At 43.9% G+C, this 243793-nt stretch overlaps 3 protein-coding genes across 5 annotated transcripts; all 3 read left to right on the plus strand.

The window, feature by feature from the left end:
• The first annotated feature begins 20771 nt into the window (after window positions 1-20771).
• Window positions 20772-98300, plus strand: LOC144596703 (FERM domain-containing protein 6). Of its 2 annotated transcripts, XM_078405389.1 has the most exons (14): window positions 20772-21120; window positions 43489-43703; window positions 50627-50717; window positions 60738-60817; window positions 62426-62502; window positions 63410-63596; window positions 72182-72337; window positions 83497-83562; window positions 83707-83775; window positions 85454-85628; window positions 88242-88574; window positions 89762-89866; window positions 92462-92541; window positions 95306-98300. In XM_078405389.1, exons 2-14 carry the CDS (start codon window positions 43608-43610, stop codon window positions 95585-95587), a joined length of 1797 nt encoding a protein of 598 aa, XP_078261515.1. In that variant the 5' UTR covers window positions 20772-21120; window positions 43489-43607; the 3' UTR covers window positions 95588-98300. The 2 variants fall into 2 exon arrangements, with proteins under 2 accessions (XP_078261515.1, XP_078261516.1); XM_078405390.1 differs by lacking the exons at window positions 20772-21120; window positions 43489-43703 and adding an exon at window positions 48214-48224.
• An 11609-nt stretch (window positions 98301-109909) lies between these two features.
• On the plus strand, window positions 109910-220205 carry LOC144597062 (cation channel sperm-associated auxiliary subunit epsilon-like). The gene is made up of 20 exons (XM_078405976.1): window positions 109910-110291; window positions 111553-111601; window positions 122125-122198; window positions 124201-124270; window positions 128502-128584; window positions 132742-132802; window positions 134051-134128; window positions 146458-146564; window positions 158820-159312; window positions 163897-163941; window positions 165726-165732; window positions 171176-171261; window positions 176735-176793; window positions 200347-200380; window positions 200504-200583; window positions 202306-202405; window positions 203848-203940; window positions 213368-213522; window positions 218980-219033; window positions 220076-220205. Exons 1-20 carry the CDS (start codon window positions 110218-110220, stop codon window positions 220203-220205), a joined length of 1932 nt encoding a protein of 643 aa, XP_078262102.1. The 5' UTR covers window positions 109910-110217.
• Window positions 220206-230114: 9909 nt separating this feature from the next.
• On the plus strand, window positions 230115-239310 carry psmb1 (proteasome 20S subunit beta 1). 2 transcript variants are annotated; one of them, XM_078405392.1, is made up of 6 exons: window positions 230115-230438; window positions 231925-232032; window positions 236196-236277; window positions 236978-237107; window positions 238599-238705; window positions 238963-239310. In XM_078405392.1, exons 1-6 carry the CDS (start codon window positions 230344-230346, stop codon window positions 239146-239148), a joined length of 708 nt encoding a protein of 235 aa, XP_078261518.1. In that variant the 5' UTR covers window positions 230115-230343; the 3' UTR covers window positions 239149-239310. The 2 variants fall into 2 exon arrangements, with proteins under 2 accessions (XP_078261518.1, XP_078261517.1); XM_078405391.1 differs by lacking the exon at window positions 230115-230438 and adding an exon at window positions 230609-231312.
• Window positions 239311-243793: the final 4483 nt, after the last annotated feature.

The raw sequence follows: 243793 nt of genomic DNA on the forward strand, positions 1-243793 counted from the left end.
TATCCCACCAGTCTTACTGTGTCTGACTACATTCTATCTCTGTCCCACCCACTCCCCTGACATCAGTCTGAAGAAGGGTCTCAACCCGAAACGTCACCCATTCCATCTCTCCAGAGATGGAGTTACTCCAGCACTTTATGTCTACCTCTAATCCAAAGAAAAGACCCACTGTTTACCATCTGAATATGACACTCAACCTCATTGCGAGAGCATCAGCCGTAAAACCAACCCCAACACTGGGCCTAATGGTGGGCCAGAGCTTAACCTTCTGACCAGAACCTCACGATTGTTCAAGGTTAGGTCAGATATTGGGGGCTCACCGAAAGCTGGATTAATGATCGTTGGCCACTCTCAAAGGATTCTTACATCCAACCATGACAATATCTTTCTGGTTCTGGTGTGGTATCTCTGCAGTTACACAAAATGTGTCGAGCGACACCTTAATGTCACAAAGCATGTGGTATCAGAGATGTTCAAATGCACTCCTGCTGACTGGTTATTGCTCAGCCAGCCTCCACAAAGTCACATAAAAGTAAAGATTCACTCCATAATGAATCCCACTCATCCTCCCCCATTAGAATGTCATGCAGCCGCTCTGAGACATCCTGAACTCTGGCATTACAGAGGCAACAGACCATCCCGGAGTATTGATTGATGCCATAGAATCTCTTGTCTGCCCTGCTAACTAAGGAGTCTTCTACCAATGTGGCACTACTTGACATTACCCTTCCCTGTTGTACCTTAGAGCCGGGCTTGCAGCCACTAATCTGACTGCTACTATTGCTCTCCCCTGATGAGTCATTCCCCTCAACAATATCCAAAAGGGTATACCTGTTTGAAGGGGAAAGACCACAAGGGTCACCTACACTCTCTCTCTACTCCCTTTCCTCATGGTCACCCACCTACTCTCTTCCTATACCTTAGACGAGACCACCTCACTATAATTCCTATTTATGAACTTCTCATTCTCCCGGACAATCCTGAGGTCAACCAGCTCCAGATCCCCAATGCAGTCTGTAAGCAGCTGCACATTAACACAATTCCTGGAAGTATCATCAGGTTTACCAGCAGATATTAAACTGAAATCTCATTAATATACATTGAACCAGGTCAAGACGCATAAACTCTGACCGTGTTTACAATGGAAGGGACTTGTCCATCTACTGCAACCAGACATTCCATTGTTGATACATTTCGAGAAGCCATCAGGTTTTGACCCACATCAGGAAGTCAGTGCAGGTTGAACAGCATCAGGCCATTCAAATACAGAATGAAGAAAGGACTTACAGATGTCTGTGGGCATCTGATACAAAGAACAGAACTACTGCCTGTGCAATACCAGTCTAATAACACAAATCATTATGCTACAACATCTGACCTACCCTGCACCATCCCTCCCTAATTTTAAACTTTCATTGTTCCTTCCTTTCCATTGGGAACAACAACCTGCAGATCGGATATTCCATGCACTCCACTTACTATATTTAGCAACTCAAGATTGCAGATGTCGGAATCTGGATCAAAAAAGTAGAACTGCTGGTGGAATTCAGCTGGTCAGGCAGCATATGTGGAGTGAAACGACCCAGTCCAGATCGAGGGTCTAAACCAGAAAAGAGATTGCCCTTGCCTCTCCACAGATGCTGCCTGACCTGATGGGTTCCTCCAGGGCTCTCCTTTATTTTACGATATGAATCTATTTAGTTAGATTTAGCCTCACTGAATCATGCCCAAAACAGTGAACCCTTTGTTTCACAATCTATTTTGTAATTTGGCCATGGCTCTGGCAAGAAGTTGCCATTATTCTCCACACACCTTTTAAACTTTTGTGTCAAGGCTTCAGGACCTCCTGTATTGAACAGATGAATGAAAAGGAATTAAGATATCACTCACTCTTACAGCCGATAAGCTAGGCCACCAAGAGAACCGAGAATCTGCTAGCTCCAGTTGTTTTAGCATTAAGATTTCCCACACTTACAAATAGGGTTGTAACAAACAAATAAATGTAACCTAATATTCTACTGGCTGAAAGCACAACAATGCTTGCATTCAAATGCTGGTGACAACTTTCTAGGCTTGTAGCACCTGAAAAATTAAACAAGTTTGTTCAGTTCTTTCCTCTGATGATAACGCGATTAGTTCGCATGGGCATTTTTCCTTTGAAATGGATCTACAAATATGGCAATGAACAGCGGGCCGATCCGCATTATAACTCTGGGTTAAAGAACTTTGTGGTCCGAATAAGAACCTGTTTCAGAGACTTTGCATAACCTTGGAGCAGACTTACTGTGTGCATTGTGCCCAATTGCTTTCCCTGTCGGGAATCTCTGAATCTTCCAACAACTAACTTTAACAAGTCACAGAGCTATGCTGCATGGAAGCAGAGACTTTCACCCAACTTGTCCATGTCAACCAGAACTGCACAGAGTACTCCAGGTGTGGTCTCACCAATGATATCTGCAACTAATTGTGGAGTAATTTCAAAGGATCATTAAGGTATAAGAAGTAGGCATTGGGCCCACCAAATCTAAGCTGGCTCTGAATAAACCCATCCGATCAGATCCATTTCCCTTATCTTTCCCCTTAGCCCTGTAAGTTATCTTCTTTCAGGTGCCTATTGAATTCCCATTTGAAAGTCCCAACTGATTCTGTACACACTACTACTGCACGCAGTGAGTTTGAGATCTTGATTATATTCTGGATAAACAAAATATTTTTGCTTTGCAGCTCCTCTGTACTCTCTGTACTCTGTACTCTTCGTCGAACACTTGAAATCTATGTCTTCTGTTCTTTGAACCTTTTGTCAGTGGGAAGAATTTTGCTTTGTTTGCACTTCTACATATACGAGAGCATTTCCTTTCGTAACATAGTGCTGGGAGATGACTCCACTCCAGGGCCAACCCCCCCGTTACTGACCGGGGAGCATTATTGCAGTGGCATTTCCTACTTCTAGTGCGAGGCCTATGTGACTGCTCTAGTTATTTTATTTGGACAGAATTAACCCATGGAAGGTAATGGAGATGGATTTAGTGATGGTAAAGAACAGATGGTTAGATACTCTCTTGTCAGAGATGGTCATTCCCTGGTACTGGTGTGGAACCAATGTTACTTGTGTGAAACTAATATTTGAACCCAGAGAGTTGTGAATCTGTGGAATTCTCTGCCACAGAAGGCAGTGGAGGCCAATTTGCTGAATGTTTCCAAGAGAGAGTTAGATTTAGCTCTTAGGTATAATGGAATCAAGGGATATGGGGAGAAAGCAGGAATGGGTTACTGATTTTGGATGATCAGCTATGATCATATTGAATGGCTCAAAGGGCTGAATAGCCTGCTACTGCGCCTATTTTTTATGTTTCTATGTTTACTTGCCTCTTAGCCACATGATCAATAGACAATAGACAATAGACAATAGGTGCAGGAGTAGGCCATTCGGCCCTTCGAGCCAGCACCGCCATTCAATGTGATCATGGCTGATCATTCTCAATCAGTACCCCGTTCCTGCTTTCTCCCCATACCCCCTGACTCCGCTATCCTTAAGAGCTCTATCCAGCTCTCTCTTGAAAGCATCCAACGAACTGGCCTCCACTGCCCTCTGAGGCAGAGAATTCCACACCTTCACCACTCTCTGACTAAAAAAGTTCTTCCTCATCTCCGTTCTAAATGGCCTACCCCTTATTCTTAAACTGTGGCCCCTGGTTCTGGACTCCCACAACATTGGGAACATGTTTCCTGCCTCTAATGTGTCCAATCCCCTAATTAACTTATACGTTTCGATAAGATCCCCCCTCATCCTTCTAAATTCCAGTGTATACAAGCCTAATTGCTCCAGCCTTTCAACATACGACAGTCCCGCCATTCCGGGAATTAACCTAGTGAACCTACGCTGCACGCCCTCAATAGCAAGAATATCCTTCCTCAAATTTGGAGACCAAAACTGCACACAGTACTCCAGGTGCAGTCTCACTAGGGCCCTGTACAACTGCAGAAGGACCTCTTTGCTCCTATACTCAACTCCTCTTGTTATGAAGGCCAACATTCCATTGGCTTTCTTCACTGCCTGCTGTACCTGCATGCTTCCTTTCAGTGACTGATGCACTAAGACACCCAAATCACGTTGTACGTCCCCTTTTCCTAACTTGACACCATTCAAATAATAATCTGCCTTCCTATTCTTACCACCAAAGTGGATAACCTCACACTTATCCACATTAAACGGCATCTGCCATGCATCCGCCCACTCACACAACCTGTCCAAGTCACCCTGCAACCTCATAGCATCTTCCTCACAGTTCACACTACCACCCAGCTTTATATCATCTGCAAATTTGCTAATGGTACTTTTAATCGCTTCATCCAAGTCATTAATGTATATTGTAAATAGCTGCGGTCCCAGCACCGAGCCTTGCGGTACCCCACTAGTCACTGCCTGCCATTCTGAAAGGGACCCATTTATCCCCACTCTTTGATTTCTGTCTGTCAATCAATTTTCTATCCATGTCAGTACCCTACCTCCAATACCATATGCTCTAATTTTGCCCACTAATCTCCTATGTGGGACCTTGTCAAAGGCTATCTGAAAGTCGAGGTACACCACATCCACCGGCTCTCCCCTGTCCATTTTCCTAGTTACATCCTCAAAGAATTCCAGAAGATTAGTCAAGCATGATTTCCCCTTCGTAAATCCATGCTGACTCGGAACGATCCTGTTACTGCTATCCAAATGCCCCCGCAATTTCGTCTTTTATAATTGACTCCAGCATATTCCCCACCACTGATGTCAGACTAACTGGTCTATAATTTCCTGTTTTCTCTCTCCCTCCTTTCTTAAAAAGTGGGATAACATTAGCTACCCTCCAATCCACAGGAACTGATCCTGAATCTATAGAACATTGGAAAATGATTACCAATGCGTCCACAATTTCTAGAGCCACCTCCTTAAGTACTCTGGGATGCAGACCATCAGGCCCTGGGGATTTATCAGCCTTCAGTCCAAATCATATCATATCATATCATATATATACAGCCGGAAACAGGCCTTTTCGGCCCTCCAAGTCCGTGCCGCCCAGTGATCCCCGTACATTAACACTATCCTACACCCACTAGGGACAATTTTTACATTTACCCAGCCAATTAACCTACATACCTGTACGTCTTTGGAGTGTGGGAGGAAACCGAAGATCTCGGAGAAAACCCACGCAGGTCACGGGGAGAACGTACAAACTCCTTACAGTGCAGCACCCGTAGTCAGGATCGAACCTGAGTCTCCGGCGCTGCATTCGCTGTAAAGCAGCAACTCTACCGCTGCGCTACCGTGCCGCCCAATGTCTTTTAAAAGTTGTAATTGTACCCACTTTTATAGCTACCTCTGGTTCCTCTGGACTAAGCCACCAAAGGAAGTTATAGAAGCGGGTACAATTAATATATTTCATGTTATCTCACGTTTTTTATCATTTGCAAATTTGGAAATTGTTCCTTGTGCTCCCATGTACAAGTCATTAAGGATTTCAATGAAAGCAATGATCCTTGTGCTATCTCTGTGAAATTCCACAGGACACTTCACACAAAAGCTGCCTTTCACCACCACTCTCTGTTTCCTTCCACTTAATCAACATTCTATTCATGCTGCCACCACCTCTTTTATCCCCTGGTCTTTAATCTTGATGATAAGCCTATTGTGTGGCTTCTTATCAAATGCCTTTGGGATGTCCATTTTACCACATCAATGGAATTTCCTCACTAAAGCTCTCTGTTATTTCATCAAAAAGTCTTATCTAGTTAACTAGATATGATTTACCCTTAAAATCTCCTATGCAGGCGATTCCTGATCAACCCACTCTTGTCCAAATGATTGCTATCTTATCCTGTAACTGATTATTAATTCAAGGACTTCTCCCACCTACCCTTGAACAATGGTGTAACATTTGGAATTTTCCTGTCCACAGGCACCAAAGGACACTAACGGAAGGGTTGTATAGTGATGCAGCGGTAGAGTTGCTGCCTTATAGCGCCAGAGACACGGGTTCAATCCTGACTATAGGGTCTTGTCTGTATAGAGTTTGCCATTCTCCCTGTGATTGCGTGGGTTTTCTCCGGGTATTTAATTTAGTTTAGTTTAGAGATACAGCATGGAAACAGGCCCTTTGGCCCACCATGTCCACACCGACCAACAATCACCCTTACACTAGTTCTATCCTACACACTAGGGACAATTTAAAGAAGACAATTAACCTACAAATCCACACGTCTTTTGAATGTGGGAGGAAACCGCAGCATGCGGAGAAAACCCATGTGGTCACAGGGAGAGCGTACAAACTTCATGCAGACAGCATTCATAGCCAGGATTGAACCTGGGTCTCTGGTACTGTAAGGCAACAACTTTACTTCATACACTTCACCTCCAATTTCCATCCTGCCCTTAAATATACCTGGACTATCTCTGAAATCTCCCTCCCGTTTCTGGACCTCACCATCTCCATCACAGGAGACAGACTAGTGACGGACATTTATTACAAACCCACCGACTCGCACAGCTATCTGGACTACACTTCTTCCCACCCGGTCCCCTGCAAAAAGTCTATCCCCTACTCCCAATTCCTCCGTCTACTCCGCATCTGCGCCCGGGATGAGGTGTTTCACACTAGGGCTTCCGAGATGTCCACGTTCTTCAGAAAACGGGGCTTCCCCTCCTCCATTATAGATGAGGCTCTCACTAGGGTCTCTTCCACATCCCGCAGCTCCGCTCTTGCTCCCCCTCCCCCCACTCGCAACAAGGACAGGATCCCCCTCATCCTCACCTTCCACCCCACCAGCCAGCGGATCCAACATATCATCCACCAACATTTCCGTCACCTACAACGGGACCCCACCACTGGCCATATCTTCCCATCCCCTCCCCTCTCTGCGTTCCATGTTGATGGATTCACGATAAGCAAATGGTCGCCTACACCTCGCTTACTTCAGGTTTGTGTGTCTGCATCCGCTGGTGAGTGGGATAAAATTACTCCATCATAGATTCAAAGAGCCATAGATTCATAGAAACAGACCCTTCTGCCCAACTCGCCCATGCTGACCAAGATGCCCCATCCACGCTAATCCCACCTGCCCACGTTTGGCCCATATCCCTCCAAACCTTTCCTATTCACGTGCCTGTCCAATGTCTTTTAAATGTTGTTATAATACCTGCCTCAACTACCTCCTCTGGCAGCTTGTTCCATATACCCACTGACCTTGTGTAAAAAGTTGCCCCTCATGTTCCTATTAAATCTTTCTCCTCATCTTTCTTCTATGTCCTCTGGTTCTTGATTCCCCTAATCTGGGTAAAGGCCTTGTGAATTCACCCAATCTATTCTCCTCATGATTTTATACATCAATATAAAATCACCCCTCAGCCTCCTGAACTCCAAGGAATAAAGTCATAGCCTGCCCAACCTGTCCTTGTAGCTCAGGCCCACAAGTCCTGGCAACATCCTTGTAAATCTTCTCTGCACTCTTTCCAGCTTAACAGTATCCTTCCTTTAACAGGGTGACCAAAACTGAACTCAGCAACCTCTTGCACGACCATAACATACCATCCCATCTTCTATACTCAATACCCTGACTGATGAAGGCCAATGTACTGAAAGCCTTCTTGACCATCCTAGCTAACTGCGATGCTACTTTCAGGGAAATATGTTCCTGGACTCCTAAATCCACCTGTTCTACACTTCCCAGGGTCCTGCCATTGAATACCGATTCCAAAAACAGGGGGCCTGGCTCAGATAATGGCAACAAGGGCATTGGCAAATCTCTTGTTCACACCACATGCCAACAAGGTCACACCTGCATCAACATTTTTGAGCATGTTTTCCAGCCCAATCAAATTTCTGTCCCAGCTTTAGTTGAAGTCTGAGACTTTGTTCTGACTGGACCATTACAGTGCAACCACTTAACTCAAGCCAATGCATATTTTTACTGTTCAAAGCTTCCAATGGGTTTGAGTAGGAGATTCTGCATTTCCCTGATTCAAACAATGAATGTATTGGTCATTGGAATCTCACTTAGAAGGGTTTCCTCACCCCGCCACCCCAACACCGCAGATTTTTGCCACCTATACAGTTTCCTCGGCCGCATTCAAGCCACGCCTGCCACCACCACCACCACCGATCCTTACCTACACTCCCGCCACTCGTGGGCAGCAACCATCGACTCCGACAATCCTCGCCTCTTCCCCGGTCGCCAGCAGACCAGGGCCATCAACTCACCTGGGTTCCAGACTGAGAGTCCGAAGAAAGGTTACAACACAAAACGTCACCCATCCATATTCCCCAAAGATGTTGCCTGACCCACTGAGTTATTCCAGCACTTTGTGTCTTTTTGTGTATTAAGCAGCATCTGCAGTTCTAAGTTTCTATTACATGCAATGATATTCTGTTATTCGGTAATCCCTTACTCGGTTACAGTGGACAATCACGGCCAAGGACATGGGCCGGCGAGAACAAGGGACAAGGACGGGCTCGGTGGCCAATGGCAATAAAGACCCTTTGGCTGCCTAGAACGAAGACCCATCGGCCAAGTGCGGGGGACGCTCAGAGCCCCGAAGACCAGAGAGTCAAGAAGGGTGGTGTGGGCCAGTAGAGAGGGATCAGTGTATTGCCTCCAGTGTTTTCAAGGCCGGCTGCCGGAAGTGCCCCTGGGACACGGAGGCGGGGGACATTGGGTTGGGGCTACCTCAGACTTACAACACATGGACTGGGCTTTCCACTGAGGAATGTTTGTGTTTTCTGTTTGTTTTCCTTTTTTTTAAACGGCGGCAAAATTATGGCAATTGTGTATTTGTGGTTGTGCAATAGAATTTCACTGTGTTGAGCATATGTGACAAAGAACCATGGCACCATTGCATCTGCAATAATGGACATCATCCCCCCCACTCCATGGTCCGTAGTAATGAGAGTGTACTGCACACCATTTTCTCTCCTAACTGCTAGTTGAAGAGGAAGAAGCTTGGACCTTTTTGTCTTCCATCACAGTGAGGAATGTGGGGAATCCGTTGTGGTGGATGTTTATGTTAACTTTTATGTAGTCTGTCTTGTTGCTTTTTTTCGTATGGCTGTATGATAATTCTCATAAAACTATACCTTAAGTTTCAATCGGTCTGTTTCCATGCTCTATGACTCTGTGACTCCGTTTGGTTAATGGCAAAGTTGAGCCACAAGGGGCAAATCAACAAGACAGCATTGAAAAAGGCCATTGGCTCATGTGCATGTGCTCACTCTTTGGGAAAGTTAGGCAGTGTTCCAGTCTATGACTCTTTTTCCTATTGCCCTGAAGATTTTCTCCCTTTGAGCACAATCAAATTCTGTTGAACTTGCGTATACCAACCTCTCTGGTAATATGTTGACACCTTTAGTTCTTTTTCCAATTACCTTTTTTCCAATGACTCTAAAAGCTTCTTTAGATATGTAAAAAGGAAAAGATTAGTGAAGCCAAATGTAGGTCCTTTACAATCAGAGACAGGTGAATTTATAATGGGAAACAAAGAAATGACAGAACAGTTAAAGGAGTACTTTGGTTCTGTCTTCACAAAGGAAGATACAAACAATCTTCCAGAAATACTAGGGGACCGAGGATCAAGTGGGAGGGAGGAACTGAGGAGAATCCACATTCGTCAGGAAATGGTGTTAGGTAAACTGTTGAGACTGAAGGCAGATAAATCCCTAGGGGCTGATGGTCTGTATCCCAGAGTACTCAAGGAGGTGGCCCTAGAAATTGTGGATGCATTGGTGATCATTTTCCAATGTTCACTCGACTCTGGATCTGTTCCTGTGGACTGGAGGGTCGCCACTGTAATCCCACTTTTTAAGAAAGGAGGGTGAGAGAAAACGGGGAATTATAGACCAGTTAGCCTTACATCGGTAGTGGAAAAGATGCTTGAGTCGATTGTTAAAGATGTTATAGCAGCGCATTTGGGAAGCAGCGACAGGATCGGTCAAAGTCAGCATGGATTTATGAAGGGGAAATCATGCTTGACTAATCTGGAATTTTTTGAGGATGTAACAAGTAAAATGGATAAGGGAGAGCCAGTGGATGTGGTGTATCTGGACTTTCAAAAGGCTTTTGACAAGGTCCCACACAAGAGATTAGTGTGCAAAATTAGAGCACGGTATTGGGGGTAGGGTATTGACATGGATAGAGATCTGGTTGGCAGACAAGAAGCAAAGAGTAGGAATTAACTGGTCCTTTTCAGAATGGCAGGCAGTGACTAGTGGGGCGCCGCAAGGATCGGTGCTGGGACCCCAGTTATTTACAATATATATTAACGATTTAGACGAGGGAATTAAATGTGACATCTCCAAGTTTGCGGATGACACAAAGCTGAGTGGCAGTGTGAGCTGCGATGAGGATGCTATGAGGCTGCAGGGTGACTTAGAAAGGGTGTGGCAGATGCAGTATAATGTGGATAAATGTGAGGTTATCCACCTTGGTGGCAAGAACATGAAGGCAGATTATTATCTGAATGGTGTCAGATTAGGAAAACGGCAGGTGCAACGAGATCTGGGTGTGCTTGTACATCAGTCACTGAAAGTAAGCATGCAGGTACAGCAGGCAGTGAAGAAAGTTAATGACATATTGGCCTTCATTGCAAGAGGATTTGAGTTTAGGAGCAAGGAGGTCCTATTGCAGTTGTACAGGACCCTGGAATTTAGAAGGATGAGAGAGGATCTTATAGAAACATATACAATTCTTAAAGGATTGGACAAGCTAGATGCAGGAAAAATGTCCCCGATGTTGGGCGAGTCCAAACCCAGGGGTCACAGTTTAAGAATAAGGTGTAGGCCATTTAGGACTAAGATGAGGAAAGACTTCTTCACCTAGAGAGTTGTGAATCCGTGGAATTCTCTGCCACCAATTTACTGGATGTTTTCAAGAAAGAGTGAGGGATATGGGGATAAAGCAGGAATGGGCTACTGATTTTGGTTGATCAGCCATGATCATATTGAATGGTGGTGCTGGCTCGAAGGGCCGAATGACCTACTCCTGCACCTATTTTCCTATGTTTCTATGTTTCTACCTTCAATGTTTGAGCTCTAGTTACCAACCCTTCTGCTACTGGAGACAGCTTTTTCGTACTCACTCACAAGACAGTAGCAGTCACTGCTGTCAATATCTGTAACAAAATCGCAACCTCTGCAGGTAAACGACCAGGTCTTTAGGCCTTTGCTACCACAGCAGATGGATTTTGATGCTGGTGTCAGGGGGTGGAAGGTACGTGCACCGATTGTTTCCTATTCTTCTTGCTCTTCTTGTAATGCAGACAAACAAAACAAGTTAAATGTTATCATGGAACCCAATTCACAGCTCATGAAGCCAACCCCTTATAAACAAGTGGAAACCGTTAATCTGAAGCACTGTTCAAACCTGCGATTAAGGCATCGAGCAGAAAATGCCACTCTGTCCCTTGAGCCTGTTTTCCATTCACTTAGATCCCAGCTGATCTCAACTTTCCCATGTTTTTACATTTTACTCACACAATAAAAATTCCAAAATCTCAGTGCTGAAGGTTCTATTTAACAGAACATCAAAAGACTTTTGTAAGAGTCCTAGACCGTAACATATCATTAAATACTGTATGTAGGGTGTTGCCTCAGCAAGTTTTGTTGATTGTACAGGGAACACACAAAATAGTAACTATAAAACAACATTTTCAGTAGAGGAAGTTGGAAGACATAAAACTATGCATGTAGTGCTAGTGGATCTGCAACCAATTTCTGGACATTTTGATCATGCCGCATCTCTTATAGGCATGATATGTTGATAGAAACTGCCTGATTTTTGCAGAAGTAAATTTAGGACCGCATATTTTAGTAATTTTAAAAGAATTTCCAAATTATTGCTCTTTGCATACAGGAAATTCGCTCCCAATAACAGGCTGCAGAATTATACAGCACTGCAACCTTTGAGGTTGTTCATCTGAAAAGCTGGAAAAAGGGGTTGTGAGAGCCTTATCCTTTTCATTAGAAACTGCAGGCGACCCCTGCATCACAGGGAATTGCATTCCCAGAAACACGTATTTATTACAATTCTCCGTAACATGAAGCCATATCATCTGCACATGCAACAAGAAATATGAATTGAGAAAAGAATTGACACGTCAATTTTGTGAGAACAAATTTTTATTCCATGTCTCGGATTTTTATTAGTAGTGATCTGTGAATTCTGTAAGGGTGATTTCCACTACTTGAACTGCTGTAACATTGGGTTGTTTTTACTTCATTCAAATTTACAGTTTATGAACTCATTTATTCTCTAATATAATGATTCAGGAATGGAAATTGTCTGAAAGAAATGTTAATGCACATTTTCTTTAGTAGTCAGTATTCCACTAACATCTCAGGATTGGTTTCATAAAAATGAGTTTATGAATTTATTTTCCAACCCTATTTGTACACACTATGGTTTATTCCAAAATTCCTCTTTCTAAAACATTTGTTGGACTGACTGGATTCACTCTGTGGTGTGCTGCCTTTTATAGTAAAACTGTGTTGAAAGGACATGGATTACTAAGTCTGTTTTGATGCATTTAAATAATGTTACTTACACAGCCATGATAACATATTGTCATCTGATAATCAGTACTTGAAGCATGCATTTCATGTATATTAGGAATCTAAATAATGCTAATTTCATGGTTGTGTGGAATATTAAATGCAGATTATTTATCAAAATCGTTCGCTCCATCAATGTTAAATTATACTGGAATTTTCCCATGGTGATTGCCTGTCAAGGATACATTGTCTTGCACTGCGCTTTAGCAGCTGATCCTGGAATGCAGTGTTACCACGACAACAAATAACCTCAATTGAAAAGAGGAAAGAGGAAATGTATATTGTAGCAAGGCAATCTGGAAGCTGCTTTATTGGGTGATGTCATGCAATGTATGCAAAATGAGTAAGCGCCGTGATTCTATTTAGGATGTTTTCACTGACTCCTAAGACTTTGCCAAAATAAGGTATTTGGGACAACACACACTACGCACCATCCACCAGGCTTTCAACAATGGGTATACCTCCACAGGCAAAAAGGGCATAAGAAAGCTAAACCACCCAATGCCAAATGGATGGATTTTACCGAAGATAGACCTTCAGGGGGAAAACAATCCTACTGCGTTTGGCACGAAAATCACTTGGTGTTGATGTTGAATAACTAACCATAGTTGGAAAAATGCAATTTAAAGGATAAATCACATTTTGTATCAAACGATCAGGCTTAAATAGAAAATTTGGCTGCTAAAGGTTCTGTTGTTAGTGTTAACACTGTTGAGAGAATTGCACTTCACCACTGTAGAAAAAAAACCCCTTCTTTCGAAGTCACTTTCAGCAGTACTTTCAAGACTGTTGCTCACTCCATGTTTGCCTATTGCCTCTATAGAGCTGCTCATTCAGTTCATCTCATTTTTGCTTGCTAGAGTCTAGGGGCAGCTGGTTTCAACATTTATGAGGCACAACTAATTTAGCCATTCTTCACCAAACCCACTGGATAATGTAAATTAGTTCCCGTCTCCTCTGCTGGAACTGCTTCTTTAGAGTCATAAAATTACAGAGTTATACATCACGCAAATGGACCTTTGAGCCCAACTTGTCAAGGCTGAAGCTCATGCCATTTGCCTGCATTTGCCCTATATCCCACTAAACCTTTCTATATATGTACATGTCCAAATGTCCTTTAACCAATGTAATTGAACCCACCTGTACATTTCCTCTGCAGCTTGTTCCATATACCTAGCACCCTCTGTGTGAAAAGGTTGCCCTTAGGTTCCTTTAACTCTCTCTCCCCTCTCTCCTTATACCTATGCTTTCTAGTTTTAATCTCCCCTACCCAGGGAAAAAGAGTGCAACGATCCATCTAATCTATGTCCCTCGTGATTTTGTAAACCTCTGGAAGGTCATCCCTTAACCCTACCCAACATTGTTCACATAATAATGACACCTTAAAATTAATTTGTGTGAAACATTTTGAAGCAATTCCCATTGGCATGATCAGGCAATAAATTAATTCAAGACTCATTGTAAAGTACAGACATAATTTCAGAACCAGTTTGAATTGATTTTGAGATGGGCTGACTTAGATAAAGGTCTAATCGCAAATCAAAGTTAAGGCTGAAAGAGCAACTAAAGTTGAAAAAAAAACTGTGGTTCAGTGATACAGGCTTAACTTTTAAATACATGAAACAGATTATACAAAGGAGGAAACTGAGGAAGGCATTTAATTTTTTCAAGGGCGTGGAGATTCAGTAGGTGAATTTATGATATTTGATTTTGTCTCGTAATAAAATACTCAGCCTTAAGACAAATCCAACTTTTTCTGGACATGAGTGATGCATAATATAGAAAATAATTATAGTCGTGGTGCTGTATTGACAACTTGTGAAAACTTAACTCAGAACTCGTGATTTGTGAAAAAAGTCCTTGCATCCTAAAGTAAATGAGTACACACTGGATATTGGAAGCGGCCCAGTGATAGAAAATTTAGCTTCTACTTTGGAGTAGATAGTCTGACCTGAGTACGTACAGCTCAGAGGATAGCCATTTGTCCATAATGTTTGTATGACTTTTGAAAAAAACTATTCAATTAGTCACACTCCATTCCTCTTTCCCATAAAACTTGCAATCATTTTTCTTCAGGTATTTATCCAATTATCTTTAGTAAATTAATAATGAATCTGCTCCACAACCCTTTCAAAAAGGTCATTTCAGATCAGAATTTAAATTAAAAAATTGACATCTGCACACTGGTTCTTTTGCCAATTGTCCAAAATCGCTATCTTCTAGTTATTGATCCTCCAGTGGTGGAAACAATTTCTGACTATAATAAAAACAGAAAATGCTGGAATAAACTCAGACCAGGCAGCATCTGTGGAAACAGAAATAATTAATGTCTCCATTTTACTGTTCCACTACAAAGTTTCTTCAAGGTATGCGAACTTTGAAGAAGCTACAAAGGTGGAATTATGTAGAACTAGTGTGAACAGGTGATTGATGGACGACGTGGACCCGTTGTCCTGTGTGGTTTCCAGCTCCATTTTCAAGCCTCCCAGTTTGGGTCTGGCAGGATCTCAGGTACACACGTACACACTCCATTCATCGCTTTGCCCTAAAGTTTTCCTTCCGTATTGTAGGCTCTGCCCTCTTCACCACACTTCTTTTTAAAAATCTTTCTCTCCCATAGCACAAATCCTCTATTTCCCAAAAATGCTGGGGTCTACTACTTTTCTCAGTCCCCCTTTTTCTCCCATCTGGCTTCATTTACTCATCAACCCCTACTCATCCACATCCATCTATCACTTACCAGTCGCTGTCTCACCCTGTAAAGACAGCCAGTATAGATATAGGTGAGGGAGGGGGTCGGGGGGAGGGGAGGGGGGGGGGGTCAGACAGTCAACCCCCAGCGCTGATACAGTCTTGACATTGGCCAAACATTTGCCTCCACAGATGTTCCCTGACCTGATGAGTCCTCCTGTAGTTTGTTTTTTGATCATATTTCAGGCTGATGATATGTTGATATAATTATTGTAAGCAAATGTAATGAATGATCTGCTGCCAATGTTCTATTTTGAACAGCTTTATGCATAAAGTATATTTCTGGAATAAGTAGAGGCTCACTGTTAAAGACTCACACCTCAGCAAGCAGTCTGCGCCCTCAGGAAATGAAAGGAAGGAAGCGAGTATGAAAGACATGAAATGGAGCTGCTTTGTGAATTGCTGTAAATCTTCACTGGTTTTCATTCTCCAGGAAGAGACTAGAGGCTCGTTAAACTAAAACTCAAAGATATTCCTTCTACACCGTCGTTGCAAAGTCTGGTTGATATGACGAATTTTGTTAATTTTGTTAATTAGTGACCAATACATTAAATGAATTCTCCCTGGTTTTCTGTGTGGTACAGAGGTAAATCTATCATTGTTAAATCAAACAACGCTATACAAAATGAAATGGTAATGAATCAGGAAATTTGTCATTTCCCACCTGGTGTCATCTCCGTGATAAATGTAGGAATGCTTGTCTGAAGTGGAGATATTGCATATTCATAAAGTTAAGAATGAATAAACCGATGCTGGATGTGACCTTGGAATTTTCACGAGTAAGTACAAACTGCCCTTTTTCTACCAATTAATCAAATCATGGATTATTTGTAAATTAGAGTAAACCAAGAGTAATCGTCTTCACATTTGTCAGTATCAAAATATTCCAAGAAAATGATAATGTGCTCCGATTCACAGATTTTAACGTTGGCAATTTACTTTAATGATTTCGAAATCATTAAAAGGAAAATGATTGCAGGCAGATTGCAAGGTACTTGAGATTTACCCCCATTTTATTAGGTGCAAGTGCTTCTGGGATTTTCATTTTATATATTGAGTTCAAAGTTCTGGTGTAACATGGAAGAGTTCCCACAGTGTAAATCAAAATGTTCATGTGTTTGTCTTTTTAAGTGGCACTGGTTATAGATTTGACAGATACTGTCTAAGAAAATCTTGGTAGTCATAACATTGCATCCCTAAGTAGGAACACATTGCAGTCACACTGTGCAGTGGTGGAAAGAGTGGATATTGAAAGTGCCAATTAGGGAGGCACTTTGTTTTGTACGATGCTGTGTTGCTTGAGTGTTCCTGGATCCACACAGGCACGTCAAGTGAGGAATATTCAATGACATTTAGAAAATACATTGGGATATTAAAAAGAATAACATCCCATCATCTGGAAAACCTGTTAACCTGGCACCACTAAAGTCTCAAGCGTGCAGGATCATCACATCTTACAGATCCCATGGCAGGTCCCATTACATTTCAGGGCAAAGTGATCTCCAGAGAGTTAAGGCCTATCTCCTAATCTATTCTGATTCCCATTCATACAGCAACCCCTTAGCGACAGCATCTATAATGATAAATGTTAAAATTCTCATCTTTGTTTTCAGGTTTCTCCAGTCTTCCTTCTACCATTCCCCTAATCTTCTTTCTCCCTACAACACCCTTCCCCAGGACGTTTATATTTCTCATGAAACCATTTGGCCCATCACGTATATTCTGGTTCTCAAAACAATCCCAACAGCCCTCCCCCCCCCCCCCCCCGCCCAACACACACACAAACAAACACACCATTTCCTTGTATTCTCGCATGTTCATCAAATGCCCCTGGTTCCCCTCCCACCCACCTACACAGTGAGTCATTTACAGCAACTACTGTCATGAAAAATACTGATAAATGCACTGCCTTTTTATATAGCTCAACTTGTCTTTTTTTTAGATTTAGAGATACAGCGCGGAAACAGGCCCTTCGGCCCACCGAGTCCGCGCCGCCCAGCGATCCCCGCACATTAACACTATCCTACACACACTAGGGACAATTTTTACATTTACGCAGTCAATTAACCTACATACCTGTACGTCTTTGGAGTGTGGGAGGAAACCGAAGATCTCGGAGAAAACCCACGCAGGTCACGGGGAGAACATACAAACTCCGTACAGACGGTGCCCCTAGTCAGGATCGAACCTGAGTCTCCGGCGCTGCATTCGCTGTAAGGCAGCAACTCTATCGCTGCGCCACCGTACTGCCCACGGTCTTTAAAACAGAGAAAACATACATTTTTATTTGTATCTAACATCGGCTCCAGACTCTTCACTGGTTATTGAGGGCCTCACGCAAGTTCCCAGAACACCATGTTCCCTCTCCAGTTACATTGGACCATTGATGACAGCAAGGCAGATCATCAACTCCCAACAGTGGTATCCAACCAGAACCTGTAAAGGATTCTGGGAGTTTTGTTGATGATATTATTCAGTGGGCACCACTGATACATCCATTGCAAATGTTTAAAGTGGCCCTCCCGTAGCAACCTCTCAGGTTAGCTTGAGGTTTACACCAGGAATACCACAGCTTAGCACAATGAATGGTGAGCAGAAAACCCAACAGCATAAGCAAAGTCCCCACGAAACAAGGAACTGCAGATGCTAGTTTACACAAAAAGGACACAAAGTGCAAGAGTAAATTAGTGGGTCAGAAAGCATCTCTTGAAAACATGGACAGGTGACGCTTCAGACTGAAGAAGGGTTCCGACCCGAAGCATCATCTGTCCATGTTCTCCAAAGATGCTGCCTGACCCGCTGAGTTACTCCAGCAGATTGCGTCTTTTTTTTTTATTAAGCAAACTCTCCCGCTATTCAGCAACAAAAAAATATTCAGATTGAGACCCTGTATTCGGAGATTGAGTCCTGATGCAGGGTATTAACCAAAAACGTTGGCTATCCCTTTGCCTCCATAGATGCTACTTTAACCACTATGTTCCTCCAGCAATACATTTTTAACTCTATGTTATAACATATGCAGTCCTTTGTGTCCCTTGATGGTCAGGTTGTTAAGCAACGAGCACAGGCATGGCTGGGTAACAGGAAGTAAAAGTCCTTTCTAATTTTCATTGGTCAACTCTACTATCCATTCTCTTTCATCTGCCCTCATTTAGAGCGTATTTCAGTCAAGGCCAGGTATATATTTACGTCACTTGAAAGGTTAATAGTTAGCAAATAAATACGTACTGTCTACTGTGGATTTCAAAACGAACTATGACACCACAATTAGTCATGGCACATGCCAACATTCCAAAGGAGTTGTGCAATGCATTTTAATCTTTTGTTAAACAGTGGCATGGCATGAATGCACAATATAATATGTAAAACAAAGTCACATAACAAAAATGTTATGGTATAAGACATTAATTGTCGAATTGTCTGCTGTAATTTTGTTTCTAATTAGCTGCAAACCTTTGACCATTGACAGCTTATATTGATTTTACAGTGAGTTTGTGGAACTAAAGTGGATACAATGCATTGGTGGGTTAATGTGCAACTAAGCTATGATCAAACTGTACTATGGAACAAGCTTAAAGAGCTAAATGAGCTATACATTTGCTCAGCTGGTCTAATACCCTGTAATGTGGTGAATTAGATCAGTTTCAATGCTATGATACTATATAATTCCATCGTAAAAATAATAGCTCAGTCCCTTGCCTATTTAGACAGTGTGATTATAGTTGAATCATTATCGATTACTGTAATTGAGATGGATGTGGATTGAAAGTTCTCTCTGCATGTCCTTTGATTTCACCCAGGTAACAAATTCCTCGCTATCACCATCACAAACAAATATAATTTCTAAATCAGCAATATTTTTGTGATAACAGCTTTCCGACATTGATCACTGATGTACTGAAACCAGACTCATGCATTGTTGTCGGCCTATTTAGAGGTGACTGACAGGATTACGCTGAAGGAACGTAACATTGTTATCGAGTGCTGAACCTAATTTCACAAAATGAAAAGTAAAAGGACTGAAAACAGAATATGCTGGAAACACACAGCATGTTAGACAGCAACTGTGGAGGTAAAAACTTTCCCGATGCTGCCAGACCCACTGAATGTTTTCAGTACCTTTTGTTTTTATGTCCAATTTCCCTAAATCTTTCTTTCCAATTGCGGAAATTATCAAAAGCATCTTAAGTGTGATTCATTGGAAATGTGTGTGTACACTCAACAAATAATTCCATAATTAGTCATAGTTTCAGGTGTGTAGGGACTGCAGATGGCGGTTTAAATTGAAGATAGACAAGAGTTACACCTGAAACTATAGATAGACACAAAATGCTGGAGTAACTCAGCCGGACAGGCAGCATCTCTGGAGAGAAGGAATGGGTGATGTTTCGGGTTAAGACTGAAGTTCGAGTCTGAAGAATGGTCTCAACCCGAAACGTCATCCATTCCTTCTCTCCAGAGATGTTGCCTATCCTGCTGAGTTACTCCAGCATTTTGTGTCTATCTATAGTTTCAGGTGTAACTCTTGCCCAGAGTAGGGGAATTGTGGACCAGAGGACACAGGTTCAAGGTGAAGGGGAAAAGATTTAATAGGAATCTGAGGGGGTAACTTTTTCACACAAAGGGTGGTGGGTGTATGGAACAAGCTGTCAGGGGAGGTAGTTGAGGCTGGGACTATCCCAACGGTTAAGAAGCAGTTAGACAGGTACATGGATAGGACGAGTTTGGAGGGATATGGGCCAGGCGAAGGCACGTGGGACTAGTGTAGCTGGGACATGTTGGCCGGTGTGGGCAAGTTGGGCCGAGGGGCCTGTTCCACACTGTTTGACTCTTTGACTCTCTGACTCAATTAATCCACAAACCCTCACATCCTAGGTACCCTTGTGCTTTAACAGTGTAAAAAGTTTTGGTCTACAGCTGCCTTCATCATATTAAGAGCGGCCATAAGCCAGATTGGATCCTGAATCTTGAACACATTAAGCTCAAGGTCCAAATATTTCCAACATTTCAAAAGTGAAATACTACTCATGTCAGAACTCTGAAATAAAACAGAAAATGATGTAAATAAATACTCAGCAACTCGGGCAGTATCTGCGATCATCTCATTTCTACCATTCCCCTTAAGTCCCATTGACCAATTTCCCTCCTGGGACAAATAAAGTTCTATCGTATCGTATCGCATCGTAGTCTAATTATGTCTCGACTCTCAAACACTGAATATGCATCGTTGACTAACTCTTCCCCCACCTTGCCCAAGGGGAGATCCTGACAAAATGCGTTTCTCTTCCGTTGATGCTGCCTGATCTGTTGGGCACTTCTCGAATTTCCAGTTTCCCTCTTCCGAGGTTTAAAGAGAGTACAGTGTTGCAGCCTGCATGCATTCTGCAGCAGTGGGCGTTGTGTCGCGGCGGTCACGCGCCTCTCTGCTCCCTCTCCGAGCGAGCGCGCGCCCGTTGCTATGCGTGGTCTTGTTTACCCGGCCCGGGCTGGCGTTCCATTCACACAATGTTGGGGCTTGGCAACATCGTTGCTCGCAATCCCCACCTGTCGCAACGTCCAGTCAGCAAGTTCCACAGCCAGTCGCTGGTGGCGGGACGACGTGCCTTACCCAAAGATTAGTGGCGATATCATTACTGTGTGAGTCAGCCTCACGCGTTTACAATTGAAATTAGTGCCGAGATATTGTGCGCTTCGTACACACGGCGAAGTTGGGCGAGGCGTATTGAAAGCAACCCGCTGCCCTCAAAAACATTGGAACGACGGTTGTCAGCGGCATCCACGCATGGAGAAGGTAAAAATACATTATTGACGCTTAGCCTTAATCATTGAGCATGACGCGTTTCGTAGTTTTTGTAAGATTTAGGAGTTCAAATCCTAATCTGTTGCGGGCAATGTTTCTCTTGTTGGAGAATGTTTGAACGTGAGTTGGGTGGCCGTTGTGCATGTCAACCCTTTCGCTGGAAACGTCCAGTTGAGACCTGAAGTCAACGCTGATGCAGTGAAGGAGTTGACTCTCCCCACCGCCAATTGCACGCTGCTAACATCCAGTACATATCACAATTAATGTACTTTTATGGTGTAGGAAAATAACTGCAGATGCTGGTACAAATCGAAAGTATTACAAAATGCTGGAGTAACAGCGGGTCAGGCAGCATCTCTGGAGAGAAGGGTGACGTTTCGGGTCGAGATCGAGTCTGAAGAAGGGTTTCGATCCGAAACGTCACCCATTCCTTCTCTCCAGAGATGCTGCCTGACCCACTGAGTTTCTCCAGCATTTTGATACCTTACTTTTATTGTGTGTGCTTATACCGATTTCGATTTGTTTTCTTGGCATTTATCGGATTGATAGTTGTTAATATAAGATGAGGCGTTACAAAGGAATTATTTATGTTTCAGAAGCCTTTTGTTCAGACGAGTGATGATCACAAGTGTTACTCCTCACATTGGTGTAAGGATTTCCAGACATTTTATTTTGGAGATATTGAGACAATTATTTATATCCATTTGGATTGGGGAGTCCTTGTGTATAGATTCAGACTAATGTCCAGTTTGGGGCGAAGAGGGTGGCCTGAGGCGGTGAACTGAACAGCACATTTAATTTGCGTTCAATATTGGTCTTAAAGTTAATTCATTTTGGGTTTCCAAAAAGGAAGGTTTGGTGAGATGAGGGACATGGCTACTGAGGCCGGTCGCCAGCCACCCACATATTGTCTGTAGTCAGTGTGTCATTCTCGGTTTGCTCTCTGTAATTTTTTTGTTATGTTATCATTTTCCCCGTGGCAATAAGAATGCAAACTGAATTCCAGGCTTTAGAATTCTTAACATTTTCTCTCGCAAGCTAAAATTATAGATTTGATTGTTGATAAAACAACAAGGGATTGGATAATATACTATATTGTAATGCTGATGGTGTGCTGTCCCGGGAAGGAAACGGTGGTCTATTTAAACAAACTCATCTGTACAAAGAAAACATGCCCAGGGTTACTGCATCTGAAACGTAAAACCGACGATTATGTTCAACTTTGCTTTAACATATTTGAACCCGCAAATTATTTTGTCATGGTGTTTTGCTGTTATGGTATAATACTTTTGCTCTCTGTTGGTTTAATTTCGCCCGGAGCCGGTGAACGGATTGCTCCCAGGTCGCTGACACTGTGCAGCACGGTACCAGGTTCAAGGGGCGGAAACTCACCTCATTCTGCAACTTGCAGCCAATAGCAAATTCCCTCGTTGACGCGGGTTATTGACAAAGGCTCTGCTTCGGCGCGTTACTCCGCCAGAAACTCAGTTAATGCCGTGAAAAGGCGGTAGCGAGGCATTCATGGAAAATAGGTGCAGGAGTAGGCCATTCGGCCCTTCGAGCCTGCACCGCCATTCGGTTTTACGCCATTCAATATGATCATGGCTGATCATCCAACTCAGTATCCCGTACCTGCCTTCTCTCCATACCCCCTGATCCCTTTAGCCACAAGGGCCAGAGGACAAGGATTTACACAAGAAAATGTGTACAAGAACCTGCTCCACCATTCAATATGATAATTGCTGGCCTCAACTCATCTGTGCCAGTTTCCCACAACCCCCAATTAATTGATCTTTCAAATATTTATCTATCTTCGCCTTTTATATATCGAGGGATCAGACCTCCACCACCCCCGGGGGCAGAGAATTCCAGAGATTCGCTACTCAACTGAGAAGAAAGTTCTACCCACCTCGGTATTAATTGACTGGCTCCTTATTCTGTGCTGTTCCTCTTGTCTATGATTCTCGCAGTTTCTCATCTTGACATCTAAGCTGTCAATTCCCCTCAGATCTTAAATGTTTAAATAAGGTCATCCTTATTCTTTCAAACTCCAAGAAATACAACACAAACTGTCTAGTCTCTCTAGGTAATACAATTGTCTCATCCCAGGAATTAGTCCAGTGAATCTCTTTTCGGACTTGATTTCAAAGCCCAATTATTGTTTTTTTAGCAGAGAAAGTTTATCTAATGTAATGAGTGAGGGAACGTTCGGAGCCATGTTGAAACCCCACTGTCAAAAATAGGGAATTTAAATTCAAATAATTACATACATGGGGAATTAAAAACTCGCAGTCATGAAACAGCAAAGCACAAAATCTGCTGCTGTTAGAATTAGATAAAATCAAACAGTTAATGCATCCGGAAAGATCTGAAGAAAGCTCATTGATTTGACGCATCATCTGTTTCTCTCCCAGCGGATGCTGCCCGACCAGCTAAGTATTTCCAGCAATTTGTTTTTATTTCTTTTCGATTTGCAGCATATGCAGTTTTCTTGTTTTTGAATCATCCAAATGTTATGCTTTTAAAAAAAAATGAGATTAAGCAAATTGTAGCAAGGAATAGAAATTGTGGATCTTCACACACAAATATATGAATTGGGAGAAGTATCCTGGTCCCTCATGCCTTCTTTGCTATTCATCTGGTAACTTCAAAAGCACATTCCCATCTGTCATTTGACCCATTAAGCTTGCTCCACCATTCATCCAGAGCATGGCTGATCTACCTTCACACCACTTTCCTGCTGTGTCTCCACACCCTTTGGTCCATGTCATATTCAGAAATCTATTGATCTTGGTTCTGAATGTACTCAATGACGCAGCCTCCACCATCCTCAGGGGTAGATTATTCCAAAGATTCACCACCGTCTGAATGAAGAAATCTCCCCCCATTTCAGTCCTGGCCTTATAGAGACCGGGATCCCTCTATCTAGACTTTTCAGCCAGAGGAAATATCCTTCCAAATCTATCCTATTAAACTCTCAAAGGATTTTGTATATATTAATGTGATTGACTCTCATTCTTTTAAATGGTGGAGAATAGAGACCACGCCTTTTTTAGAATGTCTGTCCCTATGTAATTATAGTAAAACTTCTTTTCTTTTGTGCTCAAATCCTTTGGCAGTAAAGGTCAACATACCATTTGCCTACCTAATTGCTTGCTGCGCCTACATGGCACCTATCATTGCTATAGGTGCAATGACTTCCAACTCCTCTGGAACATTAACATTTCCCAATCATTCCCCATTTAAAAAATACTCTCTTTTTTCTGTTCTTTTTCCAACCAAAATGGATATCATCCCATTTTTGTAAATTATGTTCCACCTGCCATGTTGTTGTTTAGAGATACATTGTGGAAACAGGCCCTTCGGCCCATCGAGTCCACGCCGACCAGCGATCCCCGCACACTAACACTATCCTACACCCACAAGGGACAATTTTTTTACATTTACCGAACCAATTAACCTACAAACCTGTACGGTTAATTTGGAGTGTGGGAGGAAACCGAAGGTCTTGGAGAAAACCTACGCAGGTCACAGGGAGAATGTACAAACTCCGTACAGACAGTACCCGTAGTCGGGTTCAAACCCGGGTCTCTGGCGCTGCATTCGCTGTAAGGCAGCAACTGTACCGCTGCGCCACCGTGTCCACCCTCGGCTCTCCATATCCTTGTGAAACATCTTTTGAGTTCTCATTGCTCCGCACATTTTCTTTTGGGGAATATTGGGACTGTTTCTGTCAGTTTGCACTCCAAAATTACTTTTGATAGTAGCCCAGTGGATTACACATTAGGCATTGTCACTTTGGCTGAGATTCATGTCCACCATTGACCCTTGAGACAGAGGTATTTGCGCACACAGTTCCGCAGCACTCCAGTGAGAGTCAGTGGAGTGTTGATGAGCATGTATGAGATAATAGGTTACAAGGAAATAAGTGAAGAATTAGGATTGATGGGAATGCTCTGAGGGTGAGAATAGATTCAATGGTAGAAAGGTCTCATAGATACATAGACAATAGGTGCAGCAGTAGGCCATTCGTCCCTTTGAGCCATTCAATGTGCTCATGGCTGATCATCCACAATCAGTACCCCGTTCCTGCCTTCTCCCCATACCCCTTCATTCCGCTAGCCCAAAGAGCTCTATCTAACTCTTTTTTGAATGCATCCAGTGAATCATTGAATATATTGACGACAGAAGCGGTAGAGGGTCTACAGCAGAAGGGAGTCAACAGTTGTGGGGGAAACAGGCAGGAAAGTGGACCTGAGGACCAGTCAGACCAGCCTTAACTTCATTGAATGGTTGAGCACGCTCAAGAGACTACATGGTCTGTTTCCGATATACATATTACTCAAATGACCTATTCAATTAGTTGTCAACAACAATTGTAGTTACATTTGATGTGAATCCGAATTAAGGTGTAATATACAGTTTTCATTTATTTGTGATGAGCCACTGTTTTTGTTCAGGTTGAAGTGATTATTGTACAGAACGGTAAACCTTCACATATAAAAACAGGAAATACTGGAGATGAAAGGTCATCAACCTGAAACATCAACTCTGCTTTTCTCTCTCTGCAGATGCTTTCTGATCTATTGCCTATTTCCAGCACTTTTCTACTTTTATTTCATTTTTCCAGTACTTCCATTAAAAAAAATACAATGGGAATCTTATTTTCTACAGTCCATGTCAAAAGAGTAGCCAAAATGGAAGGTACAGTATGATTGCAAGATACACGCAGCAACTATGGATCATTCATCACAGTAGACAGTTAGAAGAGTTTACCATGTGGTTAGTGTCTTTCTCCCACCTGCTGCATTTTTTGAGGATGTAACTAGGAAAATAGACAGATGAGAGCCGGTGTACCATGACTTTCGGAAAGCCTTCGACAAGGTCCCACATAGGCGATTAGTGGGCAAAATTAGAGCACATGGTATTGGGGGTAGGGTACTGACATGGATAGACAATTAGTTGGCAGACAGAAAGCAAAGAGTGGGGATAAATGGGTCCCTTTCAGAATGGCAGGCAGTGACGAGTGGGGTACCGCAAAGCTCGGTGCTGGGACCGCAGCTATTTACAATATACATTAATGACTTGGATGAAGGGATTAAAAGTAACATTAGCAAATTTGCAGATGACACAAACTGGGTGGCAGTGTGAACTGTGAGGAAGATGCTATGAGGTTGCAGGGTGACTTGGACAGGTTGTGTGAGTAGGCGGATGCATGGCAGATGCAGTTTAATGCGGATAAGTGTGAGGTTATCCACTTTGGTGGTAAGAATAGGAAGGCAGATTATTATCTGAATGGTGTCAAGTTAGGAAAAGGGGACGTACAACGAGATGAAAGGAAGCATGCAGGTACAGCAGGCAGTGAAGAAAGCCAATGGAATGTTGGCCTTCATAACAAGAGAAGTTGAGTATAGGAGCAAAGAGGTCCTTCTGCAGTTGTTCAGTGCCCAAGTGAGACCGCACCTGGAGTACTGTGTGCAGTTTTGTTCTCCAAATTTGAGGAAGGATATTCTTGCTATTGTGGGCGTGCAGCGTAGGTTTACTAGGTTAATTCCCGGAATAGCGGGACTGTCGTATGTTGAAACACTGGAGTGACTAGGCTTGTATACACTGGAATTTAGAAGGATGAAACATATTATTGAAACATATTATTAAGGGATTGGACATGTTAGAGGCAGGAAACACGTTCCCAATGTTGGGTGAGTTCAGAACCATGGGGCCACAGTTTAAGAATAAGGGGTAGGCCATTCAGAACGGAGATGAAAAAACTTTTTCAGTCAGAGAGTTGTAAATCTGTGGAATTCTCTGCCTCAGAAGGCAGTGGAGGCCAATTCTCTGAATGCTTTTAAGAGAGAGCTAGATAGAGCTCTTAAGGATAACGGAGTCAGGGGGTACGGGGAGAAGGCAGGAACGGGTACTGATTGAGAATGATCAGCCATGATCACATTGAATGGTGGTGCTGGCTCAAAGGGCCGAATGGCCTACTCCCGCACCTATTGTCTATTTTCCATTTTAGCGTCATGTACCCTTGCCCTGTTTTGGAACTGTTCAGTCTTTCCAAATTAGTTTTATACGTGCATAAATTCGAAGAACAGAATTAGGCCATTTGGGCCATCAAGTCCACTCTGCTATTCAATTATGGCTGATCTATCTTTCACTAGTTTGTAGTGTTGAAAGAACTTGGGTAACTCTCCAATCATATGTAAATCTGGGCAAGACTTGCTCTTGACTGGGTGTTAAAAGCTTTTCACAATAAACTAAACTAAAATTACACTCGACCACGACTGTGAGTGTGCAACAGGTAATATCAATTATGAACCATTTTATTTTCAGAATATGTCTCTGGTTGTTACAGATAATTGTGGAGGGAGAGGGATTGTGGTCAAACCTTGTGGTCATATTTGTGGGGCTGAATGGTTCCTTGCTGCATCTGCTAGGTGTGAATTTCTGAAGCAAATAGTCGTATGCCCGCATGAAGTAAGCTGGAAGTAATATTTACAATGAAAAACGGAAGGAGGACAACTGTTTAATTCTGAAGCAGTTGCCGTTCTCCCCAACAGCACTAATGGCATTAAATCATCTGAAGTGTTTCCGGTTTCTTGCTCAGGTTCTGTAGTTCCAATCTCCAAGGATCATTATAAAAGACCTTGAGTGCAGATGTCACAGAGGCCAGCTGTTCATTCATCCCTGTATATTCTTGTGCTGCTCAAATTACACTGGGCTCTGTTCGTGTCAATCAAGGTCCTAGCTCACATTTCTTGAAGAAATCTGACCACAAGTATATAAATGTATACGTTTTATATCCAGGATGTTTCTTCGATGGAAGTTCTGTGGTTTCTGTCAACTGCTTTTTGACTGGTTCTTGTATATCCCATTTCTATTTAAAACAATAGTAAAAGCAATTCCTGGAGAGAAGATGTTTATACTTTCTTTGACATTGGATCTGTGCTAAAAAAATATCAAGAATATTAGAAGGGAACCTGTCCTAAAAAATTTAATAGAACATGGAATTTGTTTGGAAATTTGAACCAAGTAATTGTATCCCATATGATCTTGGGATATGTATCATATGTTTGCCATAATTGTGCTCTATAATGAAGCTAACAAGTTCAAGCATTGCAGGAGGAAAATACATTACTCTAAATAACAGGTGGGTTGATGTACCTATTTATGTTTCTGTGTAAAATATAATATTTCAATACATTTGCCTACAGATTGGATTAACTAAATTATTTTCACAAGGTTAAGTTACTAGCAGGCAAAATTTTGGAGTTTGGACTCGGAGACATGAGTTCAAATCCTACCATGACAAATGAGGAATTTGTTCATTAATTAAATACATATGAGTTTAAACAAAAATATTAGCTTCAGTAACCATGAAAGTACCAGATTGTTGTCAAACTCACTAGTTCCCCAATATCCTTCAGGGAAGGGAATCTGTTGTCCTTTCCCAATCTGGTCCTTATTTGACCTTTAGCTAAATAGAGCTCTTAAGGATAGCGGAGTCAGGGGGTATGGGGAGAAGGCAGGAACCGGGTACTGATTGAGAATGATCAGCCATGATCACATTGAATGGTGGTGCTGGCTCGAAGGGCCGAATGGCCTCCTCCTGCACCTATTGTCTATTGTCTATTGACCTCCGCTACACCACTGTGGCTGACACTTAATTGCCTCTTCATCTGCTTGGCTCGTGCAGATAGGGACGAACAGTAAATTTCGGCATTGCCAGAAACATTCATGTTTAATTTATTTTAAAACAACATCATATTCAGTGTGTCTTTTGTATTGCTGAGGTGTTTCATTTTGTTCCACATTACTGCAACTCTCAGTGTTGCTCACTCAGATCTGTGCAGATTGTTAACTCAAGAAAAATGTTCAGAACCCCTATTAATGTGTGTGAATGACAAATTATATAGAAGGAAGTCACTTGACTTGACATTTGCTGGACCGACATTTACCCACCTAATATTAGAGATGTGATGAAAGAAAGTAAAAATGTTGAAGTGCTTGCCTGGTCTTTTTTCTCATCTGTAAAACCTTGATCTGTTCGACATGGCCGCGGTGTGTTTGTGAAGGCCCAAATCCCTCTTGCTCAAATTCTGATCTATGAAATGTATTTTGAATGTGCACCATCATGAATGAAATGACTTGAGGAGAACAGGTTCTACTGTTGCATCCCAGGTGTAACAAGTAGTATAAACAGCTGTCGTAATAGAATAGAGTGGATGCATAGATTAGTGAACCTGGGTATTTGGTCCTACGACTAATATGTACCGATGGGTGGAGCTGATTCCTATTAGTTCAGGTGTGCAGGAAGGGAGGTGTCATCAAGTGGAAATACATCAGTGTTGTCACCAAATATATTAAGTATATTATATCTGCAATGGCAACATTTGTGTTGCTGGAAATATTTCAAAATGTTTTTTGCTGCGCAAAAATTAGTTTGCCGTGTTTTGCACATTTCAACCATGACCAGTACTCAATGTGTATAGAATGCTTGGAAAGACCTGTAGGCATGAATGGTATTGTACTAGCGAAAGGACTCTGAGCATTAAATGCATCACTTCCAGGAATTACAAATGTTGAAGAGGGTGGATCCTTGAAGTTTACTTTTAATTCTATGTGCAATGTATGATATCCATAATTCCACAACGCACACGTACCAGCTCGTGACATACCTGGCTGCAACCTAATATTTTAGCTTCAAATCGCAACGCTATGCTCTGAACCTTCATCTCATAGTCCCTTAATTCACTCACAGGTATCCAATGTTCCCCAAGTGGAGCTGGAATAATTAATGTCACGCCATCCCAAATTTGTTCAGTCTTCCTACCTTTCAAGGATGATTTGAACATCTGTTTTGCATGCCATCATTTCGCAGAGTCTAATGCATGGATTTTGAATGTCTCCCGATACCTCCTTTGAATGTCTCCCGGGCCAAAATGGCCGATCTTCATCCGAAAACTAATAATCACCAGTAGTTTGCAGTGGTGGAAGCCATTCTGTAACAATTAACTGGGGGAGGTTTGATCATCGCATTGTGGTCAGACTCCCTCCTACCCTCCATGCTTAGCCATCAAAGACCATATGCTGACCCTTGAACAATGCCATTTGCTCCACTAATTTTTCCTATGATTTATTCTCCACAAAATCCTATAAATATACCACAGATTCTACACCCGATGTACACTTAGGGCAATTTACCACTCCCAGTTAATCTACCAACCCTTATGTCTTTGATATGTGGAGGAAATCGGAGTACCCGGAGGAGGCCAATGAGATCACAGGGGGAACGTGCAAATTCCACACGGACAGCACAGGAGGTCAGGATTGAATCTGAGTCACTGGAGCTGTGAGGCAGCGGCTCTACCTGATGCGCTACTATACCACCCTCCTCTGTTACAAATGCACGTTGTTGCCAGAGAGTCACTGAACATCATTTGGAAGTGGGAATTCTTGCTGTTTTCTTCTTCATCTCCTCATCTGGAAACATGGAAGGCAATTATAAAGGGTGGTTTCTGCTAATGGCTTTAGTGCGATCAGTTAACCTGGCACATCCTGGGAGTTGACCATATCTTTGATCTTGGGTCAGTAGCAACTTCTTTCTACAGCTGAACCATTTAACCTTGGCCTGATTAAAAGTAACCGCCTGACAACAATGGGCCTCCTGATCGGGGCCACCTGTTCCACTGCTTGTTTGCGGTCGGCAACAGAAATATGACTCTTTGGCCTCTGAAGTGCTGAGGGGAGGGTTTGGCTCAACTTCTCCATCACCCATCATGGCATGTATTGCAAGAATGCACTGGCCCTGAAAGGAAGAAAATGCTGGAAACTAGATGACAGAATATGTATTTCTATTTTTAGTAGGTCATTTAAACTGTAACAAATTCAATCCTTCCAGCTGTATCTAAAAATATGCATAATCTTTGAGATCAGTTTACTCAAACTCCATTTATTTTATAAACATTGGTAAAAGATAACACTGTATGTTCCTGCATGGACTTATTGTGTAGAGTCCTTGGAAAAGTGTTACTAGGAATTATTTTCATGTTAGTTTACAATGCACTATCCACCAGGAAATGAGAAGTCAAACTTGGTTGTGATAATTGAGCCTTATAGCTGCATAGTTTGTTTCATAGGTAGACATAATTGTGCTCAGACTAATTTAAAGACATGCCACTGGTTCTGGCTGAATGATCCAGATTAGATTCTGCATTGTTTTAACTTCACGCTAATTCCTGTTTGTGTAATGGAACGAACAGGATCTGTTAGTGCTCTGTGGGAGATGTAGATTGTATCACAATTTAAAATTGTATTCTGTGGAGTGGCTACACTGGAACTCTGCCTGATTTAAATGCAAAAACGAAGCAAAGCTGAAGCAAAGCATGAAATCACGAGGACAGATGGATGAGATTAGAATTACTTCAATCGGTTTAAAATTATGAAGAGGTGGAACAGATTAAATAGAAACAGACATTCCTGTTGTAACCTGCAATTTGACTATTTACTTATCCAGCTAAACCTCATGTTTACTAGATGTTTAAAGTGATGAGTGGAGGTTGATGATCCATGTTGGGAGACATGGGTTCGAGATATGAATGTATGGGGTTTAAGAGTAAGGTGTGGAATGTTTTGCTGAAGTTAATCATTGAGGCAGAGACTATATCAATGTTTAATAGTAGGTTCGGCAAATTGGCTGAAGGAAGGTAGATAAAAGAATGGCAAGGCTGTGGAATGGATTTTGAGAAATAACCATTGGGGCAAAGATTACATCAACATTGACAATTAAGTAGTTTAAGGTGATAAAAGGAAAGGATTATGATGAATGAGTGGAGACCTGGAGTGAGTGGAGACACTTGTGAGAATACCAGTTTCTGCCTATGTTTATTCAGATTATTCAGCCTCTCCTTATAACTCAATCCTCCAAACCTGGTAAGACCCTTGATCACTACTGTGCTGGGCATTAAACTTTAGACATTAGAGATACTTTAGAGAAGAGATACAGCGTGGAATAGGACCTTCGGCTCACCAAATCTGCACTGACCAGCAATCAACCGTACACTAGCAATGTACTACACACCAGGGACAATTTACAATTTTTACTGAAGCTAAATTAAGGAAACTGGAGCACGCGGAGAAAACCCACGTGGTCACAGGGAGAACATACAAACTCCGTACAGACAGCACCCGTAGGTCAGGATTGAACCTAGGTCTCCATCAGGAAGACAGCAACTTTACTGCTGCGCCACAGTGCCACCATAACCTGTACCAATAGGTCAATAACCGAGCCTCTTCCAATTAGTCCAGTAACAGCATTACATCAAAGTATCCTAGAATAGAGGAATTGTATCAGGAAGGGATGTGGGGAAAGGAGGCTCAATGGAATATTCTAGGATTTGAAATTACTATTATTTGTAATGGACATTAATGTTAAGACACCGAAACACAGTATAACCTAATGCTTTTATAGTGCAAACATCAGTAGAATTGAATTCTGCATGAATTGAATACGTCAGTAGAATTGAAGGTGACAGGTATTACAGTTTGAGTTGAAGTGAAAAAAGGCTTAGATTTTTATCTCCCATTGACATCCTAAAAAGCCTTAAAAGGGAATGTTAAAGTTGTTATTAGAATTGTTTTAATATCGGAAAGTAAGGAGCCAAATTACACAGAGCAACTCCCACAATCATCACTGTTTTGATAATCTGTTCTGATTCTGACAGGGATAAATGCTGGAATAAGTGATGGGTCTCCACTCTGAAGTAATGCCATGGACTCTAGTACATTCGCAGCAGCTTCATCCCTGGCGCATTGTTGGGCACACCCTCAGTACCGCAGTAGAGTTTAGTGTTCATGTACCTTCTCCCCATATCCCCTGACTCCGTTATCCTTAAGAGCTCTATCTAGCTCTCTCTTGAATGCATTCAGAGAATTGGCCTCCACTGCCTTCTGTGGCAGAGAATTCCACAAATTCACAACTCTCTGGGTGAAAAAGTTTCTTCTCACCTCAGTTTTAAATGGCCTCCCCTTTATTCTTAGACTGTGGCCCCTTGTTCTGGACTCCCCCAACATTGGGAACATTTTTCCTGCATCTAACTTGTCCAGTCCTTTTATAATTTTATATGTCTCTATAAGATCCCCTCTCATCCTTCTTAAACTCCAGCGAATATAAGCCCAGTCTTTCCAAACTTTCCTCATATGACAGTCCCTCCATCCCAGGGATTAACCTCGTGAACCTACGCTGCACTGCTTCAATAGCAAGGACGTCCTTCCTCAAATTAGGAGACCAAATCTGCACACAATACTCCAGATGTGGTCTCACCAGGGCCCTGTACAACTGCAGAAGGATCTCTTTGCAGAAGGATATATTCAAATCCTCTCGTTACGAAGACCAACATTTATTTACTGCCTGTTGTACCTGCACGCTTACTTTCAGTGACTGGTGTACAAGGACACCGAGATCTTGTTGCACTTCCCCATTACCTAATCTGACACCATTAAGATAATAATCTGCCTCCTTGTTTTTGCCGCCAAAGTAGACAACCTCACATTTCTTTACATTATACTGCATCTGCCATGCATCTGCCCACTCTCTCAACCTGTCCAAGTCACCTAGCAACCTCCTAACATCCTCTTCGCAGTTCACACTGCCACCCAGCTTTGTGTCATCCCAAACTTGCCAGTGTTACTTCTAATTCCATCATCCAAATCATTAGTATATATTGTAAATAGTTGCGGCCCCAGCACCGAGCCTTGCGGCACTCCACTCGCCACTGCTTGCCATTCTGAAAAAGACCCGTTTATTCCTACTCTTTCTTCCTGTCTGCCAACCAATTCTCTATCCGTATCAATACCTTACCCCCAATGCCATGTGCTCTAACTTTGCTCACCAACCTTCTGTGAGGGACCTTATCATAGGCTTTCTGAAAGTCTAGATACACAACATCCACTGGCTCCCCTTCATCCATTTTACTTGTCACATTGTCAAAAAATTCCAGAAGATTAGTCAAGCAGGATTTCCCCTTCATAAATCCATGCTGACTTGGACCAATCCTTTTACTGCAATCCAAATGCGCCGTTATTACCTCTTTAATAATTGACTCCAGCATCTTCCTCACCACGGATGTCAGGCTAACTGGTCTATAATTCCCCGTGTTCTCACTTGCTCCTTTCTTGAAAAGTGGTATAACCTTAGCTACCCTCCAATCCACAGGAACTGATCCTGAATCTATTGAACATTGGAAAACGATCACCAATATGTCCACAATTTCTTGAGCCACCTCCTTGAGTACCCTGGGATGCAGACCATCAGGGCCTGGGATTTATCAGCCTTCTGTCCCATCAGTCTACCCAATACTATTTTGCGTCTAATGCAAATTTCTTTCAGTTCCTCTGTGCCTCTTGATCCTCTGTCCTCTAGTACATCTGGGAGATTGTTTGTGTCTTCCTTAGGGAAGCCAGATCCAAAGTACCTGTTCAACTCTTCCACCATTTCCTTGTTACCCATAATAATTTCACCCATTTCTGCCTTCAAGGGACCCACATTTGTCTTTACTAATCTTTTTCTCTTAACATACCTAAAGAAGCTTTTACTGTCCTTCTTTATATTCTTGGTCAGCTTCGCTTCATACCTCATCTTTTCAGCCCGTATTGCCCTTTTTGCTTTATACTTAAATTTTAAAATTTATGTATAAAGTATTGTGCATTGAACAGACAATTAGTCAGCTTCTACACTTTATGAGCAATGTTTTAATACCAATGGTGAAATATGAAGGAAACCTAGGAAGTTTAGTAAACTTCCTACCCAACATTTGTAACCAAAAACTAAGCCTCAGATCGTAAGGTTAACAGAATGATGAACTTTAAGTGACTTGTAGTATATTCTACTGGCAACGGCATTCACTATTTTAAAGCCCACTTGGTGTGTACATGTGCACATGCTGGCAGGTGCCTTTGTGTGCCCAGATCAGTGTGTGATTGTTAATGTCCATGCAGCAGAGCCTGGTCTCTTCCACTTCATCTTCCACTCACTTGCACTGGCTGAAGGCCTTGCTCCATAAAGCCATGTGGTAATTGACCAGCCTTTACTGCCTCTCCTTAACTGTTTCTGTGTGTCTGAGAAGGCCATTTCAAAGGGCAGCTGTGATTCAACTACACCTGACAGTTCCTGACCAAGTCAATGCAGACAAGATCCTTCCTTAAAGGAGACTACTGGACCAAAAAGTAGAAACGGAAAATCCTGAAAGTAGTTATCAGAAAACAGCTTCAGTCATAGAGAGATGCAGCATGGAAACGGGCTCTTTGGCCCACCGAGCCCACAACGACCATTTGGCCCACAGCGACCATTTGGCCCACCGAGCCCACAGCGACCATTTGGCCCACCGAGCCTACAGCGACCATTTGGCCCACCAAGCCCACAGCGACCATTTGGCCCACCGAGCCCACAGCGACCATTTGGCCCACCGAGCCCACAGCGACCATTTGGCCCACCGAGCCCACAGCGACCATTTGGCCCACCGAGCCCACAGCGACCATTTGGCCCACCGAGCCCACAGTGACCATTTGGCCCACCGAGCCCACAGCGACCCTTTGGCCCACAGCGACCACCAAGCATCCGTTCACGCTCATCTCACATTCTCCACACATTCTCATCAATTACCCCAGATTCTACGGACAAATTCACCTACATATTGGGAACAATTTGCCGACCAGCTCATAGAAACATAGAAACATAGAAACATAGAAAATAGGTGCAGGAGTAGGCCATTCGGCCCTTCGAGCCTGCACCGCCATTCAAAACGATCATGGCTGATCATCCAGCTCAGTAGCCTGTACCTGCCTTCTCTCCATACCCCCTGATCCCTTTAGCAAAAAGGGCCACATCTAACTCCCTCTTAAATATAGCCAATGAACTGGCCTCAACTACCTTCTGTGGCAGAGAATTCCACAGACTCACCACTCTCTGGAATGTGGGTGGAAACTGAAGCACCCAAAGAAAAACCAAGGGAAGGCAAGCATTTGCATACAGGCAGCTCTCGAGGTCAGAATTTAATCTGGTCTCTGGCACTGTGAGGCAACGGCTCTACCAGCGATACCACTGTGTTATCCAACCAGTAGTTAATGCTCACAACTGAAGATTACATAATGTGCAGGAAAGAGAACTGCAGATGCTGGTTTAAATCAAAGGTAGACACAAAATGCTGGAGTAACTCACTGAAGAAGGGTCTCGACCCAAAACGTCACCCATTCCTTCTCTCCAGAGATGCTGCCTGTCCCAATGAGTTACTCCAGCATTTTGTGTCCACCTGCTGATTACATAAATTATATTAAATTAGTTTCAGAATATTATTTAGTTAGGTGGCACCTTAGCAGCTTAAAATTGTATCTCCAAATCATTTGCAAGTCACAGAACAATAAAATGGTTATATGACTATGATACTACTGTGCCCATAGAGATAGGCTTAAACATAAGAGTTACTAGTCTAAGAAGCTAAGCTTTTCGTTTGTTGCTGATGATTAAACCTCACTGACACAAACACAACTGCTTTCTACTCCAGAAGCTAGAGGTTTGGAGGCAATCTGCAACAAATAATTCATTATCTGTATAAATAGCCACAAAAATCTAAAACATCTGATAGATATCTGATGTAATTTGGTCACAGTGCATTCGTGCAGCTTGGATCAGTGGAGTCATTATGATAGGTTGGCTAATATCCTGTGACTCGGGAGCAATGATCTCCGCAATTTAATATTCTCTCTGGTATCCTTATGAACACATGCCTTTCAGTTTAGGTTCACTGATTTTTATTTGGTGTTGTGATAAAAGTAAATAAAGGGTTTATTGAGTCAGGCGCCACTGTTTATTACATGAGCCTTTAATAGCTATACTTTGGATTTGAGATGTCTGTTTGCAAGTGGGGCATTCCTGAAATTCTTCACCTAAGACTGGAGGGTAATTTGCTCAAAACCTGGAGTAGGTGATTGGGGGTGGGTGATTAACTGCCTGGCCAGACACAGAGAGATTATAGTTTGTGTTCCTGATCCTTCACCAGCGATCAAGTGAAAAATGCACATGGGACTCTCATCAGGGCAGGTTGGGAAATCACTGTGATACCTTTTCTCACATGTGAATAATGCCCTATGGTCCACATCTGGTGTTTGCAGGCGAAAACATAGATCTCTGGAATAAGGGAACTGAAAACTGTTCATCTTCCACTGTAGTTATTGTGTCAGTTAACACATCCATCAATGAAAATTCGAGGGAGATAGTCTGAACCCAGCTGTGGGAATGACAGATAAGTTCAGTGCATGAGCGATAGGGAGTTCATTGCTCAAACCCACCGAGTCTAAACAGTTTGCCGATTAATTTTTTTTTTTTCAGAATTGAGGATGTTCAGAAATAGCACAAACTTCTGTTTGATTTTCCTGAAGTTTTTGTTATTACCTGAGCAGGGAGGAATAACTTCATATAATTTAATAACACTCAAAACTCTTGGAGGAATGGTGCATGTGTGTGTGTGTGTTTGTGTGTATATGCGCACACAGGCCTGTGTGCTGTATGCCTTTGTGCAAGAAGGAACTGCAGATGCTGGTTTAAGCTGAAGATAGACCCAAAAAGCTGGAATCTGAAGGGTCTCGACCTGAAACATCACTCATTCCTTCTCTCCAGAGATGCTGCCTGTCCCGCTGAGTTACTCCAGCATTTTGTGTCTGTCTTCTGCTGTATGCCTATGCTACTTATTGATGAGGGAACAGGAACAGGAACACTTATCACATTTCCTTCTACAGAAAAAAGGAGAGCAATCAGCCCATCTAGTCTCTGCCATCTTTCATTTTAACACTCTTTCTTCTTACGCCCCCTTACGCTGACCATGGGTGATGCATCCTAGTTGGCTGCTTCCTCCACACTTCGGCTAGAGCAGCGTCGTTTGTGGCTGAAGAGACCAATGCGGGAGTGACAGTCTCTGTCGTAAAGGTCACATTTGTGTGTGGTCTCTGGTCTGTTGAAGTTGCTGCGCTCCTTTCTGCGTGCCCCCTTGTCTGCTGCTGTGTTCATCAGTTTCTCTTCCCCCGTTTTGAGATGTTGGTTCAAGGTACCTCTCCACCTCTTACGGTCAGCTGCAAGGCTCTCCCAGGACTCCATATCGATGTTGAGCGCTTTCAAATCTCATTTTAATGCTAAATCATTTTAACATTACCAATTTCAATTCTCATTTATTTCCCTTCAACCTGTTCTCTCTCACACTCCCATTAACTCCCGATTCTCCTACCACCCATCAATGCTGGGGGTAATTGGCAGTGGCCAATTAACTTACCAACTAGCATGTCTTTGGAATGTGGGAGGAATCTAGAGCACCCAGGCACACGGCTAGTCACACGGCACCAGAGGTCAGGTCTGAAGACGGGTCACTGGAGCAGTGACACAGCTGCACTCCATGCAGTGTCAGTGTGCTGCCCATTGCATGATCATATTAGGAAGAACATACTGAACATAATCTTTAACTGTAAATCCTTTTGGTTCTGAAAGCCATTCTGATCGCCTTTACACCCTGCATTTGGTCATTGTGAGATGATTAGGAAATATCCCTATTGTTCCTCAGTCAGACTTATTATGTCTGTGCTTTTCTACAACCCCTGTGAATTCCATTCTTTTTACCTAACCTGCTGTGACGTTTTTCACTAATTAGTTGGGCAGGTGTAGTTCCAGACTCCGGATGGCTATGTTTATACATGCTGTCTTTTTCCGGTTCATAAAAATCCATGTTAAATTAAATTGCTCAAACAACAGAACAACTTCTCAGTAAGCAGCTTACTGAAAGATGAATCCAGATTTGTTCTGTTAAAAAGTACAGGGAGAACCATCTTATTTTTCAGTTTTCTGTTGAGTTGGTATGTGAAATGCTTGATTTTATTGGAAGAAATATATCTGCACTTGCTTTATTGCATGTGCAATTGTGAAAATTAATTACGCTGTGTGTATGTGCATGTGGTGGGGGTGCACTTTTGACAATCTGACTATGTATAAAACTGTGTGACTGCATGGGTGTTTTAACTGTTTCAATTTTCCTTACAACATAGAGGAGGTCCATTCAGTCAACTGAGTCTATTGCTGGCTCACAAGGCAATCCCATTCTCTGTATTTATTTTCCCTATAACCCTTTACAATACAATACAATACAATATATCTTTATTGTCATTGTACAGGGGTACAACGAGATTGGAAATGCGCCTTCCATACGATGCAATAAATTAATTAGCTAATCAGTATAAATTTATACAACCCAGTGAAACAAAATTAGAAACAGTTTTAAAACATTGTAAAGCTCAAGTAGGTCTGTGCCGGTTCACTGTGCCGGTTCTCCCCATTCCCATCAATTCTACCATCCACCTGCATTAAGGTCAATTTTATATTAGTCAATTAAGTTGTCAACCCAATGTCTTTGGCACATTGGAAGAAACTGGAGCATCTGGAGGGAACCCATGTGGTCACATGCAAACAGCGCACAGTCAGTGCCAGAGATTAAGATTGAACCTGGGTCACTGGAAGGGCAAAGCAGCAGCTCTACTAGCTGTCTTGTGTTGTTAACCCTAACGTTGTGTGTGATTGTTCAGATTTTTAAAATCTTTGAAGTGGGTTACTGATTCTTGGTCCAGTGAAAAGGATTATTTTCTTTTCAAGTTTCACTGTTTGGTTTAAAAAAAAACACAAACTCAGCGAGCCAGGCAGCATCTCTGGAAGACATGGATGGGTGAAGTTTCACCCTTCTTCAGACTGGACAGTTCACTGTTTGGTTTGAGCAAATGTGGGTGCATGCATTAAAACATTGATTTTTCTTTTGAAATTATTTTGTATTTTATTTTTGGATTCCTCCTAAAACTTGAAAGACCTGTCAGTCGGCATTGAAAAGTAAACTTTCACGAGGGATCCCATTGACACCATGCCGTTTAAATGTTAAACTTTGAAGCTCTTTACAACCCAACCCCACCCTAAATTTCCTGGAGATGTTGATTTGCATGAATCCATGTATTCGATTAGTACATGGGTACTTGTGCAGTCTAAACACATGTAGTTAGTAAAGCTCCTTAGATTAATTGCTTAAGCCTAGCCATGAAGTAAATGAATTATCGGATGTCACCTTCTTTAACAAAACCTCTTGTTGTCAGTATTTATTATTAAAACGCAAATATGCAAAGGTCAATAGCAAATTAAAGTTTAAAAAGGTGCAAATGCTGTAAATCTGAAATTAAAAAAAATTAATGCTGGAAAACCTCAACAAGTCAGAAAAAGAAACAGTTAACGTTTCATGTTGAAGACTTGTCGTCTGAACTGAGGAAGAGAAAAATAAATTAGTGTAAGTAGCAGAGAAGGTAAGTGCTGAGGGTAGATCGAGCCAAAGAAATGTCTAGAATGGGGTGAAGTTATATTGTGATTAAGTGGGCAGTTGGGTTCCTCTTATAAAATAAGTGTTGGTTATTAGTTTTCCTCTGAGAATTATATATCTTTTGTAACTTTTAAAGTATGCACATAACTTGTGGTGTAAATCCCTTGCTCATACGAATTGTACCAAATAAAAACTAACACGAGAGAAAGTAAATTGGGGACGTTTCTGCAGCAGTTTTCAGTTTAATGTGTACTTGGGGACAATGCATTCTGTAAGAAATGTTTTGTTTTAGTTATTATGCAACTATTGTTTGCTTTCTGTGATTTCCATTTATATGACATCATTATTACTATAAAACATCACAAAACTCTCCATGAGAGCACTCCGAAAGTCTCATAAGGAGATATTATGAGAGATGACCAGAAATTTGGTCAAAAAGATAGGGCTTAGGTTAGTATTTTAGATTTAGATTTAGATTTAGAGATACAGCGCGGAAACAGCCCCTTCGGCCCACCGGGTCCGTGCTGCCCAGCGATCCCTGCACATTAACACTATCCTACACCCTAGAGACAATTTTTACATTTGCCCAGCCATATTAACCTACATACCTGTACATTTTTGGAGTGAGGGAGGAAACCGAAGATCCAACTGCCCACGTAAAGGGGGCGTGGCTGCGTTCTGCAGCTGCGGCTCACCGGCAGTCTCTCTGTCTTTTTTTGTTGTTTTTGTCTTTGTTATCGTTTAAATGTTTCTTTTGATTTATTTTTAACTCTGTTTATGTGGGGGGTGGTGGGGGGGTGGGGGAAACCTTTTTTTCCAATCTCCTCCTCAACGGAGATGCGACCTTTACCGTGTTGTGTCTCCGTTCGCGCTACGGCCTAACAGGAGTCGGCGGCCTCCAGCTGGGATCGACCTTGAAGACTCCGGTCGCAGGGCCTAGACTCGCCATCTCGGAGGCTTCGGCCGTGGGCCCTGCAGACCGCAACATCGGGAGTTCGCAGGTCCCTGGCTGGCGACCGGCTTTTGGGAGCTCCAGCCGTAGCAGCTTCGACCGCCCCGGAGCGCGAGGTTTGATTGACCCGCTCGCAGGCCCTTCATCGCCCTGCGTGGCCTGGCCGCGGCACTTTCCATCGCCCGGTGGGGGCTTCAAAAGTCGGGAGCCTCGATCGCCTCGTGGCACCACGGGAGAAGAATGAGGAGGAGATAAGACTTTTCTTTGCCTTCCATCACAGTGAGGGTGTGCCTGGAGCAATCACTGTGATGGCTGTTTGTGTTAAAAATTGTAATTGTGTGTCTTGTGTTCTTTATTGTCTACTGCCGGACCCTGACGTGAGAGGGCGCTGGCGCTATTTGTTCGCCGATCTCCGTCAGGACAGTTCGTTTGTTTGTTTTTATGTCTTGACTGTTTTTGTAAAGCGTCTTTGAGCATTTGGAAAAGCGCTATATAAAATAAATGTTTATTATTATTATTATATATATCTCGGAGACAACCCACGCAGGTCACGGGGAGAACGTACAAACTCCGTACAGACCGCGCCCGTAGTCAGGATCGAACCTGAGTCTCCGGCGCTGCATTTGCTGTAAGGCAGCAACTCTACCGCTGCGCCACTATGCAGCCATGAAGGAAGCATTGTAAAGGAAAAGAAAGGGTCAGGGAGTTGCAGCAGTTTTGGGAATAATTTCTAGGTATTGATGATGGGGCATTTGAAATTGGGTATACACAAGAGGTTAGGATTGGGAAATATGGAACTCTGAAGGTTGTCGCACTGGAGAAGTTACAGGAAGTTAGCCGATGCTAGAATGGAATTTGACCAGTGGATGTGAATCTTAAGTTAGGATTTGTTACATGACTGACAAGTGCAGTTTGTACAAGAGTTTGATTGCACGGTGACCAGATGGGCGGAGAATGATTACAACACAATACTCTAGCCTAATGGAGACACAAGAGATTGCAAATGCCAGAATTTTGAGCAAAATGGAAACTACTGGGGGAACTGTGGGTCAAGCAGCATCCAGTGGAGGGAAATAGACATCATTTCAGATTGAGATCCTTCTTCTGACTGATTCTTCTTGTCTAATAGTTCTGATGACATCAGAGATTATATATGATTTTTAAATCTAAAATGTTATCTTTTAAAATCTTTTTGTGCATTTGGATTTCATCTAATATTGGATAATTTCTTGACATTTACATAATTGTTTTGCCCCCACTGTAAATCCCTTTACATGTCTTAATCCTGATCTGGGCCTTGCTGTAGGATTTCTTTTATTTGATGTTCACTGGCAAAGCCCATGGCAGGAGGCAGCACCTGGGGCCGAGAAAAGTAAGTGATGTGGCAATTGGGTAAAAGTAAACTTGACTTCTTAAAAACAAGGTCGAAGGAATTAAATACTGAAGAAGTTGAAGAATTGCACATCAAAATCCTTTACTCTGTGGATTGTACCATGGCACGTTTAAGAAAATTGGAATTGGGATTATTTATCATCTGCACATCAACAAGCTGCACATATCCATACACAAAGGGCAAATTAATATCTGTTTTGCATGTTGTCCTCTATCTGAGGCAAAATAAGACAAACGCAGTCCACTAAGTCAGAAACCATTGCAAACATTCACATCTCCACAGTCAATATTTCAGAGTGGCGTGGTTTTCAGTTTTAAAAATCAAACATTTAAAATTAATTGGCAGAAGTATTATCAACATGTTTTTTCGCAAGAATAACTTTCTGCAATGACCTTGAATAGCAATTGTCTGGCCTCTACAATGCTGTGCTTTGGATAAGAATTGTGCCCATAGTGTCACCAGAGGTCTGATAAATCCGCCCACTTCATTTTACGGAGGTCAAAAATGCTTATGTTTCACTGTAACTCGTATAACAGGCACATCATTTTAATTGAGTGTGCCCACATCTCCTTAGCCTAGTCTGTTGCATGCTTTGTTTTTATTAATTAACACTAAAACATGTCATTTGGCAGGCAAGATGAGAACAGGCTGGATATGGTTCTACATTCAGTGAAGAGAACTTCATAACTTGTGGAAGGCAACTCTGGACTGGACAGACTGAATTAAACTGAAATCTTCCCACAGTCCTGTGATGAGCAGGCAGCTGTTTGGAAATAAAATGGTGCCAGAACAACGTATCGTTTCTGTGCTTCTGCCAAATAAGGAACAACTCGAAGTCATAATTGGAGTGAGTAGAATTTTTTTAATGGCTACAGAGTCTCTAACTATAGTATTTGTTGCAAATATAGACTTCAGGTGTTTTTAAATGTTATGTCATCTTAAGCTTTTAAATATTAAATTGGCGCATGATGCAATAAACTGAATAACCATTTTAGTTAAATTACTACTTGTTGGGGTCAATAAGCATAACTATTACATAATAAATGTATATCACACAAAGAACAAAAGATACAGGACCAGAACTAGGTAATGCAGCCTCTCAGGTCTACTCTGACTTTTAAGAAGATCATAACTGAACCTTAGTATCAATTACACCTTCCCTCCGTAACCCATTATTTCTTCAATAGCTTAGTTCAAAGGCAAATTTGTTGACTCTCTTCAATATGTTCAATCGCTGTGCATCCATGGTCTCCAACGGTAGAGATCTCCAAACATTTACAATTCTCTAAGTGAAGAACTGTCAATCCTAGATTGCGAATCCCTTATCTTAAAAGTATAAATCTTAGTTGCCAGGAAAAATGACTTCTGTGTGGTACCTAGTCAATGCCTTTGAAAATCTTGCACTGTTTAAGGAGTCAACAGCAGAGAATACAGCCTCAATCTGCTCAATCTCTCCCCGTAAAACTGTCTTTCATCTCAGGAATCAATCTAGTGTATCCTTGGAGTATGGCATCTAAAGAAAGTATATACTGTAAACAGTATTGCAATTATAATCTTACTTGAACTACTGCTGCAGACTTTCCATTGTTTTGGGCCCCAGCCCTTTTGCAAATCAGGACAATTTACCATTTGCCTTCTCAATTACTTAGTGTACTTTGTTTACAAGGATCCGAAATCTCTGAACATGTAATAACATGTTTAATCCCTATGGCGTAAATGCTTTGCTTGCCCATTATCCTTATTCATCTTACCCATATGTATAATACTGATAATAAATGTGATGCATCAACTAACATGAGTTCTCTCATTTTTTTTTAAATAGTTCATTATTTTATGAATACCAACCTTCTACCTCTGTGCAACAGCACTACCATCCTAACCCCAAAGTCCTCAGCAAATGTTTCATAGGCTTGTACTGATTGTATCTATGTATGGTATATCTGATCTGTTCGGATAGCAAGCAAACCAAAGCTTTTCACTGTACATGTGATAATAATAAACCGAAAGCTAAACCATATATGGCAGGGTGGGCGAGTCCAGAGAATAAGTACACAGCATAACTCAGGAAAAGGGAAGACACCTTTCGATCTGAATCTTAAAAAAAGAAATGATCTAATATGGAGGAAATAGCAACCTTAATTGATCAGTGTTAAGAACAAAAGAGATTAAGGGAAGATTTAACTGAGATAGCTATAGGAGATCTAGTCAGGAAAAACAGAAAGCAATGATTTTACCTAGCAGAGATATCTGCAACCAGGGCTTACAGATTTACATTAATTGAAAGAATTAGAAGGGAGTTGGAACTTTTTGCCTGAAAGGATGATGGGAGTAGAAATCTTCACCACATTTTCAACCCTCATCCAGAGCCATATCCTGCAGGATTCTGGACTGAGATTCGGCACGGTAGCGCAGCGGTAGAGTTGCTGCTTTACAGCGAATGCAGCGCCGGAGACTCAGGTTCGATCCTGACTACGGGTGCTGCACTGTAAGGAGTTTGTACGTTCTCCCCGTGACCTGCGTGGGTTTTCTCCGAGATGTTCGGTTTCCTCCCACACTCCAAAGACGTACAGGTATGTAGGTTAATTGGCTGGGTAAATGTAAAAATTGTCCCTAGTGGGTGTAGGATAGTGTTAATGTACGGGGATCACTGGGCTGCACGGACTTGGTGGGCCGAAAGGACCTGTTTCCGGCTGTATATATATGATATGATATGATATGAGCTGCAAAGGAGTATGAGCTGAAACGACATTTTTGGACATGATGGGCCAAATAACAACCTCCAGCACCATAAACCTCCAAGATAACAGTGTACCATTGTTATCTCTCCACTTGCATGGGCAAATCACATTCTCCTACTCACTGCCCCCCTTCCCTCATACAAAGTAAAGAATAAACGAATTCATAGAACATTTTACTTCTTAACTGCTGAATCCAAGGTCAACAGCTGTGCAAGCAGGATTACAGCAAGGGCCAACCGAACAATGCGATTTTGTTTCTTCACGCAAGTTTTCAACTCGCCAAATTTCATTGTGAAAGTTATCTTACCCTCAAAATGATATAATTGTCGTGACTTCTGGCTTAAAATTGATGTTTCACAAGTTATAGGAGTGGAATAATGTCATTCAGCCCATCAAGTCCATTCCGTCATTCAATCATGGCTGATCTGTGCCTCCTAATCCCATTTTCCTGCCTTCTCCCCATAACCCTTGACACCCATTCTACTCAAGATTGTGTCTATCTCTGTCTTAAACATATCCACTGACTTGGCCTTCATAACCCTCTTTGGCAAAGAGTTCCACAGATTAACGACCCTCTAACTAAAGAAGTTCCTCCTCACTTCCTTTCTAAAAGAGCGCCCTTTAATTCTAAGGCTATGACCTCTGGTCCTTGACACTCACACCTTTCCACATCCACTCTATCTGTGCCTTTCATTATTCTGTAAGTTTCAATGAGGTCCCCCTCAACCTTCTAAACTCTAGCAAGTAGAGGCCCAGTGCTATCAAATGCTCATCATATGCTAGCCCACTCATCCCTAGAATTATTCTTATAAAACCTTTCTGGACCCTCTCCAGACCCAGCACATCCTTATGCAGATATGGGGCCCAAATTTGCACACAGTACTCCAAATAGGGTTGCCAACTTCCTCGCTCCCAAATACGGGACAAGGTGACATCACCGCCCCGTGCCCCACGTGATCTCACCCAGCCACTCCAACTTTGGCTGCCGCCCAGGCTGGAAGGCGGGTTGCTATGCAACCCCGGGCCTATGGAACTAGACTGTCCGCAGCTAAAATGTCAGAAACCTAGAATGTTGGGACCTAAACTATCGGAACCTACAGCGTTGGATGTCTCGACAATTTAGGTCCCGACACCCTAAGTTTCTGATATTTTAGCTGTGGACAGTCCAGGTCCGGAGGCTTGGGCATCGCCTTACAGAGGTTGCGTAGGAACCTGCCTCCCGGCCTGGGCAGCCGCCATTGGTGGAGCGGGAGCATGTGGCCGCTGACTGGGTGAGGTCATGTGGGGCGCGGGGCGGTGACATCACCCTTTGTCCCTTCTTTGAGAGTGAGGAATTTGGCAACTCTACTAATACGGGACAAGGGCGGTCCCATACGGGACAAACTAATTTAGCCCAAAATAGGGGATGTCCCAGCTAATACGGGACAGTTGGCAACCCCAACTCCAAATGCGACCTGACCAGCGTCTTAAAGAGCCTCAGCATTACATCGCTGTTTTTGTATTCCAGTCCTCTTGATATAAATGCGAGCATTGAATTTGGCTTCCTTACTACTGATTCGATTTGCAAAATAACTTTTTGAGAGTGCTGCACCAGCACTCCCAAGTCTCTTTGCCCTTCCAATTTCTGGATTCTCTCTCCATTTAGAAAATAATCTACGCCTTTATTCTTATTACCAAAATGCATGACTCCGCACTTTGCTCTACTGAATTTCATCTGCCACTTCCCTGCAGAAGGACTCGGACAGGTTACGAGAGTGGGCAGAGTCCTTGCTTCCTCTACACTGCCTGCCCGTCCACCTACCTTAGCATCTGCTGCAAATGTTTATCATGTTTAAAATGTAAATCATATTTAAATTTAATAATACTATTTTAAAATTGCCCATGAAAGAGAATGATTTAGTGATTGAAATTTCCTCATTGATTAATTTCTCATATTGATAATTGTTAAAAGTCAATAAAAATGTCAATTCACAAAGGTCCAATCACAAAAAGCCATGGGCTAATCTAGCGACTCTACTTGCGTCATTTCGAAATTACTCCATGCCTCAGATTAGTTTCTTATCATATATACCAGGATGTAATGAAATTCCTTGTTCATATGAAGCTCACTGAACAAAAGTAAGAATGAATACAACAATCAGTACAATGTTGTGAGCAAAAAAGTAGAATGGTGCAGGTTTGTAGTGCAATCCAAAGTAATACAATTTTTGTTTTAAATAACGGAATAACCGAATGAGGTAGAATTAAAATTAAGGGTATGTGGCAGCACCGCAGGGAAGTGGGTGTGAGAGAGGTGATTTCAGGAGTCAGATAGCAATGAGGATGCGTGGACATCCAGGCTTTTAAGTTCTTGTATCTTCTTCCAGGAGGTAGAAGGGAGAAGGGGGAATGAGCAGGATGGCTGGCATCCTTGACAATAATTCCAGCCTCCTTGATGCATCGCACTGTGAAGATGGACTGGGTGGAAGCAAGTTGCGAGCCTATGATGGGCAGCAGTTCCTTCAAGTTCAGGTGGTATAGAGCAGAGAGTTGCCATGACTGGCTAAGATGCATCCCATCGGAATACGTTCTATCGTGCATCTGTAGAGGTTCAAGAGAATTCTTATGGACATGCTGAATCCTTTCAGACAGTAAATGCACTTTCTTCATCATTACATTAGTGTGAAGGGACCAGGTTGGGTTATTGATTATATGGATGTTCCTGTTACAGATGCTTCTTTATGCTGGGGTAGGGGTGGCTGTCTGCTATCATGGACTTCTGAGTGCCGGATCTTTACAAGCAGGTCAATAGAGAAAATGGAAGGCTATTCAGCTATAGATTTGAAGAAGTAGGAGAAGCCAAACTCTGACAACCTTTCCAGTAAAATTTAATGTCACAGCTATCTGTTGACTACAAGAGTTTGAGCATTCTTCTGAAACTCTCAGCCTCGTGCAAAAAATATTACAATGTTTTTCAAAGAATTTGGCAGATGAATGAATGTAAGCTGGTCACAATCAGAACCAATCTTTTTGAACTGATTATCTTAGTACCAGATCAATTTCATGTCTTCTTTCCAATTACACTCCATCAACGCAGGGCATCCTATTCTGATTTACACAATATCAGATTAGTTATTGAGATCCTAGTCATAGAGTGATAGTGTGGAAACAAGCCCTTCGGCCCAACTTGCCCACACTGGCCAACATATCCCAGCGACACTTGTCCCACCTGCCCGCGTTGGTCCATATCCAAACCTGTCCTATCCATGTACCTGTCTAACTGTTTTTTAAATATTGGGATAGTCCCAGCCTTAACTACCTTCTCTGGCAGCTTATTCCATACACCTACCACTCTTTGTGTGCAAAGGTTACCCCTCCGATTTCTATTAAATCTTTTCCCCTTCACCTTAAACCTATGTCCTGTGGTCCTCGATTCACCTACTCTGGGCACGAGATTCTGTGCATCTACCTGATCTATTCCTCTCATGATTTTATACACCTCAATAAGATCACCCCTCATCCTCCTGCGCTCCAAGGAATAGAGTCCCAGCCTGTCCCTATAGCTCAGACCATCTAGCCCTGACAAAATCCTTGTAAATCTTCTCTGTACCCTTTCCAGCTTGACAACATCTTTCCTAAAACATGGTGCCCAGAACTGAACACAATACTCTAAATCTGGCCTCACTAACATCTTATACAACTGCAACAAGACCTCCCAACTTCTATACTTAAAAACTAGTCAATATCTAGATTGCAGAAGAAAGCTGCTTGAGGAAAAAGCATTTCAGAAAACAACCTTGAGTTTAGGCAGAAAATGGCTACCAGCATTTGTATTGGTCATAAGGTCATAAGTGATAGTAGAATTGGGCCATTTGGCCAATCATGTCTACTCTGCCATTCAATCATGGCTGATCTATCTTTCCCTCAACCCCATTCTCCTGTCTTCTCCCCATAACCTCTGACGCCTGTACTAATCAAGAATCTTGATGTATTGGTTTATTATTGTAGTAGTCTGACAACAGACTACTGAATGCTATGTTATTAGAAGAAGCTGTTTTTGATTCTGGTGGTACGTGCTTTCAAGCTTTTGTATCTTCTGCTTAAAGGGAGAGGCGAAAAGAGAGAATGACCGGGGTGAAAATCATCTTTGATTATGTTGGGTACTTTCCTGAGGCAGCATTGTATTGATGGGAAGTAGACTTGTTTGTGTGATAGACTTGTCTGCATTCACAGCTCTGTACTTTCTCGCGGTCTTGGAAAGTGCTGCTGACAAACCAAATTGTGAGGCCTGATAGGATGTTTTCTATGTAAAAAATGGTAGGAGTTGTTGGAGACATGCCACATTTCCTTAGTCTACTGAGGAAGTTCTAGAGACACATTGGTGTGCTTTCTTGGCCATAAGCTTCAATCTGGGTCATTGGGGGAGTCCAGAACCAAGGGACACAGTTTAAGAATGAGTAGGCCATTTAGGACTGAGATGAGGAAAAACTTTTTCACCCAGAGATTTATGAAAACGTGGAATTCTCTGCCACGGGAGGCAGTGGAGGCCAATTCACTGGATGTATTCAAGAGAGAGTTGGATAAAGCTCTTGTGTCTAACGGAATCAAAGGATATGGGGAGAAAGCAGGAATGGTGTACTGATTCTGGATGATCAGCCATGATCATATTGAATAACGGTGCTGGCTCGAGAGGCTAAATGGCCTACTCCAGCACCTATTTTCTATGTTTCTATGTAACCCAATACTTGTCTCAAAATATACCATCTAATTGTGAAGAATCATCAATAAGGGTGAAAAAGCAAAACAGATTGGAGATGCTGATGTTCTGAAATAAAATTTTAAATGCTACAAATACTCAGCTAGCCAAATGGTATATGTGGGGAGAGAAACACAATGTTTCAAATTGCTGACCACTCATTGTAACTGGTTAGTTTCTTTTAGTTACTGTATGTACTTTCAATTATAATAACTTTAAACTTGAAACAGGCAGACTAGGTCACTGGTTTGAAATGTGCTGCACCTCTCTTTTTCTAACTTGTATCTTTATTTGTAGGTAAAAGCAACAGTTCAACATCTCAACAATCAAGTCTATGACATGCTGAAGATCCGAGAAAATCACTTCTTAGGTCTGAGTGTGGTACAAAGTAAGCTGTGGTAGTATTAGTCTTTATTTTGTGAGACTTGCAGTGAATGGTGTGGTCAAGTAATGGTTTATTGTACTTTATTTTACTTTATTGTAGCTAATCTGTAGTAGAGATACATGTTTATGAAAATTAATTGTCAATCTATGCAGCAACTTATTGCAAACAAAAAGGCACGTGATGTGTTAATTAAGGTTAGAATGTCGAATTGTATTTGTTTTATTGGGTGAAGTGAATAGAATTAGGATTCATGTTAGAGTCACAAAGGTTTGTAGCAAGGAACTAGGCCCTCCAGCTTGGTTTGGCTGTGCCAATCAAGTTGACATACTGGGCAAGTCCCATCGGCGTGCATTTGGCCCATAGCATTCTAAACCCTTCCTATTCATACATTAAGATTTTGTTTTATTTTCCGTTAAGAGCCTTCTGTGAAATTATGGCTTCATAAGCCATGATAACTTTTTAATCTTCTGGCCAAAAGACATCATCATCATGTCTCAATGATGGGTAGCCACATAAATACCATGGCTATAAGAACAGGCCAGAGGTTGGGTGTCCTGCGGTGAGTGATTTTCTTACTGATAGCCCAAAGCCTTTCACCCATCTACAAGCCACGATGCCGAATTTTGATGGAATATGTTACACTTGCCTGGACGAGTGCGAACTCAACTCAAGAAAGTCAACACCGTCCAGGACAAAACAGCCACTTGTTTGGACCACTTCTATTACCCTAAATATCCCTTTCTTCCACCACAACAAGTTAGTTATTTGGTGCAATGAATATCATCCAGAAATACACTGCAGTCTCCCCACATGTTTTCATGAATAGTTAAGGTTAGGTAAAAAATGCTGGACAAACTTTCACATCTCATGAATGGCTTCCTAGAGGAATTCAGGATCTAGAAAAATGAATGGCATGGCTTTGTCATCAATATTAAGTTTTAGTTCTTAGTTTTAGAGATACAGTGTGGATACAGGACCGTTGTCCCACTGAGTCCGCGCCGACCAGCGATCCCCGTATACTAGCACTTTCCTACATACTAGGGACAATTAACAATTTTTACCAAAGCTGATTAACTTAAAAACTTGTATGTCTTTGAAACGTGGGAGGAAACCAGAAGACCCGGAGAAAACACACGCGGTCACGGGGAGAACGTACGAACTCTGTATAGACAGCACCTGTGGTCAGGATAGAACCCGGGTCTGTGACGCTGTAAGGCAGCAACTCTACCGCTGCACCACCATGCCACAGTATTTGGATTTAAAAAATTTTTTGTGGTTTATTGGTTAGTTGGTATTTTCCATGAAATATGTTTTTCAAATCTAACAGCTTCATTAAAATAATTATGAATTTACCTTGGATTGTAGGATGATCAGTTGAAAGCCCTGTCAGCATCAGGATTATGCTTAAACTGCTAATGACAGATGGCTCTTCAGGCAATTAAAAAAGAGATAATGTACTGTGGAAAAGTATTTTAAAAATAGGCATAGAAGATTTATAGTAAACCAGACATTCCTTTCTAAAATAGCAGTGGAAAAAGTTGACTGCCATAGATTGCTTTATTTTTTGAATCGGAAAAACAGTGCACACAGTTAATGGGCTCATCTTTTTTGTCTGGGTATAATTTCAGATTAAATTATTTAAAAAATCAGTGAAACAGAAAATATGCGAAAGAAAGTTCTGATATTAAACACTTTAGTAAACTTACCCTTTTTAGAACTGTGAGTTCACAGTCAAATTATCTAAGGAAATGTTGCATGACTTCAATCAAAAATGGCTAAAGCAAATTGGAGGATGATGTTGTGAAGCAACAGTGAAGAACAGAGAAGCATGTGGAATAAACAGGAGTTTTTCAAAGTATAGGGTGTATCAAGTAATTGGGAGGAATAGAAAACAGCAAGTGACAACAATTTTTTATAATGTTGATAAACCAAACGTTGAAGGGTAGTCTGCATTGAGTAACACAGATGATATACTTCAGCTTCCTTTTTTGATCCTTTGGTGCATAGTTCTTCAGAAATCAACTGCCCTTTGACAACATACTTAAGAGGCTAATTGATTATAAGAGCAATAACAATATTCATTCAATACCGTAAGTAACAGGAATGAAGGAAACAGAAGCAGGAGTAGAGCATTCAGTCACCTCTCCACCATTCAATATGATCTAAGTTTGTGATTCACCCTGGCACCTCTTTTCAGTGCTAATCCTAAATCTCTTCATTCCCTTAAAATCTAAGAATATATCCACTGGTGTCTCGAATATACCCAGGAACTAAGTCTTCACTGCCCTGTTATATCGTAAATTCCAAAGGTTCACCACCCAAAGGTTTCTTAATACCATGGTCTGCAGTGGCTGACCCATTATTTTGAGTCTGAAACCCCAGGTTAGCGATACCCTTTCCACAGAAATATCAGCCCTGCAGCTACCTTGTAAATATTTTGTTTATTTCAGTGAGATCACCTCTCATCTGTTAAACTTAAAATAGTGCAGGTAATGTCAGCCTAATGTCTGCTTATACAATAAACTTGTCTGCTCTATCCCAGTTTTCTTTGTGGGGTTATTTTTTCAGTTTAATTTAGTTTAGAGATACAGCATGGAAACAGGCCCTTTCGGCTCACCAGGTCCGCGCTGAGCAGCGATCCCCGCACATTAACACAATCCTATACCCACTACACTATCCTATACCCACTAGGACAATTTTTACATTTGCCAAGCCAATTAAACTGCAGACCTGTACGTCTTTGGAATGTGGGAGGAAACTGAAGATCTCGGAGAACACCCACACAGGTCACAGGGAGAACGTACAAACTCCGTACAGACAGCACCCATAAAGTCGGGATCGAACCCGCGTTTCCGGCGCTGCATTCACTGTAAGGCAGCAACTCTACCGATGTGCCATCGTGACGCCCAAATGTGTTTGCTAGCTGTGGAAATCGTTGGAAATTTTGGGAGATGACAACTAGAACATCCACCGTATCCAATGCGGCCTCTTAAAATCTTTGGTTTCTGGTCATGAGGTCTTAGGACCTGGAGAATTGTTAGCTTTCAGTCTCTTTAATTTCTCCAATTTTTGGGGGATATGGAGTTCTTCACCATTCTGGCATGTTTTCTCTGTCCTTCTTGAAAATAGACACAGAAGAAAATGTGTTTAATTTCTTTACCACTTTTTTATTGCCAGTATAATTTCTCATATCTCAATTTGCAAGTCATTTTGGAAAACTTTTCCGATCGAGTAGGAATAGCTACAGGAAGTATTGTTTACTGAGCAGAAGCAGGAACATTGATGGAAATTTGTAGCCTTCCTAAGATACAGTAGTTATTTTTCCATCTCACCTGCTGAGATCAAGTAGCAACTGATGAACCTGGAAACATAGTCATCTGGTGAAACTGGGTAGTTTAAATGGCAAGGGCACATCACTTCCAGATGAGATGAATGTCTTTCATGCACATTTTGAAAGAATAAATGAAACACCTGCAGGAGACTCACACTCCCTGATGCCTCTGCCACTGCAGTCTCTGAGGCCAATGCCAGAACATCCTTCAAGAGGGTGAATTCATGCATAGCGTTCAACCCAGTTGGCGTAACTGGCTGTGTGCTAAAGACCTGCATGGACCAACTAGCTGGATTATTAAAGGAGATCTTCAATCTCTTGCTTCTGTGGTCTGAAGTTCCCACCTGTTTCTAAAGGGCATTTATTGCCTGGTGCCCAAAAAGAGAGCATGGTGACCTGCAAGGCCTTGAAGTCACAGTCGTTGGCACAGACAACTGGCATATTCAAATCTTAAAGGAAATATAAATTAATATTTTGACAACAAACTTACCATTATTTGTAAATTTCTAAGAACTGGGAAATGTTAATATAATTCCTTCATTCCAAAACAGATTCTATATAAAAATTATGGGTCAGTAAGTTTAATATTTATTGTAAAGTATTAGAAACAAATTTGAGAGATCTATTGGAAAAGCTGATTTGTTCTAATACATCTTAGAGTTCAGTGAAGTAAAGGATGGATAAAGAGAAGCTGCATTCTTTAGCAAATGATTCACGGACTAGGAACATAGATTCAAAGTGACAGGCAAAAGGAACAGAGGGGATGTGAGTTAAAAAATGTTTAATGCACTGAAGGATTATGATCTGAAAATCACTGACTTCCAGGGATTGAGGAAACAGTTCATCAGGATTTTAAAAAAAATTAGAGAGGTAATTGAGAGAAAGTAATTTGCCTGGCTGAGTGGAAGGAGCAGGGGGATGAGACGAAATGGTATCTTTTATAAGATGCCTGCATGGATGATTGATTAATGGCTTCTTTCTGGAGCATCATAATTTCAGTTACACGCTCATAGTTTTTCAAAGGCATCACTGGCAACAAAACAAAGTTGATTTTCAGCAGGTATTATTTGTTCTTGCAGAGTGCCTCTCAAAGGAAGGAAAACTTGAAACAGATTATAATGAGAAATGTCAGGTGGACTTGGATGGGGGACGCAGATGCTTGGGTGGGTGATTAAAGTACAAAGGCATAATCAAAGAGAAACATTCTGTAGGGCTTTACTGAAAAAATATAGTACGGCATAGGAACTGATGGAAGATTTTAGAGGGTAACAGCATTGTTACTGACTGCTTAGTAATAGTGGAGTTCTGAGATTACACTGAAAAAAGGACGAGGTTCAGAAAAAGATCATAATCAAGATCTGAAGAAAAATATATAATTGCTTAAACTAGTTACAGGGCAAGTGATATGTAGTGAAAATGGAAACTGTTTAGAATAATTTAGATCTTAGGGGAATTGTTCAGTAGCGTGTGCAATTCAATTCGCCTTACAGCGAATGCAGCGCCAGGAGACTCGGGTTCGACCCTGACTACCGGTGCTATCTGTACGGAGTTTGTACATTCTCCACGTGACCTGCGTGGGTTTTCTCCGAGATCTTCGGTTTCCCCCCACACTCCAAAGACGTACAAGTTTGTAGGTTAATTGGCTTGGTAAATGTAAAAATTGTCCCTAATGGGTGTAGGATAGTGTTAATATGTGGGGATCGCTGGTCGGCGTGGACCCGGTGGGCCGAAGGCCCTGTTTCCGCGCTGTATCTCTAAATTAAAAAAAAATATGGTTAAGTATCAAACAGTGCTGAAGCAATGGACCAATAGATGACTATACTGAAAACAGAAGTGTTAAGCAGGAAAGAGATTGAACAGTATGTTGGATATTTGAACAGTATTTTTAAACAATGTTATGGCGGCGCGCACGGACGCAGCGGCTCACAGCTCTCCCTTTCGGTGCGTTTTATGTGTGTTATCTGTGTTATGTCTGTTAGTCAAATTTAGTCAGGAAAATCAGGAAAATCAGGCAAATCCTACCTACAACCGAAAGGATCTTCTGTTCATAGGATTCCAGTGCAATCGGGACCTTGTGCGCGAATTTCCACACCCGCGAAATATACCGGAAGAGATAGCCAGGACACCGGGCGCTCCGTGGATAGTTGTCGGCACGAACAGGCGTCGCAGGCGGAGGAGAAACAGGAAGCAAAAGCGAGGATGCCGGTCCGGTATACTTGCCAAGCTAAAGAGACAGCCACACAAACCACCGCTACCCAGCATGTTTCTCACCAACGCCAGATCCATCATCAACAAAATGGACGAACTAAAACTACAGATATCAGCAAACAAACTCGTGGAGGACTGTTGCATTCTCTTAGTAACAGAGACATGGCTTCATCCACTTATCCCAGACGGAGCCATTGAGCTAGCCAGGCGTACAGCGTTTCGTTGGGACAGAAACATCGACTCCGGTAAGAGCAAGGGGGGGGGGGGTTATGCATTTACGTGCACAACAGCTGGTGCACTAACATCCAAATCATAGATAGCCACTGTTCTCCTGATCTGGAGTCCCTAACAGTTAAATGCAGGCCTTTTTACCTTCCTCGCGAATTTACAGGGGTTATAGTAACAGCAGTCTACATCCCACCGAATGCTAACGCTAGCACAGCTTTAGGCTACCTGCTCGGTGCAATAAACTCACAACAGAGCACATATCCAGAAGCAGCCCACATCATAGCCGGGGACTTCAACCATGCAGACCTAAAGTCAGTTCTCCCGAAACTTGAACAACACATAAGATGTGCTACCAGGGGGAAAAACACACTAGACAAGGTTTACTCAAATATTAAGAAGGGTTTCAGGTCAGCACCACTACCACACCTGGGGCAGTCAGATCACCTGTCCATATTCCTAACTCCAGCATACACCCCACTCAGGAGGAAAGCTCCAGTCACCATAAAGACTGTTAAGACATGGCCTGAAGGAGCTTCCTCGCAGCTGCAGGATTGCTTCGAAAGGACCAACTGGGATATTTTTGAGGATCATGACTTGGAGGAGTACACATCAACTGTACTTTGCTACATCAAAAACTGTGTTGACAATGTCACCGTCGACAAACGCATCCGGTTGTATCCCAATCAAAAACCCTGGATGACAAAGGATGTCAGGTCTCTCCTCAAGGACCGTAACACCGCCTTCAGGTCTAGTGATAGAGCTCTATACAGTGCTGCTAGAACCAACCTGAAGAGAGGCATCAAGGATGCCAAAGCGTCCTACAAGAGGAAGATTGAGGACCACTTTTCCAACAATGACCCACGGCGGGTATGGCAAGGCATCCAGCACATCACCAACTCCAAGACCAGCAACTGCACGACTGCCGACGGCGACGCCTCGCTGGCAGAGGAACTTAACTGTTTCTTTGCTCGTTTCGAGGTGAAAGCTACAGTGGCAGACATAACACCCTCTCCAGCACCTGACAGCAACACCTTCACTGTGCAGGAGTATGATGTTAAGCGCGTGCTCAGAGCAGTGAATCCCAGGAAAGCTGCAGGCCCCGATGGTGTGACGGGCAGAGTGCTGAGGGAATGTGCAGACCAATTATCTGAGGTCTTCACAAAAATCTTCAACCTGTCCCTTTTAACATCCACCATCCCTCCCTGCCTGAAGTCCGCCACAATCATCCCACTGCCGAAAAAGTCTGTCATCAGCGGTCTTAACGACTACCGTCCGGTAGCACTCACACCGGTCATCACAAAGTGCTTCGAGAGACTGGTCCTGCAGCACATCAAAGCCAGCCTCCCACCCACCTTCGACCCACACCAGTTTGCCTACAGAGCAAATAGGTCTACAGGGGATGCCATCGACACTGCTCTTCACACTGCACTGACCCACCTTGAACACCAGGGGAGCTATGTGAGGATGCTCTTCCTCGACTTCAGCTCTGCCTTTAACACGGTCATCCCGAGCAGACTGGTCACCAAACTTTCCGACCTTGGATTTTCCCAAACCATCTGCCAATGGATCAAGGACTTCCTGACCAACCGCCCCCAGACCGTCAAAATAGGCCCTCACCTCTCCTCCACCATTACACTGAGCACCGGCTCACCACAGGGCTGTGTGTTGAGCCCCATCCTTTACTCCCTCTACACTCACGACTGCGCCCCCACCCATCCCACCAACACCATCATCAAGTTCGCGGATGACACGACTGTGGTTGGACTCATCTCAGAAGGAGATGAGACAGCCTATAGGGATGAAATCCAAAGGCTGGCAGCATGGTGTTCAGTGAACAATCTGGTCCTGAACTCCTCCAAAACAAAGGAACTTATAATTGACTTTAGAAAAACCAGTGGAGATTACGACCCACTCTACATCAATGGGGTCTGTGTGGAAAGGGTACCAGCTTTCAGGTTCCTGGGTACGCACATCGCAGAGGATCTTACCTGGTCTACCAACACCATCACCACAGTAAAGAAGGCACAGCAGAGACTCCACTTCCTGAGGATCCTCAGGAAAACCAACCTGCAGGAGAAGCTCATGTTGTCCTTCTATCGCTGCTCCATCGAGAGTGTGCTGGCATACTGTATAACCACATGGTATGCCAGCTGCTCAGAAAAGGACAGGAAGGCCCTTCAGAGGGTCATCACGACGGCCCAGAAGATCATCGGCTGCTCACTGCCCTCCCTGGAGCACCTGTTCAGACTACGCTGCCTCAGTAGAGCAGGCAAAATAATAAAAGATCCATCCCACCCCGGCCACCGTCTGTTTGTTCATCTGCCCTCTGGTCGACGTTTCAGGTCGATCAAATCCCGAACAAACAGACTTAAGAACAGTTTTTACCCCAGGGCCATACGAGAACTGAACACTACCTTTGCACTAGGCAACACCGTTAAAAAATCTTGTACTTAATATAATTGTATTTAATTGTATTTATGTATTTATTTGTTTTTGCATTTATTGCATATATGTTTGTACGCACCGTCAGGATTGGCTATTTTTTAATTTCGTTGTACTCGTTGCAATGACAATAAATGAATATTATTATTATTATTATTATAAATTGATATAGTTTCAGCGCAGTGCTTCATTTGGTCCTGATAGGGAGGGAAAAGAACCAATCTCACTTTCAGGAAAGTATACTAGTCCTGCAGGGTGTAAAATTCTTTTGGGATTTGATATGGTGCCGGGAGACCTCTTCCTCAGGCAACAGGAACTAGAAATTGGGATAAATCCTAAAATAGTCAGGGAATTCTTTCACTCAAATGCAGTGGATCTTTGGAACTGTAAGCCAAAAGTCACTTGATGCTCACTGAGTACATAATCGAGTTTGATGTATTTTTGAAAGTTAAGAGATATTGGGTTAGTGTAAGCTTAATATGATTTAAAATATATGCCCTGATCTTTGTTGAGTATTTATTCTGGCTCATAGAATGGAGAGAACTAATACTGCTCCAGTTCTATTTGTTATCACCATATTTGAATTATTTTTTGCACCTAGATTGAAAGGCTAGCCAGTTACTGGAGAGAAAGGTGATGGGGTTGGACAGTTTGCATGCATTTGGTGGAGTGGGAGAGGAGGTAAAAGATGGGAGAAAGATAATAGGCCAAGTTTATCACTACATCACAGAGATACTGATACTTGGATAGAGATGTAAATTCATTGTTTAGAACATGGGATTAGGTGAGGCGTTGGGGCGTGCGGGGAAAGGAGTCAAAATGTTGCAGAAGGAAGCACCCCTGCTCCTCTTGCTAGTAAAGCACTTGCTTGCTGAATTTGTCTGTTCTTGGCTCCCTTCAGCAGTTGGGTATCGGCCTACAACCCCATCAATAGCACAAAATTGCTGCAGTCTGAACCGCAAAGATTCATTTAATTATAATTTTCAGGCATCCTCTTCAGACTGGGTATTCATTTCAATCCCAACAGGCCATGGTGGCACGGTGGTGTAGCAGTAAAGTTGCTGCCTTACAACACCAGGAGACCCGGTTTCAATCCTGACACTCTCTATACGGATTTTGTATGTTCTCCCCGTGACCTGCGTGGGTTTTCTCCGGTTTCCTTCCACACTCCACAGATGTACAGGTTTGTATGTTAATTGGCTTTGGTAAAATTGTAAATTAGCCCTTGTGTGTTTAGGATAATGAAAGTGTGCATGGATCGCTGGCCAGCTTGGACTCGGTAGGCCGAAGGGCTTGTTTCCACGCTGTATCTCTAAACTAAACTAAGCCACTGTTCATGATATGTTGTTTCATATTTTGTATGTCCTTCCCCCAGTTCTGAGGTTTGGGGTTGAAATCCTCCTCCCGCTTATTATTGAATTGCACAGGGGAACAGTGAGCAGTGTTAAACGACAATAGACTCAAAACTTGTATCCTGTTTGTGATTTCTGAATATAAACATCAAGCAGAAGAAATTCTTCTTAGATTTAAATAGGTACAACAGTAAGATCTATCATTCCTACTCATTTCTGCATGTTTGGTTCCAAGATGAACCATGTGTGCTGAGATAAGTTAGAACCACAGTGACTAATATTCTTTCATTTAGCACTGAAGATCAAATATGAAATGCTTGACAGTAAACAACACACTATTAAAAACAGCACAACTCGGTCAGAATGAAATGTTGAGGTCAGGATTTTCATTGATTTCTTGCATATAATGCACAGTCAACTGTTTTGAAAATTGATAGCTAAGCATTACTTCCATGTTTTTAGACGACGAATACATTTTCATGGACTTGGAGCAGAAGCTTAGCAAATACTTTCCCAAGGAATGGAAGAAAGAAAATAGCAAAGTAAGCTTTATTTACTTTTGGTACATTCTTAAACAAGAACATCCAAAAGGTTAAAACATTTTTGTTAAGATCCTTCATTGTGCATTTGTGGAATAACAGAACTGTGGATTTGTTAGAGCTAAATATGTGTGTGGACCTCGGCAGATGATTGTATGCATGGCAGTTCTTTCTGTTCAATTGACTTTCTCATTGTAACTGTGTGATTGTACGTTAAATGCAAAATGTTTGTATTAAATTGCCTCCACTTAGATACCACTGTTGATTTTAATAAACTGGGCGACATAGATGCCTATACCAGGGCCATGCCTCCTTTTTCTTAACCAGAGCCTCAATTTATCTCATCATCCAAGGTTCCTTGCCCTTCACTCTAACATGAATACACTTTTCTTGAACTCTCACTATCGGACTTTTTAATGCATTCCACTTTCCGGTTGTCCCTTTGTCTACAAACTCCATTCAACTTGTGAAAGTTCTTGTCTAATGCCATCAAAGTTGGCCTTGCCTCAACTTTGAACTCTAACTTATGGACCAGCATTCATCTTTGATCCTCTTTCCAAGTCTTCCTCCCATTGTTCAAAAACGTGACACTTGTAGCAATAAGATTGCACTTCTTACAGGGCCAATTGAGCTGGAGGCTTTGATGCTGTGTCCATTCTGCAGAGCACAGCTGTAAGTGCTAACTGCCACTGGATCCCAGTCCTAACATTCCCCTCACATACTGCTCTCATGGCCATTGATAGTTCGCCACCGTCAAAGATCTTTGAATGGTTTTTCACTCTCTGATCATCAGTTGCTTAAAAATTGATCTAAATAATTAATCAAAAATATTGAAAAGATAATGAATTTACTAAAAATCTTTAAGAGAAAGAAGTTACAAATTTGAAATAAAAATGAAAACAAACAACTTCGCTGGGCTTACCTTTTCTTCGAATATACAGCATGGAAATAGGCTCTTGACCTCCGTCATCCATGCCAGCCATCGTGTGACGCCTATCTACACAGATCCCATTTGTCTGCATTAGATCTGTATCCTTCTATGCTGTTCCTATCCAAGTACTTGTCCAATGCCTTTTGAACATTTGAACAGTGTCTGCACCACTACCTCCTCCACTGTTCATCGCAGATTATCATCACCCCTGTATGAAAAAGGGTCATTCAAAGTCAGCAGCCCATTCAAATGCGTAAGACTGCAGGACATTTCCCAGCCATACTTGGAATAAAGTGAAGGAACAGGATGCCCCTTGAATCTGCATATTTGTTCTCCACCCCTAGATTCTCCACCCCTAGCTGAGTGCAATGGCAGAGCAGGGGTTCATGGGTGTGGTTTATGACTTTTGCATGGAGAACTGTAGGTTGAAGATCAATACAAGCTAGTCCAATGTTAAAAGTACAATATAATGATTAATAGAGTGCAATATAAATAAAAGCTAGGTATGTGGCATGCATTCCTTAATCAAACCAGGAAACATATTGGATTTGTTGAAAGATTTTTCTGCCTGAACTTACCCCTGTTCTCACTCTGGACGGATGGGGTAGAAGATTTTACCTTGGCATAAATATTTAGTTATGCTCTAATAATGTCACTTTCATCTTTCCTTTTTACAACAGAATGATGAGAGGTTTGGCACTCCATTCATTGTATGTTTAAGGGTGCAGTACTACGTGGAAAATGGAAAAGTAATAAGGTAAGGACAGGTTTAAAAAAAGTTAATGCATCTTTCCAAGCACTCCATCTGGTTCTGAATTTATGCATTTAAAAAAAAGAATAATTGAAATGTTTTATAAAAGTAAGGGAGCGTACAGTAATGATCATGCATCTGCTGTGTTTGGGATGAGTATTATCAAGCTTGCCTGTGTGCAAAGTAAGTAAGACTTAGGTAAAATTATTATGCGATAGAAGGAAGCGACAGCCATGCTGGAAGTTCTATAGGTCACTGAGTGTTCCTGATTTTCAAACAATGTCATATTGGTGAGTTGAACAATGGTGTTGCATTTCCAGCATATTTCTGACTTTATACCCGATAAAGATGATTTATGTGAAGATAATTTTAAACTCTCTCCCTATTGTGTTACTCCGTATATTGTTTAGCTGCTAGTGAATGTGTAATAGAGTAGGAGGAGGGTGGATGAAATCCTTGGGTGGCATATTTTAAACAAATTTCTTCCCTCTTCTAATTTCCCACCTTGATTTATACACCAACAAATGAGTGCCCTGTACTTCTCTTAAGTGCTTGCTCCTTCAGTACAAGTAGTAATTGTTGAGTTACATTATGGTCGAGCTCAAATATCACCTGATATCCAGAAGGCCATCTTCTAGGAAGATTGAAGGTTGTACTGGATAACAGCCAAGGAAAGTGTATCGAAATGGTCCCCACCCACCACAGGAGACCCTCGGCATGGATTCAACTGTGGTGAATGCAGTGAGATGTTGGCCTGATCTCTATTGTTCAATTGCACATAGAATTGTAACCTAGATCATGAATGCTATTTAAAAAATGTTTCTAACAAACATATAATCAACAACAACTTTAGTTCATCAGCAGCTATTTACTTTATGAACTAACCATGGTAAAATGTTCCATATTCCTACAGTGATAAGAAGGCACGGCATTTCTATTATTGTCAACTAAAAGAGCAAGTTTTACACTCTCACTGCACAAGTAAAGAGGAAGCCTATTTTCTACTCACAGCATATGCATTGCAGGCTGACCTGGGAAACTACAAAAAGAATGTCCACACTGGAAACTATTTTGAACCTCAGGATTATTTCCCTCAATGGGTAAGAATAATGTATCTGATTGTGAAGTGCTTGCTTACTTTCCCTATTTAAAATTTGATGTGTGTAGATTTTTAATGCATCTTTAAGAAAGTTTGAGATTTGGCTGTTGGGCTTCCCCCCCCCCCCCCCAAGGTAAATTAGTTTTACTCTACTTTACTTTAATACAGACTCAGGGTCCAGATGAAAGACAATACATTACATTGAATAAATTACATACAAAAGCACAATAAATTACATACAAAAGCACAGTAAATTACTTACAAAAGCACAGTAAATTACATACATGATTTAAAACCAAGAATTAAAAAAATCAGTGTCCTACCACGAGACAACTACACCAATGTCTCCACAGCTGGGATTGGTAGCATGTAGTGCTAAACCTTATGTTTGATAAGGCCAAGATGATTTCATTTTCAGAGTCATTAATCCGGCAAATAAATTTATACATAAGATTTCTTAAAACAGTTTGTAACGTATTGACTCCTGCAGCACAAACATTTCACTTGCATTACACCATCCAGGTCTCTTAAGTAATATTTTCATAGCATCATTATAAGCAACTTGAAGTCTCTGTAAGGTTGCTTTTCTGTAGTTTGACCACAAGTGTGCAGTATAGAGTGGTGTACAATATGCTCTGAACAGAGACATCTTCACTCCATCTGTGCACGCACTAAACTTGTGTAAGAGAAAGTTTTCTTGTGCATACATCATGCGGCATTGCCTATAAATATCCTCATCTGTCATTTGTTCCGTAATAAAATGTCCAAGATATTTTACCTTATTACGGACACTAAGATTATTATCAGGTAATTTAAAATCAGGAAATTTTAGATATTTATCCTCTTTGGTTCTACAGATCATAATAACACTCTTACTGGGATTATATGTGATATCATGTTCCACACCATACACAGAACATATAGTAAGGAGCTGCTGGGGACCAACACCAGATGGACTAAGGACCACAAGATCATCTGCATACATAATATGGTTCACTAGAGTATTACCAATCATGCACCCAGTATTACAGGCTTTCAATTGCTTGGACAGATCATCAATATAGAGATTAAAAAGAACTGGGGACAAAATTCCCACTTGTCTGACATAATTGCTAACCCTAAATGGGCCTGAGACCTTATTGTGCCATTTTACTTGCACAGTCTGGTGGGCATACCAGTAAGCCAGAATTCTCACAATGTATTTAGGCACCCCCCTTTGACTCAATTTAACAAACAACTTTCTATGATTAACACAATCAAAGGCTTTGGAAGCATCAATAATGCACATAAGAACTGATGAGTTGTTACCTCTATAATTGTTTACAATTTCCTTTAAGGCATATATACACAAGTCAGTGCCATGTTTAGCTTTAAAACCAAACTGGTTATCTGTGGAGTTAACAAACTCATTTAATCTATCCAGCAGAATTCTTTCTAGGACTTTTGACAGTATGCTGGCTAATGCTATGGGCCTGTAATTATCTAGGCTGCCTACTTTACCAGCTTTGTCCTTATTGACTGGCATGAACAGAACAGACAACACTGAGTTTGGTAACATGCCATGAATCATAAAGTCAGTAAAACAAATTGCAAGGAGAGAAGGTATACTCATACTGGCATATTTAAAATGTTCAGCAGAAATATGAGCTGTTTCCAGAGTATGTATTTCAAATATAAGTGTTTGATAAATTACATAACATAAAATAATAACATAATATTTTGAATTGTATATATAAAATGTACTTCAGAGAATAATAACTAATAGGAAAGAAATAGGGTCATGAACCACTTGGTACCTAAGAAATTGCTGACGTATGTTCAGTTTCTATGTTCCAAACCTGATTTCTTACTCTTGGAAATTCCTCATTCAGGTTTATCTTTTATTCTACCAGAACCACAATATGTAAATCGTGGGCTAAACCTATACTCCCAAAATGGGTCGCAGGTTGGGGTGGTCCAAAAGCTGAAATGCAAATAAAATCTGGAATAGGAATTGAATCCTCCACAATTTATCCATTTTGTTGTGAATGGGTTGAAATAAAGAGCATGTGGGAAATGAATTGGTTATTTAAATAGTAATCTGAAACTGCTAGCCTTGATTCTATCTGTGCTGCTTTGAACCACCGGGGATTTACCAAACCGTGGGAACTCTGTTAGCTGAAACCAGGCAAAAAAGTGAGAGGTAAATGTCTTTTTAGCAAGGCTTTGAGCCATGCTCACTAGCTGCCAAACTAATAATCACGGAGAACATCTCAAACTGCAGATGCTGGAAAACCTGAAACAAAAACAGAAATGGTGGAAGAACTTAGTCAGAATAAGTCAGAATAAATACTCCGCCTCTTATTTGCAATATGTCTTCCATCCACGAAATACTGCTGAAAACCACCCCCGTCATCAAAGGTCTCCTTCACACGCCTGACAAAGCTATATCCTTAGTTAGGGTGTAGTTAGGGTGGGACAATGAACATTATCATTGTCAGTAATGTCCACATTCCTTGAAAGAACATAAAACCCCAAATACATTTGGCAGCTCTTCAAACTATTCTTGGTTCCACTCAATAAACTGTTCTCCTGCATCATGAAATATTAGTTCTGCTTTATCCTGTTTTCTTTCCCTGTGAAAGTCACAGCAAGCAATGCATATTTCATGAAGTTGGAGAACAGTTTTGGGGTGGAGCTAGAAATATTTTGATGAGCAGTTGTATCCAGTTTTTTGTTCATTTACGGGATGTTAACATTGCTGGCAGCTCATACATTTATTGTCCATTCCAAATTAATTCTGAATTGTGGAAGCAGTTCAAAGTCAATCACATCTTTCAGGATAGACACAAAAAGCTGGAGTAACTCAGCGGGACAGGCAGCATCTCTGGAGAGAAGGAATGGGTGACATTTTGGGTCGACCCGAAACGTCACCCATTCCTCCTCTCCAGAGATGCTGCCTGCCCCGCTGAGTTACTCCAGCTTTTTGTGTCAATCTTCGGTTTAAATCAGGAGTTCCTTCTTACACACACTTTTTAGGAGTTGCATATAGACCAGACTTGGCAAGAAGATTAATCAATTAGATGGGGTTTTTTTAATAGACAATGGGTTTTATGGGGCGTGACACAAAGGCCAGAGGTAAAATTAGGATAATAACATTTTTATGGTGGCCTGACAGTAGTAGGGTCATTGAGAACAAAACTACTAGGAGATGAATAAATATACATTTGCTGATAGGAAATTTATTGGACAAAATATTGCAGAAACAAAACTCTACTCTTTTCCTTACAAACATTGTTGGTATCCTGTAAATAAAATTGCTAGGTGGCTTATAAGATGCAGATTTGTTGGAAAAAATCTGAAGTATATTAATTATATAATAGTTATTAAAGAGAAAAAGCAGACAACAAACAAAAGATGTTTCTAAAACTGGTCCCAGGCTACAGAATGAGACATCATTTGTTGGTATTTATTTTATAGATTTTATTTTATTTTGGGATTGTAAAGTTAAAACCTGAAATAAACCTGAAAGATGTCAATTTCTTTCAAGCTCTACTCAAAGTCAACATATATAATGAGGTTCTGTAAGGCTTGGCTTGGGTAGCCATGCTCTAAGTAAAGTAAAGCTTCACTGCTCTTATTTACAAAGACCTAGTCTGGATCAATTCAACATTAGCTTGAAGCCTTTATTTATTTGACATCTGACCTGACCCAATCCAACATGTAGTCAGGTCCTGTCAAGTTTGGGTTAAGCAGCCAGGCTCTGATTTTATTTTGGTAGAGGAGTGAAGTGAAACGAGTAAATTTTGCCAGCCTAATTTCAGTCCCCTTCATGGAGTGGAACACACGTTATCTCTACACCCATTGAATGGTTTGTCCTGTTCAACATCCAATGTATATTGACATTTGACAGGATTTACAATTACAAAAAGAAGCTGTACTTTAATAGCCATGAATCAAATACATCAATCTTTCTTGCGAGTGTATACATTACTAGTCATGTGGGTGTTGCTTATGACATACCACATGCAGAATGGAAGGAGATGATCTATCTGAAGATTCAGATATCATCTTAAAAAAGGGTGAAGGATAAACTGACCAGATAGTGTCATTAATCTGGGGGGAAAAAATTATATTGTCATTTGGAAAATTATGGGGTGTAAGGTTGGCATAAATAAATATTAAAATCAAAGCACATTTGACCAATCTTATCGTCCATTAATAAAAGTGACAGGGGGACATGATGAAGGTGAAGCAGTTGCAATGTGCATAAACTTTCTAAAGTCATTTAATGGACTTGCAAATATATTATAGCAAGTACACTTAAAATAGTTATGTAGTGGGTGAATAATAAGCTAAACAACTCCCTCAAGCTTGCTTCGTTATTCAACAACAATATGGGTTCTCTGATCGTGTCCTCAACCTTCCTGCTAATCCATGGATAGCACACAAAATATTTATTGACTTGGCCTCCATAACCTATTGGGCTAGAGAACCCCAAGGGATTTACATTTCTCTTGGACAAAATGTTCTTCTTTGTTTTACATGGGCAACAACTTTTTTTCTGAAAGTATATTACATGAGTCTAGGTTCTGTTGAAAAGGAGACAATCCTCACAACATAATCGGAGGCCCTTCAGAATCTAGTGGTTTAGTAAGCTCTCCTGTCATTTTTACTAAATTAAAGTAACTTCCTCAATCATTTTTCATTAGTAAACTTTTTCTCCCAGATAGAACTTCTTCATCCATGGGACGTTCAAATCATGGATTGTATTAGTTAGCCATTGTTTTTCAGACTGCAGTGAAATGCATATTCAGAACACTTAACATTTTAATGCATATTAAATCATTGGATTTCCAATAATGCAGGCTACATAAAAGTTTGAACTAGGAAACAGCAGAAATGAATCGGAAATTTCAGGATGATGATACCAGTCAAGTGAAATGAGCAGATCCACGATAGTATTCATGTCAAATTCATAATTTGACTTTCAATGGTGAATTGTATAAATACTCAACAGCGCATCCATAAGGCTATGGGGTAAAAAGAGATTTCCATTTCCTTGGACCCCACCGCCTCATGTTTGTGAAGGATATCCAGTCCACAGACACTTTTATTCCCTATCAGAAAAGACTTAATGCGCGCCTTCTCTTTCTACAGTGCCCTCCATAATGTTTGGGACAAAGATCCATCATTTATTTATTTGCCTCTGTAATCCACAATTTGAGATTTGTAATAGAAAAAAATCACATGTGGTTAAAGTGCACATTGTCAGATTTTATTAAAGGCCATTTTTATACATTTTGGTTTCACCATGTAGAAATTACAGCTGTGTTTATACAGAGTCCCCCCATTTCAGGGCACCATAATGTTTGGGACACATGGCTTCACAGGTATTTGTAATTGTTCAGGTGTGTTTAATTGCCTCCTTAATGCAGGTATAAGAGAGTTCTCAGCACCTTGTCTTTCCTCCAGTCCATCACCTTTGGAAACTTTTATTGCTGTTTATCAACATGAGGACCAAAGTTGTGCCAATGAAAATCAAAGAAGCCATTATGAAACTGAGAAACAAGAATAAAACTGTTAGAGACATCAGCCAAACCTTAGGCTTACCAAAATCAACTGTTTGGAACATTAAGAAGAAAGAGAGCACTGGTGAGCTTACTAATTGCAAAGGGACTGGCAGGCCAAGAAAGATCTCCACAGCTGATGACAGAAGAATTCTCTCTATAATAAAGAAAAATCCCCAAACACCTGTCTGACAGATCAGAAACACTCTTCCGGAGTCAGGTGTGGATTTGTCAATGACCATTGTCTGCAGAAGAATTCATGAACAGAAATACAGAGGCTACACTGCAAGATGCAAATCACTGGTTAGCCGCAAAAATAGGATGGCCAGGTTACAGTTTGCCAAGAAGTACTTTTAAAAGAGCAACCACAGTTCTGGAAAAAAAGGTCTTGTGGACAGATGGGACGAAGATTAACTTATATCAGAGTGATGGCAAGAGCAAAGAATGGAGGAGAGAAGGAGCTGCCCAAAATCCAAAGCATACTACCTGTGAAACATGGTGGTGGGCGTGTTATGGCCTGGGCATGTATGGCTGCTGAAGGTACTGGCTCACATCTTCATTGATGATACAATTGCTAACGGTAGTAACATAATGAATTCTGAAATGTACAGACATATCCTATATGCTCAAGTTCAAACAAATGCGTCAAAATTCATTGGCTGGCGGTTCATTCTACAGGAAGCCAATGATCCCAAACATGCTGCTAAAGCAACAAAGGAGTTTTTCAAAGCTAAAAAATGGTAAATTCTTGAGTGGCCAGTCAATCACCCGATCTGAACCCAATTGAGCATTCCTTTTATATGCTGAAGAGAAAACTGAAGGGGACTAGCCCCCAAAACAAGCATAAGCTAAAGATGGTTGCAATACAGGCCTGGCAGAGCATCACCAGCGAAGACACCCAGCAACTGGTGATGTCCATGAATCGCAGACTTCAAGCAGTCATTGCATGCAAAGGGTATGCAACAAAATACTAAACATGACTACTTTCATTTACATGACATTGCTGTGTCCCAAACATTATGGTGCCCTGAAATGGGGGGGACTACGTATAAACACTGCTGTAATTTCTACATGGTGAAACCAAAATGTATTAAAATGGCCTTCATTAAAATCTGACAATGTGCACTTTAACCACATGTGATTTGTTTCTATTACAAATCTGAAATTGTGGAGTACAGAGGCAAATAAATAAATGATGGGTCTTTGTCATTATTGAGGGGACTGTAGAACCCATTTTGAAGAATAGATTAGCTGGACAACTCCAAAGAGTTGGCAAGAGCCCTTTGAATCTTTTTCATTAATTATTGGCCTCTATATTCTGTCATGGAGTGATTCTGAGGTTTCACAATGTTGTTCAAGTAGGTTGTTAATCATACTGGCTCCAGGATTGGTTTACAACCAAAGGAAATGCATTTATTTTGCAGCTACCTTTTTTACAGTCAGATCCTTTTAAGGATCTGCAGTTTTTATTCCTTGACCATGATTTGGCTTTTTAATTTCCTGAAACACTTTTGCACGTGTCCTTGAACTCAGTTCAGCTGTTAAATGTTTAAATAGAGTGCAAATGCATCAGGTACTGAACCCTAGATGTGGGCTCCCATTCCACTGGGTTACAACTCTGGACAAGGTATGGAGTGCTCTTTCAAACTTGCTGCAATTTTCAACCTTAGCATTTCTTCATAAATCTACCCTTACTCTCCCTACTAACTTGCAGCTTGTTTAAAAGAATTTTAACCCATTGGCCGATGACTTTATATAAAATCTGACAATGCAGAATAAAAGGGGAGAAATTATGTTCAGGCACCAGCATGGAACTTGTATGCAAATAGAATGATTTCTGTAGATCTGAATTTGTGGACATGAGTGCAAATGTTTCTCAGTGCTTCTACATGTATTTAATGTTTTTGAAGAATAAGCTTCTTTCCATATTCTTTGTGGTTGTGAATTACCAAGGGAGTTGTTGCCTGATTTAGTAATGCAGTGTTGCTGTGTTGCAGCAAAAGAGATAATAACACATATTTAAGCTCATTGATTTGTGTAGTGCTCACAATGTATCATCTCTACTAGTATTGAACCAATAAGTACCAGGAGCCTGACATTAATTCCTGAATTGGTAGCGTTAAATGCAAATATATATTGAACTCTTGAAATGTAAGATAGACACAGAAAGCTGGAGTAAATGTAGTTGCACTGTCAGAAGCAGAATTCAATGTGCATAGTTACCTTGTTACACATTTATTGCATATAGCAGAGGATAGATTTAAAACCCAAATCTTTATCCTACTCTTATTAACAAAATGTTCTTTGTAAGTGCAAAGGACAAAATCAGTTTTAATTACTTGGATTGTTGAATGTACAGTAATTACAACTGAAAATGTTGAGTTCATTTTGGTTTCCCCAGCTTGAAGTGCTGTCTGTGAGGGAAAGGAAGAGTACTCCTAGTTAATGTCAGAACAGGTTTCAGATGGTCCGTGCAGCCAATACGTTCCTGAGTTTTGAAATGTATGTAAATAAACAATTAAATTATTGATTTAGAAAAGAGCAAACAAGATCCATTGTGTTATATTTTATTTCACATTTCTCACCAGTGTTATCAATGAAACATTGCACAATATCCAGTTCAGAGAAAATGCTTAGAAACAGTATCTACCCATTTGCACTAGTTCCTCATTATCCTCTTTTACATCCACTCCCTACAGTCTAGGAGAAATGTTACAGAGGCCAATTAACATATAAACCCGCACATCTTTGGCATGTGGGAGGAAACTTGATTATATTATATAGAAACATGTATTCCTATATATGTTAATTCAGATGCAAAATTCTGCAGATTTTGATTCTCCACCAAGTTTAATCTTCTCAACTTTTTTTTTCCCAATTCTCATGAGAAGTCAGTGATCTGATTCTGATTCTCCCTCTATACAGGTTGTCTAACCTGCTGAAAATGTTCAGCATTCTCTATTTTGTTATTGACCATTTTCATCGTGGTGTTTAGAATTTTAACAAAAAAATTTAACATCTGTTTTCTTGTACGTAGGTAATTAGCAAAAGGGGCTGTGAATATATTTTGAAGCATGTTCCAAAAATGCATAGAGAGCAGCGTGGATTGACTCCTAAAGAGGGGATGCTCAGGTTTATTAAAGAGGCTTGTCTTTTAGAGGATGTGCCTGTTCATTACTACCGGCTTCAGAAAGTAAGTACAATTTACTTTATTTCATTCTCTTATTATTAAGTATTAAACTGATAAAGTGGGAAGAGAAATGGTAACTATTAAAATAAATTTTAGGTGCATTGAAGCTTTAAAAATAAAACATTTTCCTCGGCTAGCAGTTAAGTACCGTGGTAAATATGTCTGCATATGTGCACTGGTGGTGTTACAGGTTCTGGTATATAGATCTGTGATTGAGTGATCTAAGCTAGTAAAAAAAGGTCATTATTATTTGGTACAATGAATAATTTGCTACAATCTTTTTATTGCACTACAATACTGAGAAATATATTCTGCATTTTGTATCTTCCCCATTGCCCTATGTATTGCACTTGAGTTTGACCTGATAGTATTTATGTTTAAAATTGTCTAATCTGATTGGATAGCATGCAAAACAAAGCTTTTCACTATACCTTGTCACACGTGGCAATAATAAACCTAAACTGCCTAAACTGATTCCCTTCATATCCAGAAGGCTATCCAGCTGTGCCTTGGAAACATTTAATGATCGTATTTCAATAACCCTCTTGGGTACAGAATTCCAATTCATTACCTTCTGGGTGAAGAAATATCTTTCCATCATCATGCAGAATAGCCGATCTCTCACCTCTCTACTTGCTCCACCCTATGCACCCCCAGTCAAAGAATACGTCATCCCTACAATTCTTGTTATTAAACCCCTTCAAATGTTTTATCTTTCAAATTGATCATCTCTTATCTTTCTGCTGTGGAGAATGTGGGCCAATCTGTTTAATCTCTTATCACTGGTCAATTTCCTCCCTACCCTCATCACTGGAATCAATCCAGGGAATTTTCATTGAACTCCTTATATTGCATGCATATGTTTCCTTCAGTAGGAGCGGTCAACTGTGCATAAATTCTCATCATGAAGACCAACATTTATGCCTTCATTGTCGTATACAATACTTGCCTGCTAATTTACAGTGATTCTTGCACAAGGATACCAAGATCACACTGAGCACCAACACATTTCAATCCCTTCCCATTTAAAAAAACAACTATTTTTTAATAAAGTGGACAACTTCACTATTTTCCAAATTATATTCCCTCTACTGTGTCTTTGTCCATTCATTTAAACCATCTCTATCTCCTTGGAGCTTCTGTGCATCTTCATCATTACTCCCATCTTTGTATCATCAACAAATATGAATGTATTACATTCAGTCTCATCATTGATGGGACTCAGTGTGCAAGGATGACACTGAGCTTCCTGTTTGTTGTTAGTTTAATTATCCATCCCACCCTCACTCTGAACTCTCTTGTCAATGGCCTTCTATGCTATTTGAATGAGGCCAATGCAAGCGTAGCAAATAACATATTATTTTCCGTCTTGCCAGATTGAAACTGGTCACCTAAGGGGCCTGTCCTACATAGGCTATTTTTTTAGGCGACTACAGGCGACTAGGCTGTCGCCACATGGTCGCCAGGGTGTCACCTGTATGGTCATGAGTGGTCTCCAAAGAGTCGTAGCGTCTTTTTTGTCGCTGCTGGATTTTCAGAATAGTGAAAAAATTTCGGCGACGGTGGGTTTGACGCCAATGAGTGTAGCTTGACGTATCTTGATGTAAGTGCTGTCGTAGGTTGTCGCCAGGTGACATAGGTTATCACCGGTGCTGACTTTGGTGAATTCCAAGTGTGGACTTGATCTGATCACCCATCAGTGTAATGTGTCCATAAATGATGTTAGGTTTTGTATGTTTTTGCACTTGTATTCTGTTTAAAGTTTGAAGTTTATTGAAGTTAATTACAATATTTTTGTATGTACTGTTGTATGTTCTTATCAACCTTTTTAAAAATGTTATTTGTTTTAATGCATTGCTTGTCAGGGAGGATATCACAGCAGTGCGTTGGCAGGACAGACTAGAAGGCTCGATTAGGGAGGCTGTTTGGGTGGAACTCAGAAATGAGAAAGGCTTAGCAACACTTATAGGGGTGTATTATAGACCGCCAAATAGGGAACGAGAATTGGAAGAGCAAATATGTAAGGAGATATCCTTACATATTTGCTCTTCCAATTCTCGTTCCCTATTTGGTGATTGTGATTGTGATTGTGGGTGATTTCAATTTTCCGTACATAGACTGGGAATCACATTCTGTTAAAGGGCTGGATGGTTTGGAGTTTGTAAAATGTGTGCAGGATAGTTTTTTGCAGCAATACGTAGAGGTACCTACCAGAGAAGGGGCAGTGTTGGACCTCCTGTTAGGAAATGAGACGGGTCAGGTGACGGAGGTATGTGTTGAGCACTTTGGGTCTAGTGATCACAATGCCATTAGTTTCAATATAATTATGGAGAAGGTCAAATCTGGACCAAGGGTTGAGATTTTGGATTGGAGAAAGGCTAATTTTGAGGAGATGAGAAAGGATTTAAAAGGAGTGAAATGGGACATTTTGTTTTATGAAAAGGATATAATAGAGAAATGGAGGATATTTAAAGGTGAAATTTTGAGAGTACAGAGTCTTTATGTCCCTGTTCGGTGGAAAGGAAAGAATAATAATTTGAAAGAGCCGTGGTTTTCCAGGGAAATTAGACGCTTGGTTCGGAAAAAGAGGGAGATATACAATAAATATAAGCGGCAGGGAGTAAATGAGGTTCTTGAGGAATATAAAGAATTTAAAAGGAATCTTAAGAAGGAAATTAGAAAAGCGAAAAAAAGATATGAGGTTGCTTTGGCAAGTAATGTAAAAGTAAGCCCCATGGATGTCAATAGCAAAAGGATAGCGAGGAATAAAATTGGTCCATTAGAGAGTCAGAGTGGACAGCTATGTGCTGAGCCGGAAGAAATGGGGGAGATATTAAACAATTTCTTTTCTTCGGTATTCACCGAGGAGAAGGATATTGAATTATGTGAGGTAAGCGAAACAAGTAGAGTAGTGGTGGAAATTATGAGGATCAAAGAAGAGGAGATATGGACACTTTTGAAAAATATAAAAGTGGATAAGTCTCCAGGTCCTGATAGGATATTCCCTAGGACATTGAGGGAAGTTAGTGCAGAAATAGCAGGGGCTATGACGGAAATATTTCAAACGTCATTAGAAACGGGGATGGTGCCGGAAGATTGGTGCATTGCGCATGTTGTGCCTTTGTTTAAAAAAGGTTCTAAAAGTAAACCTAGCAATTATAGACCTGTTAGTTTGACATCTGTGGTGGGAAAATTAATGGAAAAGATACTTAGGAACAATATATATAATCACATGGATAAACAAGGCCTGATTAGAAACAGTCAACATGGATTTGTGCCTGGAAGGTCATGTTTGACTAATCTTCTTGAATTTTTTGAAGAGGTTACCAGGGAAATTGATAAGGGCAAGGCTGTGGATGTTGTCTATATGGACTTCAGTAAGGCATTTGACAAGGTTCCACATGGAAGGTTGATTAAGAAGGTTAAATCGTTGGGTATTAATAGTGAGGTTGTAAGATGGATTCAACAATGGCTGAATGGGAGGTACCAGAGGGTAATGGTTGACAACTGTATGTCAGGTTGGAGGCCAGTGTCTAGTGGAGTACCCCAAGGATCTGTGTTGGGTCCACTGTTGTTTGTCATTTACATTAATTATCTGGATGATGGTGTGGCAAATTGGAATAGTAAGTATGCAGATGATACTAAGATAGGTGGTGTAGTTAATAATGAAGTAGATTTTCAAAGTCTACAGAGGGACTTGGGCCTTTTGGAAGGGTGGGCTGAAAGATGGCAGATGGAGTTTAATGCTGATAAGTGTGAGGTGCTGCATTTTGGTAGGACAAATCAAAATAGGACGTACAGGGTAAATGGTAGGGAATTGAGGAATACAGTGGAACAGAGGGATCTGGGAATAACTGCATTGTTCCCTGAAGGTGGAATCTCATGTGGATAGGGTGGTGAAGAAGGCGTTTGGTATGCTTGCCTTTACAAATCAGAGCATCGAGTATAGAAGTTGGGATGTAATGTTGAAATTGTACAGGGCATTGGTGAGGCCGAATCTGGAGTATGGTGTGCAGTTCCGGTCGCCAAATTATAGGAAGGATGTCGACAAAATGGAGAGGGTACAGAGGAGATTTACTAGAATGTTGCCTGGGTTTCAGCACTTAAGCTACAGAGAGAGGTTGAACAGGTTGGGTCTTTATTCTTTGGAGCGTAGAAGGTTGAGGGGGGACTTGATAGAGGTTTTTAAAATTTTAAGAGGGACGGACAGAGTTGACGTGGGTAGGCTTTTCCCTTTGAGAGTGGGGAAGATTCCAACAAGGGGACATAACTTCAGAATTAAGGGACAAAAGTTTAGGGTAACATGAGGGGTAACTTCTTTACTCAGAGGGTGGTGACTGTGTGGAATGAGCTTCCGGTGGAAGTGGTGGAGGCAGGCTCGATTTTATTATTTAAGAGTAAATTGGATAGCGATATGGATGGGAGGGGATTGGAGGGTTATGGTCTGAGAGCAGGTAGATGAGACTAGGTCAGAGAAAGTGGTCGGCGTGGACTGGTAGGACCGAACGGGCCTGTTTCCGTGCTGTAATTGTTATATGATTATATTATATATATATCAATAAAGGAAATTCTTGACATTTTGACAGAAAATTCATGTATGACGTTATTGTATTTCAGAATAGTTTCTCATGGCATCACTTTCCAATAGTCATGATGCAGAATGATTGGAAACCTTACCATACAGCCCCTTTTATAGGGAAACTGGGTGAAACATGAATTATCTTCAGTTGTCTTCAGGGTCATAGCTTGTCGTAGTTTGTCGCGGGTGGACGTAGGTTGACATCATTGTCGTAGGTTGTCACCTCTGTGGTGGTAGGTTGTTGTAGGAGCAGTCGTAGGCGGACGTCCTACTCGCGACGATTTGGTCGCCGGTTGTCGATAGCTTGCCGTAGCTTGACGTTGACTAGATGGTAGGTTGTTGTAGCTTGTCGCAGGGGGGTCCAGTCACCGGTTTTTCGGCGACCTGCTACGATTATGGCAGTCGCCTAAAAAATAAGTGGGATAGGCCCTTAAGTTTCTGTGGTAGTGGGACTCAATACTCAATTCAAGAATTTCAGGAAACCAGGCTTTTCTGTTTATGTTGGAAATGTCCAGTTTAGTTGTAAGGTCATCCAGCTGTAACATTAACTCGTACATTTCTCTCTCCTTGGTTGACATATTTGTTCATGATATATTTTATAATATGTCATCATCCTCAAGCCTACACAAATGGACTTGTTTGGAATTATTAGATTGTTTGATAGGCCAACCTTTTTTTATCTTAGGCATAACACTTGTTTGGAATTAGGCATTCACCTAATCTATTCAGTATTTCTGTGTGCTGCAGCTCACAGTTCCTGCACTTTATTCTAAAAACATAGCACAAAAAGTAAGGAAATTTGTGTTTGGTAGATTATTTCTTTGTTGTAACAATGCTTCTTGGCAATAAATCTTATACCGTTGGAAAGCCTGTTTATTTCCCTTTTAAATGGTGCCACATTTGTAAGGAACATGCATTTGTGGGATGAGCAGCAGAGCTGAGTATGTGGGTTGCGCCCATGAAAAATCTGCCAAATCTTCTCTGCCAATGCCAAACAGCTTATTCTGCCATTGACTCTTGTTCGGTGTTGTTTGGTGGATTGGATGATTGAAGTCTGAAGAAACAAGACATATTGGCAATTTAACAATTTATTCATTTAATAAACAGGAGCCTCAGTAGCGTGTGGAAGAACCATACACAGCCACAACAGCCTGGCACCTCCTCCTCATGCTGGTCACCAGCCTGGTCACACACTGTTGTGGGATGGCATCCCATTCTTCAACCAGCATTTGTCGCAAGTCAGCCAACGTTGTTGTGTTGGTCACTCTGGCACGAACAGCACGCCCAAGCTGATCCCACAAGTGTTCAATGGGGTTGAGGTCAGGACTGCTGGCAGGTCATTCCATCCTCTCCACTCCCAAATTCTGGAGGTAGTCTCTGAGAAACCCTGCTCTGTGGGGGCGAGCATTGTCATCTTGGAGGATAGAGTTCGGTCCCAGACTGTGGAGATATGGGATTGCCACTGGTTGCAGAATCTCATCTCGATATCCTCTGCATTGAGATTGCCTCCAATGATGACAAGCCTCATTTTTCCAGTGAGGGAGATGCCGCCCCACACCATCACACTGCCTCCACCAAAAGATGTTACTCTATCAGTGCAGCAATCAGCATAGCGTTCTCCGCGTCTTCTCCACACTTTGACCCTATGATCCAACTGCCGTAGGCAGAATCAGGACTCATCGCTGAACATAACGTTCCTCCACATGTTCAGGTTCCAGTGTACTGTTGCCGACACCAGCGCAAACAGGCATGACGGTGAAGGGCAGTCATGGCAGGCCTCCTGGCAGCCCTATGAGACCGGAGATCGGCTGCGTGCAGTCTGTTCCGAATTGTCTGGGCAGAGAGCCATCGGCCATATCGTCCTGCAAACCTTGACTGCAAATCTGTAGAAGACAGCCTACGGTTCCTAAGTGCTGACAGGGTGAGGAAACGGTCTTCTTCGGGTGTCGTCTTCTTGGGACGCCCACTTCACGGCCTGTCTCTGACACCCCCCCGTTATATGGAACTTGGCCTTCACTTTGGAGATGGTACTAAGGCTCACTCCAAATAATGCCGCAACTTGGTTTTGCGGAACACCAGCTTGAAGTTGCCCTATCGCACGGGCCCTATCCAGATCAGTCAAACGTTGCATGCCGATTCTTGGAGCAGACACCTACTGACCACTGTAGCAGGGCCCATGCTCACAGATGCTGCCAATCAGGCACCTGATTGTCAGCACCTGGGGGTACCAGAAGCTCAAAACAAGAGTCAATAGCAACAGCAGAATAAACTGTTTGGCATTGGCAGAGAAGATTTGGCAAATTTTTCATGGGCGCAACCTATATACTCAGCTCTGCTGCTCATCCCACAAATGCATGTTCCTTACAAATGTGGCACCATTTAAAAGGGAAATAAACAGGCTTTCCAACGGTATAAGATTTATTGCCAAGAAGCATTGTTACAACAAAGAAATAATCTACCAAACACAAATTTCCTTACTTTTTGTGCTATGTTTTATCTGCTGGCCTCATCCATTTCCCTCTGTTTATAGCTCAGATGACATCTGGATTGTCTTTGTCTCCAAACTGTCACAGATATTCTCTTTAAACCTCCATCCCACTTCTTGCCTGCAACTTCAAACATGCTGGTTTCCATCAATTTTCTTGCTGCACTTCCTCTGTTACAAAAATATGCCTTCCTTTTGAAAATAAATAAAGTACAGGTTTTAAATTGCCCTGAATTGAAATAACATTGATTTTCATATGATGTTGAATGAAAACAAATGCAGTGGGCTGGATTGAAAATTATTGGTGGTGCGGCACTGATTTTGTGCTAACAGTGAGATGAAGGTTGCTGATTATGTAAAAGACATTCCTTCTGTTTTGCTATCAATTTGCTTTTGTATACAATTCATCAAGAATGCTTTAAACTGACCACGTGCATTTGAAATTGATGTATTTTATCTTCAAGGAATAAAAATTGCATTATGTGGCAATTTTCATTTGAAGCAGTTCGTTCATTAGGATTAACGGGTGAATCTATTTTTATTTCCTTTGCACCTGAACCAATCAAGTTTGCAGTACTCCAGCCAATCTAGCTCATTTATAAATAAAAAAACAAAAGTAAAAACTGCACGAAATCTAACATTAGAAAAGAAAATCCTTCACAATTCAACATGGGTTAAGATGAAACATCCATATTGTTTCGCTTTCCACAAATTAATTTCCAAAATTATAATTTTTAAAGATATTTTGGCTCATTATTGACATTCTTTATTTGGAATCAGTGATTCCTTGCTTATTTCTAAGTTGCTGTGCACCTTAACTTAAATATTATGATGGATCAAGGTGGTATTGCCAGTGTTGTATGTCAGTGAGCTGCGTGGTTTTATATATATTTAAAAGTCAACAACATCATGTGCACACTTGCATACAGCTAAGAGTGTTATGCCTAAGACAAAAAAGGTTGGCCTATCAAACAATCTAATAATTCCAAACAAGTCAATTTGTGTAGGCTTGAGGATGATGACATATTATAAAATATATCATGAACAAATATGCCATGCGATTAGCTTGTTCAGCTTACATCTTCATCATTGACATTTAATTGTGGAAATTCTTTGGTGTTGTGCAGAAATTTGGTCCAAAATTTATGTTGGTAAGTATATCAGTACAGCACAGGAACAGGCCCTTTGTCCCACCATATCCACCCCAATCATGATGCTGTGGCGTCTCCTGAGAGTTAGGCCACTCCTTGGCAGAACCTCGGCACTGAGACTGACAGGATCTGGGCACTGCCCAGTCCACAGGGTTTCTCCAGCAGGGGTTGTGGAGAGAGAGGAGAGTGAACATGTGTGCTGGCAGCTTGCTGTGTTAATAAAGCCATCCCGACTGGACGAACCTGGCGTCTAGCCTTATTTCGGGCTGAACCGATCGCTCCCACTACAATGCCAATTTAAATTGTCTTTACTCCTGCATTCACTGCCTGTCCATGTGTCTATCTAACTGTCTCTTAAATCATTACTATTGTATCTGCTTCTAACACTCCCTTGACAGCATGTTGTACAGTGCCCTCCATAATGTTTGGGATAAAGACCCATCATTTATTTATTTGCCTCTGTACTCCACAATTTGAGATTTGTAATAGAAAACAATCACATGTGATTAAAGTGCACTTTGTCAGATTTTATTAAAGGCCATTTTTATACATTTTGGTTTCACCATGTAGAAATTACAGCTGTGTTTATACATAGTCCCCCCATTTCAGGGCACCATAATGTTTGGGACACATGGGTTCACAGGTGTTTGTAATTGCTCAGGTGTGTTTAATTGCCTCCTTAATGCAGGTATAAGAGAGCTCTCAGAACCTTGTCTTTCCTCCAGTCTTTCCAACACATTTGGGAACTTTTATTGCTGTTTATCAACATGAAGATCATGTTCAGTGCCAATGAAAGTCAAAGAATCCATTATGAGATTGAGAAACCAGAATAAAACTGTTAGAGACATCAGCCAAACCTTAGGCTTACCCAAATCAACTGTTTGGAACATCATTAACAAGAAAGAGAGCATTATATCATATCATATATATATATCATATATATACAGCCGGAAACACGCCTTTTCGGCCCTCCAAGTCCGTGCCGCCCAGCGATCCCCGTACATTAACACTATCCTACACCCACTAGGGACAATTTTTACATTTACCCAGCCAATTAACCTACATACCACATTGGTGAGCTTACTAATCGCAAAGGGTCTGGCAGGCCAAGGAAGACCTCCATAGCTGATGACTGAAGAATTCTCTCTATAATAAAGAAAAATCCTCAAACACCTGTCTGACAGATCAGAAACACTCTTCAGGAGTCAGGTATGGATTTATCAATGACCATTGTCCGCAGAAGACGTCATGAACAGAAATACAGAGGCTACACTGCAAGATGCAAACCACTGGTTGCCGCAAAAATAGGATGGCCTATCTAAAAATAGGTTACAGTTTGCCAAGAACTACTTAAAAGAGCAACCACAGTTCTGGAAAAAGGTCTTGTGGACAGATGAGATGAAGATTAACTTATATCAAAGTGATGGCAAGAGTAAAGTATGGAGGTAAGAAGGAGCTGCCCAAGATCCAAAGCATACCACCTCATCTGTGAAACATGGTGGTGGGGGTGTTATCATATCATATCATATATATACAGCCGGAAACAGGCCTTTTCGGCCCACCAAGTCCGTGCCGCCCAGCGATCCCCGTACATTAACACTATCCTACACCCACTAGGGACAATTTTTACATTTACCCAGCCAATTAACCTACATACCTGTACGTCTTTGGAGTGTGGGAGGAAACCGAAGATCTCGGAGAAAACCCACGCAGGTCACGGGGAGAACGTACAAACTCCTTACAGTGCAGCACCCGTAGTCAGGATCGAACCAGAGTCTCCGGCGCTGCATTCGCTGTAAAGCAGCAACTCTACCGCTGCGCTACCGTGCCGCCCTGGCCTGGGCATGTATGACTGCTGAAGGTACTGGCTCACTTATCTTCATTGATGATACAACTATTGCTGATGGTAGTAACATAATGAATTCTGAAGTGTATAGACACATCCTATCTGCTGAAGTTCAAACAAATGCCTCAAAACTCATTGGCCGGCGGTTCATTCTACAGCAAGACAATGATCCCAAACATACTGCTAAAGCAACAAAGGAGTTTTTCAAAGCTAAAAAATAGTCAATTCATGAGTGGCCATGTCAATCACCCGATCTGAACCCAATTGAGCATGCCTTTTATATGCTGAAGAGAAAACTGAAAGGGGACTAGCCCCCAAAACAAGCATAAGCTAAAGATGGCTGCAATACAGGGCAGAGTATCACCAGAAAAGACACCCCAGTAACTGGTGATGTCCATGAATCGCAGACTTCAAGCATGCAAAGGATATGCAACAAAATACTAAACATGACTACTTTCATTTACATGACATTACTGTTTCCCAAACATTATGGTGCCCTGAAATGGGGGGACTATGTATACACACTGCTGTAATTTCTACATGGTGAAACCAAAATGTATAAAAATGGCCTTTATTAAAATCTGACAATGTGCACTTTAACCACATGTGATTTTTTTTCTATTACAAATCTCAAATTGTGGAGTACAGAGGCAAATAAATAAATGATGGGTCTTTGGCCCAAACATTATGGAGGGCACTGTGGGCACCTACCAATCTCTGTGGAAAAAGAAACTTGCCTTGCACACCTTCTTTAAACTTTTTTCCTCTCACCCTCAACCTACGTCGTCTCATATTTCACATTCCCATCTTGGGAGAAAGACTCTAACTATCTAACCTGTCAAAAAGCTTCTCATAATTTTCAGCCTCCAACGCTCCAGAGAAAATTACCCAAGTTTGTCCAACCTCTCTTCATAGCTAATGAAGAGCACATGGGTAAACCTCTTCTGCACCTCCCTCCAAAGATTCCACATCCTATTGTAGAGCAAATAGAACTGCACATAATAGTGGCCTGCAATTATATTCCCAATTAATCAGTTCTATAACTTGACATTGTAAATGCAATTTTGCCTTTGCTCATGCTAATAATTTATTGCATTACAGGACAAGAAGGAAGAGCATCCTTCAGTGGTGCTCGGGCTCACTTTGAAAGGCATGCATATCTATCAGGTACATATAAAGATGGCAGTATAAATCGATATAAGATTTAATGTTAATTATTAAGTCTCATCTAAAATTTCTATTATGATCGATTTTGATGTAGTTGCATAATATTATTTATTTATATGCTTTCTGTTTGTCCTGTGTTTACAGGAAATTCACAATGCCCGGCATTTGCTGTACGACTTTCCCTGGTCTAATATTGGCAAGCTGACTTTTCTGGTAAGTGGAGGAATGCAGTCTTGCCAGTGTTGGAATCTTGTAAGTCTAGATTAAATGCCAAGAAACCACTTTGAGGGAATGCCCTGCCTAATGTCCATTGCTTCCGCTCCAAAATATATTTTGTTTCAAAAAGAACTGCCACAGTGTTTATCACCTTGTGGTGAAGGCATACCGTGCAACATAATACGTGTAAAAAAAATATTATCCATATTTAAAATGAATTTTGGTACTCAGTACTGTATTTTCTTCACATTTAAGATGCCTTCAGCATGTTATAAAAGACATATATAAAAGTAAATTGAATTCAACTTGAATGTCTAAGATTATCTTGATAGTCTATAACGAGTTCAGTCATCTCTACATTATCTTGATTAAACCATAACAGCATCGGAGTTGTATCAGCCACAAATCAGTTAGAGCAACTCAATGTGAAAGGGAAAATAAACCGCTTCTTGCCTTTCCTCCAGCCTCAGTAGCCATTTGATGTTCTGAGAAGCTTGTTTAGCGGTCTGCAATAGATCTCACAGATGATACAAAGTAGAATACAGCATCTATTATATTAGATGTGGTTGTGCCCTGATCAGACCACTGGACTGGAATTCCAGACAAACAATCTAATGACCTACAGACATAAGTTCAAATCCAACTGAGGCAATGAGGGAATTTAAATTCAATTATTTAAATAAATCTAGACTAAAGCGCTTGGGTTACCTGTATGACTTGAAGGTGTTCCTTTATGCATGCTCCTGTAATTCTGTAGATATAGGAGGTTGCAGATTTACGAGAAAATATTAAAAAAAGCATAGCCATGCACCTTGGAGATGGAGATGGAACATGGTCCAGATATTGTATGCAGATAGTGGGGAAATTAATATTTAAAGTACCAGATGGGATGCTGATTAATTGGGCTATATTTGATCAGGAAAACAGTGATTTTGAGTATGTGAGCTGTGCTCATTCAGACAAATGGAGAGTTATTGGTGCCTTGTGGGTTATAGAAAGGGTTTGGAGTCAGGGTTGAGTCTTTTGCCACAGAATACCCCTCCACCAGTGTTGTTGCTGCAGAATTAAGTTTGTTCCCAGTTAATGTGGGGGATTCAATCAAGGGAAGTTGGCAAGACCTTGTTGTAAATGGCGTTAGTCAACCACGTGTATGGTGCATATACTACTGGTCACTCGTGAGCACCATTGTTGGAGGTTGCCAAGGTCTTGCTGCACACACATATTGCTCCATTTCAAGATGGGATATGAATGAAACTGAACACTGCAATTATCAATGAGCATTCCTATGTCCGACATTAGGAGGGATGAAGATGGTTAAGCTGGAAACGGTGTCTCTTTGCACCAACATTATGGGGTTAACAGATTTCCAACAAATTGCTACTCTTAAAATAGGTAATAAGGTGAGAGTGGGAGTGTAGAGCTTGTGACAATATAAATAATCATGGATTTTATGCGGAGTTGATTAAGAGCAAAGTAAACTTTTAGTCATGTAGATTTTGCTGCCTTTTGTGGAATAATTTGGCAAGATTCTCTGAAATAATTATTACTTGGTCATTTGTGTCACTTTAAATATTATATTGTAAAAACAAATTAAATCGAATAGATGTATCTAAGTAACTAGAGTTATAGTGGATTTTGTGTGTGATTTAACACTTGCACCCCTCTTTTGATGCAGGGAAAGAAGTTTGAGATCCAGCTGGATGGTTTACCCTCTGCTCAGAAGCTGATCTATTATACAGACTGTCCTTTCCGATCAAAACATTTGCTGCAACTCCTCAGTAATAGCCACCGACTGTACATGAATATTCAGCCAATGCTCAAGCAGATCCGAAAAATGGAAGAAACAGAAGGTGAGAACGGAGAAAACAAAGGAGGCATGAGTCTGCACAGGTTGGGATCTGTAGCATAATAAAAGGAGAGCTGCTGGAGGAACTCAATGGTTCAGGCAACATCTGAGGGAAATGGACAGTCAACATTTTGGGTCGAGACACTTCATCTCGATTGAAAACGAAGAGGGGATGGCCAGTGAAAAGTGCTGATGGAGAGGGGTGAGGCAAGAGCGAGCAAGTGATAGGTGGATTCAGATGAGGGGTTGATTGAAAGATGAGTCCGATTGGAGGGTAGAGTGGAAGGGTGGAAATGATATGACAGAGGCTGGGAGGTGATATGTGAACAAAAGGCTGCAGATTCTAAAATCTGATAGGAAAGGAAAAGAGTAGGACTAAATAAGAGATGAGAACAACAGAGGGAGGGGTGGGTGGATAGAGTTGGGGAGGTGGTATCCAATGGGAGGAGTGTGTGGGTCATTGGCAGATGGGGTTAATGGGAGTTGAAGATGGTGTTGGAAGAAACAAGGTGCGTAGTGGGATGAAGGGTGTGTGTGAAAGGACCAGGACAGATACTTTAGTTTAGAAATACAGCGTGGAAACAGGCCCTTCGACCCACCGTCCCCACCCACCAGCGATCCCTGCACATGAACACTATCTTACACACACTAGGGACAATTTACACATACACCAAGCCAATTACCCAACATACCTGTATGACTTTGGAGTGTTGGAGGAAACCGAAGATCCTGGAGAAAACCCACGTGTTCATGGGGAGAACGTACAAACTCACTACAGACAGCACCTGTAAGCTGTAAGGCAGCAACTCTACCACTGTGCCACCGTGACCGCCAGGAAGAGGGGGGGGGGGGGGGGGGGGAGTGTTGTATGCGAGTAACCTTAAGTATTAGGTATGTGGAGAAGCACAAATTTGTATAAAATCCATCTGCTGCAGAATCAGAGAGATGCAGCACAAAACAAGACCATTTTGCCCATCGAGTGCTATGACCATAAAACCATTTTGAAACTAATCCTACCCAAATACATAGTATTCTCCCTACATACCCATTACCTCATCCACCTTAGATTCTACCTTTTATATGCACAGTAGATCTCATTTATGGTGGCCAATTACCTTACCAGCCCACACTTTTGGGATATTGGAAGAAATCCACATGGTCACACGGAAAATGTGCAAACTCCACACTGACATCCCACTAGATGAAGATTAAACCTGGATCACTGGCACTGTGAGGCAGTGGTGCCAGTGCACCACAGGTTTTGATCTGTTCTACTATTCAATTTTATAGCAAGGCAAAGAGTTAAAAAAAATATCATCTGTGGGAGCAAGCATGGCAGCATGCAACAGTTAGAGGTGAGACCTACCGAAAGGTAGAAATTGAAATGGTTTGTTGTAGCAATGGATTGCTCTCAAGGTGGTTAGAAGAACAAAACTGGGACCAAACACTGAACTAAGGAGTGCAGGACCTTTTAATATAAACTTAAAACAAAATTGTATTTTGCATATTAATGTAATTTCTGGGTTGTCCATCTATATCATAGGAAATGAATATCCCTATTTGAGCACGTTGCTGCTACCACCTCGTGGTAGGAATATGAATTGACATCAAACATTGCTTGTTTCTGACAGCATGAGAAACAAATACATATATTTTCTTTGATTATCATACGAATAATTGAGACAAACAACATGGAAATAGGCTCTTCGGCCCAACTCCTGCTTGCTGACAAAGATGCCCCATCTAAGCTAATCCCATTTGCTTGCATTTGTTCGACATCGTCTAACCTTTCCTATTCATGTACCAATCAAAATGTTTCTTTTAATGTTGTTATTATACCTGTGTCAACTACTACCTCTTGCTGCTCATTGCATATACAGCACCCTCTGTGTGAAAAGGTTTACCCCTTAGGTTACTAATAAATCTTTCCCCACTCAACTTAAGCCTAAGCCATCTAGTCCTTGATTCCTCTAGCCTGGGAAAAAGACTATGTGCATTCACTCTGTCTATTCCCTCATGATTTTATACACTTCGATAAGATCACCCCAGAGCCTTGTGTCCTCCAAGGAATAAAGTCCTTCAATGCCCAACCTCTCCCTATAGTATATGCCCTTGATCTTCTGGCAATATCATTGTAAATTTCTCTGCATTTTTTCCAGTTTAATGGTATCTTTCCAAGAGCAGAGTGACCAAAACTGAACACAGTACTCCAAGTGTAGCCTCACCACCATCTCGTACAACTGTAAACGTAACATTCCATTTTCTATACTCCATTCCCCAACTAATGAAGACCCTTATGCTAAAAGCCTTTTTTTTCTGCCCTATCTACCTGTGACACCACTTTTGGATAACTATGTACCTGTACTCTTAGATCCTTCTGCTTTACTACATTCTTGTCTGGCAATAGCTTATATACCTTGTTTTCATGAGAAACCACCACTTTAGATATGTATTAGGAAGAAAGTAACTAGTTCACTCTGTTGCAAATATAAGCTCCCAAGTCAACTTATTTTTAAAATCATCTTGGATACTGAATAATCTAACTATTGTGCATTTATTTTGGGAAATATGGTTTATGCATTTATATCAAAGACAATTCTTCAACGTGTACCCACAGACAAAAAGCGTTACAGAGAATCATACATCAGTGATGCATTTGAAATGGATCTTGAGCGACTAGATGCACATTCTCACAGTAGTGGGAGCAGCCGAGGTAGTGGAAGGAACAAACGTCTCTCCCGCCAGTCAACAATCAGCCATGGCAGTTCGCATACCTCTGGAATTGAGGCAGATTCAAGGTATAGAATGTCTGCGGAAATGGCAGTGGATGAACCGTTGTCCGTTGAACCAGTGCACAGTACAGTTAAATCCAGTAGTTCCATGATGAGCCGTGGAAGCTCCCACACATCAGGAATTGGGAGCAGCAGCAAAGATCGGACAGAAAATAATGGTAAGGATATTACTTAATTAAAATCGGTCAATTTAAGTTACAGTATTATTCTCCTAATCAGATGACATTATTATAGCAATTTGTGTAAAAGCTCCCACACTCATTCTGTATTTATGTCCATTCTTTTTTGTTTTCACTTTGAAGCTATAATGTAGCGCCCAAAATTATCCAGGTACAAAATCACTTACTACGGTGTAAACCTATGACTATCCTAAAATTGTTTAGAAGATGTAAGAACAAACATAAATTCCATTCAGTCAAATCTGAAACCTAGGCCATTCCCTCAAACGATGTTCAAAACAAAGAGATAAAAGAATGGAATGCTGTTTATAAGTCACAGAATTGTGAATATAACACTTTCATTTTTATTATATTATAAACCAATAATAATATCCATAGGGTGAGAATGAGATTGGTTTGAGCCCAACTATATCATTAATATCCAAATATAAACAGTATTCCAAAAAGGACCATTGATTGTTTATTTCAACCAGGTATTCAAATCATTGAAATGGTCGTTTAAACATTTATGCGATGCATTGTGTATAAGACATAGAGTACAAAATGTGTTAAATTGGATCAATGCTCCATGGATACAATTTTATTTTGTACATTAACATCTAAAAACACTAATGGCTAGTTTCCCCCCCTCTACCATTGGGCTAAAGGGACAAAAGCTTGAAAGCACTTGCCACCAGATTCAAGAACAGTGTTTTCCCTGTTTGATGATTTGGCCTCCATTGCCCTCTGTGGCAGAGAATTCCACAAATTCACAACTCTCTGGGTGAAAAAGTTCCTTTTCATCTCAGTTTTAAATGGCCTCCCCTTTATTCTAAGACTGTGGCCCCTGGTTCTGGACTCCCCCAACATTGGGAACATTTTTCCTGCATCTAGCTTGTCCAGTCCTTTTATAATTTTATATGTTTCTATAAGATCCCCTCTCATTCTTCTAAACTCCAGTGAATACAAGCCTAATCTTTTCAATCTTTCCTCATATGACAGTCCCGCCTGGCCTTCATAATGAGGGGATTTGAGTACAGGAGCAAATAAGTCTTTCTGCAGTTGTATAGGGCCCTGGTGAGACCACATCTGGAATATTGTGTGCAGTTTTGGTCTCCTCATAAAACCAAATATAATATTTTAAACAAAACTCTTAAATAATATAGAACTTCTATTTCTTGCTACAGAAGAGGAGGTAACTATCAATGATCCACTTGAGGTATCACAATCAAAGAAGTGGATTGAAGGTGAATCTGTTGACAACCCCCTCTTTGAACAGGATTACCTGCAAGGTAAGCTGGAAAATTACATTTGGTAATGACCATATATTATAAGAAAATAACTGCAGATGCTGGTACAAATCGATTTATTCACAAAATGCTGGAGTAACTCAGCAGGTCAGGCAGCATCTCGGGAGAGAAGGAATGGGTGACGTTTCGGGTCGAGACCCTTCGGGTAATGACCAACTCTTCTTCAGTGACTTTCACTTACATATGGGAGGAACACTATATTCCTAGGTAGTCTCAAGATTCATAATTTAAGTAGCTAAAAATTGTTGTTGACTATAACTGAGTTTTATGCATTTACAGTGCTTTAACATGGTAAAACATTGGAACTGATATTCACATTGGAACTGCGACAGAGGTTCATATACACCTCCTCTAACCTCATCCACTGCATCCAATGTTCCCAATGTGGCCTCCTGTACATCGGTGAGACCAAGCGCACACTCGGCGATTGTTTCGTCGAATACTTGCACTCAGTTTGCCAAGGCCTATTGAATCTCCCGGGGTGCAAACCATTTAAACTCCCTTCCCGTTCCCATACCGACCTTTTTGTTCTGGGTCTCCTCCATGGTCAGAGTGAAGCCACTGGCAAACGGAAGAATAGCACCTCATATTCCGCTTAGGTAGTTTACAACCCAATGGTATCAACATTTGCATTCTCCAATTTTTAGGTAACCTCCAGCAATCACTTTCTTTCACCCTCCCCCATTTCTCCTGTGACCCACCTGGACTCACACCTACAGGTATTTCTCTCCTCTCCTTCCACCTACATTCCTTCCTCTGGCTTCAATCCTTCTGTCTCGCACTGTCTTTTAAAAAAAATATCTCTGGCCTCTGTCCAACCATTAGTCCATCAATATTCCCCCTCCCCTGTGTTCGTCTATTATCATATCATATCATATCATATCATATCATATCATATCATATCATATCATATCATATCATATATCTACAGCCGGAAACAGGCCTTTTCGGCCCTCCAAGTCCGTGCCGCCCAGTGATCCCCGTACATTAACACTATCCTACACCCACTAGGGACAATTTTTACATTTACCCAGCCAATTAACCTACATACCTGTACGTCTTTGGAGTGTGGGAGGAAACCGAAGATCTCGGAGAAAACCCACGCAGGTCACGGGGAGAACGTACAAACTCCTTACAGTGCAGCACCCGTAGTCAGGATCGAACCTGTGTCTCCGGCGCTGCATTCGCTGTAAGGCAGCAACTCTGCCGCTGCGCCACCGTACCGCCCAGCATAATCATCTGTCATACAATCAGTCATGACAAGGAGCTTAATCACATGTGAGCAGATATTCTAGAGGGAGATATAGAGTGACAGGTTACTAAGTTGGACTCGAGGAACATTAGTAGCGATAACTCATGATTACAGCAGAACCAAAACTCAGTTCAAAACAATACCTTTTTACTTACATTTTTTAAAAACCTTCTGCAGATATTTGGAGTTTATTTTGTTGTAGTTTAATAATAACTGACTATTATCTTTCACAGAAAGATGATAGAATCACAGAATACAAACCCCAAACAGAATAAAAAGCAACATATCACCTTTATAATACAATTAAGCTTCACACGACAAATAATAATCAGGGAAGTGGACCGAACAATACATGGCAGATGTATTGTAGGTAAATGTGAGGTTAGCCACTGGCGGCAAAAATAAGGAGGCAGACTATTATCTCAATGGTGTCAGATTAGGTAAAGGGGGAAGTGCAACGAGACCTTGGTGTCCTTGTACACCAGTCACCGAAAGTAAGCATGCAGGTACAGCAGGCAGTGAAGAAAGCTAATGGCACGTTGGCCTTCATAACGAGGGGATTTGAGTACAGTAGCAAATAAGTCTTTCCGCAGTTGTATAGGGCCCTGGTGAGACCACATCTGGAGTATTGTGTGCAGTATTTGGGGTCTCCTAATTTGAGGAAGGACGTCCTTGCTATTGAGGCAGTGCAGCGTAGGTTCACAAGGTTAATCCCTAGGATGGAGGGACTGTCATATTAGGAAAGATTGGAAAGACAAGGCTTGTATTCACTGGAGTTTAGAAGGATGAGGGAATCTTATAGAGGTATAAAATTATAAAAGGAATAGTCAAGCTAGATGAAGGAAAAATGTTCCCAATGTTGGGGGAGTCCAGAACCAGGGGACACAGTCTAAGAATAAAGGGGAGGCCATTTAAAACTGAGGTGAGAAGAACCATTTTCACCCAGAGAGTTGTGAATTTGTGGAATCCTCTGCCACAGAAGGCAGTGGAAGCCAATTCACTGGATGAATTTAAAAGAGTGTTAGATAGAGCTTTAGGGGTTAGTGGAATCAAGGGATATGGGGAGAAGGAAGGCACAGGTTACTGATTATAGATGATCAGCCATGATCACAATGAATGGCAGTGCTGGCTCGAAGGGCCAAATGGCCTCCTCCTGCACTCATTTGCTATGTTTCTATGGATCGAATCTCATCTAATTTCTGTCACTGTGGAAATGTTTCTAATAGAGCCCAAAGCATTGTTAAATTATGAATTTAAATTCTGCTGGCAAATGTTGGATTATGGTATGTTTCAGCAATAAATTGAGAGTATATTTCATTTTATAGGTATCAACAACGAAACCATTGTGAGTTTATGCGATTCTTTGGTAAAACTTCAAGGGCAAAGCGTAGTCTCGCTCTCGCAGGTATGAAATATATTTAATTACTTTGAGAAACTGGGGTCCAATTCCTTGCATTTGTACAATCCCTAAGTAGTTCCACATGTACTAAAACATGCTAGATTATCTAGAGATGTCTGTTTGATCAAGAGTCAGTTAATTAAAATGTTTTGCCTCAAAATTCTAGTTGCCCGAATGGAACTGATTTGGACTGAGAAACAATAAACGGGATTAGGATCCAACAGAATCAACGATTCAGAGTATTCTGGGAAGTGGGCCCATGGCAGATCAGGGAATAACATTCTGGCAATTGGGGAGTTGGGAGTAAGATCGAGGAGAATTAATGCTGCACAGGAAGCCCATGAAGGAAAGTAATATGCTTACCAGTCAGATATTCCAGTACAACTGTAGTAAAACCTAGTTCCCCGAGCAGTACTCAATGGCAGGCAACTTATGGCAATAGGATTAGATAGCATTGGGCACTCTCATGATGACTTCACCAGCAGGCTGCAAAACAAGCATTGGAGAATTTCATCGTACACTGCAGTCTTGATGTGGGATTTACTTCAAGCGCAGTTCAAGCCGAAAAATGATACTAAATGATCGGTAAATAACTATATTTAGGTTTCATTAAAAGGAAAAAAAAGTACATTTGGAAAGGTAGAGACTGGTTAGGGATGGTCATTATGCTTTATGCAGAGTAAATCCTATCTCACTAATTTGATTGAGATTTTTGAAGAGGTACAGAGGAGCCTGATGAAGGGAAGGTGGTAGACGAGGTGATAGATGGTATTGACTTTAGTGAGGCATTGAACAATGTTCCAGATGGTTGGCTGGTCAAGAAAGTTAAGCACATGAGATGCAAAGAAAGATGATAAGATGCAGAGTGTAATGGAGGAAGGAGAATTTCTGATTATAAGTCTGTGACTGCTGGTGAGCCAGACAGATTGGACTGGGACCTTTGATGTTTGTGATTACTTATTAACAACTTCGATGTGAATGTAGGAAACATGAGTATGCAGATGGCATGAAAATTGGTGGTGCTGTGGATAGCAAGAAAGTTATCTCATTGTGCTTGGGAGAGTTCAGAAGAAATTCACCAGGATGTTGTCTGGATTGGAAGATTTTAATTATGGGGAGAGATTAGATAGACAATAGACAATAGGTGCAGGAGTAGGCCATTTAGCCCCTCGAGCCAGCACCGCCATTTAATGCGATCATAGCTGATCACTCTCAATCAGTACCCCGTTCCTGCCTTCTCCCCATACCCCCTCACTCCGCTATCCTTAAGAGCTCTATCCAGCTCTCTCTTGAAAGCATCCAACGAACTGGCCTCCACTGCCTTCTGAGGCAGAGAATTCCACACCTTCACCACTCTCTGACTGAAAAAGTTCTTCCTCATCTCCGTTCTAAATGGCCTACCCCTTATTCTTAAACTGTGGCCCCTTGTTCTGGACTCCCCCAACATTGGGAACATGTTTCCTGCCTCTAATGTGTCCAATCCCCTAATTATCTTATACGTTTCAATAAGATCCCCTCTCATCCTTCTAAATTCCAGTGTATACAAGCCCAATCGCTCCAGCCTTTCAACATACGACAGTCCCGCCATTCCGGGAATTAACCTAGTGAACCTACGCTGCACGCCCTCCATAGCAAGAATATCCTTCCTCAAATTTGGAGACCAAAACTGCACACAGTACTCCAGGTGCGGTCTCACCAGGGCCCGGTACAACTGTAGAAGGACCTCTTTGCTCCTATACTCAACTCCTCTTGTTACGAAGGCCAACATTCCATTGGCTTTCTTCACTGCCTGCTGTACCTGCATGCTTCCTTTCATTGACTGATGCACTAGGACACCCAGATCTCGTTGAACTCCCCCTCCTCCTAACTTGACACCATTCAGATAATAATCTGCCTTTCTATTCTTACTTCCAAAGTGAATAACCTCACACTTATCTACATTAAACTGCATCTGCCATGTATCCGCCCACTTACACAACCTGTCCAAGTCACCCTGCAGCCTTATTGCATCTTCCTCACAATTCACACTACCCCCCAGTTTAGTATCATCTGCAAATTTGCTAATGGTACTTTTAATCCCTTGGCTTGGCTTATTTTCTGTGGAGTGAAGGAGACTGAGGAGTGACTTGATGGAAGTATGCAAAATTATGAATGACATAAAGGGTAGATGGTTAACATCTTTTTCCATAATAGGAGTAACTAAAATGTGAGGGTGTAGATTCAAGGTGAGATAAAGGAGCTTTAAAGGGTATCTGAACGTTAAGTGCTTTTATATAAATAGTGGTTGATGTCTGGAACATGGTGCCTGGGGAGGTGGTGGAATCAGATACATTTACTTTTTTAAAGAGATAGTAAGACATATACTTAAGTCAGCAAGGCATTAAGGATATGGTCCACGTGGGCAAATGTAATTAGCATAGATGGGCAAAAACCTGGGCACAGGTGAGGTGGTCCAAAGGACCCTTTATTGCACAACTCCCTAAATCATTGTAAAATGCTGGAAATTACATTATGTGATCGATGCTTTTGGCACAGGTTTAATGATCAACAGTTTGAATCTCATAATTATACTTGGTGAACCCATCTGTTTGCTATATTTTTCTGTTAGTTGTTTATAACACCAGTTTTTAAAAATCCTTGGGTAACTACAACAGGATTATTAACATACAAAGAACTAGGAAAAGGGATTAAGTTTCTCCCAGCAAGGTGCAAGCTATCAAAACATTTAAAAAACTGCATTAAATTATTAAACCCATCTTCACTTTTACAGGCCTCACAATCTAAGCCAAGAAACTCAACTGATCGCCATAGTCAGAGTTTAGATGATGTACGCCTGTACCAACAACAACCATCTTTGTGCTCTGCTTTGTCTTCAGACACCTCTCAAAGTTATACTTTTGGCTGTATCCATGAGGACAAAGATAACCAATCCTGTTATACTTATTCCACAGCAGAATGTAATACAAAGTCCACCTTTTATGGCAAACGTTCAATGAACTGTCTATCCTTAGATCTTCTTGGAGATGAACAACTAATGGAATTTGTGGTATAATTAAAACTGGATCATCATGGTGGATATGTTAACTGCAAAGTCTTGAACCGTTGACTTTGAGTGTTAAACAATGACTTGATGAAGGAGCATTATGAAGCATTTGTGAAAATATTGTCTAATAGCAGTACACACACATTGAATGAACATCCAAAAACGTGAGCCTAAAAATAATTTTTGCAAACGATTCAATACACAACCTAGTGCGTGATGAAGACTCGCTGTTAGAAGCCAACAGCACTTATTGGAATATTTTGGAACTTATTTAATACCTTATTAGGACTGTCACTACCTAGTACAGTTGCAACACCTGTCTGCACCAACAAAATTAAAAAATGACCAAATATATCCTGCTTATACAAAACAGTACAGATCCAGTCTGACGCAAGTCCAGCGTACGTAGTCCTCACCAAAATTATGAGAAGATATATTAATATAGTGGTATTAATCTCCAATTTCCCAAATAACCAATTTGCTAAATCTCAGTTTGGATTGTTTAAAACAACTTGGCTCTTGATTTCATTAAAGTTTTGGTCTAAACATGCACAAAAGAGTCTAATTCCTGAAGTGAGGTAAAAATGACTGTCTTTAACATCAATGCAGAGATTGTTGGATTGTGCCAGCAAGGAGTCATAATAAGATTGATTCAATAGAAATTTGATGATAACAAGTACACTAGTGGAGCTATGCCTCATACAAAGGAGAATGGTTATGATTATTGAAGATCCAATAACTCAGCGGTAGTATATGACTCCAGTAGTTCTCAGTACAGTGCCGTAGCCCCGACCATCTTCAGCTGTTTGAGCAATAGCTTTTCCATTTTCATATGGTCAGTAGTGGAGATGTTTGTTCATTTCCATCCACATTTCCTCATATTTCATGAAGCATGGCATGGCCTGATAATAGACAATAGGTGCAGAAGTAGGCCATTCGGCCCTTCGAGCCAGCACCGCCATTCAATGTGATCATGGCTGATCATTCACAATCAGTACCCCGTTCGTGCCTTCTCCCCTTACCCCTTGACTTTGCTATCTTTAAGAGCTCTATTTGGCTCTCTTGAAAGCATCCAGAGAATTGGCCTCCACTGCCTTCTGAGGCACAGAATTCCACAGATTTACAACTCTCTGACTCCGTTCTAAATGGCCTACCCCTTATTCTTAAACTGTGGTCCCTGGTTCTAGACTCCCCCAACATTGGGAACATGTTTCCTGCCTCTAATGTGTCCAATCCCTTAATCTTATATGTTTCTATAAGATCCCCTCTCATCCTTCCAAATTCCAGCGTATACAAGCCTAGTCGCTCCAGTCTTTCAACATACGACAGTCCCGCCATTCCGGGAATTAACCTAGTGAACCTACGTTGCATGCCCTCAATAGCAAGAATATCCTTCCTCAAATTTGGAGACCAAAACTGCACATAGTACTCCAGGTGCGGTACTCACCTGTACTCACTAGGGTCCTGTACATGTGCAGAAGGACCTCTTTGCTCCTATACTCAACTCCTCTTGTCATAAAGGCCAACATGCCATTAGCTTTCTTCACTGCCTGCTGTACCTGCATGCTAACTTTAAGTGACTGATGAACAAGGACACCCAGATCTCTTTGTACTTGTGGCAGGTAACATGTGTATCACACATGTGCCAAGCAATGGGCATCTCCAACAAGAAGCCAGTCACTTCCACTTAATATTCAGAGGCATTCCCACTGTTCAGTCCTCCACTATCAATATACTTTTAATCATCATTGACTATAAACTTAAACTGAATCAGCCATATGTTTGGAGTTTGGAGGCTGGGAATTATGTGATGAATGGGATTCCCAAAAGTCTTTTTACTTTCAATAAATGTTTGTTTATTGTGGTATAGTTTCCTCCTGGCTGGATGAGCACAACACTCAGGAAGCTTGATGCAATCTAGCACATGTCAACCCACTGTGCTGATCATTGCACCACAAATGCAACGGACTGCAGTGTATTATTTACAAGATACAGATATAGTGTTTTGTAGATAACACAGCAATACCTTCTGTAAACAACTTAGTACAAAAACAGTAGACACACAGAAACACCACGACCTCCAAGATCCCTACCAGGTCATACATCTGGACATACATTGCCATTTTTTTGTTCCCACTAGATCAAAATACTACAAGGTACCACTCTGAGCTTAGTAATCACCTACTCAAAATTATCTCAGAAATAGCATAAAGTGTTGGTTTTGCCAAAGACATGAATGATTTGGGTATGAGTGGAAAAAAATATTGCCTGGAGACAAAATTGCAAGACATAAGAGCAATTGCACTGCACTACTTTTGAAAATAGCCTTGATGCGGATATGTGCCTAACTGCCTTAAATGATCTTAAAAGTAAGAGAATATGCAACAGTAGTGTTAATATTACAATGCAGTCCACTGAAAATTAATGCTCGATTAAAAGATAGCAATAAAGACGAAGTACTAATAGTGTAGAATATTTGGATGAATTCAGGTTGTAAGTGCAGGCAACGGGTATGCATAGAGGCAGGATAAATTCCTTTCCTCATGATATTTATTCCTTTTTTAATGTACCCATGAGTAATAGTGATTACAGCAAAGTATTGATCATTCAGCCCTCTAATCACACCTGCCAATGTTGCTCTGCAAAGGCTGTCACTTTCCCCTTTCCTCATATTCTTCTGTAGTTTTTCCTTTTAACATTTTTATCTAGTTGCCATTTAATAACGATATAAGCTTGTGTATTGATTTCAAATAGCTCTCCAATGTGAGATTCATGCTTCATTCTTTTATTTGAGGCTACGTTACCTATAACTGTTCATAGGTGGAAAAGTCTTTCATCTGAACCTTACCTATGATTGAAAACCATCTGGTAGGTCTTCCTTCTTAGTCTTTTCTATTCTGGTAAAACCATTTCAATTATTCACATCCTTCTTAAAAGCTATAACTATTTACTCAAGGCAGTGTTCCAATTAATATTCACTGTTTTCTCTCTGGCTTCCTATAATGTACTTTCTGTAAACAAATGTCTAGTTCATATGTTGGTTTGGTTACTCTAGTGCCATAAGTAATGTAAGAGAATATATATAGTATAAGAAAGTAACTGCAGATGCTGGTACAAATCGATTTATTCACAAAATGCTGGAGTAACTCAGCAGGTCGGGCAGCATCTCGGGAGAGAAGGAATGGGTGACGTTTCGGGTCTAGACCCTTCTTCATAAGTAATGTGTTGCCTGCAACTTTTTAAAATGTGAACAGCTCGGATAAATCAACCGTGGTGGGTTATACTGTGATCTGCAGGTCTGATCACCTTTCAGATGCCAATGCACTACATTTACTGGCCATGTACCTTACATAAAGGAGGAAAGGAAATTCTCAACTCCAAGTTTAAATGATTCACAATGACCACATTCATTTTTAGTGTGGTGGTGTGGTTACAAAATGTGCATTTCAGCAATTGATTTATATTCCCTGACACATACGATAGCCATGATGTGTAATGTCTGTAATCAAAGCCTGTTTTGGATTTAACTGTATGTTTGAATAATTCCTATTGGGGACCTATGTGGGGTTGGAGAATTATTTACATATTTCTTATATGTTAAATATTGTTTTCTCCCCAACCTCCTTCACTTTCTCTGCTGCCATGCAGACTAGCTGAGTTTTTTTTTTCTCCATTTGGTTTCTTGGTTTCTTTTACCAATTCACATTGATTCTGTCAGTGTGTTGTGAATTGAAGAGTTGAACGCATAAGCTGTTGCATAATGAATTATTTATATTGCTTTCAAACATGTGATGTATTTGTTCTTAAAAAACATAAAATTTACTTTTTTGTAGAGATTTGGAATATTGCTTATGTATACTTTCCGAAGAATTGTTTTGAAATGCTGAAGAACAATCATGTTATGTTGTATGGAACATTATTACAGTATTATAACTAAGCACTGTGATCATTAATTATGCAAATTATCCAGTTTATTTAGATGCTGAACAACTAGACAATGTTTGTCTAAACCCCTGTTACATTTGCTGGGAGATTTAAATATTTGTTTTATAGAATAGTTGAACTGTTATTTGTATACATTGAACACCTAGTTTTAAATGTGGGATTCATATTTTTGTTCACTGCCACCCTTTCCATGAAAGGACCTTTATTATAAAGTTTAAATAAGTTACATTTAAAATGTCTTGCTTTTTTTTTCACAAATTGGAAAGATAAATATCAATATTTCTTTATTAATTTGTAGGTGTCCTAACAGTTTATGTAAAGAAGTAATGGTAATTCCCAACAAGTGGATCTTATTGATAAAGATACATAAATGTATTTGACAGTATGAAAGGGCCCGTCCCACTTAGGCGATTTTTTAGGCGACTGCCGGCGACTGTCAAAGTCGTAACAGATCGCCAATATTTTCTTTTACCCGACAACAATGACCACGACAATGCCAAGTCAGGTCGTACAGACGCCTGTGACAACCGAAGATAGATACAAAGAGCTGGAGTAACTCAGCGGGCCAGGCAGCGTGTCAGGAGAGGAATGGGTGACGTTTCAGGTCGAGACCCCTGGTCTGATGTACGGTGTCGACCCCGAAATGTCACCCATTCCTTCTCCCCAGAGATGTGATTACCTGCTGGTAATTTCACCACTTCTATAGGGAGGTTTGATGGTGCAGAGTTATTTAAGATCTTCTTTGAACCTCTTCATATCTCTAGTTTCCCTTTCCCCTGACTCAATCTGAAGAAGGGACCGAAATTCACGTATTCCATCTTCAGTGTAAACCAGTATCTGCAGTTCCTTCCTCCACACGTTTTTTTTAAAACTTGCTTTGAATATTTTATTTTGTAGCATTTGCTAGTTATCGCCTTTTATTTAAACCTCCCTATTGGATTCAGGGTGAAGGTTTCCTGTCAGTAACACACACCAGATTCACCAGTCAGACTCCTCGCTGTAACTACTGTTAACCGCTCAAGGTGTTAAATTCACAAAGTTTAACTTCTGGCTGGAAGCTCGAGTTTTAATTACGTTGAAAAAAAAATCTCTTAATAATCTTCTTGCCTTTTAAAAAATAATAATTGCAGGTCGAGCTAAAAGTGTCAAACTTTTATTTAGTGCGCAACTTTGAACCGCCATCTGTTCGTTCAAAACTTCGTTGCATCTGTTCTACCTGCAGCTTTTAGATTAGTTTAATATGCATAATTTTACAGCCCTACTTAAATAAATGGATGGCAGCTCAGCCAGAACGTGGTATTACAGATGTAAGTTCAGGTGTAAAGAGCCCTGTGGTTGAAATTACACCGTCTTCGGAAACATCGCAAAATTCCCATGCTTACCTGACCGTCAAACTGTCGACTTCAATCTACCTGTCAAATGTCCTGACGGTAAATAAATTGGTTAAACACAAGTATTTTATGGTATCTTCAAATGACTTTACTTAATTTAATATTACGTGCTTCTAAATGCATCTACGACAACCTAGCAAACCTGAGGACAGCATGCGACAGCGCCTGCAATAAGCTACGATACCTGGCGACAAGCCAGCTGTCGCTGAGAATTTTCTATCTGGAAAATCTTTTAGCAACGCGCCGAGATCCGCTACGATTCTTTGAAGACTCCACACGATCATGCCCACGACACCCCAGCGAACATTCGGTGAGAACCTAGTCGCCTTAAAATCGGCCATAGTGGGACAGGCCCTTTACCGAGCAGCTCTGTACTTTCCAACCAGTTGGAAATGTACGAAAATAACTGCAGATGCTGGTACAAATCGAAGGTATTTATTCACAAAATGCTGGAGTAACTCAGCAGGTCAGGCAGCATCTCAGGAGAGAAGGAATGGGTGACGTTTCGGGTCGAAACCCTTCTTCAGACTGATGTCAGGTCGGCGGTACAAAGGAAGGATATAGGTGGAGACAGGAAGATAGAGGGAGAACTGGGAAGGGGGAGGGGAAGAGAGGGACCGAGGAACTATCTAAAGTTGGAGAAGTCAATGTTCATACCGCTGGGCTGCAGGCTGTAAAGGCGAAATATGAGGTGCTGTTCCTCCAACTTCCGATGGGCCTCACTATGGCACTGGAGGAGGCCCATGACAGAAAGGTCAGACTGGAAGTGGGAGGGGGAGTTGAAGTGCTCAGCCACCGGGAGATCAGGTTGGTTAAGGGGCGTGGCTGTGTTCTGCAGCTGCAGCTCACCGGCAGTCTCTCCGTTTTTTTTTTGTGTTTTTTTTGTCATTGTTGATGTTAAATGTACGTTTTGTTTTATTTTTAATTCTGTGTATGTAGGGGGGTGGTGGGAAACCTTTTTTAAAATCTCCTCCTCAACGGAGATGCGACCTTTACCGTGTGGTATCTCCGTTCGCGCAACGGCCTAACATCGTGGAGTCGGCGGCCTCCAGCTGGGATCGACCTCCAAGACTCCGGTCGCAGGGCCTGGACTTACCATCTCGGAGGCTTCGGCCGTGGGCCCTGCAGACCGCAACATCGGGAGCTCGCAGGTCCCTGGCTGGCGACCGGCTTTTGGGAGCTCCAGCCGTAGCAGCTTCGACCGCCCCGAAGCACGAGGCACGATCAACCCGCCCGCAGGCCCTTCATCGCCCTGCGTGGCTCGGCCGCAGCACTTTACATCGCCCGGTGGGGGCTCAGGACTCTCATCGCCCTGCGTGGCTCGGCCGCGGCATTTTCCATCGCCCGGTGGGGGCTCAGGACTTTCATCGGCCTGCTCGGCTCGACCCTGGGACTTTCCATCGCCCGGTGGGGGCTTCAAGGGGTTGGGAGCCTCGATCGCCTCGTGGCGCCACGGGAGAAGAACGAGGAGGAGATAAGACTTTGCCTTCCATCACAGTGAGGGTATGCCTAGAGCAATCACTGTGATGGCTGTTTTGTGCAAAAAATTGTATCTGTGTGTCTTGTGTTCTTTAATGTCTACTGCCGGACCCTGACGTGAGAGGACGCTGGCGTTGATTATTCGCCGCTTTTCCGTCAGGATAGTTTGTCTGTTTGTCTGTTTGTTTCTATGTTAATTGTATTTGTAAAGCGCTTTGTGCATGTGTTAAGGCGCTATATAAAATAAATATATTATTATTATTATTATTATTATTAAGGCGGAATGAGCGAAGGTGTTGAGCCAAACGATCGCTGAGCCTACGTTTGGTTTTGCCGATGTAAAGAAGTTGACATCTAGAGCAGCGGATACAATAGATGAGGTTGGAGGAGGTGCAGGTGAACCTCTGTCTCACCTGGAAAGACTGTTTGGGTCCTTGGATGGAGTTCGGGGGGGGAGGTAAAGGGACAGGTGTTGCATCTCCTGCGGTTGCAGGGGAAAGTGCCCGGGGATGGGGTGGTTTGGGTAGGAAGGGACGAGTGGACCAGGGAGTTACAGAGGGAACTGTAGATCCATGTCAGGTTTGACTGTTGTGCACCCGGTCCGTAATCCAGGCCGGGTTTTGTACTGTGTTATCCTGGTGTTAGCTGGGAGATCCAGTCAGTGACTGGAGGTAATGGAAGCCAGCAACTGTACTATAAGGACCTGCTAATAAAGGACTTATATATATATCTGAGTGCCTCTCAATGAACACACACACAAACATGGTGTCAGAAGTGGCCGTTATTTAGCTTTGGGTCACCACAATTTGTTTCCTCAAGACTTTTGACGTCTCTAACCATGGCTGATTCTTTTCGGAGGCCTGATCCACTTGTCTTTGACGGCAACATCGGTGAACGTTGGCGCACCTTCGAGGAAGATTACGATGTGTTCATTGCTGCTGCACACCACGACAAGACTCCCCACGTACAAGCATCCATTCTCCTCAATCTTGCAGGTTTGGAAGCAATCCGTCAGGCGAAACTGTTTGTTTATGCTGAGGCTGTGCTGGATGCGGCTGGTGCAGTTATCACAACTGCCGAGACGATTCACGACCCTGTGTGCCTTAAGAATAAATTTTGGCAGCTGTGTGATCCACAGACTAACCTTATCATGGAACGGCACAAATTCTTTACATGTTCCCAGAAACCGGGAAGTCAAGTTGCAGATTTGGTAACCTCTGTGATGAACTCACGAGAGACAGGCTTGTGTGTGGTATCACTAACGACAAATTGAGAAGAGACCTTCTGCGTGAATGCGATTAGCACCTGTCGGATTTATGAATTGACGGATGTCGACACAAGGACTTTAAGTGCCGTGCCTCAGCCTGTTTTCCACGTTGACTCGACGGGACCATTTATCAGAAAGGAACGTCGACCGTTCAAAGTGACACAGGCCCAGCCTGGCAGGGCTGGCATCAGCCTCGTTAGTGATTGTACTAATTGTGGTTACTCTCATATAGCCAAACGGGAGAACTGCCCGGCTTTTGGACAGATTTGTCATGGCTGCAAACGAAGAAATCATTTCTTGAAATGCTGCAGAAGTTCCAATACGATTGAGACAAAACAAGCTGTACATTTGATACACCCAGAGCCTTCACATGACTTATCAGATAGTGATACTGTAAACTTCAGTACACCTTAAGTGGATGGAATTCGCCTCAATGCACACTCTGTCCGGGGCCAGTTAATTAAGCACAAAGATCCCATGGTCACATTAAAGATAAACAATGTGCCTGTTGTTGTGAAAATAGACACAGGTGCGGCGTGCAACGTCATATCTCTTGCCGAGTTTTCAAGGCTTCGTAGAGCTGAGGAACTAAAAACATGTGACGCAACCCTCCAGGCATACGGGGGGAACGAAGTGCTTCCTCTTGGAGTGGTGGAGCTACGGTGCCACCTCGCGGCACAATCGTACAATTTACAATTTTACATCGTTGATTGCACAGTCGTGCCTCTCCTTGGCATTGAAGCATGTATCGACATGGGACTGATTTCATTCGGCAAGGCCGTGCATCAGCTTGCGCCAGTCCCAGACTCCACACAACGTATCCTCGCGAACTATAAGGATCTCTTCAGCGACGAACTGGGCAAGCTGCCTATCACTTACTCAATGACTATTGACCGGGATGTGAGACCCGTGGTCCGCCCTGCTCATTGCGTCCCAGTCGCCATGCGAGACCGGGTCAAGGCAGAGCTTGACAGGATGGAAGCTCTAGGAATTATTACTCCTGTTACGGAGCCCACTGACTGGGTATCCTCGATGGTGGCCGCAACCAAGAAGGACAAGCGGGAGATACGTATATGCATCAACCCGAGGGATTTAAACACTGCACTCAAGCGACCTCATCACCCGATGCGCACTGTGGAAGAGGTGGCCGCACACATGGGCAAGGCCACAGTGTTCTCCGTTCTCGATGCCGAAGACCTCGTTCTGGCAAATTCCCCTGGACCACAAATCATCTCTGCTCACTACTTTCAGCACATCCTTCGGACGCTACAGATTCTTGCGGATGCCGTTCGGGATTAACGCGGCCAGTGAAGTGTTTCAACGCTCTATGGAGCAGCTCTTCGACAGATGCCCATGTGCGATTGTTGTCAATGACATTATCGTGGCGGGTAAAGACGTGCAGGAGCATGATGTTAACTTAAGAAAGGTACTCAATCGTGCCAGGGAGATACACTTAAAACTCAACCCCAACAAGTGCAGGTTCCGTATCAACAAGGTAAACTATGCAGGACATGTTTTCACCAGTGAGGGCCTCAAGGCTGATCCTAAGACAGCAGCCATCAGTGAGATGGCAGTTCCGACTGACGTCACCAGCCTGCAGAGGTTCCTGGGCATGGTGAACTATCTTGGCAAGTTTATTCCTCACTTTAGTGAACTCTCCGCTCCACTGTGACAGCTATCTCACAAAGACATTGCATGGACGTGGCATGAGCAACAACAGCGAGCTTTTGACGCTCTCAGACACCTGATGTCGTGTCCACGCACCCTGGCATATTTCGACGTCAATCGACCAGTTACGCTGATCTGCGACGCATCCCAGTATGGACTCGGTGCTGCATGCCTGCAGGATGGCCAGCCCATTGCTTATGCCTCAAGGACCATGACAGACGCGGAGACACGCTACGCACAAATCGAGAAAGAACTGTTGGCGGTTGTCTTTGCATGTGAAAAGTTCAACGATCACATTTTCGGCAAGGCTACCATTGTGGAGACTGATCACCAACCACTGATTTCCATACTGAACAAACCACTCCATGCTGCCCCAGCGAGACTGCAGCGTATGCTGCTGCGTCTCCAAAAATACGACATTACACTAATCTACAAACCCGGCAAGGACATGCACCTAGCTGACACCCTGTCCCGTGCGCCCAGGAAGACCTCTAATGAGCATGCTTCCGAGGATTGTTTTGATGTAATGATGGTCGATCATCTCCCATCGTCTTGTCTGGAATTGTTGGTGGTACACACGGCAGAGGACGACACGTTGCAGTCGCTTGCGTCCGTCATTCGACACGGTTGGCCGAGCAAATCGCATATGGTATCATTCTCTGTACAACCGTACTTCCCCGTTAGAGATGAGCTGGTTATCGAGAACGGGGTCATTATGAAAGGCCACAAGGCGGTGATCCCTGCCTCACTACGGCAGCAGTACTTTGACGCAATACATAGGGGCCACCCTGGCGCTGAGGCAACGGTTCAGCGAGCCAAAAGTATGTTTTTCTGGCCTGCTATGTCTGACTACATGCGCCAGAGGGTGCAATCATGTGCGGTGTGTAACAGTTTGGCCCCACATCAGCAAAGGGAACCACTTTTGCTGCACCCGGTTCCTGATTTACCCTGGTCCTCTGTGGCCACTGACATTTGTGAGTGGCGTGGCAATCAATATCTGGTTCTGGTGGATTCCTATTCCGGATGGTTCGAGATCGATTTGCTCCGCACAGTTTCCTCAGCGGCGATAATTCAAAAACTGGCGAGACATTTCTTGGTCCATGGGTCTCCTTACACCCTCATGTCGGATAATGCCGGTCAATTTACCAGTCAGTGTTTCAAGGACTTTGCTATGCGCTGGGATTTTAAACACATCACCAGCAGCCCGGAGTATCCAATAGTCAAACGGGCTAGCCGAGAGGGCTGTCCGTGCTGCCAAACAGGTCATGGAGAGATCCAGAAGAGCCGGGTTTGATGTATTCCTGGATCTCCTCAATCTCCATAACGTTTCACGTGACCCGGTATTGGGTTCGCCGACCCAACGATTGATGTCCAGACAAACTCGTACCACCCTTCCTGTTGCAAGACACCTGCTGCAGCCCCATGTTCACGAGCCCCAAGTTGTTCAGGCTCAGCTGCAACATAAACGGCAGATCCAGAAGGCGTATTATGACAGGTCTAGCCATCCTCTCCAGCCTCTGTCGGAGGGTCAGACGGTCTGTCTGCAGACCCAGAAGGGTCATGATCGTCTGGGGGTAGTTAGTGGGACCTGCCAGGAGCCGTGGTCCTATCTTGTCCAATCGGAAGGAGGAACCTACCGGCGGAGCAGAAAACACCTTCTACCGGTGAATGAGCCGGTGCCATCTCATCCGCGTCCGCATGGCTACACGGAGGTCGCAGATGGCAGGTTACAGACCAATGGAGGCCAGGCGTCGGCAGACCACAAGCTGGTCTTTACACCAACAAAGGAGCCGGTGATGGAATCACCCATAAAATTGCCTACACAGTCACCCATGACTTCACTGGTGCAGTCTCCTGTGCAGAAGGCCGTTGCGAGACCAGTGCCGTTTGAACCACCACCCATGGTGCTGACACCTACAATGGGTACGGCGGAAGGCTTGTATCGTACTCGTGCAGGACGGGTCTGTAAGCCCAATCCCAAGTACCAAGACTGTGGCTAGACACGCTATGGACTCTGGTTAAGTATGGTCGTTACCGTTCCCTTTTTCTTTATCTTACTCGAGTTGTATCCTCCTCTGTTTAGCGTTTGTCGTAATTGGTTTTTCATCCCTTGTATTAGGATGGGGGTAAGCTGTAGTTGTTTCATATTGTAGTGGCTTTATATACTCTTATCTAGTTTGGGGGCTTATGCTTAAGAAGGGGGATGTAGATCCATGTCTGGTTTTACTGTTGTGCACCCGGTCCGTAATCCAGGCCGGGTTTTGTACTGTTATCCTGGTGTTAGCTGGGAGATCCAGTCAGTGACTGGAGGTAATGGAAGCCAGCATCTGTACTATAAGGACCTGCTAATAAAGGACTTATATATATATCTGAGTGCCTCTCAATGAACACACACACAAACAGGAACGGTCTCTGCGGAACGCAGAAAGGGGAGGGGATGGGAAGATGTGGCCAGTAGTGGGGTTCCGTTGGAGGTGACGGAAATGTTGGAGGATGATTTGTTGGACACGCTGGCTGATGGGGTGGAAGGTGAGAACGAGGGGGTTCTGTCCTTGTTACTCCAGCATTTTGTGAATAAATACCTTCAACCTGTTGGAAATCCTCACCTCCCTCATCAACATTATAAATGCAGAAAATTGGTTCAGTTCATCAGTCAATTAATATCAGGATGTGCTATTTATTTCCATCCCCAACTCTTGCCATCATTCGAAGATAGACACAAAATGCTGGAGTAACTCAGTGGGATAGGCAGCATCTCTGGAGAGGAGAGAACCCTTCTTCAGACTGATCTTGCCATCATTCTGTCAATTTATCCAATTCTATACTTGCCAATAATAATGTTCACTTTCTTGTAAATTCTGCTGTTTCATTCTTATGCTTTCCTACCTGCCATCAGTCTAATGTTTGTCGAACCATTAGTACCTATTCACCACGTTTCAGAATGCTCCGTATTCTCTGCAAGTTTCTCGTAGTCTTGTAGATCTTGTAGCTTTCCAGTCCCAATAGTTGCTTAGAGTTTTCACTTAACTTAGTTAAAATTTCTGGAAGTCCCTCTCTAAATCTTCCCACATTATTTTTCTAGTTATAAACCACTCAGAACCTGTTTGATTTTTGTAATATTGGAGTTAGGGTCCATATCTTTGTATGTGGGTTTTTGGAACTTCTCAGAAATTGCTATTGAAAGCAGGTTAACAGGTTACCAGCTTTGATGAAAGCTCTGAAGAACAATGGCAAATCTATTCTATTGTGGAATTCTCTGCCTCAGAAGGCAGTGGAGGCCAATTCTCTGGATGCTTTCAAGAGAGTTAGATGGAGGTCTTAAAGATAGCAAAGTCAAGGGATATGGGGAGAAGGCAGGAACTGATTGTGGATGATGAGCCATGATCACAGTGAATGGCGGTGCTGGATCGAAGGGCCAAATGGCCTACTCCTGCACCTATTGTCTATCAATATATCTTGTATCCTCATATATTTCTTCAGTGATTCTGAAAGGTTTGCTTCTTGAATGCTGCATTGAGAGGCAAATCACCAAAATGTTTTTTAAAAAGTTGATGGAATTTGAACCAAGCTTCTCATTCACCCTATTTTGTCTGTGCCAACTTGGAGACTGCACTACCACATTTGTATCCTCGTACAATTATGTTGTTATATTGTGGCACTCGGGAAACGGCAAGTCAGGAAGAGAAATAAACTTCAGTCATCCGGCTGTACTGGATACGATTAGCGTAGCAACCTGCTTGCAGGAAGTGCACAACTACACAGGCTTTCCTTGACAAACATAGACATCTGAAACCCTTGAAGGCATTTCACAAGGTAATCCATATATTCAAAAAATTCTGGATAAAGACCTCCTGCCTGCTCTGTGATTTTCAATATGACCACTGCCCTTCAGTTTGTAATAAAAAAGGAACTGCAGATGCTGGTTTACACCAAAGCTAGAAACAAAATGCTGTTGTAACTCAGCGAACCAAGTAGCACTTTGGAGAAAATGGATAGAAAAAAATGCTAGGGCTGAATGAAGAAGGGCCCTGACCTGAAACGTCACACATCGATTTTCTCCAAAGATACCGCCTGACCCGCTGTTACTCCAGCATTTTGTGTCTGCTCCCAGTTTCTTTGATATGTAATTCTACTATCTACCTCATTGAAGAACTTCAGACTATTTTTGATCGGCTTTACTTGCTATATCTTGCACGAAGTGGTCTTCACGTTATTCTCTTTATCATGTACCTGTACACTGTGAATGGCTCGATTGCAATCATGTATTGTCTTTCCGCTGACTGGTCAGCACGCAAGAAAAGTGTTTCACTCTTGGTACACGTGACAATAAACTAAACACTAAACTGTTTTCTGAGACGACTAATTATATCAACATCGCCATTATATTGGGTTAAATTCAGGTTTGCTTGGGGTTAGATAACAAATTCGGGCTAAGAATCGAACTAAGACTAACGTGGGGATGATTTAGCTGTAAATAACTCAGAAGACATAAGGATGCCGGAGCAGTCTGACGCGGGAACAGTGGATGGCTCGGCATGTGGCAAGACTAGCGATCAATCCAGTTGTCTGTACGCGGTGAAATGCAGCCACTAAACACTGAGGCTTCGTAAACGGATAAGACTAAAAACGGTGACGTCAATAACGAATGTATGTCGAGTTTTGGGCCGAGATTGGAGCGAGGACTGATGTGAAACGTTCCTCCATCAAACGACAACACCCTCACACGGCGCGGCGGCCGGCGAGGCTGTCCAATATTCTGTCCAATAAGGAGTGAATTCCGCATCCCACGTGACGCGGCGGCCGGCGAGGAGCGCGCGGGTAAAGGGACGCGCGTGCCGGCCAACCGCCGCTGCCGCCAGCTGGGAGGAGGCGAGAATACAGGGGGTGGGATGGGCGCCGCCGCGATGTTGCTGCTGCTGCTGCTGCTGCTGGGCAGTGTGAATGTTGCCTCGGCGGTGTGGAGGTAAGGGAGATGGAGGCGTGGTGGAGAACATCGATGGGTGTGGTGAGAAGTGGGCGGCGGAGATCCAATCAGGGGGAGACGGATGTAGTCCTGGAACTCCTGGGTGAGAGGAGCTGCCTGAGGTCCTAGGGGGAAGACTTGGATGGGAGACGTGCAGACCCGGGGAGGTCTTGGTGCGAGGCGGGGTGCGGAACCTGGGTCGGAGGTCCTGGGTGGATGGGCAGGTCCTGGGGTCGGAGGTCCTGGGTTGGTGGGCAGGACCTGGGTCGGAGGTCCGGGGTTGGTGGACAGGTCCTGGGGTCGGAGGTCCTGGGGTCGGAGGTCCTGGGGTCGGAGGTCCTGGGATCGGAGGTCCTGGGGTCGGAGGTCCTGGGGTCGGAGGTCCTGGGGTCGGAGGTTCTGGGTTGGTGGACAGGTCCTGGCGTAGGAGGTCCTGGGTTGGTGGGCAGGACCTGGGTCGGAGGTCCTGGGTTGGTGGACAGATCCTGGGGTCGGAGGTCCTGGGTTGGTGAACATGTCCTGGGGTAGGAGGTCCTGGGTTGGTGGGCAGGACCTGGGTCTGAGGTCCTGTGGTCGGAGGTCCTGGGTTGGTGGACAGGTCCTGGGGTCGGAGGTCCTGGGTTGGTGGACAGGTCCTGGCGTAGGAGGTCCTGGGTTGGTGGGCAGGACCTGGGTCGGAGGTCCTGGGTTGGTGGACAGATCCTGGGGTCGGAGGTCCTGGGTTGGTGAACATGTCCTGGGGTAGGAGGTCCTGGGTTGGTGGGCAGGACCTGGGTCTGAGGTCCTGTGGTCGGAGGTCCTGGGTTGGTGGACAGGTCCTGGGGTCGGAGGTCCTGGGTTGGTGGACAGGTCCTGGGGTAGGAGGTCCTGGAGTCGGAGGTCCTGGGTTGGTGGACAGGTCCTGGGGTCAGAGGTCCTGGGATCGGAGGACCTGGGGGGTGGGCAGGATCTGGGTCGGAGGACATGGGTGGGAGGGATGGTAGTGGCAATCGGAGTATGATCCCAAGATTAGGAGAGGGGCGATATTGATATTGTAAAGTTATCTTGTTAATAGTCCATTTTAAAGGATGGTGCAAGGGCAGTTTGCCGTATTCTTTTCAGTTAACAGAAGGCTCAAAAAATTCCTGGCTTCTGAGAGTTTGCATTGTATAGATATCTCATAAAAAGGTTACATTGAAAGACAATACATCTTATATGCTAAGCTACATTGGCAATTTTAAACAAAACATTTTTAACATTAATTTTAAGATGTTTTTTTCAGATATTCCAACAATATGGAAAGTCGAATTGCCATAAATACGCGAAGGAGTGTAAGTGATTCTACCAACGGGCAATGATTAATAGATTTCTTTATCACTACATACAATATCGCCCCTCTCCTAATCTTGGGATCATACTCCGATTGCCACTACCATGGTAGGCTGTTCCAGAAGATTAAGATGCACAGGATTCAGTGTACAGATTCAGACTTGGTTTACTAATAACTAATTACTAATAGGCTTATGGTGGAAAGGTGTTTATTCAGGCTGCTTGTCTGTGACCAGTGGAATTTCACAGGGATCTGGTGTTTTTGATATGTATAAATAACTGGGACGTAAGTGAGCTGGCAGTCTGTTTATCCTTTTTCTTATTTTGTCTATGTGTCAGTGTTAGATGTATGTAGTAGTTTATTTTTAGCTGTGTATATGGGGGAAACCTTTCTTTAAAAAAAAAACTCTTCCTCGAGGCGCAGCTTGGCCGCAGGACCTTCCATCGGTCCCGCGGCTCGGCTCGGCCGCGGGGCCTTCATTCGCCTGGCGCGGCTTGGCCGTGGGACCTTCCAGCGCCCGTCGCGGTTCGGCCGCGGGGCCTTCCATCACTGCGGGGCTTTCCAGTGCCCTGCGGGCTTGGCCATGGGACCCTCCAGCGCCAGGCACGGCTCAGCCGCGGGACCTTCCAGCGCCCGGCGTGGCTCGGCCGCGGGACCTTCCAGCGTGCGGCTCAGCCGCGGGACCTTCCAGCGCCCGGCGTGGCTCGGCTGCGGGACTTTTCATCGCCCGGCGCGGCTCGGCCGCGGGACCTTCCAGCGCCCGGGGCGGCTCAGCCGCGGGGCCTTCCAGCGCCCTACGCGGCTCGGCCGTGGGACTTTTCAGCGCCCGGCGCGTCTCGGCCGCGGGACTTTTCATCGCCCGGCTCGGCCGCGGGGCCTTCCATCGCCCGGTACGGCTCAGCCGTGGGACTTTCCATCTCCTTGCGGGGGCTGCGCGAGTTGGGAGCCTCGGTCGCCTCGGCAAAAGTCGAACTATCTGTCCGTGGGAGAAGCATGGGGGAAGAGAGACATTTTTTTTTTGCCTTCCCTCACAGTGAAGGGGTGTCTGGAGGAGTCACGGTGATGGATGTTTGTGTTAAAATTGTGTGTCTTGTGTCTTTACTCCGTACTGTTGTGGCTGTGTGGCAAATGATTCTCGTTCAATTCATTTTGAATGACAATAAAGGTAATTCAGATCAAGATTACTGGATTTGCAGACTGTGAGAAAGGATGTCAAAGTACACATTGATATATAGATTACCTACAGAAATAGGCAGAGCAAAGGCAGGTGGAGCTTTGAGTATGTGTCAGGATGTCATGATGCAGCTTTTTCGGATTTTGGTTAGTCTGCATTTGGAGTATTTTGTGCAGTTCTGGTCACCACATTACAGGAAGGGTGTGGAGGTTTTGGCGGGGCTGCAGAAGAGGTTTTCCACAATGCTGTTTTATTTAGAGAGTATTAGCTACAAGGAGAGGTTGGACATATTTACATTGTTTTCTCTTGAGTGTGAGAACCTCAGGGCACACTTGATAGAAGTATGTGAGGCAAAGATAGGATAGACAGACAGAGTTTGAAAATAAGATGTCACCCATATAAGACAAAAATTCAGTGACTTTTTTTCTGATGGTCATAATTCTTTGGAGCTTTCTTCCTCAAATGGAAGAATCAGAGTATTTGAATGTTTTTTATGACAGAATCAGATTCACAATGAGTAATGGGGTGAAAAGGTTTGGTTTAGTTTAGTTTAGAGATAGAGCACAGAAACACGCCCTTCGGCCAACTGAGTGCGCGCCGACCAGCGATCCCCGCACATTAACACACACTTGGAACGATTTATATTTATACCAAGCCAATTAACATACAACCTGTATATTTTTGGAGTGTGGGAGGCAATCAAAGATCTTGGAGAAAACCCACGTGGTCACGGGGAGAACGTACAAACTGTACAGATAGCACCCATAGTCGGGATTGAGCCCGGATCTCTGGCACTGTATGCAGCAACTCTAACGCTGTGCCCAAGTTTTTGGGAATAAGCAAGAATGGGGAGTAGAGGCCAGATCAGCCCCCAATAGTCAATGGGTGTTTGAAGAGCAAATATGTCAGGAGATTGCAGGCAGCTGCAGGACTAAGAAGATTGTCTTAGAAGGACTAAAAATGGAAAAGGAGATAGTTCTGGAAGATAATATTAAGGGCAATCCCAAGAGATTTTATGTACATTAAAGGAAAAAGGGTAACCAGACAGCGAATGGGGTCCCTCCGGAATCTAAGTCGTCAACTCTGCGTGGAGCCACAGGAGATGGGCAATTCCCTCAATTCATATTTCTCTGCTGTTTTTACTGTTGAGAAAGATATGAGGACCGGGGAACTTGGTCAATGGTAGTGTCTAAAGGGCAGTCAGTATTATGGTCGAGGAGGTGTTGTAAGTCCTAACGCATATGATGGTAGACAAATCTCCCGAACCTGATCAGTTACATCCGAGGACACTGTTGTAAGCTAGAGTGGAAATTGCAGGTGCCCTGGCTGAAATTTATCAGTCATTAAATATGGGTGAGGTGCAAGAAGGTTGGAGGGTGGCAAATGTTGTGCCTCTATTTAAGAAGGGCTGAAGGGAAAGGCCTGGGAACTACAGGCCAGTGAGACTGGTAAAAAAATTAATAGAAAGTATTCAGAGGGATAAGTTGTACATACATTTAGATGTACAAGGACTGATTAGGGATAGTCAGCAAGGTTTTGTACGTGGGAGATCGTGGCTCACGAGTCTTATTGAGTTTTTTGAAGATGTGAACAAAAAAGTTGATGAGGGCACAGCTGTAGACGTACAGGAAAATAACTGCAGATGCTGGTACAAATCGAAGGTATCACAAAATGCTGGAGTCACTCAGCGGGTCAGGCAGCTTCTCAGGAGAGAAGGAATGGGTGACGTTTCGGGTTGAGACCCTTCAGGCTGTAGACGTATATATGGATTTCAGCAAGGCATTTGACAAGGTTGACATGGTAGGCTGTACTGGATTCAAGGAGAGATGGCTGACTGGCTAGAAAATTGGCTTCATCACAGGAAGCAAAGGGTGATGGTGGAAGGTTTTTTTTCGGACTGGGAGCCTGTGGCTAGTGGTGTGCCTCATGGTTCGGTTCAAAATTATTTGGATGAGAATGTGTAAGGTTTGCAAATGACATTAAAGTGGATGGTATTGTGGATAGTGGAAATTGTTGTCAAAAATTACAGCAGGATCTAGATCAGTTGGGCAGATGGGCTGAGGGATGGTTAATATAAAGAAGTGCGAGGTATAGAATTTTGGGAAGTTTAACCAGGGCAGGACCTACACAGTGGCTCTGGGGAGTGTTGTAGAGCAGAGGGATCTAGGAGTGCAGGTACATATTTAGTTTAGTGTAGTTTAGTTTAGAGATACAGTGCGGAAACAGTCCCTTTCGGCCCACCGGGTCCGCGCCGACCAGCGATCCCCACACATTAACACTATCCTATACCCATTAGGGACAATTTTTACATTTACCAAGCCAATTAACCGACAAACCTGTACATCTTTGGAGTGTGAGAGGAAACCGAAGATCTCGGAGAAAACCCACGCAGATCACGGGGAGAACGTACAAATTCCGTACAGACAGCACCCGTAGTCGGGATCGAACCCGGGTCTCTGGCGCTGCTTTCACTGTAAGGCAGCAACTCCACCACTGTGCCACTGTGCCGCCCCAAATTTCCTTGAGAGTAGCGTCACAGGTACACACTGTGGTCAAGAAGGCTTTCTTGATTGACCTTTATCAGGGTATTGACTAGAAGTTGGGAGGTCATGTTACAGTTGTACAGTACATTGGTGAGGCCACATTTAGAATATAGTGTTCAGTTTTGGTCAACCCGTCATAGGAATGATGTTGTTAAGCTTAAAGGGAGCAGAGAAGATTCACAAGGATGTTGTCAGGACTCATGGGCCTGAGGTATAGGGAGAGGTTGAGCAGGCTAGTACTTTAAAAGGATGAGGGGTGATCTTTATAGAGGTGTATAAGATAATGAGTGAAATAGATAGGGTAAATGGACAGTCTTTTACCCAGATTAGGGGAATCAAAAACCAGATGATGTAGATTTAAGGTGAGGGGGGATGGATTTACTAGGATCCAGAGGGCCAACATTTTTACACAAAGGGTGGTAGGTATATGAAACGAGCTGCTAGAGAATGTAGTTCAGAATCAGAATCAGAATTACCTTTATTGTCATCCAAAAAACAAGTCTTTTGGACAAGATTTCGTCACCCACAGTCCAACAGTAAGAGCAATAAAATAAGCAATTACACAACCACAAACGAACACAAAACAAACAAAAAAAAGAGATATCCATTACAGTGAGTCTCCTCCAGTCACCTCCTCGCTGTGATGGAAGGCTAGCATGTAATTTCTCTTCCCCTGCCGTCTTCTCCCGCGGTCAGGCTGTTGAAGTTGCCAGGCGACGATGGAAGGTCCGCAGCCCCAAGCCCCGCGATCTGGGGCGGGCGAAGATGCTGCCACTGCACGTTGGGGCGGTCATGGCTCCCGACATTGAAGCCCCCGCCGAGCAGAGAAAAATCCCGCCGCCTATTTCAGGCCGCGCCGGACGGCCTTGTGGCAGGTACTATCACAATGTTTAAAAAACATTTGGACAAATCCACGGACATGATAGGTTTAGAGGGATATGCACCAAATGCAGGCAGATGAGACTAGCCGACCTCCCAACCCTTCCGATTTTGCCTCACATTTTTCCGCAAAACACATGCCTCGTTGCTCACCTCGCCGCTGGCCAGGCCTCGCCGCTGTACTCGCCTCGCCTCGCCGCTAGCCTGGCGTTGCCTCGCCGCTGGTCTCGCCTCGCCGCTGTACTCACCTCGCCTCACCGCTGTACTTGCCTCGCCGTCGCTCGGCCGGCCTCGCCTTGTCGCTGGCCCGGCTTCGCCTCGCCTTGCCGCTGGCCCAGCCTCACCTCGCCTCTCGCCGCTGCCCTCGTCTCGCCGCTGGCCCGGCCTCGCCGCTGGCCTAGCTCGCTGCAGAGTGTGAGGCCCGTTGATGTTGAGAGGGGATGGGGGGGGGGAGGCATGGGGTGCAGGGGAGGGTGGCAGTGAAGTGGGAGGAGGGAGTGGGGGTCGGGGTGTGGAGGAAGGGAGGGGGAGAGTGGGGGTGGGAGGGGAATGGGGGAGGAGGGGTGGGGGAGTGGATTTGGGGGGAAAGGGGAGGATGGGTGGAGTACTGCAACAGTCTGTTCGAACTCCTTCCATCGGGCAGACGATACAAGGCCTTCTACGCCCGCACCTCCAGACTCAGGAACAGCTTCATCCCCAGGGCCATAGCTGCTATGAACCGGTCCTGCTGAGCCGGATGGCCACAACGCATAGATCAACTTGCACTTTACCCTGTCAAAAACTTTTACAATTGTTTCGTTTCGTTGGGTTGCTGTTGTCTAAATTACTTAAATTATTGCATCGTATGGGAGGCGCATTCCCAATCTCGTTGTACCCCTGGGTACAATGACAATAAAGATATATTGTATTGTATTGTACAGGAGTAGGGGGGAGGGGTGGGGGGGAGTAGGGTTTCTTCATAACTTAGTCATACATTTTATGACCATTATTCTTTTATTCAATACCAAGAGAATTGGGATGTGTAAGGAAAAAGCAAAATAGAAAAACAAAACAAAACAAAACAATTTTTTCTTTGTTGTAAGAAGTATTTCTGTTTAATAACCGTTCTATAATAGTATATACTCATGATAGGCCTGACATTGTACATGTAGTCCAAGAACTACAGACTGTTGGAAATAGTAGTCGTTTTTCACACGTGAATGTAGCGCAACGCGTATGCGCATTTGGCGTGCATACTTCTTTTTGCCAAAAAGTTGATGTAAAATTGTGAAATTTGGACATCAAAATTCTGAATTTGTAAAATCAAATGTTGGGAGGTCTGGACTAGTGTAACATAGAAACATAGAAACATAGAAAATAGGTGCAGAAGTAGGCCATTCGGCCCTTCGAGCCTGCACCGCCATTCAATATGATCATGGCTGATCATCCAGCTCAGTAACCCGTACCTGCCTTCTCTCCATACCCCCTGATCCCTTTAGCCACAAGGGCCACATCTAACTCCCTCTTAAATATAGCCAATGAACTGGCCTCAACTACCTTCTGTGGCAGAGAATTCCACAGACTCGCCACTCTCTGTGTGAAGAAATGTTTTCTCATCTCGGTCCTAAAAGACTTCCCCCTTATCCTTAAGCTGTGACCCCTGGTTCTGGACTCCCCCAACATTGGGAACAATCTTCCCGCATCTAGACTCTCCAACCCCTTAAGAATTTTATATGTTTCTATAAGATCCCCCCTCAGTCTTCTAAATTCCAGCGAGTACAAGCCTAGTCTATCCAGTCTTTCTTCATATGAAAGTCCCGCCATCCCAGGGATCAATCTGGGATCAACACATTCTGTCAGCTTCACTACAGGTCGTCATTGCAATTGACGAGCAATTTCTTCTATTGACACTTGTGCAATGATACTCTATTAACATGTAACATGTAGTCTTTAGTATCTTTAGCCTATATCAAAAATACACTTACACTTAGAATTTAAACAATTAAAAAGACCTTTAATGCTGCAAAGAATGAAACTTTGTTATATAGCGACAATCTAGCCCCAAATCCCCTTTTTTCCATTGACCCAATTGTTTTTTCTATAACACGATTTTCTATAACACAAAGTTTCTTCGGAGCATGTCTATTGCGCTATGGCAGAATATCTTTTTCATAGATGAAGTTTGTTATCCTCCAGAGTATATAAATCGTAACAATTTACAGCGAAGAAACAAGCTCTTTGGTCTACCACATTAATGCCGATCATTATTCCTGTCTATGCTAATCCCATTTGCCTGCATGAATCCTATATCCTTGCACATTCAAGCACAAGGTATCCACATACCTCTATAATGTTATTACTATTCCTGCCCCCACCATCTCCTCTGTAGTTGGTACCTGGATTCTTTGTTTGATAGATTTATCCCACATATCCTCTTTAAATTACCTCCCTCTCTCCCTCCTTATATCTGTGCCCTCTAGTTTTAGACATCTCTGCCATCCCTATACTGGACATTTGTCCTAACTATGCCTCTTACAATTTGATGTACCTCTATCAGTCTCTTCTCAGTCTCTTTCATTCCAGGGAAAGCAGACCTAATCTATCCAACCCCTCCTGTTAACTCAAGGACTCCAATCCAGACAACATCCTTATGAAAGATAGACATAAAATGCTGGAGTAACTCAGCGGGACAGGCAGCATATCTGGATAGAGGAATGTGTGACGTTTCGGGTCGAGACTCTTCTTCAGACCTATGAATCTTTTCTGCACTCTTTCTAGCTTAATCATGTGCTTTAATAGTGACCAGAAATGTGTGTATTCTGTATTACTATTCATGCTGCCAAACCACATTCCTGTAGAATTTGTGGGTATATAATAATTTGTGGGTATATAAAAATTATGAGAGGCCTGGATAAGGTGAGGGGTCATAGTCTCTTTCCCAGGATAGGGAGTCTAAAACTAGTGGGCATAGATTTAAGGTGAGAGGGAAAAACTTTAAAGGGACATGAGTGACAATTTTTTTCACTTGGAGGTTGTTGGGTATATAGATTGAACTGTGGAGGTGTATATGATTACTACCTTTAAACAGATGTGTGAATAGAAACGGTTTAGAGGGATATGGACCAAATGCAGGTAAATGGACTAGTTCAGATAGACATGGTTTTCTTGTACAGGTTGGATAATAGGGCCTGTTGCTGTGCTATATATCTCTACAACTCTGTAACTGTAACATGATAGTCCAATTCTTCTACTCAGTGCCTTAGCCAATGAAGGCAAACTATGTCTTCCTAACTCCCCTGCATAGCTTTTCCCATCACCCTATATGAGTTGCTCCTGCTCTTATTTCTTATGTTTTTGTCATCTCTAGTTCCTTTGCCAGTCACTTTAGATTATTAACCTCTAGTTATCAATCATTATCACTAGAAACATGTTTTCCTTATTTAGCTTGTTGAAGTTGTTCTATGACTTCAAACATCACTCTTGCAGCATTATGGCAATTTGAGATTTGGAATTTGATTTGAAGAAAAAAGAAAATATGGAAGTCTCTTGGATGAGAACTTACATGGTATGATTGGCAAGTTTGCAGATGACACAAAAATGAGTGGTATTGTAGACAGTGGAGATGGTTGTCAAAAATTGCAGCAGGATCTTAGGCAGGTGGGTTGAGGAATGGCCGATGGAATTTAATACAGAGAAATGTGAGGTGTTACATTTTGTGAAGTCTAACATGGGTAGGACCAACACAGTGAATGGTAGGGCTCTAGGAAGTGTAGAGCACAGGGATCTAGAAGTGCAGGTACATAGTTCCTTGAAAATGACGTTACAGATAGGGTGAACAAAAGGCTTTCGTCGCAGTGACCTTTATCAGTCAGAGTACTGAGTAAAGAGATCGGGAGGTCATGTTGCTGTTAGATAAGATTTTGGTGAGATTAGATTATTGTGTCCGTTTTGGGCACTGTGTTATAGGTAAGATGCTGTCAAGCTGGAAAGGGTGCAGAGGAGATTTATGGGGATGATGTTAAGACTCAAGGGCCTGAGCTATAAGGAGGGGTTGAGCAGGCTAGGACTATTCATTGGAGATCAGGAGAATGAGGGGTGATCTTATGGAGGTGTATAAAACTTTGAGAGAAAATGATCGGATAATCGCACAGTATCTCTTGCCCCAGAGTAGGGGAATCGAGAACCAAAGTACATTGGTTTAAGGTGATGGGGGGAACAATTTAATAGGAACCTGAGCGGTAACGTTTTTACACAAAGGGAAGTGGTGTATGGAACGAACTGCCAGAAGAGATAATTGAGGCAGGTACTATCGCATCATTTAAGAAACATTTAGACAGGTACATGGATAGGATAGGTTTAGAGGGATAGGGGCCAAACGCAGGCAAGTGGGACTAGTCGAGATGGGACATGATGGTCAGTAGAGCTGAAAGGCATGTTTTCACACTGTATCACGTTATGACTCTAAAAAACTGCATCAAGCAAATTTTCCTAAATTGAAAATCAAACTGCAGGGGATGGAAACTTAAACTGAAAACAGAAAATGCTGAAAATGAAGATTGGGGTCTCTGGCGCTGTGAGGCAGCAGTTATACCAGCTGTGCCACTGTACCGCTCATCAGTTTGTATGCTATCAACTATTTTAATTTGCTGCAATTGCTACGTGCATTCAAGTAAAGAACATTAAACCGATATTTGCATAGTTATTTATAACTCGGATGAAATGTTAACTCATTCTCTCTTCACAGATGCTGCCTGATGTGTATATCCAGCATTTTCTGGTGTTTCATTTTTCATTTCCAGTATCTACAAATCTTCTGCTTTTCAGTGATTCATTCATAACCACTCATGGCTACATCATTCAGTAGCCTTTTCATTCACTGTCAAACCTCTAAAACTAGAAAAAATGCAAAAATCTGGGCACTGGAGATTTGAAATAAAAATAAATGTTGAAAGTAGACACAAAATGCTGGAGTAACTCAGCGGGTCAGGCAGCATCTCGGGAGAGAAGTAATGGGCGACGCTTCGTGTCGAGACCCTTCTTCAGACTGACCTGAAGCATCTGCAGTTTTTTTCTTACACATTAAATGTTGAAAGTATGCTTGAGGGTTATGTGCCAAAAGTAAATTCCTCATGTAAAGTTAAGGAACAGATGTTAAGTTGTTTCTCTCTGCACATTTGCTGCTTGATCTGCTGAATATTTCCCAATATAACTGGGCCAATGCAATTTTCCCAATATCCATTTGTATGTAGTTTTTGGCTGCTGTTCTGGACCTGTGCCCCTCTGCTTCCCTTGTTTACAATTACTTTTATCTTCAACTTTTTACTTTTTTTTGTAGACCCTAAAAAAACACTTCTCATTTGCCTTCATTTCATCATTTTCAAGTACTCAAAAAGGAGAAAGTGAAGGTTTTAGGGAAAGTACGTATCCACTAAATAAAAGATAACAGTTAGAAAACAGGATCCTTCCTGGATATCAAGAAATGTGCAAAATAGCATAAGACAAAAAAAGTGAAACATGGCAGATATCAAAAGTTTAATATTGTTAAAATCCTAGATGTACATGGAAGCATAACACCAAAGTTGAGATTAGTAAGGCAAAATACACAGTAGTATATAAAATGAGTCAAACGTGTTTTATAAATGAAAGCCAAGTGAATAACAAAGAAGAGTAGGTATAAAATAACCGAAAGAAGAGACAAAGATAAAACAATTCAAAACAAATAATTTACATTCTTATTCTCAGAGGAGAATGATGCAGACATTTTGTTAAAGTGTGAAATATTAAGAGGGGAAATTAAACCAGATAAAGCAGTAGGGGCACAGAAACAAAGGAGAAAATGGCATTTACCTTCTCTACATTTAAACTGCTGTATAAAGAGAAGTTATTGTAGAATTTAAGCATGCATTGGACTCAGTTCAGTATTTAACACCAACTATATAAAATTTACAGCTCCGTCTGGATTATGAAGGAAACTCACTCATTCAATGGATCGTTCCAAAACCCTGTACAGTCAGCTCTCTAACGTAAGATTAAATTTAACATTCTGGTGAAAGAAGTTTTGAACATGGAAAAGAAGCACCATCTGTTGTAAACATCTTTGCCCAGAAATTCATTGAGTAATGCTATTCTTTGGTGTTGTGCAGTTGCAATTAAGAGTTATATTTTTTGCCCTGAAGTGAAAAACAGCAATGACTATTTCTGGGTTATAGTGGCATTCATATTGATATTGGTGTATTATTGCTTAGTGGTACTGAGGTGCAGTGAAAAACATTGTTTACCTGCTATCCTTTCAATCAAGCCATTCAGAAGTTCACTGAAAAAAATAACCACAGGACAGAATATAGTGTTACGGCAACAGCAGTAGAAAGAATGTGCAACGGCCATAGTGAGGTAGGTTGAGAGATCAGGACCACATCCTTAGCTTATAAGAAGATTTTTCAGTAGTCTGATAACAGTACTTGAATCTGGTGGCATATGCTTTCAAGCTTTTGTATCTTCTGCTTGATGGATGAAGAGAGATGGGGAAATGGTCACAGTATAAATGGCCTTTGATTACATTGGCTGCTTTCTCGAAGATGACGTATAGATGGAGTGTGACGAAGTCAACCCTTTAATAAGACTCAAGGAACTATAAGATTAACCATGAGAGGTATGTTTTACTTGCACAAGGGGAGTAGTGTCTCAGTCAAAGGCTGTAATCACAACTTCAAAGTTAAGTCGGTACAGCAGGACATTTATACACCAAAAATTTAACAACTGAGGAAGTATAGATGTGAGGTAGATTGATATGTTAATTACAGGAATTGTGCTTTCCTCTTACATTGTACAAAAGTCGTGACTTCTCGGTTCCGCATGCATCAGGATACAAAGATAAGCATACTTAATATGTTAATAATTTGACACTGGATCGGGACTTTTCGGGGCTTGGCTTAACGGGGTAGATAAGGAAGTAAATGTGTTTAATAGCAGATAACCAGCTGGCGGCTTTTGAGTGCCGCATGTTTCGAGGTAAGGACAATGAGTATGTTGTCAACAGATAGCGTCTTTTTGTTCCGTACGCAACAGAGTACAAAGGTAACATCAATGAAGGAGATAGGAGAGTATGGCCAAGTGTAATAGGAATCGATGTGAAAGGTGAGATGAGTAAGGAATTAAAAGTATTGTATATGAATGCGCAAAATATAAGAAGTAAAGTAGATGAGCTTGAGGCTCAGAGATAGACAATAGGAGTAGGCCATTCGGCCCTTTGAGCCAGCACCACCATTAACTCTTTCCTATGCTCTGTTTTACCATTGCTTGAAATCCTGCCCTCTAGATTGTTGTCATCTGTAAACTTGAAAATTGAGTTAGGGCAAAATTTAATTCCGTTTATTATTGTCACGCATACTGAGGTACAGTGAAAAGCTTTTGTTTGCTTGCTATCCAGTCAAAGAAAAGACTATGCATGAATACAATCAGCCATCCATAGTGCATAGATAAAGGGTTCTATATTTAGTGCAAAGATCTAACACAGTCATGAGTTTATGGGGAATATAGTAATAGGTACTCATTTGGATGATTTGCACCCTTGACCTGGATCCTTTAGAGATCATTGATCATTGTAATTATAATGAGCAAAGTCCAGGTTAATAAAATGGCTGTGCTTGGGAGTCGTTGGGGGGTTTGGAGGGCTGTGCATGAAGTGGCATTGTATCCTGTACCTACCACCCAACCAGTTCTAAACCTCAAAGGAAGTTTAAAAAGGATACAATTTGTACATTAAATATCAATGTAGCTTTTTGAACAGTTTTGAGGCAGCAAAACATTGATGATACATCTCATGTGTGTACTGTTTCTGATAATTCTGCAATATTGCCATTCACTCTGAAATTTAGCAAGATAGTACAGTGGAAAAGTCTTAGTACACTTGTCAGATTTAGCCTACATGATTCATGTCTTGCTTGGACCTATCGTTCTACGTCATTAAAATAACAAAATAAAAATATAATTTAAATCATTTAATGGTATTGTTTGCTTTTCCTACAGGTCTCCTTCTGTTACGTTGAACTGTCCTGTGCGTGGAATGTACAGAATTTATCCACGTGTTTATAACCAGGCATGTATTTTCCCCCCTGAGTGAAGGGGAATCAATGAGAGATTTTTTTAAATTTCAAACAAAGTTTCCCATGCTGGATTTCTTTACTTTAACTTTCCTCTATCTTGGACAAAGTACATTTGAGATTATACGCTAGTTATTTTTCATTCAAGGTTTCAAGGTCAGTTTATTGTCACATGTACCAATTAAGGCACGGTAGCGCAGCGGTAGAGTTGCTGCTTTACAGCAAATGCAGCGCCGGAGACTCAGGTTCGATCCTGACTACGGGTGCTGCACTGTAAGGAGTTTGTACGTTCTCCCCGTGACCTGCGTGGGTTTTCTCCGAGATCTTCGGTTTCCTCCCACACTCCAAAGACGTACAGGTATGTAGGTTAATTGGCTGGGTAAATGTAAAAATTGTCCTTAGTGGGTGTAGGATAGTGTTAATGTACGGGGATCACTGGGCGGCACGGACTTGGAGGGCCGAAAAGGCCTGTTTCCGGCTGTATATATATGATATGATATGAAACTCGATTACCATACAGCCATACTAAAAAAAGCAACAATATAATAGGAAATCAATTTCAGATCAAATATCTACTCCACATTTTTTTTTTAAATCAGAAACTTGTTCAGAATACTTGGGAAAACTAGAAAGGCACTTCAACTCGTCATTAAGTAAAGTGTGATTATGTAACTGGACCAGCAATCTGGAGGTCTGGACCAAAAATATGGGAGAAACGAGTTTATCACTTGCCACAACAGCTGTGGAATTCAAATTTAATTAATTACATAATCTGGAATTGAAAAGATACGATCAGTAATGTTGAGCATGTTGTGAGAAAATAATTTAGTTCATTTCTGCTCATTTAGAGAGATAAATCTGCCATGCTTACTGGGCCAGTCCTTTATGTTATACCCGTCCAATAGCAATATGGTATAATTTCCCAATGAAATAGGTTAACAGGTTATTTCAAACCGTTACATCAAAGCAAGTATAAAACCTTTAAAAGCGATTATTGAAGTTGATAATGGATGTGGAAATGACATTGACACCTGCTCAACTACTTGATCCTGTAGAATACTCTTTATGAATAACTAGGGATGTGCCTAAATTGTAGGAGTTGATCCACAGACTAGACCATCAGTAGATTAATCAACTTGCACTTTCGAAGCATACGTTTCAACCAGCATCCACAATAACTGTATTGAGATTTCTGAGGTTCTGAAACAGTGATATATATTCAGCAGGGAGTAATGCTGAGAGTACTATTGACTGGGCCATATAAGTCAAAGGAAGACAAATAACGCTTCTGTTGTACATTCAAGACTAACTCCTGGGGAGTTATTTAGGGGGGTGGGGGGGGGGGGGGGGGGTCAGTTCCAACCGCTAACATATCTATGACTCTCACAGCTTTATATACTTTCATCAGGTCTCCCCTCAGCCTTTGCTCCAGAGAAAACAATGCAAGTTTGTCCAACCTAATTTTACAGCTAATCCCTCTAACAAGGCAGCATGCTGGTAAATCTCTCCTGTACTCTCTCCAAAGTTGCCTCATCCTTCCTGTAATGGGGAAACCAGAAATGCACAAAATATTGCAAAATGCACCGTAGAAACAGTCCTATGAAGCTGCAATGTGATTTCCTGATACTCAATGCTCTGATGGATGAAGCCAAACGTACTCCACTCTACTACTATACCCTAGTCGTTGACATTTGTAACACTTGTTTTACGACTCTATCGACCTCTGTTGCCACTTTCAGGGAGTAATGAACTTTGAACCCAAGATCTCTCTACAATGCTGGTAAGGTTTTGCCATTAACTCTATACACTTTCCTCTTGTTTGGACTTCACATTTGCTCAGATTAAATTCCATCTGCCATTTCTCCACCCATTTATGAAGCTGATCTATATCTGCTGTATAGTTTGACAGCCTTCCTCACTGTTCGCAACTCACTTACTAACCAAACTATCTGCATTTACATACAAAAACACAGTGGTGTAGTAACTCTGCGGGTCAGGTAGGATCTCTGGAGAACCTGGATATTAAAGGCCTCGGGTTGTCACCTCCGGCGAACATGTCATCTATGGTTTTTTATAGAGATACAGCGCGGAAACAGGCCCTTCGGCCCACCGAGTCCACGCCGCCCAGCAATCCCCGCACATTAACACTATCCTACACACACTAGGGACAATTTTTACATTTTACCCAGTCAATTAACCTACATACCTGTACGTCTTTGGAGTGTGGGAGGAAACCGAAGATCTCGGAGAAAACCCACGCAGGTCACGAGGAGAACATACAAACTCCGTACAGACGGCGCCCGTAGTCAGGATCGAACCTGAGTCTCAGGCGCTGCATTCGCTGTAAGGCAACAACTCTACCGCTGTGCCGCCGTGCTGCCTGACACACTGAGTTACTCCAGTATTTTGTTTTTCCTTTTGGTTCCAGCATCTAATGTCTTGTGTTTACATACAAGTAAGCCTGTCCTGAATCCAAAGGACCAAGTTACCATGGATCCCATGTATCTTAGTCTTCTGGATCAGCTTACCATAAGTAACTTTATCAAATGGCTTACTGAAATCCATGAAGACAACTCTGAAGGGCGGCACGGTAGAGCAGCAGTAGAGTTGCTGCCTTACAGGACCAGGGACCTGGGTTCAATCCTGACCACGAGTGCTTGTCTGTTTTCGGAGTTTGTACGTTCTCCCTGTGACCTCAGTGGGTTTTCTCAGGGATCTCTGGTTTTCTCCCACACTCCAAAGACGTACAGGTTTGGAGGTTGATTGGCTTGGTATAATTGTAAATTGTCCCTGGTGTGTGTAGGATAGTGTTAGGGTGTGGGAATCGCTGGTCAGTGGGCCACGCTGTTTCTCTAAACCAAGCTAAACATCTATTGTCCTACCCTAAATGATCACCTTTGTCACCCTCTCAAAAAATTCTATCAAGTTTGTAAGGCATTACCGGCAGAGATAGATAGATTCTTGATTAGTATGGGTGTCAGGAGTTATGGTGAGACGGCAGGAGAATGGGGTTAGCAGGGAGAGATAGATCTGCCATGGTTGAATGGCAATCAATCCATTCAATTGATTGATGGACCAAATGTTCTAAATCTGCTCCTATCACATGCCCTATGATAAAACTATGCCAATTGTCTCTAATAAGCTCTTCCAATTGCAAGTAAATCCTATCCCGAAAAATCCTCTCTAATAGCTTTCCTACCACTGATGTGAGGCTTACTAGCCTATAATATCCTAGGTTATTTCTACTTCCCTTATTACACAAAGGAACAATACTGGGGACTCTCCAGTCCTCCCGGACCTCGCCAATGGCTATAGAAGATACAAAGATCTTTGTTAAATCCGCAACAATCTCCTTCCTTGCCTCTCCCAATTACCTGGGATAGATCCCATTAAGGCCTGGGGATTTAGAAACAGAAAATAGGTGCAGGAGTAGGCCATTTTGCCCTTCGAGTCAGCACCGCCATTCAATATGATCATGGCTGATCACACAAGATCAGTACCCTGTTCCTGCTTTCTCCCCATATCCCTTGATTCCATTAGCCGTAGGAGCTATATCTAACTCTCTTGAAAACATCCGGAGAATTGGCCTCCACGAATTCTGTGGCAGAGAATTCCGCAGATTCACAACTCTCTGGGTGTCACAAATCTCTTTATCCACCTTCATGCTCTTCGTGCCTCAATACTACCTTAAAACCACTTCTGAGGACCTGGTGAATGTTGAAGCCCTAAATTTCTCAATATACTTATGCTGCCAATCTGAATTGTCCTGACATACAGTCGAGCATTGGAATGACAATTTCCTGCAGTTATTTTTGGAAATATTCTTGCTGGATCTGTGGTGGGTGAGAACTGATAAAGATTCAGCAACTAGATTTCCCAATGTATTTGAGGTGAGTCATTTACTTATTTGAATAAAGTAAATTGGGCAGAGGAAGCAGCAAACCAGAGGATTGGGAGAAATTTAGAATTCCACAGAGGAGGACAAAGGGGTTAATTAAGAGGGGGGAAAAGAGCATGAAAGAAAGCTTGTGGGGAATATAAAAACTGACTACAAAAGCTTCTTTAGATATGCAAAAAGGAAAAGATTAGTGAACATATAACATATTGAATATTTTATTTTTATTAGATGTTTTTTAATGTTTTAAAAGTTTTTTTTAACTGACAATTTTGGTTTTAATAGTGTGATTCCATTTAGAGTCCTGTTAATGCACTTTGTTTCTTTCTTAGACAATAGAAGATGCTCCCCGCACATTTAATTTAGGTGCTGCCTTGTTTAACTATGTATGGTATATGGTGAAAATGCCTGACAGGTAATTGTTCATGGTGCAAAATAACTTGTTGAATTAATGCATTAATATAGATGTACAGTAAAACCCCATAGTTCATAAATACAGTTATTTGGAAATCTCGATGATTCGTCATCTGACACACCAGGTCTGTTGTATACAGACCACCAAACAGCAGTAGGGAGTTTGAGGATAGCATCAAGCAGGAAATTAGGGATTCGTGTAGCAAAGGTACAGCAGTTCTCATGGGTGACTTTAATCTACATATAGATTGGGCCAGCCAATTTGGTAGCAGCACTGAGGAGGAGGAATTCCTGGAATGTATACGGATGTTTTTTTAAACCAATATGTAGAAGAACCGACTAGAGGACAGGCCATCCTAGACTGGGTATTGTGTAATGAGGAAGGATTAGTTAGCGATCTTGTTGTGCAAAGCCCCTTGGGCAACAGTGACCATAATATGGTGGAATTCTGCATTAGGATGGAAAGTGACACGGTTAATTCAGAGACTTGGGTCCTGAACTTAAAGAAAGGAGAGTTGAAAGGTATGAGACGGGACTTGGCTAGGATAGACTTCCAAATTATACTTAGAGGGTTGACGGTGGAGCGGCAAAGATTTAAAGACCGCATGGATGAACTCAAAAAATTGTTCATCCCTGTCTGACAAAAAAATAAAACGGGAAAGGCCGCTCATCTGTGGCTAACAAGGGAAATCAAGGATAGTGTTAAATCCAAGGAAAATGCATATAAATTGGGTAGAGGAAGCAGCAAACCAGAGGATTGGGAGAAATTTAGAATTCAACAGAGGAGGACAAGGGTTAATTAAGAGGGGGAAAAGAGCATGAAAGAAAGCTTGCGGGGAATATAAAAACTGACTAAAAGCTTCTTTAGATATGCAAAAAGGAAAAGATTAGTGAAGACAAATGTAGATCCCTCACAATCAGAGACAGGTATTTTCAAATACACATGACGTAATGTTAAGATCTTGGCAGAACAGTTAAACAAGTACTTTTGTTCTGTCTTCACTAAGGAAGACACAAACAATCTCCCAGAAACACTAGGGGACCAAGGATCTAGTGGGAGGGTGGAACTCAAAGGAATCCACATTAGTCAGGAAATGGTGCTAGGTAAACTGTTGGGACAGAAGGTAGATAAATCCCCAGGGCCTAGGGTGGGAGCTGCTTTACAATCTTGTCCACTCTGGGTAGTTCTACAGAACTGGCAAAATTTGCAGCAAAGCTTCAAATGCGGTACTCTGAAGCACCAATTGCCACTTTTGATTGTTGTAGTTGACATACGAAAGAAGAAAGAAGAAGAATCCCCAGGGCCTGATAGTCTGCATCTCAGTGTACTCAAGGAGGTGGCCTGAGAAATCGTGGATGCATTGGTGATCATTTTCCAATGTTCTCTCGACTCGATCAGTTCCTGTGGTTTGGAGGGTAGCCAATGTAACCCCACTTTTTAATAAAGGAGGGAGAGAAAAAACGGGGAATTATAGACCAGTCAGCCTTACATCGATATTTGGGAAGATGCTTGAGTCGATTGTTAAAGATGTTATTGCAATGCATTTGGAAAGCGGTGACAGAATCGGTCAAAGTCAGCATGGATTTATGAAGGGGAAATCATAGAAACATAGAAAATAGGTGCAGGAGGAGGCCATTCGGCCCTTCGAGCCAGCACCGCCATTCATTGTGATCATGGCTGATCGTTCCCAATCAATAACCCGTGCCTGCCTTCTCCCCATATTCCTTGATTCCACTAGCCCATAGAGCTCTATCTAACTCTCTCTTAAATCCATCTAGTGATTTGGCCTCCACTGCCCTCTGTGACAGAGAATTCCACAAATTCACAACTCTGGGTGAAAAAGTTTTTTCTCACCTCAGTTTGAAATGGCCTCCCCTTTATTCTAAGATTGTGGCCCCTGGTTCTGGACTCGCCCAACATTGGGAACATTTATTTCTGCATCTAGCTTGTCCAGTCCTTTTATAATTTAATATGTTTCTATAAGATCCCCTCTCATCCTTCTAAACTCCAGTGAATACAAGCCCAGTCTTTTTAATCTTTCCCCGTATGTCAGTCCCACCATCCCAGGGATCAATCTCGTGAACCTACGCTGCACTGCCTCAATTACAAGGATGTCCTTCCTCAAATTAGGAGACCAAAACTATACACAATACTCCAGATGTGGTCTTACCAGGGCCCTATACAACTGAAGAAGAACCTCTTTACTCCTATACTGAAATCCTCTTGTTATGAAGGCCAACATTCCATTAGCTTTCTTCACTGCCTGCTGTACCTGCACGCCAACTTTCAGTGACTGGTGTACAAGGACACCCAGGTCTCGCTGCACCTCCCCCTTACCTAACCTAACTCCATTGAGATAATAACCTAACTCCATTGAGATAATAACCTAACTCCATTGAGATCATGCTTGTCTAATCTGGAATTTTTTGAGAATGTAACAAGTAGAATGGATAAGGGAGAGCTAGTGGATGTGGTGTATCTGGACTTTCAAAAAGCCTTTGACAAGGTCCCACACAAGAGATTAATGTGCAAAATTAGAGCACGTGGTTTTGGAGGTAGAGTATTGACATGGATAGAGAACTGGTTGGCAGACAGGAAGCAAAGAGTAGAAATTAATGGGTCCTTTTCAGAATGGCAGGCAGTGACTAGTGGGATGCTGCAAGGTTCGGTGCTGGGACCCCAGTTATTTACAATATATATTAACTGCGAGGAGGATAGTATGAGGCTGCAGGGTGACTTGGATAGGTTGGGTGAATAGACAAATGCATGGCAGATGCAGTATAATATGGATAAATGTGAGGTTATCCACTTTGATGGCAAGAACAGGGAAGGCAAATTATTATCTGAATGGTGTCAGATTAGGAATAGGGGAGGTACAACGAGACCTGGATGTGCTTGTACATCAGTCACTGAAAGTAAGCATGCAGGGACAGCAGGCAACGAAGAAAGTTAATGGCATGTTGGCCTTCATTGCGAGAGTATTTGAGTTTAGGAGCAAGGAGGTCCTACTGCAGTTGTACAGGGCCCTGGTGAGACGGCACCTGGACTATTGTGTGCAATTTTGGTCTCCTAATTTGAGGAAGGACATTACTGCTATTGAAGGAGTGCAGCATAGGTTCACCAGGTTAATTCTGGGGATGGCGGAACTGACATATGGTGAAAGAATGGGTCGACTGGGCTTGTATTCACTGGAATTTAGAATGATGAGAGGGGATCTTATAGAAACATATAAAATTCTTAAAGGATTGGACAGGCTAGATGCAGGAAAAATGTTCCTGACGTTGGGGGAGTCCAGAACCAGGGGTTACAGTTTAAGAATAAGGGATAGGCCATTTAGTTGTGGATCTGTGGAATTCTCTGCCACAGAAGGCAGTGGAGGCCAATTCACTGGTTGTTTTCAAGAGAGTTAAATTTAGCTCTTAGCGCTAAAGGTATTAAGTGATATGGGGAAAAAGCAGGAACGGGGTACTGATTTTAGATGATCAGCTGTGATCATACTGAATGACGGTGCTGGCTCGAAGGGCCGAATGGCCTACTCCACCTATTTTTCTATGTCCCATTTCCTGCGCTCCTTGTAAATGCACAGAGAGCCTTGTTTCCTGCAATCCCAACAAACACATTGAAGGGCTGTTTCTTGCGCTCCCTACAAATGCTCTGAGGACCGAATTTCCTGCACACGCTGTAAGCGCACTCAGGGCCTTGTTTCTTATGTCTCTTGTAAATGCACTGTGCGCCCCGTTTCCTGTGGTCACTTTAAGCATGCCAGGAGCACTATTTCCCATACCCTATAATGCCTGCAATAGATCTTGCATACTTTCTGGATGAATGGAATGAAAGGAAAGAGAAGTCAATTTCCTTCTCTAACCAGTTATGTGTTTGGCTAGTAACTGTTGTGCTGTTTTATACTCTACTTGACCTTGTACTTCTACTCTGTCACAAACATCTGGGAGAGAGATGAGTGAGTGCTGTGCCCATTGTTTTCTTCCTCCCACCAGTAAGATCTTTATCTCCACCACAACTTTCTTGTGGTAATTGTTCTGTGGTTTTGTATTAAAGTGTACACATGTACTGAGAAAAAATGGCTTCATAGTTAAATTTTTCATTGGCAGTAATTAATAAACCATGATCCTGATTGATCTTGTTGCTTGATTGTCCAGTTTAGTAGCTGATTATGTTGAAGAAGAACATGAACATTTTCAAAATCCCTTTCAGAAGGATGTAAGTAATTCCGAAATGAGACTGAAATGTTACGCCTCGTATTAGATCACACAGATAAAATAACATTTATAATCAATGTGCAGCTGAATTTCATAGAATGGAGAACATTAGAACAGGAACAGGCCCAATTGTCAGCAATGCAGAACATGATGCCAAGTTTGACTAATCCCTTTTTCCTGCAGGTGATCCATATCCCTCCATTCCCTGCATATCAATGTGCTTATCCAGGAGCCTCTTAAACTATTGTACCTGACTCCACCACCACCCCTGGCAGCATGTTCCAGGCACCCCCACTCTCTGTTTTAAAAAAAGCTTGCCCTGGACATCTCCTTTAAACGTTGCCTCTCACTTAAAGCCATACCCTCAAGTCTTTGATATTTCCATCCTGTGAAAAGGTTCTGACTGTCTTCCCTATCTATGCCCCCAATAATTTTATATACTTTGAACAGACTCCCCTCATCCATCCCCTTTCATCCATTCCCCTCAGCCTCTGATGCTCCAGCAAAAATAATCCAAGTTTGTCCAACCTCTCTTTGCAGCTAATTTTGGTAAACCTCTACTGCACCCTCTCCAAAGTCTCCACATCCTTCCTGTAATGGGGCTCCTCGCCTGATTCCACTTATTACTTGCCTTCCCCTTCTTCTTACCTCTTTATACTGGCTACCTCCACTTGACATTCTCAGTCCTGAAATGTTATCCTTCTATTTGCCTCCACAGTGCTGCTTGACCCAGTTGAGTTCTTCCAGCAGTTTATTGTTTGCTCAGATTGATTTGCAGCAGATTGCCTAGTGTGAAGTGACATTAGAGTAGTGTCCTAGGCCCAGACATCTTCAGCTGCTTCATCATAAGATCAGAAATGAAGAGTTTGTTGATGGATCCACAATACATAATTTCTCAGCAAATGAACTAGTCCATGCCTGCATTCGCTGATTAGTAGCAAATCATGTTCTTTCCACAAAAGTGTCAGCTAGTGACCACCACCAAGAGAAAGTCTTAATCATCCATCCATTAAATGTAATTCCATTCTCTTAGGTGATCCTCCATGGCATTTAGGGATGGGCAATAAATTGCAAAAAGATGAATCAATTAAATATATATATTGTTAGATGAATGATTGAATACTGCCTCTATTCAATACAGATGAATGAGTGCAAGTTCAACATTTGTGTTCAGAGCTTGTAAAAAATAATGTTACTATTCTCACTCAATTTAATGGTAATCAATTTGTCTATTAATGTTTTTGTACAGATATTTAGAATTTGGATACTTGATCCTGAGAAAGCTTCTTCTGCAGAGTTGAATAATAAAGCTGAAGTGCCTTCTCTGGTAAGAATAAAGGACATTATTTTGTCATACAAATAGCAACCTGGTTTGTTTAATTTACAGGGTAACATTGATATTTGTAGTATTTCTGCTTTTCTTTGGCAGTCCCCCCAGGACCAAACTCATCACTTCCAGCATGACCCTGTGGTTACTGAGGAAACTGATGAGTCCAGTGTGGGACCCAGAAACTCTACCAAAGATGGGTCAAGAGGTGATTGACAGGATAAGTGGGTGGGTAGCTCATGTGAGATAGTGTGTTCCTTCTTCCCTTTGCAGAAGGGCAGAAAAGGGTTTCTATTTGTTCCTGATGCAAGGATCAGAAGCTTTCGATTACATCCCCAAAACTCCATTCTCAAAGCAGTCTGGGACTAAAACTTGCCGAAATCATTAGGGAATTCTTATTTGAGATAAATTTTAAACTACGACCTTGTTTGTAGGCAAGAGATATATTTTTTGTGATATTTGGAACTTGATTTTACTCCAGAGATATAAATTAGAAACCTAGGCTGGCATTCCTTTCCATTGTGGAAAATCCCTTGAAAAAGAGTGATTTAATCTCATCTGATTTGTCAGGTGAACCAAAGATCCCACGGTTCCATCTTGAAAAGAGCAGATGTGTTTTCCCGCTGTTCTTGCCAATATTTCGATTGGCATTGGAGCTAGTAGAACTGGTGCCTCACAACTCCAGAGATCTGGGTTCAATCCTGACCTCTGGAGCTGTCTGCGTGGAGAGTGCATGTTCTCCCCGTGACAAGTAGGTTTTTCTTAGGTGTTCAATTGTCCAATATCCCAAATATACAGTTTAATTGGCCACTATAAATTATTCCTCAAGGATACAATCTAAGGGAGTTGTTGAGAATATTGGGAAAATATAATTAGGATTAGTATAAATGGGTGCTTGGTGGTGGGTGCAGATTCAGTGAGTTGAAGAACCGGTTTCTGTGCAGTATGATACTATGACTATTATTTATCCTCAGTCAAAATCCCCCAAAAATTAAGGCATAAAAGACTGTACATTCTGGGATCTGGAGTGAAAAACAAACTGCTGAAGGAATTTAATGTGTCAAGCAGGATATGTGTGGGAGGGAGGAATTGTGGAAGTTTCAGGTAGCGACCCTGCAATAGAACTCTTCCAAAAAAGTAGATTATATTTTAACAATATTATTGTTCAAGGGACTTTTATGCTCAAATTTACTATCTGTTTCATGAAGACAATTGTGATTACACTTCTAAAGTATTTTGGCTGCAATTCACTGCATTATGTTCTGAAAAGGGCAAAGTTTATGAACATTGTGGTTGTGGATGATCAGCCATGGTCACAATGAATGGCGGTGCTGGCTCGAAGGGCCAAATAGCCTCCTCCTGCACCTATTTTTCTATGAACACTTCCTAAGAAAGTACCTTGGATGCTTCACTTCTGATTTGATTTTATATTAGCTTCTACAAGTTTAAAAAAAAATTTGGGAGCACAATTAATATATTTTCTCAGACCAAAAGTAGTTATTTATCGACATTGCAAAATGTGCCCCCTTTGGAACAGAGACAGGATTGAAATAAGGGAACATACAAAAACAAATTGTGGGAGGAACTCAGCAGGTCAAGCAGCATCTGTGGAGGCAAAGGGATAGATAGTCAACGTTTCTTGCTGTGACCCTGCATCAGTCTTCTATTTGTACTGACAGTGCGAGTCATTGGAATCAAAAGAGAAAATGGCTGAGTGTCATGTTTTGTGTTGCCTTGAAATCGGTCTTTAAGAAAAAGAACGGAGACAGCGTTTTGTGTCATAGTTCTCTTTTAATAGTTCCATCTATTATAATGGCTTCTACAGACTGCTCATTCTGCAACTGTTCGCGCCGTCTAAATCACATGACTTAACTACGTCATGCACTTAATTTGCATGTTACAACCCAGTTTCAATTGTGACAATATAACTCTTCGACGATCTTAATATTCCAATATCTGATCCGTGCATCCTGCTTGGTGAACACCTTGGCTCCAGCTAATGAAGGAGTTATTTCTCCAAGACTGGGTGTAGGGTAATGATCTCTCTTTAAGGCTCTGTTAAGATCACGAGGATCAAGGCATATCCTTAGTCTGCCATTGGGGTTTTCCTTCACTACGATGGAGTTGACTCAATCTGTTGGTTTGTCAACTTTGACAATAATTCCTTTCTTTTCCATTGTCTCCAATTCGGCTTTGAGTTTGTCTTTCAGTTCGAGTGGAATTCTGCGTGCTGGATGGCTAACTGGTTTCACTGCTGGATCTAGAGTAATGTGGTACTCGTAGTCCTCAAATCCACCAATGGTGTCTTCAAAGCAATCAGGATACATTACCATGAGATCATTTTTGTTTCAGTTTGTAGGTCGCTCACTAACAGGTGTGTTCTGTTCAATTCGGCGAGTAGATGAAGTCTCTGTTATCTGACAGTGTAGAGATATGAGGTTTACGACCTGGCAGGCTTGCAGTCCCAGGATTGCTGGTCTGTCAGTATCAGTTACAAAGAAGGTACAGTTTGCTTGCTTGTCATGTGTGCAAGTGATCATAATCATTCCTGGCTGCCTTATTTTTGTACCTCCATAAACAGTTAGGATTGCTTTGATCTGCTGTAGAACTTCTGGTCTTGAAATTCCTCATTTATCCACTTTGTCAGGATACATTTGTCTGAAGATGTGGAGAGGCAAGATGTTGCTCTGTGCACCAGTGTCCACCTTGCATCCGAGGTCGATCTTCGTTTTGTTCCTCTGAATGCGGACTTTTGTAAATATCTCTTGACGTTGATACTTATCATCCAAGCTATGAATTTGCATGATCCCTACATTTAGCTCAAGGAACTCCACATCATATTGTTCTCGTGTGCACATTTATTCCTTTCTTCTTAGTTTGCTGTGGTTTAAAGTGCATTCAGAAAGTATTCAGGCCCCTTCACTTTTTCCACATTTTGTTTTGTTACAGCCTTATTTTAAAATGGATTAAATTCATTTTTTTATCATCAATCTACACACAATACCCCATAATAAAAAAGCAAAAACAGGTGTTTAGAAATTTTTGCAAAGTAATTGAAAAGAAATAACTGAAATATCACATTTACATAAGTATTCAGACCCTTTACTCAGTACTTTATTGAGGCACCTTTGGCAGCGATTACAGCCTCAAGTCTTCTTGGGTATAACGCTACAAGCTTGGCACACCTGTATTTGGGTAATTTCTCCCATTCTTCTCTGCAGATCCTCTCAAGCTATGTCAGGTTGGATGAGGAGCGTCGATGCACAGCTATTTTCAGGTCCGTCCAGAGATGTCCGATTGGGTTCAAGTTCAGGCTCTGGCTGGGCCACTCAAGGACATTCACAGACTTGTCACAAAGCCACTCCTGCGTTGTCTTGGCTGTGTGCTTAGGGTCATTGTCCTGTTGGAAGGTGAACCTCCACCCAGTCTGAGGTCCAGAATGCTCTGTAGCAGGCTTTCATCAAGGATCTCTCTGTACTTTGCTCCATTCATCTTTCCCTCAATCCTGACTAGTCTCCCAGTTCCTGCCGCTGAAATACATCCCCACAGCATGAAGCTGCCACCACCATGCCTTCGTCTGCATGGCTTGGTGTTTGCTCTGACATGCACTGTCAACTGTGGGACCTTATATAGACAGTTGTGTGCCTTTCCAAATCATGCCCAATCAATTTAATTTACCACTGGTGGACTCTAATCATGTTGTAGAAACATCTCAAGGATAATCAATGGAAACAGGATGACCCTAAGCTCAATTTTGAGTGTCATAGCAAAGGGTCTGAATACTTATGTAAATGTGATATTTCAGCAAAAATTTCTAAATACATGTTTTTGCTTTTTTTATTATGGTGTATTGTGTGTAGATTGATGATTAAAAAAAAGAATTCAATCCATTTTAAAATAAGGCTATAACGTAACAAAATGTGGAAAAAGTGAAGGGGTCTGAATACTTTCTGAATGCACTGTATGTGCAGCTCTGCAGACTGACTGCAGGTAAATCTGTTTTTCACACTTCCTACAAATGGTTCCAAAGGCTAGATAGTTGGTTTTATCACTGAACACATGAGATCTGGCACAATTCTTGCATATTTGCTGTTTAGGTTTGGTTGGTGGCTGAGACGATTTCTCAGATTGTGGATTTTTGGGTCTATATTGTATCTAGGCCTTCACTGCATCCACTTTCATGCCTGTAAGAGACATTGGAGACATTTGCTAGTTAGTTGCTTCATGTCCTTGTGCTAAGTCAGTGGGATCTTGGAGAGTCAATTGCTCATCCCTTCCAATGAGAGACGTAGGGACCTCTTTGTAGAATATTCCCCTTATGAATTGGTCAAGCACCCTGTCATATATCTCCTGCGTATCTCTCAACTTACATTTCGATGCAACGTTCTTCAGCTTTGTGAGATAGTCATCCACAGATTCATCACTTACAGATGGCGGCGCGCACGGACGCAGCGGCTCACAGCTCTCCCTTTCGGTGCGTTTTATGTGTGTTATCTGTGTTATGTCTGTTAGTCAAATTTAGTCATGAAAATCAGGAAAATCAGGCAAATCCTACCTACAACCGAAAGGATCTTCTGTTCATAGGATTCCAGTGCAATCGGGACCTTGTGCGCGAATTTCCACACCCGCGAAATATACCGGAAGAGATAGCCAGGACACCGGGCGCTCCGTGGATAGTTGTCGGCACGAACAGGCGTCGCAGGCGGAGGAGAAACAGGAAGCAAAAGCGAGGATGCCGGTCCGGTATACTTGCCAAGCTAAAGAGACAGCCACACAAACCACCGCTACCCAGCATGTTTCTCACCAACGCCAGATCCATCATCAACAAAATGGACGAACTAAAACTACAGATATCAGCAAACAAACTCGTGGAGGACTGTTGCATTCTCTTAGTAACAGAGACATGGCTTCATCCACTTATCCCAGACGGAGCCATTGAGCTAGCCGGGCGTACAGCGTTTCGTTGGGACAGAAACATCGACTCCGGTAAGAGCAAGGGGGGGGGGTTATGCATTTACGTGCACAACAGCTGGTGCACTAACATCCAAATCATAGATAACCACTGTTCTCCTGATCTGGAGTCCCTAACAGTTAAATGCAGGCCTTTTTACCTTCCTCGCGAATTTACAGGGGTTATAGTAACAGCAGTCTACATCCCACCGAATGCTAACGCTAGCACAGCTTTAAGCTACCTGCTCGGTGCAATAAACTCACAACAGAGCACATATCCAGAAGCAGCCCACATCATAGCCGGGGACTTCAACCATGCAGACCTAAAGTCAGTTCTCCCGAAACTTGAACAACACATAAGATGTGCTACCAGGGGGAAAAACACACTAGACAAGGTTTACTCAAATATTAAGAAGGGTTTCAGGTCAGCACCACTACCACACCTGGGGCAGTCAGATCACCTGTCCATATTCCTAACTCCAGCATACACCCCACTCAGGAGGAAAGCTCCAGTCACCATAAAGACTGTTAAGACATGGCCTGAAGGAGCTTCCTCGCAGCTGCAGGATTGCTTCGAAAGGACCAACTGGGATATTTTTGAGGATCATGACTTGGAGGAGTACACATCAACTGTACTTTGCTACATCAAAAACTGTGTTGACAATGTCACCGTCGACAAACGCATCCGGTTGTATCCCAATCAAAAACCCTGGATGACAAAGGATGTCAGGTCTCTCCTCAAGGACCGTAACACTGCCTTCAGGTCTAGTGATAGAGCTCTATACAGTGCTGCTAGAACCAACCTGAAGAAAGGCATCAAGGATGCCAAAGCGTCCTACAAGAGGAAGATTGAGGACCACTTTTCCAACAATGACCCACGGCGAGTATGGCAAGGCATCCAGCACATCACCAACTACAAGACCAGCAACCGCACGACTGCCGACGGCGACGCCTCGCTGGCAGAGGAACTTAACTGTTTCTTTGCTCGTTTCGAGGTGAAAGCTACAGTGGCAGACATAACACCCTCTCCAGCACCTGACAGCAACACCTTCACTGTGCAGGAGTATGATGTTAAGCGCGTGCTCAGAGCAGTGAATCCCAGGAAAGCTGCAGGCCCCGATGGTGTGACGGGCAGAGTGCTGAGGGAATGTGCAGACCAATTATCTGAGGTCTTCACAAAAATCTTCAACCTGTCCCTTTTAAAATCCACCATCCCTCCCTGCCTGAAGTCCGCCACAATCATCCCACTGCCGAAAAAGTCTGTCATCAGCGGTCTTAACGACTACCGTCCGGTAGCACTCACACCGGTCATCACAAAGTGCTTCGAGAGACTGGTCCTGCAGCACATCAAAGCCAGCCTCCCACCCACCTTCGACCCACACCAGTTTGCCTACAGAGCAAATAGGTCTACAGGGGATGCCATCGACACTGCTCTTCACACTGCACTGACCCACCTTGAACACCAGGGGAGCTATGTGAGGATGCTCTTCCTCGACTTCAGCTCTGCCTTTAACACGGTCATCCCGAGCAGACTGGTCACCAAACTTTCCGACCTTGGATTTTCCCAAACCATCTGCCAATGGATCAAGGACTTCCTGACCAACCGCCCCCAGACCGTCAAAATAGGCCCTCACCTCTCCTCCACCATTACACTGAGCACCGGCTCACCACAGGGCTGTGTGTTGAGCCCCATCCTTTACTCCCTCTACACTCACGACTGCGCCCCCACCCATCCCACCAACACCATCATCAAGTTCGCGGATGACACGACTGTGGTTGGACTCATCTCAGAAGGAGATGAGACAGCCTATAGGGATGAAATCCAAAGGCTGGCAGCATGGTGTTCAGTGAACAATCTGGTCCTGAACTCCTCCAAAACAAAGGAACTTATAATTGACTTTAGAAAAACCAGTGGAGATTACGACCCACTATACATCAATGGGGTCTGTGTGGAAAGGGTACCAGCTTTCAGGTTCCTGGGTACGCACATCGCAGAGGATCTTACCTGGTCTACCAACACCATCACCACAGTAAAGAAGGCACAGCAGAGACTCCACTTCCTGAGGATCCTCAGGAAAACCAACCTGCAGGAGAAGCTCATGTTGTCCTTCTATCGCTGCTCCATCGAGAGTGTGCTGGCATACTGTATAACCACATGGTATGCCAGCTGCTCAGAAAAGGACAGGAAGGCCCTTCAGAGGGTCATCACGACGGCCCAGAAGATCATCGGCTGCTCACTGCCCTCCCTGGAGCACCTGTTCAAACTACGCTGCCTCAGTAGAGCAGGCAAAATAATAAAAGATCCATCCCACCCCGGCCACCGTCTGTTTGTTCATCTGCCCTCTGGTCGACGTTTCAGGTCGATCAAATCCCGAACAAACAGACTTAAGAACAGTTTTTACCCCAGGGCCATACGAGAACTGAACACTACCTTTGCACTAGGCAACACCGTTAAAAAATCTTGTACTTAATATAATTGTATTTAATTGTATTTATGTATTTATTTGTTTTTGCATTTATTGCATATATGTTTGTACGCACCGTCAGGATTGGCTATTTTTTAATTTCGTTGTACTCGTTGCAATGACAATAAATGAATATTATTATTATTATTATTATTAGAAGTTGGGAGGTCATGTTGCAGTTGTATAAGATATTGGTGAGACTGCATTAGAGTATTGTGTTCAGTTCTGGGCACCATGTTGTAGGAAAGATGTAATCAAGCTGGAAAGGGTACAGAGAAGATTTATGAGGATGTTGTCAGGATTAGAAGATCGTAGCTATAGGGAGAGGTTGAGTAGGCTGCGACTCCCTGGAGTGCAGGAGGATGGCACGGTAGCGCAGCGGTAGAGTTGCTGCTTTACAGCGAATGCAGCGCCGGAGACTCAGGTTCGATCCTGACTACGGGTGCTGCACTGTAAGGAGTTTGTACGTTCTCCCCGTGACCTGCGTGGGTTTTCTCCGAGATCTTCGGTTTCCTCCCACACTCCAAAGACGTACAGGTATGTAGGTTAATTGGCTGGGTAAATGTAAAAAAAAAACTAAAAAAAACCACCAAAAAAAAACTTGTGGGTTGTCTTCAGAATCATAGCCACATACACCGCTGCCACCATATTATGTTTTGTGTTGCCTTGAAGTCTATCTTCAAGATAAAGAATGGAGACAGCACTTTGTGTCATAGTTCTCTTTTAATAGTTCCATCTATTATAATGGCTTCTACAGGCTTCTCATTCTGCAACTGTTCACGCTATCAAAATCACATTATCGTCAAGCACTTCTTTTGCATGTTACAACCCAATATCAATTGTAACAATATAACACTGATCAGATCAAAAAGAGGCCAGGAGATAGCTCTGGCGGGTAGCATTAAGGACAATCCCAAAAGGTTTTATAAATACATAAGGGGGAAAAGGGGAACTAGAGAGACCTTTCAGGAATCAAAGCGGTCACCTCTGTGTGGAGCCACAGGAGATGGGCAAGGTGCTAAATGAGTATTTTTCTCTGTATTTACCGAGGAGAAAGACAGTAGGACGGAGGAAATTTGGCGCAGTCACTGGAAGAGTCTTAGAGCACTCAGGGTCACCGCGAAGGTACTGTCGTGTTTGAAGGTACTGTCATGTTTGAAGGTAGACAAATCTCCAGGACCTGATCAGATGTATCCGAGGACATTGAGGGAAATTAGAGAGGAAATTGCGGGAGTCCTGGTTGAAATTTACGAGTCGTCCTTAAATATAGGAGAGGTGCCGGAAGACTGAAGGGTGGCAAATGTTGTGCCTCTTTTCAAGAAGGGCTGCAGGGAAAATGCTGGGAACTATAGGCCAGTGAGCTTAACATCTGTAGTTGGTAAGTTACTGGAAAGTATTCTGAGGAATAGGTTATGCAGGCATTTGGATGGGCAAGGGCTGATTAGGGATAGTCAGCATGGTTTTGTACTTGGGAGGTCGTGTCTCACAAATCTGATTGATCCTTTGAAGACGTGACCAAAATATTTGATGAGGGCAGAGCTGTAGATGTTGTGTACATGGACTTCTGTAAGGTGTTTGACAAGGTTCCGCATTGTAGGCTGCTCTGGAAGGTTAGATTGCATGGGATCCAAGGAGAGATAGCTGAATGGATAACAAATTGGCTCCCTGGAAGGAAGCAGAGGGTGATGGTGGAAGGTTGCTTCTCAGACTGGAGGCCTGTGACCAGTGCTGTGCCCCAGGGTTCGGTGCTGGGCCCTTTACTGTTTTTCACCTACATCATGATTTAGATGAGAAAATACATGGCAAGATGAACAAGTTTGCTGATGATACAAAAGTTAATGGTTTTGCAAATGGTGAAGATGGTTGTGAAAGATTACAGCAGGATCTGGATCGATTGGCCAGGTGGGCAGAGGAATGGTTGATGGAATTAAATTCAGAAAAGTGTGAGATGTTGCATTTTGGGACGTCGATCAAGGGCAGAACCTACAGAGTAAATGGTAAGCCTCTGGGTAGTGTTGTAGAGCAGAGAGATCTAGAAGCACACGTGCATGGTTCCTTGAAGGTCCAGTCGCAGGTAGATTAGCTGGTCAAAAAGGCTTTTGGCACTTTGGCCTTCATCAGTCAGAGTATTGAGTATAGAAGTTGGGAGGTCATGTTGCAGTTGTATAAGGCATTGGTGAGACCGCATTTAGAATATTGTGTTCAGTTCTGGGCACCATGTTATCGGAAAGATATTGTCAACCTTGAAAGGGTACAGAAAGGATTTACGAGGATGTTGCCAGGACTAGAGGGTGTGAGCTTTAGGGAGAGTTCAAGTTCAAAGTTCAAAACACTTTCTTTGTCCCCGTCGCGCAATTTACAAAGGCACGTAGAGTAGTGCAAAAACTATTGGGGGGGGATTAGCAGGGTGAGTAGCGGGACAGGGGTGATTGGGAGTTGAGGAGCTGAACAGCCTTGGGGCCAAAGGTTGCCCTTCTCCTTTGTGTCCTACAGCCTGGGCAACGAAGCCGGCGTCCTGAGGGGAGCCACTCAAACGCAGAGAACAGAACGTGTGAGGGGTCCTGTAAAATCCTGCCAGCTGACCTTAGCATCTGCTGGTTGCATAGGGTGGAGAGGGCTCTGACAGGGAGTACAATAATTTTGGAACAGACTTTGGCTGTGCTCTGCTGGCGGTTTCTGTTCTGAAGGCTGATGGAGTGGAACCAGCAGGTGAAGGAGAACGTGATGACGCTCTCAATGAAGGAGTAGTACAACGTTATGAGGATGTCCTTGCTGACCCCAAAGGAGTTGAGCTTCCTCAGGAGATATTGCCACTGCTGGTATTTCCTGAGGATACCCTATGTGATGGAGGCAAATTTCAGCAGGTTGTCGAAGACTGCCCAGGTATTTGTATTCCTCAACAATTTCCACAAGCTTTCCGTGGATAGTGGTGATGACTGTCGCAGCCAGTTCCCTCTGCTTGTTGGAGAAGGTCACTTCCATCTCCTTGGTCTTGTTTGCATTTGGTTCAAGACAGGAGTTGTCGCACCACTCCACAAACTCATGAAGAGCTGAGCTGTGGTGCTGTGAGGGGCCTGAGAGCAGAGATAGGAGAACTGTGTCATCAGCATACTTAACCAAATGACAGTTTGGCTGGGTGGACCTGCAGTCATCAGTGTACAGAATGAAGAGCAGGGGTGAGAGGACACAGCCCTGCGGGGAGCCAGTTGATGTGTGTAGGAGGTTGGAGAAGGTGTTTTTGACCAGCACTCTCTGTGACCTGTTGGTGAGAAAGTCCATTATCTGCAGGATTAGTCGGTCATCTAGGTAGAAACGGGTGGTGAGTTTCTCTGCAAGAATGTGTGGCTGCAGGGTGTTGAATGCAGAGGAGAAGTCTGCAAACAGGAGTCTGGCTGTAGTGTTGGGGAGTTCCAGATGTTTATGTATGGTGTCTATAATGAATGCTTTTGCGTCGTCAACCCCTGCAGCCGCACCGTATGCAAACTGGAGTGGGTCCATCTGTGAATGTACTGGCTTAATGATTTGGTTTTTGATGACCCTCTCCATAGCTTCATCACAAGAGAGGTGAGAGCCACAGGCCTGTGGTCATTTAGGACCTTGATAGTGCCCTTTTTTGCTATGGGAATAACTGGAGTGTTTCCACAGCTGGGGACTATGCCGCTGGCCATGGAGCTCTAGAACAGGAGCTGGAGCACGCCCCCTAGCTGCTCAGCACATCACCTCAGGGTACGGCCACTGATGTTGTCTGGCCCAGGTGCTGAGTTCACTTTGGTCTTTTTGAGGGCTCTTACCACATCCTCTGTGTTAATGGTGAGGGCAAAGTCTCCAGTTTTGAGTGCGGAGATGGTTGCGGTTGTCTGTCTCGAATCTGGTGTAGAAAGAATTGAGGTCATCAGGTAGTGATGCTGGGCTGCTGCCTGCAACCTGAATAAACTTGCCGGTGGTAAAAGCCGTATTCACAGCTGCCATGTTCTTGAGAGCCAGCCAAGCTGAGCGGAGGTTCCACTTTGTCTTTGTAGTTTTTATGGCATGCTTGACCTCTCTTTTAACCCCCATTTTCTCAGTCTCAGAGCCAGTGAAGAAGACTCTCTTTTTCATATTGAGGATTTCGTTGAGTTCTTTAGTCACCCAGGATTTATTGTTGGGGAAGATTGTAACCTTTTTGGTGGGAATAATATTGTCCACACAGAAGGAGATGTATGATGAGACCGTGTCCACTTGCTCATTGATGTTGCTGGACGGGTTGAGTAGACTGGGTCTCTATTCCATGGAGCGCAGAAGGATGAGGGGAGATCTTATAGAGGTATACAAAATCATGAGAGGAATAGATCAGGTAGATGCACAGAGTCTTTTGCCCAGAGTAGTGGAATCAAGGTCCAGAGGACATAAGTTCAAGGTGAATGGGAAAAGATTTAATAGGAATCCGAGGGATAATTTTTTCACACAAAGCATGGTGGATGCATGGAACAAGCTGCCAGAGGAGGTAGTTGAGGCTGGGACTATCCCATTGTTTAAGAAACAGTTAGACAGGTACATAGATAGGACAGGTTTGGAGGGATATGGACCAAGCACAGGCAAGTGGGACTAGTGTAGCTAGGACATTGTTGGCCGGTGTGGGCGAGTTGGGCCGAAGGGCTAGTTTCCGCATTGTATCATTCTTTGACTCTATGACTTAAATAAATGTCACAAAATTCTTTACTAGTGAACAGCTACTCATTGTTCAAAACTGTTTAGAAACATTGAAAATAGGTGCAGGAGTAGGCAATTCAGCCCTTCGATCGAGCACCACCATTCAATATGATTATGGCAGATCATCCAGAATCAGTACCTTGTTCCTGTTTTTTCCCCATATCCTTTGATTCCTAGCTCTAAGAACGATATCTAACAAATGACATATGTTTTTTTCCCCAATAGTTATCTCGTGTTTTAACCAAAGAATTCTTTAATCTGGGTCAAAGCTTGGATCTGGAATCTTATCCGATTAATCACGAGTACACCACACAATTTCATGCTGTAGAGGGGTATGTATTCCAAAAAGGGTTGTTAAAGTAATACCTAGAAGCAATACTTTCTTTGCATGAACATTTACCAATCATACAGGAAATGGGGTCCCAGTGAGTATAAAGGGAGTATAGGAAACGGGGATCCAGTGAGTTTAAAGGGAGGGTGGTAAAATGCCTTGGTGAGCTAAATACCTGACCATTGAGATTTCTAAACAATTGAATGGCAGATTATTAGAGTTTTACTGGCAAATATAGGACATTTTTGAAGAATCCTATCCATTTCAGCTAAAAGGTGAAAAAGAAACGCATCTTCCATGCTAAATGATTGAATGAGTGAATCCGTTTTGTATGATGAGGAGTTATTCTCTGTTTGTTCATTGTGAGCCATTGTGCACAGGCTAGATTCAAAACGACCACCACATCATACCAAACTGATTGAGGTGATACAAAAGCGGTTGCGGACACAGAATTGACAATGGCACCCAGTGGCCAATGACATGAAAAGCAAAATGCTGAGATGCAACACCAGCTGAAAATGAAATCTAGTAGCAATGAGAACTGGACAGTGGATCATTGCAGTTTAGAAACCAAATGGAAATGCTAATACATTAGAAAAGCATAAATTGCCTCAACATGCTGCAAAGATGTCTAAAAGGTTCTATGAATAGCTGAGAACAATGAAAAATCATGAAACATCTCTGAAATACAGCAAGATATTTGAAATTAAAATATCACTTTAAATTCACACAGCAGAAAGGAAAGAGGAATGGTCACTGGCTCTTTAAATATAGTCAGGGGATGCACGCATGGGAGATCTGTGTTGGTTAAGCTTGTTGAAGACTTTCTTCCCTTCTATAGCGGCAACTTGGTCCTTCCCAATATAGAGTGTATAGTTTGTTGACCAGCCTCGAATAGCCACGCCTCAGTTTCTTGTGCAAACTCATTGAAAGCGTCCATTGTTCGGTGAATCCACTGATTTTGCTTTTCAAGTTCCTCTTGGTAGTGATTACTGTTTCAATGCTTCATATTCTTCATCGATTCCATCATTGAGATGGTTAAATTGAATCAAGTTGAATCGTACCTCATCTACATTTTCACTTGATTTCATTAGCTCTTTCGTATCTTCCATTAACCTGCCAGCTTCTTTATATCTTCATTTCTTTTTCTTCTCGTGCTGCTCAAAGAGCAATTCACAGCCTTTGGATGTAAGTTTGATAGTCCTTTTTTCCACCTTTGGCTCTTTTCCGATGTCACCACCTTGTGACTGTACATCTGAATTAACCACAGACATACTGCTGGCTATCCCATTAAGACGTGTAGACGTAAAGTCGTATCTTCAAAGGAATTCAAAACAAATCTGATAACTAGCAACGTTCAAGGTCACTTCTTTATTCTCAGCATTTCCAAAATTTTTCAGTTGCAGCTTTCCAATACCATTTCTGAAAAACAGCTTTTCCAATAAAGCAATGCTGAACTTACAATTCCTGTGCGAAGGCTTTCGAAGTTTCCAATCCCGGTTAGTCAGATTAGTGCAGGTAATAACCCTGTTCTCTTCCAGTCGATTTCCAAGCTCCAGTGTCCCTCCTAGAGGCAATTATAACTTTAAATGACTCTTTAGAGACAGGTTTACTTTATCTTCTTCACTCACTGAGGATAGCACTTGATTTCTTCACTCTGGCTGAGATAAATTATTACAATATAGTGGCCACTTAGTCCTTCCCAACAAAGTCCATCAGCTTACCGTATGACGAAGGAGTGGTGTGATATTTCTAGATGCAAAACAACACAGAGAGATCTTCACGACGTTTCAGTTTAGTTAGTTGTTTATTGAAGTAGTAATACAAACAGATTAGTATATCTCCCGTCGTTCAATTTTGGTAAGAACTTATATCTTAATCATAGCTCTCTCGTGTCTGAAGCATTACATCAGTGAATTTCCAATTCTACCCATAATTCTGGCACCTCCCCTGACTCCTCCCAGTCCACATACGTAAGCCAAGTATTCATCTTACAACAACCCCCAGTGACCAAAAATAATACAGCAGGATCCAAAGTAGTATAATATGCTAAAATAGCGAATAAACACAAAAGGCTCCTATACCTTCCTTTCATGCAGTTCTTAAGCATCCTAATGCCTGTCAGATAATGCAGAGGACCTAAAAAGACCATAATTCAAACAACCCGCATGTTTTGAACAGTAGATTTCCAATAGGAAATAAGATATCTCTCCCAACACCATTTGAATAGAGGCTTTGAGTATAGAAGTGAAAGTGAACTTTGTTCTGCGTTACTGGAAAGTGGGAGCAGAAGTGATTGTAAGCCATTTGTATGCAGTTTTAACAGTACCATTCATCAGAACCGAGTGTGATAAAAATTGCTCAGCATTTTAACTCCCCCTCCCATTCATAGAAACATAGACATAGAAAGATAGAAAATAGGTGCAGGAGTAGGCCATTCGGCCCTTCAAGCCAGCACCGCCATTCAATATGATCGTGGCTGATCATCCAAAATCACCCCATTCCGGCTTGTTCCCTATATCCCTTGGTTCCCTTAGCCCGAAGAGCTAAACCTAACTCTCTCTTGAAAACATCCAGTGAATTGGCCTCCACTGCCTTCTGTGGCAGAGAATTCCACAGACTCACAAAAGTTTTTCCTTATCTCAGTCCTAAATGGCCTACCCCTTATTCCTAAACTGTGACCCCTGGTTCTGGATTCCCCCAACATCGGGAACATATTTCCTGCATCTACTCTGTCCAATCTTCTAAGAATTTTGGCACTTTCCATCCTAATGCAGAATTCCACCATATTATGGTCACTGTTGCCCAAGGGGCCTTGCACAACACCCAAGGGGCCTTGCTCAGTTGCTCAGCACTTTAACTCCCCCTCCCATTCCCAATCTGACCTTTCGTGGCCGGGCAGCGTACGTGGGACTACTCGAGTCAGGCAGCGGAGGTGGGACTACTCGAGTCGGGCAACATAGGTTGGAATACTCGAGGCGGGTGGCGGCGGGACTGGGAGAGTGGGGAGGGGAGAGAAGCGAGAGGAGAGAGGCGCGGCGGGAGGCGCGCACAAAATGGCGGAGCGTGTGGAGGCCGCCATCTTTCTGAAGCGCGACCAGGCCATCGGTGGCAGTGGCCCTCGTCGAAGCCGCCATCGATAGAAGTGGCCGCTGAAGGAGGAGGAGAAGAGGCTGCCCGTTGCACTGCGGCCTGTGTGCGGTAACGGTGCGGGGCGCTTGGCCCGGGAGGGAGCAGGGACTCGAGGACGCCGTGCGTGGGTTGAAGGGACGGATGAGTGGACCATCAGTCCGACCATCTCCCTCCTGCTCGGGAGTGTCCCTCGGGTGTGGGAGAGAAGGGGAAGAGTGAGGGGGGGAGGGGAGAGAGTGAGGGGGGGGAGAGTAGCGAGAGGGGAGCCCCTGATTGCGGGGGGCGGCTCCGTTAACGGTGGCCATCTTTGTTTGTGCGAGTGAGGAGAGACCATGCGTGCTCTCTGGTGACGTCATACGCACAGCACTTTGAAAAAATGTGTTTAGAAATGAAAGTTTTAAACTTTAAAATGTCTCTAACTTTAAAAATATACGACCAATTTAAATAAAACTTGTTATAAACAGTCACCAGGACAGTGGTGATTTTTGTGGCGCTGTCATTGACCGTATCGGCTGCAGGTCCACTTGTCTCTCAGAGAAATATACATACATACAAATATATGTGTATGTATATCTGCATGAATTGTGGGGGGGGGGGGGTTACAAGCTCATCTCACAGTCGCACGGGTCCCATTGTGACGTCACACGCTGAAGCCCTTCAAGAAATCGTTAGAAATTAAATGTTTTAACTTTAAAACCTCTCTAACTTAAAAAATATAAGAACAATTTAAATAAAAGTTGTTGGAAACAATCGCCGCAAGAGTGGTGATTAAGGTGGTGCAAAAATTGTGGCGCTATGGATATTTTGAATTACATACGGATTTATATATATATATATATATATATATACAAGATCTGACTTTTAGTTTTATATATAAACTAGACCAAGTGGGCCCGTTGGGCCCGTCCTCGTAGGGTTTCCATTGTAACCGGGAGGCGGGGAGGGAGGGGGGAGGGGGACCACCTGTTTTCCCAGTACCCCTCTTTCCCCGTTGTGGGATGGGAGGGGGGAGGGAGAGGGTAGGGGGGAGGGGAGCGAAGGGGGGGAGGGAGGAGGACCTCCCCTTTTCCCAGTACTCCTCTTTCCCCGTTGTGCCCGTCCTTGTAGGGTTTCCATTGTAACCGGGAGGCGGGGAGGGAGGGAGGGGGGAGGGAGGGAGGAGTGGAGGGAGGAGGGGAGGGGGAGGGAGGGGGGAGGGGAGGTGGAGTAGAGTGGGGAAAGGGGGAGGGAGAGGGGAGGGAAGGGGGTAGGGGTGGAGGGGGGAGGGGGACCACCTGTTTTCCCAGTACCCCTCTTTCCCCGTTTTGCCCGTCCTCGTAGGGTTTCCATTGTAACCTGTAGGCTGGGAGGGAGGGGGGAGGGAGGGAGGAGGGAGGTGTGGAGGGAGGAGAGGAGGGAAAGGGGGGGACGGGAGGGGGGAAGGGGGGGAAGGGGGGAGGTGGAGGGAGGGGGGAGGGAGGGGGGAAGGGGGGAGGATGGGGGAACTCCCCTTTTCCCAGTACCCCTCTTTCCCCGTTGGGCCCGTCCTCGTAGGGTTTCCATTGTAACCGGGAGGAGGGGAGGGAGGGAAGGGGGAGGGAGGGAGGTGTGGAGGGAGGAGGGGAGGTACCACGTAAAGACCCAACCAATCGGGCGCTAACAGGGAGGGTGAAACCCAATGAAAAAAACGCGTTTTTACTTTAAAATAAACAGCGTTCTTTGTTGACAAGGAAATAAACTTATCTATAGAGCAGCAGCTTTTTTTAAATAAATAAAATCAAACTTAATGAAAATCACATTCCTCATTTTAAATAAATGTCTTGGTTATAAATGAAATCAAACAGCGGGAGAGGCGACGGCGACTACACTTCCGCTTCGGGGAGAGGAGGGGGGGAGAGGAGGGGGGGGAGAGGAGGGGGGGGGAGGGGAGAGGAGGAGGGGGGGAGAGGAGAGGGGGGAGAGGAGAGGGGGGAGAGGAGAGGGGGAGAGAGGAGAGGAGAGGGGGGGGAGAGAGGAGAGGGGTCTATTTTACTTTAAAATAAACAGCATTCTTTGTTGAAAAAGAAATTAAACTTATCTATAGAGCAGCAGCTTATGTCTTTGTTATAAATGAAATTAAACTTATGTGAAATAAATGTTCTTTTGTTAAAAAAGAAAGTAAACTTATCTATGAAATCTCTGTCTTTTATCTTTTTTTTAAAATAAAATTAAATGCAATGGAAATCTCGTACCGTTTAAAATAAATGTAATTTTTCTGTTGGAAATGATAAGAAACTTATCTATAAATATTCTTTCTGTATTTCAATTAAACTGCCCTCCTGAGCGATGCTGGAGCCTGTCCTCAACCAGCAGCAGCAGCACGGTGGACTGTTGGTTACGGCAGTTGGTGTCAGTTCAAATCAACTGCTCCACCCACATCAAGTGTGAGGGTGGAGCCAATCACTGCACCCCACGTAAAGACCCAACCAATCGGGCGCTAACAATCGGGCGCTAACAGGGAGGGTGAAACCCAATGAAAAAAAACGCGTTTTTACTTTAAAATAAACAGCGTTCTTTGTTGAAAAGGAAATAAACTTATCTATAGAGCAGCAGCTTTTTTTAAATAAATAAAATCAAACTTAATGAAAATCACATTCCTCATTTTAAATAAATGTCTTTGTTATAAATGAAATCAAACAGCGGGAGAGGCGACGGCGACTACACTTCCGCTTCGGGGAGAGGAGGGGGAGGAGGGGGGAGGAGGGGGGGGAGGGGGGGAGAGGAGGGGGGAGAGGAGGAGGGGGGGAGGGGGGAGAGGAGGAGGGGGGGGAGGGGGGAGAGGAGGAGGGGGGAGAGGAGGAGGGGGGAGAGGAGGAGAGGGGGGAGAGGAGAGGGGGGAGAGGAGAGGGGGGGAGGGGAGAGGGGGGAGAGGAGAGGGGAGAGGATGGCGACGGCGACTACACTTCCGCTTCGGGGAGAGGATGGGGGGGAGAGGAGGGGGGGAGAGGAGGGGGGGGGAGGGGGGGGGAGGGGGAGGAGGGAGGGGGGGAGGAGGGAGGGGGGGAGAGGAGGATGGGGGGAGGAGGGAGGGGGGGAGGAGGGAGGGGGGAGGAGGGAGGGGGAGAGGAGGAGGGGGGGAGAGGAGGAGGGGGGGGAGAGGAGGAGGGGGGAGAGGAGGAGGGGGAGAGGAGGAGGGGAGAGGAGGAGGGGGGAGAGGAGAGGGGGGAGAGGAGAGGGGGGGAGGGGAGAGGGGGGAGAGGAGAGGGGAGAGGAAAGAGGGGAGGGGGAGAGGAGAGGGGGAGAGGAGAGGGGGGAGAGGAGAGGGGGAGAGGAGAGGGGGGAGAGGAGAGGGGGGGAGAGGAGAGGGGGAGAGGAGAGGGGAGAGAGGAGAGGGGGAGAGAGGAGAGGAGAGGGGGGGAGAGAGGAGAGGGGTCTATTTTACTTTAAAATAAACAGCATTCTTTGTTGAGGGGAGGTGGGAGGGAGGGGGAAGGGGGAGGGGGAAGGGGGAGGGGGACCTCCCCTTTTCCCAGTACCCCTCTTTCCCCGTTGGGCCCGTCCTCGTAGGGTTTCCATTGTAACCGGGAGGAGGGGAGGGAGGGAAGGGGGAGGGAGGGAGGAGGGAGGTGTGGAGGGAGGAGGGGAGGGGAGGGGGGGAGGGGGAGTGAGGGGGTAGGGGGGAGGGGGAGGGAGGGGGGAGGGGAGGGGGAGGGAGGGGGGGAGGGAGGGGGAAGGGGGGGGAGGAAGGAGTGAGGGGGTAGAGGGGAGGGGGAGGGAGGGGGGAGGGAGGGGGAGAGGGGAGCGGGGGTAGGGGGGGAGGAGGAGGGAGGGGGCTCTCCCCTTTTCCCAGTACCCCTATTTCCCCGTTGGGCCCGTCCTCGTAGGATTCCATTGTAACCGGGAGATGGGGAGGAGGGGAGGGAGGGGGGGAAGGGGAGGGTGGAAAGGGGGGAGGGGGGAAAGGGGGGAGGGGGGAAGGGGGGGAGGGGGGAGGGAAAGGGGAAGGGGGGAGGGGGAAGGAGGGGGGAGTTAGGGGAGGGGGAGGGGGAAGGGGGAGGGAGGGGCACAGGGGCATTGTGACGTCACACGCTGAATACCGCGGGGGGGGGGAAGGGGGGTCTGCTCGAGTTCATCTCACAGGGGCATTGTGACATCACAATGAAGAATAAATCCGCACCGCAGCGCCCCCCTTCTGTCAAAACTTCGATAAATGAGGGGGGGCAGCACCTTTAGACCTCTGTAACTTAAAAAATATGCGTCCGAATTAAATAAAAATATCATTTTTCCAGCAGCGAACCGCATGCTGATTAAGGCGGTTCAAAAATCGTGGCGCTACGGTTCACCGTTTTGCCAGAATGCCTTCAGCCGACATGAGTGGAATATATATACAAACTCCGCTTCAAGATCTGAGTTTTAGTAGTATACTAGAACAAGTGTGCCCGTTGGGCCCGTCCTCGTAGGGTTTCCATTGTAACCGGGAGGGGAGTGGGGGTAGGGAAGGGGAGGGAGGGAGTAGGGAGGTGTGGAGGGGGGAGGGGAGGGGGAGGGAGGGGGGGAGGGGAGGGGGGAAGGGAGGGAGGGAGAGGGGAGGGAAGGGGGGTAGGGGGGAGGGGGAGGGAGGGGAGGGGGGAAGGGGAGGGAGGGGGGAAGGGGAGGGGGAGGGAGGGGGGAGGGAGAAGGGAGTGAGGGGGGAGGGAGGGGGACCTCCCCTTTTCCCAGTACCCCTCTTTCCCCATTGGGCCCGTGCTCGTAGGGTTTCCATTGTAACCGGGAGGAGGGGAGGGAGGGGAGGGGGAGGGAGGGAGGAGGGAGGTGTGGAGGGAGGAGGGGAGGGGAGGGGGAGGGGAGGGGGGGAAGGGGGGAGGAGGGAGGGAGAGGGGAGGGAGGGGGGTAGGGGGGAGGTAAGGGGGAGTGAGGGGGGAGGGAGGGAGGGGGATCTCCCCTTTTCCCAGTACCCCTCTTTCCCCGTTGGCCCGTCCTCGTAGGGTTTCCATTGTAACCGGAGGGAGGGGAGGGAGGGAAGGGGGAGGGAGGGAGGAGGGGGGAGGGAGGGGAGGGGGGAAGGGGGGAGTGAAGGGGTAGGGGGAGGGAGGGGGGAGAGGGGAGGGGGGGGTAGGGGGGAGGGAGGGGGAAGGGGGGAGGGAGGGGGATCTCCCCTTTTCCCAGTACCCCTCTTTCCCCGTTGGGCCCGTCCCTGTAGGGTTTCCATTGTAACCGGGAGGGGTGGAGGGATGGTGGAAGGAGGGGGGAGGGGGAGAGGGATGGAATGGTGGAGGGAGGGGGAAGGAGTGGGGGAGGGTGGGATGGAGGGAAGGAGGGAGGGGGGGAGTTAGGGGCTGAGTGGTGATGGAGGTTGGGATTGAGGGGGGAGGGAGGGGGGGAGGGAGTGGGGATGGAGGTGGGAAGGAGGGGGGAGGAAGGGGTTGATGGGGGAAGTGGGACCTCCCCTTTTCCCAGTACCCCTCTTTCCCCCACCACCAAGCCCCCTCCGCAACGACCCCTGTTGTCCCCAGTCCCCATTCACAGACCCCCCCCCCATTCTCTCTCTCCCCATACACACTCTCAGTGCTTTTTTCGAAACACTTGCCCCGGTGGCCCACGAGCATATGGGCCCAATGCTGATCTGTGTATGTTAAGTGACTTGCAATAAAAAAATATACTTTAAAAAGAGATAAGTGCTTTTTAAGTGCTTGTTTTGAAACATTCGCGGTCACATAGTGCTTCTCACTGTAGCACCCATCTCAAGTGTGCCCGTTGGGCCCGTCCTCGTAGGGTTTCCATTGTAACCGGGAGGAGGGGAGGGAGGGAAGGGGGAGAGAGAGAGGTGTGGAGGGAGGAGGGGAGGGGGAGGGAGGGGGTAGGGGAGGGGAGGGGGGGAAGGGGAGGGGGGGAAGGGGGGAGGGAGAGAGGGGGAGGGGGAGGGAGAGAGGGGGAGGGGGAGGGAGGGGGGAAGGGAAGGGCGGAGGGAGGGGGACCTCCCCTTTTCCCAGTACCCCTCTTTCCCCATTGTGCCCGTCCTCGTAGGGTTTACATTGTAACCGGGAGAAGGGGAGGGAGGGAAGGGGGAGGGGGGGAGGAGGGAGGTGTGGAGGGAGGAGGGGAGGGGGAAGGGGGAAGGGGAGTGGGGGGAGGGAAGGGGGAGGGAGGGGGGAGGGGAGGGGAGGGTGGAAGGGGAGGGCGGAAAGGGGGGGAGGGGGGAAAGGGGGGAGGGGGGAGGGAGAGAGGGGGAGGGTGGAAAGAGCATCCCTCTCCCCATCAGAACTGCCCCCTCCATCGACTCCTTTAAGTCCAGGCTCAAAACCTATTTCTACTCCCTAGCGTTTGAGGCTCATTGAGGAGGCGCTGTGAACTGTTTGCGTGCCACTGTATGTTTCATTTTTTCCTTAGTACCTAATCAGATGTACAGCACTTTGGTCAACGTGGGTTGTTTTTAAATGTGCTATACAAATAAAATGGACTTGACTTGACAGCTCTTCGCAACAATGTAGCACAGGGGCATTGTGACGTCACACGCTGAATACCGCTGGGGGGGGGGGAAGGGGGGTCAGCTCGAGTCCATCTCACAGGGGCATTGTGACATCACAATCCGCACCGCAGCGCCCCCCTTCTGTCAAAACTTTGATAAATCAGGGGGGGCAGCACTTTTAAACCTCTGTAACTTAAAAAATATGCGTCCGAATTAAATAAAAATATCATTTTCCAGCAGCGAACCGCATGCTGATTAAGGCGGTACAAAAATCGTGGCGCTACGGTTCACCGTTTTGCCGGAATTGCCGTATTCAGCCGACATCAGTGTTATATATATATATAACACAAGATCTGAGTTTTAGTAGTATACTAGAAGAAGTGTGCCCGTTGGGCCCGTCCTCGTAGGGTTTCCATTGTAACCGGGAGGGGAGTGGGGGTAGGGAAGGGGGAGGGAGGGAGTAGGGAGGTGTGGAGGGGGGAGGGGAGGGGGAGGGAGGGGGGGAGGGGAGGGAGGAAGGGAGGGAGGGAGAGGTGAGGGAAGGGGGTAGGGGGGAGGGGGAGGGGGGAAGGGGAGGGAGGGGGGAAGGGGAGGGGGAGGGAGGGGGGGAGGGAGAAGGGAGTGAGGGGGGAGGGAGGGGGACCTCCCCTTTTCCCAGTACCCCTCTTTCCCCATTGGGCCCGTGCTCGTAGGGTTTCCATTGTAACCGGGAGGAGGGGAGGGAGGGGAGGGGGAGGGAGGGAGGAGGGAGGTGTGGAGGGAGGAGGGGAGGGGAGGGGGAGGGGAGGGGGGGAGGGGGGAAGGGGGGGAGGGAGGGAGAGGGGAGGGAGGGGGGTAGGGGGGAGTGAGGGGGGAGGGAGGGAGGGGGATCTCCCCTTTTCCCAGTACCCCTCTTTCCCCGTTGGGCCCGTCCCTGTAGGGTTTCCATTGTAACCGGGAGGGGTGGAGGGATGGTGGAAGGAGGGGGGAGGGGGAGAGGGATGGAATGGTGGAGGGAGGGGGGAGGGAGTGGGGGAGGGTGGGATGGAGGGAAGGAGGGAGGGGGGGAGTTAGGGGCTGAGTGGTGATGGAGGTTGGGATTGAGGGGGGAGGGAGGGGGGGAGGGAGTGGGGATGGAGGTGGGAAGGAGGGGGGAGGAAGGGGTTGATGGGGGAAGTGGGACCTCCCCTTTTCCCAGTACCCCTCTTTCCCCCACCACCAAGCCCCCTCCGCAACGACCCCTGTTGTCCCCAGTCCCCATTCACAGACCCCCCCCCCATTCTCTCTCTCCCCATACACACTCTCAGTGCTTTTTTCGAAACACTTGCCCCGGTGGCCCACGAGCATATGGGCCCAATGCTGATCTGTGTATGTTAAGTGACTTGCAATAAAAAAATATACTTTAAAAAGAGATAAGTGCTTTTTAAGTGCTTGTTTTGAAACATTCGCGGTCACATAGTGCTTCTCACTGTAGCACCCATCTCAAGTGTGCCCGTTGGGCCCGTCCTCGTAGGGTTTCCATTGTAACCGGGAGGAGGGGAGGGAGGGAAGGGGGAGGGAGAGAGGTGTGGAGGGAGGAGGGGAGGGGGAGGGAGGGGGTAGGGGAGGGGAGGGGGGGAAGGGGAGGGGGGGAAGGGGGGAGGGAGAGAGGGGGAGGGGGAGGGAGAGAGGGGGGAGGGGGAGGGAGGGGGAGGGGAAGGGCGGAGGGAGGGGGACCTCCCCTTTTCCCAGTACCCCTCTTTCCCCATTGTGCCCGTCCTCGTAGGGTTTACATTGTAACCGGGAGAAGGGGAGGGAGGGAAGGGGGAGGGGGGGAGGAGGGAGGTGTGGAGGGAGGAGGGGAGGGGGAAGGGGGAAGGGGAGTGGGGGGAGGGAAGGGGGAGGGGAGGGGAGGGTGGAAGGGGAGGGCGGAAAGGGGGGGAGGGGGGAAAGGGGGGAGGGGGGGAGGGGGGAGGGAGAGAGGGGGAGGGTGGAAAGAGCATTCCTCTCCCCATCAGAACTGCCCCCTCCATCGACTCCTTTAAGTCCATGCTCAAAACCTATTTCTACTCCCTAGCGTTTGAGGCTCATTGAGGAGGCGCTAATCAGATGTACAGCACTTTGGTCAACGTGGGTTGTTTTTAAATGTGCTATACAAATAAAATGGACTTGACTTGACAGCTCTTCGCAACAATGTAGCACAGGGGCATTGTGACGTCACACGCTGAATACCGCTGGGGGGGGGAAGGGGGGTCAGCTCGAGTCCATCTCACAGGGGCATTGTGACATCACAATCCGCACCGCAGCGCCCCCCTTCTGTCAAAACTTCGATAAATCAGGGGGGGCAGCACTTTTAAACCTCTGTAACTTAGAAAATATGCGTCCGAATTAAATAAAAATATAATTTTCCAGCAGCGAACCGCATGCTGATTAAGGCGGTACAAACATCGTGGCGCTACGGTTCACCGTTTTGCCGGGATTGCCGTCTTCAGCCGACATCAGTGGGATATATATATATAGATACAAGATCTGAGTTTTAATAGTATATAGATAGATAGATAGATAGATAGATATAGATATAGATAGATAGATAACCTAGCAGTTGATAAAATTAGCAGAATAATACACGTATAAGCGGACACAAATGTGAAATAAGTTAAAAACCCAGGTTGTGTCCTCGGAATGTTTAAGTAATTGGATCACAAATCTTAAAGATTTAACAATTCTTTCTGCTTTTTACAGGTACTGGACAGTTATCATCTATAATCTAACTACTGAAGTAATTGTAACACTTTATGGCAAACCAATAACTTTCCAAGATTTATTTATCATGGATACATCCTATACAATTGAAAAACGTCTTGATTTGTCTGTCATTAAAGCACTGGGATACCTTTCACTGAAACTTGCTCATGGCACCAATCCTTTAATTATACATCATCCCTGTTCTGCCACCAGTGCTTTACTTCTGACCGATTTTGGCACCTTTATAAGTCACGATGGTTTTGTTACAGTGGAGGAGCTAAAAATTGTGCCCACTGAAATACAACAAGAGGAACAGAATGAAGTAAAGACAGCTGCATTCCTGGGGAGAAATATCTTATTTCTTATTGGAGATTCACTCTACATAAGACATGCAAAAGGTTTTTACGCACAACTTGGGAGTGAAAATAATTTACCTGACGACGATATTATTGGCCTACGAAGCAGAACGTCGTGTGCGGCTGCATATCCAGTAAAGGAAAGTCTATTTAAAGTATAACTAAGTTAGAAACATTTTCTCTTTGCAAACTTTTAGATTTATTGACCATTCTGATTTAAAATTACTCGCTATGCCAAGAGTACTAGGCAGCATGGTGATGCTGCAGATGGTGCAGCTGTCTCACAATTTCAGTGACCTAGGCTCAAGTCAAACATGTCAGTGTTATTTATATGGTTTGCACATTTTCACTGTAACTGCCGGTTTCCCGTGCTGCTCGGATTTTCTCCCACATTCCAAAAGTGAGTTGGTTATTAGGGTAGTTGGCTATTATAACTTGCCCCAAGTGTAAGTAGGTAGGTGATAGAAGAATCGAGAGGTGCTCATGGGCATGTGTGAGAGAATAAGTTGCAGGAAAATCAGTAAGGGAATGGGATTGATAGAATTGCTTGGAGAACTAGAAGAAACACGATGGACCAAATGGCCACAGCCTATGTTGTAATGTAAGATGAATAAATATGAACAAAAACGTGTCAGTAATGTATGAAGAGGAGAGGACTTCTGAAATTGATCAAAGGTTGCCAAATTTGGATGCCAATTTGCTGGTTCCATGTTTGTTCCAGTATAATGACTTATAATATGAGTCATGATAGTCATTGAATAGACACAAAATGCTGGAGTAACTCAGCGGGTCAAGCAGTATCTCAGGAGAGAAGGCTCATTGGTCAGAAAGTTAGCACATCAGACACTAGTGTCCACCAGAGAATCATACAATAAGCAAATTAAGATATTACAGCCTTGCATTATAGCCATTCAGGTTATGGAAATTCACCATTAGGGAATTAACAAATCACTACCCAAAAATTTGAGATATGGAATAAAATTCACTCTTTTAGAATTTATGTGTGGTATAAAATAAACACACAATCCAAAAGAAACAATTTATCTCCTCATTTATATGTGTGCAGAGACAGAGGCTGGAAGATGATAATTGAAGATACAAGAGCTGCCAGCTACTCCCCCATCCCTTCCCCCCATCTGGCTCCATGTGCCTCTTTTTCCCTCCTTATTTGTCTCTATCACCTTTACCTGCCAGCTTTCAGTTTGTTTTTTGCTCCAGATTTCAGCGTCTGCAGTTACTTGTGTCTCCAAGCACAAAATGTATTGTATCTTCCCAGCAGTAATTGAACGAACACACCCCATCTTCAGCTGGACATTGACAAGGTAATTCCCTGCCATGAGCCAGCTGCAGTACTTTGGAAACAGCTGAGAAATTTCCTTTGGAAACTAATAAGAACATTTATCCTATCATACTTTCTAGTTGTACACTTTACCCTAAACCTCATCAGCTTGGTCCCATCATGGATCACTGAGCTGAATGCCAGTAGACTTGCAGGGGTGTTTAGTAGTACTTTTGGAGGGGAATTTAAGTTGACTTGGCAGCAGAATGAAAACCTGAGAAGGTAGTCAAGGGAGAGAGAAATAAAGCTGCATATAAGTTTGAAATAGAACATAGGCACATTCAATATAATACATACATTCATAGTTGAGTCTGATATTATATTTTGATTAATTACCTCCTCCTCCTCAGTGATCCCACTAACTTTGCAACAGGTCTGACAAAGAGATGACCCTGTCAAGCAAGGTAACTTCTGGGCAGGAATTCTGTAAATATGAAGCTTTCTCTGGAGTTAAAACTGTATAGCATGACATAAAACTAGATTTCTAGGTTGAAAGCACTACTCCCCAACTTGAACATCTATACACAGAAACATACAAATGGAAATAATCCCTTCAGCCCAACTTGTCCATGCCGAACAAGTTTTACAGGAGGAGGCTATTCAGCCCTTCAAGCCAGCACCGCCATTCAATATGATCACAGCTGATCATCTAAAATCAGCACCTGTTCCTGCTTTTTCCCCATATCCCTTAATTCCATTAGCCCGAAGAGCTAAATCTAACTCTCTCTTGAAAACATCCAGTGAATTGGCCTCCATTGCCTTCTGTGGCAGAAAATTCCACAGATTCACAACTCTCTGGGTGAAGACGTTTTTCCTCATCTTTCCCTTATTCTTAAACTGTGACCTCTGGTTCTGGACTTCCCCCAACACCGGGAACATTTTTCCTGCATCTAGACTGTCCAATCCTTTAAGAATTTTATATGTTTCTGTAAGATCCCCTCTCATCCTTTAAATTCCAGTGAATACGAGCCCAGTCGACCTATTTTTTCATCATATGTCGGTCCCGCCATCCCGGGAATTAACCTAATGAACCTATGCTGCACTCCCTCAATAGCAATAATGTCCTTCCTCAAATTAGGAGACTAAAACTGCGCACAATCCTCCAGGTGCGGTCTCACCAGGGCCCTGTTCAACTGCAGTAGGACCTCCTTGCTCCTAAACTCAAATTCTCTCGCAATGAAGGCCAACATGCCATTTGCTTTCTTCACTGCCTGCTGTACCTGCATACTTACTTTCAGTGACTGATGTACAAACACACCTAGATCTCGTTGCACCTCCCCTTTTCCAAATCTGATACCATTCAGATAATAATCTGCCTTCCTGTTCTTGCATCAAAGTGGATAACCTCACATTTATCCACATTATACTGCATCTGCCATACTTCTGCCCACTCCCCCATCCTACCTAGTCACCCTGTACCCTCATAGCATCCTCATCGCAGCTCACACTGCCACTCAGCCTTGTGCCATCCGTAAACTTGGAGATGTCACATTTAATTCCCTCGTCTAATCATTAATATATATTGTAAATAACTGAGATCCCAGCACCGATCCTTGCGGCGCCCCACTAGTCACTGCCTGCCATTCAGAAAATTACCCGTTAATTCCTACTCTTTGCTTTCTGTCTGCCGACCAGTTCTCTATCCATGTCAATACCCCACCCCCAATACCATGAACTCTAATTTGGCACACTAATCTCTTGTGTGGGACCTTGTCAAAGGTTTTTTGAAAGTCCAGATACACCACATCTACTGGCTCTTCCTTATCCATTCTACTTGTAACATCCTCAAAAAATTCCAGAAGATTAGTCAAGCATGATTTCCCCTTCATAAATCCATGATGACTTTGACCGATCCTGTCACTGCTTTCCAAATGCTCTGCTATTACATCTTTAATAATCAACTCAAGCATCTTCCCCAAAACCCATGAAAGGGTAACTGGTCTTAAAAAGTGGGGTTACATTGGCTACCCTCCAGTCCACAGGAACTGATCCAGAGTCGAGTGAACATTGAGAAATGATCACCAATGCATCCACGATTTCAAGGGCCACCTCCTTGAGTACTCTGGGATGCAGACCATCAGGCCCTGGGGATTTATCTGCATTCAATCCCAACAGTTTACCAAACACCATTTCCTGACTAATGTGGATTCCCTTCAGTTCCTCCCTCCCACTGGATCCTTGGTCCCCTAGAATTCTGGGAAATTGTTTGTGTCTTCCTTAGTGAAGACAGAACCAAAGTACTTGTTTAACTGTTCTGCCATTTCCTTGTTTCCCATTATAAATTCACCTGTTTCTGACTGTAAGGGACCTACATTTGTCTTCACTAATCTTTTCCTCTTCACATATCTTCTTCGCTAATCTTTTCCTCCTCACATATCTACATAACTACATACAAATAGAGTAATCAAACTCAATTAGATAGCAGAAACTCAGGCAAGCAGTAAATTGGTTCCAAGAATGGAAATAAATTGAAACACCATAATTAAAAGCAAAGTATCTAAATCCATGTTGCATCCACAACAAGTTGAATTAATTCATGGCACAAATAGCTATAAATGTGCATGATCTAATTTCCACTGCAGAACCATAGCTACACGAAGGGTAACCAAAACTGGGAATTAAATATCCCACAGTATTTGGCATTTAGGAATGACAGGCAAAACAAAAAGGGATATGGTATGGCACTTTTATTAAGGAGCATCGTCAGTACATTAGTTAGAAAAGATCATGCATCATTTGATGATATAGAAGCAGCAATGGGCAGAAAACATTAATGGATGTTGTTTCTAGGCTTCCAAAAACAGTAATGTTGAAGGGAATTTTAAAAATAAGGAAATTGGTGGACTGGAGTATAGCCAATGTTGTTCCTGTGTTTAAGAAGTGAAGTAGAAATAATTCTGGAAATTATAAGCCCATGAGTCTCACATCAGTGGTAAGGAAGCTATTGGAGAGGATTCTTTGGCTAGGGCAGTGGTTGTTTTCTACGTGGATTTTAATAAGGCATTTGATAAAGTCCCTCATAGTACATTGTTCCAGAAGATTAAGATTCATGGGATTCACGGTGACTTGGTCATTTGGATTCAGAACTGGCTTACTCACAGAAGACTAAGGGTTGATGTGGAAGTGTGTTATTGTGGCTGGATGACTTTGACCAGTGGAGTTCTGCATGGATTTGTACTGGGATCTCTGTAGTAATGTTGTAAGCAGGTATAGAGGATTCCGATCAATGCATGGAGAAAGAACATGTTTGGAGGTAAAAGGTGTATTTATTCAAATAACGACAATGGTACAATCAAAACAATACCAAATCCCAAGTAAAATATTATGAGTACAACAAATAAACAGTTAAAACAGTAACTATGCTTTGTACGCTCCTTAGCTGCACATTAGGGCACTCCTACGACAGCCTGGATTGGAGATTCAGGTAATGAGGGTTTTGGTCTCAAGTCTGGCTCCTATTTGAGCTCAAGCAGGAGCCTTTCCATGACAGTCATGCTGCTGGGTTTCACTCTGCGCCTCTCTTCACAGGGTTGTAGCAGGGCCTCACTTATTGCACCTGGTAGTTCCACCAATCTCCAGCCCTTCGCTCATCTTAACCCTTCTCTGTCTCTGGTCTCACAGCGTAGTGTCCACATTATTTTTTTTACACTCCTAATCTGTCTCAACACACATACCCCCTGGTCATGAGTTCCACGTAATCTCCAAAAACACCTTCTGTAGTTTGTTTTCTCAAGCTTCCACAGGCCCATGTCACTCTCTCACGACACGTGTCCCACCTAACCTCCAAAAACCCACGATGTCCTCTTAAAGGGACCATGGCTGTTTAGGGTTCTGTATGGTTGGCTGGCAACTACACTGGTTTTGTGGAGCCTCTCATTACAGTTGCAGATAGTAAGGATGGCTGTCAAAATATACAGAATAAGGAACTGCGGGTGCTGGTTTACACAAAAGGCCACAAAATGCTGGAGTAACTCAGTGGGTCAGATAACATCACTGGAGAACATGGATAGATTGGGTTTCGGTTGGGATCCTTGTTCTTGTACCTGTGCTGTACTGTTCTATGTTCCTTGAAATTTTAGTTGCATGTAAACGATAATACAATCATCATGAAGTACTTACATTCATAGTTCTGAAAGAGGTAGCTATGAGCCATAGAGCATGGAACATAGAAAAGTGGAACACAGGAACAGGCCCGGCAGCCCACGATGGCTGTTGAACATGATGCCAAAAAAATCAAATCTCACCTGCCTGCACATGATCCATTTCCTTACATTCTCTGCATAGCCAATCTACTCAAAAGTCTCTTAAATGACACTATTGTATCTGCTTCCACCACACCATGGTGAAGGTGTGGAATTCTCTGCCTCAGAAGGCAGTGGAGGCCAGTTCGTTGGATGCTTTCAAGAGAGAGCTGGATAGAGCTCTTAAGGATAGCGGAGTGAGGGGGTATGGGGAGAAGGCAGGAACGGGGTACTGATTGATAGTGATCAGCCATGATCGCATTGAATGGCGGTGCTGGCTCGAAGGGCTGAATGGCCTACTCCTGCACCTATTGTCTATTGTCTATTGTCTATTGTCTATCATCACCTCTGGCAGCACACTTCAGGCACCCACCACCCAATGTCTGAAAAAACCTGCCCTGCACATATCATATCATATCATATATATACAGCCGGAAACAGGCCTTTTCGGCCCTCCAAGTCCGTGCCGCCCAGCGATCCCCGTACATTAACACTATCCTACACCCACTAGGGACAATTTTTTACATTAACCCAGCCAATTAACCTACATACCTCCCTTAAACTTTGCCCCCATCACCATAAACCTATGCTCTCTTGTCTTTGTCATTTCCATTCAGCCGTTCAGATGTTGCTTCAACTGGTGAGTTCCTTTGAACAACATAGTTAATGCTGATTTCACAGAAATACAAAGGTTGTGTATTGCCAGCATCAGAAGTGGTGTGCCTACAATAATCATATATGGTTGATCCTGTACTGTGATATTTAGTCCTCTGTGGCTCTTATTACTGCTTTTAAGTAATTTGACAGAATTTTTGAAGTTCATTAATTATATTTCAGGGTATTTAATTTCACATTATTTTACAAAGTACAATAGAAATTTGGAGCTCTTCATTTAACATTTTCCATTTGTTCATAAAACTGCAACCATTTTTATTAAAGTGTTTGTATTTTCCAATTTATTTTGCAGGGCGGAGGTATCTTAAGTTCAGCTACTGTATGGACTAAGACCAGCTTGTATCTTTTAACTTCTAAGGATAGCAAAAAAACAAAACATTTACAAATACCTGATTGGTCATCTATATTTATGACTAGAAAAAATTACCAGGCAACAATTAGTGCTATAGCATATGGTTCTCGACCACCTGAAATTGGAGTTCTGATGGAGGGAATGGATGCCTTCGGTTATAGAAGATTATTCTTAACTATTTACAATGAAGAAAGAGGAACGTGGGTACTTTCTTCCCTTTTCTTTCATGCTTCATCGAACTCTTTGCCTATCGGTCTTCTTCATATGCAATTCATTGCTTCAGCTTTGCCAACAGTGTTTATCTGGAATAATGCTTCAGTGCACTTTAGCCTAAGGAACAACAGTTTTAGTGGAACATTGCATGTTAATGGAGTTGCTGACCTTTCCAAGGCAATGGAAGGAAGCTCTATCCATCAAATTGTTTTTGGTTAAGTACTTCACTTTCTTCATAATCAATTTTCTTATTAAATTAAGGGGACATTGAAGTTGCTCAGGATCAAGTTATCAGATATTGGTTTTGTCATTTATCATGTTTACAGCAATTAGAAATATTTCCTGCTAGATGCAGGAAACATGTCCCCAGTGTTGGGGGAGTCCACTGTTGAAGAATAAGGGGTGGGCCAGTTAGAACTTAGATGAGGAAAAACATTTTCACACAGAGAATTGTGAATTTGTGTAATTCTCTGCCTCAGAAGGCAGTGGAGGTCGATTCACTGGATGCATTCAAAAGAGAGTTTGATAGAGCTCTTGGGGCTAGCAGAATCAAGGGGTAGGGGAGAAGGCAGGAACGGGGTACTGATTGTGGATGATCAGCCATGATCACATTGAATGGCGGTGCTGGCTCGAAGGGCCAAATGGCCTATTCCTGCACCTATTGTGTATGTATCTATGGAATATTTTGGTATTAAACCTGGTTCTTAGAGATCATTTTCTGCTTGGCACACTAATGGAATTCTGTGGTGTAAATGAGTGAGGTGAGCAACAGCTTCAATGAATCAAATTTAAGTACTTTCAATTAGATGTATGGTTGATAATTATAACCAACCCCAAGCCTCGAATTACCTACAGTATTTACCGGTTTAATAGAAATAGAATAATAGGGCTGGAAGCCCCATGAAAGCAGACAATTTTACACATTTAACCCAGGCTGGCCAAGTTTATGGAAATTCAAAGTTGACAGAGATGTTAAGTGCTGGGGAAACAAGAGTATTTGCAACATCCACCAGCTCCAAGAAAGCTACTGTTGCTTTCTATCATTCCTCAATACAATACATACATTCATAGTTGAGTCTGATATTATATTTTGATTAATTACCTCCTCCTCCTCAGTGATCCCACTAACTCTGCAACAGGTCTGACAAAGAGATGACCCTGTCAAGCAAGGTAACTTCTGGGCAGGAATTCTGTAAATATGAAGCTTTCTCTGGAGTTAAAACTGTATAGCATGACATGAAACTAGATTTCTAGGTTGAAAGCACTACTCCCCAACTTGAACATCTATACACAGAAACATACAAATGGAAATAATCCCTTCAGCCCAACTTGTCCATGCCGAACAAGTTTTATATCTGAGTTAGTCCCATTGGCCTGTATTTGGCCATATCCCTATCATCCTTTTATCCAAGTACCTGTCTAAATGTTTTTTAAACGTCACATTGAACCCCGATTTACAGTTTCCATTGGCAGCTCATTCCATATACGTACCACTCTATGTGAAGAAATTGATTCTCCGGCCTCTTTTAAATCCTTCCCCTCTCGTCTTAAATCTTTGCCCTTTTGTTTTGGCCTCCTCCACACAAGGACAAAGACTGTGATCAATCACTTTTTCCATGCTCCAGGGAACAAAAAAAATGTTTCCCCTCCCATGCTCCAGGGAAAAAAAAATCCCAGTTTATTCCCCCTATAACTCAAGCCCCTGAGTCCTGATAACAACCTGATGAATCTTTTCTGAACTTTTTCAAGCTTTATTAGATCCTTCGTATGGTAGGGCAACCAGAATTGCATATAATACTCCAAATGTGGTATCATCAACATCTGGTATAACAGTGGCATAACATCTCAACTCCTGTACTCAGTACCCTTAACGATGAAGGCAAACATGTCAAAAGCGTTCTTCATCATGCTTCTACCTGTGTTGTCACTTCCAGACAACTGTGTGCCTGTAGCTTGAGGTCTCTTTATTCTACAACACTCTCCGGGCCCCAACATTTACTGTGTTAACCCTGTGTTTCACTTACCTCACCTCACCTTGTCAGAGTTTAAATTCTATCTACCATTCTTTGACCCACCTCCTTCATTAATCCAGATATTTTTGTAAACTTAGATATCCTTACTCATTGTACACTATACCATAACTGTTGATGTCATTTGTAAATTTATTAACCGTGTTAATTTCAATATCATCCAACGTCTACTGCCCTGCCCTTGTCAACCCTTTTGGTGACTCTTCAAAAAAATAATAATTTGTGAAACATGATACCTTTCAAAATTTGGGCTACAAAACCCAAGCCATGAAATGTAAATTTAGATATATAATTCAGTATGTGGTAATATAGCACAAACAAAATCCAAAGAAGGATGAGATTGAGTGAATAAGAAAGAAAATGTTAAAACACTTATCCAAAAGTTCAGGAGCTGATTGTTAAGCACATAAGAGCTTAAAATGGGGCTAAAGTAAACCATACTCTACTTCAGGTCCACATTTCAGTAAGTTCTTAACTAATCTAATTATTGGCCTCAACTTCCTGCACAGCATAATACCCAAAAAGGTAGACACAAAATGCTGGAGTAACTCAGCGGGACAGGCAGCATCTCTGGAGAGAAGGAATGGGTGGCGTTTCAGGTTGAGACCCTTCTTCAGACTGATGTCAGGGGAGTGGACGGGACAAAGATAGAAAGTAGTCGGAGTCAGTAAGACTGGTGGGAGAACTGGAAAGGGGGAGGGGATAGAGACGGAAAGCAAGGGCTATTTGAAGTTAGAGAAGTCAATGTTTATACCGCTGGGATGTAAACTACCCAAGCGAAATATGAGGTGCTGTTCCCCCAATTTGCACTGGGCCACACTCTGACAATGGAGGAGGCCCAGGCCTGAAAGGTCAGATTGGGAATGGGAGGGGGAGTTGAAGTGCTGAGCAACTGGTAGATCAGGTAAGTTAAGACAGACTGAGCGGAGGTGTTCAGCGAAACGATCGCCGCGCCTGCGCTTGGCTCTCGATGATGTAGAGAAGTTAACACCGGGAACAGAGAATACAGTAGATGAGGTTGGGGGAGGTGCAAGTGAATCTCTGCTTCATCTGGAAAGACTGTTTGGGTCCTTGGATGGAGTCGAGGGGGGAGGTAAATGGACAGGTGTTGCGTCTCCTGCGGTTGCTGGGGAAAGTACCTGGGGAGGGGGTGGTTTGGGTGGGAGGGGACGAGTTAACCAGGGAGTTTCGGAGGGAACGGTCTCTGCGGAAAGCAGAAAGGGGTGGAGATGGGAAGATGTGGCCAGTAGTGGGATCACATTGGAGGTGGCGAAAAGGTTGGATTATATGCTGTATGCGATGGCTGATGGAGTGGAAGGTGAGGACAAGGGGGATTCTGTCCTTATTAGGAATGGGGGGGAGGGGGAGCAAGAGTGGAGCTGCGGGATATCGAGGAGACCCTAGTGCGAGCCTCATCTATAATGGACGAGGGGAACCCCCATTCCCTAAAGAATGAGGACATCTCCGATGCCCTGGTATGGAAATCCTCATGCTGGGCGCAGATGCGGCGTAGACGGAGGAATTGGGAGTAGGGGATAGAGTCCTTACGGGAAGCAGGTGGGAAGAGGGAGTCGTCTAGATAGTTATGGGAGTCAATAGGTTTGTTGTAGATGTCGGTCAATAGTATGTTTCCTGTGATGGAGACGGTGACATCTAGAAGCGGTAGGGAGATGTCGGAGATGGGCCAAGTGAATTTGAGTGCAGGATGGAAATTGGTGGTGAAGTTGAAGTCAGTGAGTTCTGCATGGGTGTATGAGGTAGCACCAATGCAGTCAATGTAGCGGAGGTAGAGTTCGGGGATTGGGCCAGTGTATGCCTGGAACAGTGATTGTTCGACGTACCCTACAAAGAGGCAGGCATAGCTAGGGCCCATGCGAGTGCCCATAGCTACGCCTTGGATTTGGAGGAAGTGGGAGGAGTCGAAGGAGAAGTTGATGAGGATAAGGACCAGCTCTACTAGGCGGAGGAGAGTATTGGTAGATGGAAATTGGCTGGTTTTGCGGTCGAGGAAGAAACGGAGGGCTTTAAGACCTTCCTGATGGGGGATGGAGGTGTACATATAATCACCATAAACCTTGATTCTCCAAAGTCCAAAATGTATCTCAGACTGAAATGTACCATAGATAATGACACACAAAGTTAGACAGTTGTACAGTGAGGATACAGGCCTTTTAGGGACAACTTTTCAAGGCCACGAAGATATATATCTGAGCTGGTCCCATTTGCTTGTGTTTGGCCCATATCCCTCTAAACCTTTTCTATCCAAGTACCTGTCTAATGAGTTTTAAACATAATAGTTGTCCCCGCATCCACAGTTTTTTGTCATCTCCTTCCATATTCCCACCACCCTTGTGTGGAAAAAGTTGCAAATCAGATCCCTTTTAAATCCTGCCCGTCTCACCTGAAATCTATACCATCCACCTTATTTACGCCACTTGTGATTTTATATACTTAAGATCACCTCCCAAACTCCGATTTTCCAAGGACAAAAAGTCCCAACCTATCCAGCCTCTGCTTATAACTCAAATTACCTGTCCTGGTAACATTCTTATGAATTTCTCTGCACTCTGACCAGCTTACGGACTCATTCAGACTCTTTCAGACTCTTCACCGATCACCCTGTATGACAAAAGAATTTCAAAGATTCATCACTCATGAGAACGTGCTCCTCTATAATTTTGTCAAGCTGTTCCCAGCAGGGAAAACTAGCTCACTGCAACTAGCATCAAGCTTCCTCAGAATTTTTCATATCTCAATAAGGTCACCTCATTCTGAATTCCAAAGAGTATATAAAATAGAACTTGATATTCTCTTATTTGTTAGTTCCCTCATCTATGAATCATTCCACAGAACCACCATGACACTGCCTGCAGCGAAAGCACTGTATATGATCCCATGAATAAGGAGACCAAACAAATATTTTCTCTCTAATTCCTTTTACTATATTTAGAATACAAGCTATCAGTGCAAATTACATTTTCCCATCTCTGTTGGTGGATTGTGCTTTACACCTTCACACATTTACAAGAAAAATACTTACATATTTAATGTGAAGAAATGAATTAAATGATAAATTACAGTGATTTGTGCAATGAAAGTAAGATTATGTTCTGCTTATTCAGATTTTTTTCCCCCCATTTATTTCAGATCATAAATTGAATATTCTAATTAAGATGGTCAACAATTTAATGCTTTTTGGTATGGTTGGCACGGATGCATTATTAAAGCTACATGTGTGGGAAAGAAAAGATTCAAAGACGATCCTTTACTCTAACCTCCTAAGTAAACTGTTTGTCATTAAATTAATAAATTCTGCAGTTCATGAACAAACATACCCCTTGGATATGGAAGTTTTCAGTTCCTTGTTAACAGTAGATGCACCGCAATGTCCTTTTAGGAAGTTCAACCACAATCTGCAGCATCCACTGTACTATGTAGATATGAAAGGATTTGTTCATTTTTGGGCAGAAATCATCTACCTGAAGGAAAGTGGATTACATATAAACATAATAACTTATAATACGGATCTACTATACACAGAATCTGACACTACATATAAAATTACTCCAAGTTTCTACACAAAATCAGAGGTATGTAATTGTTGCAGTGTCATGTTGATGAATACTTGGTAATCTTATAAATGCTAGATATCCATTTTCAGATTTTTTAATGTAACCAATTGCATATTTGCTGGTGGGACACATAGCAGATGTGTGGTAGATGAGAAAGTCGTGGCATGCATAGGAGTTAAAGTGATCAAGTTTTATAGGCAGGACAGGCAGTAATAGGACAGCGAGCAAATAAGGTCTAATAAGTCAAAATGCAATTATTTTAATGCAGGAAGCCTGATAAATAAGGTAGATGATCTCAGACCATGGGCCTGAGATTACATGGGCCTCGAGATTATATTTCTGACCGAAACATGGTCGAAGGATAGACAGGACTGGCAGGTCAATGTTCTGGGCTATAAATGCTACAGGTATGATGGAAGCGGATGTAAGAGAGAAGGGGGAATTGCTTTATAATTTGGGAGAAAATCACAACAGTGAGAATTAACCTGGGGGATCCCATGAGACTATTTTGGTCGAATTCAAAAATAAGAAGAGCACGATCACAATTGATGAGATTGCACTATAGTCCCCCGGTAGTCGGTGGGAATTTAAGAAACAAATATTTAGGGAGATTGCAGATAACTATAACAGTAATAAGGTTGTGGTGGAAGGTGATTTCAATTTCACTAATATTAACAGAGACATTTTACTAAAGGCTTGGATGGGAAGGAATTTGTCAGAGTATCCAGGCAAGTTTTCTCAAACCATATGTAGATGGCCTTACAAGAGAGGAGCAACACTGGATCTCCTATTGGGAAAGGATGCAGGGAAAATGACTGAAGTAAATTCTTCACTTTGGGACCATGACCATAATCACATTTGTTTTATAATAGGTCTAGATAGAGATGGGACTGGTTCATAAGTTAAAGTACTAAGAACCCTGGCAAAGATGGAGGAGTGACATATAAAGCTAAAGGGAGGAATAGGGGTAGAAGAGGGGAGTGGATGACAATAGACAATAGGTGCAGGAGGAGGCCATTCGGCCCTTTGAGCCAGCACCGCCATTCAATGTGATCATGGCTGATCATTCTCAATCAGTACCCCGTTCCTGCCTTCACCCCATACCCCCTGACTCTGCTATCCTTAAGAGCTCTATCCAGCTCTCTCTTGAATGCATTCAGAGAATTGGCCCCCACTGCCTTCTGAGGCAGAGAATTCCACAGATTCACAACTCTCTGACTGAAAAAGTTTTTCCTCATCTCAGTTCTAAATAGCCTACCCCTTATTCTTAAACTGTGGCCCCTTGTTCTGGACTCCCCCAACATTGGGAACATGTTTCCTGCCTCTAATGTGTCCAACCCCTTAATAATCTTATACGTTTCGATAAGATCTCTCATCCTTCTAAATTCCAGTGTATACAAGCCTCGTCGCTCCAATCTTTCAACATATGATAGTTCCACCATTCCGGGAATTAACCTAGTAAACCTACGCTGCACGCCCTCAATAGCAAGAATATCCTTCCTCAAATTTGGAGACCAAAACTGCACACAGTACTCCAGGTGCGGTCTCACTAGGACCCTGTACAACTGCAGAAGGACCTCTGGGGAAGGATAGAGGATTAAAAGGGAAAAGTGGGACTTGGAGATATGAGATGAGTGTATGAGGGAGGGAAAATGAGCAGGGTGATTGGCAGGGTGGGAGATGGGAAAATGGAAGTTTCTCCAATTTCATGTAATAACTCCCCTCTCTTTCCCTAAGCTACCCCCCGAGACCCAGGTGTGTACACATTTGTCCCACCATCTCCCAAGGGTGTGTCCAGTCACCCTGCTCTGCTTTAATATTGTTTAAATTCACTTTGACATGTCCATTACCTTAACAACAGATAGAGTTATAATGTGGGAATTTAAACCCTGGTTACAAAAGAAGCTTACTGAATGACTAAACTGTCTGAAGCTGCTAAATGGTGTAAACTTTCCATGTTCCTTTCTTCATTCCCAATCTACACAGAACTTTGTTATAAAATTTCCAATTTTGAGGTCATTAAGAGAGGCATGAGAGGAGATCGCAGAGGCCTTGATGAAGATGTTTGGAACTTCTCCATGTGTAGACAAAGTCCCAAAGGAATGGAGAATAAGCCAGTGTTGTCCCTTTGCTTAAGAATGGAAGTAGAAATAATCCAAGGAATTATAGGACGCTGCGCCTTGCGTCAATAGGAGGGAAGCTACTGGAGAGGATTCTTCAGGATAGGATTTACTCCCATTTGGAAGAGAATGGGTTAGTTGGGGACAATCAACATGGATTTGTATGCGGTAGGTGTTGTCTTAGTAACTTGATTGAGTTTTTTGAGGAAGTGGTGAAGGTGATCAATGAGGTGGGGTGGTGGATGTTGTCTACATGGAAGGGTGATGGATTTTAGTGAGGCATTTGATAAAGTCCATAACACCATAAGACATAGGAGCAGAACTAGGCCACTTGGCCCATCGAGTCTACGTTAACATTCAATCATAGCTGATCTATTTTTCCCTCTCAACCCCATTCTTCTGCCTTCTCCCTGTAGCCTTTGGCACCCTTACTAATCAAAAACCTACCAATCTCTGCGTTATAAATACCAAATGTGTTGGCCCCACAGCCTTCGTGGTAATGAATTGCGTGGATTCACTACCCCTGGCTAAAGAAATTCCTCCTCATCTCCATTTTATAAAGTTACGTTTTTTTTATTCAGAGGCTGTGCCCTCTGATTCCAGACTCATTACTGAGAAAACCTTTCCATATTCACTCTCTGGGCCTTTCATTATCCGGTCGGTTTCAATGAGATCCTTCTACCCCTCATCCTTCTAAACTTGAGCCTGTACAGGCCTAGACTCCTCTCCAATGCCAGCACACCCTTCCTCAAATAAGGGGCCCAAAACTGCTCACAATACTCTAAATGTGGCCTTGCCAGCGCCTTATAAAGCCTCAGCATTACATCCTAGCTTTTATATTCTAGTCCTCTCAAAATAACCCAACCTATAAATCAACCTCCTGCACCAGCACTCCCATCCCTTTGCACTTCTAATTTCTGAATCTGCTCCCCATTTAGAAAGTAGGCAACGCCTTGATTCTTTCCACCAAATACCAAGCACACTTTCCTAACACTGTATCCCTTTCACCACTTCTTTGCCCACTCTCCCAACCTGTCCACATTCTTCTGCAGACTCCCTGCTTCCTCAACACTACCTGCCCCTCAACCTGTCTTTGTATCATTCGCAAAGTTGGCCACAAAGGCATCAATTCCATCATTCAGATCATTAACACATAACATGAAGAGTAGCAAACTGACTCCTGTGGAACACCACTAGTCACTGGCAGCCAACTAGGAAAGGCCCCCTTTATTCCCACCCTTTGCCTTCTGCCATTCAGCAAACCTATCCACGCTGGTATTTTGCCTCTAATACCATGGGGTCCTATCTCGTTTAGCAGCCTCAGGTGTGGCACCTTATCAAAGGTATCAGGTCCCCCATATTGGTCTGATTGGAAGATTACGAAGCACCATATTCACAGTGACTTGGTCACATTGATTCAGAACTAGTGTACTCATATAGACAGAGGGTGTGGTTGAGGGGCATTATTCTGGCTGGTCGTTTGTGACGAGTGGAGTTTCAAAGGTCTCTGTGCTGGGATCTCTGTTGTTGATATATAAATGACATGAACATTGGTTGGTTAGTAAGTTCGCAGACGACACCAAGATTGCTGGAACTGTGGACAATGAGGAAGGCTGCCTAAGCAGGATATACATCAGCGTCAGAAATGGACAGAGAAATGGCAGATGGAATTTAATCCAAACATGTGTGAGGTGTTGCAATTTTGGAGATCGAATGAAAGTGGAAGGTAAAACCTTTAATGGCATGTATGTGCAGACGGATCTTGTGCAGAAGTCCATAGCTTCCTGAAAGTGGCAACACAAGTAGATAGAGTGGTAAAGAAAGCCTACGGTATATATGCATTCACTGGTCGTGCCAAGTATAAATGCATTACAAGAATGCTGCCTGGATTAAGGGGTGTTGGCTGCAAGGAAAAGTTGGATAAACTTGGATTATTTTCCCTGAAATGTCGCATGTTGAGAGGAGGCCTGATAAAAGTATGTAAAAATAATGGGAGGCATGGATAGGGTAAATAGTCAGAATCTTTTTCACATTTGGAAATATCGTCGGCTAGAGGGCATAGCTTTGAGGCCGGAGGAGCAAAGTTTAAAGGAGATATGGAGGGCATGATTCTTACGCAGAATGCAGTGGGTCTCTGGAATGTGAAGCCAATGGCAGTGTTGGAGGCAGATAAAAATAGTGTTGTTTTCAAAGCTTTTAGATGGGCACATGGATATGCCAGGAATAGAGTGATATGGATGATATGCTGACGGATGTTAACAGCTTATCTTGGCATTATGTCCAGCATAGAGTGTAGGCCATAGGGTCTGTTCCTTTGCTGTACGTTTCTATAATCTTAGTCTATACAAAATACATAACTCAGTGGAACTCCATTTCTCACTCTTTTCCAATGTAGATAACTATTTTAATCCCTGCGCTCTATTACTTTGTAGCCAAGGTGCTATCAAATTTACCTGATGCCCCCCATCACCGGAGTTTCTGACATCTGCAATACAACTTAACCCACATTAGAGTTCCTTGAACAGTAATGAGGTAATGATAAAATAAAGATGGACACAAAATGCTGGAGTAACTCAACAGGACAGGCAGCATCCCTGGAGAGAAGGAATGGGTGAGATTTCAGGTCGAGACCCTTCAGACTCATCAGATAAAATAATCTGTACATACTGATTTTGATTAAGGTATAAACTAACCTTTTTTTATAAGATAACCTGAGATAACTGAATATCTTTGTGTTCTGCAATATGATCTTCCATATCCATCAGTGAGGACAGACACCCTTACTTTGAGATTGTGTCTGAAAGAATGTACCTCTGGCAGAATGGCGCTCCCACAGCACTTTAGAGTGCTGCTATTTGAGTCATTTGGTCAAGTTTCATAAGGGATGGCTGTTTTCAGGAATACCAACTTATAATATTTTATCATGTGTATTGTTACTTAATAGATCATGGCAATCCTGTGATATATGATTAAATGTAAGACTTAATAATCCTATTAATTTCTTACCATTTTAGAGAATCATATTGTATCACAAGAAGGACTACAGCTATTCAGAGAACTATTTCGAAGATCTGTAAGTTTACTTGTTTTGGTATCACAGCATTCATCTTTACCTTAAAATAAATTGTTCAAAAACTATCTCTCCTCTTTGCCTAAAGTATTCTAAAGCTGAAATCTGACGCCATCAAATTCGTCTTTGGTTTATTCTCACAGTTAATTATTACTGAAAATAAGAAATGGAACCATCTGCCCATAACTCCCTACATTATTTGGTTCCACCTATCATTTACCATACACTATATCATCCATTCACTAATTTCTTCATGCTGGTTATTTTATCTCCACAATCTCAATTCTAATGCAGGGTCCCACACAAAATGTTAATCTTTTCATTGCCTCCACAGAAGCCACTTGACAATTGTACGGAGTTGTGGATGCAGCCCAGTCCATCATGCAGAGCATTCCCCACCCACCCCCATTTTCCTCTCCCCTGTCAACTCAATCTGCACTTCAGGAAAACTGGCAACACAATAAAGAACCATTTTGACCGCTGTGATTCCCTCTTCTCCACTCTCCCAATGGGCAGAAGATGCAATAGCTTGTAAATGTAATCCACCAGATTCAGGAACACCCTCTTCCGCACTGTTATCAAACTAAAAGGATGTCGTCCCGATCTTCCAACCTACCTCATCACAGACCTTGTACTTTTTCTCTGTAACAATAATGCTATAATGCTGTTCCTATAATTTGCACTCTGGTATTTTTCTATTTGCATTATCTGTGTGCAAAGGTGTTGTATTTGAATGCACAGTACAAGAAACAAAATGGATGAGCTTGTAGCACAGTTAGAAATTGTTAGGTATGATGTGGGAATTACAGAGAGGTGGCTGCAAGCTGGGAGCTGAATATTCACGGTTATATGTCCTATCGGAAAGACGGACAAGTGGGCAGAGGGGGTGGGGTAGCTCTATTGGTAAGGAATGAAATTCGGTCCTTAGCGAGGGGTGACAGGATCAGAAGATGTGAATGAATGAATGAATGAATGAATGAATGTATGAATAAGTTTATTGGCCAAGGATGTACACATACAAGGAATGTGCCTTGGTGCTCTGCCCACAAGTAACAACACGAACATACAGTAAACAATTAGGAATAAAGCATAAAACATTAAAACATTCTTCTTCTTCTTTCGTATGTCAACTGCAACAATCAAAAGTGGCAAGTGGTGCTTCAGAGTACCGTAGTTGACACTTTGCTGCAAATTTTGCCAGTTCTGTAGAACTACCCAGGGTGGACGACAAGGACGTAAAGCAGCTCCCACCCCAAAACATTAAGAATACAACATTACAGTTTAAACATGTGAGTGAAATAAACCAAAGCAAAAAGAGACTACAAACTTTTGGTTATTGAGTAGAGCAACTACTCGTGGAAAAAAGCTGTTTTTATGTCTGGCTGTAGCGGCTTTGACAGTCCGGAGTCGCCGTCCAGAGGGAAGTGCTTCAAAGAGTTTGTGGTCAGGGTGAGAGGGGACAGAGATGATCTTGCCCGCTCGCTTCCTGGCCCTTGCAGTGTACAGTTCATCAATGGGGGGAAGGTTGCAGCCAACAACCTTCGCAGCTGATTGAACGATTCGTTGCAGCCTCTGGATGTTGTGTCTGGTGGCTGAGCCAAAAGCAGACCATGATGGAGAAGGTGAGGACAGACTATGAAGGCAATATAGAATTGGACCATCATTACCTGTGGCAGATTGTGTTTTCTCAGCTGCCGCAGGAAGTATATCCTCTGTTGGGCCTTTTTGACTGGAGTCGATGGTGGCCCCCCATTTAAGGTCCCTGGAGATGATGGTTCCAAGGGACTTAAATGACTCCAGATGTGACTGCAGTGTTGTTGATGGTGAGTGGGGGGAGGGGAGGGGGAGCTCAACTAAAGTCTACAATCAGTTCCACTGTCTTAAGAGCATTGAGCTCCAGGTTGTTGTGATGGCACCAGGACGCCAGCTGTGTCACTTCCTGTCTGTAAGCAGATTCCTCCCCATCCTGGATCAGTCCAATCAGGGTTGTGTCATCCGCAAACTTGAGAAGCTTGCGGGTGCGGGGGGGTCCTCAGGGTTATGTTTCTGTTTCTCGAACCTGCAGTCGAACTCGTTGTCATTGGTCAGCTAACGATTGTACAAGAGCAGAGGGGGTTTTCCGCTTGTAGGTTGTAATTTCTTGCAAGCCCTTTCAAACTGAAGAAGTGTCATTAGCTGAGAACGTGCTCCTCGGCTTTTCAGAGTACCTTTCCTTGGCAGCTCTGATTCCTCTTCTTAGCTTGTACTTGGCCTGCCTGTAGAGGTCTGCACCCCTGCTCCTGTAGGCCTCATCGTTTGGCTGGCGGAGCTGTCTGAGTTCTGCTAGAGCAAAGAAACGGTACGGGTAAAAAGACCCTAATGGGAGTTATTTACAGGCCCCCAAACAGTAGCCAGGATATGGGGTACAAGTTACATCAGGAGATGCAATTGTCATGTAAAAAAGGCAATACTACAGTGATCATGGAAAATTTCAATATGCAGGTAGACTTGAAAAATCACGCCAGTATTGGACCCCAAGAAAGGGAATTGGTAGAATGCCTCCGAGATAGTTTCTTAAAGCAGCTTGTCGTGGAGCTTATCAGGAAAAAGGCAATTCTGGATTTAATGTTGTGTAATGAACCGGATTTGATAAGGGAACTCAAGGTAAATGAACCACTAGGAGGTCGCGACCACAATATGATAAGATTTAACCTGCAATTTGAGAGGGTGAGAATTAAATCGGATATGTCGGTGTTGCAGCTGAACAAAGGGGAATACAGAGGCATGAGGGAGCAGCTGGCCAAAGTTGACTGGAAAGGAACACTAGCAGGGATGATGGTGGTTCAGCAAAGGCAGGAATTTCTGGGAATAATTCGGAAGATGCAGGACCTTTTCATTCCAAAGAGGAAGAAAGATTCAAAGGGGAGAATCGGGTGACCATGGCTGACAAGGGAAGTCAAGGACAGTACAAAACTAAAAGAGACGACATATAGCATTGCAAAGATTAGTGGGAAGCCAAAGGATTGGAACGCTTTTACAGAACAACAGAAGGAAACTAAAAAGGGAATACAGGGAGAAAATATGAAATACGAAGGTAAGCTAGCTAATAATATAAAAGATGATAGCAAGAGTTTCTTCAGTTATATAAAGAGTAAGAAAGACGTAAGAGCGGACGTTGGACCGCTGGATGCAGGAGGTGATAATGGGAAATAAAGAAGTGGCAGAGGAGCTGAATAACTTTTTTGCATCAGTCTTCACATTGGAAGACACCAGCAATGTGCCTGAAATTCAAGAGAGTCAGGGGGTGGAAGTTAGTTGAGTGGCGATGACTAAGGAGAAGGCGTATAAGAAAATAACTGCCGATGCTGGTACAAATCGATTTATTCACAAAATGCTGGAGTAACTCAGCAGGTCAGGCAGCATCTTGGGAGAGAAGGAATGGGTGACGTTTCGGGTCGAGACCCTTCTTCTTACTAAGGAGAAGGCGTTTGGGAAACTGAAAGGGCTGAAGGTGGATAAGTCACCTGGACCGATGGACTGCACCCTCGGATTCCGAAAGAAGTGGCTTTAGAGATTGTGAAGGCAATGGTTGTAATATATCAAGAAGTCAAGAGTGGTTCCAGACGATTGGAAAATTGCCAATATTACCCCGCTGCACAAAAAGGGAGCAAAGCAGAATAATGGGAACTATAGGCCGGTTAGTCTGACTTCAGTGGTTGGTAAGATTTTAGAGTCCATTATAAGGGATGAGGTTACGGAGTACTTAGAAGTTCATGATAAAATAGTCTGACGTCTGCATGGTTTTGTGAAGGGGAGATCTTGCCTAACGAATCTGCTGGAATTCATTGAAGAAGTAAATAGGGCAGACAAAGGAGAGTCAGTCGATGTTTACCTTGATTTTCAGAAAGCCTTTGATAAGGTGCCACACATGAGGCTGCTAAGGAATATGAGAGCTCATGGTATCAAAGGGCAGATACTAGCATGGATAGCAGGTTGGCTGGATGGCAGAAGGCAGAGTGGCAATAAAGGGGGCTTTTTCTGGTTGACCGCCAGTGACTGGCGGAGTTCCGCAGGGCTCGGTGCTGAGGCCGCGACTCTTTATGTTGTATATTAATGATTTGGATGAGGGGATTCAAGGCTTTGTGGCCAAGTTTGTGGATGATATGAAAATAGGTGGAAGGGCAGGTAGTGTAGAGAAAGCAGGGACTCTGCAGAAGGACTTAGATAGGTTGGGAGAGTGGGCAGAGAAGTGGCAGATGGAATATAGTGTAGCAAAGTGTGGAGTCAGTTGTGTAGGAAAATAACTGCAGATGCTGGTACAAATAGAAGGTATCGAAAAATGCTGGAGTAACTCAGCAGGTCAGGCAGCATCTTGGAGAGAAGGAATGGGTGACGTTTCGGGTCGAGACCCTTCTTCAGACTGATCAGTGAAGAAGGGTCCCGATGCGAAACGTCACCCAATTCATTCTCTCCAAGATGCTGCCTGGCCTACTGAGTTACTCCAGCATTTTGTGATACCTTCAAAGTGTGGAGTCATGCATTTTTGGTAGTAGGAATAAAGGCATAGACTATTTTTTAAATGGGGAGAGAATCCAGAAATCGGAGGTGCAAAGGGACGTGCGAATGCTAGTTATAGGATTCCCAAAGAATTAATCTGCAAGTCGAATCGGTAGTAAAAAAAAGCAAACGCAATGCGAGCATTTATTTCATGAAGGTTAGAATACAAAAACAGGGCTTGTATTGCTGAGGCTCTGAAAGGAGCTGGTCAGGCCGCATTTGGAGTATTGTGAGCAATTTTGGGTACCATATCTGAGGAAGGATGTGCTGTCTCTGGAGAGGGTCCAGAGGAGGTTTACAAGAATTATCCCAGGAATGAATGGGTTAACATATGATGAGTGTTTGACGGCACTGGGCCTGTATTGCTGGACTTTAGAAGAATGAGGGGGGTCCTCATTACAACGCACAGAATAGTGAAAAGCTTGGATAGGAGAGGATGTTTCCACTGGTGGAAGAGTTTAGGACTAGAGGTATTTGCCTCAGAATTAAAGGACGCTCCTTTAGGAAGGAGATGAGGAGGAATTTCTTTAGTCAGAAGGTGGTGAATGTGTGGAATTCTTTGCCACAGAAGGCTGTGGAGGCCAAGTCAATTGCTATTTTTAAGACAGAGATAGATTCTTGATTAGTACGGGTGTTCAGTTATGGGGAGAAGACAGGAGAATGGGATTAGGAAAAAAGTGTAAAAATCAGCCATGATTGAATGGCGGGGTAGACTCGATGGGCCGAATGGTCTAATTCTGCTCCTATCATATATCCTTATGACCTTCCCCTTCACGATCTCCCCTTTTCCTATCTCTCCCTTCCCCATCTCCCCCTTCCCCATCTTCCCCATCTCCATCGAGCAGAGACAATATACAAATGTACCATCCTCTTGTAGTGAGTCCACAACGAGCGTCTTTGTTCAAAGTCTTTATTCGAAGGTATTTGCAAACAGACTGCAGCTTTTGGACACACACTACTTAACTAGGTATTATAATCTAATCTTTCCAGCTGGTCGCCAGACACAACTATATCTCGTGCTCCCGCATCTCGTGACTCGTTAGCCCAACCGAGGGTTCGAGACCCCCCCGCTAATCCGTATGTCCCTACATGACCCCCCCCCAGAACCCTCGAAACCGTGCCTCACGGGTGCCCGGACCTCCCTCCCGGAACGCGTACGGAGGGGGGAACCCGATACCGCCAATGCGACGGGAGGCGGGGAGGCCGCCGGCGATGGAGGGGCCATGGAAGTGGAGGGCGTAGGCGACGGAGAGCGCTTGATCGGGAACGGGGGCCCGGGCCCAACCATAGGCGGCGGAGGGCTGAGGGGTGGCAAACAAAGTGCCGCTGGCGGCACTAGGGGGGCGGCCATAGGCCGGCCCCTGCGCGGCGGCTGGGCCACCGACACAGGGTGGTCCTGGTCCAAATGGGCCGGCTTGAGCCGGGATACGGAAACGAGTTCCTGGTGATTATCCACCTGTAAGGTAAAAGTGACAGCCCCTCTCTTAAGTACCTGAAACGGGCCCTGATAAACTGGCTGAAGAGGGGGGCGGTGGGAATCTTTCCGCAGGAACACAAAATCACAGTCCCGCAAGTCCGACGGGACGTGGACCGCCGCGCTTCCGTGCCAGGAGGTCGGGACTGGAGCCAGAGAACCTACCCGTGCCCGGAGGGAACCCAACACCGACGTGAAGGGCGGCGGCAAGGCGGGGGCGGAAGGGAGGATGTCACCTGGTACCCGCAGGGGCGAACCGTAGACGAGTTCGGCCGAGGATGTGCCTAGCTCCGCCTTCGGGGCCGTACGAATGCCGAGGAGGACGCAAGGCAGCTGGTCAGCCCAATCGTGGCTGGTCAGTCGGGCACAGAGGGACGCCTTAAGCTGCCGATGGAAGCGCTCAACCATCCCGTTGGATTGGGGATGGTAGGCGGTGGTCTGCTGTAAGCGAGACCCATACAACTGTGCCAGCGCGGCCCAGAGGGAGGAGGTGAACTGGGCTCCCCGATCTGTGGTGATGATAGCCGGTACGCCGAAACGGGCCACCCAATGCAACGCCAGGGCCCGTGCACAGGAGGCCGCCGAGGTGTCCGACAATAGGAGCGCCTCCGGCCAACGTGTAAACCAATCCACCACCGTCAGGAAATGAGTATAACCCCGGGAATAAGGCAATGGACCCACCAAATCCACGTGAATGTGGAAAAAACGGACTGGGGGAACCTCGAAACTCTGGTATGGGGGCTGGACATGGCGATGAACTTTGGAGGTTTGGCACGGAATACAAGCCCGTGCCCAGGCTGCCACCTGCTTCCGCAGGCCGTGCCAGACAAACTGGGCGGCCACCATGGCCGAAGTCGCCCTGATGGACGGATGTGCCAGGCCGTGAATGGCCTCAAAAACATTACGCCGCAGGGCGGCAGGCACCACCGGGCGAGGGCGTGAAAGGGAAACATCACACCACAACTTGGTACCTGTGGGGCCACACGCCACCTGCTCCAAACGCAGTCCCGAGGCTGTGGAGCCATACACCTCGGCCGTTTTTTCCAGGCGCTGAGCCTCCGCTAGCTCCTGGAAATCCACCTGTCCGCCTACCACGGCAACGGACGGAATGGCCGGCCGGGACAGGGCATCAGCAACAGTATTAAGCCTACCCGCAATATGACGGACATCGGTGGTAAACTCCGAAATTAGGGCGAGGTGCCGCTGCTGGCGAGCCGACCACGGATCAGAAACCTTAGCAAAAGTGAATGTCAGAGGTTTGTGATCCGTGTAGGCCACAAAAGAACAGCCTTCCAAAAAATAGCGGAAGTGGCGGACTGCTAAATAGAGGGCCAGGAGCTCCCTATCAAACGCACTATACTTGAGCTCGGCTCGCGAGAGCTGCCGGCTGAAAAACGCCAGGGGCTGCCATTGACCTTCGACCTGCTGCTCCAAAACCCCACCCACCGCCACGTCTGAGGCGTCCACCGTCAGCGCCGTGGGGGCGGAGGACCGCGGGTGCACCGGCATGGTGGCGTTGGCGAGGGCCTGTTTGACCGCGACAAAAGCCGTCTCTGCAGATGCGGACCATACCAACTCTGCGGGGTTACCCGCGAGGCATAGAAAAAGGGGGCGCATGACTCGAGCTGCTGCAGGCACGAACCGGTGATAAAAGTTCACCATGCCTACGAATTCCTGCAATCCCTTGATGGTAGTAGGACGTGGAAAAGAGCGGACCGCCTCCACCTTAGCTGGCAAAGGGGTGGCTCCGGCCGATGTAACCCGGTGACCCAAAAAATCTACCACCGACAGGCCAAATTGGCATTTGTCCGGGTGCAGAATCAGGCCGTGGTCCTGCAGCCTCTGGAATATAGTGCGGAGGTGGACTAAGTGCTCCTGGACCGAACGGCTGGCAATCAAAATGTCATCGAGATAAATAAACACGAACGGCAAACCTCGACCCACACGGTCCATGAGACGCTGAAATGCCTGAGCTGTGTTTTTAAGGCCGAAAGGCATGCGCAACCACTCAAACAATCCGAACGGAGTAATGGTAGCCGTCTTTGGGATGTCCGGCGGATGGACCGGGATCTGATGATACCCCCGCACCAGATCGATCTTTGAAAAAATTGTAGCCCCCTCCAGGCTAGCTCAGAAGTCCTGTATGTGTGGAATCGGGTAGCGGTCCGGCCGCGTTGCTGCGTTAAGTCGTCGGAAATCCCCATATGGTCTCCACCCCCCAGATGCTTTGGAAACCATGTGCAAGGGTGAGGCCCACGGACTACTTGAAGGCCGCACAATTCCCAGCCTCTCCAAGCTCAAGAACTCCTCTCGAGCCATGGCCAGCTTTTCTGGTGGGAGGCGCCGTGCCCGGGCAAAAACCGGCGGGCCCTCGGTCGGAATGAAATGCACCACCCCATGCTTCTCGGAAAGTGCATCGAACCGCTGAACGAGGAGCTGCGGGAACTCCGCTAGGACCGCATCGAACTGACCGGGGGCCGTGGTGATGGCCTGGATCGCTGAACTGGGTGTTGCGGCGCTTGGAGGGGCCGTAGGCCCCGTACTTCGGGGCCGTACGTTGGCCGAGGGCTGCAGGCCGCTACCGTGGACGTCTACGACCAACGAAAACGCCCATAGGAAGTCTGCACCCAAAATGGCCTGACCCACATCCGCCACGATGAAATTCCAACGGTAGGTCCTAGACCCAAAGGACAGGGACATAGTCCTCTTACCGTTAGTGCTGATGGCGCTACCGTTCACTGCAATAAGGGGCGGCCCCTTCCCCCCCGCTTGAACTTCACAGCCGTAGGGAGGCACAATACTCACAACCGCTCCCGTATCCACCAGAAACATGATCCCGGTCTCTTGGTCTGTCACGTAGAGGCGGCACTTACGGCCAATCGAAACTGCCTCTACGTTCGATCGGCTCAGGCATTTCCCGGAAACGTACACGGGGCTCTGCAACTTCGGGCGTCACTGCCCCACCGCCGATGGAAGAAACACCAGCCGCTTTTATTCTGCCGTGCTGGTTGTGCCAGCGACCAATAAATATGTTCTGCAGCCCCCTCTTGCCTGGCAGACTGCGAAATAGCGGCCGAGCCGTCGCTCTTCCGGCCGCTCCCCCGACTGCCGCTGGGCCTCGAGACACGATTGACCAAGTCGTCCCGGGTGTGCCGCTCCCTGACGTGCACGTCGGCTTTCTCGGCGAATGTTTCCGGGTCGTCGAACGAGACGTCGGCCAACACCAGCCTGACGTCCTGGGGTAGCTTCTCTCGAAATGCCGCCTCGAACATCATGCACGGCTGATAGTCGCCCACCAAGGTCAGCATTTCCGTCATCAACTCGGACGGCAGCCGCTGCCCCAGCGCTGGTAGATGGAGCAGCCTCAGAGCCCGCTAGTTCTGGCTCCAGCCGAATTTCTTCAGTAGGAGCCTCTTGAGCCCCACGTACTGTTCCGTTTGGGGTGGACTGGTCAGATACTGACTGACCTTCGCCGCCACCTCCGACTGCAGACAGCTCACGAGGTGGTGGAACTTTTCCAGTTCGTTACCCACCTTTTTAATGTGGAACTGTGATTCCGCCTGTACAAACCACAGGTGCGGCTGATGGGCCCAGAACGGCGGTAGGTGCACCTCGCCCGCGCTCGCTCCCACCTGCGACATTCTGCGTGTTCTTCGCGTTCGGGTCACCAATGTAGTGAGTCCACAACGAGCGTCTTTGTTCAAAGTCTTTATTCGAAGGTATTTGCAAACAAACTGCAGCTTTTGGACACACACTACTTAACTAGGTATTATAATCTAATCTCATCTTTCCAGCTGGTCGCCAGACACAACTATATCCCGTGCTCCCGCATCTCGTGACTCGTTAGCCAAACCGAGGGTTCGAGACCCCCCCGCTAATCCGTATGTCCCTACACTCTCACCTTTACTAAGCAGCATAAATGAGGAAGTTAGCTCATTTTATTAAGGTTTGAGGTATTAACAATAATAAATTGGGAAGTGACCCACTGGGGCAGTGAGATAAGAAACAATGAGTCCACTCTGAGACATCTCCAACTGTATATAGGGCCTCAGTAGCAAGCAGATAAGGTCATTCCTATGGTAATAAGATTTAACTGGAGCGATGAGACCTGCTAATGAGTCCAACGTAAAGAATGAGGTCCTTATATGAAGTCAGGAGCAGTCAATTCAATGCTGTTCTGCACCTGATTAATTCAATTCCAATAAAAAGGATGCAAAATAATTAGTTAATTGGTAAGTACAGAGTAATGCTGCTATGACAATTAATAGTCCAGTTATAATGGAACACAAATGGCTAAAAGGTATTGGGTCTGGACAGGGCTACCGATGTGGTAAAGTCCTATTGGGCAATAATAGAAGGAAACAGATTCTCACCAATAATGCCTGTGTTCAAGAACAGAAAGGTGACATGACTCAATGATCACTGAGTGGAGGCATTATTGTCCATGGTGATCAAGTGCATTGAGACGATAGTTATGGCACATATTGTAGATCAGTGCATGTTCCTTTAACATAATGACCTCACCACTACTAACCACTCCCCATTGTCTCTTGTATAATTGTAGCTTCCCCACCTCCAGCTCGCTCTCTAGTTCCAGTGATGACCACGGACAGCTAGGGCATAACTTGTGTAGTGAAATTAATAAACAATATCCAGTAAAAGACTCTGTGTGCAAAGGACGTCTCTTTACATGGTGTCAGAGCGGTAGACTTGCGTCTCCTGTTTATCGGGTTTTTATTTTTAGCATTTGTTCGTCCCAGTTGTGTCCCATCCTTCCACTTTGCCATGGCTCCCTCGTGTCGTCGTCCGGACACGCTTGTTTTTGATGAGGACATAGTGCACCGCTGGACTGTCTTCCAGCGGGACTACGAGCACTATATAGCGATTGCCCATCCTGATGCAACTGCTGCGATAAAAGCTCACCTGCTCCTCAACCTGGCTGGTCCGGAGGCAATGGAACGCTATGCGTCGTTCGAATTCGTCCCGGTATGTCTCATGGCTAAGTTCACTGCCCTGTGCGATATACCCACCAATAACATTATCGAACGTTTCAACTTTTTCTCGCGGCGTCAGACTCCAGGGGAGCACGTTGACGCCTTCATTGCATCTTTAAGACATATGGCTCGGCGGTGCCGCCTTCAAACGATTACACCCGACGAGATGATCAGGGACGTCCTGGTCAACGGTCTCCTAAACTCTAAGCTGCGGGATGAGCTCCTGATGAAGCCTGACCTGTCGCTAACGGACGCCATACATGCCGCACGCATGGCCTCTGCTGTTGGCTCAGTATCTCGGCCGGCGCCCCAGGACATAAATTTCACCGGCCGCCGGCGATTGAATGACCCGCAGACCAGGGTCACCCCCTCCGCGCCCACTATGGTCACCCCTCGCAGATGCCCAAACTGCAACTTCTCGTCACACAGGTATAACGTTTGCCCAGCGCAGGGCAAAACTTGTAATTCCTGCGGGAGGCAGAACCATTTTTCTGCAGCTTGTCGTTCTCGTGGGAGACCTGTCCCTGCTCCTAGAGGGAGTCTAAACAACCTTGCGACCGATGATAGCGCAACCGGTTCCCGGTACCAACATGAGGAACTCCATGGCTCAGATACGACTTCCTCCCATGGAGACTCTATGCTGTTTTCGCTTTTGGGTGCACCTGCATTGATAACGGATCCATCCGTGCATGTTACAGTCAATGGACACTCCTTCCCTGCCAAGGTCGATACTGGGGCTTTTGCAAATGTTATGTCTGTGGGCCTCTTCGAGCAGATAAGCTCGGGGGAGAGGGTTACTCCTGACAACTCCCGCCTCCATGCCTATGGGGGAGGCGTTCTGATTGCCGTGGGAAAGGCAACGGTTATCTGTACTGTTCTGGAGACCTCTCGGCCCCTCACGTTCCTCCTGCTAGCATCTGACAACGTCACCCTGCTGGGCGCCCGTGCATGCCAGGACTTTGGTTTGGTCTCATTCCACCGCGACATCCACCTGGTGCAGGCCCCCATGGACCCCCTGATCGAGTACCCTGACCGATTTGATGACGTCCTGGGGAAGCTGCCCTGTGCCTACAAGATCGTTGTGGACCCGGGGGTCGACCCAGTGGTCAGACCGGCCCACCGTGTGTCTTTTGCCATGAAGGGCCGCGTGGAGTCCACACTACGTGGCATGGTGGACATGGGCATCCTCAAGGAGGTGAGTGCCCCCACCCAGTGGGTCTCCACCATGGTGGTCGCTGCCAAGAAGGACGCGAGCGAGATCAGGATCTGCATCAACCCCAAGGACCTGAACCTGGCTATTAAACGCCCGCACTACCCCATGCGGACGGTGGAGGACGTCGCGGCACAGGTCGGTCCAGCCACAGTTTTCTCGGTCCTGGATGCCAAGAGCTCCTTTTGGCAGATCCCGCTGGATGCACGTTCCTCCTTCCTGACCACCTTCAGCACACCGTTCGGCAGGTTCCGTTTCCTCCGCATGCCTTTTGGGATCAACTCGGCAAGCGAGGTTTTTCAGCGTACGATGGAGCAGCTGTTTGCTGGGTTGCCGTGCGCCATCATTGTGGATGACATCCTGGTGTACGGGAGGGACGTCGCTGAGCATGACCGACACCTCCGCCAAGTCCTGGACAAGGCTCGTGAGATCAATCTCAAGCTTAATCGAAGGAAGTGTCGGTTCCGCGTTGAGGAAGTCACCTACGTCGGCCACGTTTTCACGGCGGGGGGCCTGAAGCCAGACCCCGAGAAGACGGCGGCGATCACCGAAATGCCCGCTCCCACTGACGTGCCCGGCCTGCAGCGCTTCCTGGGCATGGTCAACTACTTGGGTAAGTTCATACCCGACCTCAGCGAACTGAGTGCCCCCCTGAGGGAGCTGACCAAGAAGGACAATGCCTGGGTCTGGCTCCCGCACCACCAATCGGCCTTCGTGGCCCTGAGGTCCAGACTCGCACGGACCCCCACTTTGCAGTTCTTCGACCTGAACAGGCCAATCGTCCTCACCTGCGATGCATCTCGGTTCGGCCTTGGTGCTGCCTGCCTGCAGCTCTACGACGACCGACAGCTGCCCGTCTCCTATGCCTCTCGCACAATGACCCCTGCTGAACAGCGCTACGCCCAGATTGAAAAGGAGCTCCTTGCCGTGGTGTTCGCGTGCTCCAAATTCAGAGACTACGTTCTGGGAAAAACTTTCACCATCGAAACTGACCACCAGCCGCTGGTCTCTATTTTAAACAAGCCCATCCACGCAGCCTCGTCCCGCTTGCAGCGAATGATGCTGCAGCTGCAGCGTTTTACATTCGAAATCGTGTACCGCAAAGGCAAGGAGATGTTCGTGGCAGACACTTTGTCCCGTGCCCCACTACCTTCCATTTCCCGCCATCCGTACGAATCGGCTGACCTGATGGTGTTGAACGTCAACATCGTTCCATCTTGGCAGATGCAGTCCCTGGTCACACACACTGCCGCTGATCCGAACCTTCAACAGCTTGCGGGCGTCATCCGCCGTGGCTGGCCTGAACGACGGTCTTCCCTGCCGGCTGGTGCCGTGCCCTACTTCCTGGTTCGGGATGAACTGGTGCTGCACGCGGGCGTGGTGGTGAAGGGTCACAAGGTTGTGGTGCCGGCTGCGCTGCGAGATCACTACTTCCAGACTGCCCACAACGGACACCCAGGGGTGGAGGCCACGTTATCCCAGGCCCAAGCACAGTTTTACTGGCCTGGCATGGTCAAGGACATCCGGGACAGGGTCTCCACCTGCGCTGCCTGCAACAGCCTATTACCTCATCAGCAGCGCCAGCCTCTCCTGCAGCAGCCGGCTCCCGAGTTGCCGTGGATGGCTGTTGCCGCCGATATTTTCGAGTGGCGTGGCAAACACTACCTGGTCCTGGTGGACTCCTACTCCAGCTGGTTCGAGGTGGACCTGCTGCCGTCCCTCACGTCTGCTGCCGTCATCGGGAAGCTTCGCCGCCACTTCTCTACCTTTGGTTCCCCGGCATCCCTCCAGTCCGACAACGGCAGCCAGTTTACCAGCGCGGAGTTTGCTGCTTTCGCCACCCGGTGGAACTTTCGCCACATCACCAGCAGCCCCGAGTACCCGCAAAGCAATGGACTTGCAGAGCGCGCTGTCCGCAGCGCTAAGGAACTGATGGAACGTTGCCGGCTTGACAGTTCGGACTTGTACCTTGCCCTCCTCAACCTCCGCAACATCTCCCGGGACCCCGCGCTCGGTTCCCCTGCCCAGCGCCTCATGTCCCGCACCACTAGACCCCCTATCCCCGTCTCCCAGCAATCCCTGCAACCCACGGCTCGGAGCCCTGCCGCTGTCAGGGAGCGCTTCACTGAAAAGCAGCTCATTCAGAAGCGCTCCTTTGACAAATCGTCCCGTCCCCTTCCACCTCTGTTCGCTGGCCAGGTTGTCCGGATGGAGTCCACCTCCGGTCACCACCGGCTGGCCGTGGTCGTCGGCAATGCTGACTCTCCACGGTCGTACCTGGTCAACTACGAGGGCACCGTGTACCGTCGTACCCGCCAGCACCTGATGCTGGTAAACGAGCCTGCACCGCCTCCCGCGGTCCCGTATTCACCTCCCGTCCAGTCCCCGGTGCCTGATGTGCCTCCTGCTCCGGTACATCCGCAGTCGCCCCAGCCCCCTTCCCCTCCCTCGCCTGCGCGTGTATCGCTTCCCAGTCCTCCTCCTTCCCCTGGTTCCCCAGCCTCTGTACCCGCACCCGTCCATGCTGTTCCTTCGACCGGAGGGGATGGTGGGTTGCGCACCCGCTCTGGGAGAGTGGTCAGGCCGCCTGTCCGGTACGGTGTGTACGAGTAGTCTGTGTTGTGCTGCATTCTATCTGCTCCCTGCTTGTAGTTTGAGCCTAGCGCATGAGCCGTGGTCACTTTTGTTTCCAAGAGGAAGGATGTAGATCAGTGCATGTTCCTTTAACATAATGACCTCACCACTACTAACCACTCCCCATTGTCTCTTGTATAATTGTAGCTTCCCCACCTCCAGCTCGCTCTCTAGTTCCAGTGATGACCACGGACAGCTAGGGCATAACTTGTGTAGTGAAATTAATAAACAATATCCAGTAAAAGACTCTGTGTGCAAAGGACGTCTCTTTACACATATCAACTATTTTAGCAAGAACCTGGACCTACTACAATTTATCTACCAACACAATAGACTATGTTGCAGGATCTCCACTCGGTACAAAACCACTTGGACAATAAAGACACATGCATCAGACTGTTGTTCATTGACTACAGCTCGGCGTTCAACACCATCATCCCCTCCAGACTTGTTACCAAGCTCAAAGAACTGAGTTCCTGCTCATCCCGCAACACCATTGGTATGAATTGACAAGTACACTTCCACCTTGATAACCATCAGCACAGGAGCACTTCAAAGCTGTGTGCTCAGTCCCCTGCTCTACTCTATACCCATGACTGTTTAACCGGACACAGTTCCAACTCCATCTTTAAATTCGCTAACAACACCACCATTATTTGACGAATTACTGGAAATGATGAGGTGGAATATAGGAGGGAGATTACTCGTCTGATTTAATGGTGCCAGACCAACAACCTTTCTCTCAACATCAGTAGAACCAAGGAAACTGATTGACTTTAGAAGAGGAAGGCCGAGGATCCACATACCTGGTTTCATGGACGGGTCGGTAGAGGAGAGAGTATACTACTTCAAGCTCCTGGGCGTGCATATCTCTAAAGATTTGTCCTGGATCCAGCACATTGACGCAATCATAAAGAAACACCATCAATACCTCAATTTCCTTAGAAGATTGAGGAGATTCATTATGTCAATAATTACTCTCTTGAGCTTTTAAATGTGAATGGTAGAGAGCATATTGCCTGGCTGCATCAGGGCCTGGTTTGGCAACAAAAGGAGATCACAAAGAGTGGTGGACACAGCCTGGTCCATCACAGGTACACTCCTCCTCACCATCAAAGGGATATATAGGAGGCACTGCCTCAATAAGTCAGCCACTATCATCAACGACCACACCACCCTGGCTATGTTTTCAATTCATTCCTACCATCACGAAGGAGGTATAGGAGTCCGAAAACCAGGACCTCCAGGCTCAGGAACAGTTTCTTGCCAACAACCATCAGGCTACTGAACACTACAAACACCAACTAAATTTCGAACTAAAAGCTGTTTTGGTTGCATTTGGGACTGAGGGCTTTTGTTTTGCTTGCACTAAAATTAGGGGGTTTTCTTTGTTGAACTTTTTACATACTTCTTATGTTGGCTATTGAGTATAGTGTCTACAGACCTGTTGTGCTGCTGCAAGTAAGAATTCCATTGTTCTGTTTCAGTACATATGACAATTAAACACTCTTGACTAAACGTTGGAACTACGTGAGAACCCAAGATCAATACACAGAAAGGATTCTGGAATTCAGAGAATAGTGGGTACTACACAAAGGAGACTTCCTGTCTTAAGGGGCTGTAAACGGTGTCTTTTCAATTAGGAATTTGAATAGAGTTGAGTATATATTTGTCCAGTTATGATTAATGTGTTTCCAATATAAATGAGAATTTAGAATACCTGAAATTGTTAACTTAATTTCTATGTCCAGAGGGCTACATATCTGGATGCAAAATGACGTCCTGTACCTTTGAGCTTTTTTGGAGCAATGCCATAAACCGAAGACTGAGTGGTCAGAATGGGAGAGTGATAGAAAATTAATATGACAGCTGACAGGAATCTCAAGCTTGTCTTTGCCAACTGCAAAAGATGTTCTGCAAAGCAACCAATTAATCTGTATTTGGTTTCTTCAACACAGAGGAGATTGCATTCACACCACCAAACAAAATACCCTAAAATTGAATTTTCCCGGAAGGCACGTGCCGGGAAAATCCCAGCAAGTCAGGGCCAAGCCCACCAGCAGGCTTGGCTCGCCCATCGCGGACTCCAAACTCTGTCCCAAACTATTAGCGTCGACCTGCGCCGCTGAGAAGTAGGTTCCGTGCGCAACCGCTGAGAGCGAGGTGGATCATTGAGAGCGAGTGGACCATCGAGAGTGAGGAGGGCCGCCAAGAACAAGGAGGGGACCCGCGCCACTGAGAGGGAGAAGGGCTGCCGAGAGCCACCTGGCAGGGGAGCTGCTGAGAATGAAGGGGATACCCCATGGGGGAACCACCGAGAATGAAGGGGGGATGCGGTAGGGAGCTGCCAAGAGCAAAGGTGGACCCGGCAGGGGACTGCCTACTGCCACATGCGGCAGCAGGCATAAGAAAGGACTGTTTGCTGAACGTTTATAACTGTCAGCGCCAAAAACGTGGCAGCTCTTGTGTACTGTCTTGGTGAGGTCTACTGTATGATTTTACCAGGTTTTTATGCAAAACAAACATTTCACTGTACCTTGGTACATCTGACAATAAGGTATCATTGAAGCATTCTGAAGGGTAATTACCTGGAGGCAGAAAGTTTCAGAACATTTAAGAAATATCTAGAGGAGCATGTTACATAAACTGCCCCTGGTCAAATGCTGGAAAATAGGATTAGTATAGAATGGATACTGAAGGGTTGGCATGGACCTGGTGCGTAGAAGGGTCTGTTTTGGTGCAGTATGAATCTATGAAAGTTAAGTACTAGTTGCTTCATACTGGATAAATACAAATATTGAAGGTCTGTTTGGATCTCTGATGCTCAAAGCTCAAATTTGATGGGGTGGAAAATAAAGGCCAGGGAAAGTCTATCCTTGCTCTGACCAGGAATTATAAACAGTGTTTATTTCATTGTATTTCTAATGTTAAAATAATTTATGATAATCAATGGCCATGTTCCCTGAAGCTGGATTTCCCGAACAGATCAGTTGAAGTTTGATGAGGAGCATTCATTTACCATTGACTTTAATTAAACTGACTTTGGAATAAATGTACAGCTAGTACTAAGTTACATTGAGAGGTAGCATCAGAATATGAACTTCTTGTTATTTTGTTCTTGAAGCTTGCTTTAATAAATTGTGCATAATTGGTTCGTTTTTCAGCAAAGCAACAGCTGGGGTTTTATCTGTGGAATTCCAGGTCAATCAAATTGAATATACTTGTGTATTTTCACCTAAGAGGGTAAGTTTTATGTGAACATTTTTTTGGTTCTAACAATTACTGTCCTGCTTTCCTTCAAATCTGCCTATATCACTCCTGTACTTAAAAACATATAAACATCTCCATCCATTCAAATTGCCACTCCATCTCCAATCTTCATTTCTTTGAAGGCTTTTAATATGAAAAGCCTAAACTTTTGCCATCTTACTTGAATTTTTCTTGGTTGAATCAGGTTTTCCTGGACTTTGTCTCTAAAATTGTTATGCCACAGTGCTGATAACTATATTCTGCACTCTGCATCTTTCCCTTGCTCTGCCTATTGTAGATGAATTTGGCTTAATTAGATAGCCTTTTCTTTGACTGGAAAAACAAGGACACTGAGGAAGTTTCCAGCCAACAGAAAATCCTTGGGGTGGAGTGCCAGACATGAATGAACTTTGCAGTGTGGCCCAAAATGGAAGGTTCAATTGATGTTTAAAGCCAGGCCTCATTCTTGAAAATTTGCAAGGTTTTGTAGAGTGTAAAGTAGGATTGATTGGAAAGTGCTGATCCAATAAGAACCAGTACAGCAGATGTAATGAAGAAAACATGTTCCTGCATTGTAAACTCCAATATTTATGGCAAACTATAGAGGACTTTCTACATAGTGGGGTGGACTGAGACAGAAGGGAAGAATGAAAAAATATGGCATTGTCGAGTTTCTGGCCAACATGATGGTGAGATGTAATTATTTTGTTTCATTTTCTTCCCCACCATTCTCCAACACTGAACATGATCTGCCTCTCTTCTAATCCTTATTCAAGCTGACAGTTTCCTCACTCTTGCTCTCTCCCTGCAAAAATATATGGTTTGTGGCAACATTTAAGAGGAGGAAGAGTGCAGTGATACATTTTTTAACTTTTATTACACAGGTAGCGCATGTTTCAGTTGGCTGTCCACCTAATAAAAACATAGACATAGAAAGGTATGGTCTTTCTTTTGACTTTTTAGCATTTCGCCCCCGCCTTCTGCTTCACCTTAGTAAATCATCTGAGTCGATAGATAGGTTGCCATCCCTGCTTGAATGTATTCCTGGAAATGCTGTAGTATGATCTCCCTTCTTTTTCTGTTCCCCATCATTGGTCACTTGCCTTCCTGTGCTGATTGGAAAACAAGAGGAAAACATTAGTGAAGATAAATGTAGGTTCCTTACAGTCAGAGACAGGCAAATTTATAATGGGAAACAAGGAAATGACAGACCAGTTAAACAAATACTTTGGTTCTGTTTTCACTAAGGAAGACACCAACAACCTCCCAGAAATTGTAGGACCGAGGATCTAGTAGGTGGGAAGGAATCCACATTACACAGGAAATGGTGTTAGGTAAACTGTTGGGATTGAAGGCAGATAAATCCCCAGGGCCTTATGGTCTGCATCCCAGAGTACTCAAGGAGATGGCCCTAGAAATCGTGGATGCATTGGTGATCATTTTCCAATGTACTATAGATTCTGGATCAGTTCCTGTGGACTGAAGGGTAGCTAATGTAACCCCACTTTTTAAGGAAGGGGAGAGAGAGATAAAAAGGGGAATTTTGATCAGTTACAATGGTAGTGGGGAAGATGCTGGAGTCGATTATTAAAGATGTAATAACAGCGCATTTGGAAAGCAGTGACAGGACAAAGTCAGCATGGATTTATGAAAGGGAAATCATGCTCGACTAATCTTCTGGAATTTTTTGAGGATGTAACAAGTAGAATGGATAAGGGAGAGCCAGTGGATGTAGTGTTCCTGGAATTTCAAAAGGCCTTTGACAAGGTCCCACACAAGAGATTAGTGTGCAAAATTAGAGCACATGTTATTGGGGGTAGGGTATTGACATGGATGGAGAACTGGTTGGCAGACAGGAAGCAAAGAGTAGGAATTAACGGATCCTTTGCAGAATGGCAGGCAGTGACTAGTGGGGTGCCGCAAAGCTCAGTGCTGGGACCCCAGTTATTTACAATATATATTAATGATTTAGACGAGGGAATTAAATGTAACATCTCTAAGTTTGCGGATGGCACAAAACTGGGTGAGAGTGTGAGCTGTGAGGAGGATGCTATGAGGCTGCAGGGTGACTTAGGTAGGTTGGATGAGTAGGCAGAAGCATGGCAGATGCAGTATAATGTGGATCAATGCGAGGTTATCCACTTTGGTGGCAAGAACAGGAAAGCAGATTATTATCTAAATGGTGTCAGATTAGGAAAAGGGGAGGTGCAACGAGACCTGGGTGTCCTTGTACATCAGTCACTGTTAGTGAGCATGCAGTCACTGAAAGTAAGCATGCAGGTACAGCAGGCAGTGAAGAAAGCTAATGGCATGTTGGCCTTCATTGCGAGAGAATTTGAGTTTAGGAGCAAGGAGGTCCTACTACAGTTGTACAGAGACCACACCTGGAGTTTGTGTGCAGTTTTGGTCTCCTAATTTGAGGAAGGACATTATTGCTATTGAGAGAGTGCAGCATAGGTTCACCAGATTAATTCTGGGGATGGGGGGACTGACATATGGTGAAAGAATGGGTTGACTGGGCATGTATTCACTGGAATTTAGAAGGATGAGAGGAGATCTTTTAGACACATATAAATTCTTAAAGGATTGTACAGGCTCGATGCAGGAAAAATGTTCCCGATGTTAGGCCAGTCCAGAACCAGGGGTCACAGTTTAAGAATAAGGGGTAGACCATATAGGACTGAGATGAGGAAAAGCGTTTTCACCCAGAGAGTTGTGAATCTGTGGAATTCTCTGCCACAGAAGGCAGTGGAGGCCAATTCATTGGATGTTTTCAAGCGAGAGTTCGATTTAACTCTTAGGGTAAAGGAATCAAGGGAGATGGGGATAAAGCAGAAACAGGGTACTGATTTTGGATGATCATATTGAATGGCGATGCTGGCTCGAAGGGCCGAATGGCCTACTCCTGCACCTGTTTTCTATGTTTCTATGTAAATATTGATAAATTGTGAGGATTTTATGTTAAAACTGACCAATTTGATCAGGTTCAACCATGAAGTGTGCTGCTGAGAATGGGCTTCAGATACTGTATTATAAGTGAACTGAAAATTATAATCGTTATGATGGCTCTCTGACAAATTCCAACCACTGTGCTGGGCTACATCCACCCTTGTCATGGCTCTTGAACTTGATTCCAATCTCCAACAATTCCAATATCTGTCCCCAGAAGATTATGGCTATGACCCCACCCTGATGCCTCGATCTGAACCTTAACTTCCTTATCTATCTACCATAGAAACATAGAAAATAGGTGCGAGGCCATTCGGTCCTTCGAGCCAGCACCGCCATTCATTGTGATCATGGCTGATCGTCCACAATTAATAACCCATGCCTGCTTTCTCCCCATATCCCTTGATTCCACTAGCCCCTAGAGCTCTATATAACTCTCTCTTAAATCCATCGACTGATTTGGCCTCCACTGCCCTCTGTGGCAGAGAATTCCACAAATTCACAACTCTCTGGGTGAAAAAGTTCCTTCTCACCTCAGTTTTACATGGCCTCCCCTTTATTCTAAGACTGTGCCCCCTGGTTCTGGACTCGCCCAACATTGGGAACATTTTTCCAACATTGGGAACATTTTTCCTTGTCTAGTCCTTTTATAATTTTATATGTTTCTATAAGATCCCCTCTCGTCCTTCTAAACTCCAATGAATACAAGCCTAGTCTTTTCAATCTTTCCTCATATGACAGTCCCGCCATCCCAGGGATCAATCTCGTGAACCTACGCTGCACTGCGTCACACTACCTACTGACATCGCAACACTACCCCACACCCAGGCCTCTCTCCTGCCTCAATGATGCAGGAGCTTCCTGTTTTGATCTTTTGCACAATTGATCTGTGAAGCGCGGCATAGTGACGCAGTGGTAGACCCGGGTTCGACCCTGACTACAGGTGCTGTCTGTACAAAGTTTACACGTTCTTCCTGTGACCATGTGGGTTTTCTCCAGGTGCTCTGTTTTCCTCCCACATTCCAAAGACATACAGGTTTCTAGGTTAATTGGCCTCTGTTAATTTGCTCCTAGAGTGTGGTGTACAGACGATCGTTGGTCGGCTTGGACTTGATGGGCCAAAGGGATTGTTCCCACGCTGTATCTCTAAACTAAACTGAACAGCAGTGGGCCCTTGAAAGAAACAGTTGCTGGACTGTGCTTTTTAAGCTACCAAAGGATCTTCAGTCTGAAAGATTTTTAGTATTTATGTCATCAACACAGGAATTATTCTTTCAAGACTAACATGCATTAAATGTGTTTAGTGGCAAGTTAAGGGATGAAACGAAAAAGATGTGTGATAGAGTGGACGACAGGAACGATTCAAAGAATGATGATCCATGGCAAATGAAGACAACTATTGGATTATAAATAAATGAATAATTAGGAAACTTTCAGCAGGGAATGAGAAAGGAATAAAAAAGTCAAGGGAGTTTGTAGAGAGAATAGCGATGCATAAAACTGAAATCATGTAATCATGATTACATTTTGTTAATGTCACTGATATACTCACTTTTTGTCAGATGGTCAATTGATTCATTTGAACCATATGGATTTTTGTGCTATGTTTTGTTTCAATTGCCCTTAATTAAGTTTATTATCTGCCCATTTACTTCAGACCCAATTTAAGTGAATGTGCACTCAGAAATACGACAAGGTTCACAGTTCCTAGGTGAGAAGTAATTTTTTGCCATGTCTGCTTTATTGTGTAATGCATAAGGGAAATTATATGAATTACTTTGTGGTTTACTAGATATAACTCCTTTTTATATTTGTATCATTATTAGGGACGTAGATTGCATTAGTTGTTCTTATTCAATTTGTTCATCTTCTAGTTAAAATTAGAGAACTTTCTTTTAATCACCATATCTAAATGTGATATGGACTTTCGGTGAAGAGATTCATTCCCAACCTTTACTTACCTTCATTATTCTCATCTATCCAATAGCAGCTCCCCAACTCACCTGACTCTCATTTCAATCTTTCATTTGCATCTCGGCTTCCCCATTCCACAAAACGCACTATCCATATTTACTCTCCTTCCCCTCCTTTACTTTATTTCTCTCTGACCATTATATTTGCCTCCTCTCACCTGCTCTGCCTTAATTGATTTTTTTACCCACCTTCTAAAGTGCTTGGTGATTCCTGTGGGTGATGATACTTCTGTTTAAATGTGACTGCAGTACCTACAAGAAGCCTTGAGTCTCTTTCCAATGCCAGGGGTACCAGTGTCTTTGCAATAATCTCTTCAGTTAAAGATCCAAGAGATTTAAAGACTCAATAGACTCAGAAATTAAACCAGACCTTCCTGGCATATTCAACTGTGTATCACAGATTGCAATACTGCAATATGCTGAGTTCTTGCCTCTCCTTTTAGTGATGGCACAATGCCCACACATTTGAAAATTTTTGCTTTGTTTTCAAAATGTAAAAAATATTTCTGTATATTACATCAAGCTTTCTGTGATTAGGTCTGTTTTACAAGAGCCCTCAGAAAAACATTTGGTGAGTTCTTCAAACTCTTAGTTTGTTTGTTTTCATACAAAGCTAAAGTTAAATATTTTGCATTGTTTAAAAATGATTTAAATATATGTTCAATATTTTTAAAAAGGATTACTTTATTTCTAGGAATTTATTTACAACCTAAATAAATATGGTTGTCCCATTAGAGTTTATTATAAATCAGCTTTCAAGCCACCTCTAGATTTGTAAGTATGCTGGCCACCAGGTAACAATATTAATTCAATTTTCCAGAACTTGGACCTTGAAATGCTCATTTAAATACTTAAATGTGTGAGCGTAGATGACTCCACCATCTGCTCAGGTAGTACTAATGGATTGCAACCAACCTCCGGGTGAAAAGAATGTTTCTCAGATCCTCTAAATTTCCTCGCCTTCACCTTAAATATATACCGTCACGATAGAGACACCTCTGCTGAGGAGATATGTTTTTCTTTACCTACACTATATATGTCCTTCATAATTTTTTATACTTCAAACAGGTCCGTCCTTATCATTTTATCACTCCAAGGAAAGTTAACCTATCCAATCTCTCCTCACAGCTAAGATGCTTAATTCCAGGCAATGGAACTCCTCTCTATTGCAAGCAAATCCATAATCTAACATGCCTCCATAAAACATGGTTCTGTAAGCACAACTTGATCAGGCTATTGACAAATTTAGACACCAGCCATTAGGTCTTCATGAGGAGGTAGTTAGATAATTGGATCAGTCACTTAGCACCCTGAACTACCAGTCATTAGCATGGAGTCATTGAACTAAACAGCACAGAAGTAGACCCTTTGGCCCAATCTGTACATGCCAACTTGCTTAACCGAGCTAATTCTATTTGTTTGTGCCTTGCCCATATCCCTTCAAATCTAGTCTCTGGGTCTTGTTAATGTTGTAATTATACCTGCCTCTCCCACTTCTTCTGGAAGCTCATTCCATGTACGCATCACCCCTTGTGTGAAAATGTTGCCTCTTAAGACTCTTTAAAATATTTCCCCTCTTACCTTAAACCTATGCCCTTTAGTTTTAGACTCCGCTACCTTGGAGAAAATACTGTGGCTATTCACCTTAACCATACCCCATACTTGAGCAAATCTTGCTGTGAAAATCAGTTAACTTAAACTATTATTGTTGAAAATTGGAATGTAATAAATCAATGAATCTTACTCATTAGTCCCATGAAACTGGCGGATTATTGTAAATACTCATCTGGTTCACAAAAGTCCTTCTGGGGAGGAAATCTACTTTCATTACCCAATTTGGTCTGTGTGTCTCTCAAGCCCTGCAGCAAGATAGTTGTTTCTTCTACCCCTTGAAATGGTGCAGCAGGCCACTCAATTGTATTATACCTACTACATTAAAACAGAACACGTATAAAACACAGATGAACCAGCAGGCATCGTGCTCTCTACCAAAGTCAGACACAGCAAAAATCCAACTCACAAGCATCTAGAGATTGTTGTCTAAATTAGGAGAACTGCCCACAGACTAGTCAAGCCACAGCCTGACATAATGGTACAATGCTCCTTTATCAATTTTCCTCTGCCAGATGATAGTTTTTAGCCCATGCCCAAAGGACCTCTCTCTCTGCTGGTTCTCAGCTTCTACTTCAAACACTTCAGTCATTTACCTGAGGAACAGGATACAAAAGCACAAGAAGCTAAGGAGCACAAGAGTGTGGCCATCCAACCCCGATAACCTGCTGCTCATTCAATGAAATCATAGCTGACTTACTTTGGGCATTGTGGAGGATCAGATGAAATATAAATATCACAGTTTTGTGGTATTTGGTTGTAATTTCAAAGTAATTAAAATTGACGGGGTTGATTATCTCTGCTTGTTTTAATGAAGTACAACATGAGCTTATACCGACAAATAATTATTTGTGAATGAGGAAATTGTTTTTTCTTTGATTATAGGTATTATGGTCTACAATACTATGGAGCTGTGCAGGCCAATTTCATCATGTGGGAAGCAAATGGAAGGACAGATTTCTATTATAATACAACAATGGCACAGGTGAGAGTCTGATGAATGCCTTATTTAATGAAAAATCTTGCCACAAGGCTTGTCTGTACTGCACAAGACCATAGCATGTAAAGGGCAACAGCTTAGTTTTGAAGGGGGAAATTGTAGCAGAGGTAGGAGAAAATTAGTCACTTCCCAATGGACAGGAAAATAACTGCAGATGCTGGTACAAATCGAAGGTATCACAAAATGCTGGAGTAACTCAGCTGGTCAGGCAGCATCTTGGGAGAGAAGGAATGGGTGACGTTTTGGGTCGAGACCCTTCTTCAGACTGGGTCTCAACCCGAAACGTCACCCATTCCTTCTCTCCAGAGATGCTGCCTGACCCACTGAGTTACTCCAGCATTTTGTGACACCTTCGATTTATTCCCAATGGATATGTGAGGGAAGTATCATTCCATTTGATAGAGGACAATTGGGAATTGTTCTTCATCAAAGAAAGATGTTCCTCAAAAGCAGGTGCGGATCAAAAGCAGGTGCAGTGTGCTTCGAAAGAAGTCACCAGTGCATTACTCAAAGATCCAATGAGCAGTGCCATGGAAGATACTGCTTTAAAGAAAAAGCTTGACGAATTCAAATTATCATTTGACGAGATAAACCAGCCTAGCTCCAAGGTATAAATATTCTTCTTTTCTTAGGCCCCCTCGGTCATGGCTGACCATGGGTGATGCATCCTAGTTGGCTGCTTGCTCCACACCTCGGCTAGAGCAGCGTCGCTTGTGGCTGAAGAGACCAATGCGAGAGTGACAGTCTGTGTCGCAAAGGCCACATTTGTGTGTGGTCTCTGGTCTGTTGAAGTTGCTGCGCTCCTTTCTGCGTGCCCGTTTTTCTGCCGCTGCGTTCATCAGTTTCCCCCGTTTTGAGATGTTGGTTCAGGGTACCTCTCCACCTTGTACGGTCAGCTGCCAGGCTCTCCCAGGACTCCACATCGATGTCGAGCGCCTTCAAATCTCTCTTGCAGACATCCTTGTAACGTAGCTAGGGGCGGCCGATGGTTCTCCTCCCAGATGTTAGCTCTCCATAGAGGATGTCGTTTGGAATACGGCCATCCTCCATGCGGTGGACATGGCCCAGCCACCGCAGCCTGCGTTGCCTGAGTAGAGTGTACATACTCGGAAGGCCAGAATCTCGGCATTGGACACTGTCTTCCCAAGATATACCCAGGATACGGCGGATGCTTACAAGGTAGAAGGTGCTGCGTCTTCTCTCCAGTCTGGCAAATGTAGTCCACGTCTCACTGCCATACAGCAGCATGCTGTTGACACAGGCGTTGTTATTGGTATAATTATACCAATGCATAATACAATCAAACATTACTCTTTTTCTCTGATATTTGATGTTTTATGGTGACCACTTTTGATAATGAAGCCAAAGCAGGTATTTACACCCAAGAGGACTTTCAGGAACTTACATACTATTTGAACTTTCTTTAGGCTGGTTGTGTGCGTGAAGCACAGACCTGGAACAAAATGTTAAAAGCTTACGATGGTGATATGAAATACAGAGATCAAGCCTGGGGTCCAGAGGTAAGTTCTGATTTCAATACAGTTGGAGTTGTTAAAACTTGGAGGGAAGGTGAAGTTATCTAATTCGGAGGCATTAAGCAGATCACTGTTTAAATTTCAAGTCTAATATTTGCTTTATGTGCCAGTGGTCCTTCATTGTTGCACATAAGAAGCTAAGGTCAAATTTTAAATTCATACTAGACCAAGTGGACCCGTTGGGCCCAAACCTCTCCTGCATTGGTGCAGCACCCTCTCCTCCCCCCTCCCCTCTCCCCCCTGCCCCCTCCCTCCCCCCCTTGCTCCCTCCCCCCACTCCATCCCCCTCAACCCCCCCTATCCTCCCTCCCTCCCCCCCTCCCTCCACCCCTTTCCCTCCCTAGGAGATAGATTTAAACTTTAAAATGTGAATAACAAAAAATATAACACCGATTTCAATGAAACTTCTTCCATTAGCACCAAAGGGGCAACGGTGAGTAAGGTGGGCCTAGAATTGTTGTGCTATCGAGTACTGTTTTGGCTGTAGTTCTGGAACAAACAAACGAGAGTTTTAGTATATAGAAATCAAGTAAGTTAATGGCAGGACAAAAGGAGAATTTGGGGAGGAGGAAACAGTGGGTTGGGTAGGAGAGAAAAATAGGGATGACAGGCTGATAGGAAGCGTTGGATTATGGTGGGAGGTGAGCAGAGTGTTGCAGGGGAAGAAGGCAATGCAAATGGGGCCGGGTTGGCTAAAAGTGGGGCCGGTTAGTTCTATTGGCTAGAGCGCCGTGCTAATGATGCCACGATTGCAGGTTCGATTCCAGCACCGGCCACTCTTTCCTGACTGCGGGTGCTGTCTGTGCAGGGCAGCACAGTGTCACAGCGATAGAGTTGCTGCCTTACAGTGCCAGAGACCCGTGTTTGATCCTGACTACCGCCCAGCAGCAGATCGCAGCCGTCGCTGTACGCGGCTGCCGGGCCCAGCAACAGGTCGCAGCTCCACCCGGCTCACAGACAACGCGCTCAGCCCACAGCCCCCACCAGGCAGAGTCCCACAGCACCGCTAGGTCCTACTGCCCACCCTTACTACAGGTAACCACAGCAAGTTTTCCACTGGGTCTCCCCCTTCCCTCTCTAGCCAGGTGACCCTAACTACTCCCCACATCGGTCCTCATGCCCCCCTCTGCTCTGTTAACCTACCAACCCCTCACCATACATCCCCTCCACCTCCGCCTGTCCCCCAGCCTTCATCCGACCCCAACCCCCACAATTGCCGGGTGTTCACCATCCCCCCTGACCTCCCCCTTTCAGACACCGAACGGCTGTCCTCAGCAGAGGCCTCACCTTTGTTCCTCTCCGCCCCCACATTAACGAGTTCCGGGTCCGCCATGACGTGGAGCTCTTCTTTCGTCGCCTCCGCTTCCGAGCCTTTTTCCATGGGAAGGAGTCCTCACCCTCCAGTGATGACCCCTTCTCCCGTCTCCAGCTTGGACCCCCCCGGTTGGCCAACTACCCTCACTAGAACTTTTTACCTCCAACTGCCAGCGTGACATTAACCGCCTCAAATTCTCCACTCCCCTGACTAACTCTAACCTCTCCCCTCCTGAACGTGCAGCCCTCCAATCACTCTGCAACAACCCTGATTTAGTCATCAAACCCGCTGACAAGGGAGGTGCCGTGGTAGTCTGGCGTGCTGACCTCTACCGGACCGAGGCCAGACGACAACTCTCAGACACCTCTTCCTACTTATCCTTGGACCATGACCCCACCGACAAACACCAGACCTTTATCATCTGCACCATCACGGACCTCACTATTTCCGGCGATCTACCCTCTAATGCCTCCAAACTTATATAGTTCCCCAGCCCCGCACGGCACGATTTTACCTCCTAGCTAAAATCCATAAACAGAACTGTCCCGGCAGACCCATTGTCTCTGCCTGCTCATGTCCCACTGATCTTATTTCCACCTACCTCGACTCCATCCTATCCCCCCTGGTCAAATCCCTCCCCACCTACGTCCAAGACACCTCACATGCTCTCCATCTCCTCGATAACTTCTGGTAACAAGGCCCCCACTCCCTCATCTTTACCATGGATGTCCAGTCACTCTACACTTCCATCCCCCACAAGGATGGTCTCGAAGCCCTCCGTTTCTTCCTCGACTGTAGAACCAGCCAATCCCATCTACTAACACCTTCCTCCGCTTAGCAGAGCTGGTTCTTATCCTTAACAAATTCTCCTTTGACTCCTCCCACTTCCTCCAAACCAGAGGCATAGCTATGGGCACTCGCATGGGCCCTAGCTATGCCTGCCTCTTTGTCGGGTACGTCGAACAATCCCTGTTCCGGACGTACACTGGCCCCATCCCCGAACTCTTTCTCCGCTACATCGACGACTGCATTGGTGCTACCACTTGTACCCATGCAGAACTCACTGACTTCATACATTTCACTTCCAATTTCCATCCTGCCTTTAAATATACTTGGACTATCTCCGACATCTCCCTCCCGTTTCTGGACCTCACCATCTCCATCACAGAACACAGACTAGTGACTGACATCTACTATAAACCCACTGACTCGCACAGCTATCTGGACTACACTTCTTCCCACCCTGTCTCCTGCAAAAAGTCTATCCCTTACTCCCAATTCCTCCGTCTACGCCGCATCTGTGCCCGGGATGAAGTGTTTCACACTAGGGCATCAGCAATGTCCTCATTCTTCAGGAAACGGGGCTTTCCCTCTTCCATTATAGATGAGGCTCTCACTAGGGTCTCTTCTACATCCCGCAGCTCCGCTCTTGCTCCCCCTCCCCCCCCATTTGTAACAAGGACAGAATCCCCCTCGTTCTCACCTTCCACCCCACCAGCCAGCGTATACAACAAATCATCCGCCAACATTTCCGTCACCTACAACGGGACCCCACCACTGGCCACATCATCCCATCCCCTCCCCTTTCTGCGTTCCGCAGAGACCGTTCCTTCCGTAACTCCCTGGTCCACTCATCTCTTCCTACCCAAACCACCCCATCCCCGGGCACTTTCCCCTGCAACTGCAGGAGATGCAACACCTGTTCCTTTACCTCCCCCCTCAACTCCATCCAAGGACCCAAACAGTCTTTCCAGGTGAGACAGAGGTTCACCTGCACCTCCTCCAACCTCATCTATTGCATCTGCTGATCTAGATGTCAACTTCTTTACATCGGCGAAACTAAAGCAGGCTCGGCGATCGTTTTGCTCAACACCTTCGCTCAGTCCGCCTTAACCAAACTGATCTCCTGGTGGCTGAGCACTTCAACTCCCCCTCCCACTCCCAGTCTGACCTTTCTGTCATGGGCCTCCTCCAGTGCCATAGTGAGGCCCACCGGAAATTGGAGGAACAGCACCTCATATTTCGCTTGGGCAGCTTGCAGCCCAGCGGTATGAACATTGACTTCTCCAACTTTAGATAGTTCCTCTGTCCCTCTCTTCCCCTCCCCCTTCCCAGTTCTCCCTCTATCTTCCTGTCTCCACCTATATCCTTCCTTTGTCCTGCCCCCCCCTGACATCAGTCTGAAGAAAAGTCTCGACCCGAAACGTCACTCATTCCTTCTCTCCTGAGATGCTGCCTGACCTGCTGAGTTACTCCAGCATTTTGTGAATAAGTACCTTCGATTTGTACCAGCATCTGCAGTTATCTTCTTACACTGACTACAGGTGCAGTCTGTATGGAGCTTGTATCAGCATGGGTTTTCTCCGAGATCTTTGGTTTCCTCACACACTCCAAAGACATACAGGTTTGTAGGTTAATTGACTTGGTAAAAAGAGGCCATAAATTGTTTGATGCTGGCCTTTGGCTATTTTTTCTTCATTTCAATATGGATAATTATCTGGCTAGATAAAAAAGAATAGAGAATAGCAGAACAGTAGGTCAAACCACTATCAGTGCAGGGAAAAACAGTGTTGGCATTTCAGGCTGTTGCTGAAGACCAATTGCTCAGAATTAGAGAGATAGTGAAAACATGGCATGGAGTGGGACAGGCAAAGATGGGGAGGAAAATGAAAGAGGGACAAGGATCTGGAGGAGTACAAGAGCTGTTGAAATTTGTGATATTTAATGTGTGAAAGAAAGGACATTGCCCCTTAGTGAAATACCAAAGGATTAAAGTGGAACTGCAGACTTGGAAAGCAATGGGAAATAATTCATTGGTATATTACAGTGATTGGTCATACATGTGCTGATACATACATGTGCTGATACATAACATTATCCATGGATCCCTGGGTGAAATAAGAGTAATAATTTGAACTATTGGAACATTTAAACATATCCGTCATCATGGCGAGATCCAAATTGTGAGGGGTTGAAAAACATCAATAAGTTGGAGCCAGAGACCTTTGTTGATGAGGAAAGACATATGACCATGGAAGTGAGTTTTACTCTATACTTAAAAGGACAAGAAGGAATTTCTAAAAAATAATTTTAGGAGGAGTTTGGCAATCCTGACGCCCTTGAGAAGGTGGTGGTGAGCTGCCTTCTTGATCACTACAGTCCTACTGATGAAGGTAAAACCAAGGTGCTGATTAAAAAGAAGTTCTTTTTAATCTGGACCCAGTGATAAAGAATAACTGATAATATATTTCCAAGTCAGGATTGAATGTGACATGGAAAGGAACATAAGTGATGATGTTCCCAAGCACTGGCTGCCTTTGTTCTTCTTGATGGTACCAGTTTTGTGCTGTCTGAGTAACAGCACTGCATTTCTTTTGATGGTACACACTGCAGCCACTGTGCATTGGTGGTGGAGAGGGTGAATGTTTAAGGTGGTGGATGAGATTCCCTCAAGCAAACTGCTTAATTCTGTATGATGTTGAGCTTCCTGAGTGTTGTAGAAGCCGCACTTATCCAAGCTAGTGGAGGGTATTCCATCATGCTTCTAATATGTGCCTTCTAAATGCCTTCAGGGTATCCAATCTCTGACCTACTCTTGTCGCCACAGTAATTATTTGGTTAATGCAGTTGAGTGTCTAGTGAGTTCTAAGAACATTGCTTTCTTGCCCAACTGAATTATTTTCGATGTAGATTGGAATTGATTGCATTCAATGATTTTTTGGTTAACAAATCTTTTATGTGACACTTTTTCCAAAAATGTCCTTTGATAACATCTTACTTCATCAAAAAAATTAAGTTTAGATTAGTTAAACACAATTTGATCATTTATTAATCAAATCTGTGGTGGCTTTCCCAAATAATTAAATCTCTGCAAAGTCTTATCCACTGATCATCCAGTGGTTACTAGAAATGTCTTTAAAGGGAAATCAAAAAACTGTAGATACTAACGATATGAAATAGAAAAACAAAAAATGCTCGAACCAATCAGTAGATCAGGCAGCATCTATGGAAACAGAAAAGCTTCCAGTCCGAGCGGCGGACAGGTCGGTGGCTCTAATCCAGGCAAGGAGACTCGACCAGGGAGACCGAAGTCGGGAAGAGCCATAGTAGTGGGTGACTCCATTGTCCGAGGTACGGACAGTAGATTCTGTGGCGGCAGGCGGGACTTGAGGATGGTCTGTTGCCTCCGTGGTGCCAGGGTTCAAGACATCACGGCCCGGCTTCAGAATATCCTAGCAAGGGAAGGCGATCAACCGGATGTAGTTGTGCAAGTGGGCACGAACGACTTCGGGAGGAAGAGAAAGGAGGTACTGCAACGTGAGTTTAGAGAGTTAGGAAGAAGACTGAGAAGGAGGACGTCAAGGGTGGTTATATCTGGACTGCTACCTGTACCTCGTACTAGTGGAGGCAGGAACAGAGATATCTAGGATATGAATGTATGGCTGTGGGGTTGGTGCAGGGAGCAGGGATTTAGATTTCTAGACCACTGGGATCTCTTCTGGGGTATGGGTGACCTGTACAAAAGGGACGGGTTACACCTTAACAGCAGGGGGACCAACATTCTGGCAGGCAGGTTTGCTAGTGTTACAAGTAGTGGGGGGGAGGGTTGATTGGGAATATGAAGATGGAGTTAAAGGGGAAGTGAATACAGGAGAAATTGCAAAGGACTCTCGAATAAATGGGAAGAAAAGTTCAAGATGGGATCAGAGAGTAAAGTCAGGGCCAATGGTGACCGGTGTGAGAGGGGAGGTGAATACCGAAATTAATGTGTTGTATTTAAATGCGCAAAATATAAAAAATAAAGTGGATGAGCTTGAGGCTCAGTTAGACATTGGCAAGTATGATGTTGTGGGAATCACGGAGACATGGCTACAAGAGGACCGGGGCTGGGAACTGAATATTCAGGGGTACACAACCTATCGAAAAGACAGACAGGTGGGCAGAGGGGGTGGGGTCGCTCTGTTGATAAGGAATGATATTCACTCCTTTGCAAGGTGTGACATAGAATCAGGATGTAGAATCAGTGTGGATAGAAATGAGGAATTGTAAGGTTAAAAAGACCCTAATGGGAGTTATCTACAGGCCCCCAAACAGTCGCCGCAACATAGAGCTAAAATTGGCATGTCGCAAATGTAATGCTACGGTGGTTATGGGAGATTTCAACATGCAGGTAGACTGGGAAAATCAGGTTGGTACTGGACCCCAGGAAAGGGAGTTTGTGGAGTGCCTCCGAGATGGATTCTTACAACAGCTTGTACTGGAACCTACCAGGGGAAGGCAATTCTGGATTTAGTGTTGTGTAATGAACCTGATTTGATAAGGGAACTCAAGGTAAAAGAGCCATTAGGAGGCAGTGATCATAATATGATGTTTTAATCTACAAATTGAGAGGAGAAGGGAAAATTGGAAGAGTCAGTATTACAGTATAGCAAAGGGGATTACAGAAGCATGAGGCAGGAGCTGGCCAGATTTGGCTGGAAGGAGACCCTAGCAGGGAAGACGGTGGAACAGCAATGGCAGGTATTCCTGGGAATAATGCAGAAGTTGCAGGATCAATTCATCCCAAAGAGGAGGAAAGATTCTAAGGGGAGTAAGAGGCATCTGTGGCTGACAAGGGAAGTCAAGGACAGCAGAAAAATAAAAGAGAAGAAGTATAACATAGCAAAGAAGAGTGGGAAGCCAGAGGATTGGAACTCTTTTAAAGAGCAACAGAAGATGACTAAAAAGGCAATACGGGGAGAAAACATGAGGTACGAGGGTAAGCTAGCCAATAATATAAAGGAGGATGGTAAAAGCTTCTTTAGGTATGTGACGAGGAAAAAAATAGTTAAGGCAAATGTGGGTCCCTTGAAGACAGAAGCTGGGGAATTTATTATGGGGAACAAGGAAATGGCAGATGAGTTGAACCGGTACTTTGGATCTGTCTAAGGAAGATACAAACAATCTCCCAGATGTTCTAGTGGCCAGAGATCCTAGGGTGACGGAGGAACTGAAGGAAATTCACATGGCAGGAAATGGTGTTAGGTAGACTGATGGGACTGAAGGCTGATAAATTCCCAGGGCCTGATGGTCTGCATCCCAGGATTCTTAAGGAGGTGGCTCTAGAAATCGTGGACGCATTGGTGATCATTTTCCAATGTTCTATAGATTCAGGATCAGTTGCTGTGGATTGGAGGGTAGCTAATGTTATCACACTTTTTACGGAAGGAGGGAGAGAGAAAACAGGAAATTATAGACCAGTTAGTCTGACATCTTCTGGGGAAGATGCTGGAGTCAATTATAAAAGACGAAATTGCGGAGCATTTGGATAGCAGTAACAGGATCGTTCCAAGTCAGCATGGATTTATGAAGGGGAAAACATGCTTGACTAATCTTCTGGAATTTTTTTGAGGATGTAACTAGGAAAATTAACTGGGGAGAGCCGGTGGATGTAGTATACCTTGACTTTCAGAAAGCCTTCGACAAGGTTCCACATAGGAGATTAGTGGGCAAAATTAGAGCACATGGTATTGGGGGTAGGGTTGAGGGTAGGGTACTGACATGGATAGAAAATTGGTTGACAGACTGGAAGCAAAGAGTGGGAATAAATGGGTCCCTTTCAGAATGGCAGGCAGTGACTAGTGGGGTACCGCAAGGCTCAGTTCTGGGACCGCAGCTATTTACAATATACATTAATGACTTGGATGAAGGGATTAAAAGTCACATTAGCAAATTTGCAGATGATACAAAGCTGGGTGGCAGTGTGAACTGTGAGGAAGATGCTATGAGGCTGCAGGGTGGCTTGGACAGGTTGTGCGAGTGGGCGGATGCATGGCAGATGCATTTTAATGTGAATAAGTGTGAGGTTATCCACTTTGGTGGTAAGAATAGGAAGGCAGATTATTATCTGAATGGTGTCAAGTTAGGAAAAGGGGTCGTTCAACGAGATCTGGGTGTCCTAGTGCATCAATCACTGAAAGGAAGCATGCAGGTACAGGAGGCAGTGAAGAAAGCCAATGGAATGTTGGCCTTCATAACAAGAGGAGTTGAGTATAGGGGCAAAGAGGTCCTTCTGCAGTTGTATAGGGCCCTAGTGAGACCGCACCTGGAGTACTGTGTGCAGTTTTGGTTTCCAAATTTGTGGACGGATGTTATCGAGGGCATGCAGCGTAGGTTTACTAGGTTAATTCCCGGGATGGCGGGACTGTCGTATATTGAAAGACTGGAGCGACTAGGCTTGTATACACTGGAATTTAGAAGGATGAGAGGGGATCTTATTGAAACATATAAGATTTTTAATGGGCTGGACACGTTAAAGGGAGGAAACATGTTCCCAATGTTGGGGGAGTCCAGAACCAGGGGCCACAGTTTAAGAATAAGGGGTAGGCCATTTAGAACGGAGATGAGGAAAAACTTTGTCAGTCAGAGACTTGTAAATCTGTGGAATTATCTGCCTCAGAAGGCAGTGGAGGCCAATTCTCTGAATGCTTTCAAGAGAGAGCTTGATAGAGCTCTTAAGGATAGCAGAGTCAGGGGGTATGGGGAGACGACAGGAACGGGGTACTGATTGAGAATGACCAGCCATGATCACATTGAATGGTGGTGCTGGCTCGAAGGGCCGAATGGCCTACTCCTGCACCTATTGTCTATTGTCTAAAAGGAATTAATGTTTCAGGTCTATTACTGGCAACCCTGCTTTACAGCCTTTCAAGTAATGGAAATTTGCCCATATAGAATTCATAAATCACAACACAAAAATTAGAGATATAATATAAAATGTACTTTCACTATAATTATGTGGAGAAAAAACTGATGAGAAAAAAATGCTGAAAGCTAACTGATTTTGGACCTGAACGATTTACTCTGCTTCTCTTTCCACAGATGTTACGCAACCTGCTGGTTATTTCTAACGTTGTCTGTTTGTGTATCCAATTTTGGTTCTGTATTCATTTGTCTTTGATAAAGTTGACGCTTTTAAACTGTCAAATGATATGCTAAGGATATTATCTCTGTTGGTGATATCAAGACCTTCATTTTCCTAGCAAACATCATACTTGTCAAAAACCATTGTGTAACAGTAAGAGAATGATGATTTAATTCATTTCATTTTGAATTAAGAACTATAGGTCTTGCTTTGACTCTCCTGGATTGTTTAGAAATATGCATAGGCCATATGAAATTTTGAATGCTTCAAGCAATATATTCATCACCTGGCCAACTGACTATACTGGCATTTATCTTTTCACTGTGAAAGTAGTGGATCCCAACTACAGGTTATTTCATGAATATTTTTGTATAAAAAATAATATTTGTAAGTTGAACTTTTAAGTTATATTCAGAAAATATGAAACATGTAACCACACTTTTGCCTCTGAAATAAAACCATTTCAATTTAAAAGTAAATTCTTCTCTTTAACACAATTATAGAATATTTTCCCTGCAGCGCATTCACCCGATGATTTCCTGAAATAAATATAACAAAACATGCTGTTGATACTCACAACATCTGAGGAGAGAAGGACCAAGTTTTCTCATTTCAAGTAACCCTTGCATTCCCTCTCTCTCTCTTTCTCTCCATCCCTTCCCTACCCTCGTTATCCAGCTAGTTTCACTATTGGTATCCCTTTGTTATCACTTCTTCTACAGCCAATAATGGATCATTGTGGGCTCCACCTTTCCTTGGTCATTGGTGCTGGCTCTGATTTGTTCTGTACCATTTCATACCTCTAGTTTCCCTTTACCCTGACTCTCAGTCTGAATAAGGGTCCCGACCCAAAACCGCACCTCTTCCTGTTCTCCAGAGATGCTGCCTGACCCCCTGAGTTACTCCAGTGTTTTGTGTCTAATATTTCAAACTGATGGCCTATCGTTAAAACCTTTTCAACTGATGGACTCCTATTTACTTATGCCCAGTTAGTAAAAGGGAACAATACAGATTGGTTCAGCAGTCATTTGAACCTGGAATAAACATATCTAAAACAATTGAAGGAGTTAAAGTGGAACTATAGTAGTTAAAACTTTACAAAAATAAAGTATCTACCAAGCTAATATTCAGAATAGCTGCCTTTACATGAGAATTAACCAACTGATGATCGCATACATTCTTACTGGTTTCAGTGCTATAGAAATCAATTTTTATTAGTGAAATTACTGGATAATTTAAGCACAAGAGTACAGCATAGAAACAGGCCCTTGGGCCCAACTTGTGTATGCCTACCAAGATACACCAGCTACGCAAGTCCTATTTGCTTTATTTTGACCCATATCCCTCATGTTGGGATCCAGCAATTTCTATTGTTTACTATTTTGAGCAAAATCATGAACATCTGTACAAACAACATAAGTTATATTACCACAATGAACGATTTACTCCAGAGAAACTGAACTTTACTCTCCCTAACCAATCCCTTCATAAACACAGAGAAATACAACAGAAAATGCTAAATTAAATCCAGGTTCCATGAAATTGATATGTAGGAAGGAACTGCAGATGCTGGTTTAAACTGAAGACAGACACAAAAAGCTGCAGAAACTCAGCAGGACAGGCAGCATCTCTGGAGAGAAGGAATGGGTGACGTTTCGGGTCGAGACTCTTCTTCAGACTAGTCAGGGGAAAGAGAAATGAGAGATATAGACGAAGATGTAAAGACATAAAGAACAATGAATGAAAGATATGCAAAGGAGTAACGATGATAAAAGAAACAGCCCATTGTTAGCTGTGTGTTGGGTGAAATTCAGTCCCTTGCAATGGGTAACATAGGGTCTGACGATGTAGGGTCACTGTGGATAGAGTTGGGGAATTGTAAAGGTAAGAAGACACTAATGGGAGTTATCTACAGGCCCCCAAACAGTAGCCCAGATATAGGGTGTAAGTTGCAGCAGGGGTTAAAACTAGCATGTAACAAAGGTAATGCCTCTGTGGTTATGGGAGATTTCAATGTGCAGGTAGACTGGGAAAATCAGGTTGGTTCTGGACCCCAGAAAGGGAGTTTGTAGAGTGCCTCCAAGATGAGCAGCTTGTACTGGAGCCTACCAGAGAGAAGGCAATTCTGGATTTAGTGTTGTCCAATGAACCAGATTTAATAAGGGAACACAAGGTAAAGGAGGTAGTGATCATAATATGATTAGTTTTAATCTGCAATTTGAGAGGGAGAAGGTTAAATCAGAAGTGTCAGTGTTGCAGTTGAACAAAGGGGACTATGAAGGCATGAGAGAGGAGCTGGCCAAGGTCGACTGAGAAAGGATCCTAGCAGGAATGTTCAATGAACAGCAATGGCAGGAATTTCTGTGCATAATCCTGAAGATGCAAGATCATTTCATTCCAAAGAGGAAGAAAGATTCTAAGGGGAGTAAGAGGCAACTGTGGTTGACAAGGGAAGTTAGGGATGGAATAAAACTAAAAGAAAAGATGTATAACATAGCAAAGAGTAGCGGGAAGCCGAGGATTGGGAAACTTTCAAAGGACAACAGGAGGTAACGAAAAGGGCAATATGGGCTGAAAAGATGAAGTACGAGGGGAAGATGGCCAAGAATACGAAGAAGGACAGTAAAAGTTTCTTTAGGTATGTTTAGAGAAAAAGATTAGTAAAGACAAATGTGGGTCCCTTGAAGGCAGAAATAGGTGAAATTATTATGGGTAACAAGGAAATGGCAGAAGAGTTGAACAGGTACTTTGGATCTGTCTTCAATAAAGGAAGACACAATCTCCCAGATGTACTAGAGGACAGAGGATCTAGGGAGACAGAGGAACTGAAAGAAATTTGCATTAGACGAGAAATAGTATTGGGTAGACTGATGGGAGTGATGGCTGATAAATCCCTAGGGCCTGATGGTCTGCATCCCAGGGTACTCAAGGAGGAGGCTCTAGAAATCGTGGACGCATTGGTGATAATTTTCCAATGTTCAATAGATTTAGGATCAGTTCCTGTGGATTGGAGGGTAGCTAATGTTATCCCACGTTTCAAGAAAATAGCGAGGGGGAAAACAGGGAATTATATACCAGTTAGCCTGACATCGGTGGTAGGCAAGATGCTGGAGTCAATTATTAACGAGGTAATAACGGCACATTTGGATAGCACTAAAAGGATTGGTCCAAGTCAGCATGGATTTATGAAGGGAAAACTGCTTGACTAATCTGGAATTTTTGGAGGATGTGACAAATAAAATGGATGAAGGAGAGCCAGTTAATGTAGTGTATCTAGACTTTCAGAATGCCTTTGATAAGGTCACACACGGGCGATTGGTGACCAAAATTAGATCATGTGGTATTGGAGGTAGGGTATTGACATGGATAGAGAATTGGTTGGCAGACAGGAAGCAAAGAGTAGGAATAAACAGGTCCTTTTCAGAATGGCAGGCAATGGCGAGTGGAGTGCCGCTGGGGCCACAACTATTTACAATATATATTAATGATTTGGAGGATGGAATTAGAAGTAACACTAGCAAGTTTGCAGGTGACACAAAGCTGGGTGGCAGTGTGAACTACGAAGAGGATGTTAGGAGGTTGCAGGGTGACTTGGACAGGTTGAATGAGTGGCCAGATGCATGGCAGATGCAGTATAATGTAGATAAATGTGTCGTTATCCACTTTGGCGGCAAAAACAAGGAGGCAAATTATTATCTCAATGGTGTCAGATTAGGTAAAGGGGAAGTGCAACGAGACCTGGGTAGCCTTGTACACCGGTCACTGAAAGTAAGCATGCAGGTACAGCTGGCAGTGAAGTCATAACGAGAAGTCATAAGTCATGACTTATGAAGTCATAAGTTCATAACGAGAGGATTTGAGTATAGGAACTAAAAGGTCTTTCTGCAGTTTTATAGGGCCCTGGGGAGACCACATCTGGAGTATTGTGTGCAGTTTTGGTCTCCTACTTTGAGGAAGGACATCCTTGTTATTGAGGCAGTGCAGGGTAGGTTCACGAAGTTAATCCTTGGGATGGCGGGACTGTCATATAAGGAAAGATTGGAAAGACTGGGCTTGTATCCACTGGAGTTTAGAAGGATGAAAGGGGATCTTATAGAGACGAATAAAATTATAAAAGGGCTGGACAAGCTAGATATAAGAAAATAACTGCAGATGCTGGTACAAATTAAAGGTATTTATTCACAAAATGCTGGAGTAACTCAGCAGGTCAGGCAGCATCTCGGGAGAGAAGGAATGGGTGACGTTTCGGGTCGAGACCCTTCTTCAGACTGAAGAAGCTAGATGCAGGAAAAATGTTCCCAATGTTGGGGGTGTCCAGAACCGGGTGCCACAGCCTAAGAATAAAGGGGGGGGCATTTAAAACTGAGGTGAGAAGAAACTTTTTCACCCAGAGAGTTGTGAATTTGTGGAATTCTCTGCCACAGAAGGCAGTGGAGGCCAATTCACTGGATGAATTTAAAAGAGAGTTAGATAGATCTCTCGGGGCTAGTGGAATCAAGGGATATGGGGAGAAGGGAGGCACAGGTTACTGATTGTGAATGATCAGCCATGATCACAATGAATGGCGGTGCTGGCCTCCTCCTACACCTATTTTCTATGTTTCTATGAGGTTGGAGTGAGCCACTGACTAACCTGAAAGGACTGTCGGTGTCCCTGGGCAGATTCGAGGGAGGAGGTATAGAGAAATGTGTTGCATCTCCTGCGGTTGCAGGGGAAGGTACCTGGGGACTGGGTGGTTTTGGTGGGAGGAGATGAGTTAACCAGGGAGTTGAGGAAGAAACGGTCTCTACGGAAGGCGGAATGGGATGGAATTGGGAAGATGTGATCAGTTGTGGGATCCCGTTGGAGGTGGCGAAAATGTCTGAGAATTATGTCTTCTATACGACTGTCTCTGTTGCGAGAGGAGGGTGGGGGGAGAAATCCCCTACTCCTAATTCTTCCATCCACGCCGCATCTGCGCCCAAGATGAGGTGTGTCATACCAGGACATCCGAGATGTCCGCATTCTTTAGGGAATGGGGGTTGGCTCTTCGTGTTTCCTCGGTACCCGGCAGCTCCCTCTCCCACCAGTCACAACTGAGACAGAGTCCCCCCTAGTCCTTACCTTTCACCCCATCAGCCGTCGTACACAACACATAATCCTCTGACATTTTCACCACCTCGAACGGGATCCAACCACTGGTCACATCTTCCCATCTCCACCCCAAATGTTACTCCAGATTTTTGTGTCTGTCTTCCATGAAATAAATCCAGCTTCCATGAAATATATCTCAAGTAATTGAATCAAGTAGAAATGAGGCAGCAAATAAGAAATAGGAGCCTAGGTCAACAGTACATAATTGCCGGAAGTTTTTTGTTTATTTAAATTTAGGATGTGGATATCACTCACAAATTGCTGTAAATCTTAAAACAGAACATTAATGGTCATTTTGCATCTGTGGAAAATGAAAAATATTTAATGTTTCCAGTCACAGATCCTTTAACTAAAACAAAAAGTGAATTTAACTTTTCTTACCTCTGTGAAAGGACATTAAGCTGAAACATTAACTTACTTTGTGCACTGAAGCTGCCTGACCCATGAGCATTAACACAATTTTCTATCTTTAATTTAAAATTTCCAACATTTGCAACAGTTTTATTTTGCTTGCTGAAAAGTAGGTTATTTTCTGGTCACATTGATAAATCAAATACTCCAACTGTAGTATCACTGTCACCAGACAGGAAAGAAGATTGAGGTAGTTCTCAAAAAGGTATTTTCTTTACTTTCCAGTGCTTTTAATATGCTAATTTTTTTTTTCTTTCTGCAGTTTCTGTAAACTCACAGCTCACTTTGCTGTAGAAACCTATGGAGTGTTTTTGAGGTATGGTATCAATAACAAAAGTGATCATCTACAGTAATTCTGTGCACAATCAGTAGAAACTCGAAAGAGCACAAAATATGACAAAAGATTCATTTTACTGAATTTATAGTTTTGTAACAATATTGTAAAGATAAATTTCTGAATTGAAACATTGCTCCCCAAATTTTTATTTAAACTGGGGACTACTGCTCGATGTTCAGATTTGCTTCACCTACTTTGTTTTGTGATCATTTGAAGAACACCAGTTTAAGCAATTTCCCGTTATGCTTTGTTGAAGATCTTTGTTGACAAACTATCATATTTTTGTAGTTTTAACAAAGAGAATGAGATTCCTTTCTCCCCCTCTTGTAAGTTTATTGAGATGTGTTTTTTTAAAATATTTGCCAAACTTTTATGCTGTAATAAATCCTCAGAAATAGCTTCTGCCACATAGTTGAAGCACATATTTAGAAACCACGCATTGCCAACTGCAAATTTGTGTTGATACCATTTTGCATAAAGTCATATGGAGACTAGACTTTTCGCTATTTCCCAGTCAGAGTTGGTGCAGTGATTAGTTCAGTCCTCTGTTCTACCCAAATATATTGGTCATTTTCATCTGTGGGAACCTCTTGTGCATTTAGTTTACAAAGCATCATTGTTATCACAGTGCAAAATTTATACAATTCGGTTACTGGATCCGTAAAACTAAATTTGTTCAGGTCCCTGATTCAGCTACCTATGGGTCTTAGAAAAAGCAGCCCTCTGATAATCAATTTATGGCAATATTTGTAGAATAGTTGAAGGAGAACATAGTTCAATTGAAACCTGAAACTGTAGTGCAACCATATGACATTGTAAACACTGCATAATGTTATTATAACATTGATGAATCCTAGCATATCATCATTTTAGAATCCTGAATACCAAATATATATCTGAGATTATGTATTTCCAAAAAAAGTGTTGCCTGGACATTTCAATTATCACTTGTATCGCACAAATATCTTTGAGAATATTGCAGTTAGCTTTCTGAATAATCAATCTTTCTATAATATTACAGGAAAAACAACACAGTGGTTTTGTCTGTGGTGTGGTCCTTTATATTCGTTCTACTCTGCAGCTTTGGCTACAGCTACTATAAGTATATGAACATCTTTGGAGAGATGCTGTACTTCAACAAAAGTCGATAAATATGTATGTTCAACAAAGTCAGCACAATTTTCATAATTTCTTTATAATAGATGTTTATTTAAACAACACTCATGTGTAGATACCAATTCAAAACAATACTATGTGACTTATAAGAATTGTTACTCATTTCCAATATAATTATTTATTAAATTAAATCTGTTGTCAGTGATTAGTTCAGTCATCTAAGCAAGTACAATTTTTGATTTGCTATTTCTTTTCTATGGGGTGCTGGAATAGATGTATTTCTGTGGAGGTATACAGAGGTCGCTAGTTGGAAATAGCCCCTATCCCTTGACCTTCACATCTGAGATCATTCTAATTCCTTGTGCCAATCCTGCTTCAACATTCATTAACAAAATCAAAATAAGGTAGGCGGTGGAAATCTAAAATAAGAAAGGAAAATTCTGGAAAGCTTCAGAAAATGGACAGCATCTGTAGAGAAATAACAGAACTAATGTTTCAGGTCAATGGCGCACCCTAATCTCTTAAAAGACCATTAATTTTAACCATTAACTCATTACCTTGATTTCTCTCTTTTTTTTCTTCTTTTTTTTTCCCTTTTCAAAGACTTTATTCAGCACAAACACATGATACATCACATCAAAACCACATTCAGAGGTTACAAAACATCAAGTAATCATTATAATACAATGTTGCTTTCATTATTTACAATGCTCTCAACCCCCCGCGGTGACCAGCTCCCACGGAAGGCCTCCAGAGTCCCCGTGATCACCGCGTGTTCCCTCTCTAGGGACACGCGCGCACGGACGTAGGCCCGGAAGAGGGGAAGGCAGCCGACTCTGGCAAGAACATCGACCGCCCACTGCCTGGACCCGCGAATGGCCATCTTGGCCAGGCCCAAGAGCAAACCGAAAGGGAGGTCCCACCCCCCCCCCCCACCCCCCCCGAACGACCCTCCCCACTCCCTGCCTTGTGTCCAAACACTAGAATCGTAGGACTAAAGTGTAATCAAAACTTGAGGAACAACCCCTTCAGATATTGGTACAGGGGCAGTAACCTCTCACACTCCATATACATGTGGAACACGGTCTCTTCCTCACCGCAGAAAATACAGGCGGTCGACGAGCCCGTGAACCGACTCAACAGTTTATTACACGCCACCACTCTGGGCAACACTCTTCCCCGCCTTCAGGTGGTAACACAGACCGCCAAGATGTGTCAGGACGGTGGACGGTGGACGAAGACAAGGAGGTGCAGAATGTGCAGGAGCATTCTGTACAGTGTGCGTCTCTTTGCATCACGAAACGGCACGCTGGGCATCTCGGAAAGGCGGCTCAAGTTGTGCGGAGCCGGCGCCCAAGAAAAATCCAGGAGCCTAGGCCCGATGAGCAAATCTGACGGAGCGGGGGTAAGCTCAGTCAGAACCACTCTAGGCGCACGCCTCTCCTCAACACCCGCCATGACAGGGTGAGGACCGGCCACTCCCGCAGCCACGACGTCCCCCTCCCCTTGTGGAGCAACACGTTGGCTGAAAACAACCAAATTCCTCACTCTAAGCACGTCCCGATAGAAACTAGGCAGACCCCGTAAGGCGGGTCGACTGATGCCCGCCACCGGGAGCCGCGAAACCCCCCGTAGGCAACAACCCCGATGGAAAAAATACGTGGCCAGAGCGTGCCACCTGGGGGGGTTCTCCGTATACATATACCTCCACAGAGTCCTGAGACGGAGAGCCGCCACCTGGGTACGCACACATACCAAGGACTGGCCGCCCTCCTCTAACGGGAGACTCAGGACTGCTGCGGAAACCCAATGCTTCCTATTTCCCCAGAAGAAGTCCACCAGCTTCTTCTGTAAAGTAGTTGCAAAGATGGAGGGCGGGACAAGAGTAGCCAGCCGGTACCACAACATGGAGGTCACCAGCTGGTTTATGACCAGCACCCTCCACTGAAAAGAAAGGACTCCAAGCAGGCCTGACCAGCGCCCTAGCCGGGCGATGACTTTCATCTCCAGCTCCTGCCAGTTCGCCGGCCAAGCATCCTCAGTGGGACTCAGGTACACCCCCAGATAGAGGAGGTGCATGGTGCTCCACACATACAACGTCATCTCCTCCGGCAGGGAGTCTACCTGCCACTGGCCCACTAATAGTCCAGAACATTTACTCCAGTTAATCCTGGCAGATGATGCAGCCGAGAAAATCTTCTGGCAGTCACGCATCCTCCGCAGGTCACCAGGGTCAGTGAACGTAAGGAGCACATCATCGGCATAAGCCGAAAGAACCACCTCCACCCCCGGACCTGGTAGAGCCAGGCCTGTCAACCTCCTCCGAAGAAGACACAGGAATGGCTCTACACAGACCGAGTACAACTGACCAGACATGGGGCACCCCTGACGAACCCCCCTCCCAAAATGAATGGGAGCCAACAACACACCATTAACCTTCACAAGACACTCCACTGCAGCGTACAAGAGCCGGACCCTGGCTACAAAATGCGGTCCAAATCTGAACGCTTGCAGCGTCCCAAAGAGGTAGTCGTGATCTACCCTGTCAAAAGCCTTCTCCTGATCAAGAGACGGAAAGGCAGCTGACTGACCAGTGCCCTGAGATAGATGAATCAGGTCCCTAACCAGGTGGATGTTATCCTGAATGGACCGACCAGGGATTGTATAGGACTGGTCAGGGTGAATCAGTTGAGACAGCACAGAGCCCAGGCGATTTGCCATCGCCCGTGCAAAGACTTTGTACTCTGTACAGCGGAGAGAGACCGGGCGCCAGTTCTTCAACAGGCGGAGTTCGCCCTTCTTGGGCAGCAGGACAACGACTGCCCTGCGCCACGAGAGGGGCATCTCCCCGGTCGCCAGGCTCTCCCCCAGAACCTTCATGTAATCATCCCCCAGGACATCCCAGAAGGCTCTAACAAATTCTACCGTCAACCCATCCAGCCCAGGGGATTTGACCCTCCTGAGCTGGTGCAGGGCACGTGTCAACTCCTCCAATGATGAGGAGTCATCCAGAAGATCGGACACTTCCCTATCCACAGACCCTCCCACAGGACCCGCTGAGCCTCCCCGCTGCAACCATCTGCGGAGAACAGGGTCCCATAAAAGGACCGGACTAAAGCACTGATCCTCTCTGGATCTGTGACAGAGGAGCCATCGTCTGCGAGCAGCTCTACGAGCTGTTTGCGGGCTCCCCGCCCTTTCTCCAGAGAGAGAAAGAAAGGTGACGCTCGGTCCAAATCGTGCAGCATTTGGACCCGCTACCTCACGTAAGCACCTCGGGACCGCTCAAGCAGCAGGTTCCTCAAGGCTTCCTTCTTCCCCTGAAACTCTCCCCATTCACAGGAGTCCTCACCAATCCGACCCAGGCGAGACTCCGCCCCGATAGCTCCCTCTCGAGCCTCTCAACCGCTGAATCCCGCCTTCCGGTCGACCCCCACGTATATTCCTTGCAAAAGAGACGGATGTGAGCTTTCCCCACATCCCACCACTGCCTAAGGGAAGAAAAGCTCCCCTGCCTCCCTCTCCACTTCACCCAACCCCGTCTGAATGACTCCCGGAAACACCGATCCTCCAGCAGCCTGTTATTGAAATACCAGTAAGCAGACCCAGCCCGTGTGCGCCCCGGATTGAAGTCCACACGCACCAGACAGTGGTCCGAGCATGGCACCAACCGCATTGAGGCCACTGAGACACGGGAGACAAACGCACCGGAGATGTACATACGATCAATGCGGGAACCGCCCCCCTCAGACCTCCGCGAGAAAGCGTTTGAGTCAGGGTGGAGGTTCCACCATGCATCCACTAGCTCAAAGGAATCAATCAAGCCTCTCAGTTTCTTTGCTACAGCAGGGGCACACTGAGTACCAGAACGATCTCGCACCTCAAGTGTGCAGTTGAAATCTCCCCCCAGAAAGACACACTCTCCTCTATCAATAGTGCTCAACAGAGCAGTCACCTCCTGAAGTACGCAGGCCTGCATCGTGCCGCTGCTGGGGGCATACACGTTAATAAAATGCAACGGCATGCCATCCAGACTCACAGCCAGATAGAGCAAACGACCTGGCACAACTTCCTGCACCTTCAGGATTTCTGGCTGAAAAGTCGGGGCCAACAGAAAAGCCACCCCACTCGAATTTGTGCTGAGGTGGCTCATGTAAACCCCCCCTTCCCACTCCAGTCGCCAGGTGGGTTCGTCACTGACAACAGTGTGCGTCTCTTGCAGAAAGCACACTGCATATTTCCCGTCTCTAAGGACTGATAAGTGCTGAAATCTACGAAAGCTCGCTCTACTACCATTTAAATTTAATGTGGCTACTGTGAATGTGCAAACACACTAGAATTGTTTCCTCACATTCCTCGTGGACACAGAAACTCCCCCCCTGAGGAACCTCAAGAATTCCCCAAACTGAAGCCTCTCAGACGCAGGAAGATCACTACCCTTGCTGCCAAGGAAACTGTCAAGATCCTTAATAAATCCTGGCAGATCTGCCCACCGCCTCTGCGCCGCATCAACTTTAGTCTTGGGAGCCCTAGTTGTTTTTAGAAAGTCCCGAATCTCACAGATAAAGGCTGCGCTAGACACAGCCCTGGAGTCCGGGCACTCCGCCAACCCACTCACACCTGGAGCAGCAGCCTCCTCTGCACATCGCTCAAGGCCAGTGTCAGAGTTCGTGGGACTACAGCTTGCTGAAAGCTCACTCACCCCACTGCACAGGCCGAGCCCATCACTCTCCCCCTCCTCCGGCATGACACCACCCCCAGGATCAATGCCGAGGGAGGGTCCCGATACCTCTGACAGCAACAAGCTGTCCGGTGAAAGGCCAGGCTCCTGCACTGTCCCATCACCCCCCACGTCTGGGCCTGGGGAAGAAAAAACAGGAGGCACCCCCAGGGTCCCAGGTACGCAGGCACCCACAAGATCCAAAGGAGGGTCACAACCCATAACCGCCCCGCCCCCCACAGCACCCAGTTTCCGCACCACTGGCAGCACCCAGAGTCTCCACCCTCCACCACCTCACCAACACCCACTGAAAGAGCTGGTGTTTTTGGAGTCTCCCCTACTACCTCAACCGGTGAGGCATCACACCCCACATCACCTCCACTGGCTCTAATAAGGAGCACAGAGTGGAACATTTGATCTCCCGATCCTCCCCCCTCAGGCTGACTCTGCTCATCCCCCATCCCAGGGGACACATTTCCAGGGGAGCCGGTCCCATCAACTGGCGTGCCAACACCCTCAGAAGGCCTCTGAAACGAGGGGACCTCCTCCGACCCAGAGGACACACTCCCAGGGGCACCAACCCCACTACCCGATGAGATGACTCCCTCGGAAGGCCCCTGAGACGAGGGGGCCGCCACCAACCCAGAGGACACAGTTTCAGGGGAGCCGATGCCAGTAACTGATCTGGTAGCACCTGCGGAAGGTCCCTGAACCAGAGGCCCATCCTCCGGCCCATAAGTCACCAGTCCGTGGTCACCGACCTCGTCAGGGGTGGAAGGTCTCGAAATATCCGTCCCCCTTAATATATATATATATATATTCTCTCTCTCTCTCTCTCTCTCTCTCTCTCTCTCTCTCTCTCTCTCTCTCTCTCTCTCTCTCTCTCTCTCTCTCTCTCTCTCTCTCTCTCTCTCTCTCTCTCTCTCTCCCTCTCTCTCTCCCTCTCTCTCTCCCTCTCCCTCTCCCTCCCTCCCTCCCTCCCTCCCTCCCTCCCTCCCTCCCTCCCTCCCTCCCTCCCTCTCTCCCTCTCTCCCTCTCTCCCTCTCTTCCTCTCTTCCTCTCTTCCTCTCTCCTGTTCCATGTTCTGTTTTCATTTCTGGTCTTTTATAGAATCATCTATATAACTTGTTTTGAAATGTTAAAGTGGCTTCTGCTAACATCACTAATAAAGGCAGTGTTCTTCAGATTTTAACCACCCTTTGGGTGAAAAGATTCTTTTTTTCAATTCCCACTATATCTTCTACCATTTAGCTTAAACCTATGCTTTCTGGTAGACATCTCTACTTAAGGGAAACATTTCTCACTAGCTATCTAATCCATGGCCTCAATTTTGTAAACCTCAAATAGATTACCACTAAATAAAACCAGCCTATCCAGATTCCCATCATCAGAACAAATACGATAGGAACAGAGAATGGAATGCTGTCTTTATAGGAAGCAGGGTGGAAGGTATAATCAAGATAGCTCTGGGATTCTATGGGCTTATTTTGGATGAATTTATCTCATACAAGTGCGATGCTTTTAGAATTTTAAACCAGGACGACATATAGGGTGTGAATGTCAGGGCCAAGATGATATGTGCTTCCTGACAATGGTTGTTAGCTGAGCACCTAAGCACTATTTTGTTCAACTGTAATGTGACGTTCTACCTCTTGTACTCAAAAATATCAGCTAATCCCTTGGCCTCACTGATCAACAAATCTCTCCTCAGCCCTGCCATTCACTGCCAAAATGCTGGCCTGGATTAAAATTCCAAATGCATTGCACTTGCATGAGATTAATTCAATCTGTCATTCCTTTTCCCACTTTTCCATTTGATTAATATCCTGTTGTGGCCTTAGATAACCTTCTTCACTGTCCACTACACCACCGATTTTGGTATCATCTGCACATTTACTAACCATGCCAACTATATTCTCATCCTAATCATAAATGTATATGACAAACCACAGAGGACCCAGCACCAATCACTGCAACACACCACTGGTCACAAGCCTCCAATTTAAAAGGCAATCCTACACTATCCAAACGCTCTATATTCACTTTGTAGGACCTCGTCTCACTTCCTGTCTATATCACTTTCTATATCATTTTAGCCTGCCTAACTTCAGAGGTGACAACAATTAACTTTGTGAATGTAAAGGGAGAAAAAGGGAGAAATTGGTCTGTAGATTGATCAGCATCTGCGACCAGTTTGAATTGTCATTGGGACCCAGAGTAAACCACAGGAAAAGCATTTTGCTCCAAACAGTCCACCATCTCCATCACCGTCGGGTCTGACTACCAAGGACCAAGGCATGAAACAAGAATTAGCTGGAGCAGATAGGCAAAGATTGTGACCGTGGGAGCTCGATAACCGGAATAAAATTGATCAACAGATGTAAGGTGCTTGCAGGACTGCTGCACTTGGCATCGGTGTGACCCAAGCCTCCCTCCCGTGCCCTACCAATCACCCAAGCCATTTACTAGTTCATTTGGGATCAAAGATGAAGCAGGTCCAACGGGTCTTAAATGCACAAATCCACAGACAACGGAGGGAAAAATATACCCAACATCGTTGATGATAACCTTTGGCTGTGCATAGAGCCAAACTACATAGGCACCAAGGGTCACTACGTGCTGAGATTTTAGCTGTCCCCGGTGTTGTGAAGGATGGGCCTGGCACCGATACTGAGCAATGTGCCAGTCAGCTGGGGACATTACTGCACTATCTATCCTTAATGAAAATGTTGTTCCAGACCAACACCTTTGACCACAAGGCAGTGCTCAGCTTGAAGTTCTGCAAGACAAGGAATCAATTAATCCTGTGAGATGGTTCCCTGAGAAGACTGCCCAAATAGTCCCATCACTAGAACTCATCAACAAGCACTAAGACCTTGCTTGACTGGAGATGAGAGGAGCCCTCCCAGTCAGATCCTTCATATGCTGCCAGTCTTACTCCTCATACATGCTGCCCTCAGGATGGCTGCTATGGAGAGGAGACAGTTGTCCACTTCTTTGATAAGTGTGGATTTGTTAAAAGGGTCTGATGAAAGATGCAAGGATCCTTGTCTTGGCTTTTCCCAAGCAGCTGGGTAACTCTCTGATTTGTGGATTGTTGCCTGGGACACACTTCGAGACAGATGTCAAGTGTTGCTGGAGCACCATCAATTTGGAAAAAGGTTCTCTGGTTTGCCTGAAACTTGTTGGTCTTCCAGCATGGTGAGTGGTCTGCTGACTAGCACACAGCAGACTGCAGGAGTATGCTCTGAGGGATGCACTGAAGCTTGGTACAGCCAGCATGAAGCCTATGTTGGGAAGGACCACAGTCTAGGTCCTTCCACTACTGAATTTCAGGGGGCTGAGTCCAGTGGGGACATCCCTCAAACAAAGGAAGGGATATCATCCCAGGAGAGCATGTGGCAATGGTGTTTTGTGGAAAGAAAAAGGGAAGTGCCAATACTACTGGGAATAACATTAGCAATATTTTAACACTAAGAATGTATTAAGATTTTGCCCAACTTTACATTGTATATATATATATATATATATATATATATATATATATATATATATATATATATATATATTTCATTACAATGAAATTTTATTTGTAAGGTGCAGATAGGAGTTTCCGCAAGATCATTAATCTGCAGGTACAGCCATATAGATGGAGAATTTTACATAGGAGAGTTTTCATTTAGTTTAGCTTTGAGATGCAGCAGAGACAGGCCTGTCGGCCTACCGAGTCCACACCGACCAGTGATCCCCTCACATTAACATTGCCCAACACACACTAAGGACAATTTTACATTTATAACCAAGCCAATTAACCTACAAACTGTACGTCTTTCAAGTGAGGGAGGAAACCCACGCAGGTCACGGAGAGAACGTAGAGACAAGCGCCCCACAGTCAGAATCGAACCCGGGTCTCTGGCGCTGTAAGGCAGTAGCTCTACCTCCACGCCCACAGAAGAAAGAAAGAAGGATCTGCAGGTGTTGGTTTGCAAAAAAAGACAAAGAGTACTGGAGCACAGTGTGTAAGGCAACATTTCTGGAGAACATGGATAGGTGAAGAGTCAGGGCTCTTCTCAGACTGATTGTGGTGGGGGGAGGGGGAAGATAGCTGGAAGAGAGGAAGGGCAGGACATAACCTGGCAAGTAATAGGTAGATTCAGGTGAGGGGTGGGGTGGTGTTGATAGACAAATGGTTGGACAAAGGCCAGAGATGAACATACAGAATGTGTGAGACATAAGGATTGAAAAATTGCAAGTTGTGAAGCTAGGCGAAAGGATGTAGGTGGAAGGAGGGGGGGATAAATAAGTTGTGAAGCTGGGGGAAGGGATGTACGTGGAAGGAGAGGGGATAAATAAGTTGTGAAGCTAGAGGAAGGGATGTAGGTGGAAGGAGAGGGGATAAATAAGTATGAGTCCAGAGGACCAGGGGAGAAAGTGGGGAATGGGGTCAGAAAGGGGGAGGGGGAGATCAAAAGGTCATAAATGATAGGAGCAGATTTAGGCCATTCAGCCCATCAAGTCTACTCCGCCATTCAATCATGGCTGATCTATCTCCCCCTCCTAACCCCATTCTCCTGCCTTCTCCCCATAACCTCTGACACCCGTACTAATCAAGAATCTGTGAAGACTGATGCAAAAAAGTTAATCAACTCCTATGCCATTTCTTTATTCCCCGTTGTAATGTCTCCTGCATCATTTTCCAGTGGTCCATCCACTCTTGTCTCTCTCTTATTCTTCCTATAACTGAAGAAACTCTTGCTACCCTCTTTCATATTATTGGCTAGCTTACCTTTGTATTTCATCTTTTCTCCCTTATTGCCTTTTTAGATACCTTCTGTTGTTCTTTAAAAGCTTCCCAAACCTCTGGCATCCCACTAATCTTTGCAATGTTATATGTCTTCTCTTTTATTTTTATACTGTCCTTGACTTCCCTTATCAGCCACAGTCACCGCTTTCTCCCCCGATAATCTTTCTTCCCCTTTGGAATGAAAAGATCCTGCATCTTCTGAATTATTCCCAGAAATTCCTGCCATTGCTGTTCCAGTCATCCCTTCCCAGTCAACTTTGGACAGCTCCATCCTCATGCCTCTGTAGTCCCCTTCGCTCAGCTGCAATACAGACACATCCGATTTAATCTCCTCCCTCTCAAATTGAAGATTAAAGCATCATATTGTGGTCGCTTCCTCCTACTGGTTCCTTTACCTTGAGTTCCCTTTATCAAATCCAGTTCATTATACAACACTACATCCAGAATTGCCTTTGCCCTGGTCGGCTCCGCTACAAGAAGAAGGTGTGAGTGACACCGAGTCGGCGGCTGCGTGTTGCGCCGGTGTGAGGAGGGAAGGGTTTGACTGTGACGCCGAGGCCGCCATATTAGCCGTGAGACAGCAGCAGCCGAAAAGCGATTAGCAGCAGCGCCACTTCGATTTGGATAAAGATCAACTGGAGAGAGTAAAATGCTGCAGTCGTATGGGTATACGAGGAGCCTGGAAGAATACCAGTACTCGGGACCAACGCAACACCGTTTCTCGCCCTACACCTTCAACGGAGGGTGAGCGCTGATCACGCTGGGCCCTGCCTAGGCCGCTGGGGGCGGAGAGCAGCAGCTGCAGCAGCAGCAGCTGAGCGGGGAGCCCGTCGCATCGGATCGGCGGGGTGCGGGGAGGGAGGGAGATGGAGCGCGGAGGGAGAGTGGGGATGGGATGGCATGGGGAGCGGAAGGAAGAGTGACACACGGGCAACTGCTCATGATCAGGATCCGAGCTCGATGTCGCTCTCTTTCCCCAGCTGCCCTACAACCGACAGTCTGGAGTTACTGTGTCGGAAGGAACTGCAGATGCTGGTTTAAATTGAGGGTAGACACAAAATACCGGAGTAACTCAGCGGGACAGGCAGCATCTCTGGAGTGAAGAAATGGGTGACGTTTCGGATCGAGACCCTTCTTCAGACTGATGTCAGGGTAGTCCCTACCGATTTAATAAAACCCGTCAAAGTTTTTAAAAAAAAGGGAAACCCATCAGTTGCCGAGTGCCGTGGTTTTCGGGCCTTGGGTGCTTATTTTTTCGCAGGACCCGACGATCAGTTTCGGTTTCGCACATTTGAAACCATTCTGCGCATCTCTTCAACGTCCATTGGTCTTAATGAGTTTTCATGCAGTTCGCAATGTAGACATCGAAAGTTTTTTTTGCTGGAGATATTTATAAATTGGAATTAGTCATTCTATCAGTTGAGTCTCTTTCTGCTGAACGATCCTCAACCCAATTACTCCACTCCAGTAAAATGGAAAAAACAGCACAGTGCTGGAGTAACCCTGCGGTTCTAGAAGCAACTCTGGAAGACAAGGATAGATTTGTATGTTTATTTGGTAAACCAGCATCTGCACTTCCTTGTGTGTACATTTTACTGCTCCACTACAAAATCTCAAGGTATGCCTACTTTCAAGTAATTCTCTCTCTGGCATACCTAGCCATGTATTCCAGAGATGCTGCCTGACCTGAGTTAGTCCAGCATTTTGTGTGGAGCTTTTTAACTTCACTCCAATTTGTGGATGTTAGCAGTATGTTTGGTTTTGCTGACCATATGAGTGTAACTTTTTTAACTCATTGGTTCCCATGCATTTAGTCCCATTCTTGTCATCCTGTACTTTGTGATTCAGTCGTTTTGTAATATCAGTGTATGTTATAAAATCTAGAATCTGAGGGTTTTGTTCTTTTTGTTCTTCAATTTTGTTCATACAAATTGTTATAAAGTTTGTCTTGGGCATGTTATTTAGTGCTAGACTCCATGATTGCTTTCTTAACTGGGTTTTAAGAGAACACTTTTAGGTTTGGGAAATTCCATAGCCTCTGATTCCAGTCTGTAGTCAATTCAGTTGTACAATATGCCGTGAATTCATGATGCAGGATACTGCATTGAGGTTCTAATTGGACTTGGGTTCATTTGGACAGACCAATCTAAAGTTACATCTTTATTTGAAATGATAATCTTAACATTTGTGTCTTTCATTCCCTCGCCCATTACTTTTTTCATCATTTCAGAACTGTGCTGGCTTTAGCTGGGGAAGATTTTTCGATTGTAGCTTCAGATACACGACTAAGCGAGGGTTATTCCATTCACAGCCGTGACTCGCCCAAGTGCTACAAATTGTGAGTTTAAAAACATGTATGTTAACTAGTATTTTACAGTGAACACTATTTTGTTTTTCTTAAGCACATCAGTTTCTCAATCAATGACTTTGGAGTATTTTTCAAACTGTGATAATGGGTTTATTTCAACATTATTGTGCAGTTAGAATGTAAGCTAATGGACTCGGCAGATCTGGCAGCAATTTCTCAATATTCCAACATCTGCATCATTGTGTAACTCATCTATTAACTGTTCTTATAGGTAAATGAACACTTGTACTCAAATACTGCACTCTTTCTCCCCCCTCCCCCAGGTAGCTTTAGCTGATCAAAGGCAGTAAGAGCCAGGTTCAGCTTTCTTGTGTTCCATTAGTTGGATGACCACATTACGGCCTCTTGTAAGAGGAAAAAAAAAGCATATGTAAGGTCCTAATGGATAGGAGTAGAGTTCGGCCATTTGGCCTATCAAGTCTACTTCGCCATTCAATCATGGCTGATCTATCTCTCCCTCCCAACCCCATTCACCTGCCTTCTCCCCATAACCTCTGACACCTGTACTAATCAAGAATCTATCGGTCTGAAGAAGGGTCTCGACCCGAAACGTCACCATTCCTTCTTTCCAGAGATGCCTGTCCCACTGAGTTACTCCAGCTTTTTGTGTCTATCTTCGGTTTAAACCAGCATCTAGAGTTCCTACTTGCACAAGAATCTATCTATCTCTGCCTTAAATATATTCACTGATTGACCTCTACAGCCTTCTGTGGCAAATAATTCCATAGATTCATCACCCTCTGACTAAAGAAATTTCTCCTCATCTTCCTAAAAGAACCTCCTTTAATTATGAGGTTGTGACGTCTAGTCCCAGACTCTCCCACTAGTGGAAACATCCCCTCTATCCAAGCCTTTCACTATTCTGTAAGTTCCACACCCCAAAGACGTGCATGTAATTGGCTTCTATAAAATTGTCCATGGTGTGTAAGGCCGAAGGGCCTGTTTCCATACTATATCGCTTAAACTATTAAGTTGCCAGGAGGCTACAGAAGTGGGTATAATTATGACCTTTTAAAAACATTTGGAAAAATATGAACATGGAGGGTTAAGAGTGCTATGTACTTATTGTATGCAAATGGGACTAGCCCAATATGCCAACTTGTTCAGCATCAATAAGGTGGGCCAAAGAGCCTGTTTCTTGGCTGTATCAAATCTATGATTTGAGTCTCCAGGGCCTGATGAGATCTATGTAGGTTAATTGGCTGGGTAAATGTAAAAATTGTCCCTAGTGGGTGTAGGATAGTGTTAATGTACGGGGATCACTGGGCGGCACGGACATGGAGGGCCGAAAAGGCCTGTTTCCGGCTGTATATATATGATATGATATGATATGATATTCCAGCTTATTGAGAGAGGCAAGAGAGGAGATTGTTGGAGTCTATACAGTGATCAGTGTATCCTTGCATAACACAGATGAGGTCCCAAAGGACTGGAGATTAAACAAATGTCTTTTCTTTAAGGCAACAAATGAGGATGATCCAGGAAATTAGACTGATGACATATCAGTGGTAGGGAAGCTATTTCAGAGGATTCTCATGGTTAGGATTAACTTGCATCTGCAAGAAAATGGTATAATTAGGCAGTCAACATGGTTTTGTCCGGGGTAGGTCATGTCTTGCAATCTTGATTGTGTTTTTCAAGAAGGTGATTGAGGGTAGGACAGTGTTTGTTGTCTATATGGACTTTAGTAAGGCATTTGACAAGACCCTTCATAATAGGCTGATCCAAAAGATTAGGATGCATGGGATTCACAATGACTTGGTAGCTTGGGTTCTGACTTCTTCAATCAATCAAACAATCAAATCAAATGTCTTTATTGTCATTGTAATGTTGCATACAATGAAATTCAGCGGCACTGCCTGAGCGGAGCTCAAATGTACAAGATAAAATATAATAATAAAATAACAGTAAAAGAGTGAGGAAAATTAAACTTCATACACTTTTGTGCACACACTGTGACACATACACACAGATTCACACATACATACGCATTATGCCTACGTATGCACCCTTATCAGAATATAATATATTGCACCTTGTTGGAATATAGGATATTGCACAGAATAGTACTATAAAAATAAGTATTATAAATGAATATATCAGTATTGCACAGAGGTAGTTATTGTACAGTATAAATATTGTCTATGGGGGGGGTGTGCTTTCAGTGCAGAGTTCAGTGTGGTGATGGCCTTAGGGTAGAAACTGTTTGTTAGTCTTGTGGTGTGCACTTTGATGGACCTGTAGCGCTTTCCTGAGGGCAGAAGGGCAAACAAGTGATTGGTGGGGTGAGATGAGTCCTTTAGGATGCAGGATGCCTTCTGCAGGCAACGGGAGCTGTAGATGTCTTCCAGGGCAGGCAGACGTGTGTTAGTGATCTTCTGGGCTGTGTTGATGACTCTCTGCAGAACCTTCATGTCAGCCGCAGAACTGTTGCCATACCATACCATGATCCCATGTGGCAGGATTGGTGAATATTGGTGGAAAGATGTTCTGGCTGGAGGTCTGTGATTAGTGGTGTTCTGTAGGGACCTCTATTAGACGTATGTGTACGATTGGTTGGTAATCTTGCAGACAACAGAAAATTGGTGGAATTGTGGACAATAAAGGAGGCTGTTTACATGTACCACAGGATATAGATCCGTTACAGCTATGAGTGGAGAGATGACAGACGGAGTGGGAATGTGTGAGGTGTTGCACCGTGGGAGGTCAAATGTAAGAGGAAAGTACACAGTTAATGGCAGGGCCCTTGTACTGAAGTACAGGGGATTTAGGGGTCCAAGTCCATAGCTTCCTGAAAGTTGCAATGCGTAGATAGAGTGATATGGGAGACATATTGTATGATGCCTTCATCGGTCGGGACATTAAATATAAGAGTCATGTTTATAAAGCTTGGTTAGCTGCATTTGAAGTATTATGTGTAATTCTGGTAGGGTCATTATGGGAATGATGTGGAGGCTGTCCACATCTTTTTTTTCAGTCAGAATCTTTTTTTCCCCCCTCAAGTGGAAATGACAGGGCATATCTTGAAGGTGAGAGGGGACAAGTTCAAAGAGATGTGCAGGGCAAGTATTTTACATTGCCGGGTGTCTGGAACGCGCTGCCAAGTGTGGAATAGAAACAGATGCAATTGTGGCATTTAAAGGTATTTTAGCTAGGCACTGATGCAATTTATGGATATGGATTATGTGCAGACAGAAGAGATCGGTTTAATTTGGCATGATGTTGGTTTGATCCTTTGGACCAGTAATAGTTCTGTCACTGTCATTGATTCAACTCTCTATCATTACGCTATGAAGATAATCCATGGGCTATAACTGAGCTCTGCACTCTCAGGTAATGAGGAGGTAAGAACCGTACAGCACAGGAACAGGGCCTTCAGCGAACAATATGTTGAATATAAGTCACAATGTTTGAATTGTTTTCTTGCCTCCTCGGACCTGTGCAAAACAGTTCGTTCTTTGTAAAGTCCTGACGATGAATAGCTCTCCTTCCACCTATCATCATTAAATGTTGGGGCAAGTAGAAAGCCTGTGGATCTAATATTGAAGTTTATTCGGGTGTTATAACATGATGGAGACTGTGTTTCCAAACTTCTAGTCAACCAGGGCAGCACTGTGGTGAGAGCAACTGCCTTTCAGTTCCAGTGACCTGAGTTTGATCCTGACTAAGGGTGCTTGCCTGTATGGAGTTTGTACGTTCTCCATGTGATCTGCGTGGGTTTTCTCCGAGATCTTCGGTTTCCTCCCACACACCCAGGACTTGCAGGTTATAAGGTCATAAGGAATAGAGTAGAATTAGGCCATTCGGCCCATCGTCTATTTTGCCATTTAATCATGGCTGATCTATTGCTCCCATCTAACCCCATTCTCCTGCCTTCTCCCCATAACCTCTAACACCTTTTAATTGACTTGGTTAATTGTATAAATATAAAATTGGCCCCAGTGTGTGTAGGGTAGTGTTACTTTGCAGAGATCGCTGGATGGTGCGGACTCAATGGGCCAAAGGGCCTGTTTTTGCACTGTATCTCTAAACTAAACTAATGTACGAATCACTCCCTGAATTTGTTCTCCGATTGTTCAATTGTATCAGAATGGCATAATTATCACTAATTCCTTTTAATAATTTGTGATTAGGACAGATCACACAGTGATTGGATGTACTGGATTCCATGGAGATTGTCTTACACTGACAAAAATCATTGATGCAAGATTAAAGGTATTTGCAGTCTTGTAAAATGAAATGCTGTTTGTTCATGGGTGTCAGACTGTCTTAAGTTGGATGTAAGAAATCATCACATTATACTTTTAACTGATTTATTCACAAAATGCTGGAGTAACTTAGCAGGTCAGGCAGCATCTCGGGAGAAATGCTGCATCTCGCTGGATGGTGCGGACTCGATGGGCCAAAGGGCCTGTTTTTGCACTGTATCTCTAAACTAAACTAATGTACGAATCACTCCCTGAATTTGTTCTCTGATTGTTCAATTGCAGTTATTTTCTTATAATACTTTTAACTGATGTACATTTCCTTGGTATAAACAAAGAGATGATAATTTATAAATCAAGAATAGATCATCTCCCATTTTAGCCGCTCAGTTGCGATGACATGCATTTTCTTATCGTGTGTAACCTGCTTAATTACATTGTATATTTCTTTCTACTTTGCTGATCTATATTTGAATCCAGACCTCTGAAGTGTATTCTCTCTGGAAAAGAGTCCTTCAAATACCTGAACCTACCAGGTCACTCAAGTTGTCAAAATAGTTGTAGCTCTGCTGTCAACACAAAGATCTTTGAAACTGGACTGATTCTTACAACATTTAAAGATGGGACTGGAAATCTCTTCCATATAATTTTTGTTTTCAGACACAAGGCATTTGTAGTTTGGTTACTGTTTCTATGTTCTTGATTTTCAGATGTACAAACATTCAAATAATAAGACGATGACAAGTGGAGCAATAGCAGCAATGCTTTCCACCATTCTGTACTCTCGAAGGTTTTTTCCTTACTATGTTTACAATATAATCGGTGGCCTTGATGAAGAAGGTGAGCTTTCAACAGTAATTGTACTGTCACGTCCATGTACTTTCTCGTCATCCAGGCATTTCACATGGTAACATGGTGCCCTGCTGTAATACAGTACATACTCTGGCTGCGCATTAACTTCTTAAGCCCTAAACCTCTTGTTCTCCTGAGCATCTTCCTCCTTTTGGACACTTTTCAAGCTTAACTACTATAATCCTCAGTAAGTGAAAAATCATAAATTGCAGACAGAGTAAATCTGAAGGGAATACAGAAAATACTGGAAATACTTGGGCCAGGAAGCATCTGTGGAAAGAGAAGTGCTAATGTTTCTAGGTCTGGACCTTTCCTATGTACTGGGAAAGAGAGAAAACAAGTTAGTTGTTGGTAGCAGAGAATGTGGGGGAAGAATGAGTGGAACAAAGGGAATCTCTCTGAAAGGGTGAGACCAGGTGATCTAATGTGACAGTCAAGTTCGATTAAGCCTCTTTGTGCAATGTATTGCTTACTGGTGGGGCTTTGGCACATTGCCAGTAGGCCAGACTTTACATAAAGGACAGAGGAAAACCTGAGCAAAATGGTGATGTGCAGAGATGGCCAGTCCTGATACAGACAGAAAGAATGAGTGACCTGTTGGAGTATTTGATGTTGAGTCCAGCTATTTGAGCAGGCTGTGAGATGCTCAAATAGTTCCTCAAGTTTGCATTGGGTCTTGTTGTAACAGTGCATGAGGCCACAGATAGATGAGGATGGGGTAGTGAATTAATGTGATGGGCAATTGAATGGTGTGCATCTCCCCATGACCTCGAGAAGAGTAAAGGTTGGACATTAAATGCTGGCTTTGCCAAAAATGGTCAGATCCCATCAGGGAATGTGACTGCAGGTGACATAACCATTTGTGACTGGCAAGAGGTTCGTCAGTGGCTAGGCCCTTTGTTTACTGTTTTTGTTCATAGTTAGTAACATTATTATTTATTTAGATTACTGACATTTTAGCAAAGTTTAAGATCTAAGGAAAATATTTGAAGTAGCTGAACAAGCCACAAAATGCAGTGTGTAATGTGAACAGAGAGGATAGAGTTTCTGGTATAAACCTATAATGTATATGTCCAACCTCTGTTGTGTTATTTGAACTGCCAGCTTTGCCTCACTGGGCCATGTTATCCATTTGGTACTGACAATACAATCCAGGCTTCAGACCTCGGAACATTTCACTGCTCTTGCTTTTTGTGTGCATTAAATTGAGATCTTATTTGTGGCCTCCCATAAGAACCCATCAGTCAGCAGACATGGATGAATGTATTTAGATATTACTTTGAGAACACTGTTTATGACCCATTATGGACTTAAAACTAGAATTCGATTTGAACTTTTAATTATCATTGGAATGTGTTAGGAAGCCAGGTCAAGTAACAATTTGGTCAAATATAAAAGCACGCCAGTGCACTGAAAATAAAGGTAAAAATAGATTGATTAAAGCAGATGTTAATCATGCGTTGCATTGTTTTAATGCAGGGAAGGGTGCGGTTTACAGCTTTGATCCTGTGGGATCCTATCAGCGAGATGCTTACAAAGCTGGTGGCTCGGCCAGTGCCATGTTGCAGCCGCTTTTAGACAACCAGGTAATACCTTTTTCACTCATTGTCTAACAACATTCGTAAAGAATAGAATGGGAGTGGGTCTGGGATGTGTGAGCCAGTCTGCAGTCTTGATTAATGGAATTGTGATTTGCCAATCTATAATGAAAGGGCATGAAAACAATTTTCCATTAAGTGATTAAAAAAATATCTTGCATGTACTATTGTTAGTGAATTTAAAACTACTGGTTAAACATGAATGTTTGGGGGTAGGCACTAATTTTCTGCATTTTCTTTACCAGATTGGTTTCAAGAACATGGAGTCAGTAGAACATATTCCCCTCACGCTAGAAAAAGCAACACAGCTAATTAAAGATGTTTTCATCTCTGCAGCTGAGAGAGACGTTTATACTGGTGACTGTCTAAAGATTTGCTTCATTACAAAAGACGGAATCAGAGAGGAGTCGCTGCCTCTTCGGAAGGATTAACACCAACAACCCTGGCCATTCAGGATAGCATAGCTAATTTTAGTAATTCATGCCAATAATGCTTCTGAATGTACCTGCATCTCTTCATCCAGGCATTTATTTTCTATTCCTGTTCCATTTCTGTCCTAATCACAAATTATTAAAAGGAATTAGTGATAATTATACCATGCTGCTGCACTTAATTGAACAATCACCAAGAACAAATCCAGGGAAAGATTAGTGCATTAGTTGACTAGAACTTTAGAAACACAGCCTCCATTATGTTTTGCACCTGAATAAACTTCAATATTGGATCCACAGGATATCTACTTAGAAACATAGAAAATAGGTGCAGGAGTAGGCCATTCGGCCCTTCGAGCCTGCACTGCCATTCAATATGATCATGGCTGATCATCCAGCTCAATAACCTGTACCTGCCTTCTCTCCATACCCCCTGATCCCTTTAGCCATAAGGGCTACATCTAACTCCCTCTTAAATATAGCCAATGAACTGGCCTCAACTACCTTCTGTGGCAGAGAATTCCACAGACTCACCACTCTCTGTGTGAAGAAATGTTTTCTCATCATGTTTGGCCCAACATTTAATGGTGACAAGTGGAAGGAGTACTTTACGAAGAAAAAAATGTTTTGCACAGGTCCAAGGAGGCAAGAAAACAATTCAAACATTGTGACTTATGTTTGACATAAATAGAGTTGGGCGAAGGCCCTGTTCCTGTGGTGTACTGTTCTTACCTTCTCATTGCCTGAGAGTACAGAACTCAGTTCTACCCATGGATTATCTTGAAAGCGTAATGATAGAGAGTTGAATCCGTGACAATTATTGCTCTTCTCCAAAGGATGAAACCAAAATATATAACACCATGTCAGAGACGATAGAACAGTGCAGAACAGGATCTTCAGCCCACATCTGTATTCAAAATCATGCCAAATTAAACTAATCTCTTCTGCCTGCACATACTCCATATCCCTCTGAGAGCAGGACAGTAATTGAGACAGAACCAGTAACATTATCAAATTACAAACAAATTAGTTTATATAAAACTTACCCTCCTAGGTGAAAATTCACAAGAATATTCAACTAGATTGACCTGGAATTCCACAGATAAAATTCCAATTGTTACATCTCTGCAAAATCAATTATGCACACAACTTATTAAAGCAAGCTTCAAGAACAAAACAAGAAGATCAGTTCTGATTGTTCTGTTGCTAGCTCTCGATGTAACATAGTGGTAGCTGTATATTCTGCTTCCAAAGTCAGTTTAATTAATTAAAATCAATAGAAAATGAGTGCTCCTTAACAAACTTCAACTGATCTGTTAGGGAAAACCAGCTTCAGGGAACATGGCCATCAATTATTATCGTAAATTATTTTAGCATTAGAAATACAATTAAATAAACACTTTTATAATTGTGTACGAAGGGACTGCAGATGCTGGTTTAAACCTAACAGACACAAAATGCTGGAGTAACTCAGCAGGACATGCAGCATTTCTGGAGGGAAGGAATGGGTGACGTTTCGGGTCGAGACCCTTCTTGAGACTACTAGTAAAAATGGAGAAGTGGGGGCTCGGAGAGCGGGTCATTAAAGAGATGAAAGGCGTTTGTGGTATCTTGGACGTAGTAAATTGGAAGATTACTTATCATTTGAAATGTCCATTAAAAAATCTGATGACATAGGGAAAGAGCTGTTCTTGAATGGTGGCAAGTGCTTTGAAACCTTTGTCCCTTTTGCCCAATGGTAGTTGGGAGAAGACTAGCCATCAGTGTTTTTGGACATTAATGTAGGAAATAAAATTGTATCCAAGAGGCTGCACTTGGAGTACTGTGCTCAATTTTGGTCACTGTTATAGAAAATATACTATTAAACTGGAAAAAGTGCAGAGAAGATTTACAAGGATGTTGCCAGGACCTCAAGGGCATGAACTATAGGGAGAGGTTGGGCAGTCAAGGACTATTTCTTGGAGCACAGGAGGCTGTGGGGTGATCTTATAGAATTGTATAAAATCATGAGAGGAATAGATAGGGTGAATGCACAGTCTTTTTCCCAGGCGAGGGGAATCAAGAACTAGAGGGCATAGGCTTACGGTGAGAGGTGAAAGATTTATTGGTAATCCAAGGGGTAAACCTTTTCACACAGGGTGCTATGTATATGTAATGAGCAGCCAGAAGTAGCAATTGATGCAGATACAATAACAACATTTAAAAATATATAGAACAAATTCAAGCAAATGGGACTAGCGTCTTTGTCAGCATGCATGAGTTGGGCCGAAGGGCCTGTTCTCTGTTGTATGTCTCCATGATTCTTAGTCATCAAAGACAATATATCATAATTATAATCATAATGGTAATTTATTAGCCAAGTATGTTTTGCAACATAAGAGGAATTTGAATGCCATACAGTCATACCAAAAAAGCAACAAGACACATAACTACATAAAAATTTGACATAAACATCCATGTTTCTCATGCTGATAGAGCAAGTAATGTATGATGTCAATTCATATTCCTACCACGTGGTGGCAGCAGCAACATGTTCAAATCGGGACATTCATTTCCTATGATATAACTGCGAAGATGGACAACCCAGACATTAATATGCAAAATGCAGTTTTTGTTTTTAAGTTCACATAAAATAGGTCCAGCACTCCTTAGTTCACGCTATTAACACTATCCTACACACACACTAGGGACAATTTACAATTTTACCGAATGCAATTAGCCTACAAATCTGTACGTCTTTGGAGTGGGAGGAAACCGGAGCACCCGGAGAAAACCCACGCAGATCATGGGGAGAACGTACAAATCCAGTACAGGCAGCACCCGAGGTCAGGATCGAACCCGGGTCTCTGGCGCTGTGAGGCAGCAACTCTACATTTTTTGTGGTTTTACACTTGGGGTCTTTAATACGCCATATGCTGTCAAGTCATTCCGTTTGAATGTGTGTTAATGAGATTGTTTTAACAATTTACACAGTGAAGGAGGATCTCGACCTGAAACGTCACCCGTTCCTTCTCTCCAGAGATGCTGCCTGTCCTGCTGAGTTACTCCAGCATTTTGTGTCCATTCTGAGCTTTTACTTCTAAAGGGGGTGGAATACACCGATGGCCAATTGAGCGCAGTGGATCTGAATGGCTGGTTTAAACAAACAAAACGATGCTTGTTGGCCAAAATGAGGTGTTTTGCTACCTCCAGGGACACCGCTTAAATGGACGAAGCCGCAAGGAACTGCAGGTGCTGGTCTACAAAATAAAAAGACACAGTGTGCTGGAGTAACTCGGCGATGTGATTCGACCATTGGGAACAGTTATTACTTGAATCTTTCCCCATTGCCCACTACACGCTCAAAAGGTATTAAAATAATACCGACCAAATAAAACATAATACGTACTTGTTATTGTAGTTAGACACAAAAAGCTGGAATAACTCAGCGGGTCAGGCAGCATCTCTGGAGAGATGAAATAAGGGGACGTTTCGGGTCGAGACCCTTCAGACTGAGTCAGAGGGAAAGGGAAACGAGAGATCTAGATGGTGATATAGAGAGATATAGAACAAATGAATTAAATAGTATAAGAAAATAACTGCAGATGCTGGTACAAATCGAAGGTATTTATTCACGAAATGCTGGAGTAACTCAGCAGGTCAGGCAGCATCTCAGGAGAGAAGGAATGGGTGATGTTTCGGGTCGAGACCCTTCAGACTGAATTAAATATACACAAAAGTAATCCGCGATAAAGGAAACAGGCCATTGTTAGCTGTGGGCTAGGTGAGAATGAGTTACAGGCTATGAGACAACAAGATGACTTTGAAGCTGGTACAACGACTTGGGTGGGAGAGGGACGGAGAGAGAGGGTTACTTGAAGCTAGATAAATCAATATTCATACCGCTGGGGATTGTAATGTTTGTTATCCCGATGGTATTATTGTACTGTTTTCAAGAGATAGCATTAGCTCTTAGAGCTAAAGGAATCAAGGGATATGGGGAGAAAGCCAGAACGGGGTACTGACTTTAGATGATCAGCCATGATCATATTGAATGGCGGTGCTGGCTCGAAGGGCCGAATGGCCTACTCCTGCACCTATTTCCTATGTTTCCTAAGTTTGGTGTTTGTTCCTTGTTTTATTTTTCTAAACACCTGAGAGCGATCCATTAAGCTTGCGCCCTTTTCAGGACGGACGATGACAGTGATGTAACATTTGAAACATGGATGATGGACACGAAAGAAGAAGAAGAATCCATTACTGCAACAAAACCATTTAAATTCTAACTTTCAGTAGCTCTCACCTCTTACTATTGCATGCTGCCTTGTTAGTGCCTCATGATGATCCTATCTTTTGATTCTTTGCCTTGATTTTAGAATCTGCAGCTTTTTGTTCTTCACATATCACCTCCAGCCTCTGTCATATCATTTCCACCCTTCCCCCCACACTCCAATTGGACCCATCTTCCAATCAACCCCTCATCTGTATCCACCTATCACTTGCTCACTCTTGCCTCACCCCTTTCCTCCAGCGATTTACGCTGGCCGTCTCCCCTCTTCCCTTTCAATTGAGATGAAGGGTCTCAACCCAAAATGTTGACTGCCTATTTCTCTCAGATGCTACCTGAACCACTGAGTTCCTCCAGCAGCACCTCTTTTATTACGCT

The sequence above is a fragment of the Rhinoraja longicauda genome, chromosome 9 (assembly GCF_053455715.1).
Source record: "Rhinoraja longicauda isolate Sanriku21f chromosome 9, sRhiLon1.1, whole genome shotgun sequence".
Taxonomy (NCBI): Eukaryota; Metazoa; Chordata; class Chondrichthyes; order Rajiformes; family Arhynchobatidae; genus Rhinoraja; species Rhinoraja longicauda.

Coding starts and splice junctions, on each gene's coding strand:
- LOC144596703 (XM_078405389.1), top strand. CDS start 43,608: ATGAGCAGGCAGCTGTTTGGAAATAAAATGGTGCCAGAACAACGTATC. Junction 60,818..62,425: donor GGAAGAAAGAAAATAGCAAA/GTAAGCTTTATT, acceptor TTTTTACAACAG/AATGATGAGAGGTTTGGCAC. Junction 88,575..89,761: donor AGATCGGACAGAAAATAATG/GTAAGGATATTA, acceptor TTCTTGCTACAG/AAGAGGAGGTAACTATCAAT.
- LOC144597062 (XM_078405976.1), top strand. CDS start 110,218: ATGGGCGCCGCCGCGATGTTGCTGCTGCTGCTGCTGCTGCTGGGCAGT. Junction 134,129..146,457: donor AAGCTGAAGTGCCTTCTCTG/GTAAGAATAAAG, acceptor TTTCCCCAATAG/TTATCTCGTGTTTTAACCAA. Junction 146,565..158,819: donor CAATTTCATGCTGTAGAGGG/GTATGTATTCCA, acceptor TGCTTTTTACAG/GTACTGGACAGTTATCATCT.
- psmb1 (XM_078405391.1), top strand. CDS start 231,167: ATGGAAAAAACAGCACAGTGCTGGAGTAACCCTGCGGTTCTAGAAGCA. Junction 231,313..231,924: donor CTCCACTACAAAATCTCAAG/GTATGCCTACTT, acceptor TCATCATTTCAG/AACTGTGCTGGCTTTAGCTG. Junction 237,108..238,598: donor CGGTGGCCTTGATGAAGAAG/GTGAGCTTTCAA, acceptor GTTTTAATGCAG/GGAAGGGTGCGGTTTACAGC.